The sequence below is a fragment of the Cheilinus undulatus genome, linkage group 16 (assembly GCF_018320785.1).
Source record: "Cheilinus undulatus linkage group 16, ASM1832078v1, whole genome shotgun sequence".
Lineage (NCBI taxonomy): Eukaryota > Metazoa > Chordata > Actinopteri > Labriformes > Labridae > Cheilinus > Cheilinus undulatus.
Window position 1 is genome coordinate 19,607,043 of NC_054880.1, and position 213,021 is coordinate 19,820,063.

The 213,021-nt window shown below is 39.2% G+C and overlaps 13 protein-coding genes and 1 non-coding gene across 27 annotated transcripts; 8 read left to right on the plus strand and 6 right to left on the minus strand.

Moving 5' to 3' along the window:
* The first annotated feature begins 371 nt into the window (after positions 1–371).
* ubap2l (ubiquitin associated protein 2-like) lies at positions 372–42,672 on the plus strand. Of its 6 annotated transcripts, none has more exons than XM_041808258.1 (30): positions 372–476; positions 1,870–2,007; positions 3,549–3,626; positions 4,450–4,560; positions 5,354–5,528; positions 6,849–6,950; positions 7,124–7,169; positions 13,883–13,927; positions 16,284–16,390; positions 16,648–16,707; positions 16,815–16,867; positions 17,059–17,150; positions 17,880–18,060; positions 19,729–19,927; positions 20,075–20,409; positions 20,598–20,770; positions 21,598–21,718; positions 25,197–25,236; positions 25,411–25,603; positions 25,692–25,758; positions 26,021–26,354; positions 26,896–26,984; positions 28,204–28,257; positions 28,365–28,446; positions 30,271–30,488; positions 32,204–32,309; positions 33,532–33,657; positions 38,937–39,004; positions 39,178–39,372; positions 41,271–42,672. In XM_041808258.1, the coding sequence occupies exons 2-30, from the start codon at positions 1,912–1,914 to the stop codon at positions 41,364–41,366; spliced, it is 3,642 nt and encodes a 1,213-aa protein (XP_041664192.1). In that variant the 5' UTR covers positions 372–476; positions 1,870–1,911; the 3' UTR covers positions 41,367–42,672. The 6 variants fall into 6 exon arrangements, with proteins under 6 accessions (XP_041664192.1, XP_041664191.1, XP_041664195.1 ...); XM_041808257.1 differs by lacking the exon at positions 372–476 and adding an exon at positions 496–653; XM_041808259.1 differs by lacking the exon at positions 372–476 and adding an exon at positions 1,131–1,151.
* A 2,613-nt stretch (positions 42,673–45,285) lies between these two features.
* On the plus strand, positions 45,286–48,581 carry hax1 (HCLS1 associated protein X-1). 2 transcript variants are annotated; one of them, XM_041808077.1, is made up of 7 exons: positions 45,286–45,473; positions 45,770–46,020; positions 46,895–47,097; positions 47,180–47,234; positions 47,636–47,769; positions 47,897–48,017; positions 48,145–48,581. In XM_041808077.1, exons 1-7 carry the CDS (start codon positions 45,409–45,411, stop codon positions 48,216–48,218), a joined length of 903 nt encoding a protein of 300 aa, XP_041664011.1. In that variant the 5' UTR covers positions 45,286–45,408; the 3' UTR covers positions 48,219–48,581. The 2 variants fall into 2 exon arrangements, with proteins under 2 accessions (XP_041664011.1, XP_041664012.1); XM_041808078.1 differs by lacking the exon at positions 45,286–45,473 and adding an exon at positions 45,511–45,655.
* Positions 48,582–52,200: 3,619 nt separating this feature from the next.
* On the plus strand, positions 52,201–58,644 carry aqp10b (aquaporin 10b). Of its 3 annotated transcripts, none has more exons than XM_041809699.1 (7): positions 52,416–52,579; positions 53,242–53,339; positions 55,693–55,819; positions 56,069–56,206; positions 57,064–57,182; positions 57,873–58,090; positions 58,169–58,644. In XM_041809699.1, the coding sequence occupies exons 1-7, from the start codon at positions 52,555–52,557 to the stop codon at positions 58,362–58,364; spliced, it is 921 nt and encodes a 306-aa protein (XP_041665633.1). In that variant the 5' UTR covers positions 52,416–52,554; the 3' UTR covers positions 58,365–58,644. The 3 variants fall into 3 exon arrangements, with proteins under 3 accessions (XP_041665631.1, XP_041665633.1, XP_041665632.1); XM_041809698.1 differs by lacking the exon at positions 52,416–52,579 and adding an exon at positions 52,590–53,120; XM_041809697.1 differs by lacking the exon at positions 53,242–53,339 and having other exon boundaries at positions 52,201–52,579.
* Positions 58,645–60,357: 1,713 nt separating this feature from the next.
* On the minus strand, positions 60,358–74,487 carry znf687b (zinc finger protein 687b). 2 transcript variants are annotated; one of them, XM_041808677.1, is made up of 10 exons: positions 74,413–74,487; positions 71,124–73,466; positions 66,973–67,238; positions 66,702–66,886; positions 66,116–66,292; positions 65,841–66,003; positions 65,213–65,554; positions 64,868–64,968; positions 61,720–61,807; positions 60,358–61,211 (listed from the first exon to the last, which is right to left on the minus strand). In XM_041808677.1, exons 2-10 carry the CDS (start codon positions 73,450–73,452, stop codon positions 60,600–60,602), a joined length of 4,263 nt encoding a protein of 1,420 aa, XP_041664611.1. In that variant the 5' UTR covers positions 73,453–73,466; positions 74,413–74,487; the 3' UTR covers positions 60,358–60,599. The 2 variants fall into 2 exon arrangements, with proteins under 2 accessions (XP_041664611.1, XP_041664610.1); XM_041808676.1 differs by having other exon boundaries at positions 66,973–67,271.
* On the minus strand, positions 65,639–65,774 carry LOC121524611. The gene has a single exon (XR_005993147.1). It is a non-coding gene; the product is annotated as a small nucleolar RNA SNORA13 (small nucleolar RNA).
* Positions 74,488–75,012: 525 nt separating the features above from the next.
* Positions 75,013–79,596, minus strand: LOC121523696 (26S proteasome non-ATPase regulatory subunit 4). 2 transcript variants are annotated; one of them, XM_041808681.1, is made up of 10 exons: positions 79,514–79,596; positions 78,780–78,920; positions 78,539–78,653; positions 78,358–78,444; positions 78,135–78,203; positions 77,779–77,994; positions 76,628–76,736; positions 76,332–76,463; positions 76,170–76,222; positions 75,013–75,505 (listed from the first exon to the last, which is right to left on the minus strand). In XM_041808681.1, the coding sequence occupies exons 1-10, from the start codon at positions 79,537–79,539 to the stop codon at positions 75,335–75,337; spliced, it is 1,119 nt and encodes a 372-aa protein (XP_041664615.1). In that variant the 5' UTR covers positions 79,540–79,596; the 3' UTR covers positions 75,013–75,334. The 2 variants fall into 2 exon arrangements, with proteins under 2 accessions (XP_041664615.1, XP_041664614.1); XM_041808680.1 differs by having other exon boundaries at positions 78,135–78,212.
* Positions 79,597–81,693: 2,097 nt separating this feature from the next.
* Positions 81,694–95,582, minus strand: LOC121523695 (phosphatidylinositol 4-phosphate 5-kinase type-1 alpha-like). 2 transcript variants are annotated; one of them, XM_041808678.1, is made up of 16 exons: positions 95,450–95,582; positions 94,917–95,070; positions 93,451–93,485; positions 93,133–93,219; positions 91,556–91,686; positions 91,275–91,392; positions 90,903–91,055; positions 89,677–89,976; positions 89,381–89,589; positions 89,183–89,266; positions 88,845–88,893; positions 88,663–88,747; positions 85,618–85,776; positions 85,251–85,470; positions 83,802–83,889; positions 81,694–83,713 (listed from the first exon to the last, which is right to left on the minus strand). In XM_041808678.1, exons 2-16 carry the CDS (start codon positions 94,963–94,965, stop codon positions 83,708–83,710), a joined length of 1,773 nt encoding a protein of 590 aa, XP_041664612.1. In that variant the 5' UTR covers positions 94,966–95,070; positions 95,450–95,582; the 3' UTR covers positions 81,694–83,707. The 2 variants fall into 2 exon arrangements, with proteins under 2 accessions (XP_041664612.1, XP_041664613.1); XM_041808679.1 differs by having other exon boundaries at positions 95,315–95,558.
* Positions 95,583–96,694: 1,112 nt separating this feature from the next.
* On the minus strand, positions 96,695–98,484 carry ecm1a (extracellular matrix protein 1a). The gene is made up of 3 exons (XM_041808683.1): positions 98,337–98,484; positions 97,996–98,252; positions 96,695–97,254 (listed from the first exon to the last, which is right to left on the minus strand). The coding sequence occupies exons 1-3, from the start codon at positions 98,407–98,409 to the stop codon at positions 97,051–97,053; spliced, it is 534 nt and encodes a 177-aa protein (XP_041664617.1). The 5' UTR covers positions 98,410–98,484; the 3' UTR covers positions 96,695–97,050.
* A 13,603-nt stretch (positions 98,485–112,087) lies between these two features.
* Positions 112,088–125,126, plus strand: hcn3 (hyperpolarization activated cyclic nucleotide-gated potassium channel 3). The gene is made up of 7 exons (XM_041808682.1): positions 112,088–112,227; positions 118,867–119,296; positions 119,382–119,543; positions 120,241–120,459; positions 120,960–121,106; positions 123,032–123,272; positions 123,686–125,126. The coding sequence occupies exons 1-7, from the start codon at positions 112,103–112,105 to the stop codon at positions 123,886–123,888; spliced, it is 1,527 nt and encodes a 508-aa protein (XP_041664616.1). The 5' UTR covers positions 112,088–112,102; the 3' UTR covers positions 123,889–125,126.
* Positions 125,127–127,099: 1,973 nt separating this feature from the next.
* On the plus strand, positions 127,100–133,866 carry ndufv1 (NADH:ubiquinone oxidoreductase core subunit V1). Its single transcript, XM_041807961.1, has 11 exons — positions 127,100–127,188; positions 129,116–129,224; positions 129,304–129,386; positions 129,534–129,704; positions 129,998–130,181; positions 130,411–130,600; positions 130,700–130,912; positions 131,288–131,454; positions 131,543–131,624; positions 131,702–131,847; positions 133,612–133,866. The coding sequence occupies exons 2-11, from the start codon at positions 129,120–129,122 to the stop codon at positions 133,687–133,689; spliced, it is 1,419 nt and encodes a 472-aa protein (XP_041663895.1). The 5' UTR covers positions 127,100–127,188; positions 129,116–129,119; the 3' UTR covers positions 133,690–133,866.
* A 755-nt stretch (positions 133,867–134,621) lies between these two features.
* On the plus strand, positions 134,622–138,418 carry LOC121524073 (zinc finger protein 814-like). Of its 2 annotated transcripts, none has more exons than XM_041809257.1 (5): positions 134,622–134,662; positions 135,138–135,284; positions 135,438–135,553; positions 136,590–136,733; positions 136,818–138,418. In XM_041809257.1, the coding sequence occupies exons 2-5, from the start codon at positions 135,191–135,193 to the stop codon at positions 137,496–137,498; spliced, it is 1,035 nt and encodes a 344-aa protein (XP_041665191.1). In that variant the 5' UTR covers positions 134,622–134,662; positions 135,138–135,190; the 3' UTR covers positions 137,499–138,418. The 2 variants fall into 2 exon arrangements, with proteins under 2 accessions (XP_041665191.1, XP_041665190.1); XM_041809256.1 differs by lacking the exon at positions 134,622–134,662 and adding an exon at positions 134,667–134,754.
* Positions 138,419–138,909: 491 nt separating this feature from the next.
* On the plus strand, positions 138,910–172,798 carry kmt2ba (lysine (K)-specific methyltransferase 2Ba). 2 transcript variants are annotated; one of them, XM_041810016.1, is made up of 36 exons: positions 138,910–139,276; positions 144,845–146,267; positions 146,545–146,717; positions 146,905–146,994; positions 147,634–147,790; positions 151,022–151,301; positions 151,520–151,581; positions 151,693–151,926; positions 152,556–152,662; positions 157,350–158,090; positions 158,469–158,582; positions 158,697–158,843; positions 158,994–159,086; positions 159,295–159,412; positions 159,515–159,628; positions 160,012–160,193; positions 160,350–160,451; positions 160,991–161,101; positions 161,266–161,342; positions 161,580–161,740; positions 162,045–162,130; positions 162,289–162,423; positions 162,589–162,747; positions 162,907–163,024; positions 163,113–163,191; positions 163,285–163,445; positions 163,568–163,729; positions 163,862–166,166; positions 167,134–167,256; positions 167,422–167,534; positions 167,628–167,753; positions 167,842–168,094; positions 168,229–168,339; positions 168,484–168,567; positions 168,656–168,785; positions 170,939–172,798. In XM_041810016.1, the coding sequence occupies exons 1-36, from the start codon at positions 138,974–138,976 to the stop codon at positions 171,212–171,214; spliced, it is 9,210 nt and encodes a 3,069-aa protein (XP_041665950.1). In that variant the 5' UTR covers positions 138,910–138,973; the 3' UTR covers positions 171,215–172,798. The 2 variants fall into 2 exon arrangements, with proteins under 2 accessions (XP_041665950.1, XP_041665951.1); XM_041810017.1 differs by having other exon boundaries at positions 157,986–158,090.
* A 2,232-nt stretch (positions 172,799–175,030) lies between these two features.
* On the plus strand, positions 175,031–179,486 carry LOC121524106 (trypsin-3-like). The gene is made up of 5 exons (XM_041809307.1): positions 175,031–175,116; positions 175,219–175,372; positions 176,930–177,183; positions 178,513–178,649; positions 179,164–179,486. Exons 1-5 carry the CDS (start codon positions 175,077–175,079, stop codon positions 179,311–179,313), a joined length of 735 nt encoding a protein of 244 aa, XP_041665241.1. The 5' UTR covers positions 175,031–175,076; the 3' UTR covers positions 179,314–179,486.
* A 123-nt stretch (positions 179,487–179,609) lies between these two features.
* LOC121524107 (40S ribosomal protein S19) lies at positions 179,610–185,023 on the minus strand. Its single transcript, XM_041809308.1, has 6 exons — positions 184,916–185,023; positions 184,596–184,666; positions 181,474–181,574; positions 180,764–180,947; positions 180,617–180,671; positions 179,610–179,875 (listed from the first exon to the last, which is right to left on the minus strand). The coding sequence occupies exons 2-6, from the start codon at positions 184,664–184,666 to the stop codon at positions 179,828–179,830; spliced, it is 459 nt and encodes a 152-aa protein (XP_041665242.1). The 5' UTR covers positions 184,916–185,023; the 3' UTR covers positions 179,610–179,827.
* Between the last annotated feature and the right edge of the window lie 27,998 nt (positions 185,024–213,021).

Below are 213,021 nucleotides of genomic sequence, written 5' to 3' on the forward strand. Positions count from 1 at the left end.
ACATACATACACACACATATCAATAAATTGCAAACCATAAAATGAAAATACAATGTTTGATATGTTTGTTTTTTATATTATATCGCATTATATTGGTTGTCAGTGCAGAGTTGTTTTCTTGTACTTTATAAACATTTTAATTGTTCTGATTTCATTATTTGTACCATGTTTATGAATCTTTATTGTAATTACATTCTGCCAAGTTCATAACTCCACCACTAGTTGTAACAGTAATGTTGCGCATACATTTATCATTATATTCGTACAATGCAGCCTCTCACGTACAGCGGCTATTCTTCACGGTTAGTTTTTATTATGTGATTATTCTGTCCCAGTCTCTGACATGTCATAGAAACTACGTTGCAGATATTAAACTATTTCAGTGAGTGATCACATGCTGTGGGTCCAGTTTCCTCGAAGCGCTCTGTGAACCACGTGACGCAGCTCTCCGTGGTGTCAGAGTGGAAAAGAAACAGGTAAATTCAGTCTCTCGCTTATTGTGTCAGCGAGTCGGTTCGTTAATTTTCCCCAATTTAGTTGTATCAGGTTGGGGTTCAGGAATTGTATCCTGTCCTAAATCCGACTACAAGGTCGACAACGAGACCACTTGTCGGTCGGTTGTGTAGCAGTGTCTAATATTGAGCCGGTTTCTGGTCAGTATCGCCTGTTATTTATTTTCATTTTAGGGGCCTGCGGGCCTACCTTTAGCCTCGGTTATTTATATGTGGAAAACCCTGCTTCTAGATCAAACTGCGGCCGCAGTGATTGTGTTTGGTCCAGAGTGGTGGTGCAGTTTTTGGATCTGCTACATGCTAACGTTGTTAGCGGTAACTGGCTAATGTTGCTAGCTGCTCGGAGCAGCGTTGGTTCGTCAAGTTAGCATGGCTAACTAGCACACAACTAGTGGCAACGTAGTGGTATGGGCGTTTTTGGTTTGGTCGAACATGAAAGCTTGGCTGCATGTCTGTAGCTGATTAGCTAATTGACTTGTTGGCTATGAAAGTAAGCCAGCCAACGCTGACAACTTCTGCGTTGTGTGTCTGTTTTCGGTACTTGGTTAGCTGGTTAGCTAGCGACAGTCAAAGTTAGCCTCGTTGTCGCCATGAGGTGAAGCCGTGAGAAGCGGAAGCCCACCGAGACTTCAGCGCAGGGTGCTTTCCCCCTCAACTATTAGCTAGTTGGCTAGCATTTTGACCATGTGGCTGGCTAGTAGAGCTCAGTATGTTCTCCAGGCCCTGGCTTTAGGCTTGTTTGTGGGCTAGTCCAAACAGGGTTTTACGTAACGTGTGCAAGATTAAGGAGTCGCTGTCGATAGCAAGGTTAACAGTTTGCAACAGGACAGAGATGTTACAGTAGTTCGCTGTCTAATCTATGTGTTTTGTCTTCTCATTTGATCGTCAGCACAATTCACATTTATCTGTCATGGACTATGTGATTACACATCGGTGTTTCGTAATATAGGTTAACCAAACACCACCGAGACTTTTGGATACATCTAATATAGAAAGCATTGCATAATGTTCTGAGGAAGTAAATAAGTTGGGTAATGTTATGTATTGGAAAGCCTTGAGTGCAGCATCATCCAGTGCACCGTGGCACTCTTGCTTTCCTGGTCAAACCCGCTGGCTAGCTCGGTTTGCATGAGAAAGTGGCTTAAAAGGCCCTTTGTCAACATTTTCCAGGCGTTTCTAGCAACAAAGCAGTTGGTGTCTTCTTGATACCACTGCTAGTTTCCCCACCAGGCTATAAGCTGTCAGGCAGTTTGAGGAAGTAGTATTTTAGTGCAGTGTAAGTGTTAGACATTTACATGTCGGAAGTAGGTCATTGTCACAGCTCTGTAACACCTTTTTCCCCTCTCTCTCCTCTTAGGTCCTATTCCTTTGTAAATACTGTTATTTGTATATACTGTAAATGATGACGTCCATGGGCGGGAACAAAGCCCGGGGCAGCTGGGAGCAGACACAGGGCCAGACACAGAGCCAGACACAGCACAAGCAAAGGCCTCAGGTACCCTCATTGTCTTCACCTGTCACACTGCCCAGATCCTTAATTCACTTTCCTGTACTTCAGTGCATATGTAAATAAACATTACTCACTGTTTACCAAGCTGTTAGAAGAAAATGCAATGGCTACAAATCTTTGTTGTAAACATGCCAACATTGAAGATGGATTGAATTGATATGCCATAACATTTATACAGTTACAATATGATGAGTTTATGGATAAGTCTTTATTCACTGTTCAGGTAGACTTAAACTTCAGTCACATTTTTTGCTGAAAGCTCCTGAACACTGTCCAAATTGCAAAATACATCAAACCTTGTCAACACACTTTTGCAGTAAAGCATGCAAAAGTCTGCCAAATGATTATCAACATAGGGTCCCTAAGACTTTTATTTTGTTGCCTTGGTGTCTTTATTGTTATTAAATGATATCATTCTCACCAGAATTTTATGAACGTTTAAAATTCTGTTTTCTTGATAGCCCTACGGGAAAATTTTGTTTTTTTTATTTGTGTGTGGCAGTCCAAAATGGCTCCATGTGATGAGGCAATCAAATTACAACTCTACTCTGAACTACACCAAATATCTGAGTCATTCATATCAAACTGAGCGTACAAATGTGCTGTTTCAAGCCGACTCTATAACAGTCGCAGGGGGGTTTCAGAATCCTCTGTGTACCTGTATCATTTGACACACGACCATTGTGCAAGGTTTATATGCTCACACTGTATAAATGAAGTCGTGACGGACTGTGAAGGCTGTCAAAGAAGTTTCCTTTAAGAAGACTTAATAATAACAAATACTAAATAGCAAATATTTTGTGTCAGCTCGAGGTCCACAAGTGGGCTTGTTTCCTGCTTTCTTTATTATAAGGATGCACATCATAGACATTCCTCCTTTTTTTACGGTGATTTAAGTTCCTGTCCAAGAGTTAAGAAAGAAAAAAATGCCCCAAAGTTTGGAATTCTGCTGGCGGTTCTGCTCTCACTGTGTGAGCGTGTGCAGCTGTATGACCAAAATATCAAGCATGACAGAAATCCATCTGACCAGTTTGGAGCAGCTGGTTGGGCTGTGGTCAGCCGTCATGTCCCCCCTGTACAAAGCACCAAAGACGCACGATCAGGATGACTTCCAAGTGAGACGTGACTAAAAACTCGTTTCTGAATCGGCTGAAAATTGTACAGTCTACACCTAGCTTCAGTTGACCAGCAAATAGTACACGTGTGATTGCCTCCACCAACAAGACCTGTAGTAGCCAGTGATGGCAGTGTTTGATGTGACGTAAGAGTACAAATAAATTGTGGGATTTGCCTCAATATTGATAAGCTTGCACATTTATGGGCAAAACAGCAGTTCAGACACTGTTTTTAGGAGAGTACGTTGTAGCATTATGTGCTCCTTAACCCTACATCAGAATTGCAAGTGTTATCCAGCACAGGGTAGTTGAATTTTGTCAGTAAATTACTTCAAAGTTAGAGCTAGAGCCTGTCTAAATGGCAAAAGTTTTGTGCCTTTATTCATTGGATGTCTCTGTCATTTTAAACAGGCTACCGCAGAGCAGATCCGACTCGCGCAGATGATTTCAGACCACAATGATGCAGACTTTGAAGAGAAGGTCAAACAGGTGAGTTGTGAAATGCACATCCTTCTGTCCTACTTTAATTTTCCTGTGTTAGACACAGGATGTGACTGTGTGTCTTTTTGTCATGCTTTATAGATTTGGTTTGTCAATACCCACAAAAAGTTAGAGATGCAGCATGAAGTGCATTGTGTTGATGAGAATCACATAACTGTATGAGTCTAAATGAGGGACACAATTAATGCAGCTTAAGGTACATTTTCTCCTACTTTTATGAGGTTTAAAATCAGAGCTGCCTCTCTGGATAATACAGCATGTGGTTATTGATTGAATCTTTGAAGTTTCATACAGTGTGTGAGTTAATGTAGTGCTTAGCTCATCTCTTCTATACGCTTCCAACAACTCTTTAATCTCACTCCTTTGGGAGGTGGATTTGTTTACAGTGTCGTGATACAGAATCTGGCATTAAACCATACTTGGTCTTTCAACATTAATGATTAAGTCAAAGTTATAGCAGGACCTTAAAATAACATCCATGGTCAGCAAGTTCTACAAACAGGTCATCAGGACCTTTTGATAAGACAGTTTATCTTTTCGCTACTTATTTATATTGTGTGGTGATTTCAAAGACATTAAGTAGAAGGCATAGTGTTGCAGTCCTTATGGTGAAATAACCCTGTATTCAAGCTGTTTAAATGACCAAGATGATGAATCCTGCTTGTTGCATATACGCTGTCATTTACCTCTTTTTTTCTTTAATGTACCCAATAAAACTTTTTCTCTCAAGTCTACATTAGAGCTCTTAAATAAATAAGAGTGACTATGTAGTATTCACCTCTGCCTTATCATGCCATCCTTCTTCTTACAGCTGATTGACATCACAGGCAAGGACCAGGATGAGTCTATGATCGCACTGCACGACTGCAATGGGGATGTCAACAGAGCCATTAACGTGTTGCTGGAGGGTAGCCCAGACACTGTGAGTATCTGCTTTGTGTGAGGCCTCAGCCCTGCAGGGGGCATATTCTAGAGAAATCAGTGCTACAGTGAGTTGGATAACTGTGATTTTGGACAAATGCTGGCCTCTGTAACAGTTTTGGGATGATATGAGCATTGAGAGAGTTTTTTTTCTGAGTCTAAACAAACATGTACTATTAGTTTAAAGATGCATAACTAAGCAAGACTTTTGTAGTTCCCTTGATAGTCAGTTTGACCATCTGCACGCCCCTAGTTATTTTAGTTATTTTCCACAAATTAGTTAGTGTTACCTTCTATTGGTGGCAAATACTTTAGATGGCACTGAATAATCTTTCCTTAATATGAAATGTATTTATTGGCCCCCAGACTTCTATACTAAAAGTTAGTAAAAATTCCCTCGTATCTACAAAAACATTTCTAATATAAATGTAATGTACGTTTAACATTTGGGGAAATTGGAACCAAACGGGTCAGAAATATTTCTTCGCAGAAACATCCATCAGAAGAACTTACCAGCTACCTGCATTGTAAAGATGTAATTGTAGTTGGGAGGTCTAAAGAAGGAAAAACTCATTAGTATTCAGATAAACTAACCGCATGGTCAGAAATTTGTACCAGAAAATCACATTTTTAGATTTGTTCACTCACTGACCAGCACATTTGAACAAACCAGTAGGTTACCAACCACAATTCACCCACTTTTTGTATGTGAGTGTGGTGTTTGTAGGTTGGATTAATTTTAGTTTGAAAAAAAGTGAAACAACAGAGTAACATTGCCTTCATTTCTTTCTAAGGACTCTTGGGAAATGGTGGGGAAGAAGAAAGGGGTGTCAGGCCAGAAGGAGACGAGCCAGGCGGAGACTGGTGACGAAGGAAAAGAGAACAGAGAGAAAGCAGGAGAGAAAGATGCCGCACGTCGTCGAGGTGGAGCTCCACGCAAAGGCCGTGGAGCAAGCAGGGGCAGAGAGTGTAAGTGTTAACTATTCCTCTAATCTTTTTCAGGTATAATGTTTACAGAGCATGACTGGGTTTTTTTTTGCAGAGCATGTCAGTGATGTTATATGCATATTACTCTTGCAGTTTTTCCCCTTTGACTACAGTTAACCTCTGAGAACTTGTGTGTTTAACTGTACAAACTAATGCCTCTATGTTTTTTAGCAATCTTTTAACTTTCTGGTATGCATAACTGTATGGCATGAATCTCATACAACATATAGTTTGAGGTTTGTAAATTGTAAGAGGACAACTCCTACTAAAGCTGCAGAATTGCACGCTACGATGTACACCAATTTGCAAGATATAAACTTAACCAGTGTGCATCGAATTGGTGTGCGTCATCCATATATGCCCCCAGTACCGTGGTAAATAATGAAGCAAAGCTCAACAGAGCCGTTGTAATTGTGTCAGTCAAATGTTTAGAAAAAAGTCTGAGATCAAGATTTTCCTCTCTGTGAATCCCACAAACTTCTGCCTTTTGGCATTGTCTCCATTCTAATATAAACTTGTTTGTTTGTTAGTACTAGTGCTGCGTTTATTCCTATATCGTTTCTTTCCACGTTCCTGTTGGTTGGTTAATTGACATAGGTCATTGCAGCAGTCACATCGTGAGATGGTCATCCTCAATTTGTGACACTGTCAGACTTTTATCTCAGGCTATTATCTTGGCAGTTGATCTTTTTGACCTGTTACATAAGATCATTCCTCTGCTCAAAATGTTGACACATCTTATCCAAATAAAAACACCCTGTACAGCAGTAAGATAAGGCCATACTTACACAGTGCCTCTAGACTAAAACTGCCCTGGTAGGTCAACTGTAAGAGACATTTTAACTTCAGTTGCAGAAGAAAGAGTATAATTTAAATTTAACCAAAGCTTGCATGAACATTGTGGTACTATCTGTTAGAAAATGTGAAGAATTAATGCATTGTAAATAAAAGCATGTTGGTTTGAAAGCATAGATCACCATGACAGAGGTCGGCTCTGTAGATGCCTCCATTGCTCAGCTAAAATGTGCTATTGAGAGCTTTTACAAGAGTTTAGGATTCTATCCTGTCTCTTAAAATGCAGCAGTAATCATCAGTTCAGTTGCTTTTTATATGAAAGATTATTTGATGTCAACTCTGTCATCTTAAATGGGATAGAGAAAAAGATTAATCTTCATTTAGATTTACAAGCTTCTCATGCTGTCAAATCTCTTTAACATTTCACCTATATTTCTATAGACTAGTTGTTGTCTTTCTCTTTATTGGCCGTTGGCCTCATATGCTTTGTTCTCTTCTTAACCATAGTTCGTGGTCAGGAGAACGGCCTAGATGGAGGAAAGGCTGGAGTAGCTGGAAGAGGTGCTGAGCGAGGCCGAAGGGGAAGAGGCAGAGGGAGAGGAACTGTCGGTAAGTGACTGTAATCCCCTTTAGTTGAATTTATTTGTGAAGATAATTATCAATACAAAACAATCAGGAAATAGGCACCCTTTGTATTTGTCTAGACTTAATCCCTGTAATTCGTCACTGGGACAAAAGTTATCAAACTAAGACACTGAAGCAGTCTCTGCTTGTGTCCACAGGAGTGTCTGGACGGCGAGGAGGCAGATTTTCGGCACAGGGCATGGGGTAAGAGAACACCTGCATTGCCCAAAACTAGAGTCCCTTTTGTTCCACTTTTACCTGTTGCCATGGTCACCAGAGAGCAGGACCCTAGCCTATTGTTTAGTCTTAATCCAAAAGAGGGACGACATGTGTGAGCCAATGGGATGGAACAGCGGGGGCTGAATATCCCTCTTCAGAGAGTACACAGTGTCTAAACATTTTGTTTTGAGGGAAATCTAAATAAAACCACTTAAAAGGGAGCAGTTTGGTGAACTTGACAATACTCTGCTCTCTGGCCCTGGGCTTCAGCGTAATTCAGTTTTACTTGGCTTGCTGTGTGTGTGAGTTTCTGTGTGTGCTGTCATTAAGAAGCTTATGAGTTAGCATGTTAACTGATAGGTGTCATAACAGAGGAAGTACTTCTCTAACTGTTATGACAGTTCTGACTTGCTTCATTATGATTTAATTTGAAATGTCGTAGACGAGCTTCAGTTGTCATAATAGATGTGCTCCCTTAGATGATCAGCGCATCAGATACGAATTACTCTGCAGTTATTGATCTTTAGACATCAGCTAAAGTGTCGCATGTGACATGATGTGGCTTTTTCTAGTTAAGTGCTGAGCAGTTTCCCCCCGAGAGGCCTGATATTGCTTTCTCCCCCACTAAAACAAAGCACTTCAAAGCTACTCTAACAGAAAAAAATCAATATTTTACAAAAAGGATCTCATGAGGCATGATGTGAATTAAACTAAAAGAGTTACGATCCGTGTCCGCAGCACTGGCAGAGCTCATTTTCAGTCAAAAAACCAACATCGTCAAGTATTTTGTTGTTGGCACCCTGGGTGCATGTGACTGTAACTTCTCACTCATTGGCCAATCCAAATCAGTAAGGGGTGCGACTTAAATACCAGGTTCTTTAACAAGCAATCTGAACTGATCTTTCTTCAAGCCCCGCTCTCCAATTCCAAGCCAACCACATTTCTTCCAGCTACGCAGTGCACTCAGAAACTTGGCTGGCAGACCTCCAAAGAAAAGCCTTAGATTTTCCTGCAGTTTTATTTAAATTAATCCAGTCATAACTTAGAAAAATGGTGAAATGATGTACATGGGCTAAAGATAGCACTGACACAAGGTTTTCTGAGAGGACAGAGAATGAACTGCATTTTATCCCATTCTCTAAATAAAAACAGAAGGTCTCCTCTGGATAAAACTACATGGCAGACCAAACGTCCAGATGGAAAATATGCCCCTCACCAAATAAATAATTACATATTATTTATATTGTGTTACCCAAAGATGTGTTACCACGAGCTTTAATATAGAGGTGGAGGATTGTGTATCTACGTGAAGCAGCACATGGCTAATATACATAAAGACTGAAGCGCAGCAGCAGCCAGGACAAGAAGAGTGGCTTTGGGCCCAGTAGAAAGATGCAGTGTACTTAGAACTCTGGGAAAATCTACCTAGGGTCAATTCTTAGATGAAGCGGAACTGGATGGATGTTCTGGATTAGTGGTGAAGGCACCATCTCAGTTCTCCGATGCTTAGTGTGGTGCCCAGGGCATTGTGGTTAATACAGCTCAAAGCAGTAGCCATGAAAGTAACCTCTGTTGCGGGGAAGAAATAGCAACGATGTAATGTTTAAATAAACTGCGGTTACATTTGAATTCCTCAGCTTATGAGGACTAGAATTGAGCTGTAGGATGAATTTTAAATGTCAGGTTTAATGTGGTGTCCAATATTGACAGGTTGCTGGTCAGCTATTTTTTGTAATAATATGTTGGTTTTTGGTTTTCTATGAAAGATGTTATTTGGCTGTCGTGAGATGCTGATAATGGTTGTGGCTCATGTACTAATGGGCTAACTGATAGCTAACATGAAGCTAAGTACTGTTGTTGTTTATGTGTTACAGGGTATCTGCATGTGTGAAAGGAACAGCCATTACGTTAGCTCATCATATCATCTTTTCAAGCTTGTATTTTAGTTCTTTGACAATCGGACGTCTGTTCGTCAGTGTAGCAAAAAGTTGGAGATAAAGCCCGGCAAGTGAAAACCATAACCATTGACCTGGGCAGCGTGTCGTATTCTGTTTGTCTGAGTGAGCTCAGGGATGCGGCTTAGCATAGGTCAATTGTCTTTTCAAGGTTAAAGTTTCCAGGTCTGCAGCCGCTGCTAATACTGCTACAGGATTCCCCTACAACACTTCTGTGTTTTCTTGATATTTCATTGAAAACCTGAAAATATTAAGTACACAGAGCACTGATGAGAAGTGATCTGAAAGGGAGTATGTGAGCGCTGTCGGCACTAAAAGCTCCAGCTGTGGACATAGGCTCTAAAAGTTTGATAAACATGTCTTAGAACGAGGGTTTTTACAATACCAATATTTTGATATCACTATGCATTGCTGGTGTGTTGGCTTTCTGGTCATAGAAATAATGGGTGGATATTTTTTCGGTTATCACCAAAATTTGCTGGCAAACTCTAATAGTGCTCACTCTCTTATTTTCACAGCTTCCATTCTTTATAATAGATTTATTAAAATAACAGGGATCATATTTAAACATGGTATTATAAAGCATCAAAGTAATCAAAGTTTAGGCAACCTCTGTTGGGACATGCAAAAACTTAGAGACTTGAAAAATGTCATAACTGTTTATGGCCCATGTGTCTGTGATGGTTTGAAGATATCTTACAATCTTAATAGTATTTGTAGCGTGTGAGGATTTTCTTAAGTATGATTTGAAGTGTTCATTTGTTGTGATAGGTTTGTTGAGCTGATTGCTCAAGGGCTTCCCACTTTCAGTAGCCCTCAGTGCTAGCTGCCTGGCAGCGCACAGCACATCTCTTATTGCCTTTGCTTCTTTCTGCTGGTTTAGCAGCTTTGCCTCGGTTTCATTTTGAACATTCTTGGCTTTAAAGTAGCACACATGGTTTCAAAGGAAGCAGCATTACAGCCTACTCTGAGTGATCATTTGGTAACTTACTGATAAGATGATAGTGAGAAGATATGCATGTATCCAGTGCAGCAGCATTTAAGATGATGGACATGTATTATTTACTTTAACAGATACACTCTACTGAAAAATGTCAGTGTGCATACTGAGCTCACAGGGGAATGAGTCCCACACTTCATTAGAGATGAATAAGCTGCTCAAAGAGGATTGTTTTTAAACTAGGAGGCGTTGGAGGACTATTGATTAAATGAAGCAATATATTTACTTAAGTTTGAGTTTCAGCCAAAAAAAAGGATCATACTTTTTAGTTTCACAGGAAGTGGTTAATTGATGCAGAAAACATCTTTGTGCCAAGAATTTCAGAGACATATTTACTCACTCTTTTTTATATAGAGAGGCCATTAATGAGGAGAAATTAATTACTATGTGTCTGATGTGTTACATTGGCTGGATAGCATGAGGGTCTGGATCTTGAGCATGGGAAGTGTTCTGGTTCTGTTTGTGGTGCGTTCATAGTGTGTTTACCAATGACGAATCAACAGGCTCTGGTGTATGCAGCAGAACAACTGGTGTGGACAGCAGGACTGCAGCAATTCTCAATATAATATTGAACCTTTAAGTACGCATCAACGGTTGTGGTTTTTTTTTTCTTTTTGCATGTAACTTCACATGTTACCCAATTCTTTGAATTGGCCATGTTTGTGTGTGCCTGTGAGACCAGGAAATACATCACCGCAAGTTAATGTTGAGTTCAGATCTGAAATTAACATCAGACAAGCACCAAATGTGGGTAGATATCTATTTGGTAAAAATTTCAGAACTGTGCACCAAAGTCTGGTAGAGGTTTGACAAAGAGATGCGTAGAAGAAAACTATGCAGAATTTAATGGAGCTTGGTGCAACTCTGTCTCCTGATACCTTAGCACAAGGGTATGACTGCAGCCTGTAGACCTCTCATCCCTCATACACTGCTGTTGAGGTGAAACTGACCAAACCACACTGTTTACATTGCATGGAGAGGAAAGTCTTTCCTGAAGTCTTGTAATACTAACCACTAGCTACTGGAATTACTTAAATATTTGCATCTGTTTCCAGAGGTACATCACCTGTTAAATGATGATGATAGAAGATGTTTGTCACTTGGTACTGGGACTGATTACAAGGAAGAGTAATCTGATTTTATTTTGTCATATCACTCAAGGTTTTAAATGATGTGCTTATACAGCTTCGTTATTCTTTTGTTTGTTACTCATACAGTAATTTGGATATTGCCTCCATTGTGGTGTTTGCCACAACTGCTGTTCTTTTATCATCCCTCCCTCACTGATGGTACTTGGTATAAAAGAGATTCAAGTACCATGCAGCCTGTTTAGTTCACTAGCCACACAGTTATGTATATCTCACTTACAGTGCTACTTTTCTGGGATATGTTTGCCACTAGGGATGAGCACCGAAGTCCGGTGCTGACGTGGCACTGGTGCCTGCACACCTGATGCCTAACAAGCTGAATCAAACCACAGATTTCGGTGCCACACCACTTCAATGCACCCTTCCAGTCCAAACAAAAGGCACAGAATATTTTGGACTAAGTAATTCCTGTAGTTCAGCAGAGTAGGAAAGTCTTGAATTCTTTTTCCTGCTGGATTAATATCTCTGCTCAGCTCATGTGTGTATTTATCTACTTCATGAGTTGTTTCTGACGCAGCGCCAGTGGATGAATATTGGACGAGTCTTTGATTCCAGAAGTAGAAACTGATTATTTTGTGCATATGATGCCTGATTGGCAACTTTTAAAGATATTTGTCTGAACTATTTAGAGCTATGGTACCAAGACGGCTTTTATTCATTGGTCTCTTCTGTGTTCTGATTTATTCACATGTGCTGGCTCCAGCATACCGCACTGAAAGTGCAAAAACAATATTTATGTTTGGGCTCTGTTTTGGAGAAATCCCTCTTTTCGATGATCTGGATGGATTATTATTTGTTTATGTTTGTAGCGGAGATAGGGAGGGAGAGGTCATAGTGAGCGATGGGCTTTAATGAAGGAGACTATGCTGTGTTCTCCGCTACCCCACCTCTTGTTCTTTCTAAGATTGTTTCTCGTATTTGTCTGTCTCAATAGGAATGTTTTGATTGACACACACAACAGAAGAAGCATCTCTGTGGATCAGATCAGTGAAGGAGAAATGAAAAGTTGTCACTTTTACTTTGGTCAAAGTTTAGTCCTTTTTATTCTCAGTTGCTGCTGTTGTTGCCCTCTGTGTCCCATCATGGACTTCTCTGTCCTGCAGTTGATTGTTAATCATATGCACACAACATGTGTTCATTCACTTTTTGTTGGGGGGCCAAGGGCCTGATTTGTGCAGCAGGAAAATTAAGTTTGCGTGTGCACAAACAACAGATCATCATGTATTATTATATTTAACTTGTTGATTTAATCGTACCTAAAACATACTAAAATAAAATAGAAGAAAGTAGTATTAACAAATAAGTAGTTAAAATTGCCAAGTAACATTTGCAAGTTCTAGTAGGACAAGTATATTTAAAAGACTTAAAAAATAAGTCATTCAGAAATTTAGTGGAGAGGGTGGAGTTGTTAGTAAAAAAAAAACAATTAATTGGAGTTGGGTAAGGTTTTATTTATTAATTGTATGAATTCACAAAGTGTATTTTATAATTGGAAATGCATTTGCAATTATAAAACATATTTTTAGTGCCTCTGACCGTTGTTGTTTTTTCCTCCTAAAGTATTGATTCAGGCACCGTTTAGGTACCGGTTAACCTTCAAAGCAGATGGATACGCCCATTCCCTTGTTTCTCACTGGCAAATCCATCTTGCAAAGCTCCCGTCTGAACTGGTTGGGTCCGGTTAGAAAGTGACAGGACCAGTCAGCGTAGATGGGTAGTACTTTCAGGCACAGCGGAGTCGTGGCGTTAGCAAGCAGCAACAAGAGGCCGGTGCAATCATGGCAGGAGAGGTTAGTGTGGATGCTGCTTAAGTGCCAGTTTTATCAGAACAGCAGTGAGTTATTTTCTTTTCAAAAATGACAAAAGTTGGTTACTAACATGTCTACAGTCACCGTGAATCACGTCATTCCTCTGTAGCTGCGCACACTCACCTCGGTCGCGGCTACGTCATGTGTTTTGTTGCCCTGATTGGCCAGTAAAGATGTGACAGACAACGGTTATCCAATTACCCTCTGGGTTTTTTCAAATCCTCTGCCCTTTCCCAAATGCTTATGATTGAAGGTTTTCCCGATAGATGTGTGAAACAAATCCATTTGGCGTGTCAGGTTAGGTACCGGTACCTTTTTAAAAGTATCGATTTAGCACGGGTATTGGAAAAATCCCAAACGATACCCAACCCTATTCGTCACTTTAATATTTGAGTTCTTTTGGATAATTTGCGGAAAATAATCTGTTCTGAGTTGTGTATCTGAAGTGTTTGTCACTTTTGACCCTGATAAAAAGCACTGATTGAGTTTCTTTCAGTGGAGGATACCTTGATTGATGAATGATACATTCCTATCCAGCATTGATGGAAATATTTCTGTGTCTAAAGCAGTGTTTGGGTTCATGGCTGCATTGTTTTATTTAGCCACATGGCTAAAAGCACACCGGCTTTCCTTGCATCACAGCGACTGACAATTATAAAAGGTTACAGAACTGGTACAGGCAGACTGATTGCATTTTTCTCATGCTGTTGTTCTTGATTGCTGTTTTGAAAACAATTTTTACACTCAAATCTGAATCTTGTAATTTTTGCCTATTTTTCCTCTGAAGACAGATTAATGAGGAGTCCAAATTTGATATTGCAGAGGGTGAGAGGTGAGTGCATTGCCTGTGGTGTGTTTGTTGCTCTTCCCTTTTGTAGGGAGCCTTTTAGAGCCATTTAAAAAAATATGTAAGATATTATCATGACAGAATATATTATCTCTCATTCTATAAGTAGATGCTAGCTTCCTAAAATATGATGTCAAATCTGTTTGCATATGCGGTAAATGCGCTCACATGAAGGATGTTAGAGAAGCTGCTTGGCTTGGCTTGACTCAAAAGAAAAGTGCCGTACTTCATCATGTTGCTAGGTTACATAGGTCTTATTTTCTCAGCAAACACTGGAGTGTTGGGCTAATATGAGACGTGCAGTCCCAGGAAAGAGTCTTTAAAGGAACCAAAAAAAAAAAAAAAAAGAATTAAAGGCTTAAACCTTTGTATTTTCATGTTGGGACTATAAAAATTCAGTCTCTTATCCTTTCTTTTATGCCTTCCTACCACAGCCCCAATTACTTAACTTTAAAGTATTATTTTTTTCTATCATGTAACAGCAGTGCCAGAGTTTCTTCAGTTAATGAAACATTTTCAATTATTTTAATGATGGTAGCATTGAGCAGTAAAAGGTTTTTAAAAACCTACAGACTTTCAGTCATATTCTAACTCAAAGGTGCTTTAAACATTAAAATTCACATCAGAATTGTGTTTTAAGATGCTAGTCCAGCAGAAGTTGTACAAAATTGAACTTCACAACTAGATAATGCAGTTGGAGATGAGTTGATTCTTGAAACTTGGCATTCTGCACAGTTTCCATGCTAGGCTTTGACTCTGAAGTTCTCCTGAGGATAAATAACCATGATCGTTGTTGAAGTTCATCCCATGAAGATGTTTTATGTAAACTGGGAGAACATTTTTTGTCTCCGGGTTTATCATGAGGTTCATTTGCTGAAAACAAGTTAATTTCTGTCAACACAGCTAACTGTTTCACACCAAGAGATTTAAGTGTCTGTCCATCAGCTGTTCAGCCTGATTACTAGTCTTCACCTCTTTGTTTAACCTTTTTTTAGGCACCTTTGGCTCTGTCACCTCTGCAAATCCGTCACGTTCCCCTCTGCATCCACCTCATATCCATTAACCTTACTTTTGGAGTCCAACTTGTCACGTCTTATTAGCTTGCTTCTCGTTAAAGAGTGTTTCATTAGTCTTTTTGCTTGAACCTGGTCCTTTTTTTCTGCAGCTGCACAGAAGCGGGCAGCGGATCAGTTGACATGAAATCAAATGGTATTGTGCCATTTTAAAAATGTGTTATCGAAAGATTAAATTTCTTTTTCTTTTTTGTTGAGAACCTTCATGCACTGGAGAGTTGGCATGCATTGCATTGTTCAATATACAGTTTACACATTGCTATCTTTTTTGCAACTTGTTGCCAGCTTCTTTGCAAGGTTAGGAGGAAGAAGGTCCCTAGTTTTTGGTTAAAAGGGGCCATTTTTTTTAATGTACTGTAGCAGAGGTGGACATGCTCCCATCAATTATTAAACACTGGGACAAGGATAGTCCAGTATAAAGGCCTAATTGAGGCATGTGTGTTGCTCAGCTGAACTATGCATGTGAGTATGCACTACTTACTGTAGTCTGAGTCCTTTTTGCATCCCATAAGCCTTTTTCATACACGCAGTTCTGGAAGTTTTAGAACAGGCTCCTGAAATCTTCCTGACTTGCTGTTTATGAGTGAACCTTGCAGCTTATGACTTTTGATGCCAGCTTTTGGCCTCACATCAATGCTACATATAATATGAGATTCATAGTATCACTGAATGAGTGAGAAGGGCATAGCTATGAGCAAAAGAGGAGAAAATGGCCTCATTACCTACACAGTGAATCGTACTGGTTGTTTACCAGTTGCATGATAAAAATTTCATCATCACCTCTGACTGCCTTTGGGTCATTTTTTTTTTTTACTTACTCACTGCTTTGCACACCATGACATTACATGGAAATCTAAAGAGGATGCTGGCACAGAAAATTGTGAGGAAACTCAGGATGAAAAAATTGTCCATTTGTGCTCATCGATGAGCTCATCTTCAGAATTTATAATATTTTTATGAGTTTTGTGCCTGTGTTGAAAATCCCAATAAAGACATTTCATGTCTCTTACAGACAGAGAGCAGAGGTGGTAACAGCAGAATAGAAACTGTGTGAATTGTTTTGTGTTTGGTAGTAAACATGAGTTTGCCTGCATCATTTGGTGTTAAATTAGGAACTACTTAACATTGTGCCCCAAGGTTTACACTTTAGTTCCTGTGGCATCAGGACAGTTATTGATGTGGTGTTGTGTTAAATTCTGGTACAGTTCTGGACAACTGAATAAAAAGCCACGGTCAGCTCATTTACCTTTTTTGCTCTCTTTTTCCAGAACATTCAACCCCGCTGACTATGCGGAGCCAGCCCAGACAGAAGAAAACTACAGTGGGGGCAGCACCTGGAACAACACAGGAAGCGTAGAGATGGAGGAGGGAGCAAGTAAGTGAATTTATTAACAAAGGTTGCCCTCCAATAAAAGAAGTTTAATCTGATCATGGAGGCATCTGTTTAGCTTCCAAACTGTTGTAAAATCATGCTTAGAATCCTGTATTAAAGATGGAGGCTGTTTTATTACGTTTAAATACGTTTGTTTTGTTCCACCCAGCAGAAGCTTATCATCAACCATGCATATTTTTTACAAATAGCCAAATCCTAGTTATTTTGTGTTCTTCTCTGAAGTCTCGCTTTGTCTCTAGGGTTGGAGTATTCTGCAGGAGAGGGAACAAATTACCCACCCAAGTTTGACTCTGCTCCTGGTAAGCTTGTCTTTACTTCTCTGCTGTTTTTCTTTTTACATCCAATATTCTGTTTGAAGCTCTCTGCCCATCTCCAAAGTATTGAACAGTTTCTCTTTGACTTGTAGGCGCCTGGAGGACTGCCACAGAGGAGTGGGGCACTGAGGACTGGAATGAGGATGTGAGTGTTGTCTGGACTTCACCTCTTTCTGCTTCTGTAGCTCTAAATTTAACATTATAGGAGCACTTCTAAAGAAAATATGTCAAAATAGATTTAGGCACAGTTTCACTAAGGAACAACTCGTTCATTTTAGATGTACATGTTTACTTTGTTTCTCAGACTAGAATTTCTGTCTGCTATTTCCTCTGCAGCTTTCAGAGACCAAGATATTCACAGCTTCCAGTGTTGCAACTATGCCCATGCCTATGCCTCAAGAGAATGTCACCATCACCAAAGGACAAAGGTGGGGTACTTATTTATTAGCTCATATCATGCTGTGTATCCTAACGCGTTCCACACTGGGGTTATTTCATGTGGATTGGCTCTGGATAGTTGTAGGCAGGGATATTGGAGTCCACTACCAAAGAAGATTTCATGCCTTTCAATTAAATGAGGTAGTCTCTTGAGTGTACTTGGAACTAGTAACATAATAATGAGAAGAGGGGCAAAACAGCAGGGTTTTGCAAACAAAAGCATCTTTTCTGTCAAGGCTTTAACTGAGCTTCCAAAATAATGAAATTTCCTTATTTTTCTGTTCTTGCACTTCTGGTGCAGTGGCTGTTTGGTTGTCAGATCAGGTAAAAAAAAATAGTGCTATCAGAAAGTTGTTGCTCTAATGTGGGTCCTTGTCAGTAAACATGTTAAGTGTGAAATCTCTTAGGTGAATGAATTTTAGGAAATGGAAAACATCATTAGACTTTTTCCTTAAGGTTTGAAAGTGAACTGACTGTCAATGTTTTGGCAGGCTGGAAAAAAAAAAACAACAAACATGAAGACATCATGTAGGAAGATTCCTTTGGGATTTTTATTCCTAGAGTGTCCTAGACAATATGGAAATTATCTGCAGTTTTACTGAGAAAGGGAACAGTCAGTTGTTTCAATCTTGAAATATGCAGCTTTATACGTATTGGAAAAACTCAAAGTTGATCTTGTGTACTTTAATGGTTAATATTTAATCCTCTCCTTGATTTAGGATTGACCTTGCGGTGCTCCTGGGAAAGACTCCCCCGTCCTCCTCCTCAGAGACAGAAAATCCCCCCATGGAGGCCACCCAGCCTCCCTCCCTGTCCCAATCACTGGTTTTCAGCAATTCCAAGCAAGGGGGACCCCTCTCCCAAACCTCCTCAAGCACCCCGTACAGCCAGCACAGCATGGTGAGCCTTTGTGTAATCTTGCATATATGAACCCAATCTGTGTTTCTTTAGCGTCCTGATTCAGGTTAAGTCTTAACTTTTCCCACCTAACTACTTTGTCATTCCTTTGGTTTAGGGATGAATGCAAGTACCTGAATACCCAAGCACTCTTTGTTTTTTACTGGAGTGATGTTTCATTGTAGGTACACAACAAAAGTTCAAAGTATGTAACATTACATGTGCAACTGTCTTTCTGGGTTCACCAAACTGTATTTACTTGGTAAGAAAATGATAAGTAAGAAAATGATACCGTACCCAGAGTTACAACATGCTCAGGGTCATAACTTCTCCAGTCATGGGCTTGGCTGTATTTGCACAGCAAGCCCATGACTGGAACAACAGCTGCTTTACATCATTTATGGCAACTCTCTAGGTCGGGCTGCTCAACCATGGCCAAAAGCCAAATCTTAATTATGTTGATAGCTATCGAGATTTTGATTATTAAACATGATCACACATTGATTTTTCACCTCTGTCACATACATTTATCAGACTCTAACGCTCTTGACACTCTGGGAACCCAGTTTAAATGAAAATATATACATTAGAAATGTATTTATATATAAAAGAATAATGATGTATGATGTCAATGACTAAACAAAAAGAACCAGTTTTATGGCTAAAATATAACAAACACTGAAATATTTATCACATGACAAAACAGTTATTGTTTCATCACAATTATCTAGTTTTCCTGATCATGGAAAGTGACAGTAGTGATTGAAATTAAAACTTTATTAACTGCTCTGCACTATCACAGGAGCCACATTGCTCAAAGGTCATAAACAGAACAGTCTACTCATGTAGGATGTCAACCCTCAGCAGGAAAAGTGATGTCTGAAAGGACTTCTGCAGAAATATTCATTCTGTTTTCAACCACAAGAGCTTAAAACATGATGGGCAACCTCACAGCTAGCCTTGCTAGCGTTGGTTAGCACAAGCTGTTGGGATGATACCAGAGCAGGGAAGATTAACTCGATGACATCAGATAGGCCCAGGAGGACGTTTCAGGGAGTGTTTGTCAAGCCAGAGTACAAGCCATCATCACGGCTAACGTAAGCTATGAGGGTGGAGAAGGTGCAGAAGAAATTGCATAAGGATTGAGGGCTCATTTGCGACGAGTTGATAAAGTGGCTGTTAATACACCAGGAATCATACTGTAATGCTGGTTTGTCACGGAGTACCTTGGAGCTCTGTGACTTCCAGTTAATCTCTGGCTAACAACCTGGTAACTGGGTGACTTTTATTATGAAGGGTAAAAATAGAAGTGCTCAGCTTTTGTACTGTGGACAAATACATAGTTTGGACCGTGTTGTTGATACTGCATTACTCAATAATTTCTTCATATTTATTCAAATAACAACCCTTGGTTACTCTGCTGTCACTGGTTATTTAGTTCAGAACTAAAATTTGAAGTACTGATGAGCAGCAAACCACAGACATTTTTCTCTGTGAAAAATGAATGTATAATTGGTAAGCACTCTTTCATGAGGTAATGAAAGTACTTGATCATTGAAGTTTCTGTAAATGCCCATCCCCCACCATGAATGGTACTTGGGGAGTTGATGGCAACATTGTAGCATCAGTATTTACATTTTTGTGATAAAATAGTGTCTGTCAACACCCCAGGTCAGCATGCTGAGCAAGGGTTTCGGGGATGTGGGGGAGCCTAAAGGAGCGAGCACAGGGACCACTGGCTCTCAGTTCCTGGAGCAGTATAAAACGGCACAGGCACTGGCCCAGCTGGCCGCCCAGCACTCCCAGACCGGACCTCCTAACACAGCGCCTTCATCCTGGGATACTAGTGCGGCCTCACTGGGACAATACGGTGAGATCATAATCTATTTGAGTAGAAACAACTGCTCAAACAATTTCATTCTTAATTGGACTTGATTATGACTATCCTCCTTTTAAGATAAAATTTGCAAGTTCATTTATTAATGAAGTACTTTTTTCTCTCCCTCCATTTCCACAGATATGAAGACTCAACCAGAGTCTTCAGTCCATTCGCCCTTTGCAAAGCGGCAGCCGTACCAGGCCGCCACCTCAACCTCGTCCATGTTGGATGTTTTCCTGCAGGACAAAGGCCTGCCTCCTTCCTCTGCTGTCTCCTCGTCTTCTTCCTTACCCCAACAAACAACATCCTCACCCCATGTGGTGCCTCCGCCTGCTTCCGCCCTTCCCAAAATGGCAGCAGTCCCCTCTCTAGGTCAACAAGTTTCCCCTAGTTCCTCAGATGCCCAGAGTCCTCTTCCTCTGCAGCAACACAAACTAAAACAGCAGAAGAAGAGGACCTCTATTACAACAAAGGTAACAGTTTTTTTTTAACCATGCAAAAAGAAAAACTGATTTTAGCTAATGAAAGTGATGCATCAAAGGTCATGTGGACAATGATGGTATTTTGTGTGGATGTTATGTCTTGACTCAGGATTGTTTCTTCAAGCCCGACAGACTCAAACTATTCAGGCCAAGTCTATAAATGCTTTTAATCCTCTCAGATTCCGGCGATGGCAGTAGAGATGCCTGGCTCGACGGACATCTCAGGCCTCAATCTTCAGTTTGGAGCGCTGCAGTTTGGGTCAGAGCCAGTTCTACCAGAGTACGAGTCCGCCCCCACATCCACAACCCCAGCCAACCAGGTTCAGAACAGTCTCTATACGAGTCCCAGCAGGTTAGTCCATACGTATTACAACTCTGCAGAGATGTTCCTACATTTAAATCACTACACTGTAACCAAATTATAAACGCTTCTCAGGTCAGATGAAACCATATTAAGTTTGAACTTTTCTACGCAGCATCTTATCCTGATGATCTTTGAGTAGGCATCTTGTTTTCAAGATAAATTCTTGCTATAAGCTTGTGAACAATGCATGTCGGAGTGTTTTTATTTAGACTGCAGAATATATGAGGAGTGATTTCTTGGCCCAGCACAAATCTGACAAATTTACCTTTTCCTGTTTTTACCTCTGCCAAGGAAGTTATGTGATCGGGTGGGTTTGTTCGTTTGTTAGCAACATAACTCAAAAAGTTGTGGACGGATTTTGATGAAATTTTCAGGAAATATCAGAAATGGCATAAGGAAAAACTGAGTAGATTTTGGGACTGATCCGGATCACCGTCTGGATTCAGGAATTTTTTTAAGGATTCTGTACTATTGGGAGATAGGGCTAATGGCTAGTTTTTTATTACAATTTTTCTCAAATTCATCAGCATTATTATTATTATTATTATCATTGTTTCCTTTTTGAGTGAAAGAGAGAGAGTTTTGTTTGTAAGGAATTATTTTATTAGATTATTCATATTCATATTTATAATAATGACAACATAAGCAGTTCATTATTTTCCTTTTGTCTTTATCTGCAATTTTGTTCCTAAAGTTCTGGGTCTATTGATTTAAGTGACGTATACTGCTTTAAACTTACGCTGTGATGGTCAGTATTTAAGTTTAAATTAGGAATTGCTCTTTAAAAACCTAGATAAACTTGTCTTTGTCTGCAGTGAATCAGCTGTATCACTCTCGAACTCAAGCCAAATGGATCTGTACGATCAGAGAGCAGCTCAGACAAGACGCTACCCTCCCTCTGTGTCCTCGTCCCCTCAGAAGGACATGCAGCCAAAGGTAAGAATCAGCCAAACTCTTTCACTGAAACTTGTCATCTCATGTTGACATTGTCTTAATCAATGTACTTTGAGGAAAGTCTTGACTGACATACATGCTTGACCCACACCTTTGTCCCATAGGCCTCATACCCAAAAAAGGACGTTGGTTAATATCAGAAATTTACCAGTGCCACTGTTTAAGTTATCTGTTAAAAAACCCAAATATGGGGCACAAGTAGTTTAGTGGTTATGTCCCTACTAGGACTAGTCTGTTTTATGTTAATACGGTATTCTAGGGAATATAAAAGTAGCCTTTTTTTTTTTTTTGCTTCAGTCATAATACCATCATAAATTATCTGCTGTGTAATTTGACGTTTTTGATAAATGTCTTTAGAGTGTGTGTCTGTTTCCAGTAGAGACACTGCCTGTGCTTGAAGATGCTGTAAAAAGGATATAAGAACTGCTAATTATGTGGGGTTAATTTTTCAAATAGCCTAAATAAATTGTCTAAAGGATGCACAATTTAGACATGCTTACTCTCGTGTGTCATGGGATGGCATCGCGGTGTAAACTCTTTAGAGGTCGTAATGTAACAGGCCCTGCCTGCTGTGATTTGACCTGAGGTAATGTCAGTGTTAGTGTATATGATGCATAATAAACATATAGTCATCAGTTCATTCTTGATAGGGTTGTTCAGATTCTGATACCAGTATCGGAAATACATCAGATACTGCTTAAACTGCAGGTATTGGTATCGGCGAGTACATGAGTTCACGTTCTGATCTGATACTGTTTCGTTTAGCTTTATGTTTTGCTCCATTTAGCCATGCTAACAGTTAGCGCTATAAACCAGAAATCAATTCTTCTTTGCTGCCAGAAAGCTCGTCTTGCACTACCATTTTAGGGTGGCAAAGAAGAACCAAAGGAGCCACTGCAGCAGCAAAGAATGGCATCTGCATGACAGTTTTTCTCTGAATGTGATCGATAAAATGCCTTCCAGACCAGCGCTGTTGTACTCGACAAGATGTGACACAGTTTGTGAAGTTAAATAACTTTTGAACCATAAATCACTGCCTTTTACTTGTTTTTCTCTTGAAGCTAGCCATTGCGCTTTCCCATTGATGCCAGTGAATCCCCTGCAGCAGCATTTTCAGCGAGTCTGGAGCTTGTGTGACTCTTGGGGACTTTAATTATTGGATCCACATCTGTAAACGCAACATTGAATGTCTTTTTTTCTGTTTTAATCAAATTATGATCATCTGTTACTGCTAACAAGAATGCTAACCACCATATTGTTTTCCCTTTGTGAGGGTCTGTCAACTAGTTTCAGGCTGTACTATAATCACATCATGCAGCCCAGATAGAGCATAATATAGAGAGAGATAGAGAGAGCCTGTGATGCAGCCCCCTATATTACTGTGATTCTAATATTTAGGAGTAAAACTCAGTAATTAGCAGCAAAACAACTTTAGGGTCACAGAGATGCTGAAATGTATAGGTCTAAAATAATTTGCTACTCTGCTCAGTCAGTCCAGAAAGTTCACGCTGGTGAACATCCCTACTTGATGGTCTACATATAATAATTAGAACCATAATTAAGCAGTAATACAAAGCTATATTGAATACATTACATTTCAATTCATTTCTTGTTCACGTAAAGGATTGTGACTGATGCAATATGTGTGAAATTTGTATGAACATTTCTTTAGGTTTATTTTGGGGCTTTTATGCCTTTTTTAGGAGGACAGGATAGAGGGTGAAGATGAAAACTCGAAAGAGAGAGGATAATGATAATATACAGGTTTAAGTAGCCACTTACTTATCAATATAAGTTTTATTAAATTATTCGGGATGCTGAAACTTTTTGAAAAATACGCTGGAATCAAGACGTCAGTGCACTGAATTTTAAATAATTTATAAATAAATGTATAACGTGCGCATGCAGAAGGGGGGGGGACTTGAATCGTGACACCTGACAGTGTTCTGTGAAACTGTCGGGTCAATCAGAGAAGTTTACGAAATTCCCTGAAGTCTGCAGGCACAAACTGAGCGCTGTCTCACAGCAGCGAGTCATGCAGGCGAGATCAACTCGGAGATCTGCGTAGGTTCACTGGTGTAGGCGTAGTGCCATATTTGCCATAAAGCCGCAACCAGTGGATGCATAAAAACACAGGACGCGTGACTGTAACAGCACTGCATCCACTTCTCTTCCTTCGTAATTTTGACGCCTCGTATTATGCATGTTACGTTATAGTAACAGCAAAAACAAGTGCATTGTGCCACACAAATAGACGTCTGTGCGAACCACAGCACGCTGTGCAACACACCATGCAATGTCCAGGCTACAGTATGGGCGTATATGGATACAGGACTGATTTAAGCGAAGCCTCGAGGCAGATAATTTGCCTCCAGGAAGTTTTTGATTAGAATCAACCAAATAATTCGAGGAATTGTTTCAGCCCTACACATGTCATTCAGTTATTTGAGAAAAAGCTTCTTTTGCCGATTCAAAAAACACTATTAGCACATTTACATTTATAACATATATGATGGAAGTGATTTATAGTTGTTCACAAACTTAAATGATTAAAATAGCTACATTAGGACAGTGGATCCAATTAAGCCTGTTTTTTTGGGGGGGGGGGTTTCCCCGTCTTGTGTGCATTGGAGCACTTTCTCCCTTTTACTCTTGCTTCATGGACACTGAGCTGTGTTCAGTACAGTAAATCAAAGTCTGTGAGCTCCATGGCAGAACCTTGTTATGCTGCTCTGACTGAGAGGGTGATTAAACATATTGGGCATTTTGATTAAGACCTATGTGATGGCTCAATATGTCTGCCGCAACAGCACTGATGTGAAATAGCTCACAGTATAGGTCAGGGTTTATCAACTTTATTTTTTGACAGATGCTGTGGGAGCCAGACATGTAAACATAGTAAAGTAAATCAACGTTTTGGTCAAATTAACATATCATACTTTAAATGTTTTAATCTTCTTTCAAATGCACCGAATCAATGAGATCAGTCCCTTGGGCTTACACTGCAGCCAGTTGCAAGGGGTCAATTTGGATATTTTAGCTACCTATCTCCAGAGCTGTCTTGTTGCTCATCACGGTTTGATGCAAACATGATTTGTTGTGACTGGGGAAAAATTTTGATTCACAGGAAGGGAAAATGCACTCTCAAAGAGCCTGAAGCAGAAAGTTGATGTGGAGAACTGCAGTTTTAATCAAGAAAGTGAATGTTTCAGCACCCTTTTTGTAGAGCTCATGTATGAAGGGTCCCCTTTTTATCTCTATCAACTCCTGAATATTTGTAAAAAAAAAAAAAAATCCTGAACCTTCTGTAAATGTATTTAAATCATAATGCAAGCTGATGTTCTTTATAAACTTTCCCATTACTCTGGTGAATAAAGATCACAGCACCTTTCAACTTCTTTTGATCAAATGCCTGTTTCCATAGCAACCTTTGAGCTCACCCTGTTTGTTGGTTTTACAGAATGGCTACAGTTCAATACAACAAACGCAGGCCGTGGAAGGTAAGCATCTATTAAATTCTCTTCGTTTCCCCTTCAAAGCATTGTTGAAATAATTGTAGATATTTACAGCACACATACGCACAAACAGGATTACACACTTGTTTCCTAATCACTCTTGGTAGGAATACATTTCAGAAATCTTTCCCCTCTCTCTCTTTTTCTCTTTTCCCACAGCTGCAGCAGGCTCTGCAGTGAAGCCGGCCTCTGATTCAGTCACACAGGCATCTGTCTCCAGCATGGGCACTTTGACTGACAGCGGCTCAGGCCCCACCTCCTTGTTGACCACATCCAATCAGACGTCCCTTAGTGCTCTGGGGCACAGTGAAGACCTGCCTCCAAGTACAATCCCACCCTCTCAGCACAACAAGTGAGATTATTAACTATAAGTTGTCAGGTCAGTATCAGAGGATTTGATGATTTGTGAGGCATACTCTGAACTTTGTCTTTTTTTGCAGCTCGCACCCATCACAACAGAACAGCTTAGCCCCATCTTCAGTCCGAACATCCAACTCAGGCTTACTGGTGAGCCCCTGATCTTTTTCTCTGTGTTTGAGATTTTTGTCCTCTGGATCTAGTTTTATTGTGCCTTCCTTTTTTGAAACCTGACAGAAAAGAAAAGAGTTCTCTGACACAGCACTGTGTAGTGCCCCATTTATTTCAACACTTTAAAGGCGCCTCTTCCTGTCCCAGCATGCAGACACATCAGACGTCTTTCCACTCTAATGGAAATCTAATCCAATCAATCCTAACCGCATCTTTTATCTTCTTCCGTCCATCTTTGCAGCATCCCAGCGTAGACGGCGACTCTAGCCTGCACTCCTCCTCCTTCCCTTCCTCTGTCTCAGCCGTACAGTCTTCGTCAGTCCCCTCCTCCTCTTCCTCAGTGGCTGCTGCAGCGCAGGTGTCACTAGGAGCTCCTCAGCCCCCCTCGGTGGGTTCAGCAACAGTCTCGGCCCCCTCTGGTCTCGGCCCCGTCAGCAGTCTGGCCATGGGTCTCAACGCTGCCTCCATGGGTGCCCCAGCTGCAGCAGCTGCTACAATTTCAGTCTCAACAACGAACTCCGCCATTCCTTCTTCAGCTTCCTCTTCATCAACACGTGGCTCTGCAGCATCCTCAGGTAAGACATCGCAAACAGAAAGAGAAAAATAAACTTGGTGTTTCACGTCCAAATTTGGTTGTTTTCAATAAATTTCTGGTTGAATTAACTCTCATGATGATGTAGATGTAGGCATAGTTGGGATTCCTCTCTATTTTGCATTGCCACATATCTGCTTTAGCTGTTTGCATTGACAAGATACATATATGAAGTAGAACAAATAAAATTGTGGGGCTCTCTATGACAATATTCTTTATTTGACTAGGTGAAAATTAATTATACCTTATCCCTTACTATTGTGGCCTTGAGAGCATGTATGACGCCCATTTTTCTAGATTATCTAAAACTTGGATGGCAAAATGTTAAGAAGTGATCTTTTTAGTTGAAACTATAAAATTATAAACCCAAATGGCTGGAAGTGTAAGGTTTTTTGCCATAACCATTCAAGTAAAATTTATTTCCTTTTTTCTTGTGATTATGTTTCCATGAATTCAGTCATTTTGGGAAGATTTTGAGGGCAAATTAATGAATTGTGATGCCTTTCATGGTATTTTGTTTACAGGGAAAGCACCTCCAAACCTGCCACCTGGAGTGCCCCCTCTACTGCCCAACCCGTACATCATGGCGCCCGGACTACTGCATGCCTACCCGGTAGGTTCCTGCCAGGGTTGAGAACATATGCTTTATCTGAGTCCTGATCTGAATAAAAATGCTTCATATGAGCACTTCATTGGAATCCAGTGTTAATTTGACAGCTATTTTTAATTTTAGTCATTGTCTTTAGATGAAATGTCTTTTAGTTTGTCACACTTTAGTCATTTCTACCCTTTGTAATTTTAGTCTAGTTTTAGTCCATAAAAAGTCCTTACACTTTAGTCTTTACTTTATGTCCAAGCATATATTTTCTTACCTAAATCTGGTACCATATCATGGTAGTGTGTTCTATGCACTCTGCCAAACCTGGGGTCCCTGCTTGCTACTGCTAAGGGGCAAAAAAGATACAGATGCATTGCATTTTGACAGATTTACCCACAGTGGAGAAATATCATGGATTTTGAATGTCTGACGAAAACTACATTACATTTTAGTCATGTTTTAGTCATCTTGACAAATATCTATTTTTGTTAGTCTTAGTCTAGTTTTTGTCATGGAAAAAAGGCTGTCAAAAAACATTATAAGTCGTAGTTTTAGTCAACGAAATGAACACGGTTGGAATTAGAATAGTATCATCTGATTCGGCTCAAAATTTTGTTCCCATCATTGGTGGATCAGCGTCCGTGAAACACTCAATCTGATTGTTTCGCCCAGTTTGGTGTGATTTTTGTCTTGCCGCACATGTCTGCCCCACATGACATGATGCCTTTCTGCTTACTTATTTCTGGAACGGACAGAAACATTGCAGAAAAAAATAAACTCATATCTTGCCAAGACAACTTTTTACTAAGTAAAAATAAAGATAACATAAGCTACAGAAATGAGAGCATGGAAAAATTCAGTATTTTTGCAAGTTGAAAAACATGCAATCTGACATTGTATAGTGAAGGTGGTTTGTTTACTACAATGGCTCAGAAGAAGAATTTCTTTCTCTACAGCAAATTTCCAGTAGATCTGACCAGTGGGACGATGCTTCACATGTCAGAGCAGTTCTATTCAGACAAAACGAATGATGCATGAGCACGCACATCTGAATCAGATCTCAACTTTTAGCGTCCATGTAAACAGATGTTTAAATCTACGATCAGAATAAATTTTATCCAGTTGGGAAAAAAAATCTCATGTAACCGCTACTAGTGTTTACCTGTGTGTACCAGAATTGATGTTGTATAACAGCTAATGTTGATTTTCTGACACATTGTCTGTTTTATTTCAGCCTCAGGTGTACGGCTACGACGACCTACAGATGCTGCAGACAAGAATACCGCTGGTGAGGGGCCTTCTCCTTTTGTGAAACTCTTAAACTGCTGCAGTAAAAATCTTTAATCGCACTGCTTCATAACCTTAGCTTCCTTAATTTTTTTTTTCCTTCCCTAGGATTATTACAGCATACCTTTTGCAACACCAACAACAGCACTGACTGGCAGAGAGGGCAGCCTGACAAGCAACCCTTATTCTGGTGAGTTAAGACTCTTAGAAATTCAGCTTACTAAGGGTCTTAAAAAGTTAACTGCATTTTGAAGAAGCTTTGTGAGCTTACCTGATGAGGGATCAGCTGATAATGGACTAGATTTTATATAATGAACCTCACCAAAAAGTAGTAGAGCTTATTTAAGTGATCTCTGTGGTTATTAATAGAAACTGGTCCTGGCAGTAGAGGGTTGGAGGATGGATTGGCAACAGTACAAATATCTTAGAATATACATTTGTACACAGTGTACAGCATAAACAGGATAACTCAAGGCTGCTGTGTGTTAATGTGATGTATAAACTGATTTAACCTTTTAATGTGATAATGTTTGCTTGATCTGATGCTGTATAAAGCCTGTGTCATGTACAGCAGAGAGGGAGAAACTTTCTTGTGGCGGGAGGTTTTGGGTTCACAGCCTCATGCTGTAGGGGATGATGTCAAAGCGTCTGAGTGGGGTGAGTAGAATCAGCCATGATTTTACCTGCATACCTCAGTCTTAGAGGTGCTGTGGAGAGATAGTAGGTTGCAGCTAATCACTTTCTTTGCAGAGCAGATGATACACTGAGGCCTGCTCTTGTCCTCTGCAGTCACCACAGCATACTGTGATGGAGGAGGTGAGGATGGACTCAGTGATGGTGGTGAAGAAGTGCACCATAATTGCCTTTGGCGGGTTGACTTTCTTCAGCCGCTGCAGGAAGTTCATTCTCTTCTGTCCTCTCTTGATGTGGTACATGATGGTCACCAGGAGGCAGAAAAACTCAACAGACAAAACTGGGGTGTCAGACATTGATGGGGACAGGCCAGCAGTGCCTTTGCAACCATCTCCACTGCTAGAGCATTATTCTCTTGGTTATCCTGACTATACCAGGTCGACAACCTTCCACCTGAAGTTAGACTCCTCCCCCACCAGAAAGGAGTCCATCAAAGGTGTTTTTGTATACAAACTTGAAGACTTGATGGACTTGTCTCTGGGGGTGCAGCTGCTGTTGTACAGGAAAAAGAGCAGAGGGGAAAGACTACAACATTGAGGGAAGTGCTGATGGATCTGTCGGTGGAAAGAGAGCGGCTGTCTTCTGTCAGAGAGAAAGTTTGAGATCCACTTGCACTTGGAGTCAGGTTCAGTCAGTTAGGGGAGCTTTTCCTGTAGCAGACAGTATCATCTACAGATCTGTTGGCTTTTTAGGCAAACAAGAAAGGGTCCAGAAGAGGATCTGTGATGTCTTTGAGGTGACAGAGCACAAGATGCTCAATAGACCTCATTATTAATGAGGTCAGGATGGCCGGTCTGCAGTTATTTACTCCTGTGGTCCTTGGTCTTTTTAGTGGGAAAGGGATGATGGTCGAGGTCTTGAACAGGCTGGCATGGGGCAAGGTGGAGAGGGCGATGGTCACTCTGTTACTGTGGTGTGACAGGAGGAGATGGCTCGGACAGATGGCTGTTGTGGGTCCCGTGGAGGCATGCAAGTGAAAGGGCAACATTGATTCAGTGACCTAGACAGGGAAAAAATAAAAGAAAGGGAGTGTTATCAGAAAATTGATTCAAGCTGGAAAGAATTTTGTTTTGGTTTTTATTTGTCTCAAGGTAGTGACTTTCCCAAGCTCAAAACTCTAAGATGGAGTTCAACAGAGTTCAACAGGGGGTCTACTGCTGGCCAATCTGATATTTGCCCTCAAAGCTATTTGTCAGTATTATTTGGTATTCATACTCTTTGAAGAACAGTTTTTCCTCATTTCCTGTGACTTTTATGGTGTGTTCTCACACAGGTGAAGGCTTTTAACTCTTTGTTCATCCTCTGACTTCCATATTTTTAGGCGACTTATCTAAGTTTGGTCGAGGTGATGCTTCGTCGCCGGCTCCAGCCACAACGTTAGCTCAGACACAACAGAACCAGACCCAAACGCATCACACCACACAGCAGCCCTTCCTTAATCCAGCACTACCGCCTGGCTACAGCTATACGAGCCTCCCATACTACACTGGCATGCCAGGCCTGCCCAATACCTTCCAGTACGGACCTGCTGTGTTTCCGGTGAGGACATTTAAGTCTGCACAAGCTAACAGACGTGTTGTCTTGATTTACTGTCCTGTTTCTAGCATGTATATCATGTAAGGACCAGCCACAGTGTAATACAGGAAAACAGCTGGGTTTGCACTGTAGCAGGATTTATTAACTATTTATTACATTAGTACTAGAGGCCGAACTATTAATCAAAATTGAGATTAAATCTTAATATGACCCACTGCAATTTTTAGATCTCAGAATGTGAAATGTTTTTTTACCCTGAAATGTGTGTCAACGTCTGTCTAATACATTTTTTTGCAGCAGAGATATTCTGCTCTACACCAGTAGTTCCCAACCTGGGGCCTGAGCACACCTGGGGGGGGGGCAACAAAGATCTCAGGGGTGGTCTGCTCTAATGATGTCAAACCATGTCAAGACTTTATAAACCGTAAATAGAAAAATAATGCGCTATGGCATGTTAGGGCCACTCCAAAAGATTTTTTTAAAAAGATGATCCTTTAATTTTTGAGAAAAAATCATTTTTTTTTTTAGTTTATATAGTTGTACTCTATATTTACAAGAAACCAAACTCAGAATCATGAAGTTCAAAAAGTTATACATTTACAATAAAAAAAAGACATTTCTGAGTATTAAAAGTTGTAGATTTTGATGTTATAAACTTAACAGTTTCAAGTTTCTAGAGTCATAAGTTTATGAGAAACTGAACATGAAAAAGTGGCTGAATAACTCCATTTTACAGAAATGTCTCTTCTTACCCAGATGATAATGATAATGTCATGATTCTGGATTAAAATCATAAGTATTTCCTTATTGATCAGTCCCAGTGAGCTCCACCAGGTTCTCAACTGCAGGACTAGTGAAAGGATTACGGCTTTATCTGGTCTGATTTTCTTCCACACAATTTGCTATTTTTGGCTTTATAATCTCAAATTCGAAGTTTTGTTAATTAATATTTACAAATTGAAAAGTTTTTTTTCTTAAAAGTTTCCATCTTAAAACTTGAAAATTTTGAGTCTTTTTCTCTAAAACTAACAGATCCTTGTTATTCTACTTTTTAAAGTGGTCCCTCTACATTATTATGATAATGGATAGTTTATTCATAGGTCTTTTAGCATTAACCTTTTAAGTACATAGGCCCATTATGTTGCAATTTTGTCAATTAAAACTTTCAAAATTTAAAATTTTTTTCAAGTGAGTCCTGGGGGTGCTTTGATAGAGAATGATGGCCCTGAGGAAAAAGTTGGTAACTACTGCTCTGCTCATCATGCAAACATTCAATTTTTATAGAACAGTTTGCGAAAAGGTATGCTGAAAGAATGGCTTAAACGTTATAATCTGAAAACTTTTTAGTAATCAGCTATCAGCAGGTTTTAGTGAATGCAAAAAAAAAACAGTCCATATGGATAGCAAATGCAGGCAAACCGCCACAGTGAGATTCTGGCTGTCATCAGCAGTAATCTGAAGCGGAGGTATAGCCAGCGACCCATTCGCAATATGACCATCGCCAAGAAGTGGGCCATAATTCCAGGAGGCCTCCATTCTTGTCAGACGATAGCAGATGGGTTTGGAATTTGCTCTAAGATGCATTTTAAGATTCAAACAGGATTTGTTTTGCTCCCACAACTCTTTGATGACTTTTTTGGCTGATTAATTTCTGTAGATACATTTTTCCCTTCTTCTGCCGACTTACTCACATGGCAACTTGTCTTGTGTCCGTCCAGGTGGCTCCTACCTCGTCAAAACAGCACGGAGTGAATGTTGGCGTGAATGCATCGGCCACACCTTTCCAACAGGCTAGTGGCTACGGTTCCCATGGATACAGCACTGGTGAGGCACTAAACCAAATTGAAACGGCATGTTTAGAGGGGTCATGCAGATCCTGCCCTGCAAACCTGCACACCAATAAGTCAGTGCTGATTCTCGCGATGAACTCATTGATTTGTCATTGGTGTGGAGGACATATTTTATTCAAGCTCTGCTGCATCAGCAAACATAAACATGATGCTTGTGTTAGCGGCAGTCAATAAAACAATTTAATCTGTTTGTTCACTCTCTTTACCTCCATGTAAACAATCAGCTTAAACATGTGTAATGTTGAGGTGCGGTTGTCTGAATATTTAAAGCATCTGCATCTTTTGTGTATAAAACAAGGAAAACACCTCAGTATAGCAGATGTTAAAAAAAGGTAACTTTATAAAAATGATGCTGATGTTCAAATAAATGGGACGGCATTTAAAGCAGAGGGGGAAAGGGGAAATGGGCTTGCACAGTGGCACCTGGCTCTTTCAGCTTAAATAACAGAGGGGTGAGATTATCGTCTCCTGCTGTCTTCCATAGCTTGCTTTGCTCATTTTAGAGTGAGTTCACATCTCCTGAGCACACATTCACCTACAACAAATGGAGCACCCAGCATCCAGTCATACTTGTAATAGGACTCCCCTTTGAGCAGAATTCCTTTCAGCAGTTTCATTGTTTTTCCCAGTGTCCTTCTGGTATCCACTCACTTTATTACTTGATGTTCTTCATTTTCTTCACTAGGGATGCTGTTTTTTATTTTCACAGTTTAATTCATCACTCAGTATCCACCCATGTGCAACACCTATTTGTTCTAAGCTGCACCATCTGCTGCTTTCTGCCATCACCCGACTCAAGCTCACTCTCCAACCCCTTCCCTCCCACACACACACCCTGCCTGCCCCCTCACTCCTCCCCCACCTCCTCCCCACCTCAGACCTGGCTCAAATAGTACTTGCAAATGATGTTGGCAATGATTCTGACCTGCTTCTTGTACCGGATTGGCAGGCTTTTCCACACAGGACAATGCACTTTGTGTCAGAGTTCAGTAGAGTATTCTGTATCAGTTAAGCAGGTCTTTAGACGGCTCGACACTAACTGTATTGTCACAATGTGGTAAAACTTGTCCATGTGGTGCAAAGTTTTCAAACCGAACGCCCAGCATTATTTGTAATCACTATCTGAGGCAGGCCTGCTTCCCCCTGCCTGGTGTGTCTAACGCTGTGGGCTGCGGCTGTGTGTCTGACTGTTGCAGGCTATGAGGATGTGGGCCAGGCTTCAGGGAGTGGGGATTTCTGTAAGGGCGGATACGGCACTGCCGTGGCCGCCGCCGCTTCTGCACAAAACAAGCCAGCCAGCTCTGTCACCGGGCCTGGAGTCGGTGAGTGCCGCCACATGCCAGATTAAAAACCAGAAAGGAGAAAAGAAAAAACCCTGTCCCTCCCGTCTTCCTCCTTGTGTCACCAGTCATCATTCTCCCCCTCTTTGCTCTCGTTCCTTCGCCTCATCGCTGATGAGCTGACCCGTCACATTACATCCGCTTTGAGACAGCCCAATGCAGCCTACACTTCTTACAAGCCTTGTCCGCCATTCTGTCTGTTAACCTTTTCCTCTCCAGGGCAACTCATCAACAATCCAATCTGGTTTACACACTCAAAAAAGTAATGTTGTTAATAATTATGTGTAGAGGTGTCATGATACCTGAATTTCAATACCATACTAGTAAAACTGAGATGATCTGATACCTGTTTCAATACCACAGCAACAAAAAAGTGATCTCCTGGGTACACAGTTCTGGTTTAAGTTATTTTTTAATTTACAACCTTCACACGAGAGAGGTTAATGAACACAGACCAAAAATTGGCAGTGTTATTAGTAATGAAAGGCAAAGCAAATCTGCTTTTCATAGTAAATGATGCTTATTCAAAATGAAGTATTTACTCTGAGTTCTCAATATTAATATGCAACTATATATGCTATATTTAACTATATATATTATAAACTTCTTTTATACCATGGTCTTGGTGAATACTTGATTCTGATTGGTTCTGGAAATTCCATTGGTATCCATTAACTTCTGATATGGACACCGTTCAAACTCCACAAGTAGTTCTGGTCAAAAAATCATTACACTGTTCCAGATTAATGTACAGCAGCCGTTAGCTGTCACTCGGTTAGGAGTAACTATAGCATCCTGAGACAGTCATATTTTCTGAGCAGGGAGTACAGCGCTGCCAGCCTGAGGAGCCTGCAGACCATCATCAACCGTCACTTAACTGACGTAAATGAAATGAAAGATTGTTGTTGTTTTAGTAAAACTTTCTATTTTGATCACATAATGTATGAAATTGGTACCAGTAAAACAGACCAGTTAACATTTCTGTCTTTCCTCAGCTCTTCTTCTGTCCAGAACAGACACTACCTTAAACATAGCATTTATAAGATGCTAAAAAGACTCATTTTCTGACTAGTGATTAAGAACAGTTCACAGTTAGTTTGTGGCGGAGGGCAGAGAAAGGACAGACACATCCTGCACATTTGTGTGGAGGTGTCGCCAGGTTTCTTATTTATTTTTATTTAGATTTATTTAACCAGGAATGCCTCATTGAGATTAGAAATCTCATTTTCAAGAGTGTCCTGGCCAAGAAAGGCAGCAGCACATTCAGAGGTACAAACATGAAACATTCTACCTTCTTTAGAGGGTAACTGCTATGAAACAAGCAGAAAATATTGTCTTGTTTTTCTGCGTCATTGCTTTGTCATGAGTGACGCTCCCTCTCTCAACTTAATCTTAACCCTCTGAGACAGACATTGTCTTATAGGACAAGACACACAAGTTATTATTGTAGCCACTTCCTTTTTCCTATCTGAAAGCCCTCCATTTTGCTGTTCTAGTGACGCTATCCATGCCTTCATAGCCCTTTCCTAGCGAGACTGTAACTTGTGACTCTCTTAAGTCTTTAAAGATTAAATCCACATTGGTAATTCTTTCTTTTTAGCAATTTTTTAACCCAGTCTTATCTTCCACCAGCTCAGCATCAGCTACCATGTGTTGCGTTCTCAAAACAGTTATCACGTGGGCTTTGACAACCAATGGCTGGCTGTTCTGATGCCTGTCATAGTTTGACAAACGGCACAAGTGTAAACACTTTGAAACTGAAGGAGAGCGCCTGAGTGGCTCTTAATGAAGAGAAAAAAAGACAGCCTGAGATATGTCTCTCTGTGTCACTCCAGACAGGAACTGCTTTGAATAATGGCTCATAATCAAGAAATATAAAAAGGCACACAGAGTTTTGGGAAAAATGTGAATATTTTAAAGACTTCTTGTCACAGAATGATAATTTATTTCTCTTTTTCCTCCCCCAAGAGATGGAAGAAGAAGTTTGTGCAAAAAAAAAGCCTTAGTCATTATTGTTTACTGTGTTTAATACATAAAAAAAATCTTTTGAATTTTAATTTCCTTTTAGTTTTTCCTTTTGTTTTAATGGTCCCATAACTTTTTCATAATTCAAGTAACACAGTACTGCGGCACTTTTTTTTAAAGCCCAGGTTTTCATGAAAAAAGATGTTTAGAGCTCGACTGATCTTCAGATTTTTTTTTTGTTTTGTTTTGTTTTTTTCTTTGCTTTCATAATTGGATTCTTTTTAGTACTATCAATCCTTGAACAATGCTATTGTACATTTTAAATCATGTGGTATTGAAAAAGTGGTTATAAAAAAATGACATCCTTAGTTTAGAGTAAAAAAAAATGTGGCAAATCTCAAAGACTGTGGCTTCTGTAAACTGATGAGTTTCTCTGCTTGATGCTGTCTACTTTCCCTCTGTGTGGCTTGCTCTTCATTCATCATTGCTGGTGTGTCGCTCTTCAGAGTATCAAGTTCACAGCCTGGTGGGTGAAGTGGGAAACAAAACAGCTGCCTCACATGATCAACAGTGCAATGAGATTGGAGAATGAGTCGATTCAGATGCTATCAAATAACACTGACTGAAAGTGTAATGCAGGAATGACCATCTATCAAGCTGACAATGAACACAAATACAAAATAAGCTCTTAAATTGATCATCCAACAGAAAACATAATGTGCTATGGCCTGGTCTTTTTCCCTTAAGCATCAAATTTTATTTGTTTTAAGCAATATGAAAAATTTAATTCAGTATAATTTCATTAAAGAGCATTAAAGTGTTGTGTGTTACAAAGTTTAAGCTATTGCTCTTCTCCTCACTAGGGTATTTGAGTATATAGTATATCCTAATTAAGCTAATAAATACAGGAATGTAATGACAAAGTGCGATTTTGTTTCAACTAACCAGATACACGTAGCATTAAATGTAACACGCTCTACATTTGCAGAGTACCTCTCGGCTAGTACTGACATTATTCACAGTTTTGGGTTATAAACTTGTAGCCTTTTCTCATATTAGGTTTATCAAGATATTTTTGCGCAGCTCTGTTGACCATATGATACATATCAGTCATTTTTGGCTTTCTAGATTTTAGCAGACCACTACTATGAAAATCAAACATACAAAACCAGCTGTTTAAGCTCAAACTTGGCCAAGTTTGGACATCATTTTTAACTTAAAGCAGAGTTAATGCTCTACTAACATTTAAGGTGTTGCACCAGCTGAGAGAGTTTCAACACAGGCTCAAGTTGTGGCTTAAATCTTTGGTTGACATGGTTGAGTATCCAAATCCAGTACCAACACATCTGATACCTACTGTACCAAATTACAAGACAGATTTTGGTGCTTTATTTCGATACCTCACTTACCCAACGTAATCCCCGCCACTCAAAAGAAGAGGCATGGAATGCATTATGTGAAGAAGCTAGACCTGTTTCCTTTACTTGTGCTCTGTTGGCATCTTATTAACAAAATATTTATAATACAAAACAGCTTTTATTCAGCTGTGAAATTTTAAAACTCTTATGTCTTAAAAGTGTCAATTCAGGCACAATTTAGGCATCAGTGCCTTTTAAAAGTATTGATTTAGCACCGGTATCTAAAATAAAACAAAACGATAGCCTTGTCATGGTGACAGTGATTGGCAGGCAAGATAACCTGGAGAATGATAAGGGTCAGAAGGTTTTTGCAGCTTTTTGGTGTCTGCAGAAATGTGCAATGACTTTCTTGGGACTCATGTTTTCATTTACAGTGAGCAGAGATACTTTCAGCTGTCGAACAATAACGTACCATTAAAAAAGCTTGTGCTTTATACGGTTTCACCCATCCATGTCGATGCTATGTGCCACTGGCTGTAGGTTCAGAGTGTAGGTTTAAGTTATCGACAAATGACAGTACTTTGACATATTTCATGTACTTTTCATAGTTTGTTTAGTCAACTAAAGCTAGTTTCAGCCATTAGTCTGTTCAGAGATTATCCAGGATAAGAGGCAGTACTGTAACAAACACTGCATTAAAAAATGCTTCTCACTGATTGGTCAAATGGAGTAAAAAAATCATATCTGGGGGAGCAGTTGGCCTAGTGGTTAAAGGTGGTCCCCATGTACGCAGATGGCCCGGGTTCGAATCCGGCCTGAGGCCCTTTACTGCATGTCTCTCCCCCACTCTTGACCCTGTTTCCGACTCTGTCCACTGTCCTCCTCTATCTAATAAAGGCACAAAAATGCCCAAAAATAAATCTTAAAAAAACAACCATATCTGCATCGTATTTGGTTTGATTAGACATTAAATTCTACTAGTTAAGATGAGTCTTGCATCTCTGTGGTGCACAAAACAATGGCATGCTGAGCTTGAATGTAATTAGTTTTAGTAGAGGGTGGGCTTATCACCAAAATTCAGTCAGCACTCAAGCATAGCTGGTGCAACAGGATACTGATTTATCTCTGGATTTGTCTTGCATATACTAGTAATAATCAGAAAAACAGTTCGATAAAAGACCTGGAGAAAAGCATTTAATACAATCTCTTATTTGTGCCCCTAAAAAGTGGATTTCTGCTTAAAGGGAGGAAAAAACAAAAGGTGCATCTGCAGGAAGTTGAATACCATGGAAGAGGAGTTGTTGCACTAACTTTAACTTAACCTACTCACAGAATTTTAACCCAATCTTGGGGGGCTTAGATGAACTAACATTTGCTGTGTTGATGTTAGAACTGATCCTTGAAAGCATGCGTCTTTCTTGTTCAGTGGTCTGCACACCAGTTGACCCTGTTTTGCATCACCATGGCAATCCAGGGGGTCAGCGTGTGCCAGAAAAACCACAGCAGTAACAAACAGATACAGTCAGATTGAAACACTGTGGCTGACTGGAACTGATACACTGCAACATCATCTTCTCCACCTCTCCATTGCATCTCCCTTCATCTTCTCACTCTGTCTGTTTGTGCAGTCCTCACTGAGGGGAAATCCTACTGAGATCATCTATGGGCTTAATCAGGCATAGATGTTCATCCATGAAATTTCCAGGATTCTGATTCAAGTCTTGTCTCAGATGCTTCAATGAAAAATGTTTTCATATTTATTTGTAGCTTTGAATTACCCTGATCTAGACTGACATACTGTCAAATACTGGTTAGAGCTGTGTTGGAACCATGTCACCTGGCATGGATTTATAGGTGTGTGATCCTCAAGCCACTTTACATGCTCTGATTTTCAGGTTTTGATATAAATTTTGTGTCCTGTCTCTTCTGTCTCTGCAGGAGTCTCTGTGACATCAAGCAACACAGGGGTACCAGATATTTCAGGGTCTGTTTACACAAAGACACAGGTAAATGATAACAAAAACCTCTCAACCCTACCTCAAGTTCTTACAGATTTTCCTGCATGCATTCATGCATGCTAATTGTTATTACGGTGTGTGGCATTGGCACTGACTCACCAAATGCAGCCAGAACTGAGGATAAATGATGGGTCTGTTGTTTGTTTTTCCTCCTCCTGCAGTCATTTGAGAAGCAGGGTTTCCATGCTGGCACACCAGCAGCTTCATTCAGCCTGCCCTCAGCTCTGGGGAGTGGGGGACCTATCAACCCCCCTGCTGCAGCTGGCTACGCCCCAGCCCCTTTCATGCACATCCTCGCACCGCACCAACAGCCCCACTCTCAGATTCTGCACCACCACCTGCAGCAGGACGGACAGGTAGTGTTGTGATTGAGTTTTTCACTATTAGTCAGTGCAGGATGTTTCACTGTTCAGTGTAGTTCAGATGGTCCAGTTTTTAATGAGAACTAGTTAGTGCCATCTTTCCCCATGGAGCTACTAGATCAGACAGAATTTGCTCCCCTTTCTTTAAGAAATTTGAGCATGGGGTGCAGATGGAATAGCAGTTTGGTCGTGCCTATAGTCCTCCAAGCGGTTGGCCTGTGTACAAGTCCCACCAGCAGCTCCTTTACTGAATGTCATTCACCACACAATCTCAGTTTCCTACGGTGTCCTCTGTCCGATCAAATAAAGAAAAAAAGCCCAGAAGATGACTCTAGAGCATTTAAAGTGAAATCCCAAAAACAAAATATTAAGTGGCTCATCAGGACAGAGACAAAGTTTACCCATTTATTACAGGGGAGGAAATTTTCAGGGAAGAGCCTTTAAACTGGTATTTTGACACAAATATCAGTGTCAAGAAATATTGCACCTTCTGCGATTTGAAAATTGCAGAAGGCCATATTGCAATTCAATGTAATTTGCGATTGTTGATATCATGCACACTTACATCTACTACTGGATTATGGCCCATTGTTTCCTACTCAGGCAGTTTGTGGTTAGTCTACCTTGCACATTCTGACATTATGGCTAAAAATCACCATGGAGAAAATAAATGTGACTTTTACTTCAGGAACCACACTGTTTAGCTCTGTAGGCACTATATTCAAATCAGTAGTCCAGTTTTATTAGTCCAGTTATTTGGTCCATAGGAGGTCCTGACATTTTAGTCAGAACTTTAATTCTGTTTGCCTTAATCTGGCACAAATCACACTTGTGTATTCTGTGCACTCTGCAAAACCTGTTATCCCTGCTTTTTTAGCTGAAAGGCATAGAAGCTGCAGATTTACCATACTGAACAGCTTGTGCTCTTTTATATCACAGATTTTGAATATCAGGCAAAAACTAAATTACAGTGTAGTCTCTGTTTAATCTCCTTGACAACAACTAGACTTACTTTTCATCAGTTTTTATCATCAAAGATCTATTTTTAGCTAGTCTTAGTCTAGTCTTTCTCATGGACAAAAGGTAGTCGACTAACTTTGTCATAATTCAAGTCAACCAAATTGACACATAGTTGCATACAATCTAAACAGCTCTGTCTAACTGCCTTCAAGGTGAAAATCCTTTTATTTGCTTCCTTAGTGAATGACAATTATGCTGTGGCTGTCTGCATTAGATAGATTCATTTACTTCTTTACCTTCTGGCTGTGTCAGTCGAAATTAATGTAAAAGTAGTGCATCTTGAACTACCAAGACAGGCTGGCCACAGACTAGATTATTTCATAACTTAAAAGATTTTAAAACACAGGAGACCACAGGCATAAGCATAGTTTCGACTTGACCAATAAAGGCTAAAATGCACAAAAAGTCATCCTAACCTAAAAACTCCTGACACTAAAGAAGGTTTTTCTATCTATTTATTTTGAAGGAATCAGGCTTCTTTTTATGATTTAATTCCATGAATAGATAGAACTGTCGGTTTTGCTATTGCACCATTTTTAATGCAGTTTTAAATTAAATGTGATGCATCATCCAACATCAAATGATCCAGCATCTCAGAAATATAAACATTTAGTACACATAATGCAGGTTGTGTCCAATCAGAGCTAAAAGTGGAAGCTCTGACTTAAAAGTGTAAGAAAACCTGTGTTTGTAACATTTTTGTTCAAAGCAGATCCCCTGAAAACTCAACTGAAATCTGTCCCTGGAGATGAATCATAAAGGGCATATTTGTAGCTTCATAATGTCACTTAGCTGATCAGGATTGGAGCAAACATGGAGTAAACACATGGCATGAACTAACAGCACACATGCTCCCTGTTCTCTCTCCACAGAGCGGTACTGGACAGCGAAGCCAGAACGCCTCCATCCAGCAGAAGTCTCAGATCAACAAGTCGGCATACAACAGCTACAACTGGGGAGCAAACTAACATCTGCTGTCGGGCCCCCAACCCACCCACATCATTAACCAGAGCAAAGGGGGCTCATCACTCCTTCTGCAAACAGTCTCCACATAGAAACCCCCTCTTCCTCCTGCAGAGATTCCCTCCCCAGTCTCTTGGCCCAGCACTCCTGCAGCTCTGACTGCGGTCAGAGGAGGTGCTGTGCCGAGAGAACCGGCACTGTAATGATGCATGGATGGGGGAGGGAGGGAGGGAGAGAGGGAGGGAAGACGGGAGCTTAATGGTTCTAGAAATACACCATCATGAGGTGACATATTGAGTGTTGGGAATTTGTATCGTGTTAACAACCCTGCCCCATCCCCTTTTTTCTTTCACTTGTATGTAACATAGAACTGTTTTCTAAAAGAATGAACGTTTCCTGTATGGTCGCTCTTTTTTTCCGTCTTTCCTCCTTTCTTTTTTTTTTTTCGCGCTGATGGGGAGGAATGAAGTACTATCTGAAGGTGGGGGGACAGGCTGGTTTTGTATTTCTCACCCTCAGCTCCCCATTCCTTAACGTCGGAGGTAAACACAAATACCCAAACACAATAATTTGCTTCAAAGCCCTTGTGTTTTCTTTTTCTTTACTTTTATATGTCGTTTTAAGTTTTGAAGAAGCAATTCTCTAAATCGGTAGAGTTGTGAAGTTTATTTTTTACCAAATATAGATATATATAAAGACATATAAGCAAGCTCACTGGCTTGGACTGTGAGGAAAGTGTGTTTGTCATGTGACTGCGTGCATGTTTGTACACACAGGGGCTGCGGGTTGTGTACTGTGCTTTGTTTTCTTCCGAGCACAGGGTTTTTTCATTATCCAACATATGTACAGTAACTGTTCCCATGAATTGTAAATACGTTGCATAAAGGCCCACCTATTCTTCAAGAGATGTTGAGAATGATTTCCAAGGCCAATACACGCCCGGTCTGCCTTTCAGTGTGTTTTATTTTTGTTTGTTTCTGAGGTCCTCCCACCTCCTCCCCGCTCCGCCACCTGTCCCCCATTGTAAGGAAACCTGCAACATTGAATACTGATGGACAGAATTGTACTTTGGGTTTTTTTGTCAGTGATTTATTTTTCTTTTTGTACTGTGCGTTTTAAAAAAATTTAAATGGATAAACTTGTCTTGTACATATATAAAAAAACACAAGTACTGTAGTCCCTGTTTGTTCGATGGCTTTCTCCTTTTCCTTCTTAAATCCTTGCAGACTTGTTAGCTTTTTGTTTCATATTTTTTTTTATTTTGTAAAAATATATAAATATTAAGTAAATAAACAAGAAAAAGACATTTTTCATCATTTTGGATGTGAATGTCTTTTAAGAAACTATACTTGCTTCTCATGTGGCTTGTAAAAAACGGCATCTCTTCCAACAGTTTGACAACAATGCCAAGTGTTTGTGTGTTTTGCCCCATATCAGCTGACAGGTTCAACATGAACGCACTGATAATTGACATCAGAAGAACAATGAGTTAACTAACAACCCAAGTGTTTAGCAAACCTGAAACCATCAGACTTTCAGCAAGTTATCAAACACTGAAGGGGGTCAGCCTTGACGGTTTATACTCGCCAACGATCTCAATTATGGAGTTTTAGTGAAATTTATTACAAGACTTAAAGGAACTTTGCATCTCAATCATTACTTTTATGTGCTGCTTAAGTTGGACTTGCTAAGAAAAAGTTGAGGTTTCTCACTGACTGTTTCTACTGGTAAATGCCTGTCTCAGCAATCCAATAACTAAGACTACCATGTCTGTGTAATGTGTTTGGTCACAGCCTGAAAAGCCTGTTAAATCACTGAATTACAAAGACACACCAAGGAGATTAATCATATTTGCTCAATTTTTAAGCCACAGGTGATGATGATTATAAGCCCCCCTATTAAAGTTTCATATTTTAAAGTATATCCCAAGAAAGCAAAATAAATTTCAACACAGCGCTTCCAAACATTCTAGTTGTATTTTGGGTGCTTGCATTATTCTACTTTACACAAAGAACAAATTATTCCACAAAACTACCAGGGTCAAAATGATTAGACCCCCTGATGCTAATAGTCAATAGTGTCTCCTGTTTGCTTGGCAACAGCCTGCAGTTGTAGTTCCCAGAAAGTCTGACACATCTCCTTTGTGCAGGCCAGTCTTTAATGTTCGCCTTGATTTTCTGGAGGTAGTTCTTCACCAGTAGAGACATCTTTGTGTTGGAAGACAAAGCAACGACCCAGGCCCAGTTCTGCTTCAAAATCTTCATATATCCTTTGTGACTCCTTCCACCTTTACAAGATTCCCAGTTCCAAACACTGAAGCATCCCCATAGCATGATACTCACACCGCCATGTTTCACTGTGGGGATAGTGGTCTTTTGGTTGTTCGCCTCTCCCTTCTTTCTCCAAACATAAGCAATGTCTGTATGGCCAAAGAGCTCTAATTTGGTCTCATCTGACCACCGCATATGCTTCCAGTATGCAGAGTCTTTCCCCCTAGCATACCTCAGTCTGGCTTGAAGGTGTCTCTTCTGCAGAAGTGGAGTTTTTCTTTGACTGTAACCTCACAGTCCGTCCCTGTGCAGGGATCTAGTGATGGTCTTCTTTTGAGACTATAATTCCTCACTTGGCTAAGTCCTCCACTAGTCTCTTGGCACTTGTTCTGGGGTTGTACACATCTCTCACTAGTTTTTTTTTTTTTTTTTTCCAGAGTATTTGAAATCTTCTCTTCCTACCTCTGCCAGACTTGTTCTGTACTGTGTGGCTCTCTTTGAATTTCTTGATGCTTCTTCTCACTCCAGTTCTTGACACTTTGGAAACACTGTGATAACTTTGCATGTCCTCATGCTTTGTGAATATCACCAATTCTTTTTCTCAGGTTTAAATTGATTTCTTTTGTTTTTGCCATGATGCTTTCTCCAGTGACAGCTCAAACCCTTAAGTTTTTATACTGTGTGAAATAGAAGATAAACCACAGTGTTAACTTGATTTTTCAAGCTTTGAGCATTACAAAATTAAAGCACATCATTGTGGGGATATTAATAATAATAATAACTTTGTTTTAGACATGGACCATTTGTGAAGTTACAAATTACGTTAAAGATGTATCTAGAAAAATACATTTTAAAAAATGTGTGTTGTACAGTAAGAAAAGCATGTTTTCCTCGTATGCAATAATGTTTTTGGTAAAAGCTACTTCTTGTTCATTGGCAAGGCTTTGGTTTTGTACTTGTCAGGTCTCACTTTTACCAGTTAAGTGGGAGAAACTAAAAATACACTCAAAACAGAAGCTTTGGTTTCAGGAGGTTAAGTGCAATTGTGACCTACAGGACTGTTTTCATTTTTTTCTGTTGCGCGTTGAGGACAACCAACTGAAATGTCCTGTTACCTGGGCGACTGATGACGTCGTAATGCTCCTTGGAGTTTTTCACTAGATGAAGCGTTATCTGCCGTTTGAAAATGGTACGCCGTTGCTAAGTAACCGTAGTCTGCCACTAAACAAGCGTTTGGACAGACGGTGGGGGTCCTTGAATTGATGAGTTGGTAAGCAGAAAAAAACATAATTGCTTCGTATGCATTTTTATTAACTTGCTGGGAATTCAGTCACTTAAAATGGAGTACTTTTTTCTTTAACTGCCAAGGAATTTATTAGAAAATAGATTTAGTACATTAAATAGCACAATATCGTTTTCCTTGGGCATACGTTTTTACTTTGGCACTAAATGAAAATACACACGAGTTCCTATACTTGTGTAATTGTCCGAATTCCTCAGCCCTCTTTAACATGAGATAACAGAGTTGGGATATATGTTTGTACCTCTCTTGGCTTCCCTGTTCTCCATTTTATTCCAACTGATGTCGTCTGTTACTTTTTTCTTGCGCATTCACGCTGTTATGTACGGTAGCGTAGCATGATGACACATTGCGTTCTTTAGAGAGTGCTAGAACACTTTACGGCACTGTTGACATCTGCGACTTCATGTTAAGTGCGTATCGCCTTTTGGCATTTATTTCAGTTATGCTTTGGTCGTTGGGAAACCCCGCTATCAAATGAGTGTCTTTGATTTGTTTCGCGGGTTCTTCGGGGTGCCTGGAGGCCACTATCGCGGCCGGAGGTGAGTTTATGTTGTCAAAAGTCGTTAGGCTTCACAGCTTTCACTCGGCTAAGCTAACATAAGTTTGTGTCGACGTGCATGCCGTTTGGGTGTTAAACAGCTTTAGTTATCAGATTAGAGTTTTCTCTGCCAGGATGACTACAGGGGGTCCCTAACCTAGCATATTTACTGGTTTGTTCAGGGTAAGAATGACCTTTGGAGTAATACGATTAAGTCTATTAATGAACATTTGACATAATGGTAGCATGTGTCAATCAACATGTATACTGTGTATATAACATGCTGGTTTGTTTCAGAGATCCCTTCTTTGATACAATGACTCATGATGAGGATGATGATGATGATGATGAAGATGGATTTTACTATGATGGTTATCGGGGTGACCAGCAGGATCCCTTTGATCACGACTGGAGGTTTGGCTTCAGCTTCGGCCCAGATGGAATGAGGATCCACGAGCCTCCTGTGTTTGGCCAGGTCCTCAGGGAGATGGAGGAGATCTTCTCTCAGCTGGGTAGCAGGGACTGGCAGTCAGAGCCCGGGCATTTTGGTACGCAACATAGGTCTTGAGCCAGGTCTTGTTTCCTCTTTTTTAAGTTTGCAATGCTGATATTTAACTGTCCTGTTACAGCAGTGTGTCAGCAAGGTCTTAAAAAGTATTGAAAGTAAATAAACCAATTCAGCCAAAAATAAGGCTTTTAATGAGTATGAAACATTACAGAATGTAAGACTTTAAGGTCTTAATTTCTTAAATTTATTTTTACATCTCGTTTTTTATGGTCTGTTCATCTAAGAGGTAGGCTAGTTCTTCTTCTTCTTCTTTGTTTTTTAAGTTTTCCAGAGTTGATCACACATGAACTTTTTAGAAACTTCATCAGATCTGACCAGTTCTTCCCAGACCTATGGAGATAAATTATAGCTCAATTATTGTGACCCATGGTTGATCAGCTGCAACAGTGAAGTGATCATTGGTACATCAGTGATTTTAAGTATGCTCCGATTGGCAATCATATCTTGGTTTTTGTATCTTAAAGCCTTAATGCAAGCTGGGCAACTTTTTAGTTCTTACCACAGTGCTTGTAAGCAGATATAGATTGTAGAATAACTGCTTTTAGGCATCTTGAGTTAAAGATAAAGACCTTCTATTGATCCACCTCATGGTATCAGGTTTTTTTTTTCCTCATACTCCTACCTCAAACTGCCCTAAGAGCTAAAAGCCTAATTTGCATATTACAATAGAAATACTACTGACATTTTCTTTTCTTTTTGCCATATTTTGTCTATCAGTGTAAAACATATACGCAGCTGTTGTTAATGTAACTGGTTAGAAACTGAAGATGCGATAGGTCTCACAACGTATGAAGAGGGTCCTTAAAAAGGCCATAAAAGTATTACATCTAATGTCAGATTTTCTGCATCTACAGGTGTTCCCATGCTGCCACCATCTCAGGATGGAGAGAACAGGGGTGAAGGGGGATCCAGTGGGAACCCCCTGAGAGATTTTATGCTGAAAATGCCTGATGGTGACACCCCTGGGCCCAAAGCAGGGCCTTCCAGAGAGCCTAGAAATGACAGCCACCCTTCTTATGAGTCACCAGGGGACTACAGCTGGACTCCTTTTTCAAAGGTGATTGCTCTACCTTCATTTTACATTTATGTGAAAACACATGGCGATACTGATTTATTACTTTGCTATGTCTTCTTGATAGTTCAATGATTTCTGGAAAAATGGACCACAGAAGGAGCTGCGAAAAGAAGATGGAGGTTAGATATATTCTATTCTAAGTAAAAGAAATGAAGAGTCTGACTTTTTATTACCATTTTCAAGTGTTTACAAATGCTCTGACAGTGAGCATACACATATTTAAAAAATAACACAAATTAAAAAACACATAAATTAAGAAAGTCTTTCCCATATTGCCTATCATGGCAAATATCCAAAGCCAGATGTGCTTACCTCTAAGTTTTTTAAATCCTGCTGGCAGACCAGATCATTAGGTTTCATGTTTTTAATCTACTTGCTCCAAGTAAAGGGAGGAGAAAACTCAAGTGTCATTTTCCACAGTAAGGAACAGTAAAGTTCTTCAATTCCTGATTGAGTCCTTCGTTGCTGTAGATTTAACATTTGAAACAGCATAACTTTTGTTTCCCTGTTTCGTGTCTAGATCTGGACGCTGCTGTGTCCTCTGGAGGCCTGGATCAGATTCTAACGCCACCTGCTGGTCAGGAACCAAATCAACCCAGGACTAGATCCTTCTTTCAGTCAGTCATGGTCACAAAAGTAGTGAAACCTGATGGGGTAAGAGAGAGCTGATTTGATTATGGATCGTATATCTAACTTTTACTGGATGTTTTTTTTTTTTTTTTAAGATTAGATTCGATGTCAGCCAACAAATATGCTTAAAGTTGATCATCTGTTTTGTCAGACTGTGGAGGAGAGGCGAACAGTAAGAGATGGACGAGGTAATGAAGAGACCACAGTGACTCGATCAGGAGGTCCAGGTAGCCTGGAGGGTCCAGACCCTCACTCCACACCCTTTATGCCAGGTCAGTCTTTACAAAGTGGATGTTTTTATACCACCTGTAAGAGGAGTTATTCAGCAGGTTTTTGGGTATTTGAACTAATGTAGTCACCTAAATTTAGCTCTGATGGTTTCCTTTTTTTTCCTTTCAGGTGACCAACATCCATTTTCAGACATGCGTGATGACGAGTCATTATTCTCCAAGTTCTTTCGAGGGTTTAGATAAAGTGTGAAATGGATTATAAAGTGAAAAAGTTTTCTGCTGTTTCAGGATGTAAGTGCTTCCATAGAGCTGTGACTATGAATATTATAGGCTATGTCTGAGTTTGAACAGAACACATGAATGACTTTGAATTGCCAAAATTAAAAGCATCTGCAAAGGATCTCTGGCCTGTTGAAGATGAAAGACGAAGATGTGACAGACCTCGTAGACTAGAAGCTGCCAATCCCCGAATACTTGTGATTTTGTCAAAGCAGGACAAATCAGGGACTAAATAATTCACTGTTATATATTTTATTTTTGATGTCTTTGTAGCAAAAGCTTGTATGGATGTGAGTGTGCGGTATGTAAAATAAAAAATCTTAATTTATTTAAATAATTTTATTTTTGTTGTTTTTTTCTCTTATGCTTCAAGAGAAACTTTTGGACAAAAGAAATCTGCAGTCTGACTTCCTCTGTTAGCTAATGTTTATTGACCTTTATGTAAAGTTGGTACAATACAATACAATGCATGGACATTAAACTGACCTACTTTAACTTAAAACTCCAGTGAGGAACTTTTTGTTTGCATAAAATTTGCATCAACCTCCTCCAATCCATTCCTCATGTCTCCTTGCTGATCTTACCTGTACATGTGTAACTTGTGTCTTTGGATTATTTAAAAAAATATCCAGTATCTTGCTTTCTTTAAACATTCAGATGTGCCTCTGCCTTTACATCTTGGCCATGCTGCAAGGTTCAGTTTCACTTGTCCTAATGTTTTTAAAACAGCATCATCCCCTCTCCAGATATACATCGCCTTTAAAAGGTATTTACCCAGTAGTAAGTATTGTTGGAGTTACTGGGAAGGAAGTGCAAGAACTGCCCTCCTGGAACCTAGCTTGAGTTGGCCAGTACCACCCTGCTGTCTTTTAATATTCATGTGTTTTACTTATCATGAGGATGGCTGTTTGCTTTTGTAGAAGCATCAATATTACTATTAGTTGATTTCACAGCCAACTTAAAACTCCTCACTGGAGCTTTAACCACTGGGCTCTGCAGTGAACTTCTTACATCAGATGAAGAAAACAAAGTAAATGCAGTTTGTTTTAGTTATGCCTGTTTTGACAAAGCTGATACGTGTCCTCATTTTTCAAAGGTGTTGTATTGATGACTGCTGTCCACATGCTCACCTCCACATCTTATATAACTAATTCCAGCTTGTTCTTTCTTCATCACTGCCTGTTTTCCTCCGTCACTCCCTCACAAACCTCCTCCAAGATGTCAGTGTGACCCAAAGCACATTTCTGCTTTACTTGTGCCCCAATAGTTTCACTTGATAAAGATGAATAATGCTCCATTAAAATGAATACATTCCTGAGGCTCTTTCATGTGTTGAATTTGAAAAGGTTGAGTTGTTTTCTTTGCATTCTTTTAAGGAGAGGAGTGTTAAAGCGATACCTCAGAGTACGTACTTTGAAAATGAAGAGACTCCACTGCGTTAGAAAATCTTTTCAATTATTCAGCAGTGATGATATAATATGGTGCTCACTCTATACAGATTTGCACTCCTTTGCAAATTGTCCAGTTTTCTAGTGTTAATTATGTTCAGATGAACTTATCCACTCATAGATAAAATTTCAAATATATTTTAAAAAACGACTTGCCAGATTACTTGCAAGTATACAAGTCCATGGTAGGAATGGCGGTCAGAACTGGATGTCCATGGCACTCTGAGGTCCATCCTTTATTGCAGTGGTCCTCAACCTTTTCAGCCTACAGCCCCCCCAAAAAATACAAAAAATACTAGAAAAGGGGGTTAAAATCGATATAAATGGCAAAAATGGGCATAAAAGGGAATTTAAAAAGTGGCAGAAATTGGTTTAAACTGGCAAAAACAGCTTAACCAAGGCTGAAAAATGGGCTGAAGTTGGTCAAACTGACATTAATGGGTATAACAAATAGTGAAATGTGGTTGTAATAGTCAAAAACGAAAAATGGTACAAGGGGAAATGCAGTGGCATTAATGGGTCAACAGATGCAGCAATAGGTGGAGCAGCAAGAATTGGTTTAGAATTGGCAAAACAGGCAGAAAAAAATGGTGGAAAAGGTTTAAAATGGACAAAAATTGCTTTAGAAGAGGGAAAAAAATTCGAGGGAAACAGTGATGAAAATGGGTTTAAATTTGGCAAAATTGGTATGAAGTGGGTAAAAAGGCAAAATGGATGTCTATTACACAAAATTGCTGAAAAGTGGTAGCTGAGAAGTGGTTCAGACTTACTTTTTAAAATTTTTTTGATTACTTTTATTTCAGTATAATCTCACCATATCACCATGTTTTTTAAGGCATCTGGTGACCGCCCTCTCAATGTCTGATGACCCCCCAACCCCTACGTTGAGAACTGCTGCTTTATTGAACAAGTATGTCTGCGCATTTTTACTCTGAGTCTTCATCAGGTCATCAAGATCAAGGTTGACTGCAACCCTAGTTTCCAGAGTATGGCCGACTATTTGGCAAAAATGGAGGGAAGAAGGCCCAACCATCCTCAGCTCCATTCTGTCCTCACCCTCTGAAGATGACGACATCAAAGCTCATAAACATTTAATCACACTGATATCAACAATTAGGAAAGTTATGTCATACATCGGGATACAAGAAATTAAAGCAAAATGATTGAAAAAATGTGAAAAGAGAAAAAAAGGGTAAAAAGTGGCAAAAAATGAGTGGACAAAATAGGTAAAAGGTTACAAAAATAACTAGCGAAAAAGGGGTAGAAATGAGTGGCAAAAAAGGGTTAAAAATGGCAAAAAAATGGGTGAAAGTGGCACAGTTTATCAAAAGTTGCAAAAGGGTTGAATAAGGGCAACAAATGGGTTAAGAGTGGCAAAAATGACAAAAAGTGGTGAAAAGCAGGTTAAAAAGTAGCATAAATACACCATTTCAACATCAGATCTTAATTATAGCTTAACACACTTTTCAGCTTCAAAATGAGCTACCTGTTAGCCAAGATGTTAACACCACATACACTGATATCATCATAAATCACAACTGGTGAGGGCCCATACGTTGGGTTTTTTCAGGGCCCCAGCCAATTCTGTTGGCAGTACACCTGCCTGCTAAATCAAAGAAATTAATATTTATTCGGCAGAAGTAAAGATTTATTATCTGTTTTCATGGTCTTTTTCTGTCCCCTGTACGACCCCGACACAGCCTCAGCAGACAGCTATATAACAGGGGTCTGTTTCTGCTCCAGATTTTTGATTGATGATGGGACCTCTGCCTCACCACTGTATGGTTGCTAAATGTTGTTGAGTGTTAAGATTAAAGTTGGTGCTTTGTAAATAATGCAACAAAGAGTAGAGTGTCAACCTGCTCTTTTTGTCGTGTGTCTTGAGACAACATTCATCACAAAATGGCACAATAGAAATAAAGACTGATTGATTAAATCAACCAAGTACCCCTTATGGGGAGGGGGGGTACAATCAAGTCCTTTGATGCCAGTGACGATCCTTTTACATGTCTCTAGTTTGAATCTGACATACCTGAATTAAACTGGTTATGACTTACTTCACTGCTGTTATCAGATGCAAATCACAACAAAACCACAGGTACATCATAGATATCTTTGATATCTTTGTATAACTTTGTTGGTTTGAAGTGGGGATCTTATGTCTGTCACTTATCCAAGTCTTTTATAACACTTATCTCCTTCTGTCATAACAAGAAATCCTTCTTATCGTAAGCTTCACTGTTAAATGTACAAGATGTGCATCCAGACACATAAATGCCACTCTCTTATCAGCTTTAATATTCTGTGGAAATATGAAAAGGTTCAACATTATAATATGCCTGTGTATCAAAAACTGGAGTCTTTTAAAGGATTCCTGAGAGGTTTTAATGAAGAATTCTGATCCTGTTTGCACTGAAAGAAGAAGAAACCCATCCACCAATCAAACAAGAGGATCAATCAGAGACAACTCCAGCCAGCTGGGGTCACAAACAAAACCACCAGGCCAGCCAGTGTCAACACAGTGCAGTGAAGAGCTCCTGAGATTGAGACATCAACATGTACCACTCAATGGGAAATTCTCCTCTCCAGCTCTTACACACACCAACGCCTCCTGAGCCATGCCATAAAGTGTGTGACGCAGCCCACAGCTCCAGTATGAAAGGGCAAACTCTGCTCAGTAGAGCAGACAACACAGGGTTGTGGGTGTCAGATGAACTGTCGGATGACAGTGACCAGGCTCTGCAAGCTCCTCTGTGGCCGGGTTTAGAGGCAGTGGAGGAAGCTTCAGGGATGGAGAGGCTGCTGGGGAAATGCCGGATCAGAAACAAGCTGGTCAGGGAGTGTTTGGCTGAATGTCTTGGGGTCTACGTCCTGATTGTGAGTATTAACATGTCAACCCACGCAACCAGATCTTAAACTGGATCATTTTAAAAAACACCAAGGTTTAGAACTGAATGGGTTAAGACTGCTTTCAGTGTTGCTGCCCCTACTATGTGGGACAATTTCCAATTGACAGCTAAGCTGCCCTCTTTTGTTCCTTATGGTGTTTTTAAAGCAGTAGTGTCTGAACTACTCAAGGAAAATGACTGACTGTTTTTAAATGTTTAACAGCAAAACTGGCATGTTTTTGAAAGTATAAAATATGTCCTATGAGTCATTGATATCGTTAATGCTATGTTCATTGTTTTCATTTCTTCTGTCACTGTGTAACTGCAGGGCACCCCTGGAAAAGAGACCTCGGTCTCAGTGGGCCCTCCCTGTTAAAATGAAGGATAAAAATTATTATAAACTCTGAATGATGCATTAAAATAGAAAAAGTACTAAAAAAGACTGACAGTTTGAATTTGGTGTGTAGTACTCTGATGACTGTTTCATGTCATGTTTTTTACAGTGAATAGAGCCTTCTGCTCCGACTTCAGTAAGCAATGCATGAAAAAAATGAATAATAATGTACACCCTAACATTTCTAACTTCTCAGTCAGTCAGTAAACTCCTCACCACATGAAAAACAATAATAAACTTGTGCTCTTATTTTGAAGCTGCCAGAGTCCCAGGTGAATGGCCAACTGAGGACTTTGGCCTAAAAACTGAGACTGAATTTGAAATTAGAGTTTCGGTGAAGGAAGGCGCTGGATGGGTGAGAATGGGTGAGGGTAGGGGGGAAAGGAGCAAGTGTCTTGTGCTTATAATTGATCTGGACTGATCTGTGTGCGTCTGCTGATTGTGTTTATCAGTTTTTTATCTGTTTACTGTCTCTTAGCCGGGTCAGGGTAATTCATATTTACAACAAAGATCGTAAAGTCAGTTCCTTAGTAGTGGATTCATAAAACAGGAGATTATCACCAGGTGATAATACACCTGCAACAAAACTTAGAATATAAGAATTTACATTTTCTCCTGAAATTTCAGGAAAAAAATGGTAGCAAATTTTTTTGTAAATTGGAGGGGCAAATTTCATTTGAAAATAGTTGACATTTTTATCTGAAATTCTGATTTTAAAATATAATCTTTATGAAAATATTGTCATGAGAAATATTTGTCAATTTTATCTGAAATTTTCATGATTTTTTAAATGTTTTTATTTAGATATTTTTTTTTGACAATTATTTTAAGCAGGATATTATCCAAAGGTGATTATACCCATGTGACAAGACTAAATCCCCTCTTAGTATGAATCTACAGTCTCCCCTGACAATTTTTATCTGAAATCTTGATTTTTTATTTTTTATTTTCTTTTTTAGAAATTCTTTACAAAAAATATTTTACACAGGAAATTAACAGGTTTTAGAGAGAATTGGTAGGGAGCTGTTGTTCTTAAACATTTTTAACATAAATTTCAAGGGAAATGTCAGAAGTAAATATTTGTGAATTTCTTCTGACATTTACCACATATTTTTCTTTTTCATATGTTTTTGTAACAATTATTTTAAGCAGGACATTATCCACAGGTGATCAAACCCATGTGACAAAACTAAATCACCTCTTAGTATGAATATACAGCTTCTGAAATGGTTCTTTTTATAATCTAAAAAAAAAAGCATCTTTAATGCTGAAGTGTGAAATAATGAAGTACGGCTTTAGTTTATGTTATATGTATGTCCACTTTACTTGAGTATTTATTTTTCTGATACTGTTTTACTTTTACTCCCTATATTTGAACACAAATATCTGTACTTTCTACTCCTTATACTATCCAAACAGGCTCATACTTGTTTCAGCCTAAGCAGATGATGGCCTAATGTAATGGACGTGTCTACACACAGAGGCTAGTTCAAGTTTCCATGTTAATTATATTGTTTCAGGTTCTATTGCTGAAATGGAAAACTGATAGGTTTTTAATATGAGGGGTTTAAAACAATACAATATCTGTTAAAAGAAATATATGTAAGGTAGACTGAGGTTATCAAGGTCCATAGATCTGTGGTCAGTTCAGTCTTGATCGTTCTGTTTAAAAATTTCCTGGCAGCAAAACTAGACCGTGTCCAGTGATTTTCTCCGTGTGCAGGTTGTTAACAAAAAAGGATTTTGTGTGCATAAAACTTTTTCATTTTACAGAATGGGCAAAAGAAGTATTGTGGATGAATGATGGTAAATTTAGATTTTTACTTTGTACTTAAGTAAATTATTTCAGAGCCTTCATTTTCTAACTTTCACTTGAGTAAAGGAGTTGAGGAGTACTACTTTTACCAGAGTCTGTTTTTCAAACAAGTATTTGTACTTCTACAGAATGTGACTACTTTTTCCACGTCTGATTTTAAGACTGTCGGCAGTAATGCATGATCACGTTGCCATTAAGGTCCATACTTAGTGCCTTATTGAGTTTTTATCATCCCTATCAGCAGCACTTTAATTAAGCCACTGCAGTGTCTCCCTGCAGTCCCCATGATCTAAAATAAGTCTACCACTGCTACTTAATGTCTCATTTCATTAAAAAAAAAACACAAGCAGCTCAGTGATTGTGATTTAGTCAAAATTCATCTGCACATTGTGTTATCCAACATTTACCTTTTAACAATCAATGACAAGTTAATTTTTTCTATTAATGTTACAATCTCCGCAGGTTTTTATCTAACCAGGAAGTCAGCTAACCTTATTATAAGGCCATCCATACGTGTAAAAAGTACAAATCAGTTTTAAATACAAAACAGAGGAATTTCAAAATGTGACACTCGCAAAGAGTGAAAGAGAAATTGCAACCAGTAACATATAAATTGTGCTTAAAAACTTTGATTATTTTACGGCCCAAATGTGTGTATTTAATTACTTATTAACATTATCATTATGTCTTGTCTCAGTTCATCTTGTTAACTTCTCAACAGTCTGTTACCTTTGTTCAAATATATTTCCTTTTCCAGACATTTTCAAGAATTTTCACTAGAAATTCTTTGTAAATTCCTGATTTTTCATGGCAAATTTTTCTTTTTTTAACAACACAAAGTTGTCATATTTTCTATTCTGCTAACACAGATCTTTGTCTCGTGTATTTTCAGCTGTTTGGATGTGGTTCTGTTGCCCAGGTGACCACATCCGAAGAGAAGAAGGGTCAATATCTGTCAATCAACCTGGGTTTTGCTTTTGGAGTGACATTTGGGATTTTTGTTTCACGTGGAGTTTCAGGTAACACACTAGATGATAAATATATTTTTAATCTTTATATAATAAGAGAAAAAAAAAACAATTAAAGACCTGGAATCATGTTCACAGCTATAGATCAGTGGTACTTCACATAATATGTCACCCTTATCTGTTATTTATGTTTCCTACATTCCTCTGTGTTATGATTTCAGGAAGTGAAAATACACCTTTTAGCCTAATTGTGACTAGAAGCATATTTTGATCACACTCTCAATGATTTTCTTCCTGGAGGTGCTCACTTGAACCCGGCTGTGTCTCTGAGTTTGTGCGTTCTGGGCAGACATCCCTGGATGAAGCTGCCTTTCTACGTCTTCTTCCAGCTGCTTGGTGCTTTTCTGGCTGCAGCCACAGTAGCTCTGCAGTACTACGGTGAGTCTCTATCAAATATCCAGATCACACTGTCTGATCAAATGTACTCACACAGTTATTTTTGTAAAGTTACAAAGAGAAAATGCAAATTAGAGAAACTGACTGATACACATTTTGGTGGAGTTTCTTGGTAGTAATTTTTTGAAGAATAAAGTGGTGATTATCTTGTAATAAGCGGGAATTTTACCAAGAAATAAGTTGGAAATACAGTAATGTTGAGGAAGTATTTATCTCGCAATAATGTATCAATTATCAAGTAATTCCTTGTAATACTGTGGCATTCTCAGGCAATTAGATGGTACTTTACCCTAACCCATACCTTACCCCTCTAATTCTAACCTGCTATCCCTAACCCCTAACCCTTAAAAAGGACTTTAAAATTATTCAGGAAGGCTCTGGTGGTTCTGGTTAGCTTTACTATTAGCGTACAGGAATCAAACATTAAATACAAAAAAAAAAAAAAAAAAAAAAAGAAAAAAGTATTTATTTGAAAGATGGATTAAGAGACAGGGGTGGGGAATGGATTCTGATTCTTTGGGGGGGGGGGGGCGTGGACAGGCCACGGCACATATTTTGCTAGAAAAGCCTCCAAAAGTGTATTTTGCACAATATGTGACCTTTAAGATATGGTGTTTCAAGGACTGTCTCAGAAATGCCACTGTTCAACTCAGAGAACAATTTTAATGGTCTATGGCAAAGAAAATGACATATCTATATGTTGTATGTTAGTAGAGACCATGCTTTGTTGTGTTTTGTCTTTTAAGAACTTTTGTAAAAAGGAAAAATGAAAAATATCACCTTACATTTATGTGTTTTTGTGTATTTTTTGTGTTGTGCCTAAATTGGGCCGTTTACAGATGCCATCAGGGCGTACAGTGGAGGTGAGCTCACTGTTACAGGACCCAGAGCCACAGCAGGCATTTTCTGCACCTACCCCTCTGACTACCTGAGTGTGTGGGGAGGAGTTGTCGACCAGGTCAGATATGCCACTCATGGTGCTCTCATCAGGCTGATTTGTTTTCCAACTGTATTTATAGTTTTTCACATTTTACAAAGAAGCATAAAGCAGGAGAACATACACACAAACATGGAACAACCCCTCCCACCCTACATCTCGGCACCTGACAAAAACAAGAGAAGAAAATTATACATACTTAAATTAGATAAAGTAAATGATAATTGCAAACAAATAACAATAATTTAAAAAGTAAATTAACAAGGTACAAAAATACAAAAAAGGAGACAAGCAAATAATACTTGGCATATGTTTGAAAAATATTTATATCCAAAAATGCATGCATCTTACAAGAGGGGGGGTAACTTTTCGCATAAGGTACCACTGATTGACCATTTAATATAACTCATTAAAGTGGAGGCCTAGATGTACAGCCCCAAAACAATATGCTGAGAATGGGAAACGTAAATCGATTGAAGTTTGTGCACAGGCTCACACAGGCTCACACAAGTATTAACAGATCATGATATAAAAATGAAATGGTAAAGAGAAGACAAAGCCTTCATACAGTTGGAGGAAAAGAAAGGGTGATAGTGAATTCTAGAAATGGAGACCAGGTATTAATAAATATCTGTCTGGATTTGATCAGGCTGAATTTTAACTGAAGCCAAAGGAAATGTTATACACACCTCTTTGCTGCCTGTTATCCAGGTGATCGGCACAGCCGCCCTCCTGTTGTGCGTCCTGGCTCTCGGGGACCGGAGAAACACCACCCTCCCTGACGGTCTTCAGCCTGTTCTGGTGGGCGCTGTGGTGCTGGTTATCGGCATCTCCATGGGCTCCAACAGCGGCTACGCCCTCAACCCTGCCAGAGATTTTGGACCTCGATTGTTCACGTACATTGCTGGCTGGGGAGCAGATGTTTTCAGGTTAGTGGTTAGACATGAACTCTTCATTGATAAATTTAATACAAAGTCTGAGTGAATGTGGCTCTTGTGTCTCTGCAGGGCTGGAGGTGGCTGGTGGTGGGTCCCCATAGTGGCCCCCTGTGTCGGGGCTCTGCTAGGGACTCTGATCTACCAGCTGATGATTGAGGTTCACCATACTCCTGTTATGGCTGAGCTGCAGAGTTGTCAGGAGGCCACGGAGGGAAAGTCAGGTGTGGAGCTGGAGGGTGTGGAGCCAAAAAAAAACACCACGTGATTGAATTAAGCCAAGTTCAAAAGAAAAAGATCTGTCCTGTATACAGAATTATTTATGTACAAAAAAATTATCTGAAGCTGTCTTGTAAATACGAGGCCAATCTTTTGGCAAAAGATAGTCTTTTAGTTTTATATTATACGAAAACACTTAATGTTATTTCTAACATTTTGGGTAAGAACTAGAGCAGAGGTTTTCAACTGGTGGGTCATGATCCACTTTTCAGTGGGGCACAAATGTGTTCCTGGAGAAAAAAAAAAGCCAAAAAGTCAATAAAGCTCATTTAAAACATAATTGTTTAGTCCTGCCTTTTTGATTTTACATTTTTGTACAGAATCAGGTCCTAACAGTACTAATTTTCATTAGAGAAATCTGATTAATCATAAAAACAGAAACAGAAATTTGGGTCATACTGGGCACAGAAAGCCTAATGGTTAGGTTGCTACCCATGTACGCAGATGGTCAGGGTTCACTCTGTGCCCTTTTCTGATTCTGTCCACTGTCCTCTATCAAAAAAGGAATAAAATAGTTACCTTTAAAAAACTAAAATTGGGACATAATTTCATATTTAGGAGATGATAGTGGGCCTTGAGGATTAACTGGTCAAGAACCACTGCATTAGAGGATAGACTGCTATAAAATCATACAGTGCTGGGAGAAAGTAGTTGCCCGCTTTCTTACTTTTGTACATTTTTGTCACACTTAACTGTTTCAGATCCTCAAGGAGGATAATTTTATGTCAAAGTTCAGTTTCTGGCGTTGTTTTAACATGTCTTTGCAGCTTCTTGTTTTCAATATTATCCTGTTTTCCTGCTCTCTAGGTTGATGATTGCAATATCACATCAATAAGCCTTAAAGCATGCAGCTTTGATTATAGAGTATCTAGTGAAACAAACCTACCCTGTGGCAGCAATGACAGGCATTAAAAAATTAATTCTGCAGATGAAGCTGCAGCACAAGCCATTCGCCTCTTTTACACGTTTATTTTGAAACAGCACAAAAGTGTATGGCATTTTCAGCAAGCAGACCACAACCATGGAAAAGAAAATGACATGAAATTTCCACTATTGAGCTATATAAATATGATATCATGACATATAAAAGATACAAACAAAAAAATCCACTCATAGGCCTCCGTTGCGTGAGCAAGAAGGCTGTTTTTGAAACATATAAAAGAAATGTGAGAACAGCAAGCACTGATTCTGTCGATAAAAAAGAACCGTCTCAAAGAGATAAACATTTGTATTCATACACATTAAGACAACACAACCCCCTAACTCTCCTGTGTAATTACAATGTATAGCTACCTCTGGGGGCAATTCTTTTTCTTTTAAGCTTCAAATTGTTTGGAAAAAAAAGGGAACAGTACAGGTACAAATACTTTACGTATTCACATTATCATAGCAAGTTACTAAAACCAGAACGCTTACCTTTAGTGTCATTATATGTATTTACAAGGCAAAACTTGTACACATTTACTACTGGCAGGAAGCCTGGCCTCTCTTCTTCTAGCTTAACAATTAACAACATCACACGTTATTCACACAACACAGGTTACAATCCTCCAGTAACCTCGTCTCCTAAAGATCTGCCTTCAGAGATTCTTATCTCATGTCTCCGCTGCAGGTAAGATGTGCCACTGTCACAAAATACCACCAGCAGTGATGTGTTTCATATAAATAAATATTATAGCAACATAAAATCAGTGTCAAATTCTCTAAACACTCCCCTCCATGCTTCAGACATCTTTAGATCTTAGCCTGAGGTCGGTTTGAAACGCCTCTGAAGCTGTTAGAATGGATCTGAAAACAGGTGTGGATTTGAGGCCAACAAGTATGAATGTTGAGAAGACAGGAAGTAGAAAAATATCGGCACTACAGCGGTCAGGAGTACAGTGAGAGAGGTGGGTTAAAGTGTGTTAGATGATAAACAGGCAGGCGGCTGCAGGCAGTGCAGAGTGACTGAAATGAAGGGACGAGTCATTTTAGACACAGTATGACTGATATATAAATGCTTTACTCTGGGAGGGGTGGTTTGAGAGTTTATCACAGGTGAGTTCAGTTACGTAACATGATCAAACATGCGATAACAATTGCACAGAAGAGGTGCCAGAGATCGAGTAAAACTGTTCATAAAAACTGCAAAGGAAGCAGCAGTTTCATCTCAGGATCAACATTCAAATTCTGAAGCCTCTTGTTATTATTGACCTATCAGTCTCAGAGGCCCCGCCCCCTCCATCTACTGAGGCTTGTCCGTCTTGTGTGCGGTGAGGAAGGCCATGCCGTGGGTCCTGAAGTGGGTGTTGAGGTCTGAGGCCTTGTCGAATCGCCTTCCACACACTCTGCAGCTCAGATTCCCATCTCTGTCCTCACCCAATGCTTGAGGGGAGGCTGCAGGCGAGCCGTCGGGAGAGCCATGGGCACGCGGCGTGCCTCGCTCCGCCTCGCCATGGGTGTCCCGAACACGGTGAGTGATAAAGCGATGCCTGCCCAGAGAGCCGGCCGAAGCGAAGCAGACACCGCACTGCAGGCACTGGAAGGAGGCGGTGTCTGCCCGATGCTGGGGGATGTGACGCTGAAACTCCGCCCCGTCTTCTGTGGAGAAGCCGCAGGGGACGCAGCGGAAAATGTTGTCCTCCTCCTCCAGCTCATTTGATGCTAACGATGTTGAAGCTACGGATGCCCTGGTTCTCTTGGCGGGACCTGCACCCTCCTCGCCATCTTCTGTGGCGTTTTCCTCGTCTTCTCCTCCCCCCCGGCCTCCTGGAGGTCCCACCTCCCCGTCCTGTTCTGAGGAACTGCCCGGTCCTTCTCCACCTGTGGCTGCTCGCTTCCTGGTCATTGGAGGACCCTGAAGACACAGAGAGGGAAAGAATGAACATTGGCAGAACTGATGCACAGGGTGAGGAGAAAAAAAATGTTTTTAGTTAAAAAAAAAAAAAGTTTTTCAAGTTCACACCGCATTTGACTGAGAGTAAACATAGAGCCTTGATAAACGTTGCAATGTCCAAAGTAATTATACATTTCTTCTACTCCTTTTTAATTGCATTGTGGAAATAAAGTGTAAAGCAATCAAACTCAAAGATCAATCTTAAAGTTTCTATGCACACAGGGCTTTGAAGTAAGAATACACAGCAACCTTTGACCTCAGTGTGTGAATGTGGTGCAAAAGCACTTTGAGTAGTCAGATGACTAGAAAAGTGCTATACAAGCTCCATTTACCACAAATCTCTTTTCTCTTTGTTTAAATACAAACTAAAGAAATCTACTCAGATTAACTGGAGTCAGTACACAGATTTAGAAAACAGCTCAAACCTGGGCATGTCGGTACATGACCAGAGAGCAGAGTGTAAACTCACCTGTCCGTCTGTGGTTCTGTGATGGAGTCGCACATGTTTGTCCAGTAAGAACCGACTCCCAAAGGTGCGCTTGCCTTCTGTGCAAAATCTGCAAAAATAAAATGTAAGACCGTGTCAAAACTAGGCTTAATAATCAGTATAGCATGATGCAGTGTTTCCCACACATACGTTAAACATGCCATTTCTGCATTTTCATTTGTTAATGTTCCTGAAGTCGTTTTCACACCTGATAGTCCGGGGGACCCGGTCCATTTTGGAACAGAAATGGCAACATTTTTGCACTTTCCTTTGGTTTGGTTTGCATTCACACTGCTCTCTTGGTCAAGCAAACCAAACTGTCTGAACACCTACAACCTCTGCACGCTAGGGGCGCTGTCGTCACGAACAAACAGCGGCCAAGAAGAAAAGAAGGCGTAGAAGAAGGCAAAACTCCTTCTTTTGGTCTTTTTTCCACATAACAATGAAAAAACACAAAATTTACGTTGTCTTGGGTTTTCTGCTCTTGCATTGGGCCGTTATGAGCAGCCAGCAAGGCGGTGAGCTGTCCAACATGTCGTTCTTAACATGAGACGAATAAATAAGCACGGACTACGACGTGTTGCTATGCTTACCCCGACACCAAGCAAGGTACCGACATGTATTTGAGTGTATTAAACCACATTTAAATCTGTATATCATTACACTTTATGCCACTTCTGGCCTTTGGTTCACAAGATGGTTCGCTTTGCTTTCACACCTCAAACAAACCGCACCAGGATTCATTTGGAAGTGGACCGAGACTAACCCTGTTTTCAAGCGGACACGAGTCCGCTTGTTTGGTCTGCACCAGAGTTCGTGTGAGCTTTCACACCACTCCAAATGAACTGGACTATCCAGGAAAACGGACCAGAGTTCGTTTAAAGTGGACCTAACAGCTCTGGTGTGAATGCGCCCTGAGAGACGTTTTCCGTTGTATATAAACCAACATTTTAGCCTACTTTGATCTGCTCCTCGATTCATGTGCTTCCCCCTCCTGATAAGTGTTTGTAATCAAGTATTAGGTTAATTTCTCCAGTATGGGTCTGAATTTCAGCGTGGAAGCTTTGCTCTTAAAATGCAGGAAAATCCTGCATAAATTTATAGACCAACTATGATTTTCCTGCAGTGCAACATTATGTCACAAAAGCAAATGAGATGGAAATGGAGGATTTAGGAAATGATAATAGGTTAGATCAGAATAAGCAACAGAAGTGGAGCAGCTCGTTTTCTTAACTCATCCATAATCTACCTTTATACCAATTACTTTGCATTTGTGTTGTAGCGCGTCTGACGTGCTCTGAGTCCTGAAATGACATGAACAACGTTTGTCCTCAGTTGGATCACAACAAACACATAGGTAACACTTCAAGACTAGTAAATAAATACATTTATAACACACAGTGCTGCTGAAATAGGTTAAAGATCACACAGACAGGTGAAGTGAGAGGAGGATAGACTGTATACAAGCTGGGGAAGATGTGTGTGGATAATAGAACTAAATATAGGAAGATTTAAGTTGCAAACAAAACCCCTACATAAGCTTAAGAAAAAGGAACAATGAATAAGACTAGAGAGAGAAACTTCTGAGGAAACTGGGCTGAAAATGCTCACTAATAGTGTAGTAATAATGTTATGCTGTAAAAATAATCTTATCTATTATAGATTGGGTGATGAAGCCAATTTCTTAGATAAGTCTTTCTACACTACCTATGTTGGCTCTTTCCACTGACTACTACTGCAAGTAAAATAAAGACTTGTGGGAAACACCAGAATGGATTTTCTAGTAGTAATGACAAATATATCTCAAGTCAAAAATTGGATTAATTTGTTAGCCTAAAGCACAATCTCACACCTATCCTTGACACATTTTTTTTCTTAAATAATTCTGACCTTGATGCTTCTTGGTCAAACAGGGGACTAAGGATATATGCAACTGGTTGAAGTTGATTCAACACTGTCACTTTTGTCAGTCAGGACTGAAGTTAATAGTCAGTTAAACTTAATAAATTGACTTTTATTAATGCTGGCTCACAATGCTAGTTTAATCCAAGCTTTAACACAGCAACCTGCCACTAACCAGGAAAAAAATCCCTATTTTGTTAAGTGTAGGAATCATATCCAATGTATGTAGGAATTTTCTGATGATTATTGCAGCATGCAGGTCAATTGAAAGCTTTAATGTACTAACTTTCCTCTGTTTTCAATCATTTCTGACTGCAAACAACCTATAGTCCTTCCACTGGACAACCAGGGCTCAAGTAGCTCCTTTCCGACATGTCCTTCCCTACACTGTCTCATACGATTTCCCATTCGTGCCATTTTCTTTCAAATAAGACATAAAAGCATAAAAAGACCTAACATAAGTATATTAATGAAATAAATCCATGTCTGAAGCACACTATGTCACAAGAACATTTTCTAAATATTATCAGACCTACTTTGACCAGTAAATCTCCAATAAGCTACCAAATGTCTGATTTTCACTCCTCCTAGCTAGAAGATCAAACAGTTAAAAACTTTTTATTTATACAGGGTATATGCATGAATCTTTAAGTTAATTTTAATACCTTTTTAAGACTTTTTCAAGACCTTTTCAATATTTTTTGATACCTCACAGCCACTTCAAGCTGTAACCATTTACATCAGTGATATTTTTAACGTAACAGTTCTAGTTTGTGATAAAGACTATAGACCACTATGATACAACAAAATTCAAATAGGCTGGGATAGTAAATCTGTGTGCTTCTGATTTTACACCCGCCCGCTGCCCGCCCGCTCGCTCTGGCGCTCTCAGAGACAATTTATGAACACACCCACAATAGCCTAGTTTTTTATGTACCTGTTCATCTTTGTTTTTTAATAAAAATGAATAAATTTACACACTTTTATGATGTTTTTGGGACTCAAACTCTTGGACAGCTAATTCAGAAAAAATACTTTCAAAATTTAAGACTTTATTAAGTCGTGATAAGACTTTTTAATACTTTTTAAGGGTCTTAATTTTCCCAAAATTGATTTATCACCTTTTAATACTTTTCAAGACCCCACAGATATCCTGTTATAGTTTAAAAAAACAACTGAATATAAAACATTTAAATAAATCATCTGTATGAAATCCAAAGTGACTCACTGGCAATGGAAGACTCTCTTGTTGCCTTCGTGAATGACTCGCTCGTGACGTCTCAGACTGGAAGACGTGCTGAACGTGCCTCCACAAATACGACACGGAAACTTTAGAGTTGGCGACACATACACAGACAGAAAGGGACAAAATACACAGGAAGAGAAAAGATAAAAAGATATGAAGTCTCAATTAGATGTGCCAACAGGAAATTAACAGCAGCCTCCCTTCAAACGTGAGTGCTTCTTTTTTTCACTGATCACATGATCAGGAATAGTTATCTGGCGCCCTCACTTTCACTACCTGATTCAGAACAGTCAGACTAAAATAAGAGATGAAGGCAGTGTGGCTCACCTTGCCGTGCTCCATCTTCACATGACTCAAGTAGTCGTCGTTGTCAGTGAAGGTGGTCTGACACTGTGGGCAGGTCCACTCGGTCTGTGTGGCGGGTTGACTGCTGCTACCCCCAGGAGCCTCGTAGTCCTCGTCCCCGTCGTCATCCTCCTCTTCTTCCTCCTCCTCCTCCTCTTCCTCCTCCTGGTCCCGGCCCCAGTCCTCTCCGTCTGAGTTGTCGGGTTTACCGGAGGATTTGGATTTGACGCCTGAGGAGCCGGACGTGTTGGCGGGGGCTGAGGTGGAGTTTGAGGAATCAGACTGAGGGTCTGTCTGTTTGGCTGACGGTCCTCTGTGAGCGGTCTGAGAGGGGTCACAGTGAAGTCTGTCAACCAATCACTTCAACTAAAATAGACTTAGAAAAAACATTTTCTGGAATTTTATCATATTTGTACTTGGTATAGAACTTAGGACAAGGTCACAGATGAGGAACCTTGCTAAGGCCGATACAAGAAGTTACTGTATGCCTTTTTTGACACCACATTCACCGTGGAAAGCGATGACTGGGCAACACAGAAAGGCAAAATCCAAGTTCACAATTACCTCTAAACCTGTAATTTTTGAATATTTACTGAAGAGTAAAACAAACCTTAATATGCTCCATCATTGATCCTTTCTGGGCGTAGAGCTTGGTGCAATCAGGACACTTGAACACATGGACCTTCTGCTTGGCTAAATGAGTGTCAAAGTGCATGTACAGCAAGGGCTTCTGGGTAAAAACTGTGTCACACATCACACACTTGTAGATCATTCTGCAAAACAAGAAAAATCACACAAAAATCAGAGATGCCAGAAAGTACTTTTCAAATTCTAATAATACATATCAAATGTTTTCTGTTTATTTGAGGTAGAAGCAGATCATACTTGGCCTGTCCTCCTGTGAGCGTCGGGTGCTGGGTGCTAATGTGACTCTGGGCGCTGGGGGACGATTTGAAGGCCATGGGGCAGCTGGGGCACTTATGGAAGACCTCGCAGTGAGCAGTCTGAATGTGGGACTTGATGGAGTTCAAGCCTCCAAACACAACCTGGCAGCTCGAGCACCTTAGGGAGATTTTGACACAAAGTTTGATGTTTTATGGCTCACCAGCAAAAGAAGCTCAGATCTCTTCTACGCCCAGTTAAGACCAAAGATTCAACAAGACTTTTTAGATCATCACAGTGACATCTGCAGCTGCCTGAACTGAGCCACTGCTGCTCAAATTAAACTTTCTGATGATGCAATTCAGTTTATCAAATCGCAACAGCTTGTTTTTAGACTTGACAAGCAGATCAATGAGACATGAAAATCTTGTGGAAGCATTGTCTCCTCTTGTAACAGTGGTGTGAATTCACAGGCTTCTAGGATGTAGCAGAGAAGCCTGACGTAGTCATCTCCGGGTTTCAACTAGCCCTGTCTTTGGTCTGAACTGGACATCTGATTTATAGCGTCAAAAATTAACTGCCTCCACACCTGTATCCGATGCGTCTTGCAAAGTGCAGACAGGCTTCCTCCAGGTGAGTCTGGAAGCTCGCCTGTCTGGCAGTCCCACCACACTCAGGACAGACATGAGGCGCTCTGTGTTTGTGGATCCTCTGGTGGGCAGAAACTGCACACGAGTTAGGCAACATCATGGGAGGCGAGCACTGCGTACATGTCTGAAACAGATCAGAAAGGGAAACAAAGTGAGTGTCAGTGTTTTATAACAGTAGGAATTAATTTTTATGAAAGAAAAACGCCTCACAGAGTTGGGAGCTGCTCTGATCTGCTGGAAGTGAGTGACCAGCTCAGCCTTGCCGTTAAATTGCGTTTGGCACTCTGGACATTTGAAGTTGTTGTATTGCAGCCCTTCGGCCTTCTTGCAGGGCAGAGGCATCAGAGCTTGGGGACCCTGAGGTGCGCGGCGGACCGGTCGAGTCTGACTTGAAGCAGCTGGAGCTGAAGCGTCCTTCATGGGGCTGGAGTTGGCAGAGGTAGCAGAGCCCCCGGTGGTGGTGGAGGGAGAGGAGACTGGAGGAGAGGAGGACGAAGAGGAGAGCAGGCCTGGTCAGCATGAGGTGGGAACAGAAGAGACACATGGGACGTGATCAATGGAGATGATTTACAGATGAGTGATGAAAGCATTATCACAGTGACATACCTCCATGCTTCTTCATAGACTTTTTATCCTAATAAAAAAGGCATGTGTAGATCTAAAACATTTAATAAAAAAAGTTAACAATCTGGATCAATAACTTTTTGAAGAAAGGATATTTAATTTCCACTCATTTTTGAATAGTTGTCATTTTTGTCAAGAGCCTTTTTTACACCTACACAAAAAACTCAAAACGATTTTCAGCGTAAGCAGTGTGTGTCAACACAAAATTTTCATACTTAAAAGAAAAGAAACCAGGAACTCTAAATGCCTTAAATAACGATTTTGGTCATTACAGTGGAGTGCACTGTTTCTGTGCATTCCCCCTCCGGTTTTCAACAGCACCCAACAGTTTTTCATTTCCTATATTTCAACCAGACTGAAAAGCCAGTCATTCCCCTTAATCTCTTCAACTAAAATTTTCACCCTAATTTTTCTGTACTCCTGTGAAACTTCTGCTTAGTTGAGGTGAGCTGACGCTTGAACAAAGCAGGTAAAAATTCTGATGCTTCTACAATCTTGGATGTGTTGCTGGCATTACTGTGACTTCCCAGAGTCCTTTATATAATTTCTTGCTTCCTAAGACCATTTCCCTCCTGTTAAAAGGGGAAATCTTTTACTGTGAGGGAAAGTTATCAAAGAGAAACTACTCTGAAATTATCTGGAAATGTTATCAAAGTACATGCAAGAGTGGGGACTTGTGATTTCAACTTGAAGACTTCAAACTTTTTAATAAAAGTTGATGAAGAAATCAGTCGACAGGTGGAGCACTAGTGCAATGATGAACTCAAACTCCAATACATTAAACAACCTGTCTGCTTTGAAGTTGTCAAACTTAGATGTACACACATATTATTTAAAACTATGATTATCAACCTAATGTATCTGGGCCAACTTAAAAGAGTAGTTTAAAACCTAGTATATAGCTGACCTAGTATCTAGGATGCCGGTTGAAATGCCTGACTGAATTATGTTCTGGCAGAGTGAATAGTGTTTGGGGTGGGTAACTGCTCTGTCCCTAATCTCTAAGGGTTTAGAATTCAGGGACCCTTAAAGTTTAAAACATAAACCCCTGTTGGCAGGAAACAGTTAAGGCTGGCCTTACACCAGAGGACTTCGCTAAAACGTTTCTGAAAAGACTAACATCTGAGACCTTCTCACATCTAAAGACAATTTGTCAGCAAGTCGCTGAGTTTTTAGTCTCTGACTAAGATTTTGCAAAGACTGGGGGTCAATAACTACAAGACTAGTATATGAGTCCTTTTGAGATTATTTCCTATGATGCATCTGGTGGAAATTCACGACAATTTTTGAGCAGACAACTAGATGTAGGATGAGATGGAGATTGCATTTAAGTTATGTCTTAAAATCTGGTGTTTTAAAATCATTTACATCAAGTAGAAACAAAGGGAAAGTTAAACATTGATTCAACTTTGAAAGTTACTGCAACAGCTGAAGAACTATCCTGGAAACCCTTCAGAATTAAAGTACCATATGAAAACACGAATAGTCTCACCACTGAAACAAAGTGATCTTTTACTTTGAAAATCCCAGTGGAGGTTTACCGTACCCTTCATGTCAGCCTGGAATGAATCGAAAGACAAGGCACACAAACAGTGGTGGAGAGATCTGACTGCAGCTATGACCAGACAAGTTTTCAATCTCTTGAGTTCTGAGCAGAAATTCAGCGGCTCTAGAAACTGCTGAAACAGAGCAGTAGAAGAGCGAAAACATCTTTTTTTGTCACGGAAAGCTTTCAGTGTTGCTCTGTGCCCTTGTTTTAACAGACACACCTTGTCCAATTGTGACAAAACTACAAAACTGCTGCTGTGGCTAGGTCCGAGTTAATCGCTCCACCAGCAAGTGTTGTATACACCTAGTCACAACAACTAGGCTTGTCCCTATAACTACTACTTGCTCATGCTGAAGCAGGTCTGCAAAAGAGCTACGCATCTTTCCTGTCATGGAAAGCTTTCAGTTGCCCAGTCGCCCTCGGCACTTGTTTTAAAAATAAATGCTGTCCAGTTCTGACCAAAGTGCCGCTGTGGCTAATTTCAAGGTAATTGCTCCACTAGCAGTCATTGTATACAAGCATGTATACTCATGCTGAAGCAGGCTGACAGAAGAGCAAAAACACCTTTCACAACATGAAAAGTTGTTAAGGTTGTTTTTATTCGTTATTTCATACAGAAACATGGTCCAGTTCTACTAAAATGGACGCAGGGCTAGAGCCATATCCGTGATAATCACCGTAGACGCAGCCATTACAGACGGCTTTCAGTACAACTTCAGAAAGTCTTACATTATGGCACTAGAAACTCAGAATTATCAAGTTTTTAAGATTGCAAATTAACAACAATGTAAAGTCAAGAAATTTTTCACGAGACCAACAGAAAACAGTAGTTTGATTTCGAATATATAGTCTCAAAATTCTACATTTGGTTTGCGCATATTTATTTTTAGAAAATCCCTCATTATTAATGACTTTTTATACTTCAGAATTTAAGTTTTTCTTGAAAATTAACAGATCCTCTTGATTAATTTTTTTTCTAAAGTGTCTCTAACACACCATCATAGTGTGTACATAGATTTTTAGTAAAGAAAAAGTGAAATTGATGTTTAATTTTTTCTAAGTTGTTTTGGGGGTGGCTTAGCTTACTTAGACGTGAGTAGGGAGGCCTGAAGGAAAACAGTTGGGAACCACTGTATTAATCCATATACTGTGAAGGATTTATACACATTAATTCAGTGAAAGACAGGTAAATTTCATTAGTGCCAATTGCAACAATTTGACTTACCTTCTCCATGTTTTCTTTTTATTTGAGTTGTTTAAAAAAATAAAAAATAAAACAAATCATAGTCTAAATTTGTATTTGCTGATATGAAAGTAGCTGTACGATCTGGATCAGTGGTTCTCAACTGGCGGGTCAGAACCCAAAAGTGGGTCGTGTGGCTGTTTTCAGTGGGTCGCAAACTGCTTCCTGGAAAAAGATTATGGAAAAATACCTAGTCCTAGGCTGACATGTGTCCATGTGCATTATTTTGTTCTGTTTTGCTTGACAAGGAGTAAATTCTGGATGTTTTCTTGAGAGCTTGACTTAACTGTCCTGTTATCTTGGATTGAAATATCATCAAGAAAGTTGTTTTTCTTATAACATCTGAATTTCTTTAGACCTTTAAAAATCCCCCCAAATTTACTTAATAAAAGCAAAATAGACTGAAATGAAAGGTTTGCATGCATATCCTCCTACAGTGTTGGCCTGTCTCTTTGTGCACACATATGTTTTATTCAATCCAAGGTGTAACTGAAACATTTTTAATTATAATAATTTTAAAAATGCCAGAAATTTGAGTCTGAGTTCACATTATGGAAGTGGTGGCTATTGCTGGACCAGTTGAGAACCACTGATCTGGATGGATAAATATCCTGATAGGATGCTCCTGAGCTGAATAGAATCAAAACTGAAAGATCGCCAAAATACCTCATTGTTGTCAAAAATTCATATGATAATCTCTCTTGATGAAACACCTGATTACCATCCTCTTTATTTTATTTAATTCAAAAAATAAATGCATCTCTCAGTTTATTCTTTTTTTTGTTTAATCTTAGTCTTTAGGTAAAGCAAGAGTTCTTTATGGATGTCACATTGAGCCTTTAGAAGAATGCTGTTCATGATTTAATGTCCTTTCATTTATTGAAAGTAAAATAGAAGCTGAACTGATTCATTATCACAATTATAATCATCTGTAGCCCTACTCACCACCAATAGGTGTAATGTCCTGCTGTCCAATCATCTGCTCCACAGTTACAGGCCTCATTACCAGGTGTGAGCACTGCATGACCAGGCCACGCTCCTTATGTTCACGGGCATGCAGCAGCAGGCTGCACTTGTTGAAGAAGGCCAGCCTCTTAGCGCAGTGGTTGCAGGTCACCTCGATGCGAAGTGATCGTCTGTCATAGTGTCGAGCCAGGCTGCGCTCCAAAGCAAAAGCATCTCCACACTCCAGGCAGCGGTACCCTGTTGCTGGGAGCGGGAGACCCCACTCAGGAGGTGGAGGCGCAGAGAGGTCCGGTTTGTAGCTTGGCAGAAGGTTTTTACTGTTCAGGATTTTGTTAAAAGCCTCCACCAGGCTGGACTGACTGCGGGAGATGACGGCGCCTGTGCTGTTGACGATGGAGGCCGGTTTGTTAGGCTGGAGGGTGCCACCTATGATGGTGGTGCTGCCTCCGTTAGCTGTCTTGTTCGTAGCTGTACGTACACTGATGCCTCCAGCAGCAACTGAGAACTTGGGAGAGGAGGCCACCGCTGGAGTTGCAGGCAAAGCAGCAGATTTAGTGATGCTAACTGCAGTGGCAGATACCTTGGCCTTATCAGATGCAGCCATCTTGTTTTGGACTTTTGTGGCAGCAGCTAACATGACGCTGCTGGCTGCGAGTGTGGACACAGGCAGCGCATTCAGCGCACTTACTTTCTGGGATGATGTTGTTAAACCAGAGGAAGCATCGAGTTTTTGGGCCTTGTTTCCTATCACTTTACGTTCCCCAGTTTGAGATTTAGAGTCCAAACCTTTCCCTGCAGCACCGCCCTTAGGTGCGACTCTTGTAACAGTTCTGGTGATTCCACCTGTGGAGGTTTTAATTGTTTTAATTCTGACTTTTAAGGGTCGGGATGGAGCTCCAGTTGCAGTAGGTGCAGTTACACCTGCTTCTCCTCCATCAGTTGTCACCGATTTTTGCTTTCCATCATTAACCTCCATCTTCTCCTCATTCGTCTGAGCATTTTCTCCTTTATCAGCTTTACCATCAACCACCCTCTCAATCCCATTCCCAACCTCCATCTCCTCCTCCTCCTCTTTAGGCTCCCGCAGTTCAGCAGGAGGTGGAGTAGAAGCCACTGCAGGGCTGGAGCACCTCTTAGTAGCACCTTGAGCAGTTGATTTTGGCATCTCGGGCTCAGGACTCTCTGGTGAGTCTCTCTCCTCGATGACGTGTTCTGGATGTCGGTCTTCCTGCTGGGGGCTCTCTGTTGAGCCAGACTGGGGTGTTGATGAAGTTTGTGATGCACCTGAAGGAGTGTCCCCAGGTTTAGGGTGCGAAGCAGTCGAGGATGTAGGCTGGGCTGAGACAGAGTCAGATTTGTAACGTCGGCTCAGCTGAGTGCAAGTTGGGGAGTCTGGATTCTCTTGGATCACCAGTGGACTCCCTAAACTAGGGTCAGAATCATCCTCCTCATTCTGCTGGTTCTGAAACCCAGTAGTGCCACTTTTAGAGGCTCCGTTAAACGGCTGAGTAGAGTGCAGAGGATGGGATGAGAGGGCAGAGGATGGAGTGGGAAGAGGCTTGGAAGGTGGAAAAAAAGGCGAGGCTAGTCCAGTAGATCCACCTGTAGCCAGAGGAGAGGAGCCAGCTGGTAGAGAAGATGATGAGGGTAAAGATGCTTTGACTCCATCAGCCCTCTCCTGGCCTGTATCCTGCTGCTGCTGATGCTGCTGCTGAAGGAGCTGCATCTTTCTGGCCCGTCCCACTGGATCTCCTGAACCCTGTGCTACAAGTGGTTTAAGTCTATTGAAAATATTTCCACCCTGTTTGTGAGACTTTGCTGCACCAGCACCTGCCACCTCTGAAGACACTTTAGGGGTGTTCATCGACCAGGGCGCCCCGTTAGACTGGGACTGGCTAAGGGGAAGGGGTGTGGATGTACCAGATGCACCAAAACCGTTGTGGTTGAGAGCCTCCGATTCAGCCATCCCAGGTGCACATGCACCCAGTCTAGGGCCCACATCAACCCCTGCGATCACATCAATAGGGTCCTGATCAGTGTCTCCCTCTCCTCCATCTGCAGGCTCGAGGCGCACTTTATTTTTCACAATCACACTAACAATGGAGGTGTCGGCCTGGGGGTCTGAGGGGCTGGGTGGTCTCAAGGATGATCCCACCACGCTGTCTGTCTTTCCCAAAGGAGTCCCTGCCGCTCCATGGGGTCCCTCTGCCTCATCTGGGGCAGACTGGATAGCCTCTTTGGCATCAATATCAGGAATGTCAAATGCTGCCAACAGGTCATCGAAATCTGGGGTCTTCATGTCCCCCATACCGGGATTAACTCCTGCAAAATGAAGTCATAGATATAGTAGCAGGGAGCAATAAAATGCACAAGCATTACTCAATTTCTGATTACCCAAGACCAGAATTTTAAGTTTGGGTGTTAGTCTTAGCAATACTAATGAAAGATTTTTTCATATCACAGCAACAAAAATAACAATCATAAACATACTACATTAGTAATTGTCTTTTTTTAAATAACCAAGAAAAATGCAAGCAACGCCATGCACAGTCATGAATGGTACAAATATGTTAGCAACGCTTCCGCACCAAAACGTTGCCAATAAAATGTTTTGGCTTATTAATATAACAAATCTATAGCTTTGTAAGGCTCCAGTGCCTTAAAATACAATGAATCATTTCGGTAAAATTGCGTACCTTACTTTAAAGCGTGTTGTATCAAAAGACTATGAAAAATTTTGCCAACAATAATTTCAGGTGAAGAAATTTCCTGCATTTAACCAAAACATCCTAGCTTCAGCAGGTTAGCTTGTTTTAAAGGAAGCTAGCTGAGCTACACGGATCCTACACTAGCATTTCTATTAGCCTGCTAGCGCTAGCTACGCTGTCTCTGCATCCAAACCCTCCTCTGGAAACCCGAGATAAATTTCAATGAATGGAAAAAATGATGCCCCAGTGTTTATTGAGCATGCTCAGCTTTACAGTAGAGACCATTTGAGACACAGCTCAACCGTGGGAGGTTATTTAAAGCTAACGATATCCCTCCCCGGCTGAGGCTGGCTAGTTGGCCGCTGAGCTCCAGCCAAGACGGAGAGGGGTCATTGAGCTAACAAGCTAGCGTTCGCCATTAAAAAAGCATTTGGAGCCATATAATGAGGTATGGTTTGACAGCGAGAACAACCCGGTGAACGTAGGGTCGACGATGTCACAGAAGAGGACGGTTTGGATGGGGATATTCGTTTAATATTTCATGTATTTTGATTGTTTACCTGGATGTGCGATTCCCGACTATCCTAGCTCGTTTTCAGCTGAAAATGCTGTCTTCCCGTCACGTGCCCAGGGACATCCTATCAGACTGAGATAGCGCTGGGAAAATGTATGGAGGATGCTGCCAGCGACACGTATATTTCTCGTAACTCTGCATATTAATCACAGGTAGCTGTGCAACTAAGAGTCCTTTAAAATATCATGCTAAATCACTCACAGTCATGTCAGGGGTGTCCAGGTCATCATGGTACCGATACTGATACTGGTTCCATACCAGGGCATATAGAGGAGAAGTCCTTAGCATCCAACGAGAAACTTCATGTTTTTGATTACCAAAAAACATGCAGGCCAAGTCCTGCATACTGTCTAAATCATACAAAATGCTCCTGCTCAATATCACTTCCAGTTCCAAGTTCCGGTGGTTAGCAATTCTTTCAATCAAACTAAAGATTATATCGTTTGAAAACATCGGGTATTGAAATGTCTCAATTTTTGACAACTTCGTTGTTACTACAAAGCAATTGATAACCCGCGGTGACAGTTTTGTTTTTCTTCATACAATGTCCACAATGACGTTCTGGATAATGAACCAAAAGACATAGTATATACACATAGCTTTTATTGCAAAAAACACAGAAGACATGACAGGAGAGAGGCTATTAGTTTAGTTTGGGAGCCTGTCATCACACTTTTTCTTTTGTTCATTTATCAGCAATCATAAAGAAAATGGGGGTTATACTTTTAAGATGATATCAATAAATGTAACTTGGTCAGATTTTACACAAAATGTTGGTGCTTTGAGTGTCTGACAGAAAAAAATATCAAATGTCAGAGTGCTGTCGCGTGCTTGGGCCATCTTGTATATTAAAGAAATCCTGGATCAGTCTGCAATTGTTCAGTGAATATATAAAGCCTCCTTTCTCCTTATTTCTTCTTCTCTTCATCCTTTTTGCCATCTGGCTTGTTTCCTGTCTGAGAGGCTAGGGAGCCCATGGCGTTGCGGATGGCCTCGTTGTTTGGGTCAACACCGGGTAGGTTCTCCAAGACGCTCTGAAGGAACTCTGGGTCTTGCATCACATCATAGTCATCTTCTTCCTGATAGATTACAAGAGGGAATAGACTTATTTAAGATTGACTGGTCTTTGTCCAATAGGTCCTGATTTCACCCGGTGTGAGGTTGTACAGCCATATCCCCCAGATCCTCTTAGGATAGATTAAGACTGGAAGGGATGATAACGAGCTCATTTTTTTGTTTGGTATTTGATCACACTATTGTATATTAATGTAGACAGCTGCTTTATGTCTCCTTCTGTAACACACAAGTGAAACCAACATACCCCTGCAATGGGCACTTGCAGACTGTGCTGGTGATGTCGAGACAGACCACTGAGTTGACAGCATAAAGTTTTGGCTAACTGAAGCACACATTAACCTTACCCATAAAACTTCAAAAATCTATCAGTTCAATACAGTCCATTGCAGAACAGATTCTGTGTTGGTTTGATGCCAACACTTCTCTCTGTTTTCTCTCCTTACCTCCTCTACCCTGCTAACCTAGTTGAGAAAGCTGTGAGGAGCTGATTTGTCAGAAGAGCTGTCAATCATGACATTACATCAGGTATTTTTCAAGCCAAAAAAAACAGTAAAATACTCAAAGAAATGAACAATTTAGCATGATGATAACAAATGCGATATATTCTGGTTTACCAATTTAAATACTGTTATATAGTTATGGCTTATGTGTTGTATGCTGACTAACCTTGGCTGAATCTCCAGTATCCATGGGAGCACCTGTGTCCATTTCTCCATACTCTGTTCACACAATTAAAGGAACAATTAAGGCATTGTAGCGTCAAATCTAAGTGCGATTCAAAGCGTGAAACAAAGGTTTATGATTATATAAAAATCAAGCTGATGTAACCTCCTCCAGCAAGAGACATCTGCATGGCGTAGGCTATCTGCTCCTCCTCTGTCATGCTGCTGAAGTCAGGAAGCACAGCTGCACCACTCTCAGGCTGAGATACCGACATCTTCAACAAGGCCTCCTCTGATTCTGTAAGAATAATTGAAGCCAACCAAAAAGAAGAAGTCAAGCCAAACTAACAAACATCCTGAAAAAAAAAAAAACACATAAAACTGTTTTCTAAGAATTTTAAGAATTATAAGAATCTCTGCTTTTTCCAAAATGAAAGAAACTCCTTTTAACATTCAATTTACCATCAGCGCTGGGTGTGGGCATGCCTGCCTCGGCTGCAGAAGCAGCAGCAGCTCGGCGAGCCTCTTCCTCCTGCCTCTGTCGCTGCTCCTCCATTGATACACGCAGAGCCTAAAAGAAAAACACAAACTTTACCATGAACAAATACAAAGTTTGCTAAAAATAGAAAATGTCACAAGCCACACAACACTCCCTCCCTTTCCCTCTCTGCCCTCTGCCCCCACAAACTCTGGACTACTCCACTAGGATGACCAGCCACCCCCCCGTCCCATTTCCCACAAATTTTGGATTGTGGCTCCCAAAAGGTGAACCGCACATAAAGTATTACTGGCACCAGCTGATTTGATCTATTTATATGCTGTATTCTATTCTATTATACTCAGGTCTTCTGCAACTTACATTGCACTACTGACTATTGTGCACTGTTCTATTTAAATAAAAACTGTTTTTATACTGTATGTATTGATGTTTGTTGTTTTTGTCTAAATTCCAATGATCTAAACTCTATTTTTATTGATATTTCACCGCAGATCAGAGAGAAACGCAATTTTGATCCTCTGTACATCCTGAACATATTGCAGAATTGACACTACAGACTATGTTTGAGCACCAGAAAATTGACAAAGTTCACTAATATTTGGCGGTATGAGGCTGGAAAATTTTGTAGCAGCCTTATTCTAGGACAAGATTCAAGCATAAGAGATATCTCTGAATATATAGTGTATTAAATTCACACCATAACATAATGCCCAAACCCATTGGTGTCAGTCACATGTCCAGAAAGGCATGTTGCCTCACTTTTTGTTTTTGTAAATGGCATGTTTCAAGGATACCCAATGTGCACTACAGTAAGAAGTTTTAGTCATTAAATATGCTTACTGGCTGCTGTTTTTCATATTCCATTATCCAGCATCACACATGCTTTCTGTAAATGGATGTGAGGTTTCCAACCAAGATTGGTTCCAGTTAGCTATATTTTTTAACTCTGCTATGTGACACATACAAAACATCTGAGTTAACACTGGACTTTCTTATATGAGATAATAAATAATGAGTGGCATTTTTTATGTTGTGCAGTGCTATCACACGAAGAGTGTTGTACTAGAATGGTACTAGTGTGAAAAGCTTGTTGGCTTTTGCATATATTTCTTACCAAGGCTAGCTCTGGATCAGCACTGGGATCCACACCAAACTCAAAGTCACTTGCACCAAGGCCCATCATAGAGCCTCCTTCACCGGCTAGGATGGGAGAGGAGAGCAGCGCATCAGCCAGACTGGGTCCTGGAGGGACTGTGACCAGGTGGGAGCCAGTCCCCTCTTTCCCATTTAAAGTATTTATGAAGGCAGTCAGCTTCTCTGTGTTCACCTCCTGAAAATTTGCAGACAAGACCAATGCTTAAAAAAATCCATAAATAGAAAAACAAAACAGAAATAAATATAATCATAATACTACAAGTTATGCTGTTCTGAGGAAAATTTGATGAAGCAAAATCCAAAATTTGTTCTCACCTCTTCTCCAAAGTTGATGATATCCACATTCACTTTCTCTTTTTTCAAACGCTTTGCCAACTTAACAAGCTTTGGGATCAGCAGGTTGAGACAGAAGCAGGAAAAGATTAAGAAACTGAGCAGGCAAAACACAGACAGTGATAAAGAAAATGTGCTCAAAACGTTAGAAGAATAAATCGATAGGAATATATTCCTTCAAGTGAAGGTAAGCCTTAAAACTCACATCTTTTTCATTATCTTCCACAGGACTCCCAACAAAAGCAATGATCCTCATCTTGTGGTTCTTTCCTTGTCTGTGTTTTAGGGCCAGCTAACCAGGACAAAATATGAAGTTGATACAAGGTATGACTGTTGTGCTTGGTTTGAAATTAATGGTTGAAGCCATTTACTATAACTTTTCTTACATGAGCCACTCTGATGCCTGTGCAGAAGGAAATCTTTCCTTTGGGCTGTACAGCATGGAGCTTGGACAGGATGCGGCCAGAATCTGTTGTAAGTGTGGTTAGGACCTCACAGTTACTGTAGACAAAGACAAACATCAATGGTTATTCATGATAGGCAACCATGAAAACAAAGGAACTTGCGCTATGATGAAAAGAATGAGGACTGATTGTCCATTTATTGAATAAAGAGAAATGGATTTACTTTGCCATAGTGATGAGGCCCACGTTGTTTTCTGGGTTGCTTCGTGTTTTAGAATGGCACACGATGTTGACAGCGTCTTGCTGAGCCTGTAGTCTGGTTGGTAGAAAGTCTCCATTTCTCATGTATTCACTGTTGTCCACACTGAGGAGAAAATACCAGTTTAAAGGCTCTGACAAAGCATTTAACGCATCATCTCATTTTAGCAGTTGACATGACAGCTTCTATCAATCATTGGCTTATATGGACCTGTAAGAGATAATGTGACTTCTTAATTTACACTCACACCCAACATATTCGAGGAAAGACTACCAGAAAGGCAAAAACAGGTGTTAAATAGCTGCTGCTACAACACTGAAACAACGCTAGTATAGTTGCTAATGCTAGCAAGTGTTTAGTCCCATGACGATGACTAAATCAACCGAGTTCTTACTTGTGTCCATTTTACAAAAGCTAAAAGACGTCAAGAGCAACAATTAAGAATGAAGTTGTATATATGAAAGCTTAAGATACGTATATAAACCAGTAATGTGAGCTAACTTTGGCTACAATGACTCAGCCCCGATGACAGAACGTTAGCAGGCTAACCGTCAGTTGTGATCCCGGTTTCCCGAGACAATTTTTCAAAATTTGAGTTTATTAGAAAATTGAATTTATATTAAAAAAAAAAAAGCCTATATATGAACTGCTATTAGGTCAACAACTACACAAAAAGGCACACTCAGTGAAGAACTTACCAGACCATAGTACTTTCAAGCCCCATTTTGCAAACTTCTTGTTACTCTCTGTCGAAATCTAACAAGCTCGCTTGCTATTGGACAACGACTGAAGAAAGAGAAATTTGATTGGCCGGGGTCAACCACAACTTATACACTAAAACAATCAGTTCAATGCAGTTGAACATTTTACACTGACGGTCAACATGTATCCTATACTTTATCGACTTTATTTGACCTTTATTTAAAGAGATGAGATCAAAAATCTCTTTTTCAAAAAAGTAGAGTCTATATAATGAAAATATAGACCCTAATTTTAGAAACTTGTTGTTGCTGATCAGTTGTACAGTGATCTGTGCTGGGGCTCATTTGGTTATGTCTCTGGTGGATTGTTGTTTTTGATGCGAGACACATTTGCACCATGATTGGAGTTATCCCACCTGAATTTAAGTGTGCCCAAAGGACGCGTAGTGCATATTGTTCATCAGAATGTATTGCCTTGCTATGAACTTGACTCATTGCTTTGTTCTTGCCAGAGGAGACTCACCTTGCCACAGATTTTAAGAGTTACTGCAGCTCTGTCATATTGTAAAATATCTAACACCCTCCAAGGTGTGTATATAATATAATAAAACAGAATAATTTTAATTCTATACGAGTTTTATTAACACTTTTGATTCTGCTGTGTATTTTACTTTATTATAGAGGTGTGATTTCACCTGAACAATCTAGTTGCAGATCTGTTCTCCTGTTCTTGCCAATGAAGAAAGATCATGTTTTACCTCCTCAGCACTTCAAGTAAATATTAAATTAATTACTTTTTTTTTTACTTTCAGTTAAGTAGAATTCTTAATTATTACTTTTACTCTCTTTGAACCAAAGTAACCATACTTTTACATGAGTACAGTAGTCGTGTACTTTTTCCACCTCTGGTATAGTCTCAGTTGTATTTTCAACAGCTGATATGCTCCGTTATTATTGATGAGCACAGAATGTGAGTATACCTTTGACAAGAAAATCTTTAGTTGCAGTATTTTTTCTCATGTATTCCATTTATAAATTGCTCATTTTTTTCACACACTCATGATGAATCACAATCATTTTCGTGGCATGTTCAACTCGTTGAACTTTCTTGTAAAATTATCAAAACTTATTAGCAGTTTTTGGTGACTGGTGGAGTTTGATTTAGTCATTTCTTTTATTTCAGAAAAAACATCTGAATAGACTGAGCAAAGCCAAATCAAGCTCAGATTACAGTAAGCAATGATAGAAAATATATTTTTTATTTTAGTTTCCATTTTAATCATAGGGAAACTATTAGAGGTTTATTAAAAAGGTACGACTTCCTACCAATTAAATTAATTATAATAAAATACACCTTTGTCATAAACCAGCCATGTTTATTTATCTTCAAAATTGCAAGGGAGAAATACACAAAGAAATAGGATACCTCATTATTAACAGTGAAATGCCCAACAGTCGACTATTCAATATTGATTCACGGCGTACTGCATTACTCCATTAAAGGCACAATAATTGGTATAATGCAATATAAACAAAACCAAATTGTCTTGTTTTATTTAAGACGTCAGGCATAATTGTACAGAAGACATGAAATTCCCAACAGAGCAACAGAGAAAAAAATGTACATCTTCAGTGAAAAGGCAATGTTGCGATTCTTGTATACATATGTGCAGTCATTAACTGGATATCAATCAAAGGCAAGAGTAGATAGATTAAAGTACAAAAACAGTGATTTTAAAGTAATGAAAACATGAAAAATCATCACAAGAACAAAGAAGTCTTACAACCCATAAATACAGGTTTGTTAAGGCAAAGAAAGGCACATTTCATATCAATCATCAACATTTACAAACATTTTGGAAACCAGAGTTTTACATAGTTATTATAAATACTTCAGTAAATACAACTATTTACATTTTTGGTTCATAGGCTGTGTGTGTAGCAATAACTTTCACTTACATTGTGAGAAAAGTTTGATTCAACAGCAAAAATTTTAGAGTTAATTCCACCTACCATCAAAAATATTTCTCAAAACGCTAAAATCAAGCCTAATGTGTATTACGTGTTTTAGAAAAGGTTAATTAGTGTAGCCTATTGCACAGTCACTTAGTTGCGTGGAGTAAACAAATGATTTTGTTGCATAGGTGAAACAACTTCAAATGCGTTGGTGCTGTTGGACAAAACATAATTTCAGGTTTTTTCAAGTCCAAATGATGAACAATTTAATGAAACTTGTCCCAATCAATACATCCAATTTTAAAAACGGCATCCCTATTTTAAAAGCCAAAACTCACTCAACTAATCAATTTTTACAACTTATACCAGTTTGAGCTTATAAAAGTTTTGGTCCTCTATGTTTTTACACACCAGGCAGCCATCACCACTTTTTTCTAGAGATATAAAACATTATATATATATGTGAAAAGGGAAGAACGGGAAACAGAAAAATCAAGAACCAACACATGATAAATCTGTTCTTTCACCAGTTGGTTCTAATATGTGATTGACATAAAGACACTAGAAAGGTAAGAGATACCTAAGGTGTGAGTAATCCATACCATGGTGAGTTTTTGTTGCTTTTTTGTTTTTTTTAGATTTTAGTAGCTCAAAAGAAGAGTGAGAAATGCACCACCAGCACAGTTTTGTTTTAGCAGCAAAGTCAAACATCCTTCTAGCCTGCATTTTTCATTTTATTTTCTTATCCATGGTTAGCTTCTTTAACAAGAAATATACTTAGGTTACAAACCTCCTACCTCCAAAGCAGCAAGCTCTTTTCATTGAATTACAAAATATTTCTTTTGTGTTCAAAAAACTGTAATACTACTTACACTATCAAACACGAACACACAATATTGCAGTGTTAATGCCTACTGGCTGTAAAAATACAACTGGGTTTTAAAAGTAGATGCCATTACATCAAACCATATGCTATGTCATCCTCACATCAAAATCCTGCTATCTTTTCATCCAACAAACAAAATTTGTTCTTGAAGGCTACAATTTCGAGAATACACACATACTGAACCAATAGGAATACTAGAAAACAGTACATTTCATTAACAGGTAGTTTGAAGAGTTGTCTACATTTTGCAGTTTTAGTTTTACAACCAGAGAGGAACACCGGTTTGTAATACAAACATTACCTATACAATGATCTATATCGTCATTTATCTTAATTAAAAATAAAGTGATTGTACCAGGTTTGTAATATTGTATATACCAAGCTCTCTGCAACGTGATACTTTTGTGTATTGTTGTTTAATTGTAAAGCGAAACCCTGTAAGAACACAAGACTCGACGTCCTCCTTACACTAAACCGATGATGGTTTGGTGTGTTGCTTTAGGTGCACTGGTTTCTGCCTATCAGGCTGTTCCTGCTTCATGGGACAGACCTTTAGGTCCATGCCTTTTTCACTGCTTTGACCAAACACATTTTCAGATTAGATCTTTGATAGATGGATATACATTTATATAGTGTTTATGCTCTTAAATAACCTGTTGACCTGAACATGGAAGAGGACAGCTTCACAGTCTTTCAGGTCCAAAACAAGACTCACAGGTAGAGAATCACTGCTTTTTCCAGCATAAGTTGCATAGAGTAAGTCTTAAAATATCTGTTTACCCTTCAATAATAAGGGGATATTTAAAGTAATCTGTTTATTTAAACCTTTATCCAAATAAAATGTTTGTTTTTGTTAAAGCATGTTAGTTAAAGTCATAGCAGAACGCTGAGTCACAGGGTCCAGTAAAATATGTAAAAAGGTGCTACAGCAATTTTCTACTTAGTGGAATTTATAAAAATAAAAAGTCAGAAAACTGTTCTGAAATAAGGCAGAGTCCTCACATTAAGCACATCAGAGTGAAGAAGAATCTTTGGTTGAGCATCTAATCATTCCTCTGAGATGAGTAATAGTGTTCAATAACAACACAGCATGAATGTAAGCCCCGAATCACTAGTGTCAGAACCACCACCACAAACTGACAAGTTCATACCAGGTTCATAGTTGGAAATCAAAGTGCAAAAACAACGACAAGAAGAACAAAATAATATCCCACTTGGTTACACTGCGACACAGATTTTCTGTTGTGGTACCTAAAATCGCACCAAGGTGGGCTGTAACATTTGATCCATGCTCAGAACGTCCTCAAAGTTTGCTTCCATTAGTTTGGTTCCATAATTCTTTACCACACCTACACCTGTAAAGAAAAAGCAACAAACCTCAAGAAAACACCCCGCAAATGTAAAAAGTTGAAAAGAAAATCATACAAAGATCTTTCTACTTACAGAACATTTGCCTGCAGTAGGAACGATGTCACTGAGTGAGATCACATCGACTGAGCCAATACTGTCTTCAAGAGTCTCAACCTGAGAGCTGCAGATAGAAAAGAAGTAGAGAAAGACATCTGAGTCCTCGTACAACATGAAACACTATGTTTGTGTACATGTAGCAATAAGATACACATTTAAAAGTTTTTCTTTAAAATGAAGGCTGATTTATTGGGTATGGTAAAATGGTAAATATTTGTGGTAAATTTTGAAATTCTGTGCAGTTTTTTTAATAAACCCTTACATTTTTAGGGATTTTCTGCAAAGAATACTTTGATTTTTTTTAGGGTTTTTCAAGGTGGTCTGGAGCCTAAATGGGTTAAAGGGTAGTTCTGCCTTTTGTTCATATTTTCAGCTTCTAAATAGATCATAAATGGTTAGAGCTGGCTTATAGAAGCACAAAAGATTAGATTTTTACAAAGACTTAAAACAGACTCTTTTCCAGGTCTAAAAGCAAGAATCTTTAAGAACACAGAAAATTGGTAATTTACCATGAAATGTTCTTTACTTTTGTCGTAACAGACAGTTAACCCCATTATGAACTTGTTTGTGGGGATTTTTCTAAACAAATTCAATTTTTTAACCAGAAGATGTGAAAAAATATTTTCTTTATAATTCTGTCAGGAAATGCTTCCAACACTAGTTTAAGATTTAATTATTTTCATTATGATAGTTGTCTCTCTATTGTCTGCTGTTTTACATAGTGTTGACCACTGTAAAGTATTTTTATTATATTAAAATATACAAAAGAATAAAAATAAATACAAAGCAACATGTTAAGGGTTGTTTGAAGGGGTTGTTGAATGTAAACGCTGTTAAATGGCATTTTTATGGTAAATAAAACCCATTAAACCTGCCATAATGCCAGATTTTACTGCATAGGTTTGACATCTGTGCATTTAAACTTCCAAGTCTTCATCAAAATGTTAAAATCAAGTGCCAGTGTCCACATAAACAGATCAGCAGTGGGAATACATCACAGCTATAAGAGGCTTATTCATTTTCACACACTCACTTGTTGACCTCAAAGCAAAACACAAGCCAAACCTGTCCTGTCCTCTTTGGCAAACATTTTAGCTAAGTTTACCAGTGAAACCTAGAACTGCAACTTATATGGCCTACATCACAAATATAAAAGAACAAATAGCAGGCAAAAAGCTATTCAGTACAGCTGGGTAGCTGCCTGTCAGCATATTATCTCATGTGATCAAGCCCATTGTGATTATGCAGTGATTATAGTTCTCTTATAGATCTCACAATAGAAATAAAAGAGTATCATTTATACTACTGGTAAAAGGTGAGAAAAAAATTAACAGGTCTAAATATCAAAGCAACTTCAATATGCATAAACTGCAAATGATCTCTGATATAACAAGACTGATTTCTAAGGGTATTTCTCAGTCTTGCCTCTTAGGGGTGCTGTGCTCCTGGGCTTTACTCAACATGCTGTTTAAATCCACTGCCCCTGATCGGCTGCTCTGTGAGCGAGGTGAAGGCTGAGCTGAGGGAGTAAATCCAGAGATTCCCATAGACGAGGAGAAGGAGTCTGTGGTTTCAGAAGCGTTGCCAACTAATTCGTTTGGCAGTGAGGTGTCTGGGAGGAGGTCAGGACGACCTGACTGCATGCCTGGGTGGGAAGGGAGGAAAATATTTTAATACTGTGTGGTGAAAGACGCACTTCACATGCTGGTACATGTTGGAGGTCTGAATCTGCTAGTATCAGTAAACAAAAGTAGTTTTCAGTCTCCAGCTGAAACCTGAAATCCTTTCTTACCGCTGTCTGCTTCAGCATCTTCTTTTGTGTCGGTGCTGATTTGATGTTGGAGCTGACTGTTGGTGCTCGTTTGGGTCGAAAGAGGCGGCCCAGAGGCGCCCGCCTTTCTCAGAGGACCGTGTGTCAATGCTCGGCGCTTCTTAGATGGGGAGGTCTTTACTAGTGACAAGAGAAAGGGTTTTAATGAAAAAAAAACATTATGGGCTCAAGTTCAGTGCAAACAATTTCATTACACAGAGATAGTATCTTCAAATGTGTACATGCCTGCTGTGACTTGCACAGTTATATTTCATGCAAAAGGCACCAGATTTTTTCAGCAATGATCATGGACACCTCTGTTGGTAGCAGCTATTAAGCTGTAATTATGATTTTTTTATTGTGAACTTTTCATATACAATTATGTGATGAAATCTTGTAAAACTATTGCCTAACAACATAAGGAACTCAACTCTTATCTCAAATGAAGGACAATAACAATGCAACAGTTTGGGGAAGGCCTTTTTCTATTCAAACATGACTGTGCTCCAGTACAAAAAGCAAGGACTGACCTCAACCCCATCAAGCACATTTGGGATGAACTGGATTGGAGATTGCAGTCTAGCTCTTCTTGTCAAACATCAGTGCCTGACCTCATACATGCTCTACAGAATGAATGGGCACAAATTCCCACAGAAACACTCTAAAATCTTGTAGAAGAAGAGTGGAGGCTGTTCTAGCTGCAAAACTCTATATTAAAGTAGATGCATTTGAATACAATGTCATTACAGCCCCTGTTGGTGTAACAGGGGCTGTTACACAGGGGGCTGAATACAGGTACATCTAAAAAAATTAGAATATCATGAATAGATTCAAAATTTTTTGTCAATCATTTCAGAAAGTGAAACCCATATATTATATAGACTCATTACACATAGAGTGAATTATTTCAAGTCTTTATTTCCAGAAATTTTGATGATTATGACTTACAGATAATGAAAACCCAAACTTCAGTGTCTCCGAAAATTAGAATATTGTGAAAAATTTCAATATTGGGAAGTCATGGTTTCACACCCTAATCAGCTAATTAACTCAAAACACCTGCAAAGGTTTCCTGAGCCTTTAAATGGTCTCTCAGTCTGGGTCAGTAGGCTACACACTCATGGGGAAGACTGCAGACTTGACAGATGTCCAGAAGACAGTCATTGACACCCTCCACAAGGAGGGTAAGCCACAAAAGGTCATTACTAAAAAAGCTGGTTGTTCACAGAGTGCTGTATCCAAGCATATTCATAGAAAGCTGAGTGGAAGGAAAAAGTGTGGTAGGAAAAGGTGCACCAGCATAAGGGATAACCACAGCCTTGAGAGGATTGACAAGCAAAATCCATTCAAGTATTTGGGGGAGCTTCACAAGGAGTGGACTGAAGCTGGAGTCAGCACATCAAGAGCCACTACGCACAGACGAATCCTAGACATGGGCTACAAATGTGGCATTCCTCATGTCAAGCCACTCCTGAACCAGAGACAACGTCAGAAGCGTCTTCCCTGGGCTGTGGAGGAAAAAGAACTGGACTGTTGCTCAGTGGTCCAAAGTCCTCTTTTCAGATGAAAGTAAATTTTGCATGTCATTTAGAAATCAAAGTCCCAGAGTCTGGAGGAAGAGTGGAGAGGCACAGAATCCACGTTGCTTGAAGTCCAGTGTGAAGTTTCCACAGTCAGTGATGATTTGGGGTGCCATGGCATCTGCTGGTGTTGGTCCACTGTGTTTTCTGAAGTCCGCAGTCAACGCAGCCATCTACCAGGACATTTTAGAGACCTTCATGCTTCCTTCTGCTGACAAGCTTTATGGAGATGCCGATTTCATTTTCCAGCAGGACTTGGCACCTGCCCACACTGCCAAAGGTACCAAAGGCTGGTTCAATGACCATGGTGTTACTGTGCTTGATTGGTCAGCAAACTGGCTTGACCTGAACCCCACAGAGAATCGAATCTATGTGGTATTGTCAAGAGGAAGATGAGAGACACCAGACCCAACAATGCAGATGACCTGAAGACTGCTATCAAAGCAACCTGGGCTTCAGTTACACCTGAGCAGTGCCACAGACTAATCACCTCCATGCCACGCCGCATTGATGCAGTAATTCATGCAAAAGGAGGCCCAACCAAGGATTGAGCGCATAGAAATTAACAAATTTTTAAGAAGCCTGACATTTCTGTTTAAAATATCATTTTTTATTGATGTTATGTAATATTCTAATTTTCTGAGACATTGAATTTTTGGTTTTCATTATCTGTAAGCTATAATTATCAAAATTTCAAGAAATAAAGGCTTGAAATATTTCACTCTATGTGTAATGAGTCTATATAATATATGGGTTTCACTTTCTGAAATGAGTGAAAAAAAAAACGCATTTTTTCATGACATTCAAATTTTTTGAGACGTACCTATACTTTTATTATACTTGTGTTAAGGTGATTGCTATAATCAAAGCACAAAGACATGTTTCACAGTCTGAAATGTATTTGTATATCCTTGTCTGCTGTGCATAAAAAGGGCCAAGCTGTTCTCAAACTGGATACCTTTTTCCTGACTTTTGAAAATTTTCTGAATAGTGTGTTGAATCCTAATCTTAATTTCTGCTCATTCTTAACAAAATTAACAGAATAACTGTCATCAAGGTTGATGTCTTTCATATCAGATTAACAGTTAACAGAGATAGATTTTTGATAATCTGCCCAGCCCCTGGTATTTATCTGCTCTAGGTACAAAAGATGCTAATGAACCTCAGGATGTCCAAGAAACCAACAAGTTTCCTTTGAGGAAAACTCTCCTCAGCATTCCAAATCTGTCATTTTCTCATTGCAAGAAGTGCCCTGAAAAGTAGTGAAAGTAGCTAATGGGTTTGGCTGTGGCCTTTACCCAAGTGCCTCAGGCAGGTCAGGCCAGGAAAATACCAGAAGCATATTTGGCCCGCCCACATACACTTAGAAAGTTGCTCTTATTGTGATCTGTGCTGCAGCTCTCTATGTATTAATGCTACTGCACACAAACAAAAAGAATAAACTCACGTGAGAGTTTTCTGAAGACCGTGTTGCACATGAACTTCTGGAATCTTTCTGCATAAAAACTCGGTCTGTGTACTGACACAGTGTCCTGAACAAGAGGAAAAAGTACAAGGAAAGGAGGTTACAATTCTAATCTTTTTATATGAAACATAAGAAAGATGAAGAAGTCAGGGGAGGTAGCTTACCCCATCATGAACCAGAGCTTTCCACGAGTGTTCAAGCTTCTTTACTAATCTGAAAGAAGTACAGAAAAGTGGATTACTAAAAGAGTTACAGAATAAATATGGCATGTGCACAGCTGAAACTGAGATCAACTTCAAAGTTTATCATTATGGTTTTTGAAGGAAAGGTTGATGCCAAGCACTTTATGCTATAATAACAATGTGGGTGTTTAAAACAGCCATAATAACAATATTGTGCAAAATTCACTGGATGAAGGAAAATTACTAGATGCTTTTCTTTATCATTGATTTGTACAGTGACAATAAAGATTTCAATGTTTAAAGTGTCCTGCAGTGCTCACCTGTAAGACTGTAGAATGTCAATGATACCTATATAGACCAGCAGCCTCTCGCCTTTTGCATTTCGTGCGGGGATTCCTCCCGTTCTATGAAATAAAAAGAAAAAATCAGTTATTGCTGTGTCCTTTCAAACAGAAACATATGTGATGAAGCCACCTCACACATTCCGTCTGGATGTCTACAGAAACACGGCCACTCACTGGTCCTCTGGTTCTGTTGATCCCACACTCCCTGCTTCTGCCTGGATGGCCTCGATGGCCGTGCTGTACAGGGACTTCTGGCCTTGGGGTCTCCTTTGGTCCGCGCACGCTGCCCCCGCCTCTTCACTGGCCTGCTCTCGACAAGCCTGGTCTAAATTATGGACTCCGACCAGGAGGCTGTAATCCATAATCTTAAAACTTTGCAGCAGCTGAATGGGAATAAAGGAAACAAGTGAAGTGAGAGCAGAGATTACAACTGAAGAGTGTTTTAGTAGGCTTTGTTTTGCATTTCTTACCAGACAGTCTCTCTGGATGGTCTTGCACACAGCACTGTACTTGTCCCCTTCCATTAACAGCCCCTCCTGCATGTCCTGCATGAAATCAAGGTCCTTGTACGTGGGTACTTTTTTCTCCCTCTCTTTAACCGAAGCTCTTCTCTTGTAAGTGGAGCCCTTTAGGTCATACTTGAGGTGCATTCGTACAGTGCTTGGGAGCAGATTGTTCATGACTACGATACGGATGTTCTTCCCTGCTGCCTGGACGCAGTACAGTCCATAAAACTTTGGTAATAAGGTCCGCTTGTTCTGGTTCAAGTTCTAAAAGGAAGCAAAGAGAACAAATTAAAAAAAAGAAAGGGCTAAGGCGTAAAAACCAAACTATGGGTGCTCACTCAGAATGCCTCTTATGTGGCTCGAAAATTAAGAGATGACAAATGTAACCTTCAGCAGTTAAATAAAGGTAATTCAACAGCTGTTAATTGAGGAGGCATTGAAAAAGCAAAAACAAAGGTAAAAAGCACCAACCATTTGGTTCTAAATGCATAATTTGCAAGATATACATTTTGCAAACAAAAAAAGATATTTCAAGTTATGAAGGTTCTTGTTTTGTCACTGGAACTAATCAAGACTCTAATAATTATGATAATTTTGTCTAAAGCATGTAAAAAAGGAAAAATAACAATAAAATATTAAAATAAAAAAATATATGAATAAATAATAATAAAATAAAATAAAAGCATGGTGTAAAAATCACTATTTTTATTGCCCAGAGGCAAGAGTAAACTATTTAATTGAATATTTTGTCCATTCAGTAATTTAGATTTGACTCTTTTTCCAGTATTTATCATTTGGTAGCCCTGCAACTTAATGGCAACCAGGCCAGGGTATACCCCACCTCTTGCCCAATGCCAGCTGGGATAGGCTCGTGACCCCCAGTGGGATAAGCAGTATAGAAAATAAATGGATGGATCATTTGGTGCAGGAGAGAATTTCAAATCCTTGTTACAGATGCTGTGTTCTTTTAAAAAAGGACTTAAACTATTGCTTTAACAATTAAACTATAGCAGGTTAATGTTTTGGCAATGAATAAACCTATTATAATCAAACATTCAGCAGCAGAACATGTGGTACTTGGACTTTACTTTTATTACACTATCACTATCAGAACGTGGTGTAATTGATCGTAAATGTCCCATGCTATCTGCAGATACCGTCTTGTAACCAAACCTCATATCCGATCTTACCATGAAGTATCCTGGAAGCAGCTTTTGCAGAAATTCTGCCTCTTTGTGCTGCACTGTCTTAATGATGTACTCATCATCACTGGAGAGGTAGAAGAGAGATCCACTGGCTCCAGAGTTGGACAGCTCGATCAGTGACTCATTACACAGAGAATACTGAAAGCAGAACAGCACAGCAGTCAGACGTGATAAGAAACAAATAAATAGCACAGATAGAGAGGTTAAAGGCTGTCAGCTGCTCCAGCTCCACCTCTGACATGTCAATACTTTCATCCTTTGCAGTTCCCCATTTACAATTTTACTTCTCACAGTTCACAACCCTTCCCTTTTCTGCACATTTTCTCAGTATTACAGATGCTGAGTGAACAACAATACCATGTAGTCATCAGGCCGGATGCCAAACATCTCCCTGAAGTAGCGAAAGGCGATTGGGGCGTACGTCTTGAACCTGAAGTCTCCATAGTGGTGAGCTGGCGTCAGATTACTACCCTCGCTGTCAATAAAAGCCAGACATGGCAGAGGATTACTTACAGCACACAAAAAGGAGGTTCAGGAAATCATTGTAAAGCAGAATGAACTTCCTGGAACTGGGATTAAAGCATACATTTTAATCATCTTAACAACACATCCCTCTTTCATTATTTAGAAAGACTCACCTGGGAAAGAAGATGCTTTCCACTACTTCAAAGTCCTGCAGCAGGACGTCTCGCTCAGGTTTCTGGCTCAAGCTGCCAACAGTGTGAGTGATGCCGAGCTGGATCGCACCTTTCAGGGCAGACGATGTCGTCTGGAAGAAAAAGTATCAAATGCAGTCTGTGTTTGGTAGGTAACTTATTTATTGTCACGTGCTGAGCTGGCTGTTAAAGTCTACTGATCATCACTCGATTAAGCATGTTTTAGATTACTGCAAGTATTTAAAATACAATGCAAATCGGCATGAATTACAACTGTTTGGTGAGCAAAACAGGCTTTAAAATAATTCAAGGTGAAGGGTAAACCAGTTAGACATAGACATAAAGAACTGCCATTGTTAAGATGAACTATAAAATGTATTTTAGACACATCGTTAAATATGATCCTCCATTCATCATACACACATGATACACAATAACTAGAAAATTAGTAAATTATTAAACATTTGGATGGATTTTTGCTATGATAAAGGTATTTTTCTACATTATGGGGGGGGGGGGGGTTATGATTCATCAGTTAGTCCTGTAACACAGGATTAATTTGCAAGCATAACAATACAAATTATTGGCTTTAAATCAAATCAAGACAGCAAACATTACTTTCAAGAGTTAAAAACACATTAAAGTTATTTAATGACTATTAGACAAAACAAGAAATATGACTTAACATAATCTAATTATATTAGTCTTAACATCATGTTGAAAATCATGAAGCATATTTTGTAACTTTTCTCGATCAATATAAAAAATACGTTTCAGTTATAGCTCCTATGAGGAGCTTTAAAACTGACATGCCAGATAGACTGTTTCACTTATCCAATGTATGTGATGTATTTCAAATCCATCAACAGCCCAAAGCCTGTGTTTGGGAAAGGCTGAACCTTGGAAAAAACATCTTTGAGGGTGACTGGATGAGAGCTGTGTCTGTCCTATTCATTACAGGCCACTTAAAGCATGAAGCATGTCGTATGAGAGTAAACTATAGAACACAAGGTCAACAGGCAGAGGTTATCACTAGCAATGTTTACATAGACCACTTTTAATCAGAGCAAATGCCTGATCTGTATTAAAACATTCATATAAACACTTTTGTAGGAATAAAATTCTCTGATCAGGCTCATTTGGTTTGGGTTTTTTTTTGGCATCCCTCTGGAAGAAGCTGCATCTCTTTTCTGATTCGTCCTGTACATGTGAAAGTTGTGTTGTCTAACAAAAAGGCTAATCCTGCTTTATTTCACAGTCAAATGCAAAGGACAAGTTGTGAATGAAGGATGCTGCAAAGTAAAGTATCTCACTTCATATGACACCTACCCCAGGCGGTAATAATAACTATCAAAAAAATACTTTACAGACATTAGTCCTGTTATTCAAGGTGTTGTTTGCTTTTGAAGATCATCAAGCAGAATCAGTATTAACTTCAGACCATTTCATTACTAGCTAAAAACTCCTCAGAGGAACTTTTAACAGATAATGTAAACATTTTGTAGTGACTTAAATAATAGGTGTAAATGCATGTCAGGCAATGACAGTAAATATCTCACCTTTTTGTATGTGGTCTCCCCTGTTGGATCAATTCCTCGATGTCCAATAGTTTTCTTCATGTTAGGAGACATAGTCGCACTTGGTCCCTGTCAGTACAAACAAAAGGAGGAAGGATTACAACAACTATAACAAAAAAAAGTAAGTGTGCAGCAACATGTAAGTTGCTAATGTCCTAAAGAGGAAGGAATAAAGGATGTGTCAGCTAAATACTGCCAAGTTTCCAACTGTCTAAGAAAAATGCAACTATGTGTTTCCTATCCAACACAAAGTTTCATTACACATCTACACACACCCAAAAACCCCAACAAATTTCTTACCTCAGGAGGAGCATTTTTTCTGACCCCTGTTGAATCTGGAGTGAGAAAAAAATAAGAAAACAAAGTGGTTACAGAAGGAATGATAAAAGAGGAACACAGAACAAATGTTCAACAAATTGAAGTCTAACACTGGATGCATTCAAACCAGACAACAACAAATTAAAACAGCCTCTACCACTCCCTACAACACAGAGTGCAGCTCAGCTTTAAGACAAGCATGCAGACGCACCTCGATCATTACCTCTGAGAGAAGAGAGCCTCCTCCAAAACTGACTCTGCAGGTCTTTGTGGGCAGTGGGAAGAATTAGATAAGTATGCTATTACTATGAAAATCAGTTCAGACAGGGGCCATTTTGATCTGTGTAACAGTACTGCTTCTGGAAGTCTTACGATGTGATTACACTTGATCAGAATAATAGTGTCTGATGACTACCCTTGATTATGTCTACTATCATCTTAAATGTGTGGATGGAAATCAAAGACAAGCAAGTAGTGTGAGGATGGAGGTTAAAAATGAAAAGTGGGAAAAAAAAAACATTTTCAGTGATCTTTACAGAATTCCTATTTCACTGTCGGATGATTTGTTAAGTCGAGCTGAGGTAATAACCCTGATAAATCCTTGTGATGTCATTTGGTTGGTCTGTCTTAGAGATGATAAATTCAAAACAGAGAGAGACTATGTCTGATACTGAAGGTGTGGAGCATAAAAATTAGGGGTTGACTGAAAATCAGCCAGGCAGATTATTGAGGCCGACATTTGGCATTTTGCCAGTTATCAGTATCTGCATTTCATTTTACCATTAATCAATAAAATTAATTAATCAAAAGGTGCTTTACTTTGGCTCCACTGTGAGGTGTGTCCTCCCCTTTGGCTTTATTTCCAGTCAGATTATCAACTATACTGCATACAACACAATCTGATTGGCTAGATGTCATTTGAGTACTAGCCAACCAACAATTCAGCCTGGATGTTCAAGAAGATGTTGCATTAGCTTAACCTAAGCTTAAGTGTGCTAAGTTATTCTTCTCTTCTCTATCCTCACAGTGTAATTCAACAAAGGTCTCCAACATCACTCACTACAGCTTTAGTTAAGACTTTCAAGTTGCCTCAATATGTACCTTTACTCAAAGAGGTAAAACAATACTCTTCATTGAGGAGCTGAAATGCTTTAGTTTAAATGGGCTAGAAGGCTGTTTGAACAGTAGATGAAACCCTGGTGAAATGTACATTTACAGATGTCACGTGTTTTTTTAAACTATGAAAGCAGATGCTTGTATGTTCAACTTTGATTAACTTAACTGACACTGTCTGTTATTGGCTGCTGACACGCCAGGACATGTCTGACTTAATGATCCAAAACCTAAGCAAATGTAAGGGTAAGGTAATATCAACTTTCCTCGAAAACATCTGGATCATCCCTCTAAGGAAAATCTGCTCTAAACATGTTCTATAAAACAATACTTACACCCAGAGGTTCCCTGCAGCCCCGGAGGCTCCTCTGCAGCTGTGGCCATTCAGACCTGGAAATAAACTCAGACTTTCTCGTGGTGGAAAAACTCAGATCATGAATTCTGCCCTGGACTTCAGACGCTGCCTGCTTTCTCCATGTCGCCTGGAATCTGTTGAGATAGAAGGTACCTTAAAACAGTATCGCTTAAGGTTTCAGCGAGGAGCACAGATGACTTCATGCTACAAATATTGACAGCAGCCACGTTGACTGGCTCTGCTGATCTGAAATAGCCTAAAAAAGTCGTCTGGCTATAGTTTTTCCAACCACTTTATCTCTGTCGAATTATGTAACATTAGTGAATTGTGATTAAGGCTCACACTGCAGCACGCTGACACAATAAGTCGCGCACGTACCTGAATTGCGACAGTTGAAGAAACAGAAGCGAGAATGCTAACTAGCTGCTAATTTCGGTTGAACTTTTCCGACTATAACTCTGCTAGAACCGCTTATAACAAACAAATAATAAGCCAGACAAACAGGAAACTCACTCGGAAACGTTGTGAGTTAGTTTTTGCCGTCCACACAGAAGGAAACATAAACTTTTTTGATCTTCTTCAGGCACTGTTTTCCTTAAAACTAATGAACGAGGAAGCGGTGCGGAAGCAGCATTTTTGTGTTCAGCTCAGAGCAAGAACAGAACATCCGGAGAAAGGCTCTTCAAAATAAAACAAATCTTCGCCAGAAAAAGTTACTCAAAAACACCGCTTAAACCGGACTACTGCTACCTTTTATTGCTGGAACCATCCCAAATGAAAAACAGTATTTTCTAATTAATGATTGAAATGAAAGATATGATGGATCTTGTGCAGCTGAACAAAATTTGCTTCACATAACCCAGGTTTAAGAAAAAGCGGTGAAACCTCAGTCATGATGAAGAAAACAAACAAAAGAATGCAAAAACACGAGCCTGACAGGTGCTTGGTATGTGAATATGATTTCAGTAGTTATCAGAACTGTTGGCAATATAAGAATAATAAATTTTTTTATATACAGTAGCCCATTTATACTAATTATCATCGACATATTGCATAGTAAGACAAATGCTGGAATACTATGTAATTTGTGTATAAAAGGGTGGTAGTGTCTGATCAGGATGGTCATATACGGTATGTATGTATATAAGGAGAGAGAGAGAGAGAGAGAGAGAGAGAGAGAGAGACCAAGCCCTGTATAAAGAGAGAGAATACGATGAGTGTAGTGTGCTGAAACAGCTCTCTAAAGTTTGAACGAAATTAAATTTAGTAGTATTTTAGCGAATTTATAAGGGTTTTTTGGTTGGGCAGGAAGTGTTTCTGGCCAAGAGCATTCAACAAAACACGTTCACAGGGGTGTTTTCCCCTCATGTGTTGGGCCATATTCTGCTCTTATTTTGAAGCCAGACAGGAACTGGGTTATTCTTTAGTGTGGTGTGGAACATGAAAGTTCCATCTCAGGGGCGCAATGTATGATGTACCTGTTAAAAAGTGTCATTAATAAAATTACATCTTATTTGTGTCTTTTTCGTAAACCCTACGTGTACGTTCATATAGATTTCTAATTATCGATGTTGTGTGAATGTCCAACCACCATGCATTACAAGAAAGCGGGACCTCTAGTGGGCACTGGTGTTATTACACTGGTGGCACTTAAAACTCATAAAGACTCAAACTGAACATTTTATAGTTATTTTTAACAGCAAAATTTGATATCATTTGATACCAAATCATTGCAATAGAAAAAGGACATGACAACCTTTATGTCTTTATTCTATCTTTTATTTTTCAAACAAAGAACTCTACAGAAACCACTTTGTGCAAAGTGTATTTGGGTTATATCAGAAAACTATTGCAACTTAATAATGGGTTTCATTTCATCCAGAACCAGAATGCCTGGTTAAAGCACACCCAACATGTTAACCAACTTCAGCTGCTGTCATCTGTATGTGGCAAAAAATCAACTACTATCCCTCACCCTCTTTGCATCTGTCAGTAATCAGCTCAGCTTCATATTGTTTATCTTTTATATCTGAGAATATCAAGCCAATGTCATTCCTGAAAACAACAGATACATTTCTTTCATCATTTAAAATTCTTACAAAGCCTTTTCACCTTTAGCAAGCATTTGCATTAAAAGTAAATCCTGGTTGCAGGGGGACTTCAGGTGCAGTGTACCCAGGTGTGGGGCTGTAGTTTGGGTTTGGGAGCTCGCTGTTGAAGCATGACCAGCGTGCGTCTCCTCTGTCCTCACAGCACTCATATGCGAGAGTCATAGTGGAGTATTCCTCAACGCAGAACTGAGACAGGGCCTGCTTCCACTGAAAGGAGGAGAGATAGTCGGAGTATAATGTTTTACTTCTTTTTCCCATCATCTTCACAATTGTTAATCACTCTTTCATGACTGTTAATTACATGCTTGTGCAGTAAACTAGTTTAACAGAAGTTACAGGAGAAAGTACTATGTTTTTGTGTTTTACTTTCATTATTATCTATTGTTGTTGTCACAATACAATTTCAAGCATTGAGTTTTAAGGTTACTGTTTATTTTTGCAACTAAACTTACAAGAGCGAGAATATTTTTTTTTTATCATCTCAATTTACAAACATTTACATACATGTATTTTTATAATCAAACATTTCAGTAGAATTTCTTAGATATATACAGTACTGTGCAGAACTTTTAGGCATGAGTGGGCCAAAAAATGTAGGCTGAAATTAAGTATAGATGCAGCGAGTAAGCCGCCCTGGGGCACCTTTGGGCAGGAAGGAGGATTGATACAACCCTGGTCTTGCTCTGGATGTCCTTGAATATTATCAGGAGCAATGGAAAACAATATGTTGAAGAATCTGCACCTTTAGGGTGGTTTAAGGGGTGGATGTGGTGAGTAAGCATGGCCTAGGGTACCGTGAGGGGCGGGTTGTAGTGTTGCCACAAGCCCTTGAAGTGCTGAAAACCACTGGTGTATTATTAATTATGATAGTTCAATCAAATAATACTTTGTCTGAAACTCTCTATGTTTCCTTCCCTTAAATGCACAGATTGTCATGCAGATACTCACAGCCTGTGTGGCACAGCAGAGGATCTGGCTGCTGTCCTGGGCTACCTGTCCACTGCAGCACAAACTGTACCACGACTCTAGACGGTTGATGGCATTTCCACGGCGACGGAAGTGGCTGGACCCAGAGCCTGAGAAGAAGCTGGCCAGGTATCTGGGACGACCTTGACCATAATGGCAGATGGCAGCCAGGTTGTGAGGGGTGGGGCAGGCAGGCGGGAAGGGGACGTCAGGCTCATTGAGAGAGTTTCTTTGGGACTCTGTGGAAACAGGAGATTGAGAGGCACGGTTAAAGGCAGTAACATTTTTAAAGAGCAAATCCACAAAAATCTCACTTAACTCACCTCCAACAGCTATACCATGAAGAGCCAGCAGAGCAAGCAGCAAAAATCCTGCGAGGCCGCCCATCGAGACCATTGATGTGTGCTTCCAAAAGGCAGATTTCTCTCCAACAAAATGATGTTTTATGGTTGAGAGCAATCAGCTTTTATGCTGAAGATGGAGTCTGTGGGCGTGAGATACTTGGAAGTGGGGGAGGAGAGGCTGAGGGGAAATGGGACCTTTTAGAATGAAAAAAAAACTGAGTTTGAACTTCAGTGATATGTGCTCATGTGTGCGTCATAAAAAACACTTTCTCAAGGAGCTCTTTTTGATCAAGGCTATCCTTGAAAAATCTGCATACACAGGGAGAGAGTTATAATAAGTCTATGAACAAGTATTTCCTAACAAACTTTTCACAGCAGTAATTTTGAGTTGCCATCAGCAGAAAGGGTCACTCTCTCAAAATGTCTGAATAAGTCATGACATTTATGCTGCAAGAACTGAGGCAGCTACGTGGAGTTAAGCCATCATTTACCTGTCCTTTAAGATAATGGATCTCTAGCCTCAGGACCCTCCACCACCGTCATAATGAGAAATCATGACCCAGTTTATCAATCATCCAAATTTATCTGGTGAAAGATGTTGCATTTAACATGGATTAAAACATATGATTGAACAAACAGACAGATAAAAATGTTGAAAAGCACTTCATCACAGAAGTCCTAGGTGGATTTGCAGGTACTATACCTTTTTTTTTTTTTAACTCAGTTTCCCATGATAACATGCAAATATGAAATCACACAAAACACAGCAAAATGAAACAGATGGAGGAATGTCTGATGTATCCATCATAGACTTTTACCCACTGAAATTAGCTCTGCAGTCTGCTTGTTGTCCTGACCCAACATTTGAGATACACTGCTTTGAGACTGGAAAAGTGGACATCACTTTTCAGTATGCTATTTCTTCAAGACTATTTAACATCCATTTAGGGCGATCTGGAATTGAGAGGAAACAAAACCAAGACTGGCTGCAAACCATTCATCTGAAGGCCACTCTCACCCAACATTCATCTGAGATGCTGTATGTCTCAGAATGGAAATATATGCTAAAACTTTCACAACAAAATAGGTTTAAACTGTTGTTTAAGGTTAGTGTGAGGGTAAGGAAACCAAAAGTTAAAAAACTGACCATTAAAACCTGAATACAGAACATTTAATAAAGTGGAGCAGACAGTCTACATAGCTTTGTTAGCTGCGTAAACTTTGTAAGCTATGTAGCTAAATGCATTAGCTATGACTGGCTACGTAGCTGGAGTGGTTACATAAGCTATGTTATCTCCATAGCTTAATAAGCTTAAGCTACGTTTGCCAAGCTCACATTGCTAAGGTTTACTTAGTTATAGATAACAGAGCAATGTAGCTAATGTAGCTACAAAGATAACATAGCTAAAGCGAAGCTCACAAAGCAGCTTTGTTACCTTTCTCTACATAGCTATGTTAGCTTTAGCTACATTTGCTAAAGCTAACTGAGCTATACTGGCTTACGTAGTGATGTTAATTACGGAGCAAGCGCAGCTATACTAGCTTTAGCTAAAGCTAACAAAGCTAAAGCGAGCCATCGTTTGTGTAACTAATTCTTAAACCAGTCTATCCATAATACATTTAACCCCAGATTAGACCCCTGACCTTTTACTTTATTTTATTTATGAAATGATGCTTAGTCTTTAATGTTTGGTACAGCACTTTCTTCCTGAGATATACAGTGTCTCAGATGGATGGTCTGTGAGGGTGGCTGTCAGAGATGTACGGTCTGCAGCCAGACCCTCTCAACAAAACATGGGAAGGAGCAAAGATGCAGAGACATATCCTTTACAATAAAAGCACATCACAAGACTTTTAGTCATGTTTATTTCCAGGCATGAATCTGTGATCGACTGAAAATTGCTTTGGGACCCTCTAGTTGGTCACTTAACAGAGAAATTGTCTCTACCAAATTCTTTAGGACACTCATGTTTCCCTTTTTACTGAGGAAAATTATATGAATATGCCTTTGAATACAAGCCATTATCACAGCACCATAAAAGTAAACTGTCAAAATCAAACTTTTTGACAGGGATGTATTACGCATTGAGTTTCATCTAAACTAAGAAAACTAAAGTGCACCTCAACATAAGAAACAACTATTAAAATGTGTAATAGGGCGATGTTTTGCTGACAGGGTAAAGTGTAGGAGGATCTCGGCACAGAATGGCATGTTCATTAAAATTCTGATGTCTTTCCCATAACTCAGTCTTACCTCAGTTCTTACCGTAAAATCTACTCCTGTTTTCAAAAACTGTCAGAGTGTGCACTCTGTTATCAAAGGATGTTTAACACTCAGAACAAAACTGCTGAACATCTAATTTAGTATTATGCTGTTATATACAAATAGTTTATATTTGTTCCATAAGAGGCAATGAAGGATGCAATTTTGAATACATTTCTGTTTTTATGTATAATGAATGATATAATAATATAATAGTCCATTTAATGTAAGAGAATTTTCCCTTTGTGTAACATATAATACAGATTTAGTTTCACAAAAGAATAGGTTTCGATTATAATTGAAGATATATTGGCAATTGACATTTTTAGTAATTACATGGCGTGTGTCATAGTGTGTCTCAGCTCTTTGATTAGCAGCAAGAATATTTTTGAACCTTAATTTGTATCATCTTATCTTGAGTCTTTTGGTACCTGAAACCTTTAAGAGAGGGTAACCTGGAGAGGACTTATGTAGTGTACAAAATGTGTGAATTACTTTTCAGAGGGTTCAGTACCTGCCAACTGTATTAAGAAGGCCTAGGGACTGAAATTTGGTCTGATAGTTCAATACACAGTTGCCTGTCATACAACAAGCCTAAAATTAAAAATTTTGAATCATTTTACAGGGACTTTAAGTAGAAGTAAAAGTATTGATTTCAAAATGTACTCAAAAACATACTAGCACCCCCTCAAAAAGCTATTCAGTTACAGTACAGGAGTTAATTTAAACAGTCACTGTCCACCCCTGTGTAGATCCTTTCAGAATTTGTTGCAGGGTTGAATACGTAATAAATAGAAATTCAAATAAAATCAAAATATGGCAAATTTCAAATCACAGGAGGTCCTGTACTTCTTTTGGTCAATATATGTCAAAATACCATTTCAGCTTGGAAGTTTTCCTGCAGAGGTGATCCAGCTTACATATCATACACAGATGTTAAAATAAATCAAAGTTATATGGTGCAGAAATTGCAAAAAGAAAAAAAATGTACTTGTCACACATTTCAATCATTATTTAATAGTCATTGAAATGTTTTTGATAATGATGAGAAAAATGATGTTAAAAATCCCTCTGTTAACACAAATCACATCAAAATCACTGGTCTAATTGAGCCCAAGTGTTTTTCAAAACATTGAGTCCTAAATGCTGAAAGAGAGGGATTAATTTATTTTGATTTGACTTTTTCTTGAAGTATTTCTAACTTCCTTTATTCAAAACTCTCTGACACAAGATCTAATCATACTTAACATAGCACCTCAAAGTCATTGAATAAAAAAAGAAATGCAAAAACATGTAAATCAGCTCAACAGAGCTTTACTGGTGCGTTTTTACAATAAGGGATGGGTGGTGGAATGAGGGTGTATCTGGGAGAGGTAAAGGGTTGAAGGGAGGAAGGAAAGGTTAAGAAGAGGTGGGGGGGGGGTTGTGTCATCTTTTTTCCCTCTTTTTTCTTGCATTTGCACTGCTCTTGCTGCTCTGCTCTTCTGCCATTGGTGAATGTGTCTCAAGTAACTGTCGTATAAAGACAGCTGTGTCTGGAAGGTCTAGTCACCGGTTAATCAGTATTCCTGGCTACCATTACACCATGAATACAAAAGAACAACTTAGCAACTCAGAGAAAAGGTTACAGACTCTGTATGCTGATAAGGTTGGCAGCAACTCATTTTTCAAAATCTTGCTGAGGAAAGGAAGGTTGGAGATGAGTCAGTAGTTGTTGAATAGCAAACCTGGCTGTTTTTTCAGGATACGGGTGACTGAGGCCATTTTGAAGCAGGAGGGATCAGTCCCAGATTTCAGGGAGGAGTTTGTGACATGCGTAGACTACAGATGTAGGCATGAGTTTCAAGGAGCATGGGAGCCCTTAATTTTTTTCTATATGAACCAACTTAGAAACAAAAATCAACTGTATACTATTCTTTAGACCTGTAAAATAGCCCTTTTCCCCAGCAGACATTTTGATCTACATAGCAGAAAAAAGCAGTCACGCTGTGCTGCAGTGGGCAAAAAGACACATTGTTTCCCCCACTCCAGTAAAGCCAGTGAGGCCAGTCAGACCAGAGATAAGAGCAGGAACATGGTAGCTGTGTGCAGGGCTGTGAACATTAGCTGAAGAGGATACCAGCAGCACAGTAATGACAGTAAATACACAGAAAAGTAATGCTACAACAGTGATTATAGGTTCAAGAGTCATGTTATAGAGGTCACATAAACTCAAGCTTTCACATGAAATGTAAAGGAAATTGATGTTGTATTGTACATATTTAGTGTCACTGGTTTTATTATTTGGTGGTGTTATATCTGTTATGAAAAATTTAACCTACAGCAGCCGTATGGTCCATCCTAATGATTTCATACAGAGGGAGTGCTTGGAGCTAAAGTATGTTGCAAGGAAAATATTGTAGTTTTCTTCTAGGTGTGTTTTTGTTCTCTTTTTTTAAAATGATTTCGCGTTTTCACCCACAGTCCTCACAGAATCCCAGATTACTATATTAGTTTTTGTTTTGATAAGCCATCAGTATCTCTTTTTAGCAGCGAATGTCATCTCCCATCACAGAAAAATCACTTCATGTAATCACTTCATGTACTTTTATTGTGGCCAGGGTCCTTCTTTAGTTTTCATCACTTTGATATTTTTGCAGCTGCTATGCCTCTGGTTAAAAATGCTGCTGAACCTGTTTGCATGTGAAACCCATACTGACAGCCTGAACAGACAGGGGGAGGAGGAAAAGTGAGACAAGCAGAAAAAGAGAGACACCAGCAGGAAATACAGGACACCTGTCGCTTGTGTTTGAAATAAGTGAACAGAAGGAAGTAGAGAGTAAAACTGAAGACGTAGACAAAAGGTAAGAATACATTTCTATTATCTCCTTTTTAAATTGAAGAGTGTGACTGCTCATTAACTTGTATACTGGAACTATTTCTCATCCTCCTCCTTTTTTTCCCTTGTTTTCAGTCTTTCTGTATCACAGCTTCTTCAAACAGCATCAATGCGGCTTCAGTGGTTATCGCTGATGTTGTTCTGCCTGGTGTCCATGGGACTGTCTCTGATTGTCATAGGCCAATATCACATGTTTGACATGCTTACCAAGAGGGAAGAACAGCTGAAAATGGAAGCACATAAACTTGATAATCATTACGTAAATCAGGACTTAATAAAAATGACGACGGACAAGCTGCTGGCTCAAAAGATGAAAGTGTTGGCGGATCTGGAGGCTGCAGCAGTCAAACTGGGCCCAAAGCTTGAGCTGAAGAAAAAACAAGTGGACATGTGTCAGGCAGAGAAGGTGAACAGTTTCTGTTTTTCCCCCCATAAAAATAAAGGCAAAGCATCTATTTTGAAGATTTGTAGCACAGATTTGGGCATGCGATGTTGCTATGCTCCACTTAACCCGGTTTCTAAAGCAGTGTTAATTTTGGCAGCTATTTTTAATTTAAGTTTTAGTTTTAGTCTTTAAATGAAATGCATTTTAGTTTTAGTCAAATTTGAGTCATTTCTACCCTTTTTAGTTTTAGTCGATGAAAACTCAAAACATTTTAGTCTAATTTTAGTCCATAAAAGTCCTCACATTTTAAGTCTGGACTTTAAGTCCATGCATTTATTTTCTTGCCTAAATTTGGTACCAAATCATGGTAGTGTTTTCTCTGCACCCTGCCAAACCTGGGGTCCCTGCTTTCTACACCCGAGAGGCAGAACAGATACAGATGTGTTGCATTTTAAAAGATTTACCCACAGTGGAGAAATATCACAGATTTTGAATGTCCAATGAAAACAACATTACATTTTAGTCTAGTTTTAGTCATTTTGACAAAAACTAAACTTAGTTTTTGTCAGTTTTAGTCATCACAGATCTATTTTTGTTAGTTTTAGACTAGTTTTTGTCATGGAAAAAAAAGGCTATCGCCAAATAGTTTTAGTCATAGTTTTAGTTGACAAAATTAACACTGCTCTAAAGAATGGTCAGAGCATTATTAATATTAATACAAAGAAATAAGTGTTTTGTGAGCACATAAAGTTTGCAAAGCTCGAGCAGTGGTTGAGATAAGCAGAGTAACTTTCACAAAGCTCCTGTGAAAACACAACCTGTGCATGATCAGGACAAGATGAGCAAAGAAATGAAAGCTACAATAATGCTTAGGGGCACCAAAATGAACACAAGTTTCAAGCTTCTCCTTGCAATAGTTTTACATAACTTTGTCAATTTAATTTTGTTTTGGAAAATGTTAAACTTTGTATGCCTTTTTTATATTACATCTATCATTACTTCTGCCATTATCATACCCAGATTTACTCATAAGGAAGAATGGACATGGAGGAAAATGCAACAAATTGGCAATGTGAGGGAATGCACACCAGGGTTTGAATACAAACAATCAGGAGAAAATGAGACACGGTTGAGTTAAATCAGGGCGGGCTGACACGCAAGACGAGAAACAGAAGGAGCAGGATCTAGAGGACAGAGCCTGTGTAGAAAACTGAATTGCACACTATTCTTACTAATTGTGACATCAAATTGAGAGTGTAGAACAATTCAAATTCATAGTATGCGCTTTTGTGTATGCAAGAAGATATAAACTAGACTCGGCTGGAATTTTACATATTAAGTGGGGGCACACTAGTCCAGACAGCCCCCACAATGCATTGCAGCTCACAGAGGAGCTCTTTTAACAGTCAACAAGTGGCGTAAAAATAAAAATACCTGAAACATGTTTTAAATGGTAAAATTTGAATGTATTGAAAATGAACATGTTTATTGTTATGTCTGTTTTAAAATTCTATCTTTTTTAATGCATCAAATTCAAATTTTCCATTTTATGCTGATGACACTGTAGTCTATTGTACTGCACAGCAACCATCCGAGAACCTTTCCCAGCTTCAACTTGCTTTTAACACTATTTGACCAATAAAATGGTTTTAAACTGATTTTAAACACAGACAAATCAAAAGTCAGCCTGTTTTCAAATGCCAAGTCACTGAACCAGCGCTAGGCTGCTAAACAGGTTTAAAACTGAAGCTAGAGTCTTATTTTAGAATCAATTCATGCCTTTATTTTGAAAGTAAACATAGACTGGTACCACTTTTATCTCTGTGTTGGACTGTAGCCATTGTTTTCTGCATGCATGCCATATTTTAAGGCATCTGCCCACTGCTCTGGACACTGTATAGAGCTCTAAGGTTCAACATTAATGCAAAATAGGGGCTTATGGAGGTCTGCAAAGTCATGCTCCATTGCAAAGTTAAGCTGTGATAGCCATATTTTTAACCTGAATAATAATCACTCTTTTCAGAGCAACAAAAATGAGTTTGAATTTAGAAAAAAGGTGAGTGAGTTCTGCATGGGGTCGAAAGTTTCCAAAAACTTTGTGACCAGGATCAGGTGCTCTTCAGGATAAGAGGATAGGGATATAGTATTAAAAAAGGGAACAATGAGTTGCCCGTTAACTTTCAAAGATAGTCCATAGTATAAATGGCAGTCAGAACTGAGAATCCGAGGCACTCTGATGTAATAAAACCCTTTATCAAACAGGGATATCTACAGATTCGACTCCAACAAGTCTTCATCAGGACATCAATGTTCGATGGAGTCAGAGTACCTTGGACTCTCAGTTCTGACTGCCATCTATACTATGGACTCTTTTTGAAAGTTAACTGGTAATTTTATTAAAGGCTTTTTAACTTTTTCAAAACAGTGTGCCTTAGTTTTCATGGTTATGACTCTTTTTACCCTCAACAGAACACAAGTCTGACCTCCCCCCCTTTTTGATATCATGAACTTTTCCTTGAGAGCTAAGAAAACCTGTGTTTGACACTTACAAATACATGAAAGCAGCACTTTTAAGCCATCTTGCCTTTTTTTTTTACCAACTGTTAACTGGTCATTGTTCCCTTTTTTTTTTTTTTTTACACAAATGAGTTTGATTTATTAATGCTGTAGTACTGAACACCCTTTTCAAATTTGAACTCCCTTTCTTAAAACAGAATTACCTCTTTCTTTTTGTTGTAATTTTTCACATTGTGGGTGGGCACACTGAACTCAACCATTTGCAAAGTAATCAGACTTCATAGTTAAGCCATAATGTGCACAAACATCAGGATGCAAGGAAATAAAGTAGAGGAAAGTGAGACCATTGTAAAAATAGATGAAAAGTGGCATAAAAGGGGGTTGAAATGGACAAAAATGGGCAGAAAGATTGGGGAATAGGGAATGAAAAGTGGCAAATATGGGCAAAAAGCAGAAAAATGGGTAGAAAAAGTGTTGAAAAGCAGTTAAAAAGTGGCAGAACTGGTTAGAAGTTTGGTAAATGGGAAAATAGTGGCAAAAACGGGCAATGAGTGGGAAAACTGGGTTTAAAGTGGCAAAAATGTGTGGAAAAAATAGTTATAATGGGTTAAAAATAGCGCAAATTTGCAGAAACAGTGGTGAAAAGGAGTTAAAAAGTGGCAAAGATGTGACAGGAATGAGTAAATCCAACATCAGAATCCAATGATAGCTTGTGACACTTTTTAGCTGCTAAATGAGGAAACTGTAAAGGATGCCCACACCAGTGCTACTGATCAGACACATAGGCATTGACATTGTAAATAGATCACTAATTGATATCTAGAGGAAAACATTGACCTCATGACCCTTCACTATCACCTTTGAACTGAATGAGACTGACTCCTACATTGAACCACTGGACAGAAGCTTGTTAATACATCGGTATACGATCAGTGATGTAACTGAATGAAAGCAGAATTAGAAGACATTTTTCAACAGTAATATTATTCCTTCCTCTTGTTCTCTGAGTATATTGCTGACAATGTTTTTTTCATTGCAGGATTTTCACTTGCCATGGAATAGTTTCCATTGGTGAACGTATACTTCCTCTAAGTTCTGAGTATTTCAACAACCCTGAGAGACCAAAACCCGCTCTTGTTAAACCTTGGTTTCTAGTCTTACAGGTTTTAGGTCATGACAGAGGGTAAAGCCTGACAGGTATTCAGTGTTGTAACGCGAGAATCACATGACTGACATTTCTTCCCTACTCTTGCAGAAAACAAAAACTGATGAGTTCAACCACATAGAGATGGAACAAAACCAAACTGAAGGTAAATTCAAGCTCATGTAATTCAGAGAGAGCTGCTGGCGCCATCATGTGGTTAAATACGCGGTGAAAGTATGAATATCCAGGTCTGAATCCTTTCTTCTTTTCTCAAAGCTTCCTTAAAGGCAGAGTCCAATGCCTGGAAACAGGAGATAAATAACCTAAAAGAACAGCTGACGGGATACAGTCCAGTCTGTGGTTATGTGCAGAATAACACACTGGCTTTGTAAGTCAAGCTAATGCTTTTAATCACAAAAAAGCAGTTTATGAAGTACAAAGTGAAATAATAATTGCATGATTGTGTTTTTTTTTTTCTAGGAAACTGTGTGGCCCTGAACCGACTTCACCAACATCAGTTAAGATAAATTAAATCTCAAGGATCAAATAGCACAAGAACTCCATGCCTGATGGGAACATTTATTCTAACAGCCAGATTGATTGTGATATTTGTGTTGTGACTTATTGAAGTATGTATAAAGTGTCTGAATTTTATGACACTAAAGCTGTATTTTTACTACACTACTTGAGCTGGTGGTGCTGTGTTCATGTGTTCTTTTCTGTCAGATTAGTTGTTGTTTCAGGCAATGCTTTTACTCCATTTTGTTGCTTTTGTATGATGAAGACACAAAAGAAAGAGAAAAACTTGAACTGGGATAGTCATGTCTTATGTCCTTTAGCATAACAAATCCTTCTGCCTTATCTGGTTTCTTCTCATACAACACGTAAATGAGTTCACGTCATAACTTTGCAATGCAAAAGAATGTGAAAATACTTGAACCTCAAATGCAAAGTCTCCTTTAAAAAAATAGCGATACGCTGTGATTTGTGTAAAATTAAAATAGCTGGGAATGTATTTTTAGAACAGCTAGCATGTTGCAACCAACTTTAATCTAGAATAGATCATCTTAAATCTAGGGTAAAACTGTCAAAAACGTACAGTGCTTTGACACTTCTCAGCACGTGTTCTAAACAATACAGACTGTCATTTCAATGATGACAGTAGAATTTACTGAAACTTAGAGAAAAACTTCAGATCTTTAGTTATATTGAGTTATAAATGTTTCCAGTATATTTATGAATTTTAGAGTGTGCAGGAACTAGATGCATTGGACTTCTAATATTGTTGCTGTGGTGTCTAAATAGGTTTAGTTTCCTTTTTGCTAGAGCAGTACCTGAGGTTTAAAAAGGTTAAACAGTCTTACATTGTGACTGCGCTACATCAGGTTCTTTGTGAGCAGGGGGTTGCACATCTTTGTTGTGTTACACTAACCAGTAGGCCAGGGCAATTTCCTTTGGTTGAAAGACCTTTGGTCAGAACACAAGTGATACTTTTTCCATTATTTTATGTATGTTGTGTAAAATCAGTCTGATAAAGACATACAAAATGAGTTAATAAAACTGTCAGAATCCACTTCATCTTGAATTCCCTCAACCTGACTGTCTCTGACATGTCCTTTCGCCTTGTTTACACCACTTTTCAGTGGACGCATAACTTTATAATGATTTAAAGACCTCCTAGCTATAAAATGTTTAGTTCCTTTAAAAAGTTAATTTCCTGTTAAACTTGATAGTGAAACACTACACATAAAGTTAGACTTTAAGGGCGACCCAGTAACTGTTACTGCGCCTTCTCAAGTGTGCCCATTAAGAGAGTCTGAGTCACTGCATGGTGTGAATGTGAACATGACACCTGCTACTTTACAGAGTATGTACGGACAAGGAGAAATGTGATCCTGTACAGGGGTCTATATAATGGAGACTGACCTGGTCACCGACAGGAAGATATCGGGAGAGAACACATGTTTACAAGATTACATGCTAGATGAAGGATTAAATGACTGAAAGTATTTATAGGGATGTACAGCACACAAGATACTGTAGGCCTACTGAGAGAAAAAAAAATGATAGGACTGTATCTTTATGTTTATGATTTTATTAAACTTTCAATTACTGTGCTGACAGAAATTGTGCATCATCGCAGCATTTATGCAGCTTTCAGATAGTATGCATTTCTCAACGTACAGGCATAGTTATAAGCCTTGTACTCATCTAACACAATATCTTCATCTGTTTTAACGTGCAACATGGAATAAACAAAGTGAATAACAATATTTACGAACAAGCAGAAAAATAGTCAAATTTTCAAGCTGCTAGGAAATGAAAGGTAAAGCCACCTTTAAATCAAAGTCTTTTTGGGCAAAGTTTTGGGCAAAATTGAGTTAGAAGTGAGGTGTGTAATGTAATTAAGCCCATCTGAGGGTATCATCGATCTGGATGTCCTTGTATATTACCAGGGGCCAGGGAAAATATATTTAAGAAATAATGTTCACATTTCTCATCCTACTCATGGCTTCTGAAATGCTTAAATGCTCGAACAGAAAATCCACCTTTGCTCAAGTGAAAGAGATTAAAAAATGTCAATCAAACGGGCTTCTAGACTACACACTTAGCCTAAATTTGATAAAAATGAGTTAGAAAATAAGATCCATGTATAATGAAATTATAAATGATGTCCACAATGTTGGTAAACATTTTCATAATAATGTCAGTTATTAATTTTTGAAGGACAGTTTGACATTTTGCAAAAAATTAACTGCTGGCTCTGGGATACTGGTCAAGAGGCCAATAGTACCTTAAATTCAAACCTTCTGCATGAATAAAACTCATCTTTTTGCACTTTTTCTGCCCAAAAATGGAACAAAACAATGCTTAGTTTTCTATGCATTGTTTTCTATGTATTCCTAATTTCCAATATGCCAGTGAAGTTCATTAGCTGTAGGCTAAAAGCTTTTTAGTGAAGATGTCAGATTTTCACAGTATTTGTTTAGGCAAGAAAGTGTTTTTTGCTATCAACTGAAATTATGTCCCTTAAAGAAACATTGAATTTAGCACATTTTGTTTAGGATAGCTAAAGAATAAAGAGTAGTTTATATTGATATTCTAATCTAAAATAAAAAATGCTGACTATTAAATCATGAAAAACAAGGCTATTGCCCACATTTTACTGCCTAGCTATTTCTTGAGCATTTCAACTAGCTTAAAGTTATGTTGAAAGTGGTTTGAACTATAAGAAAACTTCATGAAAGTACATATTTATAACCTCTCTAAATAATGACATGTTAAGTGGGACAAACACTGGTGTTAATTATTTTACCCACTTTTTATCGACAGATTTCGTCTGTTTCTGTGAATTAGATATTGAGTGTGATAGCCGTTATTCAGGGTTGATTGTTTTCCCGCTCAAAGTGAGCGGCTAGCTGTTAGTATGCACAATCACAAACATACCGGTGCTGTATATTTGCCGCCCTCCTCCAGCCTTTAAACTCGACCTGTCTTTGCCAAACACCCCGGGGCTTTTTCCGAGCGCAGGGAGGGCGAGCTGGTCGCAGGGAGGAGGAGAAAGGACGGAGGAGGAGGAGGAGAGAGGTGAGTGGACACAGTCATGCCAACAAGCCGATTATTGGAGGCTACTGAGCCCTGGCTGTCAATTTGCGTTTCCTCTCATGGTCGACTAGACGCGGAGGACCAGGGAAAACTGGAGCTAAAGTTTTTTTTTCTTCGTTGAGCGGGTTCATTCATCAGTGGACACAGGACAGTACTTTTTTTCTCTAGGTAGACGCTGGAACTTTTCATGGGCAACACTGAGAGGGGAGCCTTTCTTTCTAGATTTTTATACTTGTAGAGACACCAAAGAGGGCCGAGGATCTATTTCTGTGCTGTGTTTTACATTCAGACATTTTATTTGTGTATCTTTCAACTACACTTCAGAACAGTGCGTTATATTAACAGTATGCCTAAAGCTAAAAGGCACTTTTAACGTTTGCTCTCTTCACTGAATAATTGCATTGCTACTCTGCACTTTATTTAAATATCATGCCTTCAGGCTTATAAGCAGTGTTATTTCTTTTTAAAGAATTTAACACAAACAATTAAGGCTATTATTAAATGGTTATGGCTACTATTATGTACAAGTGAACTTGAGGATCAGGAACCTTACAGCCAAAAGCAAGGACGATAAAGCCCTAATTTCTTGATCCAGTTTAAGTTAAAGGAATAAAAAATGACCAGCCCCACCAGGAGTTTTAAAGACCAGAAAAGCATCAATGACAGCCCATCACACAAACCAGAGACCCCCAGGTATCGTAGCTGGAGCAGCTGGAGCTTCTCCAGATGGAGAAGTGGCTCCCAGAGAGCCAGCCCCCCTAGTACCCCTTCTCCCAAGGGGGAGAAGAAAAGTGATGTGACCAAGACGCTCTTCTCCTTGGTCAAGACTCACAATGACGACTACACGGCAGATCCTGATGGCCTGCTGAACACCAGCGACGAGGCTGACGGAGGTGACGATGATGATATTGCAGAGGACCAGTCCACCTACTTCCAGAGGCAGTTTATCTCCATGCTGCAGCCTGGGGTCAACAAATTCTCCCTGCGCATGTTTGGCAGTCATAAGGGTGTTGCTGCTGAGCAGGCCAGGGTCAAGAGCTTTGGAGTGTGGATCATTCACCCCTACAGTGACTTCAGGTAATTATGATGTGGGGTTATCCCCACAGTCAGCTTCCTCCAAATCAGTTGTTTATAGAAGAATACTGCTTCAATATTACTGCAGAACACAGAAAAAAAGGTGAAAAACAAGTAATCTTTCTCTTAATCTGATTCCCTGATTCATCAGTCATCTTGCCTAAATGTAATCTTAAAGCATCCTATTTCCATTCAGCAAAACAGCCTTCTGCTGTGCTCAGATCCAGTATTTCTAAGGACATAGTGCAGCACAGCAGCTGATGTCACGGCTCCTAGCACATGATAAGGAGATGAAGGGATGTGATTAGTGATACAGTATATAGGACAAGATCATCTGGATTAATGATACCACCACTGGGGACTCCCTTTCTCTTTCTTACAAAGAGACACAACTACATCCATCGATTCCTATGTGACCCAAACGCTCTATTTGAAAACATTAAATGACTTCTCACTCTTGCTCATGCTCACTGTTTGAGGATTGGACATAAAACTCAGCTCTGTGGCTGAACATCATAGCAGTAATGCCGAACGCGCCGTCTGTGTGGTCACTAATAATAGCTGCCATCAATTTAAACAATTTTAAACATCAGGCCTACTATGCCAGACAGAGAGGATCAACCCGTGCATGGGGATTATTGCCCATAAGAATCCCTATAATTCCAATCTTCCTCTATTATGCAATAATAGACAGCTGAGGGGGGGATTATCAACGGCCTACTCTCCTTAAACCTTATGCTGCAGTTTCCCATGAATTGGAGCAGCACGTTTTTGGCACCGAGGGCTGAAGGTCAAAAAGCTGTGTGGATTTAGGATTTTGAATCCAATTTAAATCGGGAGAAAAAAGGAAAGAAATGCCTTTATGTCAAAGCTGAATGAACACCACATATTTTAATATGCTGACATTTCTAATGTTTGGCTTTATCAAATTTGGGCCAATCGGGGAAAATTATATGGGTTGCATGTTGACCACCACAGTAAATTTAATTTTAAATCTTCACTCTTTTTTGTTTTGTAAATGTTGTAGTTGTCAGAGCATAATCTCAAGTTAAGTCCTGACATTTTTACCCATATCACAGTTTTTTAAAAGTAGATTTACATAGCTTGACCAAATGTAAGAGCAGAAAAAGTGTAAAGATTTGATTTTTCTGAGCACCACATGAACACAAAACCAGCTTGTTTTACCAGTTAGCAAGCTCAAAATAATAGCGAGAATGTTAAGGTTGTTTCCTTTTTAGCCTGCTGGGATGCCAATACGTAATATTTAGCAGGGGTGGTTGGAGCTACAAGTAAGAGTATCTCTGAATTATCATCATGTGGGAAACACAAACCAGCTAAGCCTGGGCAATTAATCAAAATTAAGATTAAATCATAATATATCCTTCTGCAAGTTTAACCGGAAATGTGTGACAAAATAACAGTTTTATTCAGTTTTTTAAAGTAGGGATGTTATTTTTGTATGTTTTTCTTAATAAGAAAATGGGACAAAATTATTATTCCTTTCCATACAAAATTAAATCTCTCTGCAATATGACTAAAGATAATCACAATCATATATTTTATATTTTTATTAAGTCCTAGTTTAATCTATCAAATGTTGTGCTGGTTATCATTTAGAATGATTTATTGCTTGTGTTTGTGAAAAATACATGAGGTAAGAAACTTAAGAGAGAATTGCACATAAAATCGCAATATTGAAACAAATAAATTGCTATTATATTGTTTTTCAGATTGCCCAGCCCTAGTACTAGGCAGCTCAGAGGCACTCTATCTTAGCTGTTAAGTCTATTTCAAGGATAATAGAAGCCAGGCTCTCAGAGGAAAAGACAGATGATTAGCCATCAGATATTTGGATGACTGCAAACATCCTTGCAGTTTTTGCTTGCATTATTTTTTTATATTTCAGTCCAGACAAAAAATTCTGTTGTCAGCCACATCAGAAATTTAAACAAGATTACTTGCTATTGCAACATCCAACATGTTTCTCTCTCTGATGTTGTGGCTTTTAAAGGTACAAACTCTGAAGATTATCCTACAAGATCTTAATTTTGCTATGTTTTCAGATTGATCTGATCTGCTTTGAAGAACATCATGGTATAAACTACTTCAAATCTTAAATTTGGATTTAAACATGTTGGGTGATCAGGATTCAGTATCCTGTTGTGACAGCTTAGCTTGAACTCATGTTAGCTTGTCACTTAAAGACCCTGTAAAGTGAAAAGGAATCTGTATTTAGGTTTGTCATATGACAGGTCACTGTTATGAACCCCTAAATCAAATTTCAGTCAACTAAAACATCTCTAAGTTTATGAAATTAAGCTTCAAAATCATGAAAAATGAGGCAGTAAAATCTGCTCCAGGATGGTGTGGGTATGTCTGTTGAATAAGCTGAAGCCACGCACACTCAGGAGAAATACGATCCTCTCAAATTTAAAAAAATGTTAGAATCTGAATGTTGACCTTATGAGCAGAATGCAGCTGCCTGGCTCTGTGCCAGAGAAGAGGCTAATTTTCTGGCTGAAATCTCTGTTATGATGCTTTCAATGATCCAAAGGTCACTGTGGCTGATAGATTTAGCAAATTTGCCTCACAATGAACAAAAAAACAGCATTTAACTGACTGTTAACTTTCAATAAAGGCAGTAACATAAGCTAACAACAGACTGTACTGAGATGAACTGCTCTGTGATTTCATATTGTAGTATTAGAGGGGCGGGGTCATTCCCCACTGTGGGCTTGTTACATCATGAGCCCACATATTGGCCACGCCCACATGAAACCAAGTCAGGAAAGAGGTGAAAAACCTAACAGTCCAAATCTAGAATTCAGTCACATGTAGATCTCAGTGTTTTCACATGTTTACGGCAACCATAATTCAACATATCTAATGTGTTAAGACAAAAACTTTGGATTTCACTTTACAGGGTCTTTAAAAATAAAAGACAGCCAACAATAGCAGCAAATACATTTTTACTGACCTCCAGTTCATGCTGCATGTACAACCCATCATAATGCTGTTTCACAACCTTAACCATGGTTTTCTTTTTTCAGTAGAGTTCAGTGAATTTTCAGTAGAAAATTGACCAAAGCTCATGTTTTTTTTCTGTTGTCTGTGGGCACAAGAGGTTTTGCAAGACTTCCAGTCCAAGTGTCTGGACACACGCACTATAGAAACAGAATCGTTAAATCTTTCACTATTTGTTGTCGTGTGTGTGGTGTTTAAAATGTTTAAATAATCTTCTAGTGTGCTAGGCTTTAGATGATAAGCAGATTCAGTCCTGCTTTCAGAGTCAACATTAAAACCATGGCCCTAGTATGTCGTTCTTCGTCATGTTCCTCTCTCACTCCTAGTGTTAGTAATAGCTTGTCTAAAAGGTTTTATTGCAGAGGAATTAACTCTGCCCCTCGCTTACACTGTCATACTTAAGTAAACACAAATATGCTCGCCTCATGTTAACAGCCTTAATGCCGTTCAGCGCCTTTTGTGACAATAACGGCAAGCAATCACTAATCTGCTACAGCATGAGTGTAGATGATAAGTACTCATGTAAATCAGCGTGTAGACATAAGAGCACATGAGTACAAGTGATTGACATAGGGATAAACATGAATGAGAAGAAGGAACTAATCTTTTAGGCCTTTGCTCTTACTGGCTTAAGTATAAGGTGTTTTTGTGTTGTAAATGGTGACAGTAATCAAAAGCGGTCTGGTTCATGTTCTGTTGCTGCTGCTCCTGTAATGAAAGAGAGACTGAGGGAGAGAGAGACCTGAAGTGATTGACACCTGATGGAAACAGTCTGTAAGGAAACCCCAACCTTGTGGTATAACGGGTCACTGGAGACCTGGAGGAGAATAGGACTTGTATGACATGAAACAGACAGAGATAAGTGCAGTAAAGACTTTATCTTTTGTGCTTAAGGAAGCAGACTGCGTTATACATGTGCTGTGTTAGTGACTTTTTCTTTCCCTCATTGTCTCTGATGGTATATTGAACCTGCTGAGGTAAACGCGATACATTTTTGATGACAGGGGTTCCTCCTGTGACAGGAGCTGTTATAAGAGTGTGGGTCATAATGAAATGGGTCATTTCCTGAATGGTACACTGTTTCTGTTTGGATGACCTCACTTCAAATTGGTGTGATAGGTCAACAAAAATAGGAGCCAAATGCAACGGCACAAAATGTTTAATAAACAAAAAGACAAAAAATACGACTAAAATTAAAATGTCCAAATAAAAATATCGACCAAAATTTTGAGAGGAGACAAGAGATCACTGGAGATATTAAAACGCAGAGCCAGTCACAGGAGGAGACAACACAACAAAATGACAAAGGACTGAGAGACACGCAGAAACTAAATACAGTGGGAGTGATTAGACACAGGTGTGACAACAACACAGGTGAACCTAATGAGCGCAATCAAGGTAGAGGGAAAAAGACGAGGGCAGAGAGAGAACCAGCAATCACACACAAGGGAGGCAAACTACAAAATAAAACAGGAAACACTATAAACAAAACCAGGGATTGAAAAGAAAACTAAAAAGGATAAACTAAAGATTTTAAAGAGACCTCCTAAAACAAAATCAAGACCATCACAAGCTGTTTTAAATTCCCTAACTTTAAGATATACTTGTGTTTGAATGTTTATTAGATTTAGCAACAAAGCCAGCAGCAATATATAAACCTAGTAACTAAGTATGGATCTAGTTTTTAAAATATTTTTATTGATTTTCAGAATTGTTAATACAGGGAAGATCATTTCAAACATTTCTTTAGACAAATTACGAAGAGAAAAATTTTTTTCTTGAACTTGAGAACCCTATTCCCTCCCACTCAACCCACCCTACCCATAAGATTACAGGCAATGATAAAATAGACTGGAAAAAGAATAAATAATAATAATAAGATAATACAATTACAAAAATAACTACATATGCATACACACATATATATATACACATAGACAAGATATAGAAAAAGAAAAAAAAAGAAGAGGGGTGTGCTTTACTTATCATTTAAAGGTATCAGGAAGGAGTCAAAGAAATCCAGAAAAGGGCTCCATGTTTCAAGAAAAGCCTGACTTGATCCTTTAAGAGTGTATTTGATTCTCTCTAGTTTTAAGAAATACATTACATCTTTTATCCATTGAGAAAATGATGGGGGGACTGGATCTAGTTTTAGGAGAAGAATAAGGTTTCTCTTAAGGAAGGAAAAGAGAACGAAACAAATACTGCATCTCAAGAAGGGATGAAACAAATATCGCTGCACAGTCAAACAGGAAGGTTGGCCAGTACCACTTTACACTGATGGGAAATAAGTAAACCCTTGGATGTTTTGCCCTTTTACTGATTTTATAAAGCAGTTATGCTCAATATGATTTGGCTTTTTTGAACAGAAAAAAAACCTCTCTAATGTCAAAGTGACTTCAGATTTCTACAGAGAAATGCAGATTAAACAAAAATATTTAAGGTATAATAAGTCGCTGCATAAATATTCACCTCTTTTAAAGTGACTGACCTAATTCAACGTTGGTCTCACAATTAGTGAAATGTGGCTCACCTGAGTGCAGTGAATGTGTCTCAAGTTTATCACCTGTGTCTGGAAGGTCACTGGTTAATCAGTATTCCTGGCTACCATTACACCATGCAGACAAAAGAACACTCCAAGCAACTCAGGCAAAAGGTAATTGAAAGTCAAGGAATGGATACAAAAGTGTAACATCCCCAGAGTTCAGTTAAATCCATCATCAAGATTTGGAAGGATTATGACACGTGTAAATCTGCCCAGATTAGGCTGTCCTCTCAAACTACCTACACAGACTCAGGGCTGGGATTGCAGCTAAAGGTGCATCTACTAAATATCGACTTGGTGGTGAATATTTATGCAGTCACATCTTTTACATTACATATTTGTATTCAATGGCATTACTTTGTAGAAATCTGTTTTCACTTTGAAATTATAGAGGGTTTTCCTTTTTTGAATTTTTTTTAATCAAAAAACATATTGACCATGTTTGATTTATTAAAACAATATGCGATATTTTATAGGCACTGTACCTGTGAGATAAGATGACTTTTAACCTTGGCTAAGCTTTTTTTGGTCTCCAACCAAAACTAGAAGATATTGTGGCATTTTCAAACCTAGTGATGGTGGTCGCCACATTAGAAAGGATTTGTCAATCTAACTTTAGATCAATATAGAAACAGGCAAGGAATTGGAGATGAAGTGGGCCTGAAGCCTCTTGGAAAAGAAGAACAAAGCCTCCAGCTGTGAGTTAGGTGAACCATGCCCCTAATTCTGCTAATTTAAATAAACATTTTAGCCTTTATATCATGAAATTATTTAAGCTGTAAAAATTTTGCCCTGCCTAGAGTCAGTATGAATAAGAAGAGGAGCTATTAATATGATTTTCTTTCTATAAATGGGATGGAAACATGTTGGTTATGCTGTAAAATTAGCATTTTAATCTGGAACCTGTTTGTTTTGTCTTCATGTTCACATATATTTAACATCCATTTTATATGAGCCAGCTGGGCTCATGTGCTTAACTTTTTCTGTATTCTGTACAATGGAGGGCGGGTTTTGTATAAATGCTAGTTTACATTTAGAAACATCCTCAATCTTTCACTTGTCTTAATCAACAGGTTTTACTGGGACATTGTGATGCTCCTGTTGATGATGAGTAATCTGGTCATTTTGCCATGGGGCATCACCTTCTTTGAGGACCAGAACACCATGCCCTGGATCACCTTTAACGTCCTGTCTGACACTCTCTTCCTCATGGACTTGGTTTTTAATTTCCGCACTGGCATCCCAGGAGAGGACAGCCACATCATCCTGGACCCCAAAGAAATCCGCATGCATTACCTCCGCACCTGGTTCATAGTGGACTTTGTCTCCTCCATTCCTGTTGACTACATTTTCCTCATCGTGGACCTGGAGTCCCGGCACGAGTCATCTGATGTGTACCGCACCGCCCGTGCTCTTCGCATCGTACGCTTCACCAAGATCCTCAGTCTGCTGCGTCTTCTGCGACTGTCACGCCTCATCCGCTACATCCACCAGTGGGAAGAGGTGAAGACAGAAAGACGACGCTGATATGCGACACTTTTATTTATCGTTTATTAATCTGTTTTTCATCCTACTTTGTGTCCATCAGATATTCCATATGACATACGACCTGGCCAGTGCTGTGGTGCGTATAGTCAACTTGATCGGCATGATGCTGCTGTTGTGTCACTGGGATGGCTGTCTGACCTTCATGGTGCCTATGCTGCAGGACTTTCCCCCAGACTGCTGGGTATCTAAAAATAATATGGTGGTGAGTACATTTTCATCCATATATATAGAAAACACTTTTTATATGTGGGATTGTAATTTCCCCAAACCAAATAAAGTGAAACTCTCCGAGGAGCATATGTCCTGATTTTTATTTAAAATTAAACCCAAGTTACTGCTAATTTCATCGTTGTTCATCCGTCTTAATAAGTTCAGCTGTTTGCTAAAAGACTGTTGAAAGTCAAATGGAGTACTGGTTGCAGTGTCGCATTAGTACAGTATCTGGAAAGCAACAACCAGCAGCAGTAAGCATAGCTTGGCAGAAAAAACATCTTGCCTTGCCCTGTCTAAAGTACTTTTAAAGGTCACATATTATGCAAAATACACTTTCTCAGGCCTTTCTAGCAAAAATATGTACCCCTGGCCTGTCCACAATCCCCCCAAGAATCAGAAGAATCCATTCCCTCCTCCCCTCTCTTTCTCGACCTTTCAAAAAATGTGTGCTGAAACAAGCCATTCTCAGAATTTTCCTTCATGATGTCACGTGGGGAGTTAGCACTGCCCCAGGTTTGGTTATATTTATAACCGAAAATCATGTGTTCCTTGACAAAATGGTCCTTACTGAATGGCATAAGTCTTTTTGTTCAACTCTGAAAAACAAAGTAAATAAATGTATTTCTTCTCTTTGCCTTTTTTCCTCTATTAACATTATTAATTACAAGGCAATCTATTCTTTTCAGAACGATACATGGCACATACAGTACTCCTATGCCCTCTTTATGGCCATGAGCCACATGCTGTGTATAGGGTACGGAGCTCACCCTCCAGAGGGTATGTCGGATGTTTGGCTCACCATGATCAGCATGGTGGTGGGGGCCACCTGCTATGCCATGTTCCTCGGCCATGCAACTAACCTGGTGCAGTCTTTGGATGCGTCACATCGGCAGTATCAAGAGAAGGTAATCATCTCTGCATGGATTTGAAAAGATTAACAGACTGAAACATTTCGACCTGCAGCTTCAGTTGTCTTGTATCCTGGAAGCCTCACGTGGATGCTTATGTGATTCTGGCTGTGAGTTTTAATATCACAGCCATGTTTTATTCCATAAGCTCGCTTACTTTGTCATATTTAATTCATAGAAGCTAAGCCAAAGGCCCGGAAAGTGTGTGTGTTATCTAATGGCTTCTGTGGCCTTAATGTGACCCTGTGCAGAGGATTTTCACATGATGAACTGACTGATGATAAACAAATGGTAGCACCTTTGTTGGGGATCACTGCTAGCTAATGCCCATTATAAATGAGATTATAATCCACTTACAGCTGGGAAAACAATTGCAAAACAAACACGTAATAATTAAGCTAACACATGGTATAAAATGTGACTTAATGTGATGTCTGACCTTTGGATTTTCACTTGTATTCTCATGAAGGTTGTATCCACGTGTGTTAATGTTTCAGTATAAACAAGTGGAGCAGTACATGTCGTTCCATAAACTGCCAGCAGATGTGAGACAAAGGATCCACGATTATTACGAGCAGCGATTCCAGGGCAAGATGTTTGACGAGGACAGCATCCTGGGAGAGCTCAGTGATCCGCTCAAGGAGGTGGGTTATTCAGAAGAAAAACTGAATTGGCTAGTATTTTCTCTGCGTCACTTCCTTATCCTCATCACTGCAGCCACTTTCTGATCAGGGCTTACGGCAGAGCCCAGATAGATGGAAGCCTCTCCTAGGTGTAAATCACATAAAGACTGCTTGGAATTTGCAAAAAAGCCATGAGGGCTTTCATGTATTTTACACTTTGAAGAAGCCCCCAGATCAGTGGGGGCCTGCATTGATGTTTGTCCTTTTGGAACTTTGTCCCATCTCCTTCCTGGTCACCTCTCTTACTAAGGCCCTTCTCCCCTGATTGCTCAGCTTTGCCAGGGGAACAGCTCTAGTAAGAGTCCTGGTTGTGCTAAACTTCTTCCACTTTTTAGAATTATGGAGGCCACTGTACTCTTGGGAACCTTCAGTGCAACAGATTTTTTGTAGCCTTCCCTTTGCAGCCTTTGCAGGCAGTTCCTTTGACATCATGGCATGTCCATGCTCTCATATGCATTGTCAGCTGTGTTACCTTCTATAGAGAGGTGTGTGCCTTTTCAAATTGTGTCCAATCAATATAGTTTACCACAGGTGGACTCCAATCAAGGTGTAGAAACATCTCAGCAAAGACTGAGAGAAATGAGAGGCACCAGAGCTATATTTCAAGTGTTTTCGCAAAGGGTTGAATACTTATGTCATTCTTAAGAAGTATTAAAAGTTAATCAGTCATAAAATCAATTCAGTGAAAAATTATGCTTCTTGGAAGTACTATCAAGCCTAAATTTTGTGTTTTCATTCATTTTTATAGCCTATTCATCTAAAGACAGAGGCTATTTTTTCTGGGGTTTTTTTATATTTACATTGAGTCACACATGAGATTTCTTTGGGAATCCACCAGATCTGACTTGAATTATTCCCAGACTTACAAAAGTAAATTATTGAAAAAAATACAACTCCATTATTATATGATTTGACTGATAAGCTGCAACAGTTAAGGGATGATTGACACATTAGTGCTTTAAAATAAAAATTAAAGATAAAAGTAGCCGAAATTTTGTTTCCCTAGACCTAATTTTATACTGCTGAACTTTTTTGTTTAACCACAATGCTTGTAAATAGGTACTTCTAGATTGTAGCATAACTACTTTTAGGCCACATATATAAAAATAAAACCTTTTATTCAGCTACCTTATGGCATCAGTTTCTTTTCTTCTTATAGTCTAATCTAAAAATGCTTCAAGACAACTTAGCTTGCATACTACTCTGAATTCACTGTGTATAATGCGAGCCAATATAGACAATTTTAAAGTTTTAAATTTAACTGAATTAACACTGTCCGCTTTACTGTTCAGGAGCTTAAAAGTGAAGCCTTGACCTATCTGTAAAAGGAGCTGCTGTAATAGATAAAAGCTCAAGGCTCCTGAATTGACACATTACAGTTTGTTTAAGTGAAAGAAAGGTTAAAAACTTTTTTTTCAAAGTGGTTACATGCCATTTAATTTTCTTTGACATGGCTGCTGTCTGTTTCCTTAGTTAACTCTGAGGTTAGCTAGCTAACTTGCTGCTGACTTTTTTAACATTAAAACATATAAGGGGTATCATCAATAACCTCACCTAGCTCTCAAGCATATCTGAGCTAGATGGATACTGTTCTTTAATTGTCTGGTAACTGAATAACCTCCTGACATTAGTTTTAGTAAAGTCTATGAAACTGTTGATAATTGCAAAACACCTCCATAAGAGTTTTTGTTGCCAAAGTTGAAGCCTTCAAATGCCATTGTTAATGATGGGCTGCTAAGTCTATTGCTTAGTAGAAAAGTATTCTGCATTTAATATTTAATATTATTATGTTAATATGACAGTGAGATATCTCAATATCACAGTGAAAATCTATCAGTGTGTTTCTGCTCCTTCTCACTGTCCTCGTTCCTTTCCCCTCCATGTAGGAGATCGTCAGCTATAACTGCCGTGGTCTGGTAGCCAACATGCCACTGTTTGCCAACACTGACCCTCACTTTGTGACAGTGATCCTGACCAAGCTGCGCTTTGAAGTCTTTCAGCCCGGAGACTTAATAATACGAGAAGGAACTCTTGGTCGCAAAATGTATTTCATCCAGCATGGCACTGTCACCGTCATCCCACGTGGAAACAAGGAGATTAAGCTCAATGATGGAGCATATTTTGGAGGTGAATCATCTTTATGTTACTCATTGGCTCTTTCAGAGGCCCTGATGTTTAGCTCTGGTTTTGCTTTAAAACTTTCTCTTCATTTATCAGTGCCACAAATTAAATTCAAGGCTTTGTTATTCTCTTATTTGCACTTCATTCTACATATGATGATTTTACAACTGTTTTTCATGAATCCTTCTCTATCATTTTCAGTTTTTATAGAAATGTACTGTGTACATTAAAAAAAGATATTTCTCACAGTTTTCTCAAAACTTCTGGTTCCTCTAATTGCTTGTTTGTTGACAACAATCTTTGAGTTTCATTTGAAAACTAAGAAAACAGCAAATATTCAAACTTGAAAAGCTGAAACCAGCTGATATTTTTGATAACTCAAACTTTTGATCAAACTGAAATCCACTTCTTTGTTTCAGAGATCTGCCTGCTGACCCAGGGTCGACGTACAGCCACTGTAAAGGCTGACACCTACTGTCGTCTTTACTCCCTGAGTGTGGACAGTTTTAACGAGGTCCTGGAGGAGCATCCTCTAATGAGACAAGCGTTTGAGAACGTGGCTGTGGACCGACTGGGCCGGGTCGCTCATAAAGCCAGTCATCGGCCTTCAGCTGCTGAGTGACCTCATCAGTACTAACAGGGACAAATTCGAGCCAGAACTAAGGAAATAAAGGCAGCAGTTTTACAGAGCTTAACCACACAAGAGAGGAAACCTGGCATGTTGTTTTCACACATCGCTGGACAACCAGATAGAAACCCTCTATTTATTTATATACATATTACTGCTTCACTTTGCTGGAAATATTTTACTATCAGCTCAGTTCTCTTTTGCTTGAATCTCAATAAGCTATCTGATCATTGTACACTTCTCTGATCTGTTGATCATGCACCAGGATGAAAAAGTCTCTATTTGCACTAAGCTTTTCCACGTGTACACACTACTCTAAGTATGATTTTTATCAGCCTTTAAGCTTTCTGAGACTACGGCGTTATTAACCACCCCACCATTCATAACAGATATTGGAAGCACGCACGAGCACCAGCTGGTCGATTCATCACACAGCTGCATGTATATAGCTCTGATTTAAATGATCCCTCAGGTCTAAAGGTTGAATCAAGTGAAGCTTTAATTCCAGTGTTCAGTGAGGATAAGCTGCTGTGATGTAATAACTGTACAGAGACAGACTGTATACACAGTGATTCATAACCATTTAAATTACCAATGCAGAAGTCATTGAATGTGAAGTTTGGGGAAATCTTTCTAAAATAAACCTCTATGATTAAATATCTAGTATAAATAGAAGGGTTGATTTTCCCCATACACATTTATTTAATTTAATGATTTTCTTGTACCTATTTAAATTTAATTTACTGACTTTATTTTCAAAATGTTGAGGAAAAATACATTCCCTATGTTAATTAACAGGTAAGAATGAAGACTGTAGTGTTTGCTGCACATGGCCTATGTTATGTTTAATTTTATGTAATTTTCCTTTTATCATATTATGACTGGCTGGAAAAAAAGACCAAAAATAAGAGTCATAGCTTATTTTCTGTTTCAACAACATCCAGAAAGGGTTAACACTATTATGCTGACAGTTACTGGAAATAATAAATTTAACCTTCATAAAAGAAGGCTTAAATTTTAGTCACCTTCTCTCATATGTCACATATCTCTCACATGTGTGTCTGTCACTGTGCTGAATGATATAATGTGGGTTTGTTTTCGCCTAAATCTGAGAAAAGACCGACATGACAATATAAATCTGATATCATATTAGTTAATTTTAAACCACAGAGCTCAGCCTATCCTTTTCATTAATTGAACTTTCTGCTTAACTGTTGTCCTACTGAAAATGTCATGTAAATATAAATATTTCTACCCTTTAAATATTAGTAATAAAAGATTATTTTCACATATGTTTTGTCAAAGATGTGTTTCTATAGAGGATTATGAGTTATTGTCAGTGATAGCAGAAATATTATTTTTTATTAATGTTAAAGCATAACATTAAGGGTAATTTTCATGTAGTGTGGCCACTTAAATATTTGACCACATGAAAATGTTATTTATTTTTTATCTCCAGCTGTTTTTAACTGGTCCCTAATAAAAGTCTTAAAGCTCCTGTAAGGAACTTTCAGTTTGTGTTAGTTATGGCACCCTTAGCAGTACCTTTTAGAATATCATGTAATTGCTCTTTTTTTTTCTTGTGATTTACTTCAGAAAGTTTCATTTCTATATAATCTAGAATTCATATCCTACAAAGTGAAACATTTCAAGACTTTTTGTTTTAATCTTGACAGTTGCAGCTTACAGCTCACAGAAATTCACTATCTCAAAATATTATATTATTGTATAAAAGTCCAGTTTGCAAAGGTTTCCTGAGCATTTTCTCTCACTGTGGTTCAGTTCTGACAACCACAGTCATGGGGGAGACTGCTGACTCGACAAACATCCAGAACACAATCATGACACCCTCTACAAAGAGGGTAAGCCACAGAAGGTCACCGCTGAAAGGGCAGGCTGTTCTCAGAGGCTATATCAAAGCATTATCATGCAGTTGACTGGAAGGGAAAAGTGTGGTAAGAAACGTTGCACATGCAACAAGGATGAGCTCAGACTTCAGAGAATTGCCAAACAAGACAGATTCAAGTATTTAGGGGAGCTTCATGAGGAGTGGAATGAGGCTGGAGTCAGGGGATCAAGAGCCACCATACAGGAAATGGACTACAAGTGTGTTCTAAGTGTCAAGCAACTCCTAAACTGTAATGTTATAAAAGTCTCAGCTGGGCTACAGCAAAAATGAACTGGACTGTTTCTCGGTGGTCCAAGCTGTTTCCAATGAAAGTAAATTTCGATATCATATGAAAATCAAGGTCCAGAGTCTGGAGGAAGATCAGGGACACGGAATACATGGTGCTTGAAGATAATAACAAAGATCAGAGTGAAGTTTTCACAGTCAGTGTTGGTTTGAGGTGCCACGTCATTGTTGTCAGCCATCTAATAGGAGGTTTTAGAGTGCTTCTATCTGCAGAGGAGCTTAGGAGATACTGGTGGCACTTGCACACAGTGAAGCCAAAACTACCACAAACTGGTGTGCTGACCATGGTATTACTGTGCCTGATTGGTCAACCAACTTGCCTGACCTAAACCCCACAGTGAATCTCCAGGGTATTGTCGAGGAAATCAACAATATAGATGAGCTGAGGCTGCAGTAATTTGTTTAAATGAAACTCCACCCAGTTAGTGCGTAAAACAGCAAAATTTCCCTGAAGGTCAACATTTCTTTAGCATTAATCCTTTTATGGACTGATTTTGTGTGATAAAAAGTCTTGAAATGTTTCCCTTTGTATGAATTTATAATATATACAAGTTTTACTTCTTGAAATAAAACGCACGGGTAAAAACGTTTTTATGGTATTCTAAGATTTTTTAAAAATGCACTGGTATAAGGGCTTTCTGATGAAAAACCTCACCTTGCTGAGATTTTTAGTCAATCAATCACTGTGAATCTGTTCTGTGTAAACATTCAGCAAAGGCTAATAATCCTCTATCTACCGTCTAGCCACTGTTTAATATGATGGCAATTTAGGTTAACCTTTTGCTGGATGGTTCAGTCTTTCTTCTAAAGTCAGTGTTGGTGTCAATATGGAATATATACTTTGGTACATATTTACACGGATGTAGAAAGAAGGGAGAGAACTTGAGAAATTAATGCATAAAAATGCTCATTGGTTTACATTAATCATTTTTCAGTGTACTGTTATGGAAGTTGTCCTACGTAAAACAGGGCGGTTCAGTGTCAGTTGTGAAACCTTGAAGTTTTAAATAATCCTCCGCAGACCTACACAGCTGTAAATACTTCCGACTGAGTCCTCATTTACTTCCTGTCCGATTTCATAAACTCGGGACATTGAGAAGGTAAGAAGAACCGATTCTGTTCGTGCTCTTACATTAAACCACTCATCGTTTGATTGCTTTGCTCCGATCGGGAATTGTAGGTAACAGTAACAAACCCAGTTATGAGCTGTCAGCGTGAGATTTGCCGTGAAGCCGCTGTATTTATTCTGACATTACAAGGTTAACCGCTAGCTAACTTAGCATAGAGCTAGGCTAGCAGTAGCTTACGCTGGCTACGTAAGCATGGAGGTCAATGCGCACTCAAAACAACCCACTATAACGGTGAAAATAGTCTGGATTTATCACTTCAGGTTGCATTTCTCTAACTTGTGCTCACTCGCAGGTTTAGGGGTATTCTGTTGTTAACATTCCGCCTTCGTCGTCGCTAGGTAACACAAAACCCCTGACATAACAATAACACATCAGGAGTTAAGTAAGGTTTCACTCGACGCTGCTGTGCCCAAAACAGACCTGATATTTAAACACTGTTCGTTTACAATCATCAAATTGAATCATGCATATTTTTTTGTGTCCGTCTTTGAATTCAGTTTTGTTTAAATAGTTAAAGTGTTGAATCTCTGCTTTGCTTTGACGCATGTGTTGTTGGTACTTGTCATACCAGATTCCCATTTCAGCAAAGCAGCGACCTTTCTGTGTACTAAATTGTGAATCTTAATTTACTGTGTTTCCATGCTCCAAAATGCGCATATTTGCTTCATATCTGTTACATACCCTTGAAAACTAAATGATTCAGATTTAAAGGGCAAAAATGTAACACAACCAGACATCCGTAAGTTTAAAAAAAATCTGGCCCTATTTCACTCTTAGTAAGTGATGGGTATCCCAGCTGTTTTTAGTGCATTTGGTCATTTGGCTCTGCTCACCAAGAAGAGCTGGTGTTCTGTTTCTGCTGCTTTGTCAAAAATCACTACCTCATAACTCTGAAACGACACTAGAGGCTATCCGTAACCCTAACCATTTATCTAATTATTTACCTTGTTTGCTCAAAGGCAAAGTAGCACACGTTCATAAAACATCTCCTCTTCCGTTTTTCAAATGTTTCTTCATTTGGGTAGCAGTTTGGCTTCATCTAACATGCCAGCTTTAGCATTATGATCGATATTGGTGCTGGTATTACATTCTGATCATGCTTAATTTTTTGTTTATTAAAATTTCATTACATTTATTTTCAAAATAAACTGTCGCCTGTAAATACATTGTGGGTCTGATGAAACCTGCTCTCTGACTGGGCTGTATGACAGGCCTGACATTATAAAACAATGTTGCACCATCAAGATTGTGTCCCTAATTTGTGGTGTGCCTGTAGTAGAGCAGTGTGGGGAAAAGCCCATTCCTACAACCCTACTATACACAAAATGTGTAATAATGACAATGAAAACAATAACATGAAGAAGAAGAATATACAACGGCTCTTAAACAAGAACTGGATCTTACTGTTAAAAGAGCCAGCTCTTTGTACCGGCTAGTTGATGGGCGACAGATCACTACTGTTAACTAGGGATGCACAATATTGTATTTATGCTGTTATTCACAAAATAATTTTAGCCAACACCATTTTTTGTCATATCATTAATTTTCAATATCAATTTTGAGGATGAACAAATTAACAATTTCAGTCCTTTAAACACTCATTAAAGTGTTAGGAATGGTTATGAATAAAGAGAGAGACTTCAGCTGATGAAGATCTGTTAGCCCAGCCTGAAACTCCACTAACTCATGTATTCGTAAGCTAATAATTGCTGATATTGTACTGATAATATTGTACATCCGTAGTCTCAACTGTTGATGACTCTTAAAACTATCTAGCAATAATTAACAATGAAAATATTTATTAGTTTCAGTCCCATAGTGGTTTTACTTTTTCCTTTTTATATTAAGGTGTCTTATCTGTCCATTTGACTGTATTACTGTCCTCTGCTTTTGTCAGGAAGATGCTGTCCCTGTCTCGGGCAGTGGTGTGTGGGGTGGCCCGTGCTCCAGCTGCAGTCAGCCAAGGTGGAGTGACAGCCATTACCAGATATAACAGCACAGCACAGGTATCTGGCTTCTTGTTCAGCCCAAACTATCATTTGTGTGGTAAAAATGTGTTTAGCATTCAATATGTTTGTCTCATAGAGTGCTCCTAAGAAAACCACCTATGGACCTCTAGCTGATCAAGATAGAATTTTCACAAACCTTTATGGACGCCATGATTGGAGGTATCCCCGTTGATTCTATATTTTCTTTGTCAAATCTTTAGCACGATACCTAATCTTCTTTGACTTATCTTACAAAATGTTAAATGTCCTTGGCATTAAAAGTGAAAATGAGTCTTTGTGTCACGCATACTCACACTTGCTTTCCAGGCTGAAGGGAGCTCTAAAGCGAGGCGACTGGTACAAAACTAAGGAGATCCTTTTGAAGGGCGTCGACTGGATCCTCAATGAGATAAAGGTCTCTGGCCTGCGTGGCAGAGGTGGGGCTGGTTTTCCAACAGGCATGAAGTGGAGCTTCATGAACAAGCCCAGTGATGGCAGGTCAGTAAAGAGACGGACGCAAAACACGTACTTTATTTGCCTAAACTGTTGAATTTAGTTCCCCAAAAAAATGACAATAATAAAAAAGTTTTGTTTTTGTTTTTTGGTTTTTTTTTTTTTGTTTTTTGCTTGTGACCAGATTTTGAAATTTGCAAAGGTGAAGCCAAAGTGTGTACCTTTAACAACTGCAGTTACCTAGCTTTTTCATATTTTCTGGAGACAAATGTTATATTTGGCATATTAACAAATTCAAAATGCAACAACTCTTACTTTACTACTTTTTACTACTTTAGGCCAAAGTACCTGGTAGTTAATGCAGATGAGGGAGAACCTGGCACCTGTAAGGACAGAGAGATCATGAGGAATGACCCACACAAGCTTGTGGAGGGATGCCTGGTTGCTGGGAGGGCCATGGGGGCTCGTGCTGCTTACATTTACATCAGAGGAGAGTTCTATAATGAGTCGTCCAACCTGCAGGTAAATTTGGACTGATTAAAACCTGACACTATATACTAAAAATCCAGAGTTTTAGATGTTAAATCTGCTTACAGAGCAACCTGTAATAAGCAGAGTAAGACACACTGATGATATTCATGTCATGTCCAGTTTTGTGTTGCTTCATTTGGGTTTATGTATTTCTGGTATACTGACAGCCACATCCTTGCATTAGGTCTATCATGCTGTATGTTCAACATGTGTTTTTTAGGTTGCTATCAATGAAGCCTATCAGGCTGGACTGATCGGGCAAAATGCCTGTGGCTCTGGTTATGACTTTGATGTGTTTGTGATGCGTGGAGCTGGAGCGTACATCTGTGGTGAGGAGACTGCTCTTATTGAGTCCTTGGAGGGCAAGCAGGGGAAACCCCGCCTGAAGCCCCCATTTCCAGCTGATGTGGGTGAGTTTCGGTGCACTAAGAGGGATTTAAGTGTCATAAATTTTTGAGTTTGTGAAATAAGAGCATGTCTGTAATATGCTTACTTCTTCTATCCTAAAGGTGTGTTTGGGTGTCCAACAACTGTTGCCAATGTGGAGACTGTATCAGTAGCACCCACTATCTGTCGTCGTGGAGGCTCATGGTTTCTGAGCTTTGGCAGAGAAAGAAACTCTGGCACCAAACTCTTCAACATCTCTGGCCATGTTAACCATCCCTGCACTGTAGAGGAGGAAATGTCAGTTCCTTTGAAAGACCTCATTGAAAGGCACGCAGGTACTGATCCTAAAAAATAAAATAAAATAAAAAAGTCCTCAAATAGGATTCATTTAAACTAGGGCAGCAGTTTTGATTAATAATATCATTGGTTTGAAGCAAAAGGGATAGAGCGAGGTGTTTTTGATCTATTAGTAATGGGAGTTTTTGTCCAGAAATATTTGTGATGCAAATGCATTTCCTTTTCAAATAGATTTTGATTAATTTAAAGTAATGCAAAGGGACAAACCAAAAAGCATCAGTTATTTGTCTGCACGTGTTTTTGCCAAGGAGGTTAGGGAGTTTAAAGATTAAGTCAGCTTAACGTAAGGACAACGTAGGTCAATGCATTATTTTCTTCATTTTACTTAATTGAAACGAACATCTGTCTGGTAGGTGGAGTACGCGGTGGGTGGGATAACCTACTGGCTGTAATCCCTGGTGGCTCCTCCACACCCCTCATTCCCAAGCATGTGTGTGAGGAGGTGCTGATGGACTTTGACGGTCTCATCCAGGCTCAGACTGGCCTGGGAACCGCTGCTCTCATTGTCATGGACAAATCTGTAAGCATGTCAATCCTGCAGCATCAGTCACTGGTCACTGAGATATATGAAAACCTGTGTTACATTAGTGAATTCAATGTTTTTGCAGACTGATATTATCAGAGCAATCGCCCGACTGATTGAGTTTTACAAACATGAGAGCTGTGGACAGTGCACACCCTGCAGAGAGGGTAAGTGTTTCTTCACTTTGAACTTCACGGATTAATCTCTGCCTCCTTATAAACATTTTTTTTTCTTTTTTATGCAGGTGTGGACTGGATGAATAAGATGATGTGGCGTTTTGTGCGTGGTGATGCCCGGCCAGCAGAGATCGACATGATTTGGGAGCTCAGTAAGCAGATTGAGGGACACACAATCTGTGCCCTTGGAGATGGTGCAGCATGGCCAGTCCAGGTAAACACATACTATAAAACACAGAACAATTAGATGATTAAAAAAATATACAGTCATATCATAAAATTAAAAAAATTAAATTAGGTTTTCAGCTTACTTGGCAGATCAACAGAAACTGGACAGGGTATCCGCGGGGTCTTAACAAGTCTTAAAAAGTCTAAAATCCAATCATTTGAATTTAAGGCCTTAAAATGTCTAAAATTCTCTTAAAATCTCATAAAATGTTTTAAATACAATTTTTGAAGGTCTTAAAAATGTATTATTAATGTATTATTATAGCGGAATTGCAGGTGGAATCGTGGACTTGGCCTTTAAAAACGGAATTTACAATTTAACGCGAAAATTAAATGAATTTGACTGAAATGCTGTGTTTTTTTTAGAAAGAGGAACGTATATTTGAGGAATATGTCCCCCGGGGGAACACTAAAGCAGAGCACAACTTGTCCCTCACTCACCCCGCCCCCCCTTAAACAAATAACAGCATGTCAAAGCAGCTGCACAAAACACCGGCAAACATCACGTAGCCGCATATGGGCCAGTACCATGGGACTTAATGTTGCACCTTCAAGAAAACTCATCTGTGCTTCGAGTTATTTTCCCTCATCACACCACCTGAGTGGTGTGCCTCACCTCACGCGAGGCACACCGCTCACCCCTCGGAGGCTCAAAATCAAGTTGGACAGACTTGAGATTTTATGAAGTCTCACAGTCTGAATGATGTTAAATTTGAGTAACAGTTATCTTAGTAATTCATCCTATAGATACTGGATTCCCTTTGGTTGCTTAACGAGCCAACACGTGTCTGGATTAACGTAGCGCTCTGATATGAGGCGGACGGACAGACAGCGAGAGAGATGAGGAGAGAACCATTACAGTCAGGAGTAGGACAATGCAGCACCAAACTGCATGCACTGTTACAGACTGTGAGAGTAAATACAAGTTTAGGTAACAGGTTTACTATTAACCAGTTAACTTTAATGTGACCTTCTTATTAAGTTACTATCACCGTTTTTGAGTGAACAGAAGAATTTCTTCATTTAAATTATAAACATCAGTTAGGTTGTGATTATACATGTGAATATGTCTTGTAATGTTGAAAATATCTGACTGTTACACTGGTTATAATTATTTTATATCAGGGCCAAACAACGGCTCCTGGGCCAACTGTGGCCCTTATTCAACAAATTTAAGGTTATTTCTATTTAATTAGTGAACATTTGATTCATTTACATAAACAAGACACTCCTTTTTTTCTGGTAAAATTAGTGGAAAGATTAAAAAACAGAATTCCAAAAAAACATTAAAACAAAATTTGGCAAAAAATAAAACAGATTTCATAGGGCCCTACATATACTTTGCACGTAATTCTGGGCCTCCGATTTCCCTTCATGTCTTTTTTACTTTTTTGCCAGTATGGATGTGAAATGGGTCAAAAATTGTATTTATTATGGTCTTAAAAAGTCTTAAATTTGACTTGTTGAAGACCCTGCTGGAGATCATCTTCATACAGGGGAGATTTTGTGCTAATTATTGTACTGGATTACATTAAAATTTGCCACATGTAATTGTAAATACATAACTTAAAACCACCAACCATATCCTGAAAAATGCTTCAGAGCTCTAATTTCTAATCACAAATCTTCTAATCACAAAGCATCTCTGAGTTTTTTCATACAGATTTTGACTCACTGTTATTAGTACAGCTCTGTAATGTGTCTGCTTTGAAGGTAAAATAATGTACCTCTTTCTCTCTTCTATTTTCAGGGATTGATCAGGCACTTCAGGCCTGTGATGGAGAGCAGAATTGCTGAATTCCAGCAGCAGCAACAGGCCAGGGCTTAGACAGCCCCTTTAACTCTGACATGTTCTTCTGCCTCATTTGCCCTTCACTCTTTGCCTGGGTCACTGACAAATTTATTTAAAGCGTTAATGTGCCGTCTCATCACCTCATCATCAATATCTGCCTTGATGTTTGCCTTGTCCTATTCCCAATAAAGTTCTATGAATCTTAAACATAAATTTTTGTTTGTTCTTGTCAGTTTTCTTTCTTTTCTTTTTTTTTATTTTAAATGCAGAAGAGTAAGTAAAAGAACACATTATCTCTTGTACAGCCTTCTCAAAATAATTCTCATTCACAATTTTCCAAAGATACTTTGACTAGAAAAGGTTTTGAATTCTCCTTATTTGAATGTTGCAGGGTAGTTCAAGCAAAATCTCATGTAGCAAGATTTTTAATACCTGATAAAACTAAAGCTATCACAGTAGCAAAATCCAGTTATAATTAATGTTTTTTTTTCATAAGAATGAATCGGTAAATAAGTAAACCTTATGCATGTTGACAGTTCTTGTCTAGAGTAAAATACAGAACATGTCATTGTCTACAAGGTCAGATAGTCTCATTAAAGCTCCAAAATTCTCTTGAGGTTCAACATTTTGACACTGTTTACTTATATATATATATATAAAAAAAACAACATGAACAAATTCTAGGACCTTGGTGAAAGACATGCCAGAACCAGAAGGTTACTTTTTTGTAATAACTACAACTAAAAACACTTTAAATTTACAATTAAAAAGCACATTTTTAATGTCAATAAATATATAACACGAATTAAGGTTTTATATTTTCCTATTACAATCTGTGTAGTTACTTTACGCATTTAATTAAAAACCATAGATTGTACACAAACAAAAAGTACTACAAACCAGTCTGCTACCTTTTATCGAGATATCTCGCGATAACAGCGGCGTTCCCCTGTCACGTGACGCGGGCAGGCTCGTCGGTGCGGCTTCATTTCGGAGGACGTCTCTAACAGTAAGTAATGGATACCTTTTGAATTGTTTACAATAGCTTTAGCTAAAAATGATAGTAAGTCCTCAGGAATATGCAGCTTTCTTGAACATACGGTAAATAATTTTGCCAGAAGGAAGGGACTTGATTTGAAATAATTTTGGAATTTATGTGCACAATCGTCGAGCCTTTAGGTTAGCTGTGCATGTGAAGCAACGTCTGCTGTCTCCATCCATCCGTCAGCTAGCTCGGTCTGATAAAGCTGCTTTTTAAACAACATTTTTCATACCAAAATGACCGTAAAATGTTTTTGCGTGGCACAATACGAGCTTTGTAAGATTTAGCTTATTTTCATTGAGCCCCTGCACATTTTTTTTTTTTTTTTTACGCATTCAAAGTTACTCATGCTACGTAACGTTACGCCTGTGCGCTTTAAGCTAGCCCCATGTCTCTGCAGTTAATATGCTATCAATATAATGATGCGCTTATTTTACCCCAGGAGTGTGACAGCTTCTTGTGCCCGTGGCTGTGCTCTAAGGAATCAGCGTCGATATGTTGAAGATAGAACATGTCATCGTCGGTGGTGAAGTTAAATCCACCCCAAAGGAGAAGAAAGCAGAGACGCTGGTCGGCCCCGTGCAGTCCTGTGAGCCAACATTTATTTACAACATCAGTGCAAGCTTTTATGGCAAAATCTATTTCTTGGTTGCAAAGTCTAGCATTTTTAGTTTATGCATAATTATTTTCTGTTATGACAGTAAATAATCTTCAAAACCTATGTAATCTTATGGTCATGCAGATCAGCATGAGAGCTTGCAGTGTTTTCTGTGCTTCATCACCTTCTGCAACGCCAAAGCCAAGGAAAGACACATGAGGAAGAGTCATCGGGAGCTGTACAAGATGCAGTTGCAGGGGGTAAATAAAAATTAAATGACAGATCAGGTTTCAAGAAGTGAAAGTTTAAAAGTTCATTCCCTTAAACGGGTTGTTAACAAAAGACTGTATTTTTTGTGAATTGTGAAAGAAAAAGAATGAAATCTGCCTTGGTCAGACAAACACTCCAAAAATGATCATTATGTCTTATAAAACAAAGAATGATAGCTTCCCACACAGTAGAATTTTGAATATGCCAATTATAATTACTTTGGCATGTTTACATAGGTGTTTCTCTATTCTAAATGATCTCAATACACTTGCCTCTACCAACAACAGATGAATGGGGATGCCTTGTGGGGAAGAGTGTGACTATTTAGTGTGACATTATGAATCAACCAAGATTTTTCACTGCCTGAAATATATTTAAGAATGATGTTTAAATTTGGTAAGGAATTTAACAACATACACACATAATGAAACTTTTAATAATAAAAGTACTAATCTTTTTGAGATTAAAAAAATGAAGTTGCAGCTTTTCAAACTAAAAAACTGATCACAGGTGTACTCTTTATCATTTCCTTCAGTACTGCTGCTGATATTGATATAGCCCTTCATGTTATCTGCCAGTATTAGCTTACAATCTTGTCTGGACTGATTGATCAGTTATGCTCCCGGATTGATATTTCCATAACAAGTTAAAGTGTTTTAAACCATTGTGGTTAGAAATAGTGACATAATTTGGCTGAAAATATGTAAGATTTTCTTTCCTTGATATTTGTAAATACCTTACATCGTTATAAAAGTGATTGAATAGTGGCGCTAATAGCCTAGCAGTCATGTCTGCATGCCCAACATACAGAGGCTGTCTTCCCCCAAGTAGGCAGCCCAGGTTAGAATCTGGCCTTTGGCTCTTTTCCCACATCTCATTTCCCACTCTTCTGAATCTGTCCACTGTCCAATCTGAATAAATGCATTGAAGCAGAAAAATAAACCTAAAAAATCATTTAATTGAATAGATAACTCGATAAGGCATTAAGACTAATATTTAATCAGTTTTTCGCTCATTACTTCGCAGACTGATACACTCTTCAGTTGCTACCAGTGTGAGAAAAGCTTCTCGTCCTCTGAGTTGCTCAGCCAGCATCAGGTCATTCACAATACAGAGGAGAAGCCTTTCCGCTGTACTTACTGCCAGAGGAACTTTCCTACCTATGCTGAGGTGAGAACAGAACACATTTCATGTAACCTTATTGTGCTTAAAATATGGTTTAAACCTCTATTCTTTATGTTGAATGTCTTGCAGGTAAACAAACACAGGCGTGTTGATTGCATAGAGAGGCGGTTTCCCTGTGGGGAATGTGGTGCCCTGTTCCCTAGTACTTCACGACTTCGCCATCATCGCCTCACGGCGCACAGCCAGGGCTCAGAAGTGGCTGATGATGTCCACACCTATCAGTGTGCTAAATGTAGTCGTGGTTTCCAAACAGAAAAAGAACTCCTGCAGCACCAGGAGATGTTTGCTAATAGAATAAGGTGTGGCATAAAGCCCCCAGGCAAAAAACGAGGCCGTAAACCGAAGAATGCAGCTCAAGGAGAGCTGGTTGACAACAAGAAAATCAAACCTGGAGATGATTCAGGGGAAGCACACAATGACTCTACAACAGAGGAAACTTTGTCTAATGAGCTGCAAACAGAGCTCAAGATTCCCTGTCCTGAATCAGACTGTGACCTCACATTTCCCTCTGTTACAGCCCTGCGGGCGCACAAGAGAGAGGATCATAAGCAAGCCTCTCACAAACCTTACTCATGCTTAGAGTGTAATGAGAGCTATGCTGAACCCGAGCAGCTCAAAGCCCACATGTCCCAGGCTCACTGCTCTGAATACACCTGCCCCACATGTGGAAAGAGCTTGGAAACAGAGGGTGATCTGCAGATCCATCAATACACCCACTCTGAGGGAGAGGAGGCAGCAGAAAAAAGATAATGTACAGAGAAGACAGCAACTTTATCCTACATCATTCAGTGAAATAGTTGTTGGAATTTTTCAGCCTTATTCTCTTTTGTGTAGTAGATATGTGGATAATTTGGGTTAAAAATTTGATGGAAGGTTATGCATCACAATGGAATTGTGGAGATTTTTGTCCGGAGTGACGTTTTTAAGTTGCTTTTAGAATGACATCATACACTTGTGAAGAAAACAATGTACGGACCTGTACATAAATATTGTAACAAAGCAATGACTACGAAAAATGTCCACTTAGAGCTCATGTCAAAAGAGCCTTTTGGTGTTGATATTACCTCTATTATACTAGTAATGTTGTATATTGACAGAAGAGGATCTCACCAATTCACACTCAATTGGAGGAATGTTTTGTATTAAACTGTACTGTATTATTTTCACAAATTCATAAAGGTTTAAATTAGAGAAAGAATGCAAGTCCTGGAAATCTACAATCTAAAATCTAATACGAGGGCCACTGTATGCTATCCTGTGCTTTTATGCTTCCAATGATGTAATCTTGGGATCTTAATTCTTTTGCAAGAAGTAAATTGTTACCCTCAAACATTTAAGGTGTATTTTCTTAGTCCTCTTGTATGTTTTTTGATATTGATGACAAGCAAGTTTGTGGTGGTCTGTCAGCCAAGTGAGGGTCAAGAGACTATTTTGTGCTTATGCAAGCAAAAATTTGAAGGCTACAAACATTTTTAATCGTTGTCATTTTTTCTGATTGTAGTGTACAGAATGATAAAGATAGAATTTTTAGAAATCCAAAATAAAATGGGACTGTTTAAGTTGCATTTATGTAGTTTCATAAGTAGTAGGACTTTAAGATATTTGCTCTTCTGGCTAAAGACACACTACCTGAACATAGAAAAAGTAATACTGAAAGTGCTAATTTTGACAACATTTTAAAAGACGAATTTAAATACAGAGGTATATACGCACGAAATATAAAAACATTTCATATTTACGAAATAAAAATACTTTGTTTTATTCCATTGCGTTTATGCAAGTTCATCCTACAGTTTAAAGGGTAAAATACGATGTATAAAGTCATACTATTTTTAATAATGTTCATTTTAAGCTATTGCAACTTCTAGCGAAATATGTAATTTTGTTAAAACACTGTTACCATCAAATTTATCCGCTTGGATTATTAAGATTTTATTTTAGATTAAATTAGATTTTATATCATAGAGCATATGACATCATAGATCTTCGATTGAGTATTAAAAAAAATAACCTGTTAGGTGAACGAAAATAAAAAATTTTCGGTGCGGATGAGGTCGTATGGTGTTGTGGAGAGGGTGGCGTCCTGAATTGAACAAGTTCGTTTCCCATGATGCATCTGTGTTTCCACTCTATCTCGCGCCTTTGCCTCTGCGCAGTCCATCTTGCTCCTCACATCGCTGCTGTCACCCTCCGCCAGCGCGCCCTCCGTGTTGTTGTAGTAAATAATGGCGGCATCGGGAGGGGGATTATCACCTCCCGCTACCGTCGCGGGCCTAAGCACTCACGCTCCGGCCAAGTTTCGATTCCCGGGTCGGCCGTGCACGGCTCGAAGTAGGCTGAGGTTGGAGAAACGTAGCAGACGCGGAAGACTTGGTTCTAAAGATGGGGAGCTGGCTGCTGGAGGGCCGAGGCCCGTTAACATCGGTCTCGCGTTGAGCGAGGATCCGTCCCTGCTGCGCCTGCTCGGGGTGGCGGAGAAGCACAGTCGGCAAAGAGATGCGGGCTTTGACTCCAGCAACAGTGAGGAGGTGAATAAGCTAACTGTAGCTTGTCAGCTACACATGTTTCATTACGCTTCATGTGACATTTAGACACATTTAATGTAAAAGAACAGCATTAAAACTATTTGTTTATTACTTATCAAAAATATCTGAGCTAACGTGGAGCTAGTTAGCGGGGGCTTAGCCACAAACACTGACCCAAAATAGGAATCGTAGTGCCTGTGGGCTATGTTTAAGATTGGTTGGCGGATGAATATTTCCAGTCTGCTGCCTCTTCAGATATCAATAGTTTATAGCCTTATACAATACTGTTATATTAATGCTATTATTTGCAACAGCCATGCATTTACAGAGATCTGCCCTCCTGGGTTTGTTTGCAACAGAGCAACATAAGGCGGAAACTTTGGCGGTATGATAACAATCGTGCATGGATGTTTGTTGTGGAAACCGGGACTTTTCTTTTTATCCCCAGCTCAGCATGGTTGTTGGGTTTGATTTCTCCCATTGTGGTACTACTCAGAGGGTACCAATGTTGTCGTTGTTCAAACGTCGCTGCTACTTTCCACGGTGTTCACGCTCCACGTTGGAGCAGTCAGCTGACTACTCGGTGTTTTCAACGTCAGGCTAACGTGGGATGAAACTGGAAGATAAAAACGATATTTATACGTTTTAAGTAAGATCCTGGTTTGTATAACGCATCAGTTAATTTCTCATTTGACCTCTTCTAGGAGTCAGATTTAGTGCCCTCAGTGTTTACAAACACTCACCTCCACCATCATGCAGATTACAAAGGCAAAGATATACCAGACTTTTCTATTTAATTTTAAAGGTCAGTCTGGTTCTGAGACGGAGCATCAGGGGTTTGTTTGAGCAGTCTGGCTCTCTGAAGCAATTGTCGAAATCATGATCATGTTGCGTGTAGTAATAGTCATGGTACCAGATTTCGAAACATTGATATGAAACGAATATAAGTCAGAAGATATTGATACCTGTTTTGATACCAAAGCAACAAAAATAGGAGATGAGGACCCACTATTGTGATGTGTCATTTTAAAACATGGTATTGAAAATTATCAACATGATGGACAATTATTTGTCACCTGCTTTTATTTGTCTCTCTAAAATAAAGATAAATATGCCTAAAATTTAGTCTCTGATGTTAGACATAAACAGTTGGGTGGGCTTAGGGTAAAGGTAATAAAATGAAATGACATAGCTGTGCAATTTACTGTTATTGTGGGCAGAAAAATGAAACATAAAAGTAATTTATAGTCATTTTAATGCCACCATGTCATGTTTCAATATTCTGAATTTAAAAAAAACATTTTATTGATTTCTGGGGTTGTACAATATTTTCAGCATGATGCCACTACTTCCAGATATGAAAATTTCTTTCAATATTTACAATGATAAATCAGCTGTAAATGAAATAAAATTTATGGCGTTTTTCCTCCTTACACTTCAAAGTGTTTTAAGATCTGAAGTTTTAGGTTTAAACAACATTTACACATCTATCGGTTCCATGTTGCCTTAAATAGATTTGTTTCGTATGCCAACATAAATCCAATATAGCGCTTCCTTAATGGTTTTGTCGAAGATAGAGTTTAATGGTTGATTTTAAACCCCTGTCTGCCAGATGGCAGTGTTGAAATCACTCTTTTGATATTTGAGTCTTCCTCAACAATACAGTGATGCTAACTGATACAGGAAGAAGACACTGAAAATGCTTTAAAGCAGTAATGTAGATTACAGTTTATAGCCTTAGCTGTGGAATAAATATTTATCAAATACGGCATTTTTTCAAGTGTTACCATATTGTGTAGCTTAAAAAGTTGTCAGTCTTTATATTTTGACCACATATTTAAAAAAGGTAAAAAAAGGTCTCTGTTATTTTATTGATTGATTGCACTGCATATGTCCAAGGCTTTACAATAACTACACACTATCAGTTATTATTTTTTGAAAAACCTAAGGTGGCCTCAAAAGAGGAAACACACCATCTAAATTTCATAAATAAATCAGTAATTGAAATATTGCCAGCTTTTTTGTGCAGTTTTTGGAAATAAATAATAGAGTTTTAAGAACCTTAGAGAGTTTTCTGAAGGTATTTAAAATCATGGAGTTTACAGTTTAATTTTTTCCAAGACTGAATGTTTGAATGTATTGAAGCTAGTGTGTTAGACATCATTTTCTTCCATGGTGGTCTGTTAAACCCATACCAGACAGGATGATGATAATAATATAATGTCAGATGGGATCTTATCATATTATTTAATCTACAGAGCAAGGGCTTTAGTGTCTGACATCAGTCCGAATTCACTGATGCAATCCCTTTAAAGTGGACTGTAACAGAATCACATGGCCCGTGCTTAAGCTTGTGGGTACTGCTCAACTGGAGTACTACACGTCACTCAGTGCCTCTCATACTCATGTGCCCTTCAGTGCTTCACAGTGGAGTCTCATCACTGATGAATATATGGAGTTGTTATTTTGCACATGAAGATAGATGTGAGTAATTGAAAATAAAGTGTGCTTTTGTTCTGCTTTAGTGGGAAATTTTGTATCAATAGAAAGGTTTCTGAATGAGAGGATGCTGGAGGTGGACTGAGTAAGAGTTTATCTATTTAAAAATGTTTTGGGTAAATGAAGTCTAAAATCCTACAATTTAGCCTAAGTGCACCTCAGATTTACTACTGAGAAAATATTGCATGTATTATACAGTAAAACTTGTCGCCTGCAGAGATGGTGCATCATTGAGAGTTTTTCAAATTGTTGACTCAGGTATTGAAACCAAAATCTCCTTCATCTGTTTCCTTAGCAGCAAACTGATGCAACACTGGAGTAAGAGTACAGATCAGTGCTGATGCTGCAACTGTAGCTGCAGCACGGGTAGTACCTGATAATCAAATCATGAATGGGTGATGAATGATCAAAAATAAAAAGAAAGGCTTTTGCTTGAGTCCTACACTGCCTGGAAATGCTCAGGAGATTTTTATTTGACTTAACATTTTTGACACATTTGAGTTACAGCATTGTGACTTGATATAATTTTTAGATCAACATTTTATTTTGTTTTATTTGTTCAGTTTATTTCTCCAGGACGGTTCCTGTTACAGACATGACCAAAAATCTGACCCCATTAACCACAGACTTTGTTGCTTGTATTTACTTTTTGTTCTGGCTCATGTCAACCATTATTCTTTGGTACTGGTTTTGGTGCCAGTGCCTAATTAGTCAGTACTGAGAGTAGCGCAAGTTAATGGGCAAGCAGTGCTCCTGTCTGTATTTACATTAACAGTCCATCTGGGCAGGGCTTACCATAAGAACTGGCTGCTGGCCAAACAGTGGACTGGTCATGTAGTTACTCCTTGTGTTTCCACTGTTATTGAGTCTAGTAAAATATTCTGAATTGTCAAGTAGTAGCTTGCTATTCCTGTACATTTCAGAAGCCTGCCTCTCTATCAAATCAGTAATGGCAAGGATGTTTGTATTTCTGTGTCAACACTTGGGCTGAGCGATATTGGAAAAAAATGACATACAATAGCTTATCTTTCTGCAGTATTTGAGGCTATCAAGAAAGTTAATCAAACCAGATCAAATCATTTAGGCATGCACGGTATTGGATTTTTGCCGATATCTGATATGCTGATAATTATAGATTCATTTTAGCTGTTACCGATATCGATACTGATTATTTAATTATGCTTTTTGGAGAAGTAATTTCTGTCCTTTTGGACACACTTTAAGGTTTGAAGATGACCAAGAAGACAAACTTTAGTCATTAAAAAACACTTCAAAGTATAAAGAAGGAGGACAAATAAAGAAAAAGACCTCAACTGACATAGATCTGTTGGTTCAGCCTAAAACTCCATTAATTAATTTGTATATATAGACAAAATTTACAGTCAATGTATGCTGAAATACACAGGCAAAATATCGGATGTAAATATCGGCAGAAAATTTGATATCTGCCGATACCGATATTTGCCTTTTTTAGCTAATATCTGCCGATACCAGACCAATATCGTGCAACCCTAAAATCAATGTCTTTCATGTTCATTAATTACATTTAAAATCAACAACTACATTTTTCTTATTCTGGCCTTGAAATCATTTTTAGATTTAGATATCACACACTGTGAAGTTGTAAAAAGGAGCATAAACACAAGAGTGAGAAATCGGGTAGACAAAGCAAATCATTTTATCATTAACTTTACAAAGATACTTATTTATGTTACTTGCATGTGTAACAACATTCAGGGTTACGTTTAGTTCACATTGCCGCGCTGCTGTGATTCTCACACATTGCATTGCGCACTGCGGCTGTAAAGTGCAAGGTCAGCACCTCTGTGCCTCAAGTGGATTAACAAGTATGGGGACAAGGTCTTGCTTATGGTGGGAATACACTGACCTAAAATTGGCCTTGTGTAATTGAGCGGCTGCCTCGAGCATCATGTAGGTGTATCTGTGACGCAGCAGTGTCACCTGTGGCCCCAACATGCAGGAGACACGCAGACTCTGCCAGCCCAATGCCCACTGACTTTTGATGGTGTACTCAAAAGTAGCCCTCTTTTGGTAGCAGCCCACTGAAAGAGGGCTGCTATGATGGAGTTTAATGTAAATTAGTCATGGAAATGAAAAATTCTGGTGGTTTTGGTTTTCATCCAACAACAGAAGTGGCAGCATGACGCGCTTTAAGTCAACTGGCTAACATTGCACATTCTGAGATGTGTGCTGTTGTTAAAAGATCTTTCACCTGTAGTCAGCATTAATGTGTGTATCAGGGCATGTGCATAAATATGAGCAAAATGATCGAAAGAAGACTTGAAATTTTCTGCACAGAAGGGGCTCACTGTGGGAGCGCAGATGGTCGAGTGGTTTAAAGTGCTACCCATGTACGCGGGCGGCCTGGGTTCGAGTCCGGCCTGTGGCCCTTTGCCGCATGTCTCTCCCCACTCTCTTCCCTGTTTCTGAGTCTATCCACTGTCCTTACTCTATCAAATAAAGGCATGAAAAGGCCCAAAAATAAATCTTAAAAAAAAAAAGAAGGGGCTCACTGTCAACATTCCCTGCTTTAGCAAATGCAGTGTAACATCCAACATGAAGTCTGTAAACAAATGTTTTTCAGATACCCTGCTCCAGAGTCCTGCACAAGTTCAATTTTGCAAACCTGCGTCTGCCAGTACCTGTAGAGCTCAGAACTGAAACTAGGGATGTTCTGACACCATTTTTTTCTTCCCGATACCAATTCAGATATCAAGGTGTTGGGTGTTTAGCCAATGGCGAGTACAAGTCCAATACTGGTGTGAACTCTCTGGACTGACTGTGCAGACTAGCAAATTCTTCTATACCTATATTTGACTCAGAACATACTCAACCAATAGAATCATAATGTACAGCATCTCTGTGACCTTCCAAATAATGTGAAGTATTTACGATAAGCACTCTCGTATCAATGAAACCCTAATGATACCCATCAGTACTTGGTACAGGGATGTGCATGTGGTGTATAGCTACTGTAATGCAGCATCCTCATATGTACTAGTCAGACACTGTTGTTAACACTTACTTATTTTATGTCTTTGTTTTTTCCAGGAGGAGGATTTCACTGGATTTGGGACCCCGACAACTCGTCCACAGAAAACTTCTATCACTGTTCCCAAGTCTTTTCTTCTGGGAGCCTCTGATTCTTCTCATGGAGCAAAACCTATCATTGGAAAAATTATGCCCAGGAGCCCGAAACCAGCTCTCATTGGAAAAATTGTACCAAGGGTCCAAAGAGAGGGTCAGGGTGTCAAAGACAGCCAAGTAAAAGACAATGAAATACCAAAGGCAGTGATTAAACTGCGAGGTAAGCAGACAGCTCTCACTGCGAATGAGCAGGACTTTGGAAGACTTAGCAGTACAAAGTCAGCAGACTCGGGCAGCTCACAAAGCCAGACTGCCCCTACCTCAGCAGACGAGCTGATGAGCGTTCAGACTTCGGTGATAAGTGCAGATGAAGCTTCCAAGGTCAAAGAACGAGGCCAAGTGTCAGAGGACTCAGACACAGACCAATCGCAGCCACAGAGAGCAGTGAAACGGAGGAGGGGCTTTCTGTTTGGGCATGGCAGACGAACATCTCAAGCAGTCGCTCTGTCCCTTCCCAAACGGCAGCGAAAGAGGACAGCTAAGGGAATGGGTGCCTCACCTGAGGCCGGAGCTGAGGCCGGTGCACAGAGTGGAGAGGAAGCAGCGATGCCTCTTGAGTGTAAAGCTGCTAATCCCCCATTGAAGAGAAACCACAAAAAACCACGACGGACACTTTTTGGAATGAGGCGGAAGCCGTTACAAGGCGGGCCACTCGTTAAACGTCCAAAATTAGGCAGAACTCGCGTTAGGCGTGTTTTTTACACTTATGTTACAGAGCCAATTCCTGGCACACAGACACAAGATGGGCAGCAACAAGATCAGAATACAACTCTATCACAAGGTGAGACAAGCTTATCTTCTGATCAAATTCAGCAGAACAACTCCTCCACTACTGTGACGAGTGGACGGTCCTCACGGGTCATCAAAACCCCAAAGAGGTTTTTAGATGAAGACATTATTCAGTTTCCAAGAGGTTCTCGGACAGCATGGCTGAAGAGTCAACAGAGAGAAGATGGAAAACCTTTGTGTCAGGAGTCCATCTTGGAGGGCAGCTCGTTGTGGTCAGACAGTGACTCAGAATCTGAGGTCCAGAGTCCAACAGCTGTGACAAAGCTGAGCCCAGGCACAAGCCACCTTGAGATCTACAAGAACCTGAAGAAACTCACCTTGAAAGTGGCGGAGAAAAAGAAGAGCCAGCATGTCCCTGAGGAGGATGACGCACAATCTGGTGACAGTTTGACCTCTAAAACCAGGAAGAGGAGGAGGTCACAAGTTATGATGGAGGAGATGGACTCTCCCGGGGTTGTGAGGAGGCTCGCCATTGTCGTCAATCCAGATGTGAAAGTGCCCTCACAAATGCCATCAGAAGAAAATGGTGACAATCATGGTAAAGGCCCTTCTCTGATGTTTGTAGCTTCTTTTACAAAATATCTAATTGGAATAACAGGTTAAACATTGTTTTTTTTTTCTTTTTTAAATCAGCAGATACTTCAAGTGCTACTCATATCTAGGCCTATTAATACCACTGAAGTGTCCAAATGGCTTTGAAATCGCAAACATTGAAGAGACTATTTTTCAAAAGTTCAAAGATGTGTAATTCTATTTCAGGGAGGCTGTCAATTAAGAGACGCTGGTTTTATTAGTTTATTTCATTTTTGCTTTAGGTGCAGTCGAAGCCAGAACCATAACCAGAGATGGTCATGAGACTTCAGAAGTTAGCGGGCCCAGTCATAGGATTGGTCTCAGTGGAGCCAATAAGACCATGCTCCACCTGCTGAAGAAAGCCAAAGTTCAACTTATCAAGATCGACCAGCAGAAGCAGCTCAAATTGTCACAGGTAAGAAGCTATTATTAAAACTTCTTTAGATTTGGAAAATATTTTTTTCATACAAAATGTCAGGACTTGAAGGAAAACTGTTTAGTTTGAACTCTCGGCAGACAGCAAATGGCTATTTTTTATTTGTAAAGTTTTAGTAATATCACTAACTTCAAACCTTGATTTTCCTCCAACTCTGGACCAACAGTTGGGCTCCAAAGAGGTGCCAGTGCCAGTGACTGGGAGGAGGAGGAGGAGGAGACGAGTCGGTATATCTCCCAAAGATTTTGGTCCTCAGGTAGTACATTTAACACTATTTTAATGTTTTCTTTACTGAAAGACTGAAAATCTTGCAGTGCTTTTTTATTGTGCTCATAAGAAATGGTGTAAAAATGTTTTTAGACACATTAGACTGTGAAACTCCATTGTCAGTTGCTGTTGTATGTCTTAACAGCTAGGAAACAAAAAAAAAATCTTTGATATAATGGCTCCCCTTATATCCCATTATATTGTATATATTGAGTGTATTTACCATATTTTGTAGGGATCCATTGTTTAACATCAGCATCAGCTGGTATCGGCTCTTTTGACAAACAGTAGCAGATGTTTTTCTGTTGTTGTATCAATGTGTAGTGTTGGGTTGAGCACACCTAACTGGTGATTTAGAGAAGACATTTATTGTTGCACGGAAGATATGACCTGTAGAAAAACCTCTGGTGTGTTTACGTGGTCAAACAGAGAAAATGACAGCATTGTGGGATTATGACACCAATAGAAGTAATGAAAATAAACGTCAACGCTGGTATCGGCCATTGGCTAAATTGTTACTTTAAACACTGGTATCGCCAATTTTCCCTGATTTTTACAATCAGCGCATCTCTTATAGTTGTTTTTAACTTAACTTTAACTCATTTTTTCCTTGGGTATTTGTGTGCAGGAGCAGCCACTGGGCGGTCCAAGGATCAAACATGTCTGTCGGGCAGCAGCTGTGGCTTTGGGGCAGCCCCGAGCGCTGGTGCCTGATGATATTCCCAGACTCAGCGCCCTGCCGCTCCACGAGAGAGAGGGCATCACCTTTTCTCCAGTAACAGAAGGTACAAAGCATTGCTTTTTGTATTCATATTCGCCAAAAAAGAGACCTCCAGGACATTTTGCATAGCATTGGTATTTTCAATAATTTTAATATTACATATATGCAAAATTTATACTAATGTCAAATCTACTATCAATCAGTTTGAAAAACTTAAACTTATTTTAGTTTGCGTAATTTGGACATTGAAATGGCCTAATGCTGATGGGCCAGTGGGCTTGGAAATAAAAGAAGAAGACACTTAATCCATAAACCCCTTTTACACTGCCTGGTCAAGAAGGGGTTCTTAGAATTTGGTGCAATTTGTGTAAAAGCACTGAGAAGAAATACTTGTATGAAATAGTTCAGCACCTTAGCCAGCAGCAGAGGTAGTAATTAAGGTATAATACAGGCAAACTGTCTATGTGAAGAGCAAAGCAAGCAGGACTTGTTGCCTTCAAAACACTGCAAAATCGAACAGAGACAACAATGTAATGGCACTGTTTAAAACTTTAAAGATGGTTTAAGGGCTAAGCTTCCTTGTGGGTGTGTTGCAACGCTAGCTGATAGTCCATGATGACTTGAAAGTAAAGAATCAAAAATAAGACTTCTGAAACATAAAAGGCTGATTACTGTCATTGTATTTTTAAAAACTGGTTGAAAAGACAAGAAACAGACACACAGCACACAGGAATGTGGTAAACCACAAGACTAAATAGAAACTTAATAGAGTTAAAGGCCTCTGTGGGACTGACTTTTTCAGCAATGATATGAGTCCCCTCAAAGTGGCAGGAGGCTGTTCAGACCTCACTTATGGAGTTTCAGAATCATCACATCACTGCTGGCTACAGTAGAAAAGAAGCTCTTATGTGCAAACCCATTAAAGCCATCCATCTTTTCAGAAAGAGGGCTGCTATGATTTTGTTACTGTTTGAAGATACTGTATGGCTTTGGGACAATATCAGCAATTTCTATGATTTTGGTATTCAGTTTTATTCTACACAACACCGAACTTTAACTGTCACTTAGTTCACATTAACACAGCATTATAAGGTGTGTAACATAAACTGTTACTGTGTAGCTGGGTTTACCCCCACCCAGGAGTAGTCATGATCACCACATCATTTATTCACAGATTGACTGTTAATATACACAACTTGATAACATTACCATCTTCCAGGTAGGTTTGCTTTTCATTCATTTGTTCCAACTTCATTGGCATTGTCCAGAGCTATATTTATTTCTGCCACTTGATGATTGGCAAAGCTACTCTGCTAGTTTATTGTGATGAAAACATTCACCAGCTAAAATTTTCTTTAAAGCTGTCACTGCAGCAGTAACCACACAATGTAAAATAAATGAGGATTTTTTTAAGCAAACATAATCTGCTGAGCAAAAAATAAAGAACAGATAAATGCTATTTTTAGCTCAATGTAGTTGTAATTAAAAAACTTGCCAGCAAAAATATCTTTTGTCACACACAGATTAGCCACTGCTGTTGGAAAGCTTTACCCAACACTGGTCGAGTGAGCACCACTCAGTATAAGGTGAGGAAGTGCCATTTGACAAATGAACACGTTTAGTGCTGGTAGGAAAAAAACTGATCCTTTACATCATTATTCAACTACCTTATTTATTTAAAATAAAGCCAAACACATCTAGGTCATGTGCTTCTGTCTGATGTTGCTTTTTGCCAGCTGGCAGTAAAATAATACCACTGGGGGTTGCAAAAGCTCTCAAAGGATTTAAGTTTCAAATCTATTTCCATTTTTTTTTCTCATCAAAAAAAAGGCAAGGAGGAGATTTCGACAAGCAGTAGATTTGTCTGAGACTTGTGATGTGTTCGTCCATTCACCTTATTTTAATCTAGAGTGACTGGCTTTGTTCAGACTGGTTTCATGTCCACATTTTTGTCAAGTAGCCTTTACAGCAGTGAAGAACAATTGGTCCAAAATGAATACAAGCAACATTCGAATATTGTTTGATATGAAATCTTTGTTTTCTACAAAAACGTTCTATTCCCAGACACCTATTTTGCTAAAATTGGTTTTCATGTGGTTGGTTGTTTTTTACATTCTAGGCATTTGGATCTCAAGTTGACTGCACTTTAGTACATTTGTTCACACCATGCATTAAGAATACATCTTCAGTGACAACCTGCAGTCAGAACTAATTTGCCTGCTCTTGAGCAAATAACAGCTCATGCATCCTGTTTGTGTTTCTCAGGCTAGATATCCCTGGGTAAGCTGCAAAAAGGCAGTGCTTTTTTAACAGCTTTTCTCCCTTGCTTTGTCATAAACATGGCTTTAAGGGAAGAAGTGATCTACTATTGAGCAAATAAACCTCGTGGAGTAATAATCCATTTAGAATTGAATCGTAGCCCTCTGAATCGTAATCGAATCTTGAGGTGCCTAAAGATTTCCACCACTAGTCAGTACCTACCAAAAATGGCCCAAGGAAGTAAAACCAGCAAAGAGGCCACATAGTCATGGTCAGTTAAAGCTTGTCAAAGCAAGTGGGAAGTAAATGATTGCACATGTGGTTCAATCCAGGAGAGCCACTGGAGGGTGATTCAAGGTGTCGACTAGACCTCTGAATTCAGCAGCTCTCGGCCCAGTCAAGCAATTTTAGACTGAGCTGGGCACACAAGTCCAATCCATGGAGGACTTACAGGATTTAAAAAACCAGCTGCTGATGTCTTTGTGTCAGACACCATTGCATGCTTTCAGAGGTCTAGAGGAAACCATGTCTCTGCGGGCAAGCACTGTTTTTGTTCTGTTTGGATGTTAAGGCAGGTTGTCATAATGTTATGGCTGATAAATGCATACTGACTTCAGTCATCACAGTCATTTCTGGTGCAAAGAAAAAGTTCTGAAATACACAATGGCAGCAGTCTCATTTTATATTTGTTGTTACCAAAGGCCATCTTTACCAAAGAAAGCCATGCCATTGGTTTTGACACAAATTTGTTTGGGGAAATCTCGTTTGAGAACAACTGCGATTTGCCGGCAGTCTGAACAAAGCCTTCAAATTTTGCAAACAGCCAGTAGTAACATGTAGCTGTAGAAGTGAGATTTGCTTGTTAGCAATAAATTGAAGTAAAACTAGCATATGAGCACCTTCAATCACAGGAGCCCTCCTGCAGACTGAATAGTAAGTTCAAATACAGTGGCCCCACATTACTGTTACCTCAGTTTTAAAGTGTGTATGTGGACGTTGTTGCTCTCTACCCATCCTCTCTGTCTCTTGCTTGCAGATGTGGCCGATGATGACGACGACATCACTGATCAGGGCAGGACTCAGTGGGTTGTCTCTCAGGAAAGTATCCAGCGGAGGAGGGGGAGAGGGAGAGGGAGGGGATTCGGCAGCCGATTCAAGAGAAGGAAGGCCCTGAGTCAGTATGGTCCTGGCGGCGTGCGCTCACGGCGCTGTGGAGTCTGCGAAGGCTGTTTGGTTGTCGAGGACTGTGCAAAATGCATGAACTGTCTCGATAAGCCCAAGTTTGGGGGGCCCAACACCAAGAGACAATGCTGCATGTAAGTATGTAAATTTAACTGGGTAAGTCATGTTGATAAGTTTGCAGAGAAAATCTGGTAAATATTATTGTTATGAATGAAAAATTCACTTAGGCCTGAAGATTAAAATGAAATAAATGAATAACCTACAGAAATCAGAAAAAAGGACTGCTAGAAGGCTTTACTTTAGGAACGCAGTGTACATTAACATTCCTTTTTACTCTTTATCCTTTCCTCAGATACAAGAAGTGTGACCGGATTGAGAAAGCGAAAATGGCGCGTTTCATGAAACCCCTGAAACGTACGTTTTTTTTAAATCTTCAATGCTCTGCTCTTTTTTTAAGCCTCAAAGTTAACAGAAATATATCCACATTTCCGATTTACTTAATTGACCATGAGACACATCTCTCAGTCCAGGCAAGGCGGCCATCAGGCTCTGTGTCAGGCAGTGAGGATGGAAACTGGACCTCTGGAGGGTCGCCATCCGTGGCTATCGGTGTCCAGAAACATTCCCTACGTAACATCAAACCCCGCTCCTACAGAAGCCTGCTGAAGTCTGAATCTGAAGAAGAGGAGGAGGAGGAGGAACAGAAAAAGGCAGAAAAAATCACTGTCAAGCAAGATGCAGGTGCTGCTAGCAACCAAGGTAACTGAAGCTGTGTTTTCTTTGGTGCATTATACTTTTACAGATAATGAGTTTAAGATTTTAGCTGTTAATTTCAGAGTAGTGAAGGGCACATAAAACATAGAATAACTAATCTCCTGTCATAATATGTTGTCAAGATGAGTATTGCTTTCCCATGGCGATGCCAGTTTCATTATAATAGCAAAAACGGGTGACATTCGGTTAGTTACCTGGCTACACGTAATACTAGAGCAAAGCGTGCTAATGGCTGAACCCAGCCTGAGCTGTTCATCACAAATCACTCTTCTCTGCCAGCTGTGGGAGTGGATATGCGCACCACAGCACAACGTAGGGATTTAAACTAGAGATGACAGTGTTGCAGAAATCCATCCCGTGGCAGAAATTTTACCAGTGATGGTATTAATGCTGGTTTGCCGCCCACCACTACTACTCACATATTAATACTGTTTTCACAGGCTGTTAAGAAATCTCATTGAGAGGGGAGAACTCGCCTTGTTTGTTAGAAATGTATTTTTAATTATCTAAGCAAAATGGTTGTAATTTATCACAACTATTAACAAAAAAAATGAGTCCAACAACATGCTAGAACAGGTATTAAATGTTTCAAATTCCATCCGTCTTTTCTGGAGATCTTGATCCTGAAGATGGTGGATCACAGCTGGACAACTTTCCATCTGAAGCGAAGCAACGGCGTCCTTTCCCAAGAGGAGCTGTGGGCAGACCCAGAGCTTTCAAGGTAAAAACATCCTGCAGATTTCCCTTCCTCGCCTTCTTCATTCCCCTGTATCAAACCTGGGTCAAATGTATATTTGGTTCATGTTTTCTCTGTCTTGTTAGTCAGTCATTCACACTCACATTAACAAATGTCTTATAAAAGTTTCTCATTTTGAGTTCAAATGAAAGTTTAAAGATAATGATTAAGACAACAAACAGCTCAGACATTTCCAAAAGTGCTTTGCCCAGGTTTGACACTTCTTTTTTCCCTTTTTTAATTTGATATTTGTTTGAATGAATGTTCTAATAATAACTTTCACATTCAGTCTTTGCTAATCTTCTATGTCTTTCACTTGGTGTAAAATATCTGGCACATATTTTACCACATTAATACCACATTAATGATTGGGGATGGAGATGGTTAATCTTTAGTGATATATGTATCAATCCAAGTCCTTCTCAATGTCACTATTGATCCTTTTCTAATATTTGTTGGAAAGTATTTTGGTTTAATTTAATGCACATTGCTGATGTGCTTTTAGCTTAGGTTCTCCCCTGCAAGAGCAAATGTAGGCCTGTGTTTTTGCACCAGTGGTATCATTAAATAACGTTGGATCACTAAACCGTGATCCTTGGTAGCAATATTGATGAGCTAAAATGCTATTGATTTTCATATGATATAAACAGAACTGGGTCTTCATGTACTCAGGTTTAGATCTCCATCCCTTTTCATGATAAAAAGGAAGTTCTGTTTTCAAACTAAAAAAATCATCTGGCTTACTGCAAAATAAATGTTCTCCTTTTTCACATATTGCCAGTTAATAAAATAAAAACATTATTTAAATTAAAATATCAAAAAGACAGAAAATATATTTACAAAATGATTGATTTAAATCCTGTACTGTTTGGTACGGAGGAGTAAAAACAATTTTCATATTAAATAAATCACAAACACATGTATTCTTTCCTAGGGTTCTGTTGAAGTAGTGCATTGTTTTGAAGCTCTTACATTTCAAAACTTGCTTTAAAAAGATAAAAATCCATCATTGAATTTTTTACCACTTGGTTTTGCTTTTTTAATTAAATATTCCATGATCATGTATCGCTTTTTAAAAGAGAAATACAATAATGACTGATTTTAGAGAAAAGAAACTAAATGATAGTACAAGCAGGAAAAACATTGTTATTACACACTGATTTGTAAAAATTTACCATTGCTTTCTTAACACTGAAACATTTCAATGGCTGTGGCTTGTTGTAGTTTCTAGATGAAGTGGAAATTTTGGCTGGGCTGGCTGTCTTTTGCTTCTTATAGTTGGCATGAATGTTTGGCTTATAACAGTATTGACACTGTTGTCTTTTTAGAGCTCATTCATCAGCGCTCTGGCTTTTTTTTACATTTAATTTCACATTGCTTGCATCCTACGTCATTCTACATGTGACAGCCCCCTTACTTTGCATACACGTCCTGCTTTAAGTGTTGATTTGATCTTTTTCTGTGTTTGTTGGTAATAAACTGTTAGTTGTAGTTTTTTAATGCAATAATAGTGCATTCATCCCTTGACTTGTGTTTTGCTCAATGACCAGTGATGTGTCAATTTTCCCCCTACTCCCAAAATACACCAGCAACAAAGGAAGCCATCACTTTGAAGAAGAGATTAAAAACAAGTGCACACATAATTTGGTCACGGAATATTTTTAAGATTTTAGTCAGTTCACGGAGAGCTTCTCTTTTTCTTAGCTGTAGTCTAGTGCACAGGGGAGAACGGGGTTGGTTTCACACTTTTTACTCTAGTGTGAATTTTTCAAAATCAAAACACCCGTCAATAGTCATTTCTACATTAAATCGAAGCCTAAGGTGTTGGATAGAAATCCCTCATTTTCCAACTTATTGAAACAAAGAGATAATTAACGACACAGGGTGACAACCAACCCCATCACAGGGAAAGTTGTCATACACTATGATGACCAACTCAAACTTGCATTATAGCCGTCTAACAACAAGTTAGCTAACTAACAACAGTCTTTACCTTTCCCTTCACACTTTTAAAGGGTAACAATTGTTTTGTAATAAACTCATTGTAGAAAAGCCTAGAAGAAAGATACTGAGGATCTGAATATTTACAGTTTGATATGAAAAACACAAGAAGTCCTAAAGTTCAGCTTCCCTACTCCAGAATAGACTATGTAAGTGAGATTTGATCCCAATTCTGGAAATTTCCATACCAAATTTTGGTGGTGCGATATGAGTGAGACAACCAACCTGTGTGACAGCCAACCCTGTTCTCCCCTCACATTTCAGAATAGGAGGATAGCAAATGTCTTTGGTTAAGTGCTTGCATGCCTTTATTCATGCACGTACCTTTATAATGGCACACATGTACCCTGCATGTTAGCAACCTCTAGACACATGTGTGCAAGTGTGTGTGCCCAATGATGTGGTAAAACTTTTTTGTCAACAGTGTTGGGTCTGTGCACACTGGCAGGAGATGCACAAAGTTTTGGTAGATTTTTCAGATTTCTGCAATTTCCCTCAATCAAAAAGCTACATTTAAAAAAGAAAAAATATACACTATATTGCCAAAAGTATTGGCTCACCTACCTTGACTCCAAGGTTTAGGAGTGTGTTTATGGGAATTTTTGACCATTCTTCCAGAAGCGCATTTGTGAGGTCACACACTGATCTTGGTCGAGAAGGCCCGGGTCTCAGTTTCCACTCTAATTCATCCCAAGGTGTTTGATCAGGTTGAGGTCAGGACTCTGTGCAGGCCAGTCAAGTTCATCCACACCAAACGCTCTCATCCATGTCTTTATGGACCTTGCTTTGTGCACTGGTGCACAGTCATGTTGGAATAGGAAGGGGCCATCCCCAAACTGTTCCCACAAAACTGGGAGCATGGAATTGTCCAAAATCTCTTGGTATGCTGAAGCATTCATAGTTCCTTTCACTGGAACTAAAGGGCCAACTCCAGCTTCTGAAAAACAACCCCACATCCCCTCTCCACCAAACTTTACACTTGGCACAGTGCAGTCAGACAATTACCGTTCTCCTGGCATCCGCCAAACCCAGACTCGTCCATCAGATTGACAGATGGAGAAGCGCGATTCATCACTCCAGAGAACATGTCTCCACTGCTCTAGGGTCCAGTGGCAGCGTGCTTTACACCCCTGCATCCGACACTTTGCATTGCATTTGGTGATGTATGGCTTGGATGCAGCTGCTCGGCCATGGAAACCCATTCCATGAAGCTCTCTACACACTGTTCTTGAGCTAATCTGAAGGCCACATGAAGTTAGGAGGTCTGTAGCGATTGACTCTGCAGAAAGTTGGCGACCTCTGCACACTATGCGCCTCAGCATCTGCTGACCCGGCTCCGTCATTTTATGTGGCCTACCACATCGTGGCTGGGTTGCTGTCGTTCCCAGTGGCTTCCACTTTGTTTTAATACCACTGACAGATGACTGTGGAGTATTTAGGAGTGAGGAAATTTCACGATTGGACTTGTTGCAGAGGTGGCATCCTATCACAGTACCACGCTGGAATTCACTGAGCTCCTGAGAGTGACTAACCTGACATGCCAGATGGATTTGTTTCAAACATCCATCTGGGAAAGCTTCAACAGGAAAGTTTTGAGAAAAGGCAGAGGATTTGAAAAAAACTCAGGAGTATGATTAGGTAAATGTCCCGTCTGTCACATCTCTACGGGCCAATCAGAGCAACACAACACGTGATGTAGCTGCTATCAAGTTGCGTGTGCGCAGCTACTGACAAGTAACGCGAAACATGGCGACTATAGACATGTGAGTACTCGACTTTTGTCATTTTTGAGAAGAAAATAACTCACTGCTGTTCTTTGTTCTTCTTTTAACGAAGAAATGTCGTCAAGTTCTGATAAAACTGGCGCTTTAACAGCATCCACGCTAATCTCTTCCTCCCTAACTGCACCAGCTCTTGCTGCTGCTTGTTTACGTCTCGACTCTGCTGTGCCTGAAAGTACTGCCCCTCGTTGCTGATTTGTCCTGTCACTTTCTAACCGGGCCCAAACGGTTCAGATGGGAGCTATGCAAGATGGATTCGCCTGCGAAAAACAAGGAAATGGGCATATCCATCTGCTTTGCAAGGTTAGAGAGTGACCCATTCTTTGACAAATGTTTGTAGAAACAGTCTGCATGCCTAGGTGCTTGATTTTATACACCTGTGGGCATGGAACGGATTGGAACATCTGATTTCAATTATTTGGATGGGTGAGTGAAAACTTTTGGCAATATAGTGTATGACTACATGAATTAACACACTGGGAAAACATGCATAGCAAAAAATGTGGTAAAATCTTTTTGGACATGTGTTTGGCATTATTTTGCATTACATCCCCAAAAGGTTGTCACCTGGGGCAAAAATGTACAACTAAATATTTTGTTTGGTTGTATACCTATATCTGGACCTGCAGAAATACAAAGTTCACTTTTCTGTACAATTAATTCAGGCCACATCTTTGTTTTATTTCCTTTGCTGCTGAATGCATTTGCTAAATTTTCTCCACCTTTTCTTACTTTTATTCCTGGCTAACAAGTTACTCTTAAAGACACAGTTTTTCTCCCTTTACCTGTCACTTTGGCTGCTGTCGATCGCCGCCTCTGCATGTCACTAGTATCAGTAAAACTTTGGAACCTGTGGTGCTGGTTGGCTTAGGCAGTCCCCTCCTTCGCAGGATCAGGCGTACACAGGAGAGACGGAGCCCAGAGACCCCGACCTGTCCAGGAGCCCAATGCCGAAGCTGCAGCGGCAGCTACAAATACACTTACACCGCCTGCCTGATTCTGTGCTGCAGTCTGCTCTGTCTCGACAGTGTTTGGATGAGTGTGCCACAAAGTCCCATCCACTAATGTCCAAGCTTTTAAAACAACCTGCTGTTTCAAAATCATCACATCCCACAACACAGTCTCCCACAGAATTATCCCCACCTGTCCTGCATCCCACCTCTCCACTTTCACCAACAGACTCTGCTCAGAAATCTCTGCTGTTACGTTTGCAACGTTTGCCTCAGTCTGTGATGCAGTCAATGTCCCCTTCATACAGAATTAAGCCATCATCATCTCCACAGAAACACCAGTCTGTACAGAACTTGTGTTTGGAGGGATGCCCAGAGGTGCAGAAAAAGAGAACTAAAACAGTCCTCCATAGTGTGAATGTGCCGCTTCATGCTCCACACTCAGAGTTGCAGGAGAGAAGACGAGAGGACCTGGAGGACACACGAGAGGACAGGCCTGAAGAGGAGAGGGACGAAGATTCTGTAAAAGAGAGAGTGCTGCAAACAACTTACCCACCCTATGTCCTTCGTTCCCAGAGTCCTGCAGAGTGTGTGTCAACGAACAGCCCGACAGGGTTTACTAATGGGCTTCCCCAAAAGGGCCTGTCACAGAACACGTACAAGATCCGCGTGGACTTCAAGGTGAGACTTTGAACTTATGTTGTGTGGCATTTTCAAACAATTAATTAATGTTTTCCATATAAACTTGATCTTCAAAGCCATTCCGTATAGATGTAATTATCTGGTTAGCCTTGTAGTAAAAATAAAGACATTTCAAGGGTATTGATTAAGTCTTCTTGGTTTGAAAGCATGAGTCACAAATGTTTGTCATGTTTAGATTTTTTTCATGATCTTGTTAGGAACACAAGTTAAATGCAATGCTGTTGGATAACTGAGATAGCTTATGAGCTTATGTGATGATGCTTATTTGAAAAGGTTAGGTTCTTGGCAAATATTAAGACCTTTAACTATAAATTTGCTCACTTCCTGCTGGTTGTCATTTATCCTTTTTTTTTCCAGGAGGACTGTGCTGTGCAGAATGTTTGGCTGATGGGCGGCCTCAGCGTCCTCACATCTGTTCCTACCACACCACAACCTGTCTGTCTGCTGTGTGCCAGTAAAGGGCAACATGAGGTAAGTTCAGGCATAAAAAACATGAGTTTTTTTTATGCCTGTTTGATGCTCTGCTGTACCAATAATAACAACTTTTGACTAAACTGGCTGTGTTTTGCCTCCAACATCCATCAGATGATATTCTGCCAGATCTGCTGTGAGCCTTTCCACAGTTTCTGCCTCTCACCAGAAGAGCTTCCCATCAAGGAGAACAAAGAGAACTGGTGCTGCAGGCGCTGCAAATTCTGTCACGTGTGCGGACGTCGAAGCAAGAGCACAAAGGTTAGAAACACAGACTCATGCATCCACTAAATTTATCATGGACCTTAGTATGAGATGTCAGGAACATATTATATATGTTGATGCCACACAGATAGAGCCTTGGTAATCATTTACTCCCCTTTAATACCCTTGTTTCTTTTTCCTCTTCAGCCTGTGTTGCAATGCAGGAGATGCCAAACCTCATACCACCCTTCCTGCTTGGGACCAACCTACCCTAAACCTATGAACTGCAGCCTGCCTTGGGTAAGTAGTTTTATACCCCACAAATGTTTATCTCCTTTACTTTATCTCAGATTCATCACGATACTTGAACGAATGCTTTAAAATCATAAAATGAGAATTTTAGAATAAAAAAGAATTTCTTCACCAAGTAGACCTTACCTTAAAATATCCAAGGAACCTAAAAGCCTCATACACTTACAGTATTGCAACATATTTTGTGTTTGTGTAGGTGTGTATGACGTGTATTCGATGTAAAAGCTGCGGTGTGACTCCTGGAAAGTCCTGGGACCTGGCCTGGAACCATGAGGAGGACCTTTGTCCAGACTGCACTCCTCTGCACAAGAAAGGTAAGACCAAAGAAAAAATTTGCATTGTTTTTTAATTTTATTTTTATACAATGTGTTTTAAGTTTTATTGGATGGCTGATATATTGTTTGTGTTTACATCAGGGAATTTCTGCACAGTCTGCCACAAATGCTACAGTGACAACAGCCAACACAACCAGATGATCCAGTGTTCACAGTGCAGCCACTGGATTCATTACACGTGTGAAAGGCTTTCGGGTGAGAAACAGTCTGTCTCCCATTAGAGTGTTTTCTATTTGGATGCTGTTTTTAACCCTTTTAACCCACTTGTAATGAATCCTACCATAAATCCAATATCAGAAACATGCAACACCATGATAGCTGCCACCCTATACCGCATACTACCTGGAGCCATTTAGAATTTGCCCCTATGTATTGTTTATTATAAGCTCCCTATTCACTGTACCACTTTTTACCACCTTTTCTCCCTCATAAGACTGCTCAAGGAAGACTTAGCTAAACACAACAGAATATCTTCTCCTTCTCTGGGCAAGCCCGGAAATAGACTGTGTATTTGTCATGCAAAATAGTTTTGTTACCTTATTTTGATCGACAAAATCTACATTTTTTTGTCATTACAGATGAGATGCTTGGTTTACTTTCAACCCAAACAGAAGTTCTTTTCAGGTGTTCATCCTGCAGCCGACCTGAAACCAGCAGCTTGAGAGAGGAGCTGCAGAGCAGGCTGATAGCCGGGCTGCAGGAGGTGCTCATTGACCTCCTCTCTGACAGCACTACCCAGCATCTCCTTATCTGTAAAGTGGTAAGACAGGGCTATAACTGTTAATGACTGTAGACCTGTTCGAAGTAATAAACTGTTTTTACACTTTAAATGCATGCTATTATGAGCCAAAATGAAATTGTCCTTATTACCATCATTGCATTAATTTTCCCTCATCTTAATTAAATTTTGTTTTAGTGTCGGGAAAGCAACCTCACAGACTGTGTCAGGGAAGCAGAGCCAGTCTGTGATTTACAAGCCATGGAGAGGAAGTTTAAAGGGGGAGGATACACCTCTATAGTAAGTATATCTGTTGTCATTTTAACATTTAAGAGCTTTAGCACCAAACAGCAGCTTTTTTGGCTGAAAATGAAGTCAAGGCTTTGAAATACAAAAACTGCAGTTCCTCTCACTTGATTTTACAGCAGACACACGTTCACAGCCTGGTTCAGAAGATGAAATTGATTAGAAGAATTGACATCTTAATGGTTTCCAGAAGAATACAAGTTATGCATAATTAGGGGCTTGTTCAGCACATTTTAACTGTTTGCCAGGATGCTTAAGACCAACATCAGGCTAGCTTCAAAAGCTCCCTGAAGTCGCCATATGACTTAAGTCACTCAGGCTTTTATTTTCTACAGTATGAGTAGCACAGAATGAAAGCTATGACGTCCTTTTTTTATTCCTGTGTGTCATACAGGTTCCAACAAAGAAAACAAAAATCAAGTTTGCTTCTAAATCAAACAGTTGTTGCCTCTGTGTCTTTGGGGCGTATTGCTCTTTGTTGAAGATGGTCTTCACTGAAAACCTGACCTTGTTTTTCTTCCTCACCCATTCAGAAAGCTTTCCATGCCGACATTGCTGCTGTGATCAGGAGGGGGCTGAAGGAGGAGGAGTCTCTATTTGAAGATCAGAGACCAAGCAGTCATGCCAAGGCACACTACGTCAAAGTAAACTTCTCTTACCCCCTACATCTTCATTTTATAATGATTTAATCACTGTCAGTGCGTGGTTGTACTTCCTCTGCTCTAAAGATGTTGCCCTTTACTTTCACCTCTCAAAGTCTACCTTTGATCTCACTTTAATTTTGTTTTTTTTGTTTTTTTCATCACAGCTAATTGAGCGGGTTTTTAGTTGGTTTCCATCACATCATCTGAAAAAGTGGAACTCGTTCTCAGAGGAATTCCCAAGGTAAATTTGCTACAGCGCACGACAAACTTCAACATTTTCACTAAATGTACACACTCACTATTCCCTGTTTGGATTATTTTAATTTATTGCATAGTTGTAGCATTATGTGAGTGGTCATGGAGGTGAACTATCGTTCAAAAAATATAAGTGCCACTAAGAAAATAATAGTATATAGATGCTTGTCTCAAATAATTTCTTTGTCCCTCTCCTCTACTGTCTTTGTCTTTAACTCTGCAGTGGCATGCTCCCTGAAGCTGTCCTCCCTCCCTCTAAAGAGCACAGCTATGCACAGTGGCTAGAAAGGACCTACCAGCCCAGAGAGTTAAAGGGCCAGCAGTCGGGGAGAACTCCCCTGTCCTCAGTTACACCTCAGCAGAGCCTAAAACGATTCTCACACGGTACGGATAGGTTGCTGTTTGTTGACCATGCAAATTAATTTGATTTAAGTTTACTTCCAGTCGGGAAGGACTGTATTCTTGTATGATGTGTGTTTAGCTTTAGTATAATCAACATAGTTAATAGTTTCTCCTCTATGTAAAAGTGAACTCTTGTTAAGATAAACTAGGAATATAATAGTCCTGTCTACAGTATTAGAATGACATCATTCATGAAGAGTAAATTTCTTTTAAGCGTCTTGACCCATGTTTTACTTTCTCAGGTTTTAACTACATACCTCTATTTGATCTATTTTTCTTTTCACAGATGGAATAAGTGATCTAAAAACTTCCAAGACTGAAGATTTCAGGCAGTGTGCCCTGTGCCAACAATATGGAGACTCTGCTCCTAGAGTGAGTTTCTTACAATTTTTTTTTTCACTGCAAGGAACAAAACTAATTAGACCGTCCAAGATAATTTTTTTCCATCACTTGCAGACTAAATTGCATTGGTGGATACTACTTCTCTGTACAGTTTATTAAGCCACATGCTTATATTTTCATCTTGCTAGGACGCAGGACGGCTGTTGTACATAGGACAGAATGAATGGGCCCATGTGAACTGCTGCATTTGGTCTGCAGAGGTATATGAGGACAACAGTGCTCTTTTGCAAGTTCACAGTGCAGTCTCAAGAGGGCGCCACCTGGTAAGTTATAGTCAGGAAAAGGAAGCGTTGATGATAGACTTTGTTGTACTTAAATGGTGCTCACAATAGCTGTGTTGTAGGAATGCAGTTATAGCTGTGCTGTGGTTAAAAAGCATAAAATATTAAAACATGTATGCATACATGTTTGTGTTCTTAATTTTCCAGCGTTGTGATCGTTGTGGGCAGTCGGGAGCTACAGTGGGTTGCTGTCTTGCCACTTGTCAGAGTAATTTCCACTTCATGTGCGCTCGTAACCAGAACTGTGCATTCCAGCTGGACAGGAAGATATTCTGTTACAAACACAGAGATCTCCTCAGTGCAAAGGTTTGCAGCCAATTCTCGCCTCAAACTTCCCTTTTATTTTCAGTCTCCCTCTGCTCTGAGAGTAAAAGAGCATTAGTTTTTCAGCAAATTCAGTTATATCTGCTCCTTTTATTTTCTTCACATTGAATTGATTGATTTATTTTTACTATCCTCTCTCAGAGGGTGTCTGGGAAAGGGTTCGAAGTCAATCGACGGGTGTACGTAGACTTTGATGGTATCAATCTCAGAAGAAAGTTTCTCACAGGCCTCGAGCCAGAATCTATAAACATGACCATAGGTGAGTAAAGATTTTGGCTTTTGTCTGTTGGAGCTTTTAGACAACTCACTGTTAGAGTTTGATAACCTCTCATTTGTCACTCGTCAAGGATCTCTGCAAATTCAGAAGCTTGGTGTGTTGTCAGAGCTTTCGTCTCATGGGAGGATGCTGTATCCTGTTGGCTATCAGTAAGAGATCAACATTCTGTAGTCAGCTTTCAGTTACTCTGATTTTTGGCTACACCTCTTGGTTTAAACACTCTTCTTCCTGTCCATCTCCAGATGTTCTCGGTTGTACTGGAGCACTATAGACCCCCGCAGACGATGTAAATACACCTGTAAGGTGACTGAAGTAAGCACTCCACTCCCTGGTGAGGAACAGGATCCCAAATGGGACCAAGATGAGAATCACACCATAGTCCACAGTCCCAGCCACCACAGAGGTCAGCAGGAAGTTACTACAATCAAATGAAACTGAATTGCTGTATGATAGCAGATGATAAGTGATTAATTGCAAGTTACACCTTGGTAGATCTCAAAGTTCAACACCTTTTTTCTTTGCCAGATGTGGAGTCTCCAGATCGTTTAAGTTCCTCATCCAGCCCAATTAAGTCCACTAATTCATCACCCAACTCTAAACACCAAAATACACCTGGATCCAAAAGTCCTGGTTATACACAAACTAGGAGACCAGCAGGAGGATCATCTCGACCACTTCCATCCCCAGGTGATTTTAATTTCAAAAGGTTTTATAAGATTATGAATATTGGATTTTTCTTAGCTTTTTGAAAGTGTCACATCTCTTCCCATGAGTAGAAGATTTCCAGATCTTTTTAACTTTATTTATTTATTGTTTCAGGCTCTGCTCTTCCCAAATCACATCACGTCTTGACATTACGGGATCTGGAGGACACTCGTCGACCCCGCAGGCTGTCATCAAGAAGCCGCTGTAGTTCCTCACAGTCAGACAGCGACCCCTCTGTACCAATGAACCTCCGCACCAGTGGTGGCATCCACTCTAGATGTACCTTCTTCAGCTCCCCTCCAAGATCATCCAACTTGGGATCAGCCTCACCTCCACTGTCCAGACCAAACTCCACATCACCTGTCTGGAGCTCGCCGCCTCGATCAAATTCTGGCGTGTCTTTGGGGCTGTCGCCTCGGCAAAGAGCCATCACTCACTCCCCCAGAGGGAGGCAGAACTTTAAAATCACCACCCCAGTTTCTGCAGAGGTTCCCCAGGACTTCCTAGCATCATCTGAAGCTGAAGATGCAGCAGTGGCCACAACCAATGGGATCTCATTAGCCCCTGATAACCTGGAGGAGGAAGTAGCTCATCTCATGGCGCAGGAGCTTCCTTACACTGTGTTTGACACGGACACGGAAGTCGCTGTGGCCTCCATGCTCAATGCTAAACTTGAGTTTGACGAGGCTCTGCTCAGTGAGACTGTGACACTGGGAGGGGCTGTGAGGGGAGAGGTGGAAGGTGTAGTAGAAGAAGTGCAGGAAGGTAATAAGGAGGACGACTCAGAAAATGAGGAGCCAAGCCATTACCTGAAGTTTTCCCGCACAGTGGTGTGTGATGTGGCGAGTAGTTCAGATACCTCAGGTCAACTCCCGCCAGCACAGTCGATCTCACAGTTAGACGGAGCAGACGGAGGGTCTGATAGCAGTGAAAGTGACTCGTCTGATGATGAAGCTCAGCACAGAGAAGGAGATGGAGAGAGTAGGGTTCATACCAATCATAATACTCCAACTAAACAGTTGACGGTTGCTCTAAAGAGGCTGGAGTCCATCTACACAGCTCCAGAGTCAGTAGAGGAGGAGGGACCAGCTGAGGAAGTTATAGAAGAAAATTCTTTACTAGATGACTTTCTTCAACCAAGCTTTGTCGATGATGAAATGTCAGTTCAGAGTGAAGAGGTCCTTATTAGCTCGGAAACACCACCCTCTCCAAATGAAGTGGTGTTGGATTCAGCTACAGGCCATTTTGTTTCAGCTAAAAATGGCGCTGTGCTATACTCCCATGTGGATAGAATTGACAATAAAGATGAGAATAGTTCATCCAATGACTCAGTTGAAGGATTTAAAGATGATTTGAATGACCCTGATTATTCTCCAGAACCCAAAAACAAAAGGTCTCCTACAATGCTGATGAAACCTGCCATTGTGAAGACAAAACGTCAGCCAAAAAACCCCAAGCGCACCTCACCAAAAGCATGTCTTCCACTGCATACTACAGTTTCCCCTCCTTCTGCCACTTTGTGTACAGTCCCACGCACAGTCACATCCCCCATCATGATCAATGGTTTGAACGCACTACCAATTCAGCCCGGTGCCACACGAGGCAGAGCTGTTGCCATCCGCTTGGACAACTCGAGGCCTGTAGGTCAGCCACAAGTGGTCACTCAGAATCAGGCTGCAGCCACCAGTGCGCCTGTGTCCCAGGGTCCTGCTCCTGCCCCTCAGATCCTGCTAGTCAATCGGCAAGGTCAGATTCTGATTAAAGACCAGAGAACAAATACTTACCAGTGTCTTAGTTCAAATTCACCAGCTTACAGTAAAATAAGCCAGATCGCTAAAATTCTCCACAGCGGTAACACCTTGCCTGGCTCAGTTCCTCGTGTCATCATAAAACCTCGTCTGAGCCCCTCGGTGTCAACGACCCCTTCTGCTGCTAACAACACGACACCAACTCAGAAAAAGATCATCTTTAAAGTGATGCCAGTGAGAAGCAGCATGACTCAATCTCAGACAACCCCTGTCAGTGTGCTCAAGGCTCCTGCAGCAAGTTTATCCACCGTTCAGGAGACCACCGCTCAGGCTATTATTAACAGAGCCATGGCGTCACACCGCGAACAACCACAGCCAAAACCCAAACCAAACATTCTCAAAAAAACTCAACGGCCAAACACCAGCCATCAGAGATCGTCCCAGTTTCTGGACTCGGAGGAGTCAGATCATTCACCAGCTGCACGTTCAGACTCTTCTGGCAGTTGTCTCAATGAGCCAAATTCAAACCAGCAACAAACTCCTGGCCCACCTCGGCACCAGGTGAGGGTGAAGAGAGTGTCATCGGTGTCTGAAAGGCCCTCTAGAAAAAAATCCAAGATTGACTTCTTAAAGGATCCCAACAGTGAGCTGGAGGACTTAAATGAGTCCAGGTATGGAAAGATCTAATTCTTGTCTGCTGCTAACTGAAGTAAAAAGAGTGTAAACTTCTATTTAGGGCTGCAATGAGTGACTGATACAACTGGTTTGGTTTTACATAATACATAATAAATAGTCTATGTATTTATTTATTTGCACATTTTAAAACATTAAAGGCTTAATACATGACATTTTGAATTGTAAACTAGTAGAAGTCATGCAAAGGGTTCCTGCAGATCCTTAAAAAGTCTAAAAGGTCCAGTGTGCAATATTTAGCCAAGTAGCATTTAGCGGAACAAACTTGGGAAAAAAGGAACATAGTATTTATTGGTGGTCATATTTTATTGAGGGTTTAATCATCTGAATATGTAAAATTTATTTTATTAACCATTTAAGATTCAAAATTCCTGTTGGTTTGTTTTCAGCCTTGTTCACTCTGACTGGACAGTGTTTCTTTTAGCATGTTATGCGAATGGAACAGAGAGAGAAACTTTAGTAATTATAATACTAAGTCTTTGTAGTGTGATGGTCTCATGGGTTTTTCCATCCAAACTATCTTTTGGATGTTTTGATTTTTTAAAATGTACTGTTCATGGTATTTTGGTTTACATGTATGTTGTGTGCTATGGTTGTGAATTGTGATAAACAATGTGAATGTGGTTGTGTAGATTGTTTCTTCACAATGTGACACCAGGAAGAATAGCTTCCTGTGAATGCTTCAGCTAATGGGGATCCAAATAAATGACCAAACAAGCTCAGAAGCTCCATCACAATTCATACATTGGGTTATATGGACCCCTCCCTCTCCGGCATTGTAGGATATTAAGCCTTTCACATAATCTCAAGCATCTCCTGTCCATTTTGAGTGCTATGCAATTTCTAACACATTCACTGTGACTGGACCTACTGCAGTTGAATTGTTTGAGTGATAACTTTCATTGAAAGTCACTAAAACTGATATGGATTATTTTTCCACCCCAGCAGACCCAGTGGTGTTAGAATGAAAGCTCCAACAATAAAAGAAGTTCTCGATCTGAATCAGGATATACCTGAAGAGACAAAGCCATTGAGGATCACAGCTCCTCCTCTTCCGCCACCCTCCAGGTAAATTAATCTCAGAGGTGATCTGTCTTTTTGGCAATGCAGTTAAAATTAGACAAGTCATTTTATGAGAAACTTAATATACGAGCCTGTTTTAATTTGAGCATTACCAGATTTTTAAAAACTGTTCTCTGCTTGTTTTGGCACTGAAAATGTGGTTCTGTACAGGCATCCTCAAGTTGAGAGCCCAACATCACAAATCAACAATCTAATGAGGAGTAACACGCACATGTGGGTCAGTGCTCGCCATGGAGACCTCTCTGATTGGGGCCCATATTCAGGTTTGTGACAAATATTAAGTTTTTATGTTTTAATTATTATCATTATTAATTGAAGGATATTTTGTAACATTCTTGGCTGGTTTAATTCTTCAGGTTTTAGCTCAGAAGAAGAAATACCAGCACCCAAACACAAAAAGAGGACATACATGAACCAGCCTCACCTGCGTTTTGAAATCACAAGTGATGACGGCTTCACTGTAAAGGCTAACAGCATGGAGGGTAAGAGCTGCCTGTTTACATTTTTCTTCAACTGTATATTGTATAGTGTTACCAGCCTCTCACACCCCTCCCCTCTTTCCCCTGTCAGGTGCTTGGCGTGCTGTGATTAACGGCGTCCTGGAAGCTCGAGCAGACTTCCACATGAAGCAGCTGCCTCTGGGTGTGATGAGCGGGCCGAGGGTGCTTGGTATTATCCACGATGCTGTTATCTTCCTGCTAGAGCAACTGCAGGGCGCAGCAAACTGCAAACGCCATCGCTTCCGTTTCCACCGCTGTGATGACATCGAGGAAGAGCTTCCCATCAATCCTAGTGGCTGTGCTCGCTCAGAAGTCTACACACGGTACACAGAGACACTTTCTGTTAACACTTACGAGTTTTCTGGCTGCTATAAAGGTTGTCTTATTTCTTACCTTGACTTTTGTTAAAATAAACCTCATATGTATGCTTATGTTTTTTTTCTCTTTCTCAAATCAGGAAAGCAACTTTTGATATGTTCAACTTCCTGGCATCACAGCATAGAGAGCTTCCTGAGATAGTTGGTCCATTTGATGAAGAGGAGGATGAATTCCCACTGAAATCTTCCAGGTAAAAGCACTAAATCTGGGTTACTTTCTTAATCCTAACAATACTTATTTAATCTATGCCATACCTGACAACATATGAATTCAGAGTTGTTAAAAGATGTCACATTCTTAATGACACCATATTTTCTTTGTCTACCTCTGACAGGCGAGCCACTAGCAGTGAGCTTCCCATGGCTATGAGATTCAGACACCTGGAAAAAATCTCCAAAGAAGCAGTTGGAGTTTACAGGTAATTGTAGAGAATATATAAAAAAAGATTAAAAAAAAGCATTTTTCAATGACTGGTTGTTTAACAGTTTTCTCTTTTGATATCTTAGATCTGAAATTCATGGACGTGGTCTTTTCTGCAAAAGAAACATCGAGGCTGGAGAGATGGTTATCGAGTACGCAGGCACCGTGATTCGCGCTGTTTTGACTGATAAGCGGGAGAAATATTATGACAGCAAGGTTAGTAAACAGAATGCATCTGGAAAAGAAAAGCATTATGTTTGTGTGTGTTCATATTTGGCACTTTTTACTCTGGCTGTACCAACAACTTCAGTTTCAAAGTGCCTCTCACTGGGGCAGGCCAAAGCCAGTGTCTAGGAAATAATTGAAAACAATGTAGAGCGATCATGCCTTCGCATTAGCAGCAAGTCTGGACCTGGAAATTATACCCTTGAAAAAATAAATTTGATGAGACTCTCCCCTCCTATTGCTGTGTTGCACAGTATACTAAAATCTTCATTCTTTTAATTCAAAACTGTACGAAAGCAGAATTTCCTGGCGTTCAGTACCACTCATCGGTCAAATATGGCTCAGGTACAAGTGAGCAGTTTTAGCTCTATCTCCACAGGATGTCAGTGTGAGCAGGGTAGGCAGGCACAGCTGGCTTCATTCATCCAACAGTGAGTAACCCACCATAATATCCCCGCCTCCAGTAAAGGTGAACCAATTGGGCTACCAACGTCTAGCATGGAGCTATTTTACCTACAGCGCCATTGCTGCACCAACAAACTTAGTAAATCTACATGATGAAGTTGCTGTGAAATAGTATCATACAGGCCTGTGTCCTAATGGCTTTTTTAGCACTGAGAGCATTTATTTTTAATTCAGTAATGATGTAGTGTTCTGAGCACTCAGTGCCCTGAACAGGAAAAGCGCCCTCAGTGTCATCTGTTTCTGTTGTTGCGCTTAAAGCACTCTCAGTTGAAAACCATTCAACTTTTTGTACAGTGATGCGGTCTAAGTTCTTCCTCACTTGCCAGTCAAAATCAAGAAGGGGCGGGACTTCTGACAATAGCGAAGAGAAACCGATCTGAATCGTCTTTCTTCATCTGTTTTTCAAGGGTTGTTTTAAGTTCTGCAGCTGCTGCCTGTGTCAGGGCAGGATTCCTTTACACTGCCTGCATGTCATCTGTGTGATATTTACTTTAAACACTAAAATAAGAGGCACATTGAGCTAACTACGTCACAGATTCTACTGTGGAAAGTGGGATTCATTTTTTTGTAACGTAGTAACAATAAGCACTTGTGAGATGCACTCTAGAATTGAGATCCTGAGCACCACCAGCAAAAAAAAAGTTGGCTATGGACACAGCCTAACAGCAAGCACACATTACAAGCTCACCAAGGACCTCAGTGACAAACACTACAGACTTCTGAGTTCAGTTAGCACATGAGCTAGCTGGTTAGCCCACAGGCTGGCAGGTTCACTTTTGTAACATAGAACTTCAGATGAACTGGAAATTCGTTTCTGTTTTAAAATAAAAGCAGGGCTTTTTTAAATTAAAGCAGGAAGTCAGATACTCCCAGGATAAGACACAAGGCACAGATAATGCCAATACAACAAAGTGCAGGGACTTCTTTTGTAAATATGTCAATATTTTGAAGATTTTTTTGTCACAGAATGATTATTCACTTTTTTAGTCCCCCAAGAGATGAGAGAACAAGTTAAAAAAGGTCTTAGTCGTTATAGTTTACTGCGTGTCAGACAAAAATCTTTGAGTATTTCTGTTTATTTCTATTTATTTTCTTTTATTGTACCATAACTTTTAAAATTCAGGTGACAATACTGCACCATACATATTCTTAAATCTGAGGTTTTCCTGAAGAAAAGGATGTTGAGAGCTTGATTATGCACTACAGGGTTGATGCTTTACAGGCTTTTTAAGACAGTCGCTTAAAGCTTGAAGGGTTAAGTACCATTTGATAAAACATTACTAGATGAGGATAAAAACTGAAAACAAGATGTTTATTTTAAATTCACGCTTTTCTTAATTTTGAGTATGGATGTTGTGTAACAGCTAAGTGGGTGTATGCAGAGGGTTGCTGCTGAATCATGTTTAACCAAAATGCCAGGTCTTTTATTTTTTTCCAGTCCCGCCCTGGCAAAAGGAGAGAGGAAGGATATGTTATCAAAGTAAACAATGAAAAAATGTTTCTAGAACAGATAATGTGCTCAATAATCATGATTTTAATAATGATAATGACAATCTTAACTCATTTTTGTCAACATCTTGCAGCCCTGCAAAACAGGGATTTGATTTCATGAAAACTTTAAGGACTATGACATATTGATTTGACTGAAATTGTGAACTTGCCACTTTGTACTCCATCAGGGCATCGGCTGCTACATGTTCCGTATCGATGACTTTGATGTGGTGGACGCAACGATGCAAGGCAACGCGGCTCGTTTCATCAACCACTCGTGCGAGCCAAACTGCTACTCTCGTGTCATCAATGTGGACGGCCGCAAGCACATAGTCATCTTCGCTCTTAGGAAGATCTACAGGGGCGAAGAACTGACCTACGACTACAAGTTCCCCATCGAGGATGAGAACAACAAGCTGCGCTGCAACTGCGGGATGAGACGCTGCCGTCGCTTCCTCAATTAGTACAACACACACAAACACACAGTGTAGAAGCAGTCCTATTATTGCACTGGAATTCAGGAGGTGGACTACTAAGACCTTTGATGCATCTGATTGTTGTGAAGTAGCCATAGGAGTGAGGTTGTTAACGCACACAGACCCAATCTAATGAGTTTTCACTTTGTTAAAGCTTAATTTATTGACTATTTGAGGTCAGTTTCTGTTTATTTCTGTGAGTCTGAAGTGCAACACAGGAACCAGATCAGAGCCATAAGACAGAGCATGAAGCATTTAATATTTATTTGATTTCAGGCTGCTGGATTACCAGTCTGTTAGGAAATGCAGTTCAAACAATACAACTGCTCTACCTTTTTGGATCTGTGCACTGTTCTCCTAATACTACACGCTCTCTCAGTTTTTGCAATGTTAAATTTGTGAGAAGCTTCTGCTGAAACTCGGTCTCAATAAAAGCCAGGAGGTGGATAATAACCAGTTACAAACAGAGCAAACTACAAGAGATACCACTTAATAGAATATTTCTGTTTTTATGCTGGTGACAAAGTGTTTTTGTAAACAATGGTCACAGAGCAGGATTAGGAATGTGTATTCAGCACCTTAATCTGACACAACCTCCTCTGGGAGCATTGGTGTCGCAGCAGACATTTTACTTCAAAGCAAAAACTCAAACACATTTAACTCAAGGCACCTTGTGTACAGTGTGGTGCAGCTGCATTTTAACTTCTCTCTGGAAACAACTTGTGAGCAGGGAATCTTAATATTTTGGCTAACCGTAGTTTAAATGTAGTCACCCCCCCCCCCCCCCAGTTTATTCTGTTGAAATCTTTTTAACTTTCGTTTGTGACGGCAGATTTGCTGTGAAGCTTTTATCCTGTTTGTCTTAATTTGTTTCTGTGTGCTTTTTGTGTATTTTAAGATCTATGAGGGAGAGTTTCCATGATGCAGGGTTCAAACTCAGTAAAGTGATCTTGCTTGGCACAGTCCCCTATAAACCCTTTTGTATTTTTGTATATTGGAAAAATAAATGTATATTCAACAAGTTAATCTAAATACGTGTTGACCTTTTAACTTTCTATTTGTTAGTGAAGACTGACTAATAGGACCGAAGCTATTGAGTTACAGATCTTTCTTTTTGCACCCTCTTCCTTCTGTTGTGTTTTTTTCTATCACAGGTGTACTACCTCAAAACTGTTATGAAGCAAATTTAATTTAATTATACAACAAAATTGGTAAAACACTGCTTCCTTATTTCCTCTCTGTTCAACCTTTGTAATAATATTTTATAAGAACCAAATCAAACTGTTGAACACTGACTTGCTATTATGCCTGCGGTTATTTAATAAGGAAGGCTGGCCACTATGTTTCTGTGCTTGTTTGTTCTGTTTGAAACCACAACTAGCGAATGGATGTAGATACAGTCCTTGAGTTTAGCTTGAAGACTTAATGCTGAGGATGTTTGTTTTGTGTTTTTTTAGACAATAACTGAATTTCACTTGGAAAGATTGGCTCACATTGGTTCCTTGCCTGTATATAGTTGTATAAAGAATTTCTAAACCTGTTAAATATTTTTGTACCAACATTTTTTTTTTAATTTATGTTCAATAAAATTTGAAATGTTGCGAGTTTGCCTTAATTTTGCAAGTTTTCACCAATTGGTAAACATGACATTACATGCATGGAACATTTTGTGAATTAGCATTTGGGTAGAACAAAAAATGAGTTTTTAGACATTTTTTCATGATAAATATGCAGTAAAATCAAAAAGGAAATGCAAAACAACATAACTCACAAAAAAATACATAAATAAATAAATAAACTGATGCTCAAATTTGTAGTATCTGCACAGTATTACCAAAGAATGAGTGACATACCATGTCTTACAATTTCCCATGGCTGAAATCTCATACAGTGACCAAGTAAACCCCTTTTTGCCAATTTCCACCTATTGTAATCCACTGTTAGCCCATTTTTACCACTGTAAACTTGTTTTTGCCACAGTCTATCTTTTTATTACCTCTTTTTTACCAATTTTTGAAAAACTATTTTGCTGCCATTTCTACCCATTTGAACACTTAAAATCCATTTTTGCCAGTTGTACCCCCTCTTCACCACTTTTTGCTTATTTTTTTTACCAATTTGAATCCATTTTTGCCTCTGAAATGAATGTTTTCACCACTTTCTATGTCTATTTTTGCAGTTTTGATTGCAATTGGCTATTTATCATGCCCTTTATTGACACTTTAAATACATTTTACAATTTGTAACCCCTTTCTCTGCCCTTTTGTTGCCACTTTAAACCATTTTGTCCACTTCCTATTTTATTGCCTCTTGACCAATTTTTGCAACTTTTAAATCCTGTTTGACCATCTTTAATGCCCATTTTTGCCACATTTTAACCCTATTTCACCAATTTGCCTGTAGATATCTGCCACTTAAAATCCATTTTTGTCATTTGTTATCCCTCTTCAAAACTTTCTCAGCCTTTAATTGCCTTCATTTTAAACTTTTTTTTTAAAATTTACCACAATTAACCAATTTTCACCAATTTTATTCCTATTTCTATAACTTGAACTGCAACTGGCTATTTACTATGCCCTTTAATGCCACTTTAAACCTATTTTGCCACTTGTAACCCATTTTTATGCCTGTTGTTGCTTCTTTATTGCAAATGAAATGCATTTTTGCCACTTTCCTCCTATTTAGTGCCTCAATTAACCCAATTTTGCCATTTCAAAATTCTATCACCACTATTTTTTGCCACTTTTTGAATTAAATTTCATCATCTTTTCTTCCCATTTTTGCCGTTTTAAATCCATTATTGACACTTAAGACCCATTTAGCTTCTTTTGACCCATTTCTGCTGTTTTAAAACCTATTTTAACACATTTTCTGCCCATTTTTGCTGTTTTAAATGCATTTTTGCCACTTTCAAACTATTTCATTCCTTTCACCACTGTTGGCCTATTTTTGCCTTTGTTATCCGATAGTTGTCACTTCTTAAACCCTATTTCACCACCTTTCCTGTCCATTTTAGCCCATTTTTGTTCAAAATTACCACCTTTTCTGCTCATTGTTGCCCTTTTGAATTCATTTTTGCCACTTGTACCCCATTTTTGACTCTTGACCCATCTTTGCCACAATCCTTTTCCTTTGAAATTTAATTTTCACGGTCTAATAAGTCCATATTTATGCAAAAATGTTCAGTGTGATTAGGTTTTCTTTCATGAGAATAATTCAAAGTAAAATAGTGCTGTACCACACGTAGTTGAACCACTGATGTGCACAGTGTTCATTCCATTACGTTGCTCTTTCTGCTGTTTTGAAATGTTCTTATCAGGTTTCTCTCGATTACTGAGAAAACACCTGAATGAACCTTCTTGCTATCAGGCAAATCCATGTCTGAAATGAGCTGCTGCCGTTCTGAACCAATATTCACACTGTAGAAAACTTCTCATCTATTTCAGTTCCTACCACCGTCTCAAAACACGGTTATCTACTATTTAACAAGCACTGATCAATGATATCTATCATAGCACCAGTAAAAAAAACATGCCTCCCTGGCTTTGTTGTATTTTGGATATAATTGCCCTTGCCATGTTTTTACACCTTTGCATGTATGGGCTACTGATATACAGTATCTGTCATATTAATCTGAAGTTGCTTTAAAATGCCTGGAAGTTTAATACCTTAGTTCTGACTTTAGTCAAGGTCCTTGCTCTGCCTTTGCCATCAGCCATATGGCTTTTTTCCCAGAACAGTATCTGTATTTTACTTCCCTGACCTTGCAAATTTGGGAACATAAACGGGGGATCAGGTGTATATAAAGAGTTACAGTCTCACTCCCCCTTACATTCATCAGAACGTCACCATGAAGGCCCTGGTGTTCCTGACTTTGCTTGGAGCAGCAAGTAAGAGCTCACCAAAGTTAATTTTGTTAACGTTTTAATGAACATCTTTAGAAATAATCTAGTCACAGTTTGGTATGTCATAATATACCTCACTTATTCCAGTTGTTGCAGCTGAGGATGAGAAGGTTGTTGGTGGGTATGAGTGTCCCAAAAACTCAGTTCCCTACCAGGTGTCTCTGAACGCTGGATACCACTTCTGCGGTGGATCCCTCATCTCCAGCCAGTGGGTGCTGTCTGCTGCTCACTGCCACATGTCGTAAGTACAGGAGGGACACATTTTCACAGGCACTCCCATTTCATTCAACAAATCTGTTGAGCCACTTTTATAAAAGGGTTTCACTTAAAAGCTTTTTATATTAACCATGACAACAAGGTGGTGTTAATGTCAGTCTGCTCTCTTTACCAGGTCTAACATTTTAATGTAAAGCTCAAAAGAGAAGACCTTTCAAGATATTTCTAAAAAAAAAAAAAAAAGTTTAAAGCAGGCCTGTCCACAGATTTTGTCCCATGACAATCACAGAGAACAGGCAGTTTTGATTGTAAATGATGTCAATGAATTGTGTGGATCAGTAGCATTGGTGCTAGTCTTGGTGCCACTTTCTGACATTTTTTATACCTCTGTTAACCCATTTTGCCACATTTTAATCATTTTTACTTGCAACCAATTTTTTTCTGCCTGTTGTTGCCATTTTCAACCATTTGAGGCCAATTTTTCCTCTACTTTTTTGAATGACTTTTGGCCTATTTTCTTTTTTCTGTTTTCCCATTTTCCCCTCTTTTGACCTAATTGCCACTTTTAAACTCTATTACACCATCATTACTGCTTTTTTTTTTTTTTTTTTTTAACATTTTTTTAATCAAATTTTCCCACCTTTACTGCCTGTTTTGCCACTTTTATAACAAATTTGCAACTTAAAACAAATCTTAGACACTTTGGGCCAAATTTTGATCCTATTTTACTATCTTTTCTGCCCATTCCTTGCCACTTTTAGTCCATTTTTCACATTTGTAACCCCTTTCACCATTTTTCTACCAAATTCTTTCCACTTTCCACCTATTGTTATCTCTGTTAACTCTTTATCACCACTTTTTATGCCTATTTCTGTGATTTGAACCACAAATAGTTATCTTTTATGACCTTAAATGCTACTTTCAATCCATTCTGCCACTTTTAACCCCATGTTCTGCCTTAAAGCCATTTGTGCTTCTTTCTGCCTAATTTTTGCCTCTGTAAACCCACCTTGGCACTATTTAATTCTAGCTTACCATCTATTTTGCACATTTTTGCCACTTTCTGCCTATTTTTTAGCCTCTGTTAACCCATTTTTGCCTCCTACAGATCCTATTTCACCACCTTTACTGCCCATTTTGCCACTTTTTATTCCAATTTCACCACCTTTTCTGTCAGTTTTCCACGTTGAACACATTTTGCCACTTTAAACCAATTTTTGCCCATTTCAACCAACTTTAATTCTAATTCTAATAAAACGGTTTACATCTTGAAGGAAGGTATACTACAGGATAAATAAAAAACACACTTTGCTTTGATAAAAGTAGATAACATTGGGATAAAAATATAAAGTATGGTCATCACAGCTTCACTTTACTATGGATTTTCTAAGCAAGACAAGTAGCTAGCTACAGTAGTGTCATAAGTAGCTTGGTTAGTTGGCAACAGATAATATTAGCTTGAATAAGCAGACTGAAGCGGTCTGTTGTTCTAATAACCTGGTAATTGCCACCTGGTTCTTTGTTTTAAATAAGTATCTACATTAAAGGAAGTGTCTGACTTTGACTTTCATACCTCCTGCAGTCGTATCCAGGTCCGTCTCGGTGAGCACAACATCGCTGTGAATGAGGGCACTGAGCAGTGGATCGATGCCGCCAAAATGATCAAGCACCCCTATTACAACAGCTACAACCTGGACAACGACATCATGCTGATCAAACTGAGCCGCCCTGCCACCCTCAACAACTACGTCCAGACCATTTCCCTGCCCTCCCGCTGCCCCCAGGCAGATGAGAACTGTATGGTGTCCGGATGGGGCAACACGTCCGCCAGCAGCAGTAAGTTTAAAACCAGAGAGAAAGAGCAGGGGAGTACTGCTTTATGGGCATGCTTACAGGGATCATCCACTAATTTTAATACTAAATCATTGGTACTTTTCACTGTGTTGAAAAGCATTTGAAAACATTTTAGTATGACTTTCCAAAGAGTGATAAAGCTTAATATTTAGCAATGTGTTATTTAGAATAAAAGGTGAGAAATATTTTCTACCTCCTCTTCACCAGTTAATGTGGATCAAAAAGAGTGATTAATACTTAAGAGTTTAATCCAACCCTTTTAAATAGTCTTTTTTGTTCAACCCTTTATTTCAAATCCACTTGTTCCCTGAAAAACAAAACAGCAACTATTCACAACCATTAAACATGCAGCATGCTTGCTTTATAATACATGCTGCATTAGTAAAATCAAAGTTTTTCTTTACACTAATCAGTTCGTCATCTCAGTCCTGCATTACTTAAAAGAAACCTGCGCATTGAACTAGAAAAGCACCAGAGAGCACAGACCTCCGCCATTAGCCCTATCTCCCAATAGTAAAGAATCCTTTAAAAAATTTCTTGACTCAGACGGTGATCCAGATCACTCCCAAAATCTAATCAGTTCTTCCTTATGCCAATTTTGTCATTTCCTGAAAATTTCATCCAAATCTGTCTACAACTTTTTGAGTTATGTTGCTAACTAACTAAATAACAAACTAACAAACCCTGCCGATCACATAACTTCCTTGGAAGAGGTAAATATGGTGACTTTATTAGATCAACATTTGTGTCTTCTATATTTTCTACAGTTTTTTTTTACATTCCAAATAAATTCACCAGTAGGCTGCCATTTTTCTGCAGTACACTCTGGGTAGTGAGGTCATATTGCTCCATTGCTCTTTTCCCCACATCTTTCAGATCATACTTACCCCCATTCTACATTATATCTTCACTATCCTCTTTGCCAAAACTGCACTTGGGGTGAAATTAAAAAGGCTTTAAGGATGACACTCCCTAAAAAAAGAACAGTGCAGCCATATTACATCCTTCCTTTAGAGGAAATCAAGGTGAGTACAATCCAATAGATGTGAACAGATTAATCTTGCAGCCAGATGATAATCCCCCTGAGTTTTTTGCACAAAATCACAGCCTACACAAGAAACTCTTTCATACTTTTCTCCAAAATGTAGAAACCTAGTGTGTTTTTTGTATGACATCTATGTAAAAGACACTAATGTTGCTCCAATAAAGTCAGTTTGTGTTAATATGCAGGGTTTCCTTTAATGTCTTGCAATGTTATAAAGAATAATTTTCATCACTGATGGTATAACATACTGCTTGTCCTCTTTCCAGGCAACTACCCTGACAGACTGCAGTGCCTGAGGCAGCCCATCATTGATGACAGGATCTGCAGGAACGCCTACCCCCACCTCTTCACCGATAACATGGTTTGCTCTGGATTCATGCATGGAGGTGCCAGCAGCTGCCAGGTGAGTTGAACTAACCCACAGGAGGAGAAGTGGCACATAATCCATTCCAACAACAGACTATGACTCAGCAGAGTGATGCCATAGCAGAGTGCTTACAGCATATTTTACTGGGTATCGGATATACTTCCCTCTTACTTTCGTATGATGCATTATTCCACTTTTTTCACTTTAACATTAATTGCAGCATATGATGGCTGATGTAGGAATGCTGTATTGACTAAAATTGAACTTAGCTATATGAGGTTTGATAATATCAGTATCAATATGGAGGTGTAGGAGTGATGGTCATGTGTAGATCTTTTTAATGATCCCTTGTAGTTTTTTCAGTGATTATAATCCAATTCTTTATCATTAAAAAGTATCTCTTTTGACAACATCTGAAGGTGCAGCAGATTCTGTGGGCAGAAAATATGGCTTTTCACCTACAGATATTCACAGAAAGCTGATTTTTTTTCTTTTACTCACCATGGACAACATATCATTTAAACACCATTGCTTGTGTTTGTGTTTGCAGGGAGACTCTGGTGGCCCTCTGGTGTGTAGCGGTATGCTGCAGGGAGTCGTTTCCTGGGGTTATGATTGCGCCATGCAGGGACACCCCAGCGTCTACGCCCGTGTGTGCCGCTATAACAGCTGGATCAGCAGCACCATGAGCAACAACTAACACCACACCCATGAATCTATGTACAAGTTAACATGATAACACCATTCTCAAGTGCTCATATTGACTTTATTGGAACACTCTCAGTGTAACTGTGCAGTTCAGTTACATCTCATATGTAGCATACTGAGGCAAAAAGATTTTGATTAAATAATAAAAATATACATGAGCATTCATTGCATTGTTTTTTTTCTTACACTGAGTTTCACAGTCGTCGGGATTACAGTATAAACATGCTCTTGTGTGGTAATTCTTTATATTCAGTGCTTTTGCTACAATCTGTGTTTCACCCTCACAAGGCCATCACTGCATTGCTATATGTATTGAAAAAAAAATCTGATTGTGTTGTAGAACATCCATGTATATTTATTTGTACTATAGACACATGCATGGCTGTGAAACACCTTTTGCACAGTTACCGTGGGCACTGAAGTGGTTTGGGAGGCAAGCAAACTTGAGTAAATAAGCAATAAGGCATTTCTGCATTTCACACATCAGGATTCTTTGCATGCATCCCTCAGATGGCGCTTTGTAAACTTCGCTGCTTCTTGTTTGCTGAGGCAACCTGAACATATAGAGGAAAAAAAAAGGGAAGCAGGGATAGTCATGAAGCCATATTAAACAGAGAGGCATCTACACTGGCTTTAAAGTCTTTTACTGATGGCATGACAGTAAATATCAAAGCATATTTAATTCTCTTTAATGCTTGTATGGCAATAACTGACAAAGAGTCAAAGTGAGAGACTCTGTTATGCTACATATTTGCACACAGAGAGGTGTGTCCCTTTCCAAATCATGTCCAATCAATCAATTTCATTCACCACATGTGGATTCCAATCAAGGTGTAGAAACATCTCTGCAAAGATCCAGAGAAATGGGACAAGCCTGAGCTAAATTTCAAGTGTTTTGGAAAGGGTCTGAATTCCTAATGTCAGTGTAATATTTCAGTTGTTCATTTTTAATAAATTTGCAAAAGAAAAAAATCTAAAATTCAATGTTCACTTTTTCATGATGGGGTACTGAGTGTAGATATATTAGATTTTTCTTTTTAACTGTGGCATCAAGCTGTAAAATATCACAATAAAAAAAATGTAGGGGGTCTGAATACCTTCTGAATGCAATTTTTATAGTCACTTTTTCATACTATCTTTTAATTCTGGTGCCAGTCATCATTACACTAAAAGTTGTTTGCCTTTGTCTAGATTAAATCAAATTTAATTTTCCTCTTGAACAAAAAATAGTTCCTTTAAAACTGGATTTCCTATGTACATAAAATATATGTTCTGCAGCTAAAGTAAAAACACACCTGGCCAGCAATCCTATCCAGATCTCTTTGACCCTGCGGGGTGAGTCTTCTACCACTGAAAATGATGTCATGAAAAACAACCATAAATTTTTCAGATCTTCAAAGCAGTCTTTACAATATCTCTCTTTCTCTCTCTCTCTGTCTCACCCATTTGGGTCTTTCTCCACCATCTTGAGGCCCTCCAGAGCCTGCAAGACCTTCCTCGCCACGTTCCTGGAGCCCACGCTAAAGTGGGCGGGGCATACCCCATTCCTCTGGCGCCCTCCGTAAACCTTGATCATGGAGCCAACACCAACCCCTCCGCGCAGGTACAGGTGTCGAGCTGTGGATGCTGGTTAGACATACAGTAAATATACTATATGCAGTGGGTAACGACATGTTTTTGTTATCTGTGTTTGACCGAAAGACACGAAATCAAACATTCCAACTTATCAAGTGTGTGACTTTTTTGTCTGCAGACCCGTATTCTTTTATGTACTTAGTATAGCTGAAAAGATAACATCAGCTGTCCATATATACTTTTTTTGCATAAACAGGCACAGAAAATCCACACAAAAGGGCTGTCAGATTTACATAAGTGGTTTGCGTTTTATGTTCCAGAAAATTGTCTTACTGTCTGAGAAAATGTTAAAAATATCAGTATTTTGCTATTCAAAAGCTATGTCAAATATTGTATACAGGCTTTAAAAAATATGTTTTTTCAATTAAATGTTAGGCTCACTTAATTAAAATCCGTTATTAACAAGAATAGCAAGTTTTTAAAGAGCACACTGATTTGATTTACAGTTGTGTAACAAATTATATATGACTAGAAATAATCAATTTGATGTATTAAGAATGACTTGAGTGTTACCCACCTGCTCTGGTGTAAAACCAGTTATCATCACAGGGAGCCAGCTCCTTATGCCTGGCAAGCTTCACAGTGTCGACCCATTCTGGGACCTTTAGCTTGCCAGACCTGAAAAAAAAAAAAAAAAAAAATACATGCAGATTGTTAATATTAACTGTATATTGAAAGAAACCTGTTTAGTGTGCTTTTGATTGAAAAGCGGTGTACACACTGTAGGTGCAAGCCACTGCACAACACTCGTACATTAAATAAACAGTGCCTGTATGCTGCATGTTCAATATTGTCAAAACTTACATGAGAGAAAAAAATGTGGCTTTACAGATATGTCAAACTTGTTATTCACATAAAGAATTTTTTCTTTGATGTCCTTGACGATAGATAAAAAATACTGTTATTGACATGCGGCAGCCTCTAACATTAAAGACTGCTGGACTCAGGTTTTAAACAACACTGTCTGAACAAAAAAGGAGTTCAGGTTTATCTAGCTGCCAAAATTATCTTAGCTGAGTAGTAGAAAAGCTTTATTAATGATTTACTATATGGACCAAAGTATTTGTCCACACTTGTTTGTTATTGAATTCAGGTGTTTCAATCAGACCTCTTGCCACAGGTGAATAAAATCAAGCACCTAGCCATGCAGTCTCCAGTCTCTTAAGAGCTCAGTCACTTCAAGCTTGGTACTGTGATGGATGCCACCTTTGCAATAAGACAGTTTGTGAAATGTCATCCCTGCTGAATGCACAGAGTCAACTACCCGTGATTTCCTTAGTAAGTGGAAGTGTTTACGAGCAACAGTTAAAGCAACTAAACCAACGGAAAACCACGTTGACGACTGCTAAGGCACATGATGCCTTAAAGTCACCAACACCCTCCTAATGCCATAGCCAAAGCGTTTCGAATGTCTACTGATATTAATGCAGGCTTGGGAGCATCATGGAATGGGTTTCTATGGCTGAGCAGCTGCATGCAAGCAGAGTCCAATGCTACGCTTCCAGCCTTGTGGCAACAGTTGCATTGGCATGATGACTGTGCTCCAGTGGACAAAACAAGTACCATAAAGACAGGTTTGATGAGTTCAGTGTAGAAGAAATTGACAGGATCACACAGAGCCCAGGCCTCATCCCCAATGAACAGCTTTGGGATGAAATGAAATGGAGATTGTGAGCCAGGCCTTCTTGTCTAGCATCAGTGCCTGGCCTTCATAAATGCACCACAGAATGAATAGGCACAAATTCCCACAAATACACTAAAAAAATCTTGAGGAAAGCCTTCCAAGAAGAGTGTATGCAGTTATAGCTGCAAAAGGCGGCCAGTTGTGTACATGTGTATGAATACATTATCATTACAGTCCCTGTTGGTATAATGGCCATGCAGGAGAATAATTTTGTCCATTTTGTGTGCATCAGAAAAACAAATTCATTTGTGACAAAAATCTGTGACACGTTCAGTAATTTCTCAGTAGAACCAACTACAGAAGAGATTGTAGATATAAACTATTGCCTATTGTACAGCCTTCACTCACAGTGACAGGTTTGTGGAGGCAGTTTTATAACCTTACTAAAACGGCCTCCACAAACATGTACAATGTCTATATCCTGTGTAAAAGTCATCACAGTGTTTAAAACTGGCATCTTGTCTGCAGCCAGGTCTTCCTCACTGCTTGTTGTCCTAGTGTGGTGTCTGTTTATTTCAGGATGCTCTGGAGAAAACAGTGGCATAGAGTTCCAGCTCTGCCCTCAGCGTCCCTGCTGCTTTCCAGGCTGTAACTGTGATTTCTCACATGTACAGAAGCCCACATACAATATTTATATCTACATTTTATACCCACTCTTCTACTATCCGTTCACACAGCTCTTTTCATAACCAAGATACATTACACATTGACATAACTCTGTTCCATCAGCTGCAGTTTCTGTGGTTTTATTTGCATATTTCTTCTCTCTCTTATCTGATTTAAAACCCTTGAAAGGTTAGATTGATGTTGGTAGATCTCAGTCTTTTTTCCATGTTTCATTTTTATGAGATACTTAATACTGCTCTATAATATGCATATGTTAATGAATTCATTTTGATATGTTGCTTTCCATGTGTACAATCAGTGAAGTTTATACCATGATACCTCTGCTTTTCAACAAAAGAAGAGGCAACATAACACAATATTTATGTGAAAGTATATGATCAACCAAATTTGCTTGAAATACCCATGTCCATATTTGAACTGTGCAAATAACCACATCTTAAACAATTTGAACACTAGTCATGCACTGATGGAAGGATATGGTGGTAAGGGGCTGAAGAGGGTGGTGGTTGGTCTTAATGCCTGGCCAGTTGAGAACCACTGCCATTGAGAATCTATGGGGAACTGTCAAGAGGAAGATGAGAAACACCAGACCCAAAAAGCAGCTATCAAAGCAACGTGGACTTCCATAACACCTCAGCAGTGCCACAGGATGATCACCTCCATGCCAAGCTGCCGGCATGCATTAATGCTGTAATTAACTCAAAAGGAGCCCCAACCAAATAATGAGTGCATATAAATGAACATATTTTTCAGAAAGCCAACATTTCTGTATTAAAAGTCCTTTTTGATTGGCCTTTTATAATTTTTTTTTTTTCTTTGAGAAACTGAATTTTAGTATTTCATTAACTGCAAGCCATAATCATCAAAACTAAAACTAATAAAGACTTTCAATTTTCATTCATTCTGTGTGTAATAAATCTATAATATGATATAGGAATTTCATTTTTGGAATTGACCTACTGAAATAAATTAACTTTTCAACGGTATTCTTATTTATTGAGTGGCTTAATAACCTCACAGTTCAACAATGTAAAGTTTTACATTCAAACATCTCTTGGACTCACTAAAATACTTGTTTTCAAAACATAAAAAAACCGTAGTCTGACTTAAAATATAAATTATATTGGTTGTTTGACACGTGGTGTAAGTGAGTAAGGCATTAAAGATTTGAATATCTGAATTTAAAGCGACTTGTAATTTCTCTACATTGAGGTAACCTGATCCGTCCTGAGCTCTCGTCCCTAATTTTCATATCCGTCCGCCTCGTGTGATTGACAGCTGCCCATCAGCCAGTCTTGTCGTGTCATCTGGTTTTAAGCGTTACTTACTTTTTGAGGAAAGCTGACAGAGCCCTGACAAAGTCCTGCTGGTTGACATCTTTCACCGTGACACTAGGCATCTAAAAGGCAAATTGAGAAAAGGTGAGTGTAAAAGTATATTTTAATTCGACAGCTGTTTCCTTTTAAGACAAAATGTACTGTCTGTCGCAGCCGTTGGGACGGTTAGAATTTAAAGCTAGCGTTAGCTACTAGCTAGCTAAAGTAAGTTAGCTGTGAGGTTAACTGTCATCACCACAACGACAGTGACAGTTACCTATACAAACATGTCTCATATTGCCCAGGAAGGTAATAAATTATCATCCATATACCTTGCTAAGTAAGCAGTCAGGTGGTCAGGCTTTGGGTGGAGTTTAGCCCCAGTTTCGCTAATGCGGCGAAGCAGCTAAAGGAAGGATGCTGAGGAGGGAGGCAGGGAGACTGCCCTCGTTTGGAGAGGATGATGCTGTAGCCTGAATTAACCTCTCCAGCAGCTAGAGCTTATTGTTAAAGTCATCCATAAAACATAATTATTCAAACACAAACGTGTGTATTCTCAATGTATTTAATTCATACAATGTGCACCATTTATGCTACAAACTGTAGGTTGAGCGATATTAAAATGTAGCTTTTGCACACAGATGAGGCTTAGTTTTAGCTTTTCCCGCTGAATCCCAGTAGAGGGTGCTGTTGGGACACCATTTTCGAGTCCATTTCTGTTCCATTATTAGACCCAAAAGCTTCTCCAATACTTGTGCTGCAGTCTACAGGTGACGAAAAAAACACCTCAAAGAGGAGGACTTCACCAACAGAGGATAATAAGTAGCCATTTAGTCTCATTATTTAACAGCTGTAAGCATTTGCTGCCTTCAAAATCAGTCCATTTTTTCTTTTTTGTTCTCTGAAAAGGTCTTGAATACAACCAACAGTAGTGGCTAAGAGAATTGAGAAGTCACATCAAGTTAATACGCCCTTTAAAAGATGCCTATAAGATCTTTAATTGCAGCTTCTTTGAAATGGCAAAGACTATACAGTATACTGTCCTCGATGCTGTTTGTCAAGATGATAGATGCCTGGAAACAAAAAGCAATGTCTGCTGTTAATAATGGAATAATGAAGTTGAAATGTGATTTAGTCTGAACAAAAGACTAATTATAGAGACAGCTTCCTATCCCAGGTAGCCACAATTTCATGTCTCTCTCCATTGACCTACTCAGTTCATACCTTCTAATTTTGACATTGTAGGTTACGTATTTGTATTGTTCTGAAGTTTCATTCATTCGACATTCTACTTACATGCAACAATCTCTGCAGGTCACTTATGGATTGCATTACTTAAAAACGAAATTTTACACAAGATGTCATTTAAATGTCTCTCAGATTCACAGTATGTAAGTAAGCTACTGTTTCCAAAGGGAATAATGCACATATTTTCACATGCAAAGTCCTGCAGGGTATTGTTTCTCTGCATATGATATTGATTATAAAGGGTGACAAAAATATAAACCTTTTGTCAAATTTAATCATACATTGTTTATCAGACCAGTACAATGGAATGTGCTTATCATTTATCACATTTTTGTATCAAATGATGAGAACAGTTATCTGGTACGCAAGCTTGATATTTGCATGGCATGATTTAGGCTTACACTAAACTTAAGAACTTAAAATTAAATAGTTATAGACTATAAAATAATATATGCTTATAGGGGAAATCGGTCAATTTTTTGCTGTTTGTAACATCTTTAATACAAGTAAAGCTGAATCTTTTTGAAGTTTTCACTCTTGATAAATACATTTCACTCTGGCAGCTTGAGATTAGTCATCTTTGTTTTTGTGAACTACTGTGACATCATAATCTGTTAGTATAATTGTCTTATTAACTGGTGTATAGTCATTCTCTGCAGTGCCAATTGTGTTAAATTTCTCTTCAAAGATTTGTTTTTTTATCAGACACTTCCTGTACCTGAAGTGTGATGTTTTTAAACCTGCTGAACTTACAGAAAATCCTGCAGGTTTAAATTATTACTTTCCTCGACCTCAAAAAGTCATGTCTTTCTTTTCAGGTATGTCAGCTAACATTGGATGCGGATTACCACCAGCATGCGAAACACTGCATCTAAAGCCAAGGTAGATGAATGTGTGTTTACAAATGTGCAGACATGTTCATACCCACTCGCACACACGGAGCAGCCCTGTGCTCTGTGTGTCTGCCCGTCTAAGCTTCTTCCCCTCCCCCCCTCTCAACATCTCTCTCCCCTTTTTTGTCCCCCTCGTCCTCTCCTTTTCCCTCTTGCTTGCTCTCCCCTGCCTGCTAGCACTATTTCGAGCCTCTGCCTGGAGAGAGAGAGAGAGAGAGAGAGAGAGAGAGAGAGAGAGAGAGAGGCAGGGACACACAGATGCGCAGTTTGAGAGAGGGAGAGAGAGAGAGGGAGGGGAAAGCAGACAGGATTTAGAGTTCAAGTGCACGTGCAGAAAATAGGCTGAATAGAGGAGAGTCAGAGCAGAAAGGAAACCAGGAAAGGGAACGACAGGGGCGGGAGACAAAGCCCACAGCAGCTCTTTCTCTTCTACTTTCTTCATCTCTATTTTCTTCTCTCCAAAAGAAAAGGTAATAGCCTTGAAAAGGGAAAAAGAACCAAATCCAAAAAAATTGTAAGCGTAGAAAAAATGTATTCCTGTTCTTGCTCCCTCCTCTTCCTCTCTTCTCGCCATCGATACACACCTCTTGTATCCCTCCCTCTTGGATATTTCTCCATGAACCCCCCAGTCTCTCACTCTCTCTCACCCTCTCTCTCTCTCTTTCCCCTCCCACCTCTTAGCGCACACACATGCACACACCCGGAGTCCTTCCCCTCACCATGCTTACTATCGACTCTCACTGGAGACGACTGCGACGAGCTCGTTTTTTCTTTCCCTTTCTTTTTCTTGCCAGTCTTTGCCTTTGGTTATGTTTGCACGTATGGAGGCACCTTTAGACAGCAGACTTTTCACCTCGTACTATGCATGGCGCCCCTGAAAAACGCAGGCCACGGATTGTCCCTGCGTTAGACTGAATGCCACAAAGCGCCTGTCCTCTTTTAAAAACAATTTCTCTGAAATTTTTTGAGGCAGAACTCGTCTAATGTCTTGAAACCTTTTCGAAGAAATCTCTTCTGTATCCTGTAGTGGAAGCTTGTGGCTGAAGAAAGGAAAACAGTGAATGAATGGACAGATGAAGGGGGGACGGGCAAAGAATGAGGGGAAAATGGAGAGCGTGGTCTGCGGGAGAAAGCCAGATAGAGAGAGAGAGAGGTAGGAGAAAGAGTACCGGCACTGGCAAGAAAAACAGGGAGGGGGAAGAAAGAAGAAGGGGGACCAGTAGGGGAAAGACTTATAGGAAGGTGGGACAGCTGGATAGGAATTGGCAAAAATCGCGGGAAAAAGAAGAAAAAACAAAAACTGCAGAATGAGAAGAAACTGAACTTCTCTCCAAACTCCGACTCGCACTCTTGGGTTTCCTCTGATTTTTGTTGCTGACATGATTTTTCATCACTCCTGTGATCACCCTCTCATTCATACGTGAGTATACTGTACCAACATGTTCTTCTCTGCCTTTTCATTGCTTCTCCTCTTCTTCTTAAAACCATTTGCCTCTCCCTGCCTTTCCTTCACTTAATTTTTTAACTCTCCTCTATTTTTTCTCTGTTGTTTGAAAAATGTGTTCCCTGGGTTGCCAATCCCCCCATCCTGTTCTTCTATCCCATCTTGTGCTTCACCTCTCTTCCTCTATCTCTCTCTTTTTCCTCCTCCAGCTCCTCTTTATCATGGGTTATCGCTGCTCTCTTTGCCTCTCCTTGAAGGATTACCTCTGCTCACATTTAGATGAGGGCTTTGGAAAGGGATCACTGAGTGCACCCAGTTTTAGGGGGCCCACGCATGGGAGGCTAGCTCAAGAAGGAGGCAGGGTGTGTGCACTTGTGTGTGTATCTGTCTGCACTAGCCATGTGTGACCGTGCATGTGTATGTTAGTATGTTAGTATGTTGGGGTGTGATTAAGAGTTAACGGAGCCGGCTGTGGCGAATGGTCACTCCTGTTTACGCATGCGTGGATTTGCACAATCACGTTTCATGTTTCATATTCATGAAAATGGTTGCGTGTTGCTGTAAAATCCACACATCTAAAGTGTCTGTGGGACGAAAACGTAGAGGAGATAATGCTGTAAGTACTGCAGGATTTCTTCATCTTCTCCTCTTATTGCATATTTCACTCCTCCCATGCTTCTCCCCCTTTTTCTTTCCCATCTTCCATCCGTTCATCCGGGTATCCCCAATCTATCTGTTGGTCCGCCTGTAAAGAAAAACCCACAGCAAAGATGTGGTTCGGTATCAGCACAAGATAAGATCGCCTTTGCTCAAGTAATAAACTTGAGTCAATTTCAAGAAGTTGTGCTTTTATTATCACTAGCGCATTTGAGCGAGATGACTTTTGTTTGATGTGGTGAAGTTACAGGTAAAGACGAAGGCTTTGGTGCAAATTACTGCTTATCTGCGCTGAAAAGATGTCGACAGTAGTGGATTACATGAAAGCATGATTTCACCGTAAGTACTGTTGGCTTACAATGTAAATTACAATGTATTCCAGAGGCCTAAGATAAATATAAAGAGCCTACAATCGATCATTTGTAGTCTATCGGTTGTAACCAGCATCGAGTAAACCTTTTTTCCTCTGCAGTGTTAGCCTCAGTTATCTCCTGGCATCTCCTCCTTTTCCATTTTCTCTTCTCCTGTGTTACATATCTACCTGCTCCATTTTTATTTACATAGCCTCCTGTTATCTCTGCCCACATTTTCTCTAGCACTTGCCACTGTTATCTTTATCCAAGATTGTCCCCTGGTATCCTTCCAAGGCGGGTTTGCGTATATGTGTGTTCGTCTAGAGACAATGTTTTTTTTTTTTTATTGGTGTGTGTTACTTAAAACGATAAGAGCTGCAACACCTCTTGAGTATTTGTGCTAGTTTCTGGTATTTTTGTCTGCTTTTAAATCTCTGCACCATCTGTTTTTGAATGAAGTAAGGATGTCGAAGCTATATGAGGACATAGATGTCAACAAAAGTTCGGATTAAAAACAGCACAGCTTCAAAGACAAACACTCTAGATGTGAGTAAAAAAAAGACACAGCAGAGTTGAGGCTTTCATTTATTAGTTACTGGCCTAGTTCTGTGATAACTAAATTTATAATACGCAGTCTTTAATTTAAAACACAACAAAGTGACATATACAAGCGAACTGTATCCCTGTATGTTGTGATAAACTGAGGGGAAAGGATACTTTTGTTTAGCAGTGTCCCTGGCTTGACCTTTCTGTGACCTCCACTCTAGTCCACAAGAAAATAAAAGGAGAGTAGTCTTTGATGTCAAAACTCTGGTCAGCAATTTTCCAGCCGAAGAAAAAGGACAATAAAAGAGATACATCTCCTCCCAAAGCTGAAAACTTGTTCTTATTTGTTCTTTTGTTTATGTGTTGCCAAACTTGTCCAGCACCTCTGATTCTCACTCCTGAGGGGATTTGGTGGTAATGCCAGTGTGGTGATAGGACCCCCAGGTTATGAAATATTACTCAGACAGACCTGGTGTTATGTAATCTTACATAACTGAGGCGGCAGCTCAGCAGGGTCGTGATCAGGGGCTCTGGAGGAGAAGCTATATGGGTCTGCTTATGGTATGAACTCACTGGCAGGGTCAACACACTCTGGGCCTTAAAGGGGAAGAGGCCCCGTCTACATAAAAACACTGAAGAATCCTCACATATGGACTTAAGTGCCTGACACCTAAAGGCTGAGGGGATTGTATTTCACTGCCTATTGTAGTAACTGTTTGGGTCATTCACTTACTTGATGTTCTTTTCTGTGTCATATGTTGAAATAGATCAAATCCTGTTTGAGCTAAAGGCTAACTCCTTTAACCAGCTCAGATCAATTTAACCCTCAACATCAGTTTGATGCTAGTAAAAATAAGTATTGATACTTGTTTTTATAGCCCAGCAACGAAGTAGAAGTCCTAAGTGCGTCATAAATGATTGTATACTGTGCAAACTGCAATAAAGCATAGTAATGTTCATCAACAAAAAATGGGAAACCTTACAGTTTATGTACAATTTAAGCAGTGTACAGGAGTATGCCTGCAGTTTTGAGAAGCTTCATTACTCACCTTCGCACCTGTCTTTTTGATGTATTTCTTAACAGTGTCTTATACGGACAATAATTCAAATAGTAAAGCTTGTATCATTTTAAAACACATTGAAAAAATGTTGGGGCGTAGATAACCTAGTGGTTAGGTTTCACCCCATGTACGGGTTCAATTCCAGCCTGTGGCTACTTTCATGCATGTCTCTCCCCCATTTTTTCTTAAAAAAAAAAAAAAAACCATCTTAAACTATTGAAGATTGGCAAAACTGTTGGCTATTTACATCCTGTTTGGATACAGACCTGCTTTTATTTTGAAAGAAAATAAGGATCTTTAGGCAAATCAAAAATTATGTGTGTTTTTAGCCACAGATAAAGGAACTTGTTATAGATTGTATAGGAAATAAGGGAACAGTAAAAAGATAAAAGTTTGAAAACACAAGGTGAAGAGGACTTTTGACTTATCTGCTATGTTGTATTTGAGGTTTAAAGTGAAATGAGACATTGAGGTAACATTGCAAAGCAGATGGATTCACCTGTTTCCATGTTTCTCACTGGTGAATCCATCATGCAAAGTTCCCGTCTGAACCGTTTGGGCCTGGTTAGAAAGTGACAGGACCAATCAGCGATGAGGGGCAGTACTGTCAGGCGCGGCGGAGTCGCGACGTAAGCGAGCAGCAACAAGAGGCCGGTGGAAGAGCTTAGCGTGGATGCTGCTAAAGCACTAGTTTTAAAAACGTTTCAAAAACGTCAAAAGTCGTGTACTGACATGTCTATAGTTGCCATGGTTCGCGTTATTCCTCGGTAGCTGCGCACGCGCACCTTGGTCGCACCTATGTCACGTGTTTTGTTGCTCTGATTGGCCCATAAATATGTGACAGACAGAACATTCATCCAGTTTTTTTCAAAGCCTCTGCCATTTCTCAAATGCTTAGTATTGAAGGTTTCCCAGATGGATGTGAGAAACAAATCCATCTGGTGTGTCAGGTTAACATTGAGGAGCATTAGTGTACTAATTCTACATCACTGTGGCTACAGGGAGATGCTGCATAACCAAAGTGTGCTGAAAGGGGAAATAAAGTATGTGATCAAACCCGCGAAAAAAATTAATGCACCTGTTATAGCCCCTAATTAACTGCAAGTAATGCATTGAGGCTGACAGCCCTAAACAAACATTTTGACAACATTAATTGTATCCACTTTTCAGAGAAGATACTGCAACAAAAGATAGGGTAACTTTTAAAATTAACTTCTAAAAACTAGCATGTTTCTTACTGCATGGTGTCCGTAGCCTCACAGTGGGGTACTATAGTCCTGTGCCATGGCCTACGATTCACTTTCTACCAGCTCTCTGCAAAATCTTGTGTGTTCCTCATTCATAAATGATGACATTTAACCGCAGCATACATTAATGGATCGAACAGACCTCAGGAATTCCCAGGCAAGCTGCCATTGTGTGTAGCAGATTTGAATTTGTGCTGTCGAATTTGTGTTGTCCCAGCTGGAAACCAACAAACTGGGTAGTACTAGTGGCAGTACAACATCAGGTGTGTTGTGTGAGAAAAAAGTAGACAATGAAAGAAAGAAAGAAGAACCAGTTGAATTTAATTATTCAAGGTTGAAAGATTCTTAAAATATAAGTTTGGAGTTGTAAAAAATCGAATGAGCTGTTTTGTGATATAAATGTATCTAAAGTAATCATAATTATAAGTAAATATTTGTGTGCAAATAATGCATTTGTATGAATTTTTTTCAGATCGAGTCTCAGAGATCCCCTTGTCCTTTTCACTGATGGCCTCATTGTATCAGGTAATAAGATATTTACTTTACTTAATTTATGGAGAATAAATATAAAGCAAATGCCCTTGTATTTAATGCTATCACTGAAGATGGTCTATAGTCTATTTATAGGTCTGTTTTTAACTCATTGCTTTATAGACAAGACTTTGGCTTAATGGCACTCAGCAGTCAGGAACACTTGGTCAGCCATTTTACCCTGTGGCCTGATCCAAACGTCGATGCGCCATCAGAATAATTGAATCACTCTTCCCTGAGTCATTCTGTCGTGATTAACCTCACAGATATGTGCTAACTGTGGACCAATGTGAAAGCAGCAAGCACACAATCTTTCATTTTAGCCAGCGTGCCTATTTGTGTCAATTTGGTGTCGCACCACTGTTGGCTGTGACTTATCATAGTTTGCAACAAGTGGAAGGGTCATCTGTTGGTCACGTCCCGATTATCAGATGTTGTTGAAAAGTGAGAGAGCACAGGATAAAGGGCGGCCTGTGGTCTAGCCTTGAAGCTAGCTTTGGAGATGCCTCACATTACATTTTTGTCTTTGTGCTGATGTCACCCCCATGCCCCCGGTCCAGCAGCAGGAGAATAAGAGCTACATTCTGCCTCTGCAACACAATAGCACCCTTCTTGCCCTGATATTTTTCACAATGTGTTTTTTGCAGGGCACTACACACGTATGCATACACATATTCTCTGCAGGAACCACAGAGTTATCTCAGAACCAAGCTACCTGATAATTTTATTTTTGTTGAAGGTGTTTGCTCACCCATTTGAGGTATAGTTTGCTTTCACTGTCAGAATCCCTTCCTAGTTATGGGTCATTTGTTTTATTTCCAGGACTATTTATAGCATCCATTTAAAATAAGATATTTTAATTCAGCTGTATAAATTGTGTTGGGTCTGTGGTATGTGTACATTTAAGATTGTCAGTATAAGTGATATAGAGGAGATATGTCATCCACTGCAGTACAGTACAATGGTGTAGCATGGGTTAACATCTGAAGACAGGAGGAATGTGTCCGGGTCAACCAGGAGAATTCCTCAGTCCTGTGCGACTAGGTAACTGCACTGACAGGAGTCCGCCACCTATTTTAGCAAGCACACTGCCGCCCTGCACCTCTGTCTCATTGCCCCTTTCTATCTTGTTTTAATTGTGTCTGCCTGCGTCTCTTTCTCTCTCTCCAACACTCCCCTTGTTCTCCTCTGTCCGGCTCAGAGTCTGCCCTTTTTCCACTCTCTTCCTTTTCATCATTTCATCTTTTGTTCTCCCAGCTCGCCCTCTGTCTTTTTCTGTCTCTCTCGGTTAATCTGTCTGTCTCACTTTTAGTGACACATTTTTTTGTCGTCCTTCTATCTTCACTTTTTTGAATTTTTCCCAGTGCACTTTGTGCTTATGTTTGTTTTCAAATGCTCTCACTTTTCTTTATTTACACCCCAAACATCATTCAGTTGTCCTATTATTCAATGTTAAACCTTCAACTTCATCTTTTTTTTTAATCAAGCCCCCCTCCCCATGTCTGCCTCTTTCTGCTCCATATTGAGTTCAGTGCTGCAGATGCTTTCAGGAGGGCACAACAAAATGACATTTTCATCCTCTGTATGCTAGTGAAGTAACACTGGCATGCTTGTTATTAAATCAGGGTTGTAGCATATATAAGGTGACTAGCAGTGATGGCCATGTATGATTTATGTGGTGCATTCTCAAATGAAGACTGGGAGATTTCATACAAGCCGTCTTCCTGAGTGAAGGAGTTTACAGAGTCTCACCTCTTCATTGGCTGACAGAGGAAGTGACAGACAGACCCCCAGGTACAGGAGCGTTTCCGCTGATGGCAGATGTGGCAATTTGACACAGTCTGCACCTCACAGACATGCTCACTGAATGGAAGCACATTTCCTCTTCCTTTTGGACAGCCCTGTAGCTCAGGCACATCTGGAGATGTCCTCGTTCTTTTCCACTAAACATCAACATAAATGTGGATTATTTGTGCAATATTTGTCAGACTATCTTGATTATTTTTTTTCCACAGAGTTAAAATGGGTTCACTGTATAAGCAGTTATAACATTTTACACAGAAATTGCATGTGTTTTCTTCTCCATTAATATCAACTTCCACCTTAGTGCTTTCAACCATACCGTAAGTAACATTTTAGACAACAAAAACTAAGACAGCATGTCTGATATTGGATTGGATATTTACATAAACAAATAAATCAAAACATTAAACACAGACGATCATAAAGCAATATGATTTTTTTAGTGAATGAAATACAATTGTCACCTCCTTCTGTTGTAAATGGGGTGATGGCCTCTTTGTTTAATCAGCAACAAAAACATTTGACTAATAGTAGTTAATAGTAGTTAATTAGTAGTAGTTTTTTACACTTTTCAATGATAGAGAGCATACCAAACTATCTTAACGATGGTGCTTTAAAGTGTTACCTAATTAGCCATGTTCAAATATTTCTTTATTTTGATCAAAACTGGCCAACTGAAATGATTAATTGAAATGGTAAATCCCTCAAAATACATATTCAACATTTCTAAAACTCTAAGAACATTTTGCATCTGTTTCAAATTATTTAATTATAGTTATTGATGAGAATGTTAATCAGTGGAGTCATTTTTAAACCAAATGCATGTTATAATCTTGAAATGTGCCTTTGCTCTTGCAAATTCTCTTAGTAATCTAAAGGAGTCAGTTTGAGCTTTTGGGAAGTTTTAGGGGCCCTTTAAACAGTTTCTAGACATTTTACAGTAGGAATGTATGATACCATCGATAAGCTATATCATATTAGCAGATTTTGCCCTAAAAAGTGTATTATCGGTATCAGCAGATATTAAATGTCTGCCCATATTTATGGCTGATATTTTGGCTAGAAAAATCCACTTATATCAGCTGTAAATATTGCCTGTACAAACAAATAAGTAAGTGAGTTTTAGGCTGTACCAGCAGATTTTATTCAGCTGAAGATTTTTACTTTATTCATTATTCATTATTAAAGTATGTTTTTTAGGACTTGAATTTGTTCATTTGTTCATTCTCAAACTTTTAATCATGTGATTAAAGGACTGAAGTTTTAGGTCTGGAACTACCTTCAAATATCAATATCAGTATTTGCTAAAATTAATTTGTAAGTACCAACATATCGGATATTGGCAAAAATCCCCTATCATGCATTCCTATTTTACGCAAAAATAAGTTATCTTTCCTTCGTAGGGACAATTTACTGATTAATCAATATTCCTGTTTTATTTTGAAGATCGAGGGACCACAATGATTAGAATAAAATAGTGTCATGAAATGCTTAGTTTTCCATTTAGGATTTAATCAATATTTTGACATGATATTTAAATAATTCAATTCCTTAAAGAATATTGACACCTATTCTCAAAGTTTTTGCTCATAATGACTAGGGATGTGCGGATACATTGGTTAAACATCAGTATCACCTCTATTACAAACTTTTGCCTTTGGCAAATAATGTGGGACATGACCTAATGTCAGAAGCAGATGTTTATCTGTTGAGTCATGTTAAATTAATGCTGGCAATAGCACACCAAAAGCTGATTCAGAAAAGAGATTCTGAACTCTGATCAGTTTTCTGTGGTCAAAAATGAGAGAAAATTATGTCATTGTGGGAGTCTTACACCAAAACAAACTATTAAAAACATTGGTATTGGTCTCAGCTATCAGCTACATTGTCATTTTAAACATCCACAACAGTATCTGCCCTGATTTTCACCATCAGTGCATCTCTAATAATGAGTCAGTGGTGCAAACAATTCTAAAAAGATTTGAGTCTCATGATCATCTGTGATTGAACTCCATGAAATATTTTAGCTTACAAAACTCTCCAAATTGGATTTCCAGAATTGTGGGATAAAGCCTTCAGTTACAATTTTATATATCCCTGACAACATCTGTGTAAATCTGTGTGTGTGTGCCCGACCCGACACCAAGCACCTAAAGCCTTGGCGGTTTCAGACAGCGAGGGGAGGTGAGACGTGAGTAATAACAGTGACTGATGATGTCACAGACAGCATCGCGCCGCTTCGGCTGCCCCCCTGACCCGGCTTTAGGATGGCGGCAGAAGCGCGCAAGCACCCGTGGGTAACACACGCCAAAGCACATTAGAGGCAGGGAGATGGAGGGAGGCGGGGATGGAACACACAGAACACAGCTCAGGGGGACAGAGAGAGAGACGGAGAAACAAAGAGAGACGGAGAGAGAGAAAGAGAGAGGAGGGGAGGCTGTCAGATTAAAGAGAAGAGAGAAGAAGAAAAGATGAGAGACACAGCGATGTTTGCCTCTCCACGCTTTTTTTCTTTAGCAGACTGCCTGGTTTGAGAAGATGTTTTACATCACTGCCTCAGGTATCTCAGTCTTTCTCTCTGTCTGTCTTTCTGTCTGTCTGTGGCTCTGTTAGTCGCATTTGATTCCTCCATCCCTCAAGTGAGGATACAAGGATGAGTCTGCATGGAAGGTCAAGATGCTCTGATACTTTTGTCTATTAAGCAACATTACATTACAAATTACTGACCCAAAAAAATATAAAAGTTGTCAACCAATTCTATGTAACATGTTGGCCGTTATAGTTGTAGGATGGACTCTTTGCATACCATGAACAAACAAATAAGTAAGTGAGTTATTATTGAACATCAGCAAATATAAATTAACAACATGTCTGTTGTATGAGTCATGATTTTTCTCTCTTTCAAATGTCTGTAGGAAACTACACCAAAAACCATCAGGATAAGTCTTAAAATCACATTAGAAGTTGCTCGGCTTGCAGTCTTTCTAGTTTTAGTGTTGGCTGAAGCGTGTTAAGAAATTGATGTAACTTGGGAAATGTTTTCAGTGCAGATTGGACGACTGTAAACTGCACTGATGTTTGCTACCTTCACATCTTAATGTCATTGATCTGTGCTATTCTAAAATAACAGTTGCCAGGGAAAGCAATGATTAGTTCATAGTGTTAGCAAAGCTTCAAACTATATCTGATTACACAGATCACCTTGTTTTGTCTGCTACTGTAGTTGTGCATTAAAAAGATAAGATTTTACTGTAATTTTAGATACATCATACCCTATTTTGGGTTTTACCAGGTGAATTTCTGACACTGGTAACAACATCAGAAAATCTTTGATGAAATCTGAAAAGTAAGTAAAAAAAGATAAAGTTGCAGATAAAATTGAGGAAAAAGGCTGAAAATAGGCTGGTGCAAGCCTAATGACATTTTTTCAGATACGTCATCAAATGAATAACAAATTATTCTATTATCACACTTTAGTTGCTAATCCTACATAAGACCTTTGTATTTCTTTTTCCTGTACACTATCATGTATTCCCCTTCTTATCTGGACTATCTCTGTTTATCCTTTTATATTTTGTTTGCCCCCATGGTCACTGTCTTTCCCCTTCACTCACTTTGTAAAACTGCCAAAGGTGAAAATGGTGGTGTGAGTTCAACAAGCGGGAAATGAGCGACAGTGATGTATTTGAAGGACTGCTGAGCCTGCTGCTTCAGACATTATTCTCAGCACAAGTCTGATAAATTGTCTCAGGAGGCAGCAGAAACTCATCTCACCCTGTGTGTCCTTCACTTCACTGAGCCCATGATAATTCATATGATGGGATACAAGGATACATATAGCATAGAACAACGTATTTAAAGATGATATGATGTATGATGTGACACAGAGCTGATTGAGGGGCTATGAGAGAGGATAGTGAGAGAAAAATTAAAGTGTCTGATAGCGTAATGTTTTCAGCCAAAATGCAGAAAGTGTATACTTACAAATGTAGAAATATGTGTGTTCTATGAAAATATTCGTTTTTACTTTCTCTCGTGTTTTAGAGGCCACATGAGCAAAAAGAAGAACTGAAATCTTGGACCCTAGTTAAAATGATAAAACTTAATGCCCATGAATTTTATGATTGTCTAAATTTTTATTTCTCGCTTTTCATTACCACATTTCCAACAGTACATTCTTATTTATATTAATGATTAATGGAATAGAAGAGCACTGAGTTTCAAAAATACTTTATTTCATAAAACAAGTGCTAAAGAGAGAGATTAATCAGAATCAGTTTTATTGGCCAAGTATGCTCATGCAAGAAGGAATTTCACTCTGGGGAGCTTTGTTCTCACTGTACAGGACAGGAGTTAAACATTAAATATATATATATATATATATATATATATATATATATATATATATAAAATAAAAGAATATGTTAAAGCTCTTGTAAGAAACTTAAACTAGTATATAACAGTTTGTGTGCATTGGTAGTATGGTTGCAAAGTCATGCATGATCAGAAGTAAAAAATATGTAAGGATGTGGGCAGATTTTCATGAGGAAGTTCAGATATGTTAAGATAGTTTACATAAATAAGTGCAAATGTGAGTTATTTACCACAGTGAGCTATCTTACAATATTTGAGTCACAGTAAAGCAGTAAGAGACAGTGCAGGATATCTTACATTGCGCAGGGTTGAGATGCTAAATAGAAGTTTTTTTCTGACACTGTGAGACAGTTAAGTGTTCATCAGAGTAAGTCTGTTAGGTACTCTAAAGACCCCACTTAATGAATTAAAAATAAATACTGCAAGCAGACTCGTGCACATCATCTAAACTGTTGGCAATGTATCGGCACAACCTATATCCAAAGTACTGATGCAATCAAAAAAGTTGCTGTCTTAAAAGTGTTTGATAACATAAAGCAATGATGTTTTCAAACGTATAGGCAAATAAGCTGGAGGTTATTATTGTTAACAAACATGAGCAAAATAATGAAATCAAAAATGTAACATAAACTAAAATAAGATTTATGCTTGACAGAAAACTGAACCTGAAAAATAATTGTAAAAAAGATTTTTGATTTTGCTTAAAAATGCCTATCTCGTTATCTCAAGGTAATTATCTCATTACTTCTGAAAAATAGAATCATTTTTTCCCAATATGAATGCAGTAGGCCTCCATAGTCATGGTATGTTGTCAAAAAATAAAATAATAAACATAAAATGTCCTTAGTTTCCATCTTTGGCACAAACATTAAAGCTTTATGGTTTGTCTCGTGCATGGCAGTTTTAATTTTGGATTACCTTGTTGCAGAAGTTTTATTTTCCTTTTCTTATGACATTCTTAAGGGTTCTTTAAAGAACTTGCTGAGATATTTGTCTAAGAAATTGAGGGTACCAAAATATCTTTTATTCCCCCGCTGACAAGAATCTACATATTTGACACAAGAGGGTAACATACTCTGATCTTAAATCGCAAAATACTATAATGCTCATTTCTACTTTGGTTGGTGAAGACCCGTTTAGAATTTGTGAAGCCCACTGACAGATGTTATGGATGACCGATAGCACTGATTTATGAAAAAAGTCATGAAAAATAGAGATATGAGGTTTTGGCCTGATGCCATATAAGTTTTAAGGTCGGCAATATTCAACACTAGAATAGAATCATATTTAAACAATAAAGTATAACCTAGATCATGCTTTACAAAGAAAAAAGGAAAAAGCTCTTAAAAGTTACCCAAATTATCTTCAAGTATATCACAACTGTCTATTATTTAGTGTTTAATTCAGTTCAAATCCTCTTTCAGTATCAAGTACTGAATTGTCGGGCCTCCATTGCTATAGGTATACTTTTCAATTAAACAACATTGCTTACAGCATACAGTATTTTCTCTGAGGCATCACAGATAATGCACTCTAACTGACTGAGGCGTTTATCATTGAAATCCATCTCAAGAGGTGAGGAACCTTGAGCTGGAAGTGGAGAGTGCCCTATCACAAGCACTCAGCACCCATGTGTTTGTTTTTGCCACTATCACTTCAAAGTCTCATTCAATTCCCTCTCCCAAATGGCTCTTGGTTCTTTGATCTCACCGCCAAGAGATGAGCAGATACTTAAAGCCCTGCAATCCTGTTTGCAATTTCAAGGCGACACTCAAAGGCACAAGCATCTTAAATATTTTTTAACATAGGCACAAATCACTTATCTATCCTGCTAATTAATAGTTCTTGTTAAATTAAAGTGGCATAATGAATGATAGAATGTTAAGTAAATGAAACTCAAGATCCACCTTTACTTTTGAGCCACTTAAATATAAATGTTGTAGAAGAAAAGCCATGTACTCATGAGGCGTCATTTAGATGGCACCATCTTCCACTTCTTATGATGTTCTTTTAAAACATGCTGCTAAAAAACAACTTACGAAAATAAGAGTAAATATGGTTCAGATTAGACCATCTTGCCTCTCATAAATACAGAATATTCTAATATTAAATATCTGACTTGATTTATGAACGGTGCTAATCAAATCACCACATACTTTCTTGTCAACCACACCATTACAGAGTATCATCCCCCTGTGCCAGCCTTGTGAGTGTTAGTGAGGAATTACTTTGGGATATCACAGAAGTCAAAGCTTTCAAAATTGATGCAAGTGACAAAACTGTGTGTTCACACACTTACTTTGAAGAGGAAATTATGGCAGAGTATTTGACAACTTTTCTCAAAATACTAAGCGCATTCATTTGATCAATTACTTGACTTTGTGGACTCATCTGTTGTCAGAACAACAGGTAATGTGTGATATAAAATGACAAATCCTATTATACAGAGCTGAACAATACACAAAACACCTAGAGATGGTCTGTTTATAAAAGAGGTTGGGGAACCATGAAAAAGAGCTAGTTTTGACAAAGTGCTGGTGGGTGGAGTAGTTTGTCTTTCTTAAATCTGGAACTGACCCCATGTGCTGAGTATAAAATGAAAATCAACATATTCATAGACAATCTAAAGGTAAAATGCTCAGGAGAGTATGAACACAACTGTGCGCCATCATGTATCGGGTGTAATTTAGCCCTAAATGGTATTTTCAGCAATGTTAATGTGTTACTCAAATCACTGGAGGTTTCTCCAACAGTCTGAACAGATGTGGTTCGATGCCATTTTACTTTTCTGCAAACCTTACATCTACTGTTTGACAGGCTTAAGGCAATATTTTAGCATCACAAGCTGTATTGAATTTTGGGATTTTTTTCTGTGAAAAACTGGACAAAGCTAAGTATTTCACAATATAGCATCAATGTATCTAATGCAGCGAGTTGACGGATAAACATTTATCTGGCAAAATGCTACACTTTACTTTGGTTATACTTCTTAAAAGTGTTCATTCTTTATCTTTTCTCTATTTGCATAATTTCAAACTTTACTTTCTTCGAATTTACCCCCGGCTGTAGTGAAAGACGAAGGTGTCATCTAGGGCTGCGAGGTAAAAATGGATTAAAATCAGCATTTTTGTGTTGAGTCTGGCCTAGTGCCAATCTGAACACGCTGGGTCCTCACAGATTTGGCTGCAAATGTCACGCTCCAACTGGGAGTTCAAGTTGAAAGGTCAGAATTAAAAATCCTCCCTCAGCCTGAGCTTTTTAATCTTATCATCATGCTTTGTGAGAAGGCGATGTGTTTTTTAGCCACAGACTAGAAATGGTCCATGGTCTACTGTGGCTGCTGAGTAGACAGTGGTAGATGTTACTGATGTATGGTCTGAGATTTAGCTTTGTTTACTGTCCTGACCCTCTCACTTGTCCAGACCCATTCAAGGGTTGGTCTCCCACCAAACATAAATCTTTAAAACTTCAAATGTCCTTATGTTTGAAAAATGATGTTTATTGATTGTTGTTATCTAAAGTATCATCAAAATTGAAAAGATGAGGTAGTTATTTTTTTCAGTTTTCCTATTTCAAAGTGCAAGTCGAAGAAAAGCGGTACAGTTAATTCAAACAGAAATTGTCTTAAGAAGTTTTAAATATTATTATCAAGAAAAAGAGTCTCTTAAGACTGTCGAGTAAAGCCAGCAGTGATGCAGGAATGCCTCTTCTGTCTCTCTGTTCTCTGTCTACCTCGTTTAACCATCCATTTTAACCATCAATGACCTCAAAGCGCTGAGGTTGGAGCTGTAGAAATGAGTGGTCTTTCCCAAGTGTACAGTTAGTCGCTGTGCTGCTGGTAACACATCATCCCTCCAACCCACTGCCACCACCCCTCCTCCTCTTCCTCCTCCCCCTTTTCTGTGGTGCATCACCTCACTCACTCGCTTTCAGTCTCTCCTTCTCTCCTTGGCTTAATATTGATCTGAATTCATTTGTTTCCTATTGATCCGCCACTCCACCCTCTGCCGCATTGAACAAACACAAGGACACACACAAGTGCACACAGAAGCCTCAATCTGGCACCCAAACACATCGCAACGCATGCACGTCTCACACAAGCCTGTACAAAAAAAAGAGTTTAATCTCAAAACCTAAATACTCAGTTCAAGGTTAATATGCTAACACTGCAGACAGACACACCTGCAATTACACAGTCTTCATCTACGAGATTTCAGCGGCTAATAACACGACGGTGTGGAGAGGTATCAGCCCAAGAACCAGACAAGCTAATGACATACAGAGAAACCTGGATTCCATATTGATCCATCCCCTCAGGAGTGAGATGAAAACACGAGCCGTCTATGGCTGGTGTCGGCAGGCGACACAATTACAGCTGCAGTTCATTTCTCAGGTTTGCAGAATTGTACTCAGAGTCATTATTGCAACACATGAGGGGAACTCAGTTGAGGGAAGTTGTTTAGGGATGTATTTGAGCCAAGAAGCTGCTTCTGTGTGCTGGATGTTCTGTTTTAAAGCTACAAATCAACAACCTAAGATTGAATAATGAACATCAATTTCAAAAGATGTGGCTGGTGTTATCAGTGGCAACATTTTTTCACCCGAGTCTCAGAAAATTAGCACTGAAGTATGTGCTGGTAACAAATTGTATCTTCATACAACAGTAAGCCACGAAAACCAGTCAAAGAAATCAAGTCAGAGTCTAAGATCTGTGATGTAATGGTGCAACGCTAATGAAAAAGACTGGTAGGGTGTCCGAAAAATGATCAGTACTTCAATAATTTCATGATTTCACAGTTAAAACCTTAGATTGAAGTGTAGCATACACATTACCTGGCAATCTTTAAGTGTAGTTTTTACCTTTAATTTCCAACATTTCTGTTGTATTTGGTCTGAAACTTGTTTGCTTTTACTAAACCTTTTAAAATGATGTTTTTTAAATGATAACCAGTTTTCTTATGAGCAGGTTGTTTTGAGCCAATTAGTGAGGAGAACTTTTTTGTAAATGAGTTTTTCCACTGCAGTAACATGCCCCTGAAAACGAAAACACAGGCACACTGTAAATGGTAACTAAGGAACGTACATCCATTGTGCAAGGAAATAGTGTCACTTTATATGCATACATACTTTATCCTTTGAGCCCGACACTTGGATCATTTGATCAGAGTTGCCGCTCCGCCTTTGGTAAGCTCCAACAGGCTGAGAAAACCTTTTCAGCGGCCTCACTAACCACTCCAAATTTTTGGTTTGGTGGCATCAAGTTGCCATGACACCAGACTGTTTTCCCTGCCCTCTGACCTCCTCTCAGGACATGCTGTGCTCAGTCAGACTGCATCTCCAGCGGCGGCTTCAGTTCCATGGGCCAGGGGGTGGTGGGGGGATGAGGAGGCAAGGGGGAGAGGCTGTATTTCCTCTCAGTAATATTAAATAAGATGCACCACAGGCTATACCCGCCTTTCCTAAGTGGAACACACAGATCCATACATACGTACACGTGGGAATAAATGAGCGCACACCAACACAAAAGCTGCAACTCTCAGTCTCTGTTGTCTTTCATTGTGTTGCATTGTCATAATTATTGCATTTGTTTGGCTCACTGCTGTTTAATTTATGACGGCGGATTGTATTTTCTAGCATTATTAATGTATTATTCATCAGCGTTGACTTTAAACGTCTCCGCTGTACATGTATTTTTGTACCTCGCTTTGTTGATGGCACAGTCTTCATTCTTACCACTTTGTTGATCCTTTTCATACTCAACACAAGATATTTGATGTGTTTCAATGCATTTCTATTATGTTCATTGTGCTGATGAGTGCTTCATCACTGCTCAGGGTTGAAACCATTATGATTTGATTATCAAAGTTTCCTTCATGATGGTTTTTGCTGAAAGGGCACTACTAGAATCTGTGGTCTGGATAAAAGCCCAGATAAGGTTGTGTCTGGGTGGCTGACTTTATTTATTTACTTATCTCAACTTCATGGCTCAGTGTGTTTATTGATGTTTCCCTTCCTATCCTGTGGTATGCTAATAATCTGCACAATGCTCTGTTGATTTCAGGAATGCCGTGGTCAACCGTAGACGCTCCCCAGTGAGAGGAGAGCCATGGGAAAAACCTTAAGCTAGATCTCAGTTGTGAGGTAAGGGCTTCAGCAACATCTGTTCCATCCAGTTTACTCAACAAAGATACTTTAAATCAGTGTGAAATGAAAGAAGGAGCAGGCAGCTTGAGAAATCACAGTTAGAGATGGAGCACACAGCTCCAAGTATACAGACAGACACTAACATTTTCATGTCTTTCAGCTGCCTTTTTCTTGTCTGTTCCTGTGTCCATGTTTTTTTCTCTCTCATCATGTATGTTAGCAGAATTGTTACCTTGCCACTTTAAGCAGTGTAATTTAAAATGTTATCACACAATCAAACTGGTTGAAGGAAGTCTAAACTGGAGCACCATCTTGTACGTTATTCATCATAATGGCATATAGGACCTCATGTAACCACCTGCATGATTGTGTACCCTTTCTCTCTGACACACACTCTTTGTACAGATAAATGCTTGCAAACAAATGCCCCCTTCAATTTTCACCCTTGGTGTTAAACCAGCAGTAAATGACAAAGGACACAACATTTGAAATAATGACATGTTTAACATATCATGTATTACAGAATCAGAACATGAAATTGCTAGCATGTATTTTTAAACTTACTTTATACTCATTTGTAAATCTGCTTTCTCAAACATGCTCTTCTTCTTCATAGACACATGTATGCAAGACATGTGCACACTCGCTCACACAAACTGGCCGACACTACCCAATAGCCATTGACAACAGTGCCCTAGCAACCATTGGGCATTATGCCAAGCCACTGAGGTTGCCTGGTAGTGTGTTCCCATGGTAACATTTTCTGCCTTTGTAAATAAGGTACAAGGAGAGCAAAAAAAAAAAAAAAAAAGGGGGGGGGGGGGGCGCGGGAGAAATTGTACCACAGAATCTCATTCTGTCTTGAGAGAGCTAATAATTTCTGGGTTTTCGAGTAGCAGATACTTATCCTGGCCCCGCACCAAACCACCATCCCACTGAAGTGGTGCATTAGCATTGATGGGGATGCCGGGTCTGAGTACTCACCACACAGGGGTTGGATCCTGATTTGAGGAGGACAAAGGAGAAGCATTTAATTTAAGTCTTCAAAATGAGCAACGATTGCACTCTCTTGTAGCTTTAGTGCAGTAAAATGGGAATATTGGTGTATTTTGCTAGGATATTTTCTCTGTACATAAATTATTCACATTTGTCAAATTTACCTTTTTTAAAAAAAAAAGTTTGACATTTTTCTATGATTCTTAATTCTTTATCAATCTCTCTAAAATCTATGAATCAAGGGGCGATCGGTTTTAGTGATGCTTTTTCTAAAATCCAGTGGCTAGTCTTGGATGTGAGTTTGAGAACCGCTGTCTGAGGTCTGCATTCCTCTCTTGCTGGCTCTTGCCAGACGATTCATGGCTGCGGCTAACAGTTTATTTGCTGTCACTGGGCAGATTTCGCTCCTCCATGCCCCTTCATTGTTTGGGTGGTGCCAAAGTCTCTGTGCGTCACTTCTCAAAGACGAGTGGTGGAGAATCACCTGAAATTTGCCTTTGGTCGTTGTGTTATCTTCGGCAGAAAATCCTCCATGTGTTGTGAAGAGAAGGGTTTTGTTTAATTGGTAGAAATGTGTTGTTGCAGGGCAGATGTGTGCAAGACATCAGCATCTTCTCTCATTAATTATCTCTGCAGTTAGTCGATCAGTTTTCAGGTTTCTTTCATGGCCACATTTCTCATGAAATTCCATGTGCTGTTGCTCCCCCTTTCAACTGTGGATTTTATAACAAACAGTTTGAAAACAGAGTGCTATAAATTTATTTTACCAGTTTTCAAGATTCACAAATATATCATGTTAAAGGGTGGAATTTTTAGCAAGACGTTTGCTATATTCAGTCCCGTTTTGTGCTTATTATTGATACACTTCAGTGTGAATTCATTGGCTGAATTAAAATGTTAATCCTCCTTTACAAAAAAAGTAAGAACCTGAACATTTATAGAGTTTGTAGTTTATTTAATCAATATGCTGCAGAGAAAACCTCCAACTTCTGCAGTGAATAATCTAAGAGCTCAATTATTTATCAGTAATGATGGACAAACAACGTGTTATCTCTCAGTATTGTCTCAGCTGTTGTTAGCCAAGATTAACACATGGAGATGATGGTGTGTTGTGATAATCCATGCACCTAGAGTCATTATGGGATATGATGATAACAACAGTTTAGATTAAATTGACAAACTGAATTACAGCGTAATTTAATTTGAGAGGTCTACACAAACACTGTTATAAGCAAGCAGTTAAAACTAACTGTAATCAGATTTTTTAAGATTTAAGGCACTTTTAATTCGTAAAAATACACAGTTCTGCTCATCAACAAGTGTATTTTACTTTTTGTTTAGTTGTTCTTATGATGAAAGTCCTTTGTCATATTATCAAGCCAGTTTTGTCGGTGAAAACTTCAGACAGTAGCAAGGTGTCGTCATAACTGATCTTCTTATCTTAATGTCTTCCTACATTTTATTATACAGGTGTTCTCTCTCATTTTCATGTTCATTCATATTTCGGTGATAATATGCCAACCAAAAATACTTTGGCTCAACATATTTAATTTGTTTTTACTCCCTAAAGAGGCACAACTATAATGCCCGCAAAGCTTCACCTGACCCGACACCAGCCGGGGTTCAGGCTCCAGTGCAGGGGCTTCCCACCAGACTCACATTGGCACACAAACACACCCAGGCAGATTGGCAAAGAGCTGGCTTTGGCACAACCATGCCGCATTCATGCGTGATCAGACTGCGAATGAGAGGGGAGAGAGGTTTTTAAAGGGGAGGAGCAGAATCAAGGGGATCCAGGGAGGAGACTTAGTCGGTTTGAACAGAGAGGTTGCCTGAAAGAAAAAGAAAAAGTTGTAAAAGATTTGGAGATCTGAAATGCTCGGTGATGAAGGACAAATAAGAGGCACGTAGAGAGTCGGGAGCAGGGCCAAAGAAAGAAAATGAAGGTTAGGTGGAGGGTGGGCTTTAAGCATGGCAGAGGGCAACAGAAAGAGGTGAATGAGTTGCATTTGGAAGCGGTCCAGTGAAAAGCAATCCATGTCTCCATTACACTTATGGTGCAACAAAACTTTGAAAGTTAACCCTTTTTCATCTTTGATGTGATGAAATATAAATATTAGCCCTTTAGAACAGTATCAGTTGAGTCTGATTACTATGATTTCAATTCCAGTAACATCATTAACTAAGATATTAATCATCTTATATAACTGCACTAAGTAGGTAACATGCAGTTATGTTTGAGGACCACTCTTGTGTTTGAACCAAGCCCCCCCCCCCCATTGTCTGAGACTTCAAGGTTGTATTTTTGGGGCATTGACCATGTTGAAAAGTAGGCTTAGCAACTCAGCTCACAATAGCTATCAAGTAATCAATGAGTCCTTGAGGCACACAAGAGGAGTGTCAAAACACAGCCATTGACTGCTAACAACAGCCAATTTGATGCTTTTGCAGGAGATCACCTCAGCTAGATGTCAAATGTGTGGGCGCACCTCATTATTTACAGAGTATGAGAGAGATTGACTGAATAGTGCTGTTACTCTAAATTGTCATCCAATTACTCACCCATTACATCCTGTTTGTTACAATGAGACTGCCCCACAATGCACCATTTCTGCATCATGAGCTTTATTTAACGGTGTAAATTAGCCTCAAATGTTTTTATCGTGCCAAGATGTCAGACAGCATTCCTTAGGTGTGATGAAGGAAGAGGGATTCTAATGTGCGGGCAAAAAGGACTTCTATAATCTTCTGTTTTTAGAAGCAGAAAATCTGCTAAGAAAGACCCTGCTAAACTGATCTTGCTCACATTCATTCAATCTTCTATTCATTCATACTCGTTTTTTTTTTCCCATCTATGGCTTAAAGGCAGCCACTCGGCCTCTCTGCAGCTCTGCTGAACTCTGTAGGGTGCTTCACATCTGTGACACCGTTGGCTCTTACTGAGATTCAGACCTGAATGGAGTCACATGTTACTACAGTAACTTTCCTTTTTATAGTATTCAGCCCTCAGATGAGCACCAAAAAAAAAGTAACTGTGCATTTAATGGATGAATTTGTGTGTCCTACAGAGTGCTCAAAGTCAGATACATGAGTGTAGATGTGCTTTTTTTATGAAAGATGTCAGATACACAAAGTTTGTTTTCATAATTCATTTAACAGCAACATACACCAGTGCTTGTCAACAGGGGGTTGCAGACCCAAAAGTTGGTGGTGGAGCCGCTTTCAGTGGTAGAAAAAAACACAGTCATTGCACAGTGTCTATGGTGCAGAAGGCCTAAGCAGACATGCATCAATGTATTTTATTTGACTCCATTTTGGTTCAAGGTTATGGTTTCTTTGTCAGTACCTTATAAGGTCAATCCAAGCATTATGCATTTTAACTAGTTGTATGATTTGATTTAATAACGATTAGCATGTCAGTAATTCTGCTCAGTATCATAATGCATCATGATTCATCTCTGGGGTTTATTCTAATTTTGCAATGTCACTGTGGCTGAAAAAAATATGAACACTGTGTTGGTACTAAGAAAATGCACTAGGAATTTGGTGTTTAAGTGAATTTCTTTACATTTTAAAATAATAAATAAATTACATACTGGAGATAAGGGATGGGCAACTTTGGCTACCAAGAGGGTCTCATGAATTTTATTCTAAATGCTAAAGAGCAAAATTGTTACAAATTGTCTAATATTTTTAATTTAACCAGTGTGATTACTAATGATTCAATGAAATAAAAATATGTTACTTTTATGATTATTTATCATACTAACATTTATGATTTTAAACTCAAGTACAAATAGAAATAAATAAATAAAAAGCAAACACAAGAATAAATCCACTTCAAGCTGCTTTTTCAATGCAACAAACATGATAAGTACTTGTTATTTTATTATATTTTGCTTGCCTATTATAAGTGCTTTTAGTGATGCATGAAAAAAGTCTTTACGGGCACATTTACTACCAATTATGTCTACTCATTTCTTTTAAAGAACTTAAATACCTGTAATCAAGATTATAAGAGAAATGTCCACCTTTTGCCTACCCCTGCTGTTGGTGCTTAAATAGTTAGTAGAGCCTTTATTCACTTTGATGCAGAAGGTACCAGGGGTCTCATTTGTAAACAATGGGAAACAGGTAGCAAAGAACTTAATAACTTTCACTGGCATCAAAACTGGGCTAGTTATGCTAGGGTTGCTTAGCCTTTTCAACCCGGGACCCCCACTGTACCTGAAGGTGGTTGGAGCATAGTTGAATACAGTGCACATTTAAGTATAGTCATGTGCAGACTGACATTTCAAGGATTTTTCAAACATTGCTTTGATTTCAGCATAAATTGCACCAAACGACCATGTTTTTATTTTACATTTAACTCCTTTCATGCAGACATAGGTTTTTTTCACATGGGTAAAATATACAATTAGAAATCAATTTAAAATACTCGTTTTTTGGAAGGCATCTGTCGATGTCCTCTCAGTGACTTGCAACCTCCAGGGGTTCCTGACCCCCACATTGAGAACCACTGAGTTACACTACGGATATGTTTGAATGATCACAAATGTACTGGGTGTTGTGGTGGTAGGGTGGAGTATTATTCAATGATGACACAGGTTTGTATGAATTTAGAAATAATGTCCCAGTTCAGTGACAAAAGAATGCAAAATGAACAAACTTTTAACATTTTCTGCAGTGACTGGATGATTGGTCAATCCATTAATTCCATTTTCATGATCAATTAGTAACTTTTTCAATTGAATTGAATTTGCTGATGCAACCCCTCAGTTTCACTCGTTCTCTAGTTTCCTTCGTCTTCATTGAAGGAAAATGAAAAATATTTTTGTCAGGCTTTCAGTCAAAAGAAATATCAGTTTTTCAGCCTTAATTAAAAGAAATGTTTGATTCAAGGATACTATACAGAATTCTGATAATTTACAGCCACAGACAAGTAAAGAAGGCAAATTGTTGCACTTCCAACCAGCTGGTGGGACCGTTGCATTAGTGGAATGTGGAGTATTGGTTTAGTGATATGAAAACAGAAAAGGAGTGTTGGACTTGATCCTCAGAATGACAATGAAGTGAGCTCAGTTGTGCTGAATCGAGTCTTTGAGAAGAAGCAAGACTCCACCGGCTCCACTTGCAGAAGTAGGTCAGGCAGACGCCTACAGTGAGTAACTGCAGGTTAACTGCTCGTCTTTGTATTCAGAGACAGTGAAGAGCTGCGTTGGCCTCTGTCGGGGGGCGAGGGGGGTGGTCTTTGTACTGCATACACCCACAAGAGGGAGACAAGACCACAAAAAAATCTGAGTGCAGTTATAAAGCCAGATTCAGCTGTTATTCCTTTTATTCTAACAGTTTTTAAGGTTATACTTTAGTCTCTAGCTTTGTCGTCATCTTCATTTTTATGTAATTTTTTCCTTTATGAGAAATACTTTAATCCATCTCTCTATATCATGAGATGAAGAATCATTAATTTTTCTAACAAACACTACCAAAAACAAATATTAGACTGCATATAGACTGTTATGCCTTATATTTATGATACAAAGGAAACCAGACAGATGGAAAGGCAGATAATAGTAACAGATGGGTAAAGACAGACAGACAGAAATAAAATGAAACGAGAAGATTCTGTATTAAAGAAGACGAGACTCCAGTGCTGACCCTGCTCTCGTGCTCTGCAGTGTGAGGTAGTTGGTTGTATGGTTTCACATAATAAACAGCCTGGAGATAACTGTACAACCTTCTAGCTTTCCCTGCGGTGTCACCCAAACTCCCTGCTGATCCTTTTCCTCTTGGAGAGGTAAGTATGAAGACTGACCTGAGGAAAGACCAAAAACAAAAAACTAAAGAAGGAAAAGACTTGTATTCATGATTCTGAGCTTTGATTTATGAGTAACAAAGCATAGAAGCAAACAACATCTCTACATTTTCTAGCTCCATTTCATTTAAGGTCAAGTGGATGTCTGTAGCAGTGAAAGAAATAGGTATACACAGTGCTCACATGAATTGTCAAGTCTACTATTAATTCAGCATTTGTCCTTCAAATTTCAATTAAAGTAGCTACAAAGCTACAGAAGCGCCTCTGCACTTACTTTAAATCAAGTAGATCTGAAATACTAATCAGGCTGTGCTGTCTAGGTCCAGCTAATCCAGACGTCGATATGCCCACCTTGCTCTGCAGTGCTCTTTGATTTGTTATTTGGTGCAGTCCAATGGGGTATAGAGCCAACTATCAATAGCTGTTTGTATCAGCGCTTGCTTTGCATGCTGTGCATAAAAACAGAGAACAGCTCTTCAGAAGAGATTACACTGGAATATGAACATAAAACCTGAGAGACAAATACTGTGATGTGGATAGTGCGGATTTGGAGCGTTTGGGTTTATGAAGCTGTGTCGGTGTGTTGATATTATAAATCAGGCTTGGATCCATGCAGAATGACATTGTTTAAAATGTAAAAAAAAAAAAAAAAAAACTTTCAGTTTATTGCAGCTCCTTGTTTTTTTTGAAACCCCAGTGGTTTAGTAAAATGGTTTTACTAAACTTCATATTTGTGGCAAAAAAAAAAAACTAGTTTTTGTTAATTTTTAAAAGCAGTGCTGTGATGTGTTGAGTAGGTTTTTATCAGTACATGCTGGCTGCTCTCTGTAGTCATGGTAGATAATGACAGTGAGCCCAGACGTCACTATCACTGTGTCCTGAACCACACGGCTGTATGTGAACTTGCTTACCGCCTCCTCCTCCCTTTCCTCCTTCTCCTCCTTGCACCCCCCACCCCACCCCCCTCTGTCCCCCAGTGTGTCTGGCTAGTGGCTCAGACACTCAGTATCCGCATTGCGTTGCAGTGCTCCAGCGAGGAGGGGAAAAAAGAGCATATATCAGCAATCTGTGCCGAGCGTTGCTCTTTTCTGTGAGCACACAAAGAGACGACTCCCCGGCTCCAACTTGAGAGAAAATACAAGCGTCACAATAGAACTGCCTGATGCTATGTTATAGCATGGACAGTTCCTTTATTTTAGTCTGTTTCATACACAATATTTTTATTTTCAAAACTGGAAATCTTTTTCCTAAAGAAATTCTTCTGAATTTATTCAATTGTATAACATTTAATTGCTTGGCAACTGCGTGAATTTAAACTTTATCTGT

What these genes read in the sequence shown, in the direction of transcription:
- LOC121524107 (XM_041809308.1), bottom strand. Translation starts at nt 184,666, where the DNA reads ATGCCTAGTGTCACGGTGAAAGATGTCAACCAGCAGGACTTTGTCAGG. An exon ending in CTGTCAGCTTTCCTCAAAAA is followed by an intron (nt 181,575 to 184,595) that starts GTAAGTAACGCT and finishes TTTTTTTTTCAG; the next exon opens with GTCTGGCAAGCTAAAGGTCC. An exon ending in CTGGTTTTACACCAGAGCAG is followed by an intron (nt 180,948 to 181,473) that starts GTGGGTAACACT and finishes ATGTCTAACCAG; the next exon opens with CATCCACAGCTCGACACCTG.
- ndufv1 (XM_041807961.1), top strand. Translation starts at nt 129,120, where the DNA reads ATGCTGTCCCTGTCTCGGGCAGTGGTGTGTGGGGTGGCCCGTGCTCCA. An exon ending in ATGAGTCGTCCAACCTGCAG is followed by an intron (nt 130,182 to 130,410) that starts GTAAATTTGGAC and finishes TGTGTTTTTTAG; the next exon opens with GTTGCTATCAATGAAGCCTA. An exon ending in GTGCAGCATGGCCAGTCCAG is followed by an intron (nt 131,848 to 133,611) that starts GTAAACACATAC and finishes TTCTATTTTCAG; the next exon opens with GGATTGATCAGGCACTTCAG.
- aqp10b (XM_041809697.1), top strand. Translation starts at nt 52,259, where the DNA reads ATGTACCACTCAATGGGAAATTCTCCTCTCCAGCTCTTACACACACCA. An exon ending in TTGGGGTCTACGTCCTGATT is followed by an intron (nt 52,580 to 55,692) that starts GTGAGTATTAAC and finishes GTGTATTTTCAG; the next exon opens with CTGTTTGGATGTGGTTCTGT. An exon ending in AGTAGCTCTGCAGTACTACG is followed by an intron (nt 56,207 to 57,063) that starts GTGAGTCTCTAT and finishes GGCCGTTTACAG; the next exon opens with ATGCCATCAGGGCGTACAGT.
- ecm1a (XM_041808683.1), bottom strand. Translation starts at nt 98,409, where the DNA reads ATGGTCTCGATGGGCGGCCTCGCAGGATTTTTGCTGCTTGCTCTGCTG. An exon ending in TCATGGTATAGCTGTTGGAG is followed by an intron (nt 98,253 to 98,336) that starts GTGAGTTAAGTG and finishes CTGTTTCCACAG; the next exon opens with AGTCCCAAAGAAACTCTCTC. An exon ending in TCTGCTGTGCCACACAGGCT is followed by an intron (nt 97,255 to 97,995) that starts GTGAGTATCTGC and finishes TCCTCCTTTCAG; the next exon opens with TGGAAGCAGGCCCTGTCTCA.
- kmt2ba (XM_041810016.1), top strand. Translation starts at nt 138,974, where the DNA reads ATGGCGGCATCGGGAGGGGGATTATCACCTCCCGCTACCGTCGCGGGC. An exon ending in ATCTATAAACATGACCATAG is followed by an intron (nt 163,025 to 163,112) that starts GTGAGTAAAGAT and finishes TCACTCGTCAAG; the next exon opens with GATCTCTGCAAATTCAGAAG. An exon ending in GAGGACTTAAATGAGTCCAG is followed by an intron (nt 166,167 to 167,133) that starts GTATGGAAAGAT and finishes TTTCCACCCCAG; the next exon opens with CAGACCCAGTGGTGTTAGAA.
- LOC121523696 (XM_041808680.1), bottom strand. Translation starts at nt 79,539, where the DNA reads ATGGGGCTTGAAAGTACTATGGTCTG. An exon ending in GATGTCTCTTGCTGGAGGAG is followed by an intron (nt 76,223 to 76,331) that starts GTTACATCAGCT and finishes TTGTGTGAACAG; the next exon opens with AGTATGGAGAAATGGACACA. An exon ending in ATACTGGAGATTCAGCCAAG is followed by an intron (nt 75,506 to 76,169) that starts GTTAGTCAGCAT and finishes GTAATCTATCAG; the next exon opens with GAAGAAGATGACTATGATGT.
- hax1 (XM_041808077.1), top strand. Translation starts at nt 45,409, where the DNA reads ATGAGTGTCTTTGATTTGTTTCGCGGGTTCTTCGGGGTGCCTGGAGGC. An exon ending in GTCAGAGCCCGGGCATTTTG is followed by an intron (nt 46,021 to 46,894) that starts GTACGCAACATA and finishes CTGCATCTACAG; the next exon opens with GTGTTCCCATGCTGCCACCA. An exon ending in GCTGGACTCCTTTTTCAAAG is followed by an intron (nt 47,098 to 47,179) that starts GTGATTGCTCTA and finishes TCTTCTTGATAG; the next exon opens with TTCAATGATTTCTGGAAAAA.
- hcn3 (XM_041808682.1), top strand. Translation starts at nt 112,103, where the DNA reads ATGCTGCAGCCTGGGGTCAACAAATTCTCCCTGCGCATGTTTGGCAGT. An exon ending in CACCCCTACAGTGACTTCAG is followed by an intron (nt 112,228 to 118,866) that starts GTAATTATGATG and finishes CTTAATCAACAG; the next exon opens with GTTTTACTGGGACATTGTGA. An exon ending in TGATGGAGCATATTTTGGAG is followed by an intron (nt 123,273 to 123,685) that starts GTGAATCATCTT and finishes TCTTTGTTTCAG; the next exon opens with AGATCTGCCTGCTGACCCAG.
- LOC121524106 (XM_041809307.1), top strand. Translation starts at nt 175,077, where the DNA reads ATGAAGGCCCTGGTGTTCCTGACTTTGCTTGGAGCAGCAA. An exon ending in GACTTTGCTTGGAGCAGCAA is followed by an intron (nt 175,117 to 175,218) that starts GTAAGAGCTCAC and finishes CACTTATTCCAG; the next exon opens with TTGTTGCAGCTGAGGATGAG. An exon ending in GAGGTGCCAGCAGCTGCCAG is followed by an intron (nt 178,650 to 179,163) that starts GTGAGTTGAACT and finishes TTGTGTTTGCAG; the next exon opens with GGAGACTCTGGTGGCCCTCT.
- LOC121524073 (XM_041809257.1), top strand. Translation starts at nt 135,191, where the DNA reads ATGTTGAAGATAGAACATGTCATCGTCGGTGGTGAAGTTAAATCCACC. An exon ending in GGTCGGCCCCGTGCAGTCCT is followed by an intron (nt 135,285 to 135,437) that starts GTGAGCCAACAT and finishes ATGGTCATGCAG; the next exon opens with ATCAGCATGAGAGCTTGCAG. An exon ending in ACAAGATGCAGTTGCAGGGG is followed by an intron (nt 135,554 to 136,589) that starts GTAAATAAAAAT and finishes ATTACTTCGCAG; the next exon opens with ACTGATACACTCTTCAGTTG.
- LOC121523695 (XM_041808678.1), bottom strand. Translation starts at nt 94,965, where the DNA reads ATGGCCACAGCTGCAGAGGAGCCTCCGGGGCTGCAGGGAACCTCTGGG. An exon ending in TGCTTCCAGGATACTTCATG is followed by an intron (nt 89,977 to 90,902) that starts GTAAGATCGGAT and finishes GCTTCCTTTTAG; the next exon opens with AACTTGAACCAGAACAAGCG. An exon ending in GGTCTTCAGAAAACTCTCAC is followed by an intron (nt 85,777 to 88,662) that starts GTGAGTTTATTC and finishes TCTTGTCACTAG; the next exon opens with TAAAGACCTCCCCATCTAAG.
- znf687b (XM_041808676.1), bottom strand. Translation starts at nt 73,452, where the DNA reads ATGGGGGACATGAAGACCCCAGATTTCGATGACCTGTTGGCAGCATTT. An exon ending in TCAGAGCAGCTCCCAACTCT is followed by an intron (nt 66,887 to 66,972) that starts GTGAGGCGTTTT and finishes GATCTGTTTCAG; the next exon opens with ACATGTACGCAGTGCTCGCC. An exon ending in GCAAGACGCATCGGATACAG is followed by an intron (nt 66,293 to 66,701) that starts GTGTGGAGGCAG and finishes AATCTCCCTAAG; the next exon opens with GTGCTCGAGCTGCCAGGTTG.
- ubap2l (XM_041808258.1), top strand. Translation starts at nt 1,912, where the DNA reads ATGATGACGTCCATGGGCGGGAACAAAGCCCGGGGCAGCTGGGAGCAG. An exon ending in GGACCTCTATTACAACAAAG is followed by an intron (nt 20,410 to 20,597) that starts GTAACAGTTTTT and finishes TAATCCTCTCAG; the next exon opens with ATTCCGGCGATGGCAGTAGA. An exon ending in TTCCCATGGATACAGCACTG is followed by an intron (nt 32,310 to 33,531) that starts GTGAGGCACTAA and finishes TGACTGTTGCAG; the next exon opens with GCTATGAGGATGTGGGCCAG.